Source organism: Hippopotamus amphibius, chromosome 1 (assembly GCF_030028045.1).
Source record: "Hippopotamus amphibius kiboko isolate mHipAmp2 chromosome 1, mHipAmp2.hap2, whole genome shotgun sequence".
In the NCBI taxonomy this organism is placed as follows: Eukaryota; Metazoa; Chordata; class Mammalia; order Artiodactyla; family Hippopotamidae; genus Hippopotamus; species Hippopotamus amphibius.
In genome coordinates this window covers 130,681,511-130,969,868 of record NC_080186.1, presented here as the reverse complement: position 1 = coordinate 130,969,868, position 288,358 = coordinate 130,681,511, and the positions used below count along the sequence as shown (strand labels likewise).

Here is a 288,358-nt window from a genome sequence, read left to right as displayed (position 1 = left end):
GAATTGCAGAGACAGTGGTCCTGACACCATTGAGCTGCTGAATCCTACCTCCAGGTGTAAAATGTGAGAGAAGCTCCCTCCTGGTGGAGGAGAGGGCTATGGTGGCAGCTGGGTCGACCAGATGGCTAAAGTGCTTTGGGGCAGATACCTGAAAGAGAGTGCAGTGGGGGTAGGAGAAACCCCCTAGATACTAGAACTCCCATCCACCCTGACCCTTCCAATCACACAAAGAAAAAAGTCATTGAAGTCACTTTAGTTGAATTTTCTGTTACTTGCAGCCTAAAGTATCCCTGACTGATAAGCAAGACTCCAGATAACCTTTGGAAACCCAGATAAGGAAATCTGGGAGGTAAATTTGGTGTTGGATTGTACTCTCTGGCCATGGTGTCTCCACTCTTTGTGGTTAGAGCTTGGCTGAATCCTTGTGGCCGAACCCTTGGAGAGCAGCAGGGTGTTGTCAGAAAATCTAGATCAGGAATTCTAGCTATGTCACAGACAAGGGGCAGTGTGGGTCCCTGGGTCATAAACTCATAGGTTTTCAGAGAAGAATGTTCTCTCAGAAAGCATCCTGCACCTCACCCTGCCCCTGCCTGGTTTCCCCCATGCCCACTGCTAGATTCCTATTCAGCTTTGTCAAATTACTGACTATTTCCTGAACATTCCATGCCTTGGTTGATCTATCTCCTTGGCTCTAAAGTTTCCATTATCTCCTCTTCCACTTCCCATTTTGGCTTATCTTTCAAGGTCCCACTTGGCGACCTCTTCTCTTTGGTCCTTCTGATCATCCCCATGCCTCACCACCCACACAGGATGCACTGTTCCTTCTGCTAGGTCATCCCAGGACCCCACTCTGACTTCTCTTCCAGCCTTCACTCATCTAATAAGGGCCTGTCCCTTGGCATCAGGCTAGGCACTTAGCACAAGACACTGTAATTCACTGCAATTCACTGTAGACATATTTATGTCACCCGTGAGAGTCGAATCTCTTTGAGGGCAGGATCCATTTATGCTGACCGTTTATATTTTTTTCCAGAGACTAGAATGGTACATGGAAGACAGCATCCAGTGTTTGGGTGTTCAAGTCCAGAGCTTCTTAAAGTGTGTGCTTTGGAACATCAATTTCCAGGATGATCTTAGGAATTTCACACCATGGTTAAATAGGTGTGGAGAATGCCAGACTGTATAAGGTTTCTCAAAGCCTTAACCACACGCGAATCACCCAGAGGGAGACTGAATATGCAAGGTTTTCTCCAGTGGATTTGACCATGGGATCTCTTCCTCAAGGAGAACGTTGAGGGACTAAAATGTTGAGGAATGCATTTTGGAAACCCTAAATCAGACAACTGCTTTATTTTAAAAGAGAAGCATAATCCAGTGCCTTTCTTAAGGTCTACCAGCTGGTTGGAGGCGTAGAGGAGCCCTAAGATTGAAAGCCCTTGAAGGCATACCTCAGGGGTCACCAGATAGACAGGCAGTGAACTGTGGTTGAAAAGGCGGAAGTCTGCGGGGTCAGGAAGACCTGGGCTCCGAGCTGGATTTTGCAAGCACTCCAGACTCTTTCAGTCTCAGATCTCTCATCTTTAAAATGCAGCCTGTCTCCCATGGCACTCGTGATGTCTGAAGGGTCGACCCTGTAATAAAGGCTCAATCAGTGGTTGCTATGGAAGCCAACAACATTCTCCAGACTTCTTAGGATGTGAGGAAGGAGCCTGCAGATAACTGGAGGTAAACACTGAAGAAGAGTCAACAGCACCTTGGGTACATGCGCAAATGATACACAGTGATGCAGCCAGGAAAGCCTCCCTAGGTGAGAGGCTTGAACTCAGCCCCATATTGCCAGTAGGACAAGAGTCTGGTTCATTCTGGAATCTTCCTCCCTGCACCTGTGGACTGATGTGTAAACGGCATCCTAACATCCCTCATTCCTCGAAACCAGCTTCCTTCCCCGTCCTGGTGGTCATCTTCCCGTGGTCCTCTACACTGCCCGAAGTGGGCAGCAGTGTGGCTGGACCTGCACATTTGTCCCCAGTCCACCGTGACCTGACCTCTGTGCATCTCTTTGCCTCTTTCCTCCACTCTCTCTGCCACTCTCTGCTTTAGTGACACTGACCCTCTGTCACTTCCTGGCATTCTCAGGCTCCTCCCTCTCACCCCAGGGCCTTTGCTCGTGACCTTTCCTCTGTCTGGAAGCCTTCCCTTCTCTCTGCGGGTCTAACTCTTCCTTCTGATCTCATCTCAAATGTCACTACCCTAAGAAAAGCCTTCCTCCAAACACTGCCATGACTAGTCCCTCCACTGTCACCCACTCACACCATTTGTTCTGCTTTTTCTTCATACTAAACACTATTAGCAATTATATGTTTATATGGTTAAAAAATAGTGTCTATCTCCCATTCTAGAAGGCAAGCTTCATGAGGTTTGCTTTGCTGACCACTGTGCCCCTGGGGCCTAAGCAGAGCTGGCCACAGATGCCCATCAAATATTAGGTGAAATGACTGACAGATGATACACCGTCTAGACAACATTTCTGGTTTATTTGGGGGGAGGTGTCCATGGGTCCCACACTTCTCTGAATGGCATTCTTTCTTTTATGGATCTGGGAGGGGTGGGCTGGGAGGTTTGCCAAGGCTGCTTCTTTCAGGAAAAGACTAGTGTTTGAGCTTTGGTGTGTGTATGGCCAGGCAGAGGAGCACAGTAGGAGACCCGTCACCAGTGGGAACCCAGCTCTGACACCCCACAAATGACCCATTCTGGAATCCTGGGAGAAAATTCTTCCAGCCTTCAACAGTGCATTTTCTGAAGATCTGATTGCAAATTCTGGAAGAACCCGTCTTCCATTTTGCTTCAGCCACTGGGAAGCTCAAGTTGAAATTGTGGCCACCTTTTACAATCCAATGACAGCTCAAGGCTTGCAGTTTGCATGGCAGGCACACTCAGGAGTCACTTTCCTTTCCTACCTACATTTCCTTTGGTTCCAATTTCTTTCTGTATACATTTTGTGTCTCCAAGCATGTATGCAACAGCCAGCCAAATCCTTTCTGCAGTGATTCGGGTATTTTTTTTTTAATTGAGATGAAAGTTGTTGATCCAAAAATTAACCATTTTGAAGTGTACAGTTTGGTGGCATTTTTAGTACATTCACAGTGTTGTGCAGCCACCACCTCTATCTAATTTCAAAACATTTTCATCACTCCCAAAGAAAACCCCACAGCCTTTAAGCAGCCACTCCTCCCCCCTCCCCCCGCCCCAAGCCAATCTGCTTTATGTCTTTACGGGTTTGCCTATTTTGGGTATTTCACAGAAATGGAATCATCTAATATGTGACAACTTGTGTTTGGCTTCTCCCACTTTGCATAGCTTTTCAAAGTTCACGTTGTCAAACTTGTACCTACTTTGTTCCTTTTTATGGTTTGCTTCAATAGTTTGATTAGAAATGTGAGTCAGCAGAGGCTGGGAGCATTTGCTTGCCTCTAACACGTGAGAGGAGGAAAAAATCTCTCTCGAGGTCTCTATAGAGTTCACAGTAGGGATTTCCACCCAGAGAACCAATGTACCGTGGGCAGTTCAATAGTACATTCCAGAGGTCTTGGGACCTGGGCACGAGCTGCTTCTCTCCAGAGATATTCTCCCAGAATAGACAGAGGTGTCAGTCAGCATTAAAATAACCTTGGCAGAAATCCTCGTGCCAGAAAGATAGCCACAAACCTAAGCGCCAAGGTACGTGGTGGCAGGAAAGGGGCTTCTAAATTAAGTCTTGGGCTGTGAGTTATATTGACTTGGGTCTGGTGGGACTGACCGGTCAGTTCTTCCCCTTTTGGGTGCATGTCCCTGGTTTGGCAAGTGGTGGGTGAGAAGGGCCTTGTGAAGGCCAAGGTGGAAACGCTGCCGAGAAGTGTGGTATGGTTTCCAGCACCAAGGAGCTCCAGGCCAGAAACAAGTTGAGGCGGGAGGAGTAGAGGGAGGCAAATGGATTTCAGCTTCTTGGATGGGACTTAGAAAAGCAAATTAATGGCCACATAGCTCATGGAAAGGGGCTCTGTTGTGTTGATGATTGACGTTGGAGATGATCAGAGAGGTGTCAGGGGACTTAGACAAAAATGACTGCAGAAACCACTGTGAACCCAACCTAATTTCATTCTATGGTATATTATGAGGTTCTTCCTCGTTTAGAATTTCACAGCAATATGAAATGATGGTTTGGGCATTTGGGGAAGGCTTAGGCTAAGATGAACCTCGGCACAGATTCCAGCCATGTCGTCTCTAGTCATGTCAACCTGGGTACATTTCCCCTCTGACCCTTAGTTTTTTCATCCTTAAAATAGGAGCGTTATAGCATGGTAATCTCAAAGAACTACCGTGTGGATTAAAACTGGTCATGCAGGGGAGACGTCTGGAATCGTAGGTGTTCCTTAACGGCTTGCTCTCTTCTTCTTTCTTTGTCTTCTAAATATTAAGGAAAAAGACCAGATCTTTAGGTGAGCCCAGCTGCAAGTGATGCAATGTGAGGCCCCAGGGTGGGATGCAGTGAGAAAGCAGAGGGATAAGACAGGGGAACGCCTTATAGGTGAGAAGACTTCAAGACCTCAAGTTGCAAGAGACAAAGTAAATCCACGTGAGAAGAAATTTCAGAATAACCGCAAACAGTGTCTAACAAATGTGAGGGGACCTGTGCCATCCTTGACCATCCGTTGGTGGTCTCTCCTCTGGAGACCCTCAACCGAAGCCTCAATGGGTGGATGCCATCCCCAAACACTCTCCATCCAAGCACTGACACGTCAAGTCAAAATGATCTATTTGTGGGTCTGGGCTTCCCTCCTCCAACCTACTGTGAAAACTACCTGGTACATAAACACTTTTTTAATACTGTAAGTTAGCATTTATTGGGTACTTACTATATGAGAGGGCCCGTGCTAAGCTCTTGGTACTGAACACCTCCTTTTTTCATTAGAACATCCCTAGAAAGTAGTCATTGTATTCTCCCAGACTAACAGAGGAGGGACTGAGGACTCAGAGGCAGAATATACTTGCCCAAGGTCACAAGGGTAGCAAGTGGCAGAACTGCCCTTGGACTTAGGAAGCTGGATCTCAGAGCTCCTGCCTGGCATCTCAGGCCCGCGGGCATCATTTCCGCCTACTGGGTGCAGCAGGAAGGGATGCAGGAGCAGTGTGGGCCTGACTGGCTGCGGAGGAAGGCTCCAAGGAGATGCTGTGACATTGCTGGTCATGTTTGCCCTGAAGGCCTGGGTACTCACAGGAGACAAGGAGACCAAAAGCTTCCCAGTGGCCGCAAGCTGTCATGAGCATTAGGGGTGGCCAAAGTGGACAGCAGAAGTAGGAAGACCAAGGAAGTTCCTGCGGATGGGAAACAGCAGCCCCAGAGGGTCTATTGCCCCATCACACGAGCCAGGCAGCCAGAAGCACACGGCTACGTGCAAGCTCAGAGGCTAAGCTGTGGGTGTGACGGGGGACAGGAATGTCACCATCTGTTACCTGGGAAGTTTGAGAGCAGGACGCTTGGGAGGGGAGGGCATGCCTTGGAGCCACACCTGGGTTTAAGAGCTGGCTCAGCCACTTAGGAGTTGTGTGACTGAGAAGGTCATCTTTCCTCTCTGGGCTGCAGATTTCTCACCTGTAATGTAAGGATAATAATAGTAGCTCTGTGATAGCATTATCCCCCGGGATTAGAGAGAACACACACACACACACACACAAGATAACAAGCACAATGCTTCCCCCATAGATAGAAATGTTCATTACTAGGAGGAGCAATGAGTGGTATTTTTTAAAAAATATTTTTATTTATTTATTTATTTTGGCTGTGTTGGGTCTTCGTTGCTGCACGCACGCTTTCTCTAGTTGCAGGGAGCGGGGCTACTCTTCATTGTGGTGCGTGGGCTTCTCAGTGCGGTGGCTTCTCTTGTTGCAGAGTATGGGCTCTAGGCATGTGCGCTCAATAGGTGTGGTTCGCAGGCTCTAGAGCACAGGCTCAGTAGTTGTGGCGCAAGGGCTTAGTTGCTCCGCAGCATGTGGGATCTTCCTGGACCAGGAATTGAACTCATGTTCCCTGCATTGGCTGGTGGATTCTTAACCACTGCGCCATCAGGGAAGTCCCGCAAATGAGTGGTATTAATATGCATGTCACTCTTGGCATAGTTTTAGGGTAACCCAGGTTTCCTTTGAATGGCCTTGCCAATTTTGGCAAAAATCAAAAGTGCCTGGGGACTTCCTACGTGGCACAGTGGTAAAGAATCCGCCTGCCAATGCAGGGGACACAGGTTCGAGCCCTGCCCTGGGAAGATTCCACGTGCCACGGAGCAACTAAGCCCGTGTGCCACAACTATTGACCCTGTGCTCTAGAGCCTGTGAGCCACAACTACTGAGCCCATGTGCCACAACTATTGAAGCCCACGCACCTAGGGCCCGTGCTCCACAACAAGAGAAGCCACTACAATGCGGAGCCTGCGCACCACAATGAAGAGTAGCCCCCGCTTGCAGCAACTAGAGAAAGCCCGTGTGCAGCAACGAAGACCCAGCACAGCCAATAAAAAAAAAAAAAATCAAAAGTGCCCACCTCTTTAGCTAAAACTTTGGAATCAACCTTAGAATGGAAGGTGGAGAAAGTTGGGGTGTGTGTGTGTATGTGTTTATGTGTGTGTGGAGTTGTGGGTGATTTCAAACATGGCAGAAGAATATGATAAAGCTGTAGAGAGGTCTGTACCAAGCGCAGTTCTGGCGCAAATGAGGGGTTTATTCACCCTGTTAAGGTGCGGAGAGGGTGTGGCATCTGCATGAGCTCTTGGCAGAGAGGTGCAGAGTCTTGATGGAGCTTGTTCAAGAAGCAAGGTCAGAGGGAGCAGAGGCAGGGGTTTGGGGGAGGTGGCAGGATGTGTGGCTGTGCACGTGGGCCCTTTCCCAGCTCCAGCCCAAACCAGCATCTGGCTTCCCACCCCAAGGCCCCCTGGACACTCAGCCACGGTTGGCACCATCCTCCACCCCTCCTGCCGTGCCACGTGGGCAACTCTGCGCGCAAACGTCCACGTATTCCTGGCCGTGGGTCTGCGCCAAGGCCCTGGGAAGGGAGCAGCACACAGGTGGATGAAGTGGGAAGGAGTCAGAAGCTGGGCAAGGACCCAGGGGAGGGAGCCTGGAAGACAGTGCTCTTTGAGCTCCCAGACCTTAGAGGACCCACGTAGCCTCTGCTGTGAGCCCTGCCAGGGTGACCTCTGGCCGTCTGCAATGTCTCCGTGGCAGTGGGCCACGGAAATCGAGGGTGGAGATTGTTCTTGGCGAAGCCCGCCAGGGTCTGGTACGTCTCATCATTTCCCTTGGAGGCCTCCTTGGGTGTGCTGTCCGTCACAGGCAAAGATGTCCATGGGGCCCCCGTCGCCTCTGACTTGTTTCCCCAAAAGTGCGGCTGGGTTTGCTCAGTACCATCTGCACTATCTCACCGGCCACCCCACCCACCCATCTGTTTACAGGCTGTCAGACAGCTGGCTGGGTGAGGGGGACACTGTGTGACCGCGGAATGCACAACGTCGGCAGCTTCCAACGGGAGGACCCTGGGGTCTTTACCTCGCTCGCCCCGGGATCCCAGCTGAGAGATGGGCCCCATCCACCACGAGCTTGGCCTATAGCAACAACAGCAACAGCAACTATAGTAACACCAGTGATTGAGGGTTTATTAGGTACCAGGTACTGCACAAACATCTCCTTTATCCTCGTAGCAATCCTGCAAGATGATGGGGTGGCAGGGGTAGTTATTAGTCTGTTCTTTCTGATGAGGAAGCTGAGGCTCAGAGAAGTCATGTAAGTTGCCTTCGGGTCCACAGCCAAGTGACAGAGCCAGAAGTAAGCCCCTGGAAGCCCAGGACCTTCTAAGCTGGAAAAAGCCCCCTCCTCCTGGCCTTCCGGTTCAAGGCCCTTTGGATCATGTGCTGATCTACCTGCTCTGCCCTCAGACCCACAGCCCATCCACAGTTCCCCGCTGGCCATTTCCAATGCCCCATCCACTTTCCAGCCTCCCTGCCTTTGTCCCCATGGTTTTTCCCCCCAGGGTCCGTGGGAGTATCTCAGAGGGACCAGCCTGGTCTACACAGGGAAGATTTTCTCTTCTTGGCATTTCCGGTGTCCAGCACTGCAGAGTTGATAACATTCGATTCTAAAGATACCAGCTCATTGTGAAAGATGCCAAGAATACAACAGTGCATAGAGTCACACTCTCCTTTCCTCTCACATCTGCTCCACCCCCAAACTCCCCAGAGATAGCCACTGTGTTTGCAGTGTGTCCTCAGATGTTTTTATGCATGTGAAAAGGTAGACATAATTTACACAAATGGGATCAGACCACCCTCTGTTTGCCTCCTTCTCCCCTGCCGCACAATGCTTCTGTATCTTTCTCCACCCCGTGCTGTGTCTGTGAGGACGGCAGTGTCCTGGCTCCCATGGGCTCTGGCTTCAGGGTGAGTTGGCCCCGTGGGAGGCCCCGGCAGGAGACGGAAGGGCAGGAGGAGAAGGAGGCCGAGGTATTTATTCCTTCCACCTCCCCTCCTGCTTCTGCCCTACCCCGCTGTGGTTCTCGAGGTGGCCAGACTCCCTGACTCCCTCACAGCCCAGCTCTCTCTGGACTCAGTAACCTTGGGCCTCCCCAACGCAGGGCAGTGACTTCCTGCTGTCCCTGCCCCCAGGTGCTTCACAACCCCTGCTGGTTCTCTCACCCTTGCCCAGCACCACACCTGTCCTCTCCAGGACATCATCTTCACACCTTTACACACTTAGCAGCATGCCCTCTGCTTGCTGATGGAGTCCTGTGACACACGTGCCATTGTGGAACTTCTCTGCCCCACAGTGCTATATCGTGGGCATCTTTTTCAGTGTTCAGACCTACATATCTATTCTTTTTTGGGTTTTTGGTATTTTTTGTTTTCTGTTTTTTGGCTGCACTGGGTCTTAGTTGCAGCAAGCGGGAACTTCATTGAGGCATGGATCTTTCGTTGTGGCACACGGGTTTCTCTCTAGATGTGGTGTGCGGGGTTTTCTTTTCTCTAGTTGTGGCGCACAGGCTCCAGGGCTCATGGGCTCTGTAGTGTGTGGCATGTGAGCTCTCTAGTTGAGGTGCGCGAGCTCAGTAGTTGAGGCATGTGTGGGCTTAGTTTCCCCATGGCATGTGGGATCTTAGTTTCCCAACCAGGGATCAAACCCGCCTCCTCTGCGTTGCAAGGCGGATTCTTTACCACTGGACCACCAGGGACGTCCCCTACATATCTATTCTTTTTTTTTTTTTTTTTATTATTATTTTATTTTATTTTTTTGGGGGATACACCAGGTTCAATCAACTGTTTTTATACACATATCCCCATATCATATCTATTCTTAAAGCAAGCATGCTGCTACTTCCTGGGAAGACTATAATCTAGAGTTTGAGACCAAAAATGAATAATGACCAGATAAAGAGATGCGTGTGTTGGTAAAGCAAGTGGTGGAGAGGGCTGCGGGGGCATGACAGAGACCAACGGGGTGACCTGCTGCCTGGTCTCCCGTCATCCCCAAGGACCGTAGTCAATTTCCCCCGAGTCCCACTGATGGACACTCACATCTCATCCACAACTTCACTCCTTCAAACAAGGCTGCAGCATTCTGGTACCTACATCTTTGGGTCTGTGTCCCAACATAGCTGGAAAGGAATTTCTCAGATGTGAGACTGCTGAAGAGAGGTGGGGGTGAATTTAAAATTTGCTAGGTTTAATAAATGATGATGAAGGAGCACCCCTTCCTGGGGAGGGCAATACAAGATGAAGCCACAACTTGTTTGCCCCCTAGGGAGCTGGAGCAAAACTTGTCCAGGGGACGGCTCTGTGAGAGCAGAGTCCCTCCAGCCTTTGTGGAACTGAAGCCCCATCACAGATTTTCTCCTTTTATTTAAAGTGACAATAATGTGACCTGCCCACCATCCCCTCCCTTGACTTCCATGACTGTCTCTCTTCCAAGGAACCTTGGAGTTGATAAAAGAATGTTACAACCAAATACCACAGAGATTAAAAAAAAAAATCCAAGAGAAAAGCCTGGAAGCAATTACTACTTCAACCTTTCTGGTGCCTCAGTTTGAATAGATAGTTAAAGAGCACTTAGTCTGTGCTTGCTCTAAGCCGGTGCTGGGAAAACATGAATGGATACTGGGAAAACATGAATGGATACTGGGAAAACATGAATGGATACTGGGGAAACATGAATGGATACTGGGGAAACATGAATGGATACGATGAAGCCCCTCTGCCCCCTGAGGAGCTCACAGTCTGGGGAGGGAAGGGGAGGAGGTAAGAAAGCAGTTTCCAACTTGTCAAGGAAGCTGTTACATCAGCATCATCTCAGAGCTTTTCAAAAACACAGATCCCAGAGGCCCACCCTGGGGGCTTTCTGTTCAGCACGTCTGAGGTGGGGTCTGGGACCCCTGCAATGATTCTGACATTCAGGGCAGGTTGCGAGTTGAGGCTGTGACACAGCTACATGGGTACACTATGTGGTCGCTTATGTGATGTAGAGATGGCAGAGCTGAAGGGCCCCAGGGCCAAACCTGGTATTTTGTGTGGCCTAGAGTTTGGGCTTGTGCATTTAAAAAAAAATTCATTTCCAGCCTCTAAAAATCAGGCCATCTCCTTTTAAAATCTGGACTTCACCTATTTGAAAAAGGCTATCAACTGGGCCACACCCTTGGCCTCTTAGATGAGGCAGCCATCCTCCAGTGTCTCAGTCCCCAGCCCGCCCTAGTGCCTCTCTCTTAACATCGTTGGTGGCTATGTTGTCGTTGGAGGAACACTACTCTTCTTCATACAGTAGAACTGAAGGAAAGTGAAATACTTCTGTCCTCTTAGCTAAATCAAAAGTTGGAAAATACAAGACAGACCAAGATGCCTATGTGTGCGTTTTGTTTTAATGAGCAAGAGCATGTTTCTTTATGAAACCGTTCGATACAGCGCATCAAATGTGTCAAAGGAATGTGAGCCCAGCTCCTTTCTCCCATTTTCACTCCCAGCCTGATCCCGTGCACCCGCACCAAGAACCCTGACGGGGGGATGGAGGGCAACGGCATGGATTCCTCCAGCCTCTTCAGCCGTGAACTTGCTGTGTCACCTTGGGTACAGTATGTAATTTGTCTCGGCCACCCTGCGAAACAGTGATTCTCAACTGCTGGAAACTTTGCCCTCCCTCCCAAGAGACATCTGATGTCTCGAGGCATTTTTTGTTATCACAGTTGGAGGGAGACGTTGCCCTTGACATCTAGGCAAAGCTCCAGGATGCAGCTAAACATATTACAATGTGCAGGACTGTCCCCCACAGGAGAGAATTATCTTGCCCAAACATTGACAGAGTTGAAGTTGAAAACCTCTGCTATAAATGAAGGGGTCCGTCCCTTCTAGCTCTAAAAATCTATCCTCTATGTGAACACACACACCATTATGACTTTCAGTTTGGGCATCTGACTAAGCCTCAGGAACACGTAGACTCTCGAAGGGTGAGTAGGATGGGAGGCAGGGAGAGGGTGTTCCGGTCAGTGGGAGCCTAGAGCAGAGGCAGCAGAAGGTGAGTCCAGAGCACGGTCATGGGCGTGGAATGGTGAGTGGTCTGCTTTGCCTGGTGTCATGGGCCGTGTAGAGAAAAACATGCCTGGAGAGGCTGGGGCACAACTGTTTGGGGCAGTGTTCTCAGTGCATGGGTGGGATGCAAGGCCATATGGCTGTTCACAGATATTCCAGTTCTCTCTCCTTCCGGGACATGGTAGGATTGTACGTCCTACCCAGGTGAAGTCAGGGCTGGCCGTGCGACTTGAATTAGCCATTGAAGAGTGAGCACTAGTGGTGCGTATTCACTGCTGGGTGGAAGTATTAAAAGCCAGTGCATGCTTCCTATCACTCTTTCCTTTCCCTCTGGCATAAGGACCCTCAATGGTCAAGATAGTGGCTGCTTCATCAGCTTGGAACCCTGAACAACAAGAAGGTGTGGGGACCCTGCCAACCCACAGTGAACAAAGGGCAAGAAATAACCTTTGTATTTTAAGCTGCTGAGATTTAAGCACTATTTGTTGCTGCTGCAGAATGTGCCTATCCTGACTAACTTAGATGGAAATCACTCATGGTACCTGAGATGACTGAAGATGCTACACAGAGATGGCATGAAATTGGGCTACATCCCTCAGTGAGAACACACCTCCCTTTTTAACTCTTTGGATCACACCAAGGAGTAAGTCTCAGTGTGGGGCTAGACCGTCTCTAACACCTGTCCAATACATCCTATGCTCCTTTTTAACAAACAGACAGAGGGCACAAGCTCAAGTTTCTGTATTTAGCGACAGTTTCATAGCACAGTTTTAAAAGTGAATTTAATTTGAGGGTTGCCTTCTATTTATGGTAAGGGGTTATAGTTTTCCATTTACGGTAGTGATATAAATTTTTTTTCCATGGTGAGTGAAGAAAGTGAGTCACTTAAAAGACATACAAAGCCAATAAAACACAGGGGGTACATGCTTATGGCTGAAATCACAAGGATGGCTTACAAATGACTGAAGTCGGGGGAGTAGAGCTAATAGTATATGGCAAGATATCTTGCAGAGGTGAGAGACCCCTCTCACGGCAAAAGGTGTAACCGTAACAACAGACGCAACACTAATAACATTCCCAGGCATTCTCCTAACAAGGTGAAAGCAGCTGTCACACACCATAATTCAGAGGGGCATAGAATATAGTCCCATGTCCTCTATACCAGCAGTCCCCAACCTTTTTGTCACCGGGGACTGGTTTCGTGGAAGACAGTTTTTCCACAGACGGGGGTAGGGTGGGTGATTGGGGAGCGATGGGGAGAGATGGGGAGTAGCAGATGAAGCTTCGCCCGCTTGCCTGCTGCTCTCCTCCTGCTGTGTCCCGGTTTCTAACAGGCCGCGGATGCTGCCGGTCCGCAGCCCTGGGGGTTGGGGATCCCTGCTCTATACCACCCAGGGCCTGGTGCACAGTAGCTGCCTGGCCAACATTTATTGAATGAGTGATGAGTGAGCATTACTGGGTGAGTGGGCGGCCGTCTTGGGAAGGCCTTCACTCTGCTCAGCTTGTAGAAAAGCTTCTGCGAGCACATCTGGGAACCAAGGCACAGTGCTAACTAGCTCTGCAAACAGAGGGGAGAACAGTGAGGACCCCTGGGTGTGGGGATTGGTGGGTGGGAAGAGCAACCACAGAGGCTGGGGCTACTGACCGGGAGGAAAGGCCGGGAATCTTGGGGATGTGTGTGGGTGGGGAGGGGGGAGGGGGTTGTTAGAAAGGACTGTGGAGACCAGACGTTTCTATTATGAGTTTGTAGGCTGTTTGCATGAGATATGCAGTGTAAATCCCTTCTCCCTGCTTCCCCAACACAATAGATGAGTTCTACACCTGTATGTGCACAGCCCAGCTCCCACTCAACACGGGAGAAGGGGGGACTGCAGAAATACTGGGGAAGCTTGGGCTTTCCAAAGCTGTGGAACTATTGGGTAAGAGGTAATTCCACCGTGATCTCAAGAATTGATGAGGCTGCAGGTGCATTCTGGGTTACTCATGAGCGAGTGAGTAAGTGAATGTTGATGACTCATGTACACGATGATGGGACATCTGGAGACACTCTGTATCCACCATGAACAATGAGTGGCAAATCATTTCCCAAAAGTTGCTGTAACAGAGTATTCCATCACACATGCTCTTCTAAATACGATGTGACTGGGCACCCCCTCCTGCTGGAGAGGTGGTATCTGTTGCCCCTCCCCATACATATATGTGAGTTTGTGATTGCTCTGACCAGCAGAATAGGATAAAGGATCTTATGTAACTTCCAAGGCTGCATCCCAAAGGGTCCTGTGGCTTCTTCCTTGTTGCCTGGGACACTTGTGCGTTGAGCCCTGTGCTACCATGTAAAGAGTATGACCCCTCTAAAGCTGCCATGTGTGAGAAAGCCAAGCCACATGGAATGGCTACATGCAGTTGTTCTGGTCTGTAGTCTTAGTCTTCAAGTCATCCCAGTCCAGACCTTTAGATTATTTCATTTCCCAGCTTCAAGTCACCTCTGGGCTTTGTGTTTCCCCAGCTGAGGTCCCAGACATCAAGGAGCTAATCCTAGGGCACCGCAATTGAATTCCTGACCAAAGAATACAGGAGCATAATCAAATAGCTGTCTTAATCTACTAAATTCTGGGGTAGTTTGTTACACAGCAGTTGCTGACTGAAACACAGTGATTGAGTGCTCTCCATCTCTGAATCCTCAGCCCACAGCACCAGGTCTGGACCCAAGCAGGGGTGACATAGGATTAGTTGAGTAAATAAATCAGGGAATAACTAAATAAACGAGTATGTACTTTTAGAGCTCTGCTCACGAGTAACCCCTCTTTATCATCTAACTGTGTGTTCACACTAGCAGGCAGAGTACCGAGGCTTTAGTGGGTACTGGATGCTCTGGAACCAGAAAACAGCGCCTTTTTTTCAAAGAGAATCTGGCATTATTTGCTGTCTGACAAATCAGCTTTTCTGGTTGATTGGCAACTTGGGTAGGAATGAGAAGCTCACAAGCTAGTGCAAGTGGGGAAAGGGAGGCATGTGCAGAAAGCAAATAGGCAGGAGAGGGATTTTATTATCACTTGTGTCATTTTCCACCAAAGCAAGCAAAGGCCTGCACTGCATCTTTTAGAGGCAGAGCACTGACCAAAGTGCACAAAAACAGCTATCAGCTAAACTTTCCCCTCTAACTCATTCCAGCCCCACGTCCCCACCCAGCTGTAGAGGTTAGGGAAGAAATTGCTCCTGGTAAAGTCCACCTTCATTTAAGTCCCAGTCCTGGATGGAGGCAGTATGTTGGCCTAGACTGTTTTTCAAATGCTGTCCAGTGCGGTTCCTTTGATTCGCCCCCAAGCCGCTTTGCAATTGCTGTTAGAAATTATAACTGTGAGAGGGGATTTATAAGGAGCCAGGGGTTTGCCTACCTGGACAACATTGGTGGGCAGCGTCCAGCGAGGGCCGTTGTCTCTTGGCTGAGAAGGCATCACATTGCATTCAGAGGCAGGAGGCCAGCCCCTTTCAGCAGAGGGCTATGCCTGTGTCTTAATAGCAAAATCATTGCATCCTGGGGTCTCGCTGCCCTTGAAGCTTTCCCTGACATGTGACCTAAGAGATGTTGGGAGCACTTGCTGACTACAACCTGGCAGGGATCACTGAAGGAGACAAAATTGTGCTGTGGGGAGAAGATCTCTCTGTGAGAAATCCACATGGCAAGTCAACTGAAAGAGCCCTCTGTCAACTAGAGCCTCGGAAAAAGAGTCCAGTTCAGCTACTTCCTTTTACTAAAAGGGTCGTCAGTAAGTTTTGAGTTCTCAAAGCAGAGAAGTCGGCATCTGATTCATTTCACGTAACCAGAACCCTCAATCTCAAGATGTATTTGATGCTGAAAAGTGTGTGAGCAGATGCCCCCTATAGGCAAGTTGTGATGCTGCAGCCTACCTCTACGAGATGCTGTACCAGACAAAAAGCACCATAAAGTCAGTATATAAAAAGTGCAGGGGAATTCAAAAAATATACACATGTAAATATTTTTGGCATAATTTGTTTTATAAGGAGGTAAAAGTTCTTTCAAAGTGGAGGCAGAAATCATTAAATTGTATGCAAGAAGATGGAGAAAACTGTATTAGGGGAATTCCTCTCGGAAAAAATTCTGTGTGCTAAGGAAAGGAATTCTCTGATAAGTCTCTTTGGTTGTGGAGTAAGACTCCAGAGGCCATGCTCCAGGAAGAGTAGATGATCTTAAACTGCCTAGTAAGGAGGGTGGATCCTCTTAGCTGCCCGTAGTTGATCTGGCGGGGGTAGACATGTTTGAGGGTAAAGCTGCATTGCTTGACCCAATAGAAAGGAGACAGAGCATTTGCAGAGGAGTTTAGAAGAGGAAAATTACCAGGGGCAACACAAGAGAATGGGCACTTGGGGGATGGACATGTCTGATGAGGGATGGAGGAAGCGTGTTGTGAGGGGTACAGGGTACCATCTGGCCCGCATTTCCCCCATTGGAAATCTGGTTGGAGTCTTTGTGGAAAATTAAGTGGTGAGAGCCTGGGTTTTCCTGGGTTCTAAATAGAATCTTGAGTTGAAAGGAATTTTAAGAGGTTACCAAGCCCATTCCCACCCAAAGTAGAAGCCCCTTCCCCGACTCCCATGGGAGATGCGAGCAGTCTGGTTCAAACACTTCCAGGACAGTGAGCTCACTTCTTCAGGAGGCAGACAGGGCGAAGTGAGGAGCTGCCTGTCTTTGGTTTGCTGTCTCTGTTTGATTGAAAGAAATTGCAAATAAGGAAGTGGCCAAGTTGTGGTGGGGTGGGGAGGAGATAACAGTAAAGTCCCTTAGCTCTTGGTAGAGCATTCCCACTGGTGCCAAGTACTTTACTTACATTAACTGCTTAGAGCCTTATGGAAAAGTCATTTCTTCTGCTTTGAGATAAAGAAATGAAGATTTTGCAAGCTCAGCTGATCTGCCTGAAGTCACACAGCTAGCAAAGATTTGAACTTTAGCATCTTTGAGCTTTTCACCCCATCACCATTTCTTCCCTGTTGATTTTACTGGGAAGTCACCCCCTGACAACATTTGTGAGAGAACATTTGTTCTGCAAAGTGATGGACTCCACATCAGGTCTGATTGCAGTCTCTGCACCTCAAGAGGAGCATAGAGAGCTTCCCAAGGGGTCAAGTAATTTGCGGGGGAAATTTGGAGAAAAAATAATCTCTGAGAAACGTTGAAAAGAACTGAGATTATTTCCCTTGGAGAAGGCTGGTTATATAACGGGTCTTCAGGTTTATGAAAGATTCTTAGGGACAGTGGCCACCAGCTGTTGTTCATCTCTACCCTGGACCGGAGAGGAGGAAATAGGCTTAAACAGCAGCCTGAGGGTGTCTATATGGAAGAATTTCCTGACCCTGGAATGGGTCAGTGCAGGAAAAAAAAAAAAAGAGCAGGCCCTTTTTCTGAGGACACCAAATGGAGAGCAGAGTCATCTTGGTGTGTGGGGGCTTTTTAGAAGCCAACGTCTGCTTTACTAATTGGGTTCACTGGCTGTGTATCTCAGGATTTTGTCTCTAAAAACACTCAGGGTCAGAGGGCAATATTGTGGGATCCCTTAAGTATCTTCTGTGACAGTAGCCCCAGTAGAGCTAAGCCCCCCTTATAGCCAGTACATCAATAATGACTGATCTTGCCAAGCTCCAGGGCATCATGTGTAAGTAAGTGCCAGGGCTCTGGGCCACTGGCTCTGCCCCTGGCAGTTCCTTGGTCCCTAAAACTGGGGCTCGGGGCATCTCATGGGATTCTGGGGACAGGGGAGTGAAATTATCTATGTGTAGGTATGGCAGAGAGCCTGGCATGTAGATGGTACTCAATAAATGATAGTCTCGTGTGTATATAACTGAACCACTTTGCTGTCCACCTGAAACTAACACAACATTGTAAATCAACTATACCCCAATATAAATTAAAATTAAATTAAAAAGAAAGTTAAGGGAAAAAAAAGATAGTCTTCTGCTCCCACTACCCAAGTCTTAGAACTTATGTGAACTCTATATAAACTCTGCCTTTTTAAAAACAATTTATTTTTGGCTGCGTTGGGTCTTTGTTGCTGTGCGCGGGCTTTCTCTAGTTTCAGCGAGGAGCGATGCTACTCTTCCTTGTGGTGTGTGGGCGTCTCATTGCAGTGGCTTCTCTTATTGTGGCGTGCAGGCTCAGCAGTTGTGGTGCACAGACTTTGTTGCTCCATGGCATGTGGGATCTTCCCGGCCCGGGGATCGAACCTGTGCCCCCTGCATTGGCAGGCAGATTCTTAACCACTGGGCCACCAGGGAAGTCCTAAACTCTGCTTTTTGATGGTAAAATTATTTGATTTTGAGTTGATGAGTACTACAAGATTACTCTGTTGGCCCTACTCTAAGATTCAAGGGACACAACTTAAATTTTTGGAATGGAGATTTGGTGACAGAGCTCATATTCACTCTCTCCCCACACTCATAATATTACAGACCTTGGATCTCTGCTCTTAGCCCAGATCTTTCCAGACTGAAGTGTCTAGGGTTCATTAGAGGTCAGCCTTGCCCACCTGTCCCTTCAGTCCATCTAGCCAATGTGGCCTGGTCCCATCCAGGTCTCTAGTCCTCTTTAGATACAGAATCCAGGGAGCCTTCAAATTACTTTAGATCAGGCTGGGTTCCAACCCCAGCTCTTCCACGGACTTGATCCGTGGCCTGGGACAAGTCACTTGATCTTCCCAAACCTCAGTTTCCTCATCTGTAAAGTAGGAATGAAGATCTTGCATCCTGTTGTGTGGATGGGATCAAACAGGTATGCAAAGCACCTGGCACAAGGTTTTGTATGCAATCGCCAAATGAATGTTGAGACCAGGGCTATATTTTGAGGATTGTTTCTAACTCTTGGCCATAGCTGAACCTCTCCGGAGCATTTCCTGGGTCCATCAAACTCTGGAGCTTTATTAGACAACCTGAATTGGGCTATGGAAGAACCCTCTTTTCTCCTCTCCCCAAGTCCCGTCCCTGCTCACACAGTTAGAATGTCCTCCTTTCTGGCAGAAGAGCTAGGAAGGCAGCTTCCACAGCCTCCTCTGCGGCCTTAGTTTCCCTGGAGCAGCTAATGTGGTTGGCCAGAGCCTTTGTCAGGAGGCGGGGTCACTGATGACTAATTACGCATGCGTGCAGCTCTGGCCTCTGGCTGGTGCCTTCAGACTTCCACACAGCCTTCCAAGGAGGCCAGTCTTGGAGGGCAGGGTAATGGTGGTGGTGATCAGATGCTTGCTTAGCTGTTAAGCCACGGTTTCTCAGCTTTGGCACTGCTGGCATTTTGGGTTGGATAATTCTTCCTTGCATACATTGTAGGATGGTAAGTAGCATCCTGTATACCCATTAGATGCTGGTAGCTTTCCCCACCTGCCACGAACGTCTCCAGATATTGCCAGACATCCCTGCTGGGGGGCACGCTCGCCCGAGGCTGGCCGAGAACCACTGAATGAAGGTGAGGCTTTGATCCTGATTTAGGTCATCAGCCTCTATCAGAGGTGTGGGTAGTGAGTCTGTATCAAAACTCAAAAGAGGGAGAGGGGAATTTGATTCCCACTAACCCCTAAACTCTTCAGCGGTGCTCCAGGTGGCGAAGTGAGAGGCCTTCTTTAGTCTCTTCACAGAGAGGTAGAAATAGAGCAACAAATCGAGAGAAAGGAAGAAAGGCCAAAAGGGGAAACTGAGGCAGGAGCCAGCCGCGAGTAACTTCCATGGAATTCCCAAGGGTGCTGGGTGTGCAGGAGCAGAGGAACTGGCGGGGCGGGGGTGTGGGGGCCTCCCCAAGCCTGGGTGAATAGGCTTTTTGGGGTGGAAGGGCTGGCAGGTACATATTAGTGACCATCTCCACAACAGCGACCGGAGAGACTGAAGTGCGGGGAAGGACACACAGTCCCTTGTACAGAAACCACATATTTTTCTCCCTCTGTCTCTCTATCCAGCCAGTCACCGCAAACTGCCCTGTCCCGTCCTCCCCTGCCCAGACACCCTGCCCCGGGTCATCCACCTCTGCCAGCCGACCTGGTCCGCTCCAGGTCCTCTGCGCCGGAGCTGGAACCCAGGCACATGGAGACAGGGGGCAAAGGAAACTCCCCAGCACTGAGCCATTGAAAATAATCCCTGCCTTTTCAAAGGCCGCCTTCGCCTGGTGCCAAGGCAAGAACTGTCTGTCTCGCCACCTTTCAGTTCTTGTTAAAAAGCAGAAGGCATGTCAGGGCCGGGCCGGGTCACAGGACAGAGAGGGCTTTCTTTGCAGCGCTGGATGAAACTCAGTGCTTTAATGAAAGCTCTTATTAGCCCCAGCTGGCGTCCCATTTTCTTGAGCTGGAATAAAAAATTGCCTCGGTCATCCTTTCCCGGGCTAATTTCAAAAGCATAATTACCATCATCATAATTGATTACTATTTATTTTGGTCATTAATAGTCATGCACCCCCTTGTTCCGTGTGGATTAAATGGTCCAAGGATATTTATGGCACGTGGCAGCTGTACTCTTTTTTCTTCATTCCACACGTCCCCCAGCCCCTTTTCAGGATAACCCCTTGATTTCATGACACCCAGAGAATCCTTCTCTGGCTTTCATGTTCCGACTCCTAAGCTATGGAGACTGATGAGAGTTGAGGTGAAAAGGTGGGGGTTCAAAAAAAGACACGGAGAGAGTGTTATTGGGGGTAATAATATTAAACGGCAAGAGGCAGGGTTACACCTTCCAAACTTGTGTTGGGATGTGGGAGGCTCTGGAGGGAGTGGAAGGGAGACAAATTGAACAATTAGGAGATTATTGTTTCTTCTCTCTGGTCTCTTGAAGGAGGCAGTTACCAAGCCTCCTTGGGCAGCTAGTTTGGGAAGAGAATTGGTATTTTCTGCCTTCAAGACAGAGAGCCTGAGAGCTGCCTGCGTGTGACTGCACAGGATCATGGTGTTCTCCCCAAATATTCAAACTATGAATATTGCTTCCAGGTTGCCAAACTCTTGAGACTCCATCAAATGAAATTCGCAGAGGAGGTTAGTCTAATTCACATCGACTCTTGCGAGGGAGCAGTTTTAGTTCCATATCGTCCTACCTACTGTTAGATACTCAGAGCCCCTCAAAGGCTCTGGAGATTACGGGGGGGGGGGGGGGGGGACGGACAAAAAAGCAGAGGTTTAGAGCTTTAAATTCCTCCAAAGGGAATGCTCAGATACCTTCTGCCTCCTCCTGAACAGACATGCTGGGTGCAGGTGGGAGTCTGACTCAAGCTAAGGCAAAAGTACTGCCCACCTCCAGCCATCCTGCTCCCTGATTAGTGGAAAGATGAATGCCAAGCTCAAATATATCTATCAGAGTCCTTCTGCAGAAGTTTTGAAGCTGAGATGAATAACAGCAAGAGTCAGTGTTCCCTGATGTTGGAAGTAGGGAACCATTCACTGACAATTCTTCACCCACCACGAGTATGAAATCAGTCCATGGTGGGAAGGATTTGGTCAATACTCAGAGAGAAGCCCATTTCAGAGATGCAGAGAGAGTCCTGGTGGCATTTGAGACCCTGCTTCCAGTTATTCCTAAAACCTGTACAAGGGACACTGAGAAAAGCTAGACAAGTTGTGCCAGGAAGTGCCATTCATATAGTCACCTTGTGATAGTGGCCCCTCGGGTTGTGCAGTGCGCAGCTTGTGAAACTACGTGATGACCCATCTGGCAGCATTCCTGCCCCTTCTTCGGCTTTCTTGGAGATACTCCAATACCCTGTTATTAAACTCCCCTTTTTTGCCAAATCCATTTGGAATTGGATTTATGCCATTTAAGCCAAATGAGATCTAAATAATGATAACAGTTATCTACAACCACAAACCAAAAAAAAAAAAAAAAAAAAAAAAAGATGTATTGTCTCCTGTCCACTCCCGCTTATTCTAGATAGCAGGAGGGAAGTACCTGTCTTTCTCAGCTACAAACTCTCAATTTACTCACCCTTCGGGGAGTCATAGAAGGGGAAAAGAAGAGTAGAAGCCAATCAGCACCCCACCTCAGCAGCAGTCCTGGGGTGCCATGCCTTGCAGAGCTGCCAGACGTACAGAAGGCACATGAATGCAAACAATTTCCGGAAGGCCTTAGGTCTGGCTGCCTGGCAACAGCTGCACAGCTCCATAATGGGTGTCAGTGTCAACGCAGACTCAACATTTTCCAGGGGGAATGGGGCTGAGACAATGCTGTGCTCTGGCCAGATGGAGTTCCAGTGGGGTGGGGGGATGTGGAGGGAGAAGGAAGTTTGCCAGGCAGGAGAGTTGCACGTCCCGACTCAGGGGCAAGAGAATGAGGAAGAATCTTGAGGAAGTTTTCAGTTCATAGTTCCTGCATCCCATCCCTCTCAGCTCTCTGAGTCTCTCTAATCAATAATGAAAGGATTTTTTAAGGGTTGGGGGAAAGAGGAACACTGGCAGAGTTCTAAGTAAGAAGGCCGAGAGAAGAGAATTCAAAAAATCCCAAGGAATGTAAATAAGTGTTCTACAAAGAGACACGGGCGGTGCCGTGGGATTAGTGTGGATTTTGAAATCAGCCTGATTTGGGTTCATGTCCTGGCTCTGTGGAACCATAGAGAAGCCACGTCCGTCCGGAAGCATCAGTTTCCTTGTTAAAATAGGCATAGTAATACCTAATTGCGTGTGGGTGTGTTATCAGACACCGTAAATAAGTATGCAAAAGGAGCACAGAGCTAGTGTCACACAGGAAAATAGTGCCATGCGGGAATGTGAGCTACTGGGTTTTGTTTTGTTGCTGTTATTTTTCCCCTTGCTACATTTTTGACCCTGTGCTAGGTTCGTATATGCGTCTTTTCTAATAGAATTCAGTTCTCTGCTTTCATCCTCAGGCCAAATATTTTTGGAGATATGTAACCTAGTCCTCTGGATCATAGAGGAACTCAGACTCATAGGCCTTCCAGGATCCACGCCACCACTGTTTGAATCTTTTACCTCCTCCCTGCCATACGCACCACCATCTTGCCTCCGTGTGCGTCCTTTTGGTTTTGTTAGCTATCGCTGCTCTCATCTTTTTCTCACTGCCCGTTCGTGTTGGTCGTCCATGGCTGCATAACAAATTATAGCAAAACGAAGTTGCTTAAAACAAGAAGCACACATCACCTCACAGTTTCTGCGAGTCAGAAATTCTGGAGCAGCTGAGTGGTTCTAATTCACTGTGTTGTGTCAGACTGCAGGCGGACGTCGGCCCAGGTTTCAGGCAACTGAAGGCTTGCCTAGGGCTGCAGCATCTGCTTCCAAGTGGGCTCACTCTTGCGGCTGTTGGCAGGAGGCCTCAGTTCCTCCCTCCATGGACCTCTTCACGGGCGGCTTGCGTGTCCTCACAACACGGCAGCCACCTGTCCCAAGGGGGAGTGATGGAAGGGAGACGGAGCACGCAGTGAGTCCCAGGCCCTTTTAGGACCTAATCTCCACCGTCACACGCTGTCGCCTACACTTTATTCTGTTTGTTGGAAGTGAGTTACTAAGTCCAGCGCATACTCAGCAGGAAGGAAATTAGAATACACTTTGTGAAGAGAGTATCAAAGAGTCTGTGGACATTTTAAAACCACCATAAATAACATCGAGGTTAGTCAGCCTTCCCATCATGTCTTCAGTTTCAGGATTTTTTAAAAAATAGTTATTTATTTATTTGTTTATTTATTTATCTATTTATTTGGGGGGAAGAGGGGCTGTGTTGGGTCTTAGTTGTGGCACGTGGGGTCATTGTTACATCTTGCAGGATCTTTTGTTGTGGCTCACAGGCTTCTTTCTATTTGTGCTGCACGGGCTCCAGAGCGTGCGGGCTTAGTAGTTGCAGCATGTGGGCTCTCTAGTTGTGGTGCATGGGCTCCAGAGCACATGAGCTCTCCCGTTGCAGTGGGGGGGCTTAGGTGCCCTGCAGCATGTGGGGTCTTATTTCCCCAGCGAGCGATCAAACCCTCATCCCCTGCATTGGAAGGCGATTTTTAACCACTGGACCACCAGGTGAGTCCCCAGTTTCAGGATTTTAAGATTTATTTTCCCAGCGACCTGCACCCTATTTCAGTGGTGTAGTGGGCTGAATGGTGGCCCCTAAGGATATCAGGTTATTCCAGCATATTCCTGGAACCTGTGACTGTTACCTTAAATGTAAAGTTTTTGTAGATGTGATGAGGCTACAGATTTTGAGATGAGGAGGTTTTCCTAGATTACCTGGGAAGGTCTTAAATGCCATCACAATTGTCCTTATGAGAGAGAGGCAGAAAGAGATCAGACACAGAAGAGGACAAGGTGATGTGAAAACAGAGATAAAGATGGAAGTGATGCAGCCACAAGCTAAGGAATGCCAGCAGCCACCAGAAGCTGGAAGAGACAAGAAACAATTCTCTCCTGGATTCTCTCCTGGGGAGAGTGTGGCCTTGTTGATGCCTTGATTTCAGCCCAGTGACACTGATTTCAGACTTTTGGGCTGCAGAACTGTGAGAGAGTAAATTTCTGTTGTTTTTAGCTGTCTGGTTTGTGGTCATTTGTTATGGCAGCCACAGGAAAATGGTACACATGGGTTTCCTTCATTAAGTCAATACGTCTCTAATATGCATCTTTTATTAAGTGTCAGCCACTATGCTAGGTCTTGGGTAAACACTGGCTTTAAAAAAACCCTTATGAAACCCTACTTCTAAATGTGGTGACTGCCACATATATGTCCACCACCCAGACCTCTGTCCTAAACCCCAGAACCCTATCTACTAAGTATCTTCACCTTGACCTCCCATGGCCTCTAAGGAACTCAAACGAAACTAGCCCAACTATTTTTCTTCTTGCCCTACACCCTTTTCCTTGTTTTGGTGTATGGGATCAACATCCACTCAAATGCCCAAGTAGGAAAACTCAGCCTTGATTCTACTGTCACCACCTACATCCAGTCTCAAGTCCTATGGAATCTACCTTACAACTCTCTTAATTCAGCCCTTTGTGATTTGTTACCTAGAGGATCTCAACAACTTCCTGTGATATGGTGACTTATAATAAGAAGAAGTAGACCTTTGGGCTTCATCCCAGTGCCTGGCACAGGGCTCCTAAAACCCTTGGAATTTCCTAAGTGAAAAGAGTGATAAAGATACAAAGCATGTCTTTTGTTATTCATAACAAGCTCCTTTCAACCACACCTGAGTTTATGTTAATGAGGTGACCTTTGGAAAACCCCTAAGAATGGGGGCTGGTTGATTGGGGAACTGACCTCCATTAAAAGGTTGGAAATTTTAGCCCCACCCCCTGACCTCCTGGGAGGGGAGGGATTGAGTTACTCACCAACAGTCAATAGTTTAATACATCATAATCATGCCTTTGTCATGAAACCTCCATAAAACCCTAAAAGGACAGGGTTCAGAGAGCTTCTAGGTTGGTGAACACATGGAGGTGCTGGGAGGGCGGTGCACCTGGACAGGTCATGGAAACTCCAAATGTCCCCGGCTCCCCAAAGCTGCTCTATGCCTCTCTTCTATTTGGCTGTTGTATACTGTATCATAAACTGATTAACATAAGTACGTGTCTTCCTGAGTTCTGTGAGCCCATTCTAGAAAATTACTGCGCCTGTGGAGGGGGTGATGGGAAACGCTGAGTTACAGCCGCTTCATCAGAAGTGTAGGAGGCCTGGGACTTGCAGCTGGCATTTCCAGTGAGGGCAGTCTCACAGGACTGAGCCCTTAGCCTGGGGGGTTGAAGCCAAAACCTTACTTTCTCTGCACACCAGTGCTGAATCTTGGAGACAGAGTTTTGGGTGAAGTAGAAAAGGATAGCTTTATTCCTTTGCCAGGCAAAGGGGGCCACAGTGGGCTCCTGCCTCGAAAAACTATGTGCCCCAACTTGGCGAGGATAGTGACAGGGTTTAGAATAATGGTTCAAAGAGCGCCTGATCAGCTCGAGGACATTCTTCTGATGGGCTGGGGGTGAACTAAGCAGGAGCCAGCACTATCAGCCTTCAGGTCCCAACCCGTCTGGGGTCCGCATGCTTGTGGGCAGCATAGCATCGTTAATTGTTAACTTCTCCCACCGGGAGGGGGTTTCAGATCTGCAGAACAACTCAAAGATATCATTGTGTGTATCCGTTGATGGGGAACCAAGGCTGCACTATTGTCTCTCAACGGTTTCTCCCTGGTCTTGCATCCCTTCCCTTCCCTAATTAACAACTGCTTGAATCTGCCCGTTGGAACGCAGGGAAGGTCATGGAGGCTGAATGAAGGCTATTTCCTACAATCAAAGAAATGGGGGACACAGAAAGCCTTTGTGCCCAGGAGCGCACAGGGTCTGACACTAACTCCAGGTAGTCGGAGTTGAGTTGAACTGTGGGACACCCAGTTGGGGTCCACAGAGAACTGAAGAATTGGTCAGTGTGGGAAAAAAATCACAGATCTAGTGTCAGAGTGTCGTATGATAAAGAAACTGAGTTTTCCCAGATTTCCTCACTGGGATTGCTCTTTTCAACTGACTGTGGAGCAAGAGTTTCTCAACCTTGGCACTAGTGACATTGGGTCAGGTAATTAATTTTGTTAGTTGTTGAACAAATTCTTTGTTGTTGTGTACTACACTCGGTGCGTTGCAGGATGTTTAGCAGTATTCCTGGTTTTTATCCGCTGGATGCCAGTAGCACGCTTCTCCCAGAGTTGTGAACGTCAAAAATGCCTTCAGACATTGTCAAATGTCCCCTGGGGTGGGAATGTGGGGGAATGTGGTTCCCTTAGCTGAGAAACACTATGTTAAGCTGACTTTAGGGTTTCATCACAAACTATGTTAATGAGAAAATATACATATGGTGGAGTGTGCAACGTATAATGCTGTTGATGACTGGCCCAGTTTGTGCCTTTCTCTCTCATTTTGGTTCTTCTTTTTCTATTGAGTTGAGGTTATGAGTATGCAGAGTTCAACTAGTTCTGCAAGGTTTGTTAGACAAACAACATTCCTCCGTTTTCCTCCCCTCCCATTTTCCCTTTCCTGGGGCCAATAGTTTCAACTCTCTTAATATTTACTCCATATCTCTCTACATAATTGAATTACTAACTCTGGCTTTTTCAGTTTTGGGCCTTATCCATTGCCTGTGGAAGATAAGGACTTATCACTACTTCCTTCCTCCATTTCCAACACCTCCCATCCCCCCATCCACTCCATATATTTATGTTATAATTTTGGCTTGATAAGCATTCATTGTTTCTTTTATATGTTTACATATGCCTTGCAGAACTGGGGCTATGAAGTAATCTTTTATTTTTCCTGGAATTAACAAATGCCTTTTTATTGGTGCTATTATTTACTTGTTTAATTTTCTAAGTGTTTATCATTAATTCAATCCCCAAATTTCAATTTCACCTTCCTGACAAAATCTATGAGCATCTAACCTGCTCAGTCTGGTCTGGATGACCTCTACCCTCATACACAGTTGGGCTAGTCCTTTGCCATTATCCAGAGAATTCCTCTCATCTCCTGTTTCTGTATGTTGTACTGGCTTAAATATTGTCCCTCCCCTCCCAAATTCATGTTTTCCCCAGAACCTTAGAATGTGACATTATTTACAAATAGGTTTATTGTAGATGTAGTTAGTTAAGATGAGGTCATACTGGAGTAGGGTGGGGCCCTTAACCCAATATGACTGATGTTCTTATAAGAAGAGGAGAAGAGATACAGAGATAGACATTCACAGAGGGAAGGCTATGTGATGATCAAGACAGAGACTGGAGTTCTGTTCCCACAAGGCAAAGAATGCCTGGGTCCACCAGAAGCTGGAAGAGGCGAGGAAGAATCTCCCCCTCAAGGTTTCAGTGGAAGCATGGCCCGACGGATGTCTTGATTTGGGATTTCTAGCTTCTAAGACTGTGTAAATTTCTGTTGTTTTAAACCACCCAGTTTGTGGTAAGTTGCTATGGCAGCCCCAGGGAACTATTACATATGGCATATCTTTTTCTTTTTAGCATAAGCCTTCATTTGGTAGCGTATACTGTCCAATGGCTTCCTGGGAAAAAGCATGTGGAAGTTAAATTTTTTTTTTGAGAATTTGCATGTCTGAATTATTTTTATTCTCTTCCCACATGAGTGATAATTGGGTTAGATACAGAATCCTAGGTTGGAAACAACATTTCTTTAGAATTTTGAAGTCACTGCTCCATTGTTTTTTGTTTGTTTACTTGCTCCCTGTGTGCTGTTGAGAATTCCAAATTCTTTCTAATTCCTGTTTTGTTTTTTTTTTTCCTACCCTTCAGAAGCTTGGTAAGATGTTTTCTTTATTTCCAATGTTCTTGAAATTTCATAGCAATGTACCTTGATGTGAGTATATTTTTTTCTGTTATGCTGTGAGCTTGAAGTTCCCTTTCAATCTGGAGATTCCTGTTCTTCAAGTTTAGGAATTATTCATGTATTATTTTGTTCATTGGCATCCCCTGCTCTCAGTTTTCACTGTTCTTTCTTTGTGGCACTCTTCTTGTTTGCATGTGAGACTTCTTAGATCATGTTCCCTTTTCTTCCTTGTTTTCCATCTCTTTATCTTTCTGACCTATTTTCTGAAACTTTTCCTCAGTTTCATCTTCCATTTTCTTACAATGTTTTTTATTTCCATTTTCACGTTTTCAGTTTTCAAGAAATATTTGTATTCTGTTGTGTTCTTTTTTTTCAAGCATTCTGTTCTTGTTTCATAGATGCAATGTCTTTTCTTATCTTGCAAAAGTTATCAATGATAGTTTTTGGAAGTTTTTCTCCTTGCATAATTTCTGTTTCCTCTAAGCAACTTTTCTTTTGTACTCTGACTTACCTTATGGAGGCTTTTCTTGGAAGTCTCTTCATCCGTGGTTGTCTGAATGAGTGGAGCTTCTTGACTGTGAGCTTTATTGTGGAGTGCCATGCGGTACCGGTTGGTGGGGGATTCCCTGTGTCAGTATCTTCAGGTATTTCCACCTGAGCTCGTCAGACATAGCAGAGAAATTTCTTCCAACCTTTGTCTAGAGGGCAAAGGCCTGGTTATCAGCATTCTGGAAACTCAGCAGGGGCAGAGCGATAGGAAAGGGGCACGTCCACAGTCACTGAATCCCTGTTTCTATATGATACCCTGGGTATCAGATCCCATCAACTGGGTCTGATGTCACATAGACCAGAGCCCTTATGTTTTATCCTCCCTGGAAAGCAAACGGTCGGTCTTCTGCCAGAGTGAGGGAGGGGTATGTACCCAGGAGTGTGGAGTGTGGGAGTAGGTTCCAAGCATTTAACTACTAGTAAACAGATTTCAACCAACCTCCATTATTTTATGTTCTCCCTCCCCACAACTTTGCTCTGAGTTCCAGAAGTACCTGCTGCCACTGGCTCCTGAATTTCTCAGTGAAGTCTCTTGTATCAGCCCAGTTGGTTCACGGATTTTCCTGCTGTGAGCTTGGAACTCCACTCAGTCAGGGCTATTTAGTCAGTTACTGCCTATCCATAAGCTTTGCAGCTCCCAAAGTTTTGTAATTTTCACCTCTCTCATTTTCCTTTTAGGTTTATGTCTTTAAAAACTCCCATCATGATAGGCATAGCAAAGTTTCATGAGGGATTATAATCAGATGCTTGTGTTCAATCCAATCTCTTAACTCAAAAGGGTCTAGTTTGCATTTCCAACCTCATCTTGGGTGTTATTTTGGAAGGGAGCTCAGGTATGTCTCAAGTCTGTTCTGAGATGCCTTCCTCAGCATTACTTGGTCCAAAACCTCACTTTGAACCAGTCGTGCCCTATCCAGCAAAACCCATAAAATGTATTTACTTATATCATAGTATTTTCCTTTACACCCCAAGGAATCATGGTTCCATCAGATACTTTTGGCAAGCACTTTGCCAATCCTTTCTACCTCACCCGCACCTGATCCGCATGTGATACTGGGGGGAAATAAAGAAAACAGAACTGGGGTGGGGGAGGTTGGTGATTTATGGGCTTGTGACATATGCAGTCAAAAGTCCACTTGGGGACTTGTTTATTTATGATGGTCAGGGAACCCCGCTTTGATGAGGTGGTGTATGAGCAGAGACCACAGGAAGTAAAGGAATCAGACATGTGGTTAGGGGTGGGGGTGGGGGGAGTTTTCTGGAGTGGGGAAGACAGAGCCAAAGGTTCTAGGAGGGAAAAATCAATGAGGCTGGAGAGGGAGAGGGAGAGGCAGCATTGTGGGGGACCAGGTCCCTGGACCCATGATTAGATGCTGACGTTTTCTCTGGGTTAGACGGGAGCCTTTATGGGTGAGATGGGAGCCCGTGATGCATCCTGAGTCGCTCTGGCTATGGCAGGAAGAGAGTCTGCAAGAGCAGAAGCAAAAACCCCGGCGAGAGGGCTTCCCTGGTGGCGCAGTGGTTAAGAATCCACCTGTTAACGCAGGGCACATGGGTCCGATCCACGCCGCAGAGCAACTAAGTCCATGCGCGGCAACTGCTGAAGCCTGTGTGCCTAGAGCCCATGCTCTGCAACAAGAGAAGCCACCACAATGAGAAGCCAGCGCACCATGACGAAGAGTAGCCCCCGATCTCCACAAATGCAGAAAGGCCCTGTGTGGCAACGAAGACCCAACGCAGCCGATTAAAAAATAAGTAAATAAATTTATTAAAAACAAAAAAGCCCAGCGAGGATACTGCTGGAGGCACCCTGGGGAGAGATGATGCTGACCTGGACCAGGTAGCAGTGGAGGCGGTGAGTTACAGCTAAATTCTGGGTCTGTTTTAAAGGTAAAGCTAAAAAGATTTGCAGGTGAGGTGTGCAGACAGAATGGAGTCCCATTTTTTTTTCCAGCTCCTAGAGAGACAGTTGCCGGACATTTGAGGGGGCAAGTGTGGGGGAAGGGCAGGTTTAGGGAGGAGACCAGGAGTTCAGCTTTGGCTCTGCCAATTTGAGTTGCCTGTTGGATGTTGAGGTGGAGATGGTGAGCCGGCAGTTGACTAGAGGTAGGAGAGCTGACGGAAAACACCCAGTGTTTAAGGAGCTTCTCCAATGAGCCGAACACTGTCTGTGTGCTTTACACATACCTACTCACCCCATCTCTACGGCACCGTGAAGAGGGATTATTCTTTCTCTGCATGGACAGGAAAACAAAGACACAGAAAGGTAAAATATCTTCCCCACGGCCATACTGCGAATAAGCATTGGACCTGAGTTCAAACTTGAGCCATCTGGCCCCAGAGCCTACCCTTCCACCCATTGTGCTCTCTTTGGGGTTTGCTGTGGGCTGCAGGAACCTGATGGGCCCTGCGTGGAATAGAGAAGTGTGAAGCCCTCAGGCTCGGGGCGAAGCAGGCAGCAGATTTGTGGCTGTTGTCAAAATGAGGCTTGTGGGGCCAGTCACATCTGGGTTTGAATCTCCATCACTTACTAACCTTGAGGAACTTATTTCCCCCCTCTCAGCCTCAGTCCTCTCTTCTGTAAAATGGGGATAATAGTGAGACTACTTCATAGGGTTATCGTGAGGATGAAATGAAGCAATGCATATAAGGCGCTCAATAAATATCATTAGGTATCATCACTGTTATTAAATGGCAAAGATTGCAGTGTCTCCTGATCAGACTCCTACCCCACCCTCAATCCCCCATAAGGTGTTGTGTTGGGAGGGGGGGGGATTGGTGGAAGGACGCTTGAGAATCTATTATAACATAGCAGACTTTATAGAGTCTTTGCGAACAGCCTCTGTCTCTTTTGGTAGTCAGGTGTGGTTTAGGGCATTACCCAAACCCTAGGATGTTAGTGAGATTTTGTGGTCAATAAAACCACCTACAATTCTTCTGACCCAGTGGTCTCTTTCTTTATTTCCATTACTCCAGATTGGGGTTATGGGAGGCAAGGGTCCATCTGGGTGGAAGATCAGACTCATAAGGAAGTTTTCTCCTTCCTGAGCCTACCTTGGACTCCCACTTGGAGGATGCTGGGATGTAGCTTTAATTGGACACCTCACCACACAACATGTCAACAGCCCTGGAAGGTATCCTGGGATGAGGCCGTCTCTGACTTACAGGAATGAAGAGTCACCTTTAATTCTTGGGTCCAGAAGGATCCCAAATGAATTTAGAACAACTAAATACTCTCAGTTCAGAAGGACACTTTAAAAAGCAACCAATAATTACAGTTTGGGAACCATGAAGTAGCCCGAAGAGACCAAAGAAAGAATTTTGTTTACCAACTTTTCATTTCTGCTCTACCTACTTCCAAAAAGAATCTGGGGTGGCTGACGGGAGAAAGCAAACAGGAGTCCCAGCTCTAAGGCTTTGCCCAAACTCCAGAGGTGGACTCACTAAAGTGGGTTATTTTGCCAAGAGGAAAAAGAAACAGATCATGGAACCAAATACATCACAAGGATGAACTAGCTACTTGTATGCATAATATACATTGAAAAGAGAAACTCTTCCAAATGCTTCTTTTTTTAGCGTCATTGGGGAATGGAATTTTTAAAGCAAATGTTGCCATATTTAAATTACTGATTCCTCTCTGTTCTAGGCACTGAAATTCTACCGTTAGAATTCTTTTTTTTCCTAATCCCTATTTTATTTTACTTATTTATTCTTATTTTTATTTTTTTGGCCGTGCCCTGTGGCTTGTGGGATCTTAGTTCCCTGACCAGGGATTGTTGAACCCAGGCCCTCGGCAGTGACAGCATGGAGTCCTAACCTCTGGACCACCAGGGAATTCCCCTACTGTTAGAATTCTTAATGCAAACGTGCCAGGGAATGTGTCCATTTATCAGATGGTTCCTAGCGTGACAGTTGGTCTAGGAGTGGATGCTAATTTGGGGCAGAAGATTTGAGGGTCTAGACTCTTGGTACTGCTGGGGGAAGACAGGATGGGCTGGGGTGGGGCACAGGTAGAGGTGGGCTGACCGTGTGGGGCGGGTCTGGTGCTGAATGGGGAACATGGTGAAAAGAGGTGGGCAAATGTGTGAGAGCAAGAAACTGACATTTGATGAGCATCTATTTTACGTTTAGGCCTTTTAAATGTTATCTTTACAACAAGCCTGTGAGATCAGTATTGTTACTGCTAATTTTATTAAGGAGGAAAAGGCTCAGAGAGGCTCCGTGATGGGGCCTAAGTCACACAGCTAGAAAGGAAGTGAGCCCTGGATTGTTCACAATGTGATCCAGAACCAGCCATCCAAAACCGTGGCACGTGTTGACTCCTTAGCGTCTAGAATCCCAGACCTGGGGACATTTTAGGGATTCTCTCGTTCAGCTTCTTCCTTTGATGAGGAGGGAAGCAAACGCTCAGAGACCCAAGGCCTCCTGACTGCTGGGTGATAGCAGAGACTCACCCTGCAACTCCCCTCGAAAGCCCAGAGGCCTGCTGTTTGCTAACGACCACACACTTCGGCTGCACGGACGGCTGCCAGGACACCGCCTTACACGACAGAGCTCCCGAAAATTCTCCAAGCCCGTGACCATTTTCAAAAATGGAAAATTTCAGCAGCCACACCTGCTGGGAAGTGGAGTCTATTTTGCGCTGGAAGCCGCTTTATTTACCATACCTGACCTTGGTCTGCATCAGAGAACATTCTTAAGGATCTAGAGACATGTGGGTCAAGTCCTGTTACAACCAGTACTCGGGGCAGTGGCGGGGGACGGGGGGACGGGGATGGGGGGCGGGAGGGGGAGGGAATAGCTGTGCTTCCTCGTGTCAAGTATTTCCAGGCATAAGTGGCCTGGGGCTTGGAGATATTTTTGACATAGTGTACTTTTTGTTGCTTATGGGATTCACATTTTTTTTTTTTTTAGGTAAATATCAGCATGAATTCCAGTGCAAACACAGACTTCTCTATATCATTCACAGGTCAATTAAAATTAACATCACCTTCACGAGTGTCCTATTAAACCCTGGCAAATTTAGGCAAGTGGGATATTAGATATCAAGCTGTTTACTTTTTTTTTTTTTTAATTTTTTGGCTGCACTGCCTAGCATGCAGGATCTCAGTTCCCCAACCAGGGATCCAACCCTCCCCCCGCTGCAGTGGAAGTGTGGATTCTTAACTGCTGGACTGCCAGGGAAGTCCCAGAAATCAAGTTGTTTAAAACCCACTATGACATATATGAAATGGTTGAATATATCAAACCAAAGGCATGCGCCCAGTTCTTACTGGGGGTGGAGAGGAGAAAGCAACAACACATGTAGGTGTTCAGAACTATACAGCCAGCCAGCACATCATAGTAGCCAAGAGCTGCCAGTTTTTGCGTATCTCCCCTGTGCTGGGCACTGTTTTCCCTACAACTTATTATTTAATAGGAACTAGTCGGACTGCCTGGGTTCAACTCTCAGCTTTGCCATTTCCCAACTGTGTGACCTAGGGCAATTTACTCACCCTCTCTGTGCCTCCACGTTCCTCATCTGTAAATTGGGGATAGAACTGGTCCCTATCCAAAAGGCAGGTGAAAGGGGGTTATCCTCCTGAGGCGTTTAGCACAGGAGTTGGCCCGGAGTTAGCACTCAGCACACATTTGCAGCTGGTACCTCTGGACTGTCACGGACATGCCAAGTTAGTTTTCTTTTCTTCATTTTGTGAATGCATGCTCTGGGCTCACCGAGGGCTAACACACTGCCCACAGCCATACAGAGGGTCTGGGGCAGAACTGGGGCTTGAACTCAGACCTTTCTACCTGTGAAACTAAACCCAGAGAAGAACCAGAGGGAGCCTGTACGTGACTTCAGGCAGGTAGATGCTGGAGGGAGGGGAGGTGGCTCTGAGTAGAAGGGCCAGGCACACATCGCTTCTCCTGGGGCTAGTATGGGTCCTTCTGTTTCACAGATGTAACAAGAGGAAGTACATTGTTGTTACCATAAAACCAGTTTGTTTAAGAGGAATTCCATTTTAGGAGAAAAATAAAATACACCTTACTGTTCTTATTTGATTTGAAACATGAGGTCTCCTGGGCAGAGCCCATTGCACCGGTCCTCGCCCTATCAGACCCAATGGCTCCTTCTTACAGGAAATACTTTGTAAAATCTCCTTTGCCATCCTGAAATGAAATGTATCTACACACATAATCTCCCCTCCCAAGCTAATACAATGCCCTAGTTGTAATAGAAAAGATAAATAAAAATAGTGATTTATGATAAAATCATAAGTGCACCAATACCTAGCTGCCTGGGCATGACCAGACCAGGGGATATAGTTTAAGTGATCTAATACATGCTCTGAGCTGTAATGACTACATCTGAATTGAAGAGAAGTAAGACAAAAGATTATTGAAACTGCCTTTACAGTTAATAGTTTGGAAAAGAGTCAACTAAGTATGTGTATCTATTTCAAACATAGAATCATCTAGAAATGTAGATGGAGAGGGGTGGGTTATATGGGTAACTCACGTAACTTGAGCAACTTTGCTGTCAGTGATGTATTTTTTCTGAAATGGTGATTCAAATCTTAATAAAGTTCCAAATAAAACAAAATATAATATTCTCTAAATTTACACAGGAGTTACATGCTGGGAAACTCAGTGTATATTAAACTGTACCAAAAAATACTTTGTGTTTAAGTGTAAAGCTGAGCTAGGCTCTAGGTAGATCCTTATAAACAAGTATTTCACCTTCATGGATGTCTGATGGATCATTCAAAAGTGTGTGGGAGGGCTTCCTAGGTGGCGCAGTGGTTAAGAATCCACCTGCCAATGCAGGGGACATGGGTTCGATCCCTGCTCCAGGAAGATCCCACATGCCACGGAGTAACTAAGCCTGTGCACCACAACTATTGAGCCTGCGCTTTAGAGCCCAGGAGCCACAACTATTGAGCCCATGTGCTGCAACTACTGAAGCCCACATGCCTAGAGCCTGTGATCCACAACAAGAGAAGCCACGGCAATGAGGAGCCCGCACACCACAACAAAGAGTAGCCCCCACTCACTGCAGCTAAAGAAAGCCTGCGCACAGCAAAAAAGACCCAACACAGCCAATAAAATAAATAAATAAATAAATAAATAAATAAATAAAATTTATTTTAAAAAAAGTGTGTGGGATTATAAATGAGAATGTGAAAGGTGAAACTATGAAACTTCTAGAAGGAAACAAAGAGGTAGGAAAAGATGACTTAGCACCAAAAATTATTAACCTTAAAGGGAAAGTTAATGAATTTTGCTCTCTAAAGATCCTGTTTCATCATGTGACACTGTTAGGAGAGTAAAAAGACAAGTCGCAGAATGAGAGAGGATGTCTGTAATCCACATATCCATCAAAGAAGTCATACCTGGAAGACATAAAGAGCTACATATCAATAGGAGAAAAGACAAATGCCTCAAAAGTAAACTGGGCAGAAGTCTTGTGAGCAGACAGTTCACAAAAGAGAATATCCAAATGGCCAAACAACCACAGTGCGATGCTATAGCACACCCTCCAGAATGGCTACAATGAAACAGATGAACAATACTAAGTGTTGACAAGGAAGCAGGGCAACAGGAATGCTCCTACTGTGCAGGTGGGAATGTCAACTGCTACAACTTTGGAAAACTCTTCTGCAGTAGCTACAAAAGCTGCATATATGCCTGTCCTGTGATCCACGTATTCACTCCTTGGTGTCTGCCTAGGAGACGTGTACATCTATCAATCAAGAAGTGTGTGAGCGTATGTTCGAGGCAGTACTACTCCTAATGGCTCCAAACTGAAAACAACCCACGTGCCCGTCAAGAACTACATGCAGCAACATGGAGAAATCTCACAAACATGATAGTGAGTGGAAGAAGCCAGACACAAAAGAATACACATGGCATGACATCATTTCTAGGAGGTTTAAAGGAAAAAGGAATTCCTTAGCAGTGTTAGAAGTCAAGGTGGTGGTTACCCCCGGTGGATGCTCATGGCTACAAGGGGATTCAAATGGGTTTGGGGGTGCTGATGCTTTTCTGGTTTTGGTCTGGGAGCTGGTTATGTGGATGTTCACTTAGTGAAAATTTTTTGGGTGTACACTTAAAATACGTGTACATTTCTCTATTCATGCCATAGTTCAATAAGTTTACAGTGAATATTGAAAAACAACGTCAACCCCTATCCACTGATGTCACTGTCTCCCCACCAATCACTGGGACAGCTGAAGATGACACACTCATCTCCAAAATGTCCCCAAAGTTTCCCCCCATGAGAACCACTGGCCCACACAAAAGAGGTTAAGACAAAGGAATGGGGAAACTCTCTATGCAGGAAAGTAACAGGGGTGTTTCTGAGGCCAAAGAACCAGCCTTGAGGTCACTGGTCACAGGTGGAGGCATCAGCAGGGCGCCAGCAACCAGGTGGGAAGGGCCATGGCTCGGGATGCCAGCGGGTCCCAGTGAACACCCGGGCCAGGGCCCCTCCCTTCCCACGCTGGGAGGGTGCGTGTCCCCTCCCCACCACCTGGATGTAGAGGTGTCTCGTGTACATCACCCATCAGAACACACACGAGGCAGGTGAGTTAGAGCAGAGTCTTAGCCCCTCGTCTCCCCAGGTGCTAACTTTCAAGTTGCTGGGTTATGTGAGTCTGAGGGTTACAGGGAGCAACCAGGGACAGAGTCGGGGTACACTAGTGGGGCTTGAAGCAGTAGCTGTTTACAACCTGCGGGGTAGTGTTTATAATTTATCAGCCAGTACAAGTGTGTCTTTATACACTGGCTGAAGGTCAGAGCAGCCTGAACTCTCTATCCAGATGAGAATCAGGGAGAGGTCATCCGAAAGCCATTTTTATCCAAGAGACACCCAGGCAGCATACACGTCTCTCTTATAAACACTTGTGCAAACCACCTGAGAAACAGAACATCCTGGCCCACAAAGTGGGTTGAGGCAGTTCACCGGATGTCAATTCTACATGGAGAGAAGGGGAAGACGCATCTCAGCTGGAAGTCAGCCCAGGGAGAGATGGTCTCATGGTTAAGATTAAGTTCATAGCAGCTGCTATGAAAGCACTGCGCCTAGGACAGCAGTAGTTTATACACAATAATGCTGACTTTTCTCTCATTTCAAACAGTTCTTCAAGTAGTTAGTCCACTGCTGGTGTGATGGTTCCATAGTCAAAGGGGTGCCAGGTTCCTTCACTATTTCTGCTTCCCTATTCTTAGCCTTTGCTTTCATTCTCTAGTTTGCCTCATGGCCCAAGGATGCCACTGGAGCTCTAGCTACCTCATATGCATTCCAGAAAGGAGGATGGAGGGAAGGGCAAAGGGATACTCCATCTAGCTGGCTTCCTTCTAAGGAGCGTCCTTGACCTAGCCTAGTGAAGACGTGGAGTAATTCTCACAGGGAAAGTGAGAGCAGCAAGTCCTCAAGAAAACAGAGAATCAGAGAAGCCTCCCAGGCAGTCAGATCTGGAGTAGGCATTTTGCAGAGCATATTGGGGGAAAATGCCTTTTTAGAAATCAATAGTTGAGTACTCTGTGATTTATGAGCATTGGGAGATGTGATTAGCAACAAGAGCTCTGCCCCACAAAGCAATCTGGGAGAGGGTGGAGGGCAGAGGGCAGAGGGCAGAAGATTAGGTTCAGTTGAGTCTAGATGCTGGAATAGAAAGAGGATCCAGTCAGATCAGCACAGAGAGTGGCCTCCGATGCACCCGTCCAGGGGGCTTTCTGCTCCTTGGCGATGAGGGCCTGGTGTGAATGACAGTTCACCACCATGTGACACAAACATCTGTGTCCAACCCATGCCACACAGGTAACCAGCTTCCTGGAGTCCTTCTTGAGCCCTTTCCCAAGATACCCAGGACTCTCAGACTCAGGGCAGTGGCCTTATCACCAAATTAAATCTCTAAGTTTAAGTGATGCAAAAACATGTCGGTTCAGCGGTGGGGATGTGAAGCTGAGACGCTCCGGAGCCTAGGAGAAGTCCGTCCTCTGGCTGCTTCTGATGGCTGAGCAGGAGGGCAGCCTTCCCATTCCAATGCCACAGGCACTTGAGTTGGAATCCAGCCCCACTACAGCGCAAGTACAGGACATTCTGCACTCTGTAGTGGTCAGCCTCTAACCCCTCTGTTGCCCCCACCCCAGCCCCACAAGCTCATTATTTCAAATCAGATCTCTTGAGCATCTACTGAAAATGCCAGTAGTGTTCTAGGTGCTGGTTGGTGGTCAGGTCTGTCCCTGGAAAGGCCCGGCCTGGGCAGGAGTACCGGGTGGACCCCATATCATATGCTCGGCAGTTACGAGTTTTAATCAAGCAAACGAGCCATTACGTACAGTGTGCTCTAAACGCTTCTCTTGATAAATGTGTCTTCCTAACTGTCTGCCCCGAGGTGAGGCCTAGTGGGGACTGTGGTGAGCTGGTGTGTATGCCCAGTCCCAAGAGGGCACCGCCCCATAGCTCAGAGAGGTTTCCCATTGTGAGGATATGGACCTTTCACCCCATTTTATATGCAAAGACAGAAATCTGGATTTTATGTGAAATCTCCCAGTTTTAGAATTTTAAAATAGTGACCCCACCCCCACCCCCAATTCAGTTTATCAGACACCGTGAAGCTGAAGAGAGGATACCTGGGGGCCAAATCTGGCCGACGGGCTGCTCTGTTGCCACTTCTGTGTCGCCGACCTCTGGGAAGTTCTCAAGTCCCGGAGTAGGTGGTCTGCATTGGCTGATTTCATTGCATTCCCCCATTCAGTCTCCAGAATTACTGTTTCATGCATTTTCAGTGTCACCCTTGAGCCAACAGCCAACTATGCAGGAAAAAAAAAAGAAAGAAAGAAAAAGGGATCAGGGAATTGAATTGAATTCCAGATACCCCAGACTCTCTGCCCCGGGGTTCGCAGGTTCGCTCCAAGCCCACAGCGGGCTGCGGTCCTGCGGCTCAGCGCGAGCATCTCAGGCTCCGCGGAGCCGCGGTGCCGACAAGGAGGAGTTGCGGGCGCCCTCTCGTGGACAGAGGGAGGCACTGCCGAAAGCCGGCGCGCTGGCTGGGGGATGTGGAGAGCTACCTAGGGCGGGGGTCGAGATGGGGAAGCCTGAAAATGACCTGGCCGGGGCCCCAGGGGTCGAAATGACCTGACCTGGCACCAGGGACACAAAAGGCAGGCGGCTGTCTGCAATTCAAGAACTCCTCGAAATACTAACAGTATCAATAATAACAGTAACAATAATAATAGAATAACAAATATAATAATTATTACAGTTCACAAAAGGTTTTTATTTACTGTGCCTATTTCATAGCTAAAAACACGTCACATTTTAGTAGCATAAATGTATTCTCATTGAACAAGATTCAAACAATACTGAAGAACATACTACAAACATTTTTAGGGTCTTTTACATAATTTTTATTTTGCGATCATTCCAAATTTACTGAAAAGTTGCAGGAATAGTGCAGACATTCCATATACCTTTTATTTGATTCATCATTTGTTACTATTTTGCCACATTGGCTTTATCATTCGCTCGTTCTAAATATTATTTTATAAATCTTAGCCGTTTGAGAGTGAGTTGCAGATGTGGTGCTCCTTCACCCTTAAATAGTTCGTGGGTGTTTCCTAAGAACAGGGTCCTTTTCTCCCCTGACCCAGTCCAGTTATCAGAATCAGGAGCATTAATATGGATGCAATACTGTTATGTCGTCACAGACCTTATTTAAATTTCACCAATTATTGTAATAATGCCCTTGCCAGCATTTTTGTTGTTGTTGATGACCCCAATTACAAAATAAGAAAGTACAAAGGCTTTTCCTCATCCTCTCCTCTCCCTTGCCCAGAGGTACCTCCCCCAACCGTGGGGTGTGCTCTCCTGTGAAATCTCAATACGCCTTGAGAATTCTTGTTCCATCTTTCCTCAGCCGTCCAAGGGAGGACTCTCCCATCCTATTTGACACCAAAGGAAACAGGGTCTCAGCTCAATGAGGAGAGTGCCTGTGGTGGCGAAGCTGGGACTCCAGTCCTGTCCTGTAATCTCGGTCCCCGGACTTGCTAAGAAGGCAGGTGAAGATGCTGTCCTCAAGGGTGATTACAGTGCCATCAGCAAAGGCCCTACTGTAGTCCATCCTGTGTTGGGTCCTTTACACTCAGCTCTTGCCCTTGTAATCCTTCTTGGCTCTCATCTCTGTGGACCCATCACCATCGTGGCATCTGGAACAGCCCATGGCGCCCCCTCCTTTACACCTCTTCATCTGGCTTTTCAGACACGTCTCTCTCCTTGTCTCCTCCATTGCACTGCTGTGGTTTCTCACATCCTCGCCTCTCAGTGCTGGAGCCAAGGGCTTAGTCCTGGACCCCTTCTTCTCTGTCCCTGTTCTCCCTGCACAGGTAAGCTCATAACCTCCTCACTTTAAGATGCACCTGAATGCTGGTCACTCCCAAATTTGTCCAGCCAGCCTGGAGTCTCCCGTGAACTCTGGGCTCATACATCCAACTGCTTATTTGACATCTCCCCTTAGATTTCCAATAGGCACCTCGTGCTTAATAAGCCCAAAGGCAACTTCAGTTTCCCAGTCCCAGCGTGGTCCCATTCATCCCCAGCTCAGGAGGCAGCTACTCGTTCCTTCTAGTTGCTCAGGTTAAAGCCTAGAGCTACCCGTGATGCCTCTGAGCTCTCTCACACTCCACATCTGATCCAAGAGAAAATCTGATTAGTTCTCCTTTCAAAATACGTCCCAAATCCAACCCCTTCTCACACATCCATGGCTGTCCCCCAGATCTGCCACCTGCATGATCACAGGAAATCTCACTAGTCTCTCTTCTTCTTCACTGCCTCCCTTAGAGTCTATTTTCTACACAGCAGACAGAATAATGTTTATAAAACACAACTCAGACCATGTCACATCCCTGTCCTAAAGTTCCCAGTGGTTTTCTGTCTCAGAGTAAATGCCTCCTCAACTCTCTGATCTCTCCCCACCCCTCTTCTTATCCTGGCCGTCTTCCAGCCACATTGACTTCTTTGCTGTTGCCTAAACACACTGCATGCTTCTACCTCAGGGCCTTTGCACCGGCTGTCCCCTCTGCTGGGAACGTTCTTCCCCCAGGGATTCCCAATCCTCGACCTCTTCCTACATGACTTGGTTAACTGTCACCATTCAGTGAAGCTTCCCTTCATCATTCATTCATTCATTCAATTCATTTCTGCAACTAGTATTTGTTGGGGGCCCACTATGTGACAGCACTGCTCTAGGTATGGGAGCAACATGTTTGAACAAAACAGACCAATGTTCCTGCCCACATGGAGAAAGACTATAAACAATATGATACTTAGGTCAATATTAGAGGAGAACTGCTATTTTTCAAAAGGGGGGGAAAATGAGCAGGCCAGGGAGATTGGGTGTGCTGGAGGGGGTTGCAATTTTAAATTGAATAATCAGAATAAGGCAATTCAGAAAATGCCATTTGAACATAGTTTTGGAAAGGCAAGGGCTTAAGCATGAGGGCATCTGGGGGAAAAGTGTAATAGGTAGTCGCAACAGCCCGTGCAAAGGCCCCGAGGCAGGGAGCACTCTTGCAGGTTCAAAGAACAGCAAGAAGTCCAGTGTGGCCGAAGTGGACGAGCAAGGAGAAGAAGTGGGAGATGAGAGGGCAGAGGGGTAACGAGGTCTGTGGGGTGGAGGGTGAGGGTGGCCAGGTCTATATTCTGAGAAAAGCAGTGGCCAGCAGAGGGGCCACCATAGTAAATACCCTCCTTCTCCCCAGCGCCCTCACGCCCTGCCCTGCTCTGTTTCCTCACTCAGCAAACGTATGCGTCATTTCCAGGTTCGGGGGACCCAGGAGGAAGTTGCCGATGGCTGCCCGCAGAGACTCCCCAGGCAAGTGGAAGGGACAGACAAGGGACGACAGTGCAGGGAGCTACGTGGACAGCTTTGTGGAGCGATGTGGGTGTGATGGGGTCCAGGCCACCTAGTCCCCCAGTGGCCTGTGGTTGTGGTGGCTGCACAGAGGTCCTGAGCAGGTAGCCAAGCAGGCTGCAATCCCGTGCCTGGTGGGAGTGTTGACTGGGGTCAGTGGTCCTGAGTGCAATGGCAGGAGTGGGGCTTTGTGGTCAGGAGAGTGGGGATCGGAGAGGTTCAGAGAAGGAGGATGGAGAGGACCCAAGATCTTCCCTGTGATTTTAACCCAAATCCTGGGAGTTCCCTGATGGTCCAGTGGTTAGGACTTGGCGTTTTCACTCCCAAGGGTCCGGGTTCAATCCCTCGTCGTCGGGGAACTAAGATCCCACAGACCCTGCGGCATGGCAAACAAACAAACACAAATCCCTTGCAGCAGCTGTGGCCTTTGGCCGCAGGTCCCTTGGTACCGGGGACAGAGGACAGAGCAGAGGGCTCAGAGAAGACTGCACACCCCCCATCCCAGCGCAGCTGAACTGCCCCCTCCTAGGAGTCCTCGGATCTCAGTGGGGAGCGGGGGACAGAAAGGGCAGTCGTGCCCATCACCTGGGTCCTCCGCTCCCGTCCCCTGCTTTATGGGACACTATTCCTAGATTTCACGCTCCCTGGATCCCAAGAATCTGGGCTATGAAACTCTGCCCTCTGAGGAGCTGGGTCACTGGAGGACCCGGGTCTCAGCCCTTATTTGGTCCCATTGGAGCTGTTGAAGGAAATTGACAGCCAGTGTCCTGGGGGCCAGCGTTGATGACCAAGGGGTCACAGGCAGAGTTTCTAGGATTCCTGAAGGCTCTAAGTGAGCATCCCTGCTTTGGAGCATTTCAGTCCATAAGTGACCAAGCCGGGTGCACAGTTTGTCCTTCAAGCTTTCATTCCTGCCACACCACGTGCTGGCCCCTTAGCAGGCACTGGGGACACAGGAGTGACAGGGCACAGGCTGACCATGGGATCCGCTGGAGAAGACAGACAAGTCAGCTGCAGGTCCCCTGCAGCATAAGTGCCACCGGCCAGCACTGGGTGGCAGTGGGGCTCAGATAGGACCACCAGCCCAGCCTGGGGTCGGGAAACCCTTTGATTAGTTTCCTGTAGCTCTTGTCACAAATGATCACAAACTCAAAGGCTTAAAGCAACATAAATTTCTTCCTTTTCGGTTCTAGAAGCCAGAAGTCTGAAATCAGTGTCACTGGTTAAAGCCAAGGTTCCTTCTTGAACCACTGAGGGGAAAAACTCCCCTGCCTTTTTCGGCTTCTAGAGGCTGACTGTGTTCCTCCGCTCAGAGCCTCCCCATCTTCAAAGCATACCACCCCAGTCTCTGCTTCCGTCATCAATGGCCTTGTCCCCTGTTGTCAGATGTCCCTGTGCCTCCCTATTGAAGGACACGTGATGACATTTAGGGCCTCCCTCGGGAATGCATGATCATCTCCTTGTCTCAAAATCAGTAACTTGAACTTCCTTAGTGGCCCAGTGGTTGAAAATCTGCCTGCCAATGCAGGGGACACAGGTTTGATCCCTGGTCTGGGAAGACCCCCCATGCCGCGGAGCAACTAAGCCAGAGTGCCACAACTACTGAGCCTGCATGCCACAACTACTGAAGCCCGTGCACCTACAGTCCATGCTCTGCAACAAGAGAAGCCACTGCAATGAGAAAAGCCTGTGCACTGCAACGAAGAGTAGCCCCGCTCGCCGCAACTAGAGAAAGCCTGTGTGCAGCAACAAAGACCCAACACAGCCAATAAATAAATTAATTAATTAATATAAAAAAATCAGTAACTTAATGGCATCTGCAGAGCCTTTGCCATACAAGGTGACACTCCCGGGTTCTGGAGATAAGTCCCTAGACCCCTGGGGGGCCTCCCACAGCTTCCTAGAGCAGATGACTATGGGGGGGGCCAAGAAAAATGAGGGTGCTCTGGAGTGGACAGGGCTAAGGAGCAGGGGGAGGGGCAGACCTGGGACTGCCCCTCTTCGGGAGGCTGTGACCATCCCAAGGAGGGAGGCGGGGGTGGGAAACAGAACCCAGAGAGGGCATCACGTGGAAAAGGCCACGGGAAAGGGATGCTGCCGCCCCCGGTACAGGGCAGCCTTGTGGGCAGAGCAGGGAGGAGGACTGGGTTGGGGGTGGGGGAGTGCCAGCACAGCTATCACTTGGGCAGTGGCACAGCCAGGTCATTTTCGAGAAAGTTCTCTCTGGCCACACAGGAGAGGATGGATATGAGTGGGACAGAAGGTGGAGGCAGGAAGCCAGATCCTTCTGCATGGTCCCCAGTGCACGTTTAAATCTGAACGATGCTACTTGGAGGTCTACTTACCCTATGGGGTGTCTGGGTTAGTTTTGGAATCAACTGTGTCTGATAGGGTAAAAGGCATGCCACGCAGCCGTCACACGGCACACTAAATGCCTCCCTTTCAAAGGTGCTGGGCCAACAGGGAGGTCTCGGGCAGGCTTGGTTGAAAACCGCAGAAACCACCTGCAGTGAGTTTAAGCTGAAACGGAACTTATTACAGGATGCTGGGGGCTCCCAGCGTCTCCCGAGCAGCCTGAGACCCAGGCTGGAGGCTCTGCTGCGGGAACACGGCCCAACCGCGGGGCAGCTGCAGGGAGCAACACCGTGGCCGGCGCCTAGCAGAGCCACCACACCGAAGGGCCCAGACATAACCCTGGCCCTTCTGCCCCTGGACCCTGCCGCCTCCCCACCATCCGTGGGAACCTGCTTCATCTCAGAGCCGCTGGCCCGGAATCAGAGGCCACTGCTGAGGCATCTAACCAGAGAGACGGCTCACATGCCTGCACCTTAGTTTCTGGGAAAATGGAGTTTCTGGGAAAATGGAGTTTCTGGGAAACTCTGGGGAGTCAGGGACCCAGGAGGAGGGAATTATTCAAAGCCATGAAGGGTGTTCAAAATGCCAGACACGCAGAAGGACAAATATGCATTACACGTAAATAAGGGGAAAGCATTTTCAGGTTCCATCACAAACCTCACCATTGGAGAGGAGGGACAGCACATGTGCTAGTGGCTTCTGTCATCAGGGAGAATAATACGGGAGGGGCCTCCTCTATGCGAATCCTATCCGGGGTCTCCCCTGGAGGCTCACAGGCACCCTAGAGCACAGCCAGCTCTGGGCCATGTGGCTTTGTCACTATGTGTCAAGTCCCCTGGGCAGGGTGGCTTGCTAAGTCAGTGCTTCCCTGGGGTACCCTTCTTTCCCCCCGCTTCCTCGGAAGCGTACTGAGGGCCTAACCTCTTCTAGACTTTGAGGGGTGGGACATGAACACTCTCATTTCACTCCCAAGCTCTCTGAGACCCACTCTGGGAATCAGCAAACATCATACCCCTCTCCCTTCCCAATCCATCAACTCCCTGGAGACCAGTGGGCACAGCCCGTGCTGCTGGGTGAGACCCGCCCAGAGGCCACCGGTGGGGCCACACTGCCTGTGTAACGAGTATGAGACCTTCAGTGGAGGCGCCCGATGCCTGGACTCGCCCTGAACGCCGACCACCCAATTGATTAGGTACAGTCTCTCCTCTCCGTGTTGCTGCAGTGTTGCTAAATTCCTCCCTCCCCGTGGCAGAAAGTCCCCTTTCTTCCAGTTTCCACTGTACATCCCTGCGCCTCTCCTGTTCCTGCTTCCCGGCATGTCTTTGGTGGCGGCGAAGGGGATGGGTCTGTTCCCACACAATTGCTGGGAATTGTGAGCAAAATGTGGCAGTTACCATGGAAATGTGACCCATGCAGGCTCTCCCTCCTGCATTGTTTGTAGTAGTGGAAGCCCGGACTCAGAGAAAGGTCTTTCCAAAAGGGCGTGGTCGTTTACACAATGGCCCTAGCATGTGCTGTGATGCCCTGGTTGCAATGATGCATTCCAGAAGAGTGATTAAAGCATGTGTGCTCTGAAGACAGATGCTCTAAATCCCAGCTTGGCTGCTTGCTGTGTGATTTCGGGCAAGTCGTTTAACCTCTCTGTGCTGTGATTTCTCCATCTGTAAAATGAATGATAACAATGGTCCCTGCCTCACAGGGTCATTATGAAGATACAAGGAAATTAGTACCATGTATACCATAGAATGATCCTCAAAATGTATTAAATGGAAAAAGCAACTTCCAGAAATACATATGTGTAGAGACACATACATTCTGTTACGACATTTGTGAAAGAATTTTGCCAACAAACCCAAATCATTAACATGCATACACACGTTCACATGCATAGAAAAAGTTCTGGGAAGATCCACAGCAAACATGTAACCCTTAAACAAACAAAAACAATAAACCACTGTAAGAGGAGCAGCTGCCAATTTGCGAGTTCTTCTACCCTGGGGGTAGCTTACTCTCCAATTTCATCTTGGCCCTTGGCAAGAGGATTTAGTTTAAAAGAAGAAGCCACTTCCCTCTAACCCACTGCTTGAGCATTGATGCTCCTTTGGCGGTTGCTTCCTTGCTGGGTCCTTGCGCATCCTGGAGGGGGAGGGTGGGCGGTGGGGAGGGCATCTAGTCCTTGCTGGTCTCCCAAGCCGCTTCCTCCCGCCCCCTCATACGGCGCCCTCCGGTGGTGGTCACGAGTAGCGCTGTGGGCCCGTAACACGTGGGAGAAAAGCGGAAAAGTGTTGCTGGATTCGCGGCTACTGGTCTCGCCAGATCGTGCGCTAGACGAAGTCTTTCCCTTTATTACTTTTTAAGTTGTCCCTATCTGGGGTTTTCAGATTTAGCAAGGAAAAACACTGGGTACCTGGTTAGCTTTGAATTTTGGTAAATCACGGATCATTTTTTAGTACGAGTATGTTGCATAAGTGCATGGACATACTTATGTTAAAAAATTACTCACTGTTTATCTTAAATTCAGATCCCTGTATTTTATGCATCCTGCCCCGGGAGAGGTTCCTGTTAGCATGGGGGAGGGGAGGAAAGGAGGGAGTGAGAAAGGGAGGGAGAAGGTTGGGGGGGGGGGAAGTGCCTGAGGGAAAGGAGTTGTGGGTTCAGGTGAGTCTTGCTGCAGGAGGCCATAAATGACATCGGTTTTCTTTGAGGCTAGGGTTGTCAGGGTCCCTGACTCTAGGACAGTGCTGCGAACCCTGTCTAAGCCCCGACATTACCTGGGAGCTCTGAAAGTCTGATGATTGTGATGCCATTGGTTTAGTGGAGGGTTGGCTTGACATGTTTTTAAAGCCCCCAGGCAATTCAAATTTGCAGCCAAAGTTGAGACACTGCTCAAGGAAATCTGGGTGTGTGTGGGGGGGCGTGTCTGCACACGTGTATCCCAGATGCCTTAAGTTTGCATATATCCCCAGGTTCAGCAGTCTGGGGTCCCCCTTCCTGAGAGCCCACATCTGCATATTATGGAAAAGCCTGGAGCTCTTTCCCAAATGTTCCCAGACCCCTGCCCCTGGGGGTTATACTTTACTACACTTCCTGCCTCCGATTTCCTGTTCACACTGAGCACTCCATCTCATTCCTGTCTCCCCCCGGGGACTGTCTCTTTCTTTTCTGTCCCTGTCAAGTTAATGCTGGTTTTCTATGACTGCCAGCACACAGCTGTCAAGTTTAGCAGATGTTTCCTGAAGGTCTGCAGTTCACAAAGGGTGTCATCCCCAAAATAAATTACTCTGTCCTCAAGTTCCCCGGTGACTCCTACAAACCCTGCTTCCTCCAGCAGTCAGCATGCAGCTGCGAGCCAAGTTCCAAGTTGCTGTTCCCTTTTAATCAGAACAATTAAACTCTTTTTTTCCTACACATCTCTCACATGCCCAGGCATTTCCAAAAGAAAGGCACTATCGCTGTGGAGAACTGGATGATGCTCTTCCTAGGCCAGGCGTTTCCAGCTGCAGCCAGTGGTTAACAAAATAGCATCACCCTCGTCCTTCTACATGTGCAAATCTTCAGGGATTGTAGCAAGTTATCTTAATAGCTAGAGGACCCTGCTGACTTCAGTGCAAATATTCTGGCCAGAGAACCAAGGTCCTTGGATGAAACCCAATAGTCAGAGGGATCAGGGGTTCCCTGGTCCCGAAAGCAGCTGGTGTCCCCATAGATATTCCTAAAACCTGGGTTTGGGCCACATCTGTTCTGTGGGGAGAGCAGGAAAAGAAGGAGGGCAGGAGAGCGTGAGGAAAGAAATTGAAGAGAAAGCAAATGAGGAGAAGATTAAAACAAAATGATATAGTGTTACCAAGTCCAAGCTTGTTCTGCTCGGGCAGGACAGGCCCATGAATTGGAGACAAGGTGTTGAGGCAAGGAATACAACTTTATTCAGAAAGCCAGGAACCTGAGAAGATGGCAGACTAATGTCTCCTCAAAAAACCATCTTATTGGGGTCCGGATGCTAGTTTGTTTTATAGAACCAGAGAGGGAGGGGCTGTGGGGAAGTAAAGTGAAAGGGCCATCCGTCTTACAAAAGATCTCCGGGAATAACCAGCCTCAGTGAGGGGATGTGTTAATTTCCACCATTCACACAGGTGGGCAGGGCAGATTGTCCGCTGATGGGCTGCACAGAGAGGCACTTTAGTTCAACATTCAGGCAGAGGCGCAGTGTTCCCGGAGGCAGGCCATCATGTATGATTACAATAACAAAAGCAACAAAAAGCAAAGGTTAAAGTCAAAGAAACAGATCTAAGGTGGAGTTCAATTTAGCTCCAGGAGATAACAGGAGGAATCCAATTTTTTTAAATGATACAAATGAACTTATTCACAAAACAGAAACAGATTTATAGATATCAAAAACAAACTTATGAGAGACTTTCCTGGTGCTCCAGTAGCTAAGACTGTGCTTCCAATGCAGGGGGACCAAGTTCGATCCCTGGTCAGGGAGCTAGGCCCCACATGCCGCAACTAAGAGTTCGCATGCCGCAACTAAGGATCTCGCATGCCACAACAAAGATCCTGGGTGCTGCAAATAAGACCCAGCACAGCCAAATAAAAAAAATAAATATTTAAAAACAAACAAACCAAAAAACAAATGTATGGCTACCAAAGGGGAAACATGGGGGGCGGGGGGGATAAATCAGGAACTTGAGATTAACATACACACTACTATATATAAGATTAGATAACCAACAAGGACCTGCTGTATAGCACAGGGAACTCTACTCAATATTCTGTGATAACCTATATGAGAAAAGAATCTGAAAAAGAGTGAATATATGTATGTGTATAACTGAATCAATTTGCTGTACATCTGAAATTAACACAAGAGTGTAAATCAACTATACTTTAATAAAATTTAAAAAAAACAAAACAAAATGATATAGGTCCTTCTAAGATAGAGGCTCTAATCCCCAAGAAAGAAGTGAGAGAGAAACAGAAGAAGGAAGCCTCCTGGTGAGAACAAGGCCAGATTCCAGCCTCCCTGAGTTCCCAGGATCCGCTGTGAGGCAGCCACAGCCAGCCTTGGTGGTATGGGACGGAGCCCTTCCAGCCAAGCTGCCTGGGAAACCAGCTTCCCCAAGTCCACCTGCATTTCTTCCTTCTGCCCTAGGTGGCCCGTGACCGCTCTGTCTGCCTCTAGGATGGCACAGGGGCCCAAGCAGCCCAGCAAAAAGATAACTTCCTGGTTCTGCCCACCCAGCCAGCTGTCTCCTTCTTTCCTTCTCCACCCCCCTCATATTTTCCCAAAAGGATTTTTCTCCTTTAAAAATTTGTTTCAAAAGTTTAACGTGAAACTTCACTCTGTATACCCAGGTGAGTGAAAATTAGAAATTTGGGTAACGTCAAGTGTTAGCCATAGTGTTGCAATGCAAATAGAAGCGATTGTTCTTTTTCGTCTTGAGAGCAAGGAAAACGAAGAGAACGTCCAATAGGCTAGAGGAGAAAGATAACTTGGCCTGAAAGAGTTAATCATTCCTTCTTTTACTTTAGCCTTCACTAAATCTGTTGTTACTAGATTTTCACTTCACAAAGCTAACTCCCTGATAAGACTTAACTCTGTGTAAGTGACATCCTGCCTCTCATTTGCTAACCTTATTTACAACTTGGAAGCTGCATTCCATACGACCCTTGTAACAAAATCATTCCTATAGTTTGTTTTGCATTTCAGAAAGGAGGTCCCAGGACAAACCATAGAGGAACAGACAATCAACAAACTGCCAGACCCCAGTCACCAGGTGACCTGATGCCAGCTATGACTGCTGTGAAATATCACAAAGGAGAAAAAGAATAATGCAAAGAATACAAGCCTGCTGTGTCTTCCCTTTGCCGGGCAAAGAAAAATAAAGCCATCTCTCTCTTCCTCCAAAATGTCTGTCTCTGTATCTCTATTAGGCCTCGGTGTACGGAGGAGCTGATATTACAGTAACAATAGTATGACGGGGAAGGAGAACCCTGGTTCTCTACAAGGATCGTGGACAGGTGCTGTCTGATGAAGGAGAAGATATAGTTCCTCTCGGAAGAAAACAGAAGTATAAAATTATGTGACCTTGGATTGGGCAATGGTTTATTAGATATGACACCAAAAGCGCAAGCAACAAAAGAAAAAATAAAGCGAACATCACTAAAATGAAAAACTTTGGGGCTTCAAAGGACATCAATGAACAAATGAAAAGACAACTCACGAATGGGAGGAAAATTTTATCAAATCATATATCTCATGAGGGGCTTGTATCTAGAATTTATAAACTATTACAACTCAATAACAGAGAGACAGACAATGCAATTTAAAAAATGAGCAAAGGATTTGAATAGACAGCTTTTTAAAGAAGATATACAAATGGCCAGTAAGCATATGATAAAATGCTCAACATCATTAGTCATCAGGGAAATGCAAATCAAAACCACAATGAAATATTACTTCACACCCACTAGCATGGCTATAATCAAAGATAAGTAAGAAGAATCACTGGGAAAAATACAGAAAAACAAAACTCTCATAGACTACTGGTAGGAATATAAAACAGTGCAGCACTTTGGAAAACAAAGCAGAGATGGAAACACAGCAGCAGTTTCTCAAATGGTTAAACAGAGTTACTATAAGATCCAGCAACTCCACTCCCAGGTGTGTATCCAAGAGAAATGAGAACATATGTCCACACAAAACTTTGTACACTCATGGTCATAGAAGCACTATTCATATTCGAAAAAAAAGTGGGAAAAACCCAAGAGTCCGTTGACTGTTGAATAGATAAATAAACTGTGGTGTGTCTGTGCAATGGAATGTTATTTGCCAATAAAAGAATGAAGTACTAATACATGCTACAACGTGACTGAACCTTGAAAACAGTGTGCTGGTGACAAAGAGCCACATACTGTATGATTGCATTTATATGTAATAGGCAGATCAGGCACATTTGTAAAAGGCAGAATAGGCTAATCTATAGAGACAGAAAGTGGATTAGTAGTTGCCTAATCTGGGGGCAAGGGAGGGTTGAAGGGTGATAGCTAAAGGGTATGGGATTTCTTTTAGAGTAATGAAGATGTTCTACAGTCCATTGTGGTTTTGGATGCACAACTATGTGAATATATGAAAACCTTATACTTTAATTGGGTAAATTGTATGATATATGAAGTTATTGTACTGTTTGTCATAAGATTCCAATTAGTTAATTGAGGTGGTCTCTGACTTGAACTCTGAGTTTCCTAGTAGTCAAAGCAAAGAAGGAAACAGGTGCCAAACAGTGCTATCCTCATAGTAAATAAAATTGAGGTTCTTATGACATCCTCCCATGTCATCTTTCAATGCCCAAGGCAAAATACCAAAGCATGATTAAGAAAAAGTAATTCTATCAGGGTCCAAAGATATTTTTATTATTTTTTATTATTGATATTAACATTTACAGGAGTAAATTTTCACCCAAACATTTACAGGAGTAAATTTTCACCCAAAGAGGACAAGACTGACTTGGGCAGTAAGAACTGTGGTTCCGTAATGGGTTAATTTCCCTTCAGTGTTGAGTAGAAATGTGTACATAATTCAAGACAGGGAAGTGCATTTGCCTCGCCTACAACTCTGACCGAAGGTAAGTTTATGGGTAGGAGTTTAATAAGATGATGACATGGACAAATATTTTTTACAAACCCAGCTTCAAAGATAAACATTAAAGGCTGGGGTTTATTCTTGGTTGAGAGAGGGTAGATGAATGCAGAAGGAGCAGGACCAAGGTCTAGGATGAGCTGGTAAATGATGCCAGACACGATTAGGCAAAATTTTTCTAAACTGCTGGCAGCAGGATTCCTCTTAGGAAGGGGAGTGTCTTTGGGAAAATATCTTGGCAAGCAGCCTGGGATGTAAGGTGTGACCCAGACTTCAAGCGCATGAACAAGAACCCAAGCAACAAAAATATTTTTATTCTTTTTCTTAAGAGAGGGAGATAGAGAAGAGCCCAGAGTTGGGGGTGATGCTGGGGATCTTCTGAGACAAAAGGACCAGCGGAAAGTACCTTAAGATTCCATAGCCGGTGGCCATTTATGGATATCGATACCTGGTGTCTAGCTGGAAAATGTTTGGTCGCTGAGATGTAAAGTCCTCCTTCATCTCCCTCCATGCCCTTGCATTTCAAAAACATCTCTTTATTCTAATGAATGCTTGGTGTTGGTGAGATTTTGTGGAAATCAAGGGAGGGGATGTATTTCATGAAGTCTGTGTATACAGGGGCAGGAACGCAGAGGGAGAACTGGGTTGGGGACATTGAGTGTCTTGTTTCCTTGGAGAGCTGCGTAAATCTAAGAGGTCTTTGAACCACTAGGGGCACACAATTAGGGTGCAATCCAGTTCTGTTGAGGGGCTGGGGGCTTCTGTATCTTCTGCCTTTCAAAATAGTCCACAGGATATTAGTAGTATGCAAGTTATAAATATTCTTTTTCTCCCCCTCCTCCTCCCCCCATCCACCCCTCATCCTCCTTCTCTCCTGTCCCCCTCCCCTTTCTCCTCCTCCTCCTCTTTCTTCTTCCTTCTTCCTACTCCCCCTCACCCTCCCCATTTCTCCCCCTTCCCTTCCCCCTCCTTCTCCTCCTCATCTTCCTTCTTCCTCTTCTCCTTCTTCTCCTTCTCCTTCCACTCATATCTCCCAGTAGGAACCAGTGGAGAACCTCAACTCCCTATGAAATATCTGACTTAGCCAAGCATCTATGCAATAAGCATTCAAACAGAATGTTGTCCGAGACTCTTGGGAGCTTCCTTAAAAATGCCTGAGGAGGACTGATGGACACTGGTGTGTCCATCTCTGGATGAATTACTGGCTGGATAGACTAAACTTTTATAAATATCCACAAAGTGAGAGAGCAAAGTAAGTAAATAGCTAAATAAATTTAAAAAGATGTAGGACCAGGTATGTTGCAGAACGGCCCCAACTGGAATTTGTCTGTTATTTTTCTCATGATTATACTGAGGTTATAGGCTTTGGGGAGGAAGACCACAGAGGTAAAGTTCACATCACCTCATGTCAATGGGAACATACTATCAACATGGCTGATGTTGACCTTGACACCCAGCTGAGGTGGTGTCTGTCAGACTTCTCCACTGTCAAGTTACCTTGCCCGCATTTCTGTAGGTCCTCTTTGGATGAAATTGCTGTGCGCAGCCCTCAGTTACAGAGCGGGGAGTTATACGGCCCCTCCTGGAGGGAGTAGCAGCTACATCAATTCTATAGCCCTGGGCTGTCTCAACTGTACCACTCAAGCTGGCTGACATGCCCAGAGTCTTGACATAATATACCCATGAGTTTCCCAAACAAGAGTGGAAAAGTTTTCTTTCTTCTGCTGTGAGCAGATTGTTTAAAAAAAAAAAAAAAGTCGAACAGTTACAAAACCATAGCAAGATAATGTCCCAAGAGCATCTCTTCTCCTCCATCCCCTCTTTGAGTGAGTGGCCTGTGCTGAGTTGCGTGCCCTCCCGACATAACATACTCTCCTATGAATGGCCCAGAAGCACCTGGTCAGGGGAGATGGGGCCCTTGGGACTCGTGGGCAGGTCCCAGCTCTGGGAGAATTCCACCAAGGACTTTTCCACTCTGTGATGAAAAGTAAAGCTCTTCTGGGTTGGGCTGTGTCATGACAGGCAAAAGCAATTTGGGAAAAACAAGATTTGGCTACTAAAGGCAAAGGGTATTTTTACTGCAGAGGCCTGGTCATGTATTGAAAGGCTGCCATTGCCAAAGTGGGTCCAGCCTGCAGGAAACCTTATGGGCACTTTTCATCACGGAGCTCATCTGCTGTGAGTGTCTCAAGGAGTTAAGTGAGAGCCTGGCCAAGGTCACATAGTCCCTGCCAACGGAGGTGGTGTCACCTAAGGGCCGGGGTGTGTTAGTCCCATTACGCTTCCTGGTGTGCAGCCGCCCAGGCCGTGTGCTCCACCCACGTGTCAGCACACAGGCCACAGGGGACATGAATTCTGGGTTGTTCTGTCCTTCTCCCAGACCCGAGCTGCACGTTTCTCGCAGAGGTCATGTGCCCTGTGCCCGGCTCCATTGAAGGGAGACAGAAGATATTCTCTGTCTGTGGCCGGGTACAGGGCTGAGTGTGATTTCTGCACTCCTGAATCCTGAATTGAGAAGATGTGTCTCGATAAGCCATTGTTCTCCTGGCAGCTATTTGAAGTGAACCTTGAGACGCTCCCCAATGCTTGCTGCAGGCTTCCCAGCCTCTTCCAGAGAGATGGACAGAGTGATACGCAGCGACCCAGGGCTGTGCAGGTAGACAAAGCTGGGTTGGAATCCTGGACTCACCACTCACTTGCCGTTGCTCCTTAGACAAGTCCCTGGAATCTCTCTGCCCCTCAGTTTCTCTAACTGTAGGAGGGGATGACATGAAGGCAAATTGCAAACAATAAAAACAGTGTGTGGTGAAGAATACATTTCCTCTTCTGACACAGAGCTCCAGCTCTCGATTCTTACAAAACAAAATGATTCCACATTTCCATTATTTTTTTAAGACAGATTAAAAAAAAATTATTTATTTATTTATTTTCTATTAATTTATTTTTATTGATGTGTCGGGTCTTCATTGCTGCGCACGGGCTTTCTCTAGTTGTGGCAAGGGGAGGCTGCTCTTCACTGTGGTGTGCAGGCTTCTCAGTGTGGTGGCTTCTCTTGTGCAGCATGGGCTCTAGGCACGTGGGCTTCAGTAGTTGTGGCGCACGAGCTTAGTTGCTCCACGGCATGTGGGATCTTCCCGGACCAGGGATCAAACCCGTGTCCCCTGCATTGGCAGGCAGATTCTTAACCACTGTGCCACCAGGGAAGTCCCTCCATTATTTTTTTTAAAAAAGTCTTCTTTTGGTTGGGGGGTGGGAGGTGGGGGGGAAGTTTTAGGTTCATAGCAAAGTTGAAAGGAAGGTGTAGAGTTTTTCACTATACCCCCTGTCCCCACGTTCCCAGCTGCTCCCATTATTACATCACTCACCAGAATGGTATGTTTGTTACCAAAGATGGATCTACATTGATACACATAATCGCTCTTCACGTTGTATATTCTATGGGTTTGGATGAAAGTATATTGACATGTATCTATCTTCAATTATAATGTCATACATAGTGTTTTCACAGCCTTAAAAATCTTTCGGGTCCTCTTCATCTCCCCCTGCACAACCACTGGTCACCACTGATCTTTTCACTGTCTCCATAGTTTTGCCTGTTCCAGAATGCCATCTCATTGGAATCATACAGTATGTAGCCTTTTCAGATTGGCTTCTTTCACTTAGTAATATGCATTTAAGCTCCTTCCATGTCTTCTCGTGGCTTGATAGCTTATTTCTTTTAGCACTGAATGACATTCCTTTGTCTGGATGTACCAGCTTATTTGCCCATTCACCTACTGAAGGACACCTTGATTGCTTCCAAGTTTGGGCCATTATGAATAAAGTCTCTGTAAAAACCTCGTGTGCAGGTTTTGTGTCAATATAGTTTTTAACTCTGAGTAAATACCGAGGACTGTGATTTCTGGATCATATGGTAAGAGGATCTTTAGTTTTGGAAGAAACCGCCAAACTGTCTTCCAAAGTGGCATACCATTTTTTTTTAATTGAACTATAGTTGAGTTACAATATTATATTAGTCTTAGGTGCACAACATATTTTTATAGATTATATTCAATATTTTTATAGATTATATTCCATACAAAGTTAGTGTAAAATATTCGATATGTTCCCTGTGCTGTACATTATATCCTTGTATTTAATCTATTTTATACACAGTAGTTTGTACCTATTAATTCCCTTCTCCTATCTTGCCTCCCCCGCCCCACCCCATCCCCACTGGTAACCATTAGTCTGTTGTCAATCTGTGAGTCTGTTTCTGTTTTGTTATGTTTGTCCATTGTTTTATTTTTTAGACTCCACATATAGGTGAAAACATACAGTATTCGGCCATGCCCCTCCCCACAGGACAAGGGTCATGGGATGTGCCCACCCGGATCAGACCCTACGTCCCCCCTACTTCTTCACCAGGCCCTGGGTACTCTGTACCCTGGAATTCCCTCCCCAAGTGGTTCTGTCAGGTAGGACCCAGGTGAGCCCGATCAAAGTATGTTGGAAGGAATGTAGATGAAGGGCCCCACAGACAAACTCACTGTATATGTCTGCTCAGGCTGCAATTACAACATACCACAGAGCGGGCAGCTTAAACAGCAGAAATTTTTTCTTACAATTCTGGAGGCCGGAAGTCCAAGATCAGGGTGCCAGCTTGGTCGGATTCTGGTGAGGGCTCTCTTCCTGGCTTGCGAATGGCGACCTTCTCACTGTGTCCTCACATGGCAGGGAGACAGGGCATGAAAGCTGTCTGGTTTGTTTCTCTTCTTATAAGGACACTGATTTAATCGGATCTGGCCTAACCTAAACTTCCATAAAAGCCTTGTCTCCAAATACAGTCATATTGGGGGTTAGGGCTTCAAATATGAATTTAAAGGGAGGAGAGGACAGAAACATTCAACCCATCATGGTTACCAAGAAAAATATGGAAGGCTGGGCAGTGAGTGATTCAACCTCAACACCTAAAAGCTAGGGGAGGCTGCTCAGGGTCTCACCTGGGGGAATCATGTCTGAACATGAACCAAGGGAGCCAACTCTGGAGCCCAAGTGTGGGACACCATTGCAGAAACAGCAGATACAGAAGAGCAAGGACCACTCTGCAGTGGTTTTTGTGTCCACAGGGCTACTCAGGACTGGTGTTCAGCAGTGCCCTCTTGTGGTGCAGAGAGGCAAGAGCAATAGAGGGCTATTGGCGTTCCAGTTCTCCCTGCAACTGGTATTTATTTCAGAAACAGGACTAAAGGTCCTGGGGTCTTTGGAAAATTCAAAAGCAAGATATTAAACTTTATAATAATAGAGTTTGAGGGGAAGGGAGGATTCGAGGGATGAATTAGGAAAAAAGAGATATGACCAGATTCATATTGGTGATACCAGTTCCTCAGGAAAAGAATGCATCTGCATAGCTGTTAAGCAACTTGGTAATAAAAGGTTTTCAGCTGTTCAGATTGGCTAGCTGTTAAATATATTCAGAGTACGTAAGAGCACAGGCACACCTAAATATCCACTGAACGTGGCACAAGACTTTAGTGGTTCTCTCGCTCATAAAATGCTTCAAATATTGATACTTCTTTTTTCCATTTTATTTATTTATTTTTTGAGGTACACCAAGTTCAATCATCTGTATTTATACACATATCCCCGTATTCCTTCCCTCCCTCGACTCCCCCCCACCCTCCCCATCCCAGTCCTCTAAGGCATCATCCATCCTTGAGTTGAACTCCCTTTGTTATACAACAACTTCCCACTGGCCATCTATTTTATAGTTGGTAGTATATATATGTCTATGCTACTCTCTCACTTCATCTCAGCTTCCCCTTCACCCCCCGCCCCCCCCAAACCTCAAGTTCTCCAATCCATTCTCTGCATCTGTGTCCTTGTTCTTGTCTTGTCACTGAGTTCATCAGTACCATTTTTAGATTCCGTATATATGAGTTAGCATACAATATTTGTCTTTCTCTTTCTGGCTTACTTCACTCTGTATGACAGACTCTAGATCTATCCACCTCATTACATATAGCTCCATCTCATTCCTTTTTATAGCTGAGTAATATTCCATTGTATATATATGCCACATCTTCTGTATCCATTCATTTGTTGATGGGCATTTAGGTTGATTCCATGTCCTGGCTACTGTAAATAGTGCTGCAATAAACATTATGGTACATGTTTCTTTTGGGATTATGGTTTTCTCTGGGTATATGCCCAGTAGTGGGATTACTGGATCACATGGTAGTTCTATTTGTAGTTTTTTAAGGAACCTCTGAACTGTTTTCCATAGTGGCTGTACCAACTTACATTCCCACCAACAGTGCAGGAGAGTTCCCTTTTCTCCACACCCTCTCCAACATTTGTTGTTTCCAGATTTTGTGATGATGGCCATTCTGACAGGTGTGAGGTGATACCTCATTGTGGCTTTGACTTGCATTTTGCTGATGATTAGTGATGTTGAGCATCTTTTCATGTGTTTGTTGGCCGTCTGCATGTCTTCTTTGGAGAAATGTCTATTTAGGTCATCCGCCCATTTGTGGATTGGGTTATTTGCTTTTTTGGTATTAAGCCGCATGAGCTTCTTGTATATTTTGGAGGTTAATCCTTTGTCTGTTGTTTCGTTGGCAACTATTTTTTCCCATTCTGAGGGTTGCCTTCTTGTCTTGTTTATAGTTTCTTTCGCTGTGCAAAAGCTTTTAAGTTTCATGAGGTCCCATTTGTTTATTCTTGATTTTATTTCCATGATTCTAGGAGGTGGGTCAAAAAGGATCTTGCTTTGATGTATGTCATAGAGTGTTCTGCCTATAAATATTGATACTTTTTAAAAGTGAAAATCCAAGGCAGAACCAGAGCAGGGGCCTCTAAATTGTGTGACCTGGGGCGGGGTCCTTTTTGCCCAGGTCTAGAGCCAGCCTGCCCGGGCTCAGTCGCAATTCCACCATCCACTAACTCTGAGCCTTGGGCAGGTTCTTCACTCTCTTTAAGCCTCACTTTCCTACCTGAAAAATGCAGGTAATGACCTTACAGGACTGTCATGAGGGTTAAATGATTTCATCCATGTAAAACACACAGAATAAGGCCTGACACATGGGAGCTATTATTTTTATAACTCAGCCACTCTGAGTGCTATCCAAATCAATTGCTAACACATAGCAATAGTGATCACTGTAGTCTTTTTTATTATTTATTTACTTTATTTTTGTCTGCGTTGGGTCTTCGTTGCTGTGTGCGGGCTTTCTCTAGTTGTAGCGAGCTGGGGCTACTCTTCCATGCCATGCACGGGCTTCTCATTGTAGTGGCTTCTCTTGTTGTGGAGCATGGGCTGTAGGCACACAGGCTTCAGTAGTTGCGGTGCGTGGGCTCAGCAGTTGTGTCTTGCAGGCTCTAGAGCACAGGCTCAGTAGTTTTGGCACATGGGCTTAGGGCTTAGTTGCTTCGCAGCATGTGGGATCTTCCCAGACCAGGGATTGAACCCATGTCCCCTGCTCTGGCAGGTGGATTCTTAACCTCTGCACTACCAGGGAAGTCCATCAATGTAGTCTTTTTTTATATATATAAATTTATTTATTTATTTATTTTTATTGGCTACATTGGGTCTTCATTGCTGCACACAGTCTTTCTCTAGTTGCATTGAGCGGGAGCTACTCTTCGTTGTGGTGCGCAGGCTCCTCATTGTGGTGGCTTCTCTTGTTGCGGAGCACGGGCTCTAGGCGTGTGGGCTTCAGTAGTTGTGGCACAAGGGCTCAGTAGTTGTAGCTTGTGGGCTCTAGAGCGCAGGCTCAATAGTTGTGGCACACGGGCTTAGTTGCTCCAAGGCATGTGGGATCTTCGTGGGTCAGGGATCAAACCGTGTCCCCTGCATTGGGAGGTGGATTCTTAACCACTGTGCCACCTAGGAAGTCCCCGTCAACTTAGTCTTTACTCAAGATTTAGTAAGTGGGCCAGAGGCCTGGGGTTACAATATGCTTTCCACAGTAAAAACCCTAAAGTTTTCCTCTCAGGAAGTTCTGTTCTCTGCGTTCTCATTGGTCATCCTGCCAGCAGGCTGTCTCCGGTGTCAGCCCGGTGGCCCCTCCCATTCTCATTCTTCATGCTCAGAATTTGCTCTCTTTCTCCTAGGGGAAGACTTGTTCCCTTCCTTTTCTCCTGGTCTCTGAACCATTCAGTGATATCTTTTTTATTTGTACATGTGCTCAGGGTCTCACCCTCCATCTCAATCACTCTATCAAAGTACAGGTATGGCCTTGAAAAGGAGACAATGTGTTTTCCTTCCGAGGATGCTCGCAGAGGACATTTTCTCCATCCTTCTGTGCGCAGGGCTATGGTGGGCTTGTGAGGCTCAGCTACACTATTTCATTCCTGCCTCTGCACCTGCAGTTGAAGAGGCAGGCCTGACGCCTTATGAGCGACACTAGGGCCTGGCTCCCAGAGGCACAGATGGCGGGTGTGTGTGGAACGGCTGCATGGGCGCCGCCCTGGGTCCCTGCCGGGTCCCAGGAACAGGGTGGACTCTCGGGGCTGCTCCACACCGAAACCCCTCCTGGGAACAGCCCTTTTCTAGCTCCCACTAGTCATTTCCATTTTTATCTTCACCTGAGGGCTTTTGAGAAACTCAGCTCAGTGCTTTTCCTTAGCAACACAATGTTCTCAGCTTTGGCATTTAAAACTATTCCCTTTGTGTTGTTTCACTTTAAATAGGGAGCAAAGCGACTCAAGTGCCAAGATTAATGGGGAACACCCCCCCCACACACACATGTTCCTGATCCAGGCCTGATGTCTGATGTAAAACAAAATATAAATTAAGAGTTTGTACAAAGGTATCTAAATCCGCAAGCAACCGAGAGTCATGTTTTTAATTAGATCAGATACTAGCTTAGATAACTGCATAATTTTAAATGTTCACACAATGTAACCTCTAAAAACAAACTGAGACACTTATGAAGTAGACTGCAGCCACCCCTGGACCTGAGAAACCTCAGGATGAGAAACCATAGGATACTGGCACTGGATAGCCAGCGAGCGCTGTGAAGGAATCACTTCTGTGAGCCCAGGCGATTGCATCTTCCCGTACAAAGAAGAGCGCTCAATTCCTTAGCTTGAGATATCTGCTTTTCTTTTATCAACAGTAATCTTTTGTTCCTACTCTCTGGTTTTGTTGCCAAAACTCCTCTATATCCTTCCTCTTCAGAACAATTCTCTCAGTGCTTATCTGAGATTCTGACTCCCAGGTTTGAAGTCCTAAGAATGTCTGCAGAATAAAACAACCCTCAAATTTTAGGTTGTGCATTTTTTTTTTCAGTCAACGATATATACCTATAATGTTTTGAACATAACAAACATTTCATTGGAACTTGTTTTATGACAGGAAATGTTCTAAGAATGTTACAAATGCCGACTCACTGGTTCAGCTCTCTGAGGCAGGCACTCTTATAACCCCCATTTTACAGATGGGAAAACTGAGGGACAGGAGAATGAAGGAACTCACTCAGGAGCACACAGCTGGTTGGGGGCAGCTGGGATGAGGAATCTAGGTTGTGGGGCTCCAGAGTCCATGCTTTTTCCACCTATACTACGTTTCTAGAACTTCAAGAAACCTAATAAGTAATCTGTTTACCCATGGGTCTATTCCGTGACCAGACTCATGATGATCACACATGCTGGGCCAGGTCCACTCTGGGTGGTGGCCCCACAGAGGGGAAGGCATTGGTGGTCCACATCAGTGTCCCAGCTCTGGGTCCACACTCAGAACTGCCCCTTAAGAGCAATGCCATCCTTGGGCACGTTACTTAACCTCTAGTCTCCGTTCCTTCTGTTGTAAAAGGAGAATCAGACCACCGACCCACGTGGGTGGTTTTGAGGGTGAAGTGAACGTGTGTTTGCAAAGTACTGTGTGAAGTCCTGGTGAGCACTCCATCCATGCCCTTCTCCTTCAGAGAAGCATTTCCCACTCGGATTCTTGTTTCTGTATCCATCTGTAGAGCTGTTCAGCAAACGTGCTTGTTTCACTGGGGATGTTGGAGTGCGCTTGGTTCTGGCAAAAGAAGGGTCAGCAGAGGGTTGACTCCAGGGCAGGCCGAGGTGATTTTCCAGCGTGGAGCAGGATGAAAGCTGGGGTTTGGAGCCAGACTTGGATCCCGATTCCAGGCATCCCTCCAGCTTTATGATTTGGGGCCAGTCGTCTAACTGAGTCTGTTTCTTTGTCAGCGACGGCACGCATCACCTTGGATGGTGAGGGTATTCATGAGAGGCCCTGTGTAAGGTACTTTGGTCAAAGCTGCTGTTGTGGTCACTCCTGGGGGTGAAGCCAGCCAGGGGCACTGAGAGAGAGATACTGGCTCTGGGGAGGGGCAGGTGATGCCAGGCCCAGCTGGAGTGGAGGGACAGAAGCTGGGGACTCGGCTCGGATGCCCTCTGGCTTCAGCACCCCGCTTGCTGCCTTGCCTGGCCAAGGGTCTTTCGTGGCCTTTCCTGTCCCTGGGCTCAGTCGTAATTTCCATCAAACAGGCTCCATCACACCTTCCACCATACTCTCCACCTGACCTCCTTCGAGACCGGGGGCCTCCAGGTCAGCAGGGAGTGTGTGTTTACTTACATCACCTCTGTTTATGGCAATGACGCTGATGAGATGAACACTGTGGCTGGGTCTGGGTGGCTGCCGCATAAAAACAGCCTTCAGGCTACACTCAGCTGGAAAACTGGGGGCAGGATCAGGGTGAGATTGAAGTCAAGGTCAGGCCAAGATCAGGTTCAGGCAGAGAGTGAAACAGACAGGCAGTAATAACAACTACTCTTTTTTAAAGTCCTTACTACAAACCAGATGTTACTCAGGGCTTCACATGCATTATCTCAGCAATTTATTCCACACGGATGAGGAAACAGAGAGGCTGAGAAACTTGTCCAAGGATGCTCAGCTACTTTTTAGGGGAGCTGGGATTTGAGTCTGATCTCTCTGAAGTCAGAAGCCTGTGCTATCTGCAGCTTGGTTATTTTGTCTCCACAGGTAAAATTAATACCAGTAGTTTCTTTTTTTCTTAATTAGAAAAAAAATTATTATTTATTTATTGGCTACATTGGGTCTTCGTTGCTCCGTGTGGGCTTTCTCTAGTTGCAGTGAGCAGAGGCTACTCTTCATTGTGGTGCAGGGGCTCCTCATTGTGGTAGCTTCTCTTGTCGCGGTGCATGGGCTTTAGGCACATGGGCTTCAGTAGTTGTGGCACATGAGCTCAATAGTTGTGGCTCATGGGTTCTAGAGTGCAGGCTCAATAGTTGTGGTGCACGGGCTTAGTTGCTTCACAGCATGTGGGATCTTCCTGCAACAGAGATCGAACCCATGTCCTCTGCATTGGCAGGCGGATTCTCAACCACTTTGCCATCTAGGAAGTTCCTCTTAATTTTTTTTAAATTGAAGTATAGTTGATTTACAACATTGTGTTAATTTCTGATGTAAAGCAAAGTGACTCAGTTATACACATATACACATTCTTATTTAAAAAAAAATTTTTAATACCAGTAGTTTCTGTTTAAAGTTTTTCTATAGTCCTCAAGGCAATTTTATAGATGAGGAGACTGATGTTCAGAGAGGACCAGTCATTTGCCCGTGGTCACACAGGTAGGAAGTGACAGAGCTGGGGCACAGTGCCCAGCTCCTCCAAATTGTGAGAGAAGGAGCCTGGCGGGTGGGCCAAGTAGCTCTCTTCTGGTGGAAAATTTTCCTCCAGGAAAATGCATGGCAGAGTCTTGCTGGTTCTTTATCCTGTCACGACCACGTGGAGTGGATCTGAGAAGGGCAGGTCTATGTCTCTCTTTGGCTCCATGATAATAACCACAGCTTGGTCGAATGATGATTAAGAGCTGTGTGCTGGATGTTATGTCATCAATCCCCTCAGCAGCTCTGTGAAGTAGGAACCACCAGATTCCCCCATCTTACTGATGAGGAAACAGAGGCTCAGAGAGTTAGGAGGACTTGCCCCAGGTCACCCAGCTACTGAGGGGTGCATGCAGTGCATTCACCTAGGTGGGTTTCACTCCAGAGCCCAGACCGGTCTCCATTACCTCCTGCCTCCTGCATCCGCCCCAAACCCCCCTGCTCCCCCCACAAACTGCTGGGGCCCCTCCCATCCCCCAGCTCTCCTCTCTTCCAGGCTGTGTCCATGCCCACACTTCCCATCTCTCTTCTCCCTTTCCCTCCATCTTTTGGATCTTGTTCTAGTTCCACACCTTGAGCTGGGCTCCCTGACTTCCGGCAGGAGACAAGGTCTTGCGCCAGCTCTGCTGCCCTCAGGGCAGTGGGCAACCAGGCTCCTTCACAGCTCTGAGCTTCAGTTTCTGTAAAATGGGGGCATACTGGCTGCTCTAAACGCTGGAGTGTTTTTTTTTAATTTATTTATTTATTCATTGGCTGCATTGGGTCTTTGTTGCTGTGCGCGGACTTTCTCTATTTGTGAAGAAGCCGGGCTACTCCTCGTTGCGGTGTGTGGGCTTCTCATTGCGGTGGCTTCTTTTGTTGCAGAGCACGGGCTCTAGGTGTACAGGCTTTAGTAGTTGTGGCACATGGACTCAGTAGTTGTGGTACACAGGCTTTATTGTTCTGCAATATGTGGGATCTTCCCGGACCAGCGATTGAACCCATATCCCCTGCACTGGCAGGCGGATTCTTAGCCTCTGTGCCACCAGGGAAGTCCCACTCTGGGGTGTTTTCATGGTCAAACGAGTCATCAGCAACAACGCCTACTACTCCTGTTGCCACGTGAGCAATAACAATATTAAACGAGTCTTACTGCGTGCCCTGCATGGACCAGTGCTCTGCAGGCACCATCTCACTTGATAAACGATGGGAAGGGGTGAACTAAGGGATGTGAGTGTTTCTGATGTTCCCCTTAGCTGCTGTTTCCTCCCATATTCTTATTCCTCTCCCATTTCTATCCTATCTCTTTTCTATCTCAGTGGAGCCTGGCTGTGAGCCGAGTGCCATGTGTCAGAGCCCAGGGAACAAGAAAGCTGCCGGATAACAGAGGTAGCAGTTGAGTGAGGTAGTCCTGTCTGTCGAGGATGTGGCTGTGTCACTCTTCACAAATGGACGGGCCACAAGTTCACGGTCAGTCTTACATGAGGGCACCTAAAAACCACCCCCAAGGCAACCTCTGGGAACCATGCCTCTCCTGTTTCCAGTTCTTACAATAACCCTTGACAGATTGGCGGAAGGCTGGCTCTTGCCTCCCTCGGCCCCTCCACTCCACCCCCGACTCTGCTCTCAGGTTGATTCCACCAAGGAGGACCCCCTGGCTGGGGGGACCAGCCTCTGTCAGAACAGATCAATTCCAGGGCCCCAGCAGGGCCACAGGGCTAGTGTGTAGTCACGGGTCTCCACTCACAGGTCCAGTGCCCTGGTTGTTGCCTTTCTCTGACCATCCTATGAGATTAGAGTGGGCACAGAGGTAACTCTGCCCCCTGAGGGCAGGGCTTGGCACCCTCTACCTCTTTCTCTTCTGCTCTGGAGACATGTGATGAGAACACAGCCCGGCTCTACTGGCCTTGGTAGGGCCCTCTCCATTTCTCACGCTGTCCCTCCCTCTCTCGCCCCAGGACTCAGCTCTGCTCCACTGCATGTGCCCCTCCTGCCGTGCATCTTCCCCCCTCTCTTCCTCTGCCTCAGGCGGGAGAGGCCTGTGTCCCCCTGGAGTGGTAAGTTCCAAGACTTGGCTGTAGCACAGGGAAGCAGGCAGCGCTGCCTCCTTCAAGCTGCCTTTTGTTCAAGGCTGTGCCATCTGAGAGCTGGCTGGGGCGGACACAGCCCCTGTGTGGTCCAGCTTGTCTCCCTGGAGTTCTGCGTCAGGGTCTGGGGCCAGAGGCTCTGCTGATCATAAAGGACCACTTTGCCAGCGTCAACTGTGCAAACATCTCTTCGGGGACTTGTAAGAAGGCAGGAGGCTGGGCCAAGGCAGGAGAGAAGTGGTCCTGGGTCTCCAGGTCACATGGGACTCATTTTACAACTGCAAACCACAAGATGTTCCCAGGGTGAACTTAATGAGGAAAAGTGGAATGACGTAACACAATACTCCTTTGAGGGCGATTTCAGCCAGTAATGTTCTCTGTGTTTTCGTCCATGCTTGCCAAGTGTTTATGGAGAGATTTGTGCTTGGAACGGACACCAGTAAAATCCTAGGTTACTAGTAACTTATGGAATATAAATAAGTTTCTGTTAGCTTCCACAGCTTGTGGACTTTCGCCAAATTTGGTGGGTATATTCCAGGTGGTCTAACTTGGTGATGAGGAAGAAGCAGGCATCAGAAGGCCAGACGGCCTGCCACCAGAGTGGCTGACACTGAGCCACAGCAAGAGGACCCAAAAAATGGGTGGGGGTTGGGGTGGGCTGGGGATGATGAGACAGCATGAACAAAGGAAAAAAGAAAGAGCGAGATTGACCCCAAAACCTCTCTCTGCTGGTCCACACCGCCTGGGAAGTGACCCTACTGTTTCCTCTTGTGGACAAGCCTGAAGTCAGCCGAGTCACCTGCTCCACTGGGCAGGGCCTGTCCTGTGCTGCGGACTGGATTCACCGCTCCTGCCATTTCATCTCTTCACATCACCATCCCCTGGCCCATTCATACCACAGGACCTTGAAGCAGGGATCAGGTCAAGGGTGTGCAAATACTCCCACGGAGATGGGAGAGCTGGGGCAGAAGATCAGAGTGCACTGTCAGAGCCAGAACGGGCTGAGGAGCATCTGTGAGGGCTTGAGGTGGTGACAGTGATGGGAGATGGGTTCTGAACAGTGGTACTGATCCATTGTCAATGTGTGGAGGAGAATGGGAAAGGGATAGAAAAATAATCACAGTTGAAGGAGGGAAGGAAACTAGTCAAATCCTGAGAGGATCTGGGAGCAGAGGCACATCTAGCACTCAGATTTGATTTTTAAATACCAGCCAAAGGCATCCAGACTTCTTGGAAAAATAGCAGATTCCAAGGTGGGGGTGGGGAAAGTATGAGATGAACTTGGGGCATCTTCTTTTGCCAGAAAGGAAGTGCTCAAAGAGAGATGGAGAAATGTCACACAGACAGAAACCAATGTCAAGGGCCACCCACTGGCCAAATCTGGGACAATTAGAGCATCAAAAGAAATAACTCTAACACTAAATAATAGAACACATTGATTAAATAGGAATCCATAGGTAAACACAAATAGAAATAAATAAGAAAATAAATAAACGGGGCCAAGAGAGAGTTTTCATCCTTCCCACAGTAAGACGCCAACTAATAATTGTAGAAGGAATGGTGGAATTAGAAAATTACCACTTGGCCCTTGTCATAGTGATACTTAGTTCAAGAAACATCAATAGATGTGAATGTTTGGTGAAGAGCAGAATACTTTACAAAGTCTTAAAGCACCTCCCCACAAGGTAGTAATTAATCACAAAGGGACAAAGCAGTAGTCTGGCAGACGTCTTTAATCAAGGTGACTATCACCAGCAAGGGGACAAATCTAAATCATGCACCTAGTAGGATGCTATGAAAAGAACACAGCATCACTTCAGGACATTACGTAAATGAAATAAGCCAGCCACAAAAGGACAAATACTGTATGATTCCACTTACATGAGGTTCCTGGAGTAGTCAGACTCATAGAGACAGAAAGTAGAGTGGTGGTTGCCAGGGGTGGGGGCAGGGGGGGAGGGGGAGTTATTGTTTAACGGGTACAGAGTTTCAGTTGGGTGAAGATAAAAAGTTCTCGGGATGGATGGTGCTGATGTTTGCATGACAGGATGAATGTACTTAATGTCATCGAAAAAACGGTTGAGATGATAAATTTTATGGTATGTGTATTTTCCCACAATAACGGAAATTGGAGGGGAAAAAAAAGCTAGGCTTTGGAGGTGAACAGCTTCTCAGCTCCGACAATTGCCACTGAGATCTCAGGCGAGTGCTTGTTTCTTTCTTTGTTACTGGGGACAAGGGCACTGTCTTCATAGTGCAGTCACAGACCTCGTGGGGAAGCCCTTCATGTAGTGGCTGTAGTGCACAGCACACATCAAATTCTCAAAGCAGACTACCTCCTCTTATGCTGATCATTACGCATCATCGATTCCATAACTCTGCAGCATGGCTGCTATTTTCCCCACTGCCCCTCTTTCACCTCCAAGACTTGCCGACCACTCAGCCCCCAGCCCGCTATCTTCCCCTTTCTAGGAACTTCGTCTGCAGACAGTTAGAGAGGTGGAGTGTGTCCCAGCTAAAGACAGATAGGAAAACTTACATGCTTATATAAGCACAGACCATCTCTGGAGGGCCCGTATAGACTGGGTAACAGTGGGGGTATCTGGGAGCCTGGAGGGACACGGTGGGAAACTCCTTTGAAACCCATTTGTACCCTTGGGATGTCTTCCCACATACAAGCATTATTTCTTTAAATAAATAAGATAATTAGCTGAATCAATCAATCAAGTTACCAAAGAGGGGCCCTCTATGACAAATGAGTTCCTTTTGGAGGATCTGTCTTTAGGCAGAGAAGAGGAGTTCAGAGAAAGCTTCTCCCTGCATCTGCTCTTTTTCAAAGTAATCAATGTACCAAAGCAGCTTATTTTGTGGAGGCACGTCCTCAACTCCCACAGACATATTTTGGGGCGGCATATTTTTCCCTTCACTCTCATTGACAAAATGTCAAGCTACATACACTGAGTAGCTACACAGATGAGCCTTTTGGCCTTGGCTCAGGGAGAATGCCACTTGGGGCACCTGTGAGAGGCTTCCGAGAGCACTGGGTGGTGGTTTCTGTCTGCTTCCTCCTTGTAACTTGCACCTACCTCTCCATGCTGTCTACATCCTGTCACCCGCATGCATCCTCAAGTGGATCTATGTAGATATCCAGACAGGGATGAGAGGGAACCTCAGGCTCCCTTTCCATCTTGAAGATTCTAGAACCCAACTCAGGTAGCTTAACAGCTACCTTATGGAAAATTAAGGTCTAGAAGATAACCAAAGAGATGCTTTTGAGTAATCGAAAGCAATCACAAGATAATGACCCTCTAGGGCAAGTATTTTCAACTCAGATGTCCTCAGGGGCTGCCCGGGTGATGGAAATGGGTGAAGACAGCCTGTGGCATCTGTGTGTCCCACATGTCATCTGAAATGGTGAGTTTCTTGTCATCCAGTGGGAATACAAAAGTATTTCCAAACCTTGACATTTTCCTTTAGGAGCCAGAAATACAGATCTATATGGAAAGTATCACCCCAATTAAAAATACTGGTTATTAATTGAAAACAAAACAAAATAATAAACCGTTACAACTCCTCGGCCAACAGAACATGGTGAGAGGGCACAGCAGAGCAGCCTGTCAGTTTGCAAACTCTGCCTTGTGACATACACTTGAGGGAGGGGAGCAAAGGCTGCCTAGAACCAAGGGTGTGTGTTGAGATGTAGAAGGAGGTCAAGTTGATTTGATTTGGGTCTACCTTTGGAGGACTGACAAGTTTGAATTTGTTAAGTAATAGGGAAGCAGAGTAGCAAGGGGTGAGCGGAACGGGGAAATACGGGTTCAGAGAGGCTTGGGTTCAAACCTTGCTTCCCTACTTAACAGTCATGTAGCGAGTGAGATGCTTCACGTCTCTGAGGCTTGGTTTCCTCATTCATAAGAGAGAGGATGGTTCCTACCTAAGAGGGTCATGAGAATTAAATGAAGTTGTGCCTAAGAAAACGTCTGCCACCTGGTAGGCGCCTACTTCACTTGCTTCTTTCTTTCAGAGGTTTGTGAGTGAGGACCATGCTTGATGAAAGCAGTGTTTCAGGGAGGCTGGTCGGGTGGCACCTTGCAGACTGGAGTCAGAAAGACTGGCTAGGTCTCAGGCAGTGTGATCAAACTGAGAGGATGTGTACTTATTACTGCATGGCCTTGGAGTTGAGCCCATCCCCAGAGACAAGACCGTAAAAGCTGACCTCCTGGTCCTCCATGGGTGAGGTGATGGACAGGGTGCAATGCACGGTGCCAAAGCAAGCTTGGCTGCACCAGCTTTCCTGTCTGCTTCCCACCCCATCTTCGGCGGCCTTAGGGCAGCCAAGGGAGGCAGGGCCTGGCCTCTTGCCAGTGCTGAGCCAGATGCGATTTTCAAGCCCAGACCTCGGTGCCAACCTCAGGCATCAGCCAGGCCCTGACCTTTGCTGGGTCCCTACAGACATCTCTCCTCTATCTTTAGGAGCCACTGAAGGTCTCTCTGCAGAGTTCCTGGCAAGATTCTGAGCTGCTTAGCAAACTCATCTTCAGAAGGTGGCTTATAGCTTTTGAAAGTTTAGGAGGTTTAAATTACATGCAGACATTTCTAAGCCAAAATGGCCAAATGCAGTCCTCGCAAGGGCCTAATGGAAGAATCAGCTAAAAAAATATATATATATATGATAATCTTGCCTACACTGTTTATCCACTAACAATAATTAAACCATTATTACGAGTCAGAATCACCCACTTTCCAAAAAGGTTTCCTAAAGTTAACATGACTTTTAGTGTACATCAGAATCATCTGGAAGGCTTGTTGGTCCCCCTCTCCAAGTCTCTGCATCAGTAGATCTGGGGTCAGGGCTGCATTTCGAATAATTCCAGGGTGATGCTGGCGCTGCTTGCTGGTGGTTGGGTGGTTAGGCTTTCAGAAGCTGTAATGAGCATCTATTCAATCCACAGTGCCAGTGAGTGTTACAGAACGCATGGGAACCTCTACATCCCCTGAGGAGTCAACAGATGCTAATTCAAATGACAGAAATAGGATAAAACAAGGACTGAAAATCTGATCTAAGGGCCACAAACTTCACTATAAGCCAAGAAAGAGTTAAACAGTCACGACTGGGTGGACGTGGTGGTTTGGCAATACCAGTCAAGCATTTAGGCTAGTAACTGGAAACATGCTGGGGGCGATCGTCTCCAGTAGCAATTGTAGACGCTGCCCCAGGCCAAAGAACTGCACTACGAAAATGAGCATAGGGTTCTTCCTATCACTGTGGCTCTAAGACTTTGATGGTTTCTAAAGGTTGGTAGTATCTGTTGATGTCTTACAAAGGTTACTTCTGTGCTTCAAGAGGCTTTTGCAAATGGCAGTGGTTTTTCCAACTATAGGGAGAGAAGCCTTGAGGCCCGAGACTAGTTTCTTCTTTAGGAGTGAATGCAGCAAGGGTGTTCAGGGGTGAGATATTTTTGGTGGTCTCATCTTCCTCAAGGAGGAATTCTACTCTGTCTCAGAACACACATAATTTTTTAGGTTCTGCATGCCTAATACCCAAGCATGAGGACTCTGCTGAGAATGCAAATAGGTGTAGCAGGTGACCGGTTCTTAAGGGGACAGAGGTGGCTCTGGGCTTCCCAGCCCCTCTAGTGCTTTTGTCTGGTCTCATTCTCCCGGCGTGTGGACTTAACTACTTCCATTTCAGTTTGGCTCAGCTAAGAGTCAAAGTCAGCCCTCTGCCCTGACAGTAGTGATATGTTGTTACTTCTGTACTTAGATTTCACTTGAAAAAATTATCTTGTCTACAGTGACAGTGGATATAACAGTGATTTTTAAAGAAAGAACAAAACTCCTTGGTATCTTGGTATATTTAACATTCTGTGAAAATTAGGGCGCTTCTCATCATCTGGTACACCCTTCTCTAGTAATGGAAAAAAGAGAGAGCTGAGATGGACCGAAAACTGTCTGCCAAAAAAGCATACACAACAGTCACTTGGGCGTTTGTGGGCAGGACACCTCTGGGTTGCTCTACTCTGCCCTGTGTCACTGGGTTGAGGTCAGTGTTGGATGAGCAGGATTGTGGCTGGGTCAACAGAAAGGGGCTCTGCTGAGACCTCCCTCCTGAGGCAGAGGCCCCCCAGGGAAGGAGGCTTACGGTCTGGAAGAGGGGATACAAGTCTGAGAAGCTTCCTTGCAGAGCAGAGGACTGGCGAGACTGGTCATTCCATCTTTACCTATTAGCGAAGAGGACTAGAGCTACAGGGGACCTTCTCTGGGCACTGAGGACTTGCTTGTTGAATCCCAAACTGAAAGAGACAGCAACCTGTTTCAGCTGGAAGCAGAACACACTTCAGAAGTAACTGCCACCTGCCCTAACACGTGGTCAGCTTGCTTTAAAATAAGGTCACATGCTGCCCAAACATCTTGCTAAATATGGAAGTGCAGTAACTTATGGGTATTGATGGTAAAGGTGGAATTCTAAATAGTTTAAAGTTTGAGTAATACTATCCAGGAGTAGGCTCAACTAAGAACCAAAGTCTCTGAGTTCGAAGTAATTTTTGGTATCCAAATCTTGGGATGCAAAATGCCGAGGGTGGCAGTGCCAGCACCACCAGGAATTTGTCAGCACTCTCAGGTCCTTCCAGAGCTTCTGAATCAGAATATGCATTTTTTCCTAAAATCCCCAGGTGACATTTCTGCAGACAAGTTTGGGAAACTGATAGAGCACACTGTCCTCAACTGAAGACCGGCATCAGGAAGGGTCCGGGGAAAGGGAATGTCTTGCTCACTTCCAGCTACACCCACTAGCTGCAGGGCGGTGGTAGTTCCAAGGTGCGTCTACCAGCCCTTCACGGCCATTAAGTCTTGTACTGAGCGCAGGAATGGCCCGCAGGCTGAGGAAGAAGGTTACCCCCTACACCAGGGGTCTGAGAATTAGTTGAAGCTTCAGAGTTATCAAACCATTTAATTACAAAACTTAAGCCACTTACTAGTTATTCACCTTCTAAAAAACACAAACGCGAGAATAAAATAAACACACCCAATACTCAGGAGCCCTTGCAGGCTAGGAAGCAGCCCTGGACAGAGAGCCTGCCAACGTTTTTCCTCACACCTAAGTCTACGTTTCCTCATGCATTCTAGGGGTCCCATGTTGACACCTCTTACACGGGAAAGGAAACAGGAGCTACGAGAGTCATGGACAAGAGGGCCACAGCAACCTTAAAGCTATTCGATGCTGATGGCTGGCACGCTCTAATGTGCAGCTCTGAGAAACAGCATCAAACACCTCCTCCTGGCTAACCTGTACTGTCATTCTTTGAAATGGCATCTTTGGGACAGGTTATGTTCCTTCACTGCAGCTTTCGCTTATCCCCAAGCACAAACCCTAAAATTCATACACAGCCTCTAAGTTCCAGTACAAAGGTTCGTTTCAGGACAACCCCGAGTTGATGTAGTGTTTCTTAATATCTCTGTAGTGTCTACTGGGTGTCATCCCCTTGGAGAGGCCAGCCAGATGGCAGCATGATGTGGGGGCCCACATGGTCAACTTTCCTACTGGCCCACTCGCTCCCTATTTTATCTGGACACAGTCAACGTTGAATCCTGAAGTCAGCGATGACCTTAGCCTGTCTTCATTCTGAAGTTGTCCTCTTATGTAACTGAATCCAGTTCTTCACCATTAATTCAGTGGAGCTTCCAAAACGTGTCAGGCATATTCTAAAAAGAAAAGATAATCATATCAAAATGTTAGTTTTGTGCTTTGTTTAATTTTATGTTCCCAAAGGAACTGCACTAGACAGACAGACTTGAAATGCACGTTTTACACTCCATAATGGAACTGAGGTTCTCTCCTAATATGGGCACCAAGGGACAATTTCTCTCAAGTGCCCTGCACGAGCCTTACGTTTACTTATGTCTCCCAATTCCTGCAAAAAGCATTGTTTTGTGCATCTAGAGCTGAATTTTTAAATTAAATTTCAAATGTTAAGAAAAGAAAAAGGGAATGCTCTTAACAGAAGAATCCCATGGTAACTGACAGTGCTAAACTGAAATCCTTACTAAATGCATGGAAACCCAGCAGGGCTTAAAGCAGACTCTGAGCCCCATTTAGGATGTGGCTTTAGAATACACTGCCTGATTTTATATTCAAATTGTAAACCCACGTTAACTCCTGTCCAGGGGAGAGACTGATTTAAGCAATTTCGGAAGAACAGGGCTTTCCTCTGGACTTGCCTTGTGCGCACCCACCACCCCCGCTGGTTTCTAATGAAGCATCTATTCATAGCTTAAAGGTTTAGCTCTGCTGGCACAGAAAATCACACTCGCTGACACAGGAAAATGCTACTAATTAGTTCTCAGGAAAAAATGACTCATAACAAAATGAAGTCCATGTGCAGTAAATACTTTCTGAATAGGTAAGAAACGTGATCCTCAACAACGGCTTACCCCTTTTCTATCCATTTCTATATCTATAAGGCAGAGGTGAATGCTCCTGGACAAAGGCCGGGATACTGGACCTTAGGAGGCATCCTGCGATGGAGCTGCAGGGTCCTGGCGTTCCGGCTCTGGAGGGGGCGCTGGCACAGCCTCTTTTTTCTGGGCCGCCAGGAACTCATGAATCGCTCGTTCTATCTGTGGCCTGAAGATGTGGTTCAGTTTGGGATCCACCACCTGGGAAATAATTCTGTCCACTCCAGCTTCCAACATCCCTGACCTTGAGGAGACAAACAGATCATTCCATTATTTAGCCTCCAAGTGTCATGGGAGAGCCCAAATAACGTCCACATGGTCCAAGGTACAGCCCCTTGAGGGAGGTCTTTCAAAGGGCAGTCCATGTACCACACAGAGTTCAAGCCATGTTATCTTTAGAGGGCAATTCACGACCAGCAGCTATCATTATTCCTAATTCACAATCTCATCTGCTCCCACCTCAACCTTGTGCAAAAGAACCAGACAAAACTGTCCCAAAGACAGAGAGCGGATGATAACATGGTAGGAAAGGACCTATGGCATGGGGAGAGTTGAAAACCTCAATCTGTCAAAGCCAGCGAGCCTCCCACTTGACTCCATTTCCTTCAATACCTGTCCTCTCACAAGTCAAAGCAGGAGAAGTGGCCTCCAGCAGCAACCTGGCGACTAAGCCCTAAATCTTACACAACACAAATCAGTCAGGGCTGGGAATCTTTACAGCATCACCAGCAATTCAACAAGGCCTTCAGCTGTGGCTGTTACCTATGACACATACTAGGTAACTTGGACGCAAACAAGTAAACAGATATGAAAGAGACCGGTTCTAAGCTCCTAACGGGCTAAAATACATCCGAATCCTTTTGGAAACAGAGCAAAAATTAGTCCAAATGTTTATATTCAAACACCAGGGATGGGTAGTGAGGAAGATTATGGTCATAGGAAACACATCACATTTGAAGAGTTTGGAAAACAGTCCATGCACGGTCAAACTGAATTATCCTCCTCAGGGGATCAAAATATTCAAATACCATCACAAGCATGGTGGACAGATTTTACTTACTTTCTTTAGACTTGCGTTCTTAGGCCATTCAAGCTTTTACTTGGATAAAAATAGGTCTTGCAGTAATGGGGCAAATGGTGTGTCACGGTACAGCCAAGGAGACAACTGAGTGAACACACACAGTAATAAGTGAGATGAGAAAAACGGGCCTTGAGCTGATTAGGCTGAGCCGTGAATAAAGTGCTTCCTAGATCTAGTGGTAATTGACAGCTTATCAACAGAAAGCCTAGATGTAAACAGACCACCATCAGAGTACAGGGGCACTTTTGGGCAGACAGTGTGTGCCCTTAGAGTTGAGCACTGTGAAACACAGCGAGGTCAGCAGCAGGTCGCTGGGGAAGCAAAGCCACCTCTCCTTAGGCACAAGCCAATGGCTGTCCACCTACACCACCCCACTTCCCGGGTCAGATTCACAGCGGTCTTTACTGGAGGTGAAAGCCTGACCGAGGAAAACAAAGTACCAAGAGTGTACTCCCTTTCTTGGAGATTTTAAGTGTTTGGAGGAAACAAGGAATCTTGTCAGGAGCCTAAAACAGAAGATGAAATGAATAAACGTCATGCAGTTAAAAGACTTATCGGTCATAATTAGGCTCAACAGTAGAGTCTGATTTTCTGTTGAGCCCTCCACGCTGCAGAACTGGGATACATCTTCTGGGCCTGAACAGCCAGGCCAGCTAGGCAATGCTGAGGGCTGCGATGTTTCATCTATAGGGTTAAATAGCAAAGCTTCATTTTAAAACTTCATTAAAATCTGCCTCAAATTAAAATGTTAGCAAGAATCACAGAGAAATGTCTCAGTATTACATCCCAATTCATTTTCTAGATCAAATCAAAAAGCAGGAAATATTTACATAGGTGGTAAAACTATGAAAAAAATGAAAAGAAAAAAAAAAAAAAAAAGCAAGGAAATAATGACCATCCAATTCGGAGTATGGTAAACTTCTGAGAGGAGGAAGGTATATCAGGAAAGGAGGGAAGCAGGGCCAGGGTGTTTTGGAGGGTGCTGGTAATGTTCTATTTCTCAACCTGGGTGGTGACTATAGGGATGTTCTAATCACCTGTTATACTACATTTCTGCTCTAAGCACTTTTCTGTGTTACATTTCGTGTTAAAGGTATATAAAGAGATGTGCCACCTGCATACCTCAGGAATGACATCACTGTGCATTAGAAATTAACAGTAATGTTGACAGTTTTCATACCATTAAGGGCACCTTTTCAAATATTTCAAACATTTGGTATTTTGATTTATTTTCTTAATATGCTTATCAATCTTTTAGAAGGTAGGGTTAAAAAAAAACAGTTTCATCTGATCTGTTACTTAAGCTGTCAAATATTTTTGTAAGGACTGGAATAACACACACAGGGCCAGACATGAAGCAGTTGCTCAGTTAGTGGCAGCTACTGCCCCCTTCTTTCAGACTGCGCTACAGTCTGCTCCCAAGAGAAGCAGAAAGGCAATGGGTAATGAATGCAGAATGACAAGGCACTGGGCATCCTGTGGTATCATGCTTCTTCCCCAACGCCGAGAGCTTTTATAAATTTTAGTTTCATTTAAAAAGATTTGGATTTCATCAGCCATACTGAAAGTGTCAGCTTGTTAATAAGCATCCTTTTCTATTTTAAAAAACTTTTTATTTTGAAATTATATATTCATAGAAAGTTGCAAAGAAATGCACAGGGAGGTCCATGCACTTTTTACCCAGCCACTGCTCATGCTTGTACTGTGCACAACTGCAGTTCAATATCAGAACCAGGGACACCAGAAAAAGGGAAAATTCTATAACTGTCTGTGGTGATGGATATTAACTAGACTTACTGTAGTGATCATTTCAAAATATACATAAATATGGAATCACTATATTTGAAACGGATTATACCTGAAACCAATATGCTATATGTCAATTATACCTCTGGGAAAGAAAAAAGAAGGGGGGCAAAAAGCCAGAAAACCAGCACAGGTGTATTTCTGACCTCAGTCACATCTCACTTACAGCTGCATGCATGTGCGTCTGTGTGGGTAGCTCTGTGCAATTTTATCACGAGGCGCTTCATGTAACCACCACCACAGTTAAGATACTCACCTGTACCCCACCCCCTTCACACTACCCCTCCGTAGTCACCCTGAAAGCTCCCCAACCCTAAGCCCCAGCAATCACTAATCTCTTCTCCATCTCTATAATTATGTTACAGAAATGGAATCATGCACCATGGATGTTTTTGCTATTGGCTTTTTCCCACTCAGCACAATTCCCTGATATTTCCGTTTTTTAAAGAGGAAGGCTTTACAAGCTTTTAGATATTCCCGGAGAATTAGTGGATCAAGAAAACCTGAACACAAGTTCTGGTTTTAAGAGTAAAAAAGGATTCTGAATAGATTAGAAAAGACTTATCTTCGGACACCGGATTCCATGAGTCACCTCCACTTTTGTGCCCAGTGACACTGAGCAGTCACTTGGATGAGCAATCAGTAGCACCTCATTAACTACAGTTCAGTTTGCTACTGTGAAGGACATGCTTTAGTAAGGCTCCATGCCTTCCTGAAAGCTGCCAGGACACTTTACCAGGGCCATGTGAACTCAGAGAATTTGTAGAACTCACACTGACCTGTGAGAATAAAGATCCAGCTACTCTTGCCCAAGACCAAACACTGATATACTGGTAGAAACTCCAGCGTATGTTCACATTACACTGAAACCTTCAAAGAGCATGAAATTTGGAATATCTTTCATGGTAGAGATGTGCATGGGAGGCCAACGTAGGCAGCAAGAACTTCAAATGAGCCCTTAGCCTGTTTGAACCTTGACTGTAGTAAGGCAAGGGGTCTGCTGCCCCTTGTGTGTCCTATGTGCTAGGAAGCAGTGTGCACCTGGACCAGCCAGGGACCCGCACCGGCCTTCTCATGCATCACACTCGTGATTACTGGCTTTTCGCTCTCAGTTCTGCTTACTTACTGAACCACACTCTGCCTCAGACCATTTCGCAATTGGTTTTTGTTCATCGTAGGATTCCATTCCTGCTTGTCCAGATGTGTTGACACAAAATTATCCACTTTCTGCCTCAGGTTTTGGTAAGCTGGCTAAAATATTAAAAAGAAGGGGCAAGGTCAGAAGTTACATGCACCACAGTTTTGGAAAACAGTCATTCAGAACACGGCTTTCCAAAGAAACGCAGAATTTCAAGTCCTTAAATACACTCCCATCGTGTCCATGAAGATCACCATGCAGCAAGGCAGAGCAGGGATTAATGACCAGCATGTGTGCCTACCTCATGGTAGGTAGGCAAATGCCAGATGCTTTATTACCCCACTCACTTTTCAAGTAACTCAACGAGGGAGGGCCTATCAGCTCTCTCCTGCTCTCATTAGAGATTTAGGCTTACAAAAAGTAAACAACTTGCCTATATGGCTAGAATATGGGCAAGCCAAGGATACACCCAGGCCATTTCCAAATCAAAAGAAATGGATTCTAGCCCAGCTCCACTGCTTGCTAGCTCTCTGATTTTCAACAAATCAGCCAACCTGAGTCTCAGTTATTTCCATCTGTAAAACAAATATTACTGCCCTGCTTACCTCACAGGGTGTTCTCAGCAACAAGCAAGGGCTCAGGAAGGCCCTCTGCGTAAAATGCAGGGCCACCCAACCCTCAGCGTGACGCACGAATACAGGCTGAAGTCAAAGCCTATGGAACACTGGGAAAGGCTGAAGGGAAGCACAATTTATGTCCCCAAAGGAGCCTGAGAGGGACTTATTGGTCTCAAATGTTCTAGACCCAACCAGGATCAGGAGAACAAAATGAGAAATGAACTTGATGAACACACAGATTCCATGTGAACACAAGGAATGCATGTTCTGAGCCTCCGAGACCTTCTGGCGCTTTCAGCTGTTCTTCTCCAAACCAGGTGTAACAGTGTGCACTGCCGTTTCACACTTCACTCCTCTCTCCTCCCACTGTGGGAAGAGAATAATTCCCTACCCCAGTAATGTTGCGTTTAGCAGTGACTGGCTCTGGCCAATGGCATGGTAGTGAAAAGAGGTCCTAAATGTGGTTGTGCCACCTGGTTTGGCTCTGGTACTCTGGTGACCTATGAGGATACACCCTTTGCAGCCCTGCTCCCTTTGACTTGGGACCTAGGATGAGCACATGTGCAGCAGACCTACCCCAACCCACAGCTTGGAGCCAAGCCCAGGCCGCCTACAGCTGACCACCAAGCCTATCTAGATCAGCTGCACTCTAGCTGACTTGCAGCCCCGTCAGCATGAGAACAAACGCTTGTTATAAGCCCCTGAGATCTGGTGTATTATGCAGTGTTACTGTGGCAAAAGTTTGCTAAGAGGCAGGTAAATGAAACTGACAAAGGAATCAACAGGCCTCAACTCCATGAGTGGGCTCTTCCCGAAGGCCATGGCTCACAAACATGAAGACTCTCCTCCAAACCTGGGAAGAGGAAGGCAAGGAGAAGGGTGAGGAGTAAAACTCACAGATACCCATGTACTGTCTGCCTAGGAACTCCTTTTTCCTGGTAACCACTTTCCCCTCTTCACAAGGGTAGGGCAGTGGGTGCCATGTTCTCCTAGCCACAGGGGTGGGTGACCGACCCACATTTAGACAAGGCAGACAGTTCCTGGGATTTTTTGAACTGGAGCTGTTTCTAGAGGAAGAAGCTGTAAGATGTAACCAAGAGCTACTGGTAACCAAATGGGTGACTCTGCTCTGCAGTGACAGTTAAAGTGTTATAAAGAACAGGGATGAAAGACAGCCCTAGTGGAGCATCCGTGGTTCCAGATGCATCCCTACCCTTCTGGAAGTTTGTTCATTCTAGCCTTCCTTAGATCCCAGGAGTCAACAGATTCTCCCCTTTGCTTACAGGAGTTAGAATTAGGTTTGTCATTTGTAACCATTAATCCTGATACTATACCTTCTACTATTCAAAATAATTCACCCAGTTTTAGTAGGAATGGTTCACTGAAAAGGAAAAAGGACAGCTAATGTCACCACCAAACTTTAACAGACCCTGACAACAGAGAATGATCCCTTCAGTTCATGAAGTGAAAGGACCTAACGTGCCCGCCACTAACATTTTAGTACACTTATTATCACGATCTTTCTCTCTTCTTCTCCTATCAGTTTGTTCTATTTATTCATATTTTGGATGCATCACAAAATAAATTACAAACATCATCAGTACACTTTCCCTTAAATAGGTCCACAGTCTGGGGGGAAGCCGAACAATATGCAAGTAATGCTGATGATCCAAGGACCGCACTTTGAGAACCACGGGACTAAAGCAACAAAGGCTGTGCCTGAAAACACACTATCTCAAGAATTAAAACAACCTGGTGACTACTAGAAAGACCACCTAAGGAAGTGTTAAGTGGTGAAGACTCCAACTCCCTCTCCCCCAAGAGATTCTCAATACTGATGAAAAAAATATGTACACTACACTGATCAAGCCACACAAAACCTAATAAGACATGAGAAACATGTGTGGAGAATGTGTGCTGGGAAGCTGAGAACACCCAGTACTGGAAAAGGTGAAAGCTCTATTAATATGGACCTGGGACCCCTAATTAAATGAGGAAAGCTGAATACCCCATTTTGAGGATAGCATTTCTCTTTGAGTTTTTAATCTTGGAGAATAACAGTACACACCACTTACTATACATATTATCTGGTCCTCCAGTGTTCTACCCTAGAATACAAGCTTTGAGGACTGTAGGGACTCACTCGATCCTGTATCCACAAACCCCGCCAATAAATGTTTAATGGGTACATGGACTAGGTCTTTCAATTATCTTTAAGGCCTAGTTTTAAGCTCACAATCTTGCTGTGAGGTAGGCAAAAGATTTCTATGATAGAGTCAGAGAGGAGAAGTCACTTCCCTAGAGGAGCCCATTCAGTAAGAGACCCTCCTAAGTACAACCATAGTTTTGTCACAGAAGCTTCTGAAATGGGAGTATAGGAACATTCCAGCAACTCCTGTCAGTCTGACAACACACGTGGCTTCACTGAATACAAATGAACCTTGGCAAGTAGGCAGTGAAACAGCATTTCACTAGCTGATGACTAGGTTGACCTGTGGCAATAGCATCTAAAACAGGCACCAAATCCCTTTCAATCAATGACGGAGTACAAAATAAGGGTGCTGATTCTGCAGCAAGGTACTTAATTAACTGCATACTCAAGTCTGCAGATCACTGAGAAAAAGCAGTTATCATAGGCTGATGGTTGTGTATTCAAACCATTCACGCTTACCCACCTGGTTTTCTCCACTGTTTTTAGCACACTGAGATTCGTTACTTGGGAAAGGCAGGGGCTAGGCTGTAAAACCGGTATTGGATCCCCAAGTTCAGAGGAGCGACTGGGCTAAGTCGCACAGAACAGCGATGGGGCTGGGGGCCGAACCCACGTGGTCATCCCTCAGAAAGCTTCCTCTATTGCCCCAAGCGGCCTCCTCGCTGCTGAGCTTTTTAAGATGTCTTGCTTTTGTCTCTGCTTAGGAAAGGCGAAGCTGCAACCCCGGCAGCCTCACGCCCAGCCCAGCACAGCCCGGCCCCCCCGAGCCTAGGCGGCTTCAGCTACCTTGGTGTCCACGTCGGCCAGGCAGTCCCGGCGGAAGCTGTCAAACAGGCCCCGGCTCTTGAGCTGCTCCACGATGAGCGCGATGAGCTGCGGGTCGCCGGGAGGCAGCGAGGCCGGGTTGATGGGGCCGCCGCCGCCGCCGCCGGCCCCCGTCGCGCCCGTCCCCCCGCCAGCCGAGGCCTGGCCCGCGCCGCCGCCGCCCACCGCGCCGGTGCCCCCGCCACCCCCGCCGTCCGCCATGGCGGTGCCCCGGGCCAGCGAAGGAGGCCGAACACAGCTTCCTTTCAGGGACAGAGGGCCTGGGTCGTGTAGAGGTGGCGGAGGGGCTGGAGAAGGAGGAGGAAGGGGTGGCGGCAGGGACTGCAGCGGCAGGGACTGCAGCGGCAGGTCCTGAGGCGGCAGGGATGGTGGTAGAGGCGGCAGAAACCGCTCACCCCATCCTGGGCGCTCTCCGGATGGCGTCACCGCCGACCTTTGCATTCTGGGGCGGGAGGTTTTCCCGCCGTCATCCCCAGCTTTCTTATAGGCAGAGGTCTGGCCGACGGAAACTACATCTCCCGGCAGGCTCCGGACTCTCGCCTCCAGTTTGCGGGGCAGTATGGGACTTGTAGGCTCAGGCCCTCGTGATTGCTGCAGCCTGGAGTGGCCGTCCTCGCCCCATTACTGCCCCCTCGCTCTAAATCAGCACATCTGAAAAGTTCCTGGTTTATAAGAATCGTCTGCTAGGTTGAGTGAACGTATAGATTAACAGGTTTGTCCTTTAGGGATTCTGAGTCAGTATTTCTGGGTCGGGGCCTAGGAATCTGTGCTTTTAACATGTATTCCCGTGCCTTTCTTGAACAATATGTTGCGGGAAATGTGGGAAGCAATGGACTAGTGCAATTTCTTTTATTCAAAAATTGTGTGTTTTATTTCCCCTTCTGATTTTAATAGAAATGCATATTTATTTTAGGAAACTGAAAAATAACGGAAAACTGTGCTGTAAAAATGTTTCCCTGACTATTTTATGTGTGTATGTTTGTATTTCCTTCCAGGTAGTAAATATTGTCAATAATAATAATAATAAACGAATATTGAGTAATTGGAATATTACGGCCATGATACTAACTACGTTACATACACTACTTCACAATCTAAAAAGCAGATATTATCATCGCTATTTTGCAGATGCAGAAATGGAGGCACAGAGAGTTTGTTACGCTGATAACGCAGCTAGATGTGGAAGAGGAGGGTTTGAACTCAGGTTTCCTGAATCCAAATCTTGGCGATGTTTAACCTAAGGTGTACTACATTCTGAGAGCTAGCTGGCATCAAAGGTAAGGCTTTTTTCCCGCTTTTTTTGTAGCCACAATTCGCCATTGGAACTGCCACCACTGTCCTCTCTTCCTTTCAGCCTTTTGTCCATTATTGCCTGAACTCCTGCCCACCACACTGGCAGTTGTGTCTGCTACTGTGATTTCCTCATCTTCCGTAAGCAGTGGAGGGAATGTAAATAGTAAATTCTTCAATATCCTTGCCTCCTGGAAAGAGGCATAATAGACAGAGATCTGCAGTGCTCCCCACTCCAACTTTTCCGGTTTAAGAGAGTTTAACCCTTAAAATGAATATCAGGATGTTAGTTTATACTTATCCTTCAACTCAAGCTAAATCTTCCTCAAAGGTTAAGTTAATGATCAACATCCTCTCTTAATACTTCACCATCCTGGAGATTACCTAATCACTGTTCCTCCTAATTGTTCCCACACTTATCACCCACCTTTAGCCCCAGGAGAGTCCCCGTTCAGGCCACCTGGGCCCCACGCTCGTTCTCCTGCAAGCTCCCTATCGCTTTGACCAGCCTCTTCTCCACTGTGGCACAGCATACCTTACTCTTTTTCCTCAGGGCAGACTTTTCTGACCCTCTGACCTGATCTGGTCTTGTCTCACTGGTATAGACTCTCAGAGCCTCTTTCTTGTAGCAATTATTGTAATTGAAAGTGAATAATTTATAGGCTAATTGGCCACCTGTTTCCCCTGCTACAGTGTAAGCTTTAGAGTTGAGACCACGGCTTGCTGTTTGTTCATCACTGTGTTCTCAGCCCAATACCTAGCTCAAAGTAGAAGTGTAAATTTTTATCTGTTTCCTATAGTCATGGAGTATGGTCAGATAGAGACAGTGTGTGGGGGGGGAGGGGCAGCGTGGAGGGTAGATGGAGGAGGGTGTCATTCATAGCCATTGCTTTCAGAAGAGAAAGCAGGAGATGATGTAAGTGATCCCAGAGATTGGCAGCAAATGGTTTAACCCTTTATCAGTCTCCTGGGGACCTTGTGTCCTAGTTGTTAGAACTCAACTCTGAAAAGAGGCTGCATCCTATACCTGTGACCTTGCCTCTGGAATTGATATAAATGGGGTGTGGTGAGGTTGGGGAATGAGGAGTGAAGGTAATCAAGTCTAGGGGAGGCTTATTATTCGTCCAGATTTGCAGTAGGAAGCTTCCAGTATATCCAAAATGTGCTTCACCCCCAAGTCAAGGAACATGTAATACACAACCATTGTCACCAGGGAGCGCCATTGCTGTATTAATCCAGGACCTTTAGCCATGTCTACGCAGATATTGTTTTAATTTTGGCCCAGGTAGTGATCTCATTTTCAGATATCCTTTAGGAAAAAATAATTGTTGCCTCTCATTGTTACAATTTGTCTGTAACAAGTTGCCTGAGGCCAGTGAATTGTACATATTAGGTGCTGGAATATTTTGTCAGAGACTGCAAGGCCAAACCCAGATCTCGAAGGAGGAAGGGTAGAAACTGGAAAGGAGAGCCATACTTTGCTAAGGGGGGTGAGAAAAAGCAACCAAGTGCGTGGGCTTTTTGCATCAGATGGCGCTGGATTGGAAGCCCAGCTCCATCACTTTGGGGTGGTGTGACTTTGGGAAAGCTGCATCACCTCTCTGAGCCTCAGTTCCTCAGGACTTTGAAGAGGATGAAGCTTCGTTTTGGTATTCTTTTTAGCATAATTCCTGGTCCTCAGCAAATGCTGAGAACATAGTACAGTCACAAGTTTACACTTCGGTTGGGAAGTTGTTTGATTAACCACTGTCCCCCCGCTAACTTCTAAACTGCATGAAGGAAGGGGTTGTCTGTTTCATTCATCATTGTGTCCCCAACACCTAGAACAGTGCCTCGTCCATACAGGCTCTCGGTAAATGTGTGCTAGATGGATGGATGAAAAAAGGATGAATGAGTAAATGGGAAATTTGCTCTTCTAAGTGTAGAATCAGGCCATTCAAGATTTTTGATACTGCCCTCCACCAAATGCAGGATATAGTCAACATATTGACAGTATATACAGAGGGGTCAGGTACAATTCAGTAAGCAGTCCATAATGTATGACTGGACTGGACTAGGAGCCTGGGGCTGGGAGCAGGTCCTGAGGTTAGAAGTCAGTCTGTGGGTTGCCTTGGTAACCTTCCAACCTGCTAATCCAAGATCCGGTTCCTTAAGCAAGAGCATTCCGGAGCCCAGAACTGGATTTGGACACCACACCCACTTGGGGTAGATAGGTCGTTTGTCCTTATTCACGTTCATGGTGTGGCCCTTTTTCTCCTTGCTTCCCTATTTTCATCCAAAGAGCCTTACTAATTCTTAGGCTGGACAGCTGTTCATTTCTTAATTAACAGTATCCAGCATTGCTTGAGATTACCTGTCTGTAGTGTATTGACTACATCTGCAGCAAGGGATCTCGGCTGCTTTTTGTTTATTTCTTTGTGATGTTTTCCAGCACCTCTAATGACAGATTGATTCCAAATACACACTCAGAAGACAGGGCTTCGATAAGCAGGCATCCTCGGCACCAATCAGTACTATCACCACCTCTCCCACCAAATATGCATCTTCGATAACATTTCAGGCTGCAGTGTTTTTAACATGTTGTCATTTTGAATTATTACTGAAGGATGCTTAGTGAAAGAGACAACCTGATATGATGTACAGAAAAGAAGTTTGAAGTCTGGGTTGGGTTTGGATTGAGCACCTCTGTTTATCATCTGTGTGACCTAGAACAATGCATGAACCAGTCTGAGCGTCATCTGCTAAAATGAAGATATTATCACGTACCATTTGTTGTCATGAAATGTAGAGAAAATATATATGCAGAACCTGGCACATAGGAGGCACTCAATAGCTAATAGCTGATAATATAGTCTTGATACAACATCCTAATGTATTCAGTTGTAGTCTATTATTGGGCAGAAATCTTGATTAATTACTTTGCTAGTTTTAATCTTGTGATGATGCAGACAGCCACCCACTCAGTCCCTAAATTGGTGGGCTCAGTGAAGCCAAGTTCATAGTCGAGCCCTCCATGCTGTTGCTGCTGGGATCTGGATCTATCCTCTGCCTTTGTCTTTGCACCTACAACACTGTCTCTCATTCTCAAGTGACGCAGATGTCGATCATTTACTGCTAGTTATCCAGTATCCATTCCCCTTCTTTATCAACAGAACCCAGCTTTGTCTGGGGCTTCAGTGTGCCCTGTTAAGGTGTATACTTCCCTAGATTCCTTTGTTACTAGGGGTGACCATAGGTGCCAGTTCTGGCCAAGGAGATAGAAGCTGAGGGTATCTGGGAAAGCTTTGCTTTGCTGATAGAAGCACTGGCCCTTCCTGCTATAGCATGGAGGTGCAGCAGTCCTAACCAATACCCTACAGTTTAGTTAGGAGGCATGTAACTGGTTCTGGACAGTGAGTTGTAAGCAGAAGTGACTCATGTGACTTCTGGGCTAGGACACTTAAGTACTAACATGAGATCCTTCAAGAATTCTCCTTCCATTTGCTATGACAACCAGCATGGCTTGAGATGGTGACTGATCTACTATCTTGGCCCCTAGAGTGAAGGGATATAGAGTAGGGGCCCCGACTGGTCCCGAATGGACCAGCAGGAGTGAGAAGTAAACTTTGGTTATTTTAAGCCAGTGAGGTTGTGGAGTTGTTTGTTACTGCAGCATAATCTAGCTCATCCTGACTGATATAACCTTGACCACCTTTCTCCACTAAACCCATCATTTGTGGAATGACTGAATGTAAAAACTAACAAACAAGTGATTGATTGACTAAAAGCATGAAGGAATTGGCTTTCTTCTCCTGGGCCCCATCCCTTCATATCATGTCTAAGAATGACTGTAAATCCACCTAGTTTACTGTGTGTCCCTTGGTAGACAGCTTAGGTGTCTTTCTTTAACTTTGATGTTCATCAAAATTCCCTGAGGACTCATTAAAAATATAGACGCCCAGCTGTCCCCTCAGACCTACAGAATCAATCTCTAGAGGTAGGTCATGGCCATCTGCGTTTATAATAAGTTTTCTAGGAGGTTCTGACAATGGGTCAAGGTTAGGAACAGTTGCCTCTTTGGGTAGAAAATTTAGACCCCCCATCCTTGGGCCCGAAAGGGTGATTATGTTTGGCATGTGGGTATTTCAGCTTCTTGCAGTCATCCTTGCCTCAAGTCCTACTCTCAGCCCTCACCCTTGTTCCCAGGTGACCACTTCTACCTAAGTGATAACCTTTGGTTAAGGGTTCCCTTGAAAATATCAGTGACATCTTCCTCTGGCCCTTGCATCTCTCATCTGTAAAACAAAGAGCGTTTAAACCTAGAAGGAGGTCATCAATAGTGGTGCCTGAGAGTGGAGGCAGGTACGAAGGGTACAGAGGGGTGCAGGTAACTGCTCGAGGCAGCTCTGGGGATGTCTCACAGAAGGTGGCATTCAGACAGGGTCCTGATGAGTGTGGGGGGCATGCCCTTCTTTGTAGAAGTGCCTTTAAACATGTTCCTGCATTTGGGCTGTCCCTACCTTACGCGTCTTGGCAGGATGGGGAGACCCCTTCTACCTGGGAGCCCAAAGACTTGATTTCCTGGCTTCCCAAACATGTGGCCTTGGCCCCAGCCATCAGAGGCCTCTCTGGCACTGGACGCAGCAGGTGGCATGTGAAGAAGCAAGCTGCATAATTCGGGGAGGTGGTGTCTGCCTCCAGAAGGGTCTTGGTGGGGTTCCACAGGGTGTCCAGCACCTGCACGGGCAGTGTCAGAGGCACCCAATGCTGTTCGGTCCCAGCACTGGGCAGTGGCATCTCCATGGAATGTCCAGTGGTGTGATTTTGGGGGGTGGCTCCTGTCCATTGTCATCTCCAGGCCTGGATCTCTGGTCCCCCCAGGGATTCTGGAAGCCACCCCATATTTTTTACTACATACCTTTACTGCTTAAACCAGCCAGAAGTCACTTCTGTTGATACTAAAGGACTTTTCCTGGATAAGTCCATAGAGAAGAGAGAGGTTCAGGGTCCCAGGCAGAGGGTACAGCTTGAGCAAAGGCCCAGAGTCTTGAAGAACACGGATGTATTCCATAAAGGGTTGCCAGTCCTATGGACTGCGCGGGGTTGCAGAGCGTGGGGTGGAGAGGGGACCAGCAAGAGATGAGGTTGATGAAATAAACTACGACCTCAAATGCTGCCATTTCAGAGGTTGAACTTGACCTTGGAATGGAGACAGCAGGTTTTAAATAGGGCAGGAGGAGTATCAGATGCAAAATTGACAAAGATTTCTCTGGGACAGCAGCAGGGTGTGATTGGACCCAGTGAAGCTGGGGACAGGGAGATGGATGAGGAGGCTACAAGAGGCATCTTATGCGGCAGATGTTGGCTAGTGGGTCCCTGCCCTTGAGATCTGGCTGAGACCGCTCACTCCTTCCCCATCACCCACCCCGGCCCCCACCATCACCGTCTTGGGCCCTGCAGAAGGCCAAGCCTGACTGCCTCCGCAATTTCTGCAACTTCTCCACGGTCACCTCTGCTTCAGAGCTGCCGTCTCTGCTGTATTCACTTTAGTTTATGTGTTTTCATGTGAAACTCAGCACCTCGATTCTTTGGTATGGACTGAAGTTCTGAGAGTGTCAGAGGAGAGACTGACATTTCAGCAACATTAAAAACAAACTGCAAACTGTGCTTTCAACCTTCTTGTTCTTAGAGGACTTTACATGTCCCGAGGGATTCCTGGTCAGCTATTTCTCCTCATGGGGGCACCAGCTTCGGTCCAACTCATTACCTCCTCTCTCCCCTCCCCATCTCCATCTCCCTCTTCCCTCCCACCCTCATGGTATGCCTGTGAAATGCCAGATACTCCTGATGGGCTGTACCACAAGTCAGCCCTCTCAGGCCCTCTCTTCCAGTCTCAGCTCCAGGCCCACTTTTGCACCTCCAGGCCCGTGGAAGGGGTCATCCAAACATGAGGTCATCCTTTTAAAAAGCCCCACACGCCTCTGAAGACAGGAATGGTTAGCAATTATTTTTCTGCCTCTACGATAGCTTTTCACAGTTGAATTCTGCTGCTAGTAATTGTGTGTATGTATGTATGTATGTATGTATTTTACTTTACTCTTTTGGCCGCACCATGCATCTTGTGGGATCTTAGTTCCTCAACCAGGGATTGAACCTATGCCCTCAGCAGTGAAAGCGCAGAGCCCTAACCGCTGGATCGCCAAGGAATTCCCAGCTGCTAGTAATTGTAAACCACAAAATAACAGAAGTTCGTCTATCTCGTGTAAAGGTCTGGAGGAGGTCTGACAGGGCAGCCCCGCGACCCTCAGGCTCCAGGCTCCAGGCTCCTCTGCCGTCTTGAGGGCTCCGAGGCAAGATGGCCGCCCAAGTCTCCAGGCCCGAGGGAGCTGCGGGCAGGCTGGCCAGTGCAGCTGGGCCTTTCTGGCACAGCCTCTGATGAAAATTTGGTGTTCCTATTATTAAGGAAGAAGTGGCAAATGGCAGGAAACTAGTGGTCTGTGCTGTAGCTATGAAGCCCACTTACCTCAGAAGTTATCCTGCCCTCTTCCCTGAACTGGGTGTTGAAGGAGGCTTAAATGTTTAGTCTGTTGGTCATGGGACACGGCCGTTCCAACAGTTGTTCTCGCTGCTTTAGGAGTGTCAACATGACAAGTGCAGGAAGGGCTGAGGGCCAGTCAGACGCGGGGTGTGTGAGGCCCCTCCGAGGCACAGGCAGACCCTCACGCATAGTTCCTCGCTTCCCTGTGTTTTCCTGGGACTCAGTCTGGCCGGTCACCTCTCTGCAGCTGAAACAGAGTATGGGCCCCAGAGGCCTGTGGATACACCAGCTATCTCAGCTCCTGCTGCCCGTAGAGAGTTTCTTTCCAGAGGGATCTGGGGCTACTGAGAAGTGCCTGTCTTTCTGGGGAGACAGCGCAATGGCTCAGGAGCCTGTGAGCGAGGAGGAGGCTGCCTGCCTGCCCGCCTGCCTGAGCTCCTGGAGGCTGGCTCGGCTCCTGGCTCTGGTTGCTCCTGGCCCCTCCAGTGCTTCATTAGTGCGTGTGCTCTGAGCGTTTGCTGCTGCCACGTGCAGTTTGAGTGGACTGCCTTTTGCGACCACACTCCAAAGTGGGGGTTTCCTCCATTCCTTAGGGGTGCTGGAGGAAGTACAGTGTCTCGACCTGGAATGAAACTCAGGTCTCCTGCCTCCATTTCAGTGCCTTTTTCTTCTACTTCCCTCCCTAGGAAGGCTCTGGACAGCAGGCTCCGTAGAGTAGACTGTGGGCATCCTTCATGCTGTTCACCAGATAGTCTCAGCTCTCTGCCTTCTAGGCCCAAAGCAAGATTGTACCTGCCGGCCCCAAGGGAGGGCCATGTGACTAGTTCCAGCCAAGGAGCCGTGAGTAGACGTGATGTCACTTCTGGACTAGAGCCTTTAACGGCTGCTCCAGGGCTCTTGTTCTATCTGCCGTGGTGACGGTGGACAGGGATGTAGCTGCTCCGTCAGCCTGGGCTCTGGGTGACCTGGAGCAGAGCCCCCAGCTGACCCTTGTTGGACCTGTAGAGTGAACAAGAAATAAATCTTGGTGTTTTAAAGCCACTGAGATTTAGGATTTTTTGTTATCACAGCATTAGCTGGTGTAACCTGACTGACAGTGAACACCTACCGTCTATTTGGTTGCCAGGCATCTCAATGCCCTTCCTATTTTGGGGGTAACCTCCACCCTCTGAGACTTGTTGGGAGGCAGAGCCTTCCTGTAGATGAAAATGCCAGGGACCCACTTTCCCAGCTCTCCTGGCAGCTCAGGTGCAGGCACACGGCCAAAGCCGGGGGAGATAAGCGCTACAGCGGTGGCGCCCTGGGCTCTGTGTTTGTAGCACTGCAGTGCTGATGTTGCTGGGCTAGGTCTGTCACAGAAGTTTGCGCTGTGATTCTGGCTGCGTGACCTCCCTTTTTTCCTGCCTACTCTCTTAGGCCTAGTTCTCCAGCCTTCCTGTTTCATGTGAGCGACTCAGCATCCTTTTAATAAATTCACTTTCAGTTTAAATCACCCACAGTTGTTTTATTTATTTATTTATATTTTAAACTTTTTTAAAGATCTTGCTGCGATTTATTTATTTATTTTTTATTTATTTATTTTTCTATCTATTTATTTATTTTTGACTGCATTGGGTCTTCATTGCTGCATGCGGGCTTTCTTTCTCTAGTTGTGTTGAGCAGGGGGCTACTGTTTGTTGTGGTGCACAGCCTTCTCAGTACAGTGGCTTCTCTTGTTGCAGAGCACAGGCTCTAGGGGGCACGGGCTTCAATAGTTGTGACACATGATCTCAGTAGTTGTGGTGCACGGACTTAGTTTCTCCGCAGCATGTGGGATCTTCCCAGACCAGGGATTGAACCCGTGTGCCCTGCATTGGCAGGCAGATTCTTAACCGCTGCGCCACAAGGGAGGTCCCACCCTACAGTTTATTTATGCTGCTTGCAACTGAGAGCCGTGGATGGATACAGCCAATTAAAGGACAGTGTGGGTGGCAGGGGAGCCAGGATCTGAAAGGAAGGATCTGGCAAGATGTGCCTGACTTCTCTCCCCTGCACGAGCTGCTTCTCTGGGAGCAACTTTTGTCTATCTTAGGCCAGAACAAGTCAAAGTGCTGGGCAAGGGCTCTGGTCAGACTTCATCAGCCTTTGGGCATGTGAACCTCACTTTTCTTATCTGTAAAATGGGACCAGTGATAGGACTTCACTTATAGGGTGGTTGTGAGGAATGTTATTTGGAAGAGAATGTTTTTGAGAGTGTTCTGGGAACCATAAAACAAAACCCCAGTGCCAGTTCACCACGTTATGCTTCTGTGTTAACTTGCCTGAATGTATCCAGCTGGGGAATCTTGGTTGGCGTGACAGGGTTACATGAAAACTGTTCTTCCTGATGCCACCGTTCTGTCACTTACCTCTCTGGAGGTCATAGACCAGTCCTTACAATTCAGAGCCATCTGAGGTTCCACTCGAGAGGCCAGGGACCTCAGACTGGAGGTAATGAAAAGATTCCTGATGGGCTTGGTAAAGGCAGAGAAGCACAGAGATGGGAAAGGATGTTAGGAGTTGTTTTATTCAATCCTCTCCATTTTCAGAGTTCAGAGAGGGAGGCGCCACCAACCCACAGCCACACAGCAGCTGCGTGGCTGAGCTTGGGGTTGGGCTGCAGATCTTTTCACTCTGACAGTGTGTCTTAATCTGGAGGTACGTTTGTGCTGTAATCCAGGGACGCAAAATGAATTTGGGAGTATGACAGCTCTCCCTCAAATGAATAACCCTCATTTCCTAGCAACCTGTGATCAACGGATCCTTATCCCCCTAGAGAAGGATCCCTGGAGCACCCCTTCTCTTTTTTCTCTCTCAGCCCTCTAAAACACTTTATTGAGGAAGGGTGAAAAATTGCTGAATCGATCTTTTTAAATTAGCACGGGATCTGAATCAAAGCAATTTGGAAGAAGAGAACTTTCTCATCCGAGTGGCTGCCAACACCCCCACCCCAGCTGAAGTGCTCCCTTGTTCTCTCCAGCTCTGCCCCAGATTCATGGGCCGCTCTCCGAATCGTTGGCAATTTTCTCTGCACTGTCCTGACAACCTCCGGCCAGGAAATTAAAAAGCTAGCTACCGAATCTCGAATCTCGCTCTGAACGGCTTTGTCTTTGCCAGCAGTTTGACAGAGAAATCTGGAAGAGGGAGCCTCCCTAAGCTTGCAGTGGGCTGAAATGCCACCAGAATGACAATGGGCTTCGCTGCGGGGAGGAGGGGAGAATGCGCAGTGTGCCAGGAAGGAAGGAAGGAATGAGAGGGAGTGAGAGAGAGACAGAGAGCGAGCGAACTGTGGGCTTCAAATTGAAAAATTCCAGTGGCTCAGCAGAGGTCCTGGTGCCTGCACTCCAAGACCTGCTACCAAGTGCTGAGTGGGGCACTCTCCCCGTGCTAGGGCCCTCTGGTCCTCTGCCAGGGTACAGAGCTCGGGGCTGGAGAGCAGGGAAGTCACAATTTGGGGAGGAAATGGCTCCAAACTGGGGCAAGCCCTGGGAGGCCGGCCCACCTAGCCAGTTTGCTGTCTGGCCAACCCTCCCCCCGCCCCCCCCCCCCCACACACACTGCCACCTCAAGGGTGTCCCCTGAATTCAGACATCAGTACTCACTCCACATACCATCACCACCCCCCTCACCACCCTGCTAAAGGAATTTTAAGGAATCCTCAAAAACTGGAGGAATTTTAATTACCCTTAATTAAGAAAAAACGTTCTAGAAGACCACTGTGATGGGTGACTCACTGCGACATGGATGTCCCCGAGCTGCAGGAGGGTGGGGCTCAGCCTCATGGTTCTGTGTCCCCAGCCCTCGGCCTCGGGACCCACACAGAGCAGGGACACAGGCTTGTTGGGTGAAGGAGGAGGAACGGCTTCATCCGGAGAGTTCTTGTTCCTGTCCCATCCTTGCCCCGGGGGGCAGACTTGCGGACTGACGTGGAGATGTGCAGGGGAGCAGGAGAGAGGTGTTCCAGAGCCAGGTGTCCAGGGCCAGGCCGAGCAAGGTCTGTGACTGCATAGCCCAGAGACCTTGAACAAGTTGCTCAACATCCTCAAGTGTGTTTCCTTATCCCTGACATGGGAATCACCATGTCAGCAGAGGGAGGCTGTGAATTAAACAAAGACCTAATGTCTGCTTGCTGTATAGTCAGTGCTCAATAAAAAGAAAAACTTAACTAGACCTAGACCCAGAGCCCATCCTGATACAGGGCGACTCTTCTCAAGAGCTTCTGCCGCATCATTGATGGATTTGGGGATTTAGTCTCATTACCGGACAGGCCTGACATCGAAGGGACCCCGGGGAGCTGGGCTGGTCCTCATTGTTTAACTGAGAAGGTGCGTTCACTCAGTCAGTCTCTCATTTGTTCATAGAAACATTTATCGAGTGCCTTCTGTGTGCTGCCCTGTGCTGGGGTTTGGGCTTAAAGAATAAGTAAAAGGTGGCCTGGTCTCTTGAAGCTCACAAGCCAGCAAGAAACAGACAAGCAGAGTCCAGATCAGAATCATGTGGGGTCCAGATCAGTAGGTGGTCAGGGAAGGCTTCTCTTGGGGGCAGCGTTTGAGCTGAGATCTAAATAACGAGAAGGAACGGCCACGCTCAGGCCTGAGGGAGGAGGAACCCCGGAAGGAAGCAATAGATCAAAGCCTTGGAGGTGGGGACAGGACTTGTTAGGGGGTGAGTGTGGCCGAGGTTGATGGAGCAGTGGGACGGGGACAGCAGATGGGTTCTGGGAAGCTATGCGAGAACTCGTTTCATAGGACGGCTGCCTGGAGGACTGGGACTGGGCCCAGAGTCCAGAACATGTGCTGGGGGTGGAGTGCTTTCACCAGTGTCTCCCTGGAGGCCTGCTCTGGCCCCCTCTTTGCCCTGCACCTGCTGTGACGCTGCATTAAGGGACAGGTCATTCAGAATACAGGTGTAGCTCCACCACTATTATGTGTGGCACACCTTCTCAAAGTGCACATCGCCCTGAACTTGGGGTCACATCTGGATGGAGGGGCTGGATATGCTTTCCCGCCTGCCACCAGGCTCTCCTGCCGCTCTCTGTGTGTGGAGCACACACTGGTGCTGGCTGCCAGGAATCAGAGATGCCCTTCCCCAGCTGGGTCCTGATTGGGGCAGTGGTCAGGTAAGCTCCACGGTGGGCCCATCCTCCAGGCCCCCAGCCTGAGATCACCCCTGTGACCAAGCCTTCCTTGGTCCCAGCTCTGCAAACAGAGGACCTGGATGTTGGATCTGGGGTCCCGACACCGTATCGGCGTGACCAGCCGATTCACGAAGGGTCACCTGCTTGGGGTCCGGCAGCCGAGGAGCCTCTGGTGATATGGAGCCTGTCAAAAGGTGCTAAGAGACGTTTAACCCAACCCCATTCATTCATTCATTCATTCATTCATTCAATAAATGTTTATTAAGTACCTACCACATGCCTTGCATTATATTAGTGCCATATTATATACTATACATGGGAAACAATGCAAATGATTCTGGTCCTCACAGACATCAGTATTTTTAAGAGGGTGAAGACACAAAACAAGGAAACCTACAAATACGTAATTCTGAATACAATGAGAGAAAACACAAGAGCAAGACATACAGCGTATGTTACAGACCCAGTTTGGTCAAAACTGATCTAATGATCCAAGTATGAAGGCTCAGGTAAGGTTCCAGTCCCATATGAATGCCCAGAATGCCCATATCATTGGTGAGGTTCATGACTAATAATACCGCCAAAATGAATAAATATGAAAACCATGTTGTAGAGAAAGTCTGAAATGTGGCCAGGATTGAGATTAGCTGGCGAATCCTGATGTTAATGAAAGTGGTTAAAGGTGACAGTCATTGACTGTGTTTGTAAACTCAGAGATGGGAACAGGTGACAGGCGTGTGGAACATCTCCCATGCCAGGCTCTGTGAGGGTGCACTGGGGGTCCCCAGGATGTTCAATGTTCACTAGAAGGAAGGTGCCCCCGCCTGCCCGCCCCTTGGAGCACCTCACAGGGCCTGCCCGAGCTGTGCCACGTGAGGCATGGCCGGCCTGCAAATTCCTGGTTGTCTGTTTTGTTTTGCTTCAAGATTTGACCTTGTTGCTAGATTTCTCTCGAGATTAACCTGACAGAGTTCCGAATGTAGTTCATTCTACGGCGGGTTAGGTTTCCACAGTCGATGAAGTCAATTATACCTACGTCTCAGTGAAGCAGGCACAGAAGAGGAGGTTTGCATGGCAGAAAAATCTCTTTTTAGGTTGGGCAAAATAGAATTCATGCTTGAGAAAAGAGTGCTATTTCTGTCTCTAGTCTGATTTTGTACCCATTTCAGTTTGAAGCTGTGTCCCATTCCAGAGCTAAACCCTCCTCCCCTTCCTCTTCCTCCCACTCATCTCTTCCTCCTCCTCCCACTTACTTCTTCCTCCTCCTTTTCCTCCTCCTCCCTCCTCATCTTTCCCCTCCGCCCCTTTATCTTTCTCCTCTTCCTCCCACCTCCTCTCCCCTACTCCCTTCTCCCTTTCTTCCCTCTCCTCCTTTTGAAACTAATCCACATTTGCTTGGTTTTGATTGGGGTGTAGTAGCAACCAGGAGATTTCATGTTAGAAGAAAATCAGATAACCCTGGAGCTGCTCACCTGATTTATAGGAGTTCCTCTGTTTTTCTCTGTGAAATGGGAACAGTTCAGTACCACATGTATTTGAGCATATATTTGTTTATGCCAGTCTTCTGGGTTCCATGAGGAATAAAAAAAGGAACGAATAGGACAATATCCTCCATCTTAATAACTTCCTATCTCAACGGGAACCTCCTATCTGATAGGACTTTCTATCTCATGACATTAGCAAGACAGACCACAGTATGTACATAATTGAAAGACAGACACGAGATGCTCGTAGAGATCAGGATGACTGGGGACTGGAGGAAGGCTCTGGAGACAATGTGGTGCTTAAACTGAGTCCTGAGGTTTGGAAAGATCTGGAATCGGAGGGCGAGGCCCTCCTGATTCTGATGGAAGGAACAGGTATGGTCATAGAACCAACTTGTCTGTCCCTAGATTCTCTGTTCCTACACTGCGGGGACCTGCCTTCTTGTTTTCCTGCCTGTCTCCCCTGAACTGCAGTCCCCTACTCCCAAATCATTTTGGTATCGGGCTTTTCCTCTCCCCTTTCCTCTCACTGACAGTGATTAGCCCTGTCAGCCATGCCCATTGTTGGGGAGAAGTTCCCCTCGACTCTCCCAGGAGGACCAGATGTCCTAGCACAACGGGAGCAGTGAACGTGGCAGGAAGGGCTTGGACTCGGAGCTCACACTGGCTTTAGTCTGGATCCTGCTCTGACTGCGGAGCTGGGCAAGTCAGTTGACAAGTTGAGCCCCAGATCCTCTCCTCTTAGCTGGGCGTGATCATCTCTACCTTGCAAGACTGTTTTCAGGAAGAAATAAGATAATGCGTGGGTCTGGTGCAGGTGGAGACTCCCCCAAAATACTAGTTCCAGCTTTTCCCCAGTCCCTTTCAGCTAAGTGTGATGGATGGCAAAGAGGACTGGCCAGAGGGGCGGAGTGAAAGCCCTTACACTGTGGAATCTGATGACACTGGCCTTGGTTCCTGGTTCCTGGGTCCAGGAGAGGTGTCTTTCGGATCAGTGACTTATCCACCAGGAGCTGCACTCCCCTCATCTGCCAAACAGGGATATCCAGAGTTCCCCCCACCCCAGCTGTGCTCAGCCTGAAACTAGGCAATACAGGTGAAGAGTTGCACCCAGTGGCCGGCGTGTAGAAAGTGCTAGCATCACGACTGTGGTGACCGTGGCTGAGCCAAGGCCACAGAAATGGTACCCTCCGTGGCATCGGGAGAACTTTTGTACCAGCCTTAGAAAGATGATGAAACAAGGTGGAAATGGCATCAGGTTTTTGCGTGGGGTGGCGCACCATCTCTCATAACGGCGTCTGCAGGCCGGAAGCGTGTTTGGAAACAGGACCCCGGAGCCCCAACGTGACTGATTTGCTTGCCGTTGCCCTTTGGAGCCTCACACACACACATCCCGCCCTCCTCAGAATGCACGCAATGCCAGGAGCTCATCACATCTCGAGAACAGAGTAACCAAACCCGAGGCAGCTGGCATTCTGGGGTGCTTTGTTCACTAAGCTTAAAAACAAACCCAGCACACTGACAACACCCCGCCAGCCCGCTTCAGGCAGGGCAGAGCCCAGGGACTGGAGAGCTCTCCTCGCCTGCCGATTAGAGTGACAGCAGCAGAGATCAAAGTTTAACACGCCGATTATCTTTCTGGTTTTGGGTGCCCAGCGGGACTGAAAGGGCTGCCCCATCCTCAGAGCCCAGAGAGGGTGGTTGGGTAGACCTGAGAAAGGAAGGTGGCTCAGCTGATACAAAGCCAGACCCACTGCAGTTTTAATCAGGGCTCTGAGTATCCCGGGCCTTCTCTGTGACTCGGCCGGAGGGCCTGCTTCAGTTATGTTCAGACGTCTCAGGTCCATGGAGGTTTGGCAGGCGTGAGGAACAGAACAGAGGGACCCAACTGAAATAAGCCCCCGGGAATAGAACTGCTTGCAGGAAAACCAAAGAAATATCTGGACATATTTTCATGCTTCTAGACCAGCTTAAAATGCATCGTGTTACCAGAGCCTGCCCTTCCTGTGGGAAAGTGGGCCATGAAACTGACAGGAAGAGGACGGTGCTCACGCCTTCTCCCGTGTGATATTTAACAGCACTAATCATTATTGTGATGACAACAAGGGCAGCTCACACTGGTCGAGTCCTTCCTATGTGCCGGGCAGTTTTCTAGGCACTTGACATACCTGAATGCATTTAATCCTCACCACAGCTCTATGACATAGGGTGCCAGTCTCCCCATTTTACAGAGGCGAAATGGAGGCTCAGGGAGCAAGTGCAAGCACCAAGAGATAGGGACCTCCCTGGTGATGCAGTGGTTAAGAATCTGCCTGCCAGTGCAGGGGACATGGGTTCATCCCTGGTCTGGGAAGATCCCACACGCCGTGGAGAAACTAAGCCCATGTACCACAACTACTGAGCCCATGTGCTGCAACTACTGAAGTCCGTGCGCCTAGAGCCCCTTGCTCCACCACAAGAGAAGCCACTGCAACGAGAAGCCTGCGCACCACAAGGAAGAGTAGCCCCCACTCCCCACAGCTAGAGAAAGCCCGCGCGCGGCAACGAAGACCCAACACAGCCGAAAATCAATCAAAGTGTATCCACAGGTTGGCTTTGTACATGCTGACATCTGTGGCTTTAAAAATAAATAAAATAAATAAATAAATAGAACAAAGAGATAATATTCTTAGGCCGGTGTGGTCCCAGCCATCAAAGAGCCTGCAGTCCAGGAGGAGTGGGTAAATGAATCGATCAGTAGCTGTAGGCAGACTGATGCATGACGTCAACGCAAATAAGAGATGCAGACGATTAGAAAGGAGAGGTTGTCTGAGCCTGAAAAGGTTGGTAGGTTTCCAACAGTTGATCAAGATAGAAGAGGGAAGGGACTCCTGGTGGAGGTCACTGCTCAGGAAAGGCCTGAAGCAAGTATGGATGGAAGGATCCTAGTGTGGCTGGACTGGCGTTCGTAGGAGGCGAGGCTAGGAAAGGGAGGTGGAGCTGGGTTGGGAAGCCTTGAATGCCAGGTGGGAGGGACTAGATCTTTTTTGGTCAACTGTAGGGAACAACTGAAGTTTGGAGCAGTGGAGGCCCAGTAGTTGCAGCACGCAGGCTCAGTAGTTGTGGCTCACGGGCTTAGTTGCTCCGCAGCACGTGGGATCTTCCCGGACCAGGGATAGAACCTGTGTCTCCTGCATTGGCAAGTGGATTCTTAACCACTGCACCACCAGGGATGTCCCCCATCCTATTGATATTTGGACCGGTAGTGGGAAGTGGCACCAAAGTGTACAAGGAATCATGGAGCCATTGTGTCCTTCACTGTCACACACATGCCAGCTTCACTTAAGAACGTCCTAAATGAAGCAGTAAAATGATTACCTTTAGAAATTTCTGCCCTCCAGTACCTGTCTTTTTAATGATCTGTGTTAAAAAAAAAAAAAAAAAAAAAAAAGCTACGTAGAAAGCACTTCTGCCGCATACCAAAGCACGGTGGTTGAAGGGAAGGTTGAGGAAAACATGTGTGATGGAATTGTCCTCTGGATCGGTCGCTTTTTTCATGGCACATTATTTTTACTTGAGAGGACAGCTGATGCACCACGGTTTTCAGATCTGGGTATTTGGCAGATGCTTTCTCAAAAATAAACAAGGTGAGCCTGCCACCTTAAGGAAAGCAACAGGCAGTATTTGTTACCCGTGATAAAATTCGAAGATGCTAAGTGAAAATTACACGTTTGGAGAACTTTATCTGAACTTGGCATCCTCTCACGAAAACGGTCTCTGATGAGAGCTGTGGTGATGCTAATATATTTGAATTTTTGATGCTGTGTAATGCAGTGTGTCAATATTTGGAAGATCTGCATAGTCGGTGAGGCAATCGTTTTCGAGTGAACACTGTTATAAAATGTTATGGAAAATCATGCCTGGGTAAAAGAGTCATTCAAAGTGCAAGGCAGACCAGTGGGTTTTAATGTGCCAGAGTAAAAGAGTTTGTCAGCGTGGTTTCAGATCTTACATTGCAACCACCCCTAACACTTGTCAAGTTTTGGTGTAGTACCAGGGAATATCCATCATTATCTGAGAAGATGATTTAAATACTTCTCCCTTTTCCAACTACATATCTGTGTGAGGCCGGGTTGTCTTTATACATTTAAACCCAAATAGGATACTGCAACAAACCAAGTGCAGAAGCAGATCTGAGAAGCCAGCTGTCTTCCTTTAAGCTGGACAGTGAAGAGATTTACAAATGTATAAAACAATAACATTCTTCTTAGTGAAATGTCTTCTTTTTGTAAAATGGTTTATTTTCATAAACTGTGTTACATGTGAAAATGTAATGGGTTTGTTGTTTTTAAAAATTGATCTATTTATTTTTTAAGTCTACAGCAAAGTGATTCAGTTCATATATATATTTTTCCAGATTATTTTCCACTATGAGTTCACATGAGATATTGAATTTAGTTCCCTGAGCTGTATAGTAAATCCTTGTTGCTTACCTATTTTATGTATAATGGTTTGTGTCTGTTACTCCCATACTCCTAATTTATCCCTCCTCTCTTCCTGTCCCCTTCGGTAACCGTGTTATTGTTATTTTTAAACGAATGAATGAATGAATGAATATTGGTGTAATTCTTCAATCTTAATTTCTTGGATGATAAATCGATGCAAAAGTGCTTTGGGGTTCTCAGCAGTTTTTAAGTGTGTAAGGACCAAAGATCTGTGAGAGCTGCTGCCTCACGACCTAGCACGTGGTAGGTGCTCATTAAATAGGTGTGGAGTCCAGGCCTTTGGGGGTGATGGCCGGCCAGGCCTCCTGGTCCCCATGTCATTCTGTTTCTCTGTTCTTTGAAGGACAGTGTCTGGACTGCCTGGTCCTCCCTCCTGTGACTAAGCAGGGGCTGGACGTGGTGACCTTGGAGCTCCCTCAAACCAAGTTCTGCTGCCCGGTTCATGCGAAGTAGACTTACCCATGAGCCCTCTCGTCCACATCCCAAATCTCCCCTGCGGACTGCAGGTTCGAATTCCATTTGCTTTCTGCCTTTCTCGCTGGGTATTGGCCAGATTGGGAAGCCGGCAGAATTGCTGAGACAGTAATTTGCCATTAAATGTAAGACATGTTAAGGGTCAGGCCTGAGGAGATGTAGGCTATTTTTAAAGATGGGCCACTTAAGAAGAGTAAAGGTGGACCACTTAACACTAGGCCCTTCGTCTGCCTGGCTGGGAATGCTGCCTCCTGCGGGGGGCGGGGGGGGGGGATGCTGATTCCACGCTCCTTGCTCAAAGGCAGAAAGAGGTGAGGAAGCAGTGACCCTTCCCTGATACCCCGCAATCCAATCTCCCCTCTCTTTCCTCTCTCCTTCTCTGGGCTGGTCCCCAGGGGCCTGAAAGAGTGCATGTTCCCTGGTGGCCTGAGCGGCTGCCTGTCATCAGAGTCGAGACCATGATTCACTTGAGGAGACAGTAGTGGGACCTGGGAACAAAGCTCATTAGCTAATGTGCTAAAACATGTAAAGAAAGAAATCCAAGCACCTCCAAGGCTGGCTTGTGGAGCTTGAGGTGACCCTGGGGCTTCCGTGACACCTTTGAGAAGGTCGGATGCACCCGGGCTCCGTTTGCTTGAGTTTTATTGGGGAGGGACCGCTGGGGAGACGGAGCTGGTCGCAGCGCTGGTTGGGGACAGATGCTTTTGGACAGCGTCTCAGGTGGGGTTTCTCAAGCAGCAGACTCTGAGACAGATGGTGTTGGGGGAGCGGGCTCAGGAACCACACCTGTGAGGGAGGGAGTGGAGGGGGGCTAGCTGGAGAAGGTGGTCTGAGATGCAGCTGCAACCCAGACCTCAGCCCATCCCCCGGGGAGCTTGGGTGGCCCCGCAGAGCTGTTCTGAATTGAATCAAGGGGTTTCAGTTTTGTTCCCCCACAAGGATCCGTCCCTGCTTGCACTGCCCCCAGGGGGATGGACTAGAACTAATGTCCATGCAGTTCTCTGCGGTCTGGTGCAATTCCCGGAGAAGGACTCAGTGAGGGCCACCAGAAGCCAATACCCATGGAAGCCAGAGGGACGAGAGCCTGGTACAGCCCACGGAAGCAATCAGGGGCCATTTGAGGATGCAGGGAACAGAGGGATGTGAGTCAAGCACGCGGGGAGCTAGAAACAGCAGGTTTCATTTGAAAATAAATATTGCTCCAAAGGAAACATAGAAGATACTCAGTGCATATCTGTTGAATGGCCGGATGAAACAATGAATAGATAAATGAACTTGTATATGGGAATCCAATGTGTACAAAGGATAGAATTGCTCTTGGGCAGGTATTTAACCTTTCTGTGCTTCAAATTTCTCATCCATAAAATGGAAATAGTCATGGCACCATTGTCATCAGTAGTTTTCTGAGGATGGAGTAATTTAATATGTGTAAATGCTTAGAACAGTGCCTGGTGCGTGAGAAGAACTATATAAATGTTTGCTGTGATGGTGGTTGTTGCTGCCGTTGCAGGGACTGTGGTTATTGCTGTTATGCAAACTACTCACCCACCGTGGCAGGCCCCAGGCACAGCCATGGAGTTCAAGGTCTCCAAGGAGCGTAGTTACAAACCATCAGCTGCCAGGAACGATGGAGACCCGTGTACGGTTGGGGTTTGGCTCCGATTTTGGCTCGGACAGTTTCTCCAAGTGTGGGGACACTGATCGTATCTAGGATTCCTTTAGTCGGGGACACAGATAAGCATCAGAGAGCGCATCTCTCAACCCTGATCTCATCAAGAAGCTCTCAGGCTGGTGCTGGGGCGTCCCTGACGCCTCCCTAACACTAGCTGTTCTCTCTCTTTAACGGCAGCTAGAGAGCGGGCTGCAGACCTAGCACCTCCCCGAGCTGCAGAACCTGGCTGGATTTCAGGAACGTTATCTTGCTTTCAGTGTTCTTATTTTTATGATGATCGTCTATCTATAGCAAGTGAAACCTATTTTCCAATCGCTACTATGAGAGAAAGATTCTTCTTAACATAAATTTTATGAAATAGAAACCGGTGAGTTGATTTAAGGAAAAATGTGATGTGAATAATAGCCCAGGTCCCACATGGACACGGCAGACATGCAAGCGGTTTCCATGAGTAACTGAAGTTTGGGTTTAAGGGAACAGACAGGAAGTGTGAGGGAGGCAGAACTCGGCAGGACTGGAACCTGCCTCCATCGCTTTGCACACCGTGTATGCCACAGAGAATACCCCTGCCTTCTCACCTCTGTGCGGCTTGGATCCAACACACCTTTCCCATCCTGGCTCCAAGGCCACTTCCTTCACCAGATTTCCCCTGATTCTTCCCCAGGTGACAGGTACCTCTCTCCCTGCTCTATCCCTGTAGCACGTAGGGGGCAGTGAGGCTTTTCTGTTCTGTTAGAGCACTGCACCCCCAATTCCAGTCATTTGCCCCTAGCACAGTGCAGGGCATGTAGCAGGTGCTCAGTGAACGCTCACTCTGAATCTGGACCTTACTGAACTACGGCCAGATGATAAACGCGTGCACTGCTTCAGGTAAGTGGAACCAGAGACGGAACCCGTGGCATAGTGCTGGGGGACCCCCAGCTCCCGGGGCGTCCTGTGGTTTAAGACTTTGCAGTGATCGCACGTAGCTCAAACTGAACTTGGTGGGAGGTGGGCATGAGGGCTGGGCAGTGAAGACAGAGAGGGACAGCCGCCATCCCTGTTTCTGTGAGGTGCCGTGGGCAGCTAAGGGCCGTGGGAGTTCATCAGAGCTGATGTCTGTGGCAGCTCTTGTCCTGTCCCCAGGAGCCGCCTGCTCGTATCAAAGCCACTCATCCTCCTCCTCCCTCCTCAGGACACTGCCGCATCCTCCTCCCCATCGTAGATGACTAGCGCTCTGCCCTGATAGCGTTAGCTGCTCCTCAGGAGGGGAGAGGAGCTTTCTTCTCTCAACACCGTGATTACCTTCCCTGTTTCCATTTGGGGAGAGAGTTTGGCCTGGTGGGAAGCTCCCCAGGACACCCTGATGCCATGCAGACTGGGATTTGAACCCTAGCTTCTCCGCTGATGGCCTTGTGACTTTGGCCAAGTGACTTCCCTCTTGGAGCCTCGGGTTTTCCATCCTGAAATCTGCCCTCCAGGTTGTACTGGCAGAACCGGCACAGTGATGGGCACGTGGCAGGAGCTTCCGCTCCAAAAAGCTTGGGTTCCTTCGCCTGCTGTGCTCCGAGGTTGCGGTGGGGTGGGGGTGGCATGGCTGGGGAGGAAAACGCTAAAGAGGAGGTGCCCCTGCCCCCATTGTAATGGCTGCAAATGAAGAGTTTGATTTCCTATTAAAACAGAAAATCCAGGATTTGTAGCTCTCACATTTTGGTGAGCGTAAGCACCATCTGAAGATGCTTTCTAAAATGCAGATTCCTGGGTGCTGGCTCCCGAGAGTCTGGGTGGGGCCGGAGAGGGCACTTTACATAGTCCCCTGGGGTGTCTACGGCAGGTGGTTCCCGGCAATCCCGCTGAAAGCCCTGCCCTGGATCACAGGGCTGGACCGTCTAGTCCAGAGGTCACAGGCGGGAGCCCACCCTCAAAACGGAGAGAGTGTTCCTTTCCTATTCGGATTTCTTGCTCTTTGGGAACATCTGAAGCATTGGCAGTCCTGGGCCTGCCGCCCTACCTGACAAGGGGCCAGAGCTGAGTTGCATCTGCTCCCTTCAGACGGAGCTGCCGTCGCTATTTAAAGTCCTGGCCTAAACCCTGGTGTCGTTGGCATTTGCCGGCCTCCAACTGGTCTAGTCCCCTCAACCCACAGATCAGCACATTGAAGTCCAGAGTGAAAATGGCTCAGGCGTGGTGAGCCAGCTTTGGTGAGGCTGCAGAAAGCCAGGGCCAACATGGGAACGTGAGGAGAGAGAGAGAGTCCACACGATGTTACTGGAACGTCAGGATCCAGCTTGCTTCATGAGTTAAAAGTACCCCCCCCCCCCCACCCCCCAGGTTGCCAGATAAAACACAGGTTGGCCAGTTAAATTCAAATTTCAGGTGAACAATGACTCTTTTTTCGTATAAGTATGCCCCGTGAAATATTTGAGACATATCTATACTAAAAATTATTTGTTGTTTATCTGAAATTCAGATTTCACTGGGCATCCTGTATTTTGATTTGCTCCGTCTGGAAGCCTCACCTCGCCCCTCTTTTGGGCTGAAGCCAGTCTGGTTGGGTTTCTGAGTCTTGCAGCCACAGGGATCTCAGTGGAAGCAGGCAGTTGAGAAATGACTCAACTTGCCTGGGGTCACAAGGCCAGCAAGTCACAGCGGCTGGATGAGAACTCATGTTTGTGACTCAGGAACCTGTGATTACTCCTCCCAGAGGCCGGGCTGTGGCGGAGAACAGATGATCTGACGCTCATGTGACAGAATGGGGCCTGAGCAGAGCACAGAGCGGAGAAGAGGGTGAAGAGAGAAGGAGATGGGGACTTGTAGCTTTGCTGACTGAGAGGTGACAGTACTTTTTATTATCATTTGCTAATATGCTTACTAAATACGTATCAAGTACCTATCGGGGACAAGGCACTGTGCTCGTTTCTCCGATATCTGAAATGGGCTGCTACTATCATTGTTTATCTTTCCCATTGTACGGAATGGGAGCGCAAGGCTCCGTGAGGCCACAGGTGTGGGAGCTGAGGGAGCTGGGGTTTTTCCAGGCCTCCTGAGCTCCACGCCCCACCCTGCCAGCCCACAGGGTGGGGCGTGGAGCTGGTCTGCTCTGCCACTTGCTGCATGTTCAAACCCGACTCCCCATCCCCTGCCTGGGCAAAGCGATGCAAATTGAAATTGCCAGTGAAGGCTCAGGCTGCATCCACCCTTGGCAGGTGCGTCTGTTGTAACATATCTGATGTTTAATCCCGACAGCCTGTGTCCCACACCTGGCCACAGCCCTCCTTGCACACCCCCAGTGTGGGTGCCCAGCTGTGTCTCCTTTCTGTGTTGTGGGATGGAGAATGCTGGGGGAGGGGGACAGGAGCTCTGAGTGTCAGCAATGCCGGAAGTTGGATCCAGACCTCTGGTGCCATGGTGACGGTTACTATAGAAACACAAGGGCTGCACTCAGCACTCCTGCCGGGATCTGTGGGGGTTTTCATGGACTGGAGTTGATAGAGAGGGGGGACTCGGTAGTGGTTAGAGTCCCCATTCCAGAGTGAGGGCCAGGCCTTGTCTTGGGGCTGCCCCACCTGTGTCTCCATCTTCCTCTCCTGCCACTTCCCCTCCCATCCCCTACCCTTAAGCCATACAGTCTCCAGTCTCGGGGGACCCAGGCTTCTTCCCTTGGCGAATTCCTTCTCATCCTCCAAGCCTCATTCTGATGCTCTCTTTCCTTCAGCAAATATTTAATGAGTGGCTACTAAGTATAGGACACTGTTCTGGCCACTGGGGACCAAGACAGATAAGGGCCCTGCTCGCATGGAGCTGCCAGTCTCAGTGAAGAGACAGGCATGAAGAAAACACCCAAATTAAAGCATAAGACTGCATTCTAACGAAGCCATGGACAGAGAGAGGAGGGTGATGAGGCAGACAGTACTGGACTGCAGGGATCGGGGATCAGGCAAGGTGTGTATAAGGAGTGACGTCTGTCCTCTCTGCGCCCTCCAGCCATCTCACCTGCATAGTCTGGTCTCTGAATCACAGTATTGATGACACTATAATGTCACTGCCTGTCTCCCACCCTAAACTGCTTCCTCCTTGAAGGCAGGAGCGAAGTCTCATGTGTCTCTGTGTCCCCAAGGTCTAGTACATAACAGAGACTTGATAGGGCACCCACACGTACCGGGTGTGACCCAGATGGCCTCTCATTTCCTCTTCATATTGAGTCCAGGAAGTAAGTATAATTTGATCATTTCATATCACTTTAGAAATTGGGGAACCAAGCTCAGCCAGGTTAGGAAACTGGCTTCATGCCCATCCCCCACCCCCACCCCAGAGCATAGAAGGGCTGAGAGTCAAACCCAGTCCACCCTCTTCATGCTCCTTTTGTGTGATGTGGTAACAGCTTTATTGAGATATAATTCGCATACCGTACAGTCCACTCTTTTAAAGTATACAAGCTATAGTTTATTCACAGTTGTGAAAGCATCGGAACAATGCATTTTAGAACATTTTAATCACAGCCCCCCAAACGACCACATTCCTCCAGCCAGGGCCCCCAACCTCAGCCTCGTAGGAGGACTTGAAGTTCAGAAGTTAGCTGCAGTTGTAAATTTAGAGCTGAGGAGTTCTGTGTGGGTTGGCTGCCTCTCTCTTGGCAGAGCAATAATGAGCTTTTGCTTATTGGCATTTTAAACATATATGCTTGGCTTCTCTGAATTAAGTCCCTGATTCTTCACTGAAAATCCCAAAACAACCTCCGGACAAATAAGCTGAATTCCAGGAGAGCCTTCAGAAGGCTTTCCTAGCTGGGACATGGGGGGTGCTGTCTGCAGTGGCTCAGAATGTCTGGAATTCACCAGACTCTGCATTTTTAAAGCCCCAGGCTTTCTGGAAGCCTGACTTTGTGGCATGTGCTGGGGCACAGGAGGGGCTGCAGCCAGGGGGAACCGGGTACTCTTTGAACCCCAGGACCCCTCTGCCCTCCTCTTCAGGAAGGACCTGGGGTGACCATTTTAACCCACATGTCCAGTTCAGTTAGCCCCAGAACCAGTGAGTGGAGTAGGTGATGGATTTATCTTTTCCTCAGTGTCAGGGGAGGTTCCATTGCCCCAAATTTTCACATCCTTCCCCCCTCCCTCCTTCAACTAGCCACAAGTGCCTGAAATTGACCTCTGAAGATGTGTTTATTAAACTGTTGAATGGGAGTGGTTTAACTTTTCCCCCAGCTTGGGGCACAAAAGAGGGCACATGTCATTTTGCCATGCACACCATAGCCCCCAGTTGCCCAGTTTAGCAGAAGGTTTAGAATCCCTCTCCTGGCTCCATCTCTCCCTCCCTTGGAACCGTGCGAGAAATTCAGGTTCTTCATTGGTCTCCAGGGGTCAGGCTGCCGTCAAAGATGGGTGAGGCAAGCTCTGGAGAACCTTCCCAGTTCTTGCATCCTTTTGCTCACGGCCAGCTCTACATTCTCTGTCCCTGCTCAGAAACAGGAACCAAACCTGGCCAGTTGAAGCAGGAAAGAATTTCTTAAAGGTTGCTTGTTGGCTAGTCTTTCGGAGGGCCAGAGACCCAGGCTTGGAGGTTGCTGAGCTAGGAACAACTTCCAAAACCACACGGCTGTTTTCCGCGGGGCACAGACACTGCCACCGGCCCCACCAACACTAGTAGGGCTGGATCCTGCATCCAGGGGCTGATGTTGCTATTGGAAACCGGATTTGGCTCACGGCCGCCATCCTTGCCATGCAGTCCCTGCGTCCCTGCGTCCCTGTGTCATTAGCGCCCATGCTGTCCTGACAGGACGTGTTTGTTAGGAGAAGACTAGCGCACATGCCATGTCCCTAGCTACACAGAAGGCTGCGAAGTGAATCTCAGCTTTTGTAGTGGGAGGTGGTCTCTCTGCCCACCAGGTAGACTCATGGGGTGGCGAATTCTCCCTAAAATGAGGCACCCAAATGAATACTCAGTTACCAATGGCTTCTATGCAGATTTGCCTGTCTCCACCCTGTACCTCTGTACCATGGGATTTGAAGAGGGACAGCCATTGGCCCCTCTCTCCCCCTTCCCCCAGGACCGTGAGTGTCTGCCTAGCGTTTCTATAACTAAAATGAACCACGTGTGACTGCATGGAATAAAGAAGCCTACCTCAGGATGACCGTATGACCCGCACGGACCCAAGTGGGAGGAGCTGTTTCCCAAAGGAAATCAGGGTACCGTGTCCAAAAGAAGGGATTTTTAAGAAGGAGACTGGTGCTCGTAGCTGTTCAGGCAGGGTGAGGTGGAAGGGATGCGAGATTACAGACTCTGTGGGCAAAGCATCTAGGGCCGGAGGGACCCCTGGGGGCACTGTGTAGGCCTTGATCAGTTTAGCAGTTCCTAGGATTCTGACATCCTTTCTCTGTTCTTTCATGACTCAGGCATCCAAGGTCACCTCATTATGGTTCTGTGTGAAGACAGTACCCCAAAGGGGCCATCGATTTGAAACATCTGATCGGCTTTCTGAGTTGGATCCACTAGCTCGTAAAATCCAATAAATGTCAAAGGTCTGTCAGGCCCATTAACCTCTGGAGGTCTATTAAAAGACTCTGCTTTTGCTAAGGAGATTCTGTTTCTGTCACACAGACGTCAGGGCGGCCAATTCTAAAAACCCCGGAATTTAGGACGTTAGGAAGGGGGCATATTTAAAACAGGATCACCTGGTCTCTCCCGGTTTTGTCTTAAGACTCCGCCACCTCTTCCACTGGTACATACAGAGCCCCTGTCAGTATGACCAGCCCTATGGTAGGTATGTGGGTGGGGGTCTCCTCCAGGAAATGGTCCAGGACTTCTTTACCTGCTGCCTCCAAGAAGATGAACCCAATCCCTCCCTTCGAAATACCACCCCTCCCCCCACATCTCTGTTTCATGCCTTTCAACGCGGAAGCATAATTATTTGGTACATGTGGGTCCCTTCCATTAGACTGTGAGGGCTGCAAGAATGCAGTGGGTGTAGGGATCTCTTTGACAAGAAGTGAGGGAAACCCGAACCCAACTGACTTTGGCAAAAAAAGAAATTTGGTTGGTGCACCTGTCACAGGTCCTCCCTGTGCATGTGGCAAGGTGGGCACTGGCAGGTGCTCTGTGATGGCAGGGCTGCCTCCAGCAGCTCCAGGCATCCCTCACCCAGCCTCACAGTCCTGTGAAAAGGAACGTTCTTTCCCAATAGAGCCGGCCAGTCTGCCAGGCTGATTCCCATGGGCCCAGCGTGAGTCTACCTTCAATCCCCATGAGTTCCTACTTGCCCGTTTCCTACCTGGAACTGTGAGTTCCCTGATGGTTGGAACCAATTCCATCTTCCCAGTGCCCAGGGTAAGGCCTGGCACCCAGTGAGCAGGTACTCAATGTATGGAATGAATGAATGAATGAATGAAATTAACATAGTCGACAGGCTTCTGTGTATTAGGTACTGGGAAAGTCTTTTTGTAGGACATTGTGTTTCCAAAGTGGCTGCAGAGATATCCCCTGCCTCCCATGCCTTTTTGAGAGGGGCACGTCTACATCCACACCAGTGGCGGAGTCCATTTGCCCTTGCCTTGAATCTGTGGGGCTGGCCCCACACCTGTTATGATCAACAGAATGTGATGAGGGTGACATTGGGTCACTTCTGGGCCTTAAGAGAGCTGTGGCTGCTGTCTTGGCCTCTTGGAATACCCCTCGCGGCCATGCTATGAGGAAGCACAAGCAGCTGTGTGGAGAGGGGCAGGGAGGAGAACTCAGATTCCTGGCCAACAGCTCCTGCTGAGATCCCAGACGGTGGTCAGAGCCAACGACCAGTCACGTGGGCGAGGCCATTTTGGACTTTCCAGCCATCTCTGGGCCTCACCTGCACCATGTGAAGCAAAAGAACCGCCCCATTGACCTACAAAATCATGAAACATCATCATACAGTTTCATCCTCACATCAGTCCTATGGAAACAGGCTCAGAGACATTATGTAGCTTCCCTTTAATCACACAGTCCTTAAACAGTAGAGCACCGACTTAGAGCCAGGATGTGCTCATGGAAACTAATTTTGCCAACAGTTAATAATGGAAATCCGTCATTGGAAAGCAAATCATTTGACGACATCACAGAAATGTGTTTCAGAGCCAGGCACTGGATTTGGTTTGACTCTTCTGGGGGGCTTTGGCATGGTCACTAGATTTAGCGTAGTAGGACATAGGGTAGGAGCTACGACAGTCACACAGTGGGAGAGATGTGGGCTGCTGTGCTGTGATAGCGGATGGTGGGGACTGCGGCAAACAGGAGAGGGCGTGCCTCGTCTAAAAGAGATAGCCATCATGAAGGCCGTGCCTTTGCTGCAGGGTGCGTAGGTTGCCTCAAGAACACCAGCTCCTTCAGTACCCAGAAAGCACTAAGTATTCAAATCCCTCAATTTTGTCTGAGTCCGGGGGAAGGAGGTTGGAGAAGACATTCGCGTGCCAGATCTGACCCCCAGGAGCCCAACTGCTGACTGTCTTTCCAAAGAGCCACCCCAGTTTAGGCTCTAGAGAGGGAGACGTTCCCACTGGCTTTGTTCCAACAGGAGAAAAGCAAAAGTTTTTCACTATAAGCTCTGGAAAGGGTTCCCAAATATTCCAATTTTTTTTTTTCCCCATAGTTAAGAGAATTTGCAGGGGATTCCTGGCCCATCTTCTACCTCCCAACTGGCTTTTGCTTTGCTGAGCTCTTATCATCTTGTGAAATGCTGCTGCTTCCCAGGGAGAGCCAGCCAAGGAAACTCCTTGTTGGGAGGGAGCTCCTGTTTCCCAGGCCGGGCCGGCCGTGGGGCCCCATCCCAGTCACGGGGTCCCTGGCAGTCTGGAGGGATGTCGTACTCCATCCTGGGCAGAAAACACCCCCTTAAATGACCTCACTTACTGGGTCCAGGACCTGAAGGTAGAGGCTAGCACAGGGAGCATGGGCCAGGCCTGCGATGGGCACAGAAGCCCTCAGGGAGGCTGGCAGCCACGCTGCCCTCATCCTTGAACTTGCCTCGTGGCCAGGCTCAAGCTCACGGCCTTTGTTTCTCTGTGTTCTTCCTGTGTGTTCTACCTTTTACAGAATGGTGAAAAACCTCCCCTGCTTCTCTCTGCCTCATGATGCTTCCTGCTGCTGCTTGGGTAGCTGTTTACAGCTACATCAAGTGTTTCACATCCATCAACTGGTTTAGCATTTACTGCCGCCCACCAGTGTCGTAGTGGTGGCTGACCAGGGCTCAGAGGAGGTAGGCAGCTTGTTCAGGATCACATGGTTAGTGAACGTAGTAGACCCAGATAGTCTCTGGTTATTTCTGTTTTTCACTTAGCAGGTTTTAAAAAATGATAAGGATAATTCCTGTGTTAATCATTGAAAAATTCCCTTCCTTGCCGTGATTCCCATATGCGCAGTCTTCTCCCAGAGGCAGCCACTGTTACCGGCTTCTTGTGTGTCCATCCAGATAGCAGATATACTAAAATTACATGAAGTTTGACTGGTTGGGATTAGCCAGGCTCCACGGTCACTTGACTAGTGATCACTGCTTCTTGGGGAGAGCCTGGCTTGCGCTCAGGGACACCTGTGCTTGATCACTGGTAGTGGTGACGATGCACGGCCTTTCACCAGGGTACTGCAGTAGACCCAGCACTTGGCCTGGGCATCAGGGGCCTGACACAGGGCAGCGCATTCCACTTTTACGCGATGAACCGGGAAACTCCCAACATGGATGTCCATCCGAATTACGGGAGTGCTTTCCAAAATTCAGATTCCTGGGTGTCACCCCAGGCCAGTGGAATCAAAATATCTTTGAGAGGGCCCAAGAATCTGTCATTTTAAACCTCCCTAATGTCCTTTAGTGAAGTCACAAAAGTACACAGAATTTATGTATAAGGGAATGGAAGCGCTAGGAAGCTTACTGCTGCCTTGTTTGACCAAGCATGTGGTTAGAACGTCCATAAATGTCCATCAATAGGGGCCAATTCCCTACAATGGAATACTATGCAGCCATAAAAAACTAGTTATATCTTCTGTCCTGTGTTGATATACACATACAGAGTACAGTGGTAACAAGAAGAACAGGAGGCAACATGGTGTGTGGACTGGGCGTCCAAGAGTGTAGAGACTAGTTTTGCGGGCACATACATGGATACATACCTTATGGAAGGTATGTAAGAAAGAGTGGTTGCAGGACTTCCTAGGTGGCGCAGTGGTAAAGAATCCGCCTGCCAATGCAGGGGACATGGGTTCGAGCCCTGCCCTGTGAATATTCCACATGCCACAGAGCGACGAAGCCCGTGCGCTGCAACTATTGAGCCTGTGCTCTAGAGCCCGTGAGCCACAACTACTGAGCCCATGTGCCGCAACTATTGAAGTCCGTGCGCCTAAAGCCCGTGCTCCACAACAAGAGAAGCCACTACAATGCAGAGCCTGCGCACCACGATGAAGAGTAGCCCCCGCTCTCAGCAACTAGAGAAAGCCCTTGTGCAGTAACGAAGACCCAATGCAGCCAATAAATAAATAAAATAAATAAGTAAATAAATTTAAAACAAACAAAGAAAAAGAGAGTGGTTGTTTCTGGGGAGGAGACACTGGGGGACTCTTTACTGAATACCTTTGTGTACAGCTGGCGAGTTCCACAGTGTGCATGCAGAGGGAAACCATTCCCATGCTAGCATGTGAAAAGCTCCCAGGTAAATCTGATGAGCCGCCAGGCTTGGTAACCGCTGGATCTGATGATTCTTTCCCCTCCTGGCGATGTTTCAGCTCTCAAACTCAGGCCCTGGGACTAATGACTAATACATGTGACAGAGACGTGTGAACTGTAAGGTGGCACCAGAAGCGCGGCGTCACCATCACTACCCCCCATGAATCAGTCTGGAAAGGCCACAGTGATGACACCTTCTCTAGATGGGGCTGAGTGCTGCTGTCAGTGCACGCAGTTCATAAACCCAGCCCCCTGCTGCTGGACACCAGGCACGGGCTGTGTTGGACCCTGAACAGTGATTGGCCTCCCCAGCTTTTCAGGGAGAAGGACAGTGATGGGACACACCGGTGGGCCAGAGCCGGAAGGGCCTGTGAAAGAGGCACTGCCCTAGGACTCCCTGCCCATTCCCAGGTGATTGCATCACAGCTGCTGTTTAGAGAGCGCTTACTCTGAGTCAGGCACTGGACCAGGCTCCTCCATGTGCATGTCCCCTTTACTTCACTTTGTGTAGATGAGGAAACCGGGGCTCAGGTCAAGTGATTTGCCTTTCAACTTAGGTCTTTCCGACTAGAGCAAGTCCTGTTTCCCAGTCTTCATGACCGAAGTGACCTCCTACTGCAGTGGGACCTGCTACCATGGAGTCCTATGTTCCCAGCACTCTTTCCTACGTGCCTCTCTTAGAGACCCCAGGGACCCAGCTCTCAGGGGTTTAGGTGACTGGGCTCTCTTGGCTCTGAGCTCAGAGTCACTCCCGTCAAGTGTGTGGGTGGTGATGTGGGAGAGAGGTGAAGGCACCTTGTGGTCCCTGAGTTCAGGCAGACCAGGCGGGTGACCTTGGCAAGTGACCGAGCCCCGGCTGTACTGCGGGATCGTATCTGCCCGGGTTTCATCTGTAAGGGCCAGGCAGCGCATGGCACGCATTTGCACCAAGCTCGGCCCCGGGTAATTTTGCACATTTACTGTACCACAAATGGACCTCCATGTATCCACGCTACACCGCCAGCACCTAGAATAGTGCTGCATACATAGTAGGCACTCAGTGAATGCATTGCCTAAATGAACAAATGAGCCATTGACGGTTTGCCGGAGCCGCTGCTGACAAACTAGGTGACTGTGGACCACTCCCTTCCCCTCTCCTAGCCTCCGTTTCCCCAGCTCCTAGGAAGTGGGTCCCTTCTACCCAGCCCAGGTCTCATCTGAACCAGCCTTCAGGGACCTGTGAGCAGCCCAGGTCTATTTCCCTTATATTCCAAGTTGAATATTAGTCTTCAAATTAAACGGACCTATTTGGAGTATTCAGCATTGCCATGGTATTACAACCACTCTTGTTCCTTGTTCTCCCTCTCTCTCTCTCTCTCTCTCCCCCCCGCTCCCCTCTCTCCCTCTCTCAGCCTCCCCCAAGCAGCCGAGAAGTCCCTTCCTCTTCCCAGCCCTGCTCCAGCCCTACCCCAGGAGATGGCCCGTGCACCTTAAAGGCCAGCTCTGCGGTTCCCAGAGAAGGATGCCTTCTGAAGTCACAGGATGACTGTTGCTTCCTGGCAAGGTGGTCATTAGGTTTTATCCTTTGGGGAGGCAAATTGTAGCTAGGAGCTGTGGAGTCAGGACTCCCCAGGGAAGTGGGGGCCGTCCCCAGGCTACAAGTGGTGACTAGCCTATACCTGAAAGGTTAGAACCTCATGCCACCTGATTCTCATACCCATATGACCCCAGACACAAGCGGGGTGGGAAATGGGAATGACCTCTACCTGGGCCCTTGGGCCAGGGGACCCTGGTTCTGTGAAAGTCCAGAGCTCTGCAGACACAGGCCATTCCTTTGGGCCAATAATTAATGCTTAAAATGCAAGACTTAAATTTAGTTGTGGTTGCCCTCTGAGGCTACTGACGTGGGCTTTGGGAGTGGGGAATTTTCTTTTCCAGATTTATTGAGATGAAATTGACACGTAACGTGTAAGTTTAAGGTGTACAATGTGATGGTTTGATACGTGGATACATTACAAAGTGTTGGTCCTAATAAGGTTTATTATCACATCTTTCACCTCACATAATTACCGTGTTGTTGTTGTTGTTATGGTGAGAACATGTAAGATTTGCTCTCATATCAAGTTTCAAGTGTACAGTGCAGAATTGTCAACTGTAGTCACCTTGCTGGACATTAGATCCTTGGAACTTATTCATCTCGTAACTGAAAGTGTTTGCCCTTTGACCAGCACCTCCCCACTTCCCCACCCCTGCCAGCCTCTGGTAGCCATCTGTCTACTCTGTTTCTGTGAGTGCGACATTTTCAGATTCCATGTCTAAGTGAGAGCATACAGTATTTGTCTTTCTCTCTCTGAATGATTTCTGGTGGAAATTCTTTTTATTTTAATTTTATTTATTTATTATTTTTTGGGGGGTACACCAAGTTCAATCATCTGTTTTTATACACATATCCCCATATTCCCTCCCTCCCTTGACTCCCCCCCCACCCTCCCTCGAGTCCCCCCCACCCTCCCTGCCCCAGTCCTCTAAGGCATCTTCCATCCTCGAGTTGGACTCCCTTTGTTATACAACAACTTCCCACTGGCTATCTATTTTACAGTTGGTAGTATATATATGTCTGTGCTACTCTCTCGCTTCGTCTCAGCTTCCCCTTCAACCCCCGCCCCCTCCCAAACCTCGAGTTCTCCAGTCCATTCTCTGCACCTGCGTCCTTGTTCTTGTCACTGAGTTCATCAGTACCATTTTTAGATTCCGTATATGTGAGTCAGCATACAATATTTGTCTTTCTCTTTCTGACTTACTTCACTCTGTATGACAGACTGTAGGTCTATTGGGGTGGAAATTCTTAAAGGCACTGCCATGGTAGGAGGGAAGGGCCGGAAGTTTCTGACAGTAACCAGATTCTGTCGAAGGTTAATAAATAATAACACCTTATTTTACTAGATAAATAAGTATTATAATAAATGAAATTTGTGTGCCTGTTGTGTCCTGAGCTAAGGAGTAGCACCTGCATTTCACTGATGGGGAAACAGAGGCTCAGAAGGGTCCCATATTTGACCGTGGTGGTTTGGACTGTGTTGTCCGGGATCCCCTTCCCTGCCCGGCTCTGGGTGTGAGCTGATGGAAGGAGCCACATGTGTGAGAATCCGGAAGTGGAGGTGAGCGGTGGCCGTACTCACCGTCGACCTCATTGGATGTGGTGGCAGCAAGATGTAGAGGGGCCAGTGGTGCCTGGGGGCCTTCGCTCTCTTTGGCTCTGTGTCCAGGTATCCTCCCCCAGACACCGTGGCAGACGCACACAGGCAGCGGCTCCCTGGTTTATCCCCCTCCAGCTCCCCTTTGGCTTCCCAGATCCACCAGCTGGTCAGCCATCTGACCCTCCACTCCTTGTCCCCACCTTCCTTCTCCCACATGGTGTAAGGTCAAACTCCAGTAATAAAGCCCTTATGCCATGACCCTAGTGGCCTCTTCCCCACTTGAATCCTGACTGATCCCTGGACAAAGGCACCGGCTGCTAAGAGATGGAAGAAACCTCAGTTTAAACCCAGTTCTGTCCAACTGGAAAGTCTCTATTCTCTCGATGACGTGCTCTAGGATTCTCATCAGTAGAGACTTATTGGTCACCCAGGTGCCCAGCGCTACAGTAGACCACGATGACACCAAAGAAAAAGAAGCCAGGCCTGCTCTCAGGGAGCTGTTGTCTGTTTAGAGAGAGAAAATGAACAGACACGACGCTTTGAGGAGATACATGTGTCAGGGTCTTTTCTAGCAGAGATCATGTCAGTTCCTAGAGTTTAATTCCATCAGCTTTATGTGTAGGGCATAAAGCCACACCCTAGAGGGGCTGCAAAGGTGAGCCAGCCATGGCCCCTGATGGCGTAAGGTGTGTGATTATAGAGATGTACAGCCAAAGAGCCGATGACACCTGCTGTGTGCTTGGCCAGCATCCAAGCCCTCTTCTTCCAGAAATTTGTTCCTTAGGGAAATGATGCTGCCTCTAGTCTCACGCCATGTGATCTGGGCAGGGCTGACCCTTCTCTTCTGCCACAGTGAGTGGTCCAGGCCGCTGAGGATCAGTTGAAGGGCTTTTGCCAGAGCTCTGGGAAAGAGGGCTATTTCCATGGGCTTGTCACGCTGGCAAGAAGTAAGCCTGGGTCCTCCAGGGGTTGCCACCTGGAGAGAGACTGCCCAAAGGTTGGCAGGGAGGCAGGGTGAGAGATGGAGAGAGGCAGCTTCCTGCCGTCCTTACACCAGCCCGGGGTCTGCTCTGGCCCTGGCAGATTTGTGAGTCTCTTCTCCCAGTTGGGTTTTGTCATAGGAAACCACCTGACTTCAACACAGGGACTCAGGAGGGAGGGGTCACACTTGGTTGGGACCCCAGAAAGGCCTCCTGGAGGGGTTGGCTTGGGTTCTTGGGAAGGAGGTCAGGAAGGGACAGATGAAGGCAGGGAGAAGGGAAGGTGTTGGGGGGAGCAATGAACTAGGGCAGGGAAGGGGGCGCTTGTTTCCTGGAAGATGTGTGCTGGGGCAGTTTGGCTGGGACCGGGCTCTGTAGGACAGAAGAGTAGGGTGAGGTAAGGAGGGCACAGAGCCAAGCTGGAGTGGGCCTTGAGTATCAAGCCAAGGCCGTGGAGAGTCATGGAGGGTTTATTTTATTTTATTTTATTATTTTTCTTTATTTTTTTAACACTTTATTATTTTTTCCTTGACCTATATCCATATTCTTACTCCAATTTGATCCTTTTCCTCTCTTGTCCTGGTACACAGTCTCAGTTGTAGGATTTTACCTCATTGTTTTGTGCTTTGGATTTTACTTCATTGTTTTTAAATTATTTATTTATTTATTGGCTGCATTGGGTCTTTGCCACTGAGCACGGGCTTTCTCTAGTTGTGGCGAGCGGGGGCTACTCTTTGTGGCAGTGCTCAGGCTTCTCTTTGCAGTGGCTTGTCTTGCTGTGGGCTCTAGGCGTGCGGGCTTCAGTAGTTGTGGCACTTGGGCTCAGTAGTTGTGGCTCACGGGCTTAGTTGCTCTGCGGTGTGTGGGATCTTCCCAGACCAGGGATGGCACCTGTGTCCGCTGCATTGGCAGGTGGACTCCCAACCACTGCGCCACCAGGGAAGTCCCTCACGGAGGGATTTAGATCGGGGTGCCGTGGGTGTCGTGCCCCGTGTTGCTGAAGATGCTACCTGTTCAGGGGGATGGGTTTAATCACCATTGAATGAGCTGGGATGTCTGTCAGAATTTGAAATGTGCTCCACGGCATCTGAACTGAATGGGAGACTCTCTCCACACCTGGCTGCCTTGGTCTCCAGAACATCTCTGGGTCTGAAGCTCCTCCACCTCGGAGGACAGGATTGAGTGACCCAGATGAACGGGGGCCAATAGGAGGCTTCCCGCATTCTGCAGTGGGAGGGGCCTCAACCCCGTCAGGCCAAGGGGTTGGGAACCCTCCTGTTTTTCCTCTGTGTCCTCCATCGCACACGTGATCACCTAGTAGGAGGATTATCTGATGACCGACGGTCCGTCTCAGGTGCTGACAAGGGCCAGAGAGCTGATAGGACTGGGTGTAAGTCCATAGAGAGTGGGGACGCTGATGGGGTGCAGAGCTCATGATCTTCAGGGCAGGGGGGAGTGGCAGAAATTAACGCCAAGAGGGAGTGGAATCCTCCAGTTCTTGGGTTTTTTTAAGAGAAGCCAGAAATCTAGACTTTGATGTGAAATTGCCTATTTTAAATGTTGGAAGCTATTTTCTTTTATTTATTTATTTATTTATTTATTTATTTATTTTATTGGCTGTGCTGGGTCTTTTTTGCTGTGTGCGGGCTTTCATTTTGGTTGTGGTGAGTGGGGGCTACCTTCGTTGTGGTGCGCAGGCTTCTCATTGCCATGTCTTCTCTTGTCGCGGAGCACAGGCTCTAGGTGTGTGGGCTTCAGTAGTTGCAGCACGTGGGCTCAATAGTTGTGGCTCACAGGCTCTAAAGCACAGGCTCAATAGTTGTGGCGCATGGGCTTAGTTGCTCCGTGGCATGTGGGATATTCCTGGAGCAGGAATTGAACCCGTGTCCCCTGCGTTGGCAGGTGGATTCTCAACCACTGCGCCACCTAGGATGCCCTTATTCTTTTAAGAATAAACCAAACATGCCCAGGGCTCAGGTTCTGTTAGCACCCTGCCTGTTCACCCTGCACCACGCTAAGTGCCCTGAGCACAGGACCGGCTCTGTTGTGGCTCCGGGGCCCAGATCGTGGAAGGAAGGCTGTCAGTGTCTGCCGTGTGAATGGAGGAGGGGACAGATGTTTTCTGTGGTATGTTTCTGGCTGGGCCGTGATGTAAGGATCCAAAGGATCCTCCTTTCTTGGATGCATTGATGCAACTGCCCAGACTCTTGGCTGGCCTGGTAGCCTGGAGTCACCACGAGTAAGAGCATCTTCCTCTTTGCTTCGCGAGCAGCTGCAGAAATATTATTAGCATTGTACAGCCCATCAAGAAGGTGTTGCCCCCAACTTCCCCAGCTGCCTGGCTGGAATTTCTGGAGCCCGAGGAAGATGCTGGCCACCTTGCCAGCTTCCAGGGCCCTCCTGAACCTTGGGCATCCTTGGGCAGCAAAGCGTGTGGGAGGGACTGAGGTGCTTCCTGGCTGTGGGTGGCAGGTGTCAGCACCTCGCCTTCCAGATACCTTCCCCAGGTTTGTTTCCTCAGCAGTCCATATTTGCTGGTGGAGAGAGGGGCCCTGCAGTGAGCCCAAAGCCATTTTCCAAATTCTGCCTGCACCAGGGAAGGAGGAGGTCACTGCAGCCCTGCCGTCCCAGAGAGACGGCTAAGGCCATCCTTGCATCATCCTGTGTGGTGAATGAGACCTTCCAGGAATGCATCCCTTCTCCCCTACTCCTCTGCAGGTCCCATCTCTGCCACACATCCAGGCTTTAGCATCTGCCCATCCAGTCAAACAAAATTTACAGCAGGCTTGCTGGATGCAGGACCGGGGATGGGTGCGGGCAGTACCTACCCTCCTGTAGCTCCAAGCATCAGACCGAGTAATCACAGGGAAGGAAAGAACAGCAAGTCGTGAGGCACAAAACAGGGGATCTGAGCTAGTCTGGGGGCAGGAGTCTTCATCGGGGAGGAGTGTTTGAGCTGCGCCCTGGGGAGCGGTTTTCAGCAGGGATCCTGATGTGCAGAGATGAAGGCCACCACGGCTGCTCGAGGAGCTCAGGGTGGTGGGTGCGGGGGCACCGTCAGGAGGCTGTGACAGCAGTCCAGGAGGAGCTGGGGGTGCTGGAAGGAGGGCGGCGGCAGCAAAGATGCGGCAGAGCCGTGGGCAGACGCGGGTTCTATTTAGGAGGCTTTGGTGACAGCTTGGACGAGTGAGGGGGCAGGTGCCAGGGTGCCGCCTGTATTTGCGGCTCGTGTCCCTGGGAGGCTGGTGGTACCTCTGCTGAGATGCGGGCTCCTGGGGAGAAGCAGGCTGTGGGGCGGCGCTGAGGGGAGTGGGGGTGGGGGGTGTCTGAGCCAGCCACCTGACATTTCCTCTTTCTCCATATGTGCTCTGCTTCTCACACCCCCACACTTTTCCATGTGTAGCTGCCCAGAAAGCTCTTCTTTCTGTTTTCTGGGCCAGATGCTTGTTCAGGCTCAAAGGTTCAGGTCAGATGCCCCTTGCTCCGGGCCGCTCAGCTGCACCCCTGGTGGGAGCTCAGCATCTCCCTTTGCTCATCGCCTGAGTCACACTGGACCCGAAGGAACATTTCAACTGGGGAGGAAGGAAGTGGGGAAGCTGGCAGCAGGCTGAGGTTCCCCTTGGCTTCTGGGGGCAGGAGGGTAGGGGGTGTGTGTGTGTGTGCGCACATGCATGCGTGCATGCGCTTACCTGAGAGAGGAGGGGGAGGCAAGTGCAGGGAGGTGAGGCCAAGGAGGCTGGCCTTACCCGTCTCCGCCACTCCTGGGAGGGCTGCATGTGCTGTGTGCTCAGGGTCATGGGCGATGGAGACAGGTCCGCCTGGCTTTGAGTCTGAGTTCTTCCACATCATAAGCCCCGTGACCTTGGGCGAACAATATTACCTCTCTGAGCCTAAGGGGACTTGCCTGTAATGGGATTATAATGGCATCTGCCCCACTGGGCTGGTGTGAGAAGTGAATGAGATGAGGCTTGTAAGAATACTTAGGGAGGACGTGGCATATGAAAGCACTCAAACCTAGTGGCCGTTCACCCCGCCCTTCCCCACACTCCGGGGCACGCTGCCCCATCACACAGGTCTTGTCTCCTGGTTATTCCTGCACCCGCGTGCTCCTGGTGGCACACAGCCAAGTGACAGTCTTGGGTTTATTTATTGATGTATTGATGCAGTTGAAGTTACCTTCTCCATAAGCTCCAAGACGGCTGCAGTGGGGTCTCGCATTGCCGACCATTGTCTCCAGGCCCCTAGTGTGCGTGGCACGTGATGGGTAGGTAACAAGCTTTTATTCAATCCGTTGATGAATGTAGAATGGTCGTCTCTTCCCTCCTTTTCTCTTTCCTTCCCTCTTTCCTGTTTCTTTGGCACTGCACTCCCACTAGCAGAGGGGACCCTCACACTCAACCTGGGACCGGACTCACTGCCCTCTCTGGGTGGGATAAAGCTGGTAGCCAGAACCTAGAAGGAGCGTGAAACGGCCAAGACAGTTCTGGGGCTCCCCTGAGACTTGGTGGTATGGCCAACGTCTGTCAAAGAGCTGGTGCTTCATTATTTAACTGATGGCTGCTGTCACCTTTCACACCTCAGAGCACACTTGAGAAATTACATTATTATTTTTATTACTTTTAAGGTCTCACTCCTTGTTTTAAGCATCCTAAATTAAGGCCTCTAATTTATATTCAGCCATAATGGCAGAGTTTTCTAATTTGTTAATTATTGTTGAACTTTAACCTGCTGGGAGATCTTACCAGTAGGTATCTTTTGCCCTGGAGAACCCTTAAAATTGTTAACGGATTTGTTATGAGTCCCGCCAAATAAAACAAATGCAAGAAAGCATTTCACTGCCGTCTGAAAGACTGATATTCATCCTCCCGAAATAAAGCCGCTGCTTCTTTCCCATTATCTTTGCGAGCTGAGGCTCAAGATATTTACATGGAAAACGAGGAGCAGCCAGCAGTTGGATTTTTCCCCCTTTCTTTTTTACCTTCAGGAAATTGCTCTCTTATGCAAGAGAAATGCAAGTTCACCCACAGCAGAGGAATCATATGATAAGAAATCTGTCTGCTGGAGAGGGAGGCTCATATCCCCTTTGAGAAGCTGCGTGTGTTTGAGGGAAACACAGAGAGAGAAAGCATTTTTCAGGGGGACAGCGAAGGGATTAGGGCATCATGACAAGCACATGGGTTAGAAATGCGCCCAATTAAAAAAACATGAACCCATCTGACCCTCACAGGAAAGTCTGGAGCTGTCACCGTTCACTCCTGGATTTGAGAAACCAGCACAATTATTCTGGAGATCATTAAGATTCTGGGGGAATGAGTTTTCTGGTTCCGCCTGTGATTTCCATTTTCTCATTACTGACAGAAGCTGCACTTAGGGATGTTTCTGTTTTAAATAGGACCTTCTTAGACGTGAGTATTAAAAATTGACCTCCCCTGAAGGTATCATGCCAAAGTTTAAATGGGTTCATCTCGGCTGGTTCCGTGAGAACTGTCCCCATCTCCTTCATCCCCACCGTAAAACAATTTTTTTTTTTTTTGCCTTTGGAGATGGATTCACAGCCATGGGCAGGCAATTAGATTTCAAAGCCAGAGAACTCCGTTGCACTTTGCCAGGAACTGCTGAAGCAAGCAAGACAGCCCATGGGCTTTGAATGCCTGGCCCGGAAGCAGGCCCTCCCAATGCAGCTCTCCCAGGATGGGCTCTCCCAGGATGGGCTAGAGGAGTGTGTGTTTGTCTTTGTTCTGCAAAGGGAAATCTGATTTCATCCCCGGAGCCCTATCTGCATGGTGATTCCACAGCTAGGCGATATCGCTGCGTTCAAAAGGCTGGGAGATGGCCGAGTTTGTGAGATGCTGAGAGCTGGCAGGGTCCGGGAGAGGGTTGGTTTGCAGTGAGCAGGGCAGCCCTCGGGACTGATTCTCAGCCTTTATCTGTGGCTCCGTTCCTTGGAGGGCTGCTGTCTCTCTGAAGACTGAAGACACCCTTGTATCCCCAGCCCAGCCCTCTCTCTTGCTGCCAACTGAGTCACAAGGTTCGGGAATGAGATCTGATTTCCAAAGCTGCTGAGAACAAAATGCCAGCACTTGTTCTGGAAGCAGGCCGGTGCTGTGGCTAGAATTCTTTTTTTTTTTAATTTACAAATTGAGAACTTTAATAAACAATATTTGAAATTAAATGGTTCAATGGGATTTAACTTAGGTGCATATTTTGTACTTTTTTTTTAACTTTTTATTTTTTATTTTTTTTTTCATTTTTTTACAGTAAACTGCATGTATTTAGAGCATACAATTTGGTATCCCAGTCTCCCAATTCGTTCCCCCCCAACCCTCCCTGCTTTCCCCACTTGGTGTCCATATGTTTGTTCTCTACATCTGTGTCCCTATTTCTGCCTTGCAAACCGTTTGATTTGTACCATTTTTCTATAGTCCACATATTTGTGTTAATATACAATATTTGTTTTTCTCTTTCTGACTCACTTCACTCTGTATGACAGTCTCTGGGTCCATCCATGTCTCTAAAAATGTCCCAGTTTCATTGCTTTTTACAGCTGAGTATTATTCCATTGTATGTATGTACCACATCTTCTTTATCCATTCATCTGTTGATGGACATTTAGGTTGCTTCCATGTCCTGGCTATTGTAAATAGTGCTGCAATGAACATGGGAGTGCATGTGTCTTTTTGAATGATGGTGTTCTCTGGGTATATGCCCAGTAGTGGGATTGCTGGGTCATATGGTAGTTCTATTTTTAGTTTGGCAAGGAACCTCCATACTGTTCTCCATAGTGGCTGTATCAATGTACATTCCCACCAGCAATGCAAGAGCGTTCCTTTTTCTCCACACCCTCTCCAGCATTTACTGTTTGTAGATTTTCTGATGATGCCCATTCTAACCAGTGTGAGGTGATACCTCATTGTTGTGGCTAGAATTCTGAGCTGGGAGCCACCTGGCAAGGGACCCAGAATTGCTGGGTTGTGTCTGTGACCCCAGACCATGCTGCTCCTCTCATTGAGCGCATCTGCTCATGGGGAAAAGAAAGGACACAGCTAAGCAACTAGAAAGATATTGCTAGTGATGAGCGCTGTGATTACTGAGTGATGTGAAAGAGCAAGATGGGAGGGCTTCTCGGTGGAGGTGACATTCGAGGGGAGACTTGATGAGAAGGAGCCAGCCACACAGAGATCTGAGGGAAGAGCATCCTAGGTAGAAGGAACAGCAGGTGCAGAGCCTCTGAGCAGGGAATGATCTTGGCGTGTCTGTGAAGCAGCAAGGTAGCAGGTGTGGCCGGAGCCTTGGTGATCAAGGGGGAAGGGGCATGAGATAAAGTCAGAGAAGTAGGCACCATCAAAGGAAGGAGTTTGAGGGAGATGCTGAATGTGTTGTGGTGATTTGGAGGCAGGGGAGAGACAGATGACCTGACTTGTATTTTAGGAGTATCACTCCGCTTTCTGGATGGAGAATGGATTGGAAGGACACAAGGCGGGAAGCAGGGCTGACAATCGGAAAGCTTTTCCAGCGCTCCAGGTGGGAGAATGAAGTCATTTTATCTTCCAGTGACAGAGGCACCTCCCACAAAACAAATGGGGTGCCCTTCTTCAAGAAAATATTTTTAGGGTTTAGCTTATTCTGGACGTGGAGAGCCTCATTGCAGTGGACAGCTGGATGGAGGTTATGAGTGCTCTCTGACATAGGTTTCACTAACCAGGCCCCAGAAACTCACCCGTGGGCAAGGGTCTGATTTTTTTGAGCACGAGCAGCCCTGCAATAACAAGCCAGTGAGAATAGACTTGAATACAGTGGATACTCAGAGCAAACCCCCAGTGGAATATAGAAAAGGCCGTGGTCTGTGTTGTGTAACTGTGAGGCAAGGCAAAACAATAGAAGTCATGTCTGATTTTCAGGGATGCATTCCAGACCACAGGTCTGATGTCTAGCTGCCTGTAGAAATCAACACAAACAGGGATAATTTAACACATGCTATATACCTAAGCCCTACATATCTCTCCATAGCATTCCGACATGGTTATCAATTATACTGTACAAAGGAGAGCAAATCATGCCCATTTTATTGCATGCGACGCTGGACACCATTCAGATTTCTTCAGTTCTTTGTACTTTCTGACTCTTCACAAGCTGAAAAAAAATCTCATCAGTGTCAAAAAATTGGAAAAATTTCTTTGGGAAGATTGCTGTGTGACTGTGAGCAAATTAGCCTCCCAGTGCCTTAGTTTGTTCTTCTGTAAGGCGGTGTCTCCTTAGGTGTGCTGTGCACATCGAGTCAGATCTTGATCACACAGAATTCTTGGACAGTGTTTAGGCCATGGTATGTGCTGGAAAAGTGTTAGTGGCTCCTGATGAGACAGCTTTTCTTCATACGAGTAGGGCCGCATTGGACCTGAAATACCACAGTTGTAAATGCACAAAGGATGTAAGTGTGACTCTACAGGTCAAACTGCTAGCAAGTCAAGGGCTACATGTCAACAACAGTGACAATAATAACTGTATAGTGAATGGAGATAGTGCTAATATATAGTGAATAATAACTGAACAGTGGATGGAGATAGTGCTGCTGTTGTAAGGTGCATTTATCAGGGTTCTGGCAGGAAATAGAACTTCGTTCAGATGATTCCATTGAGGAGACATTAGTGAAGGCACCACTCACATAGGAATGGAAAATTAAGGGAACCAAAGAATTTGAGGTACCCGAAAACTGCGGTGCTAGGTTGCAAGTTATGGTCACAGATTCCTCCCACTCCAATATCCAGGCCCCTTTGCAAAAAGACTTTGCAGTTGCTCCTATTAAAAGACGAAGTCCATTTTTCCCACTCCTTGAATCTGGCCTAGACTTGCGACTTGCTTTGGTTAATGGGATGTGCGAGAAGTAGTGTTGTGAGAGGTCCAAAGCAAGGCTTCTGGAAGCCTTGCAACTTCTGCTTTCACCTTCTTGGAAGATGACCTGAGACTTCTAGGTACGGAAGCCTGGTCTAGCCTACTGGATGATGAGAGGCTGCGTAGAGGAGAACCAAGGCACACAGCCAGCAGACAGCACCAACCCCCAATCAGGTCATCCACCTGGTCAAGCTGTCAGATGGTGGTAGCTACATAGGTGATTCCCTGGCCAGCAGAAGAACTGCCCAGATGAGCCCAGCCTGGACTGCAGCATCATTTGCATATAAATGACGAGTGTCATGAATCCCTACGTTTGGGGTGATTTGTTATGCAGCAATAGATAACTGATACAACTAATAATAGCAGAAGCCATTATCATCCCCAGGTCTGAAGGGTCACACAACTGCTAGAGACCTGTGCCTTTGGAAGATGGGAACGGGGAAGAAATGCCTCAACTTCTCTCCTTTCCTCACTTCCCTTTTCTTTTTAGTGCCTCCTATTGGGCAAACAACCAGAAACCAGAGGCTGAGAGAGACTGGGTGACACAGTCTAGAGGGGGGGAGAGCACAAAGGGAAAATAGCCAGCAGATAGGGATGAATGTGAGGCCTGACACTTATTCCACATGAGTCCCGGGTCCCTGTGGTCCTGTGGAGCCCTCCATCCTCCGTAACACCCAGCACACCCAGAGCCAGGCCTTCTTGACATCACTTGATTTCCTGAAGAAGAGAAAACAATTTGAGACTGCTCTGTTTTTCCTGAGCTTTAAGTGGGTGGGTTGTTTTTTATTTAATTTTTTAAAAATTTAATAATTAAATTATTATTTATTTATTTTATTTGTTTCGTCGGGTCTTAATTGTGGTGCACGGGATCTTTCACTGTAGCACACGGGCTTCTCTCTAGTTGTGGTGTGCGAGTTTTCTCTTCTCTAGTTGTGGCTCGTGCGGGTTCCAGAGCACGTGGGCTCTGTAGTTTGCAGCATGCAGGCTCTCTAGTTGAGGTGCGTGAGCTCAGTAGTTGCAGTGCATGGGCTTAGTTGCCCTGCAACATGTGGGATCTTAGTTCCCCAACCAGTGATCGAACCCAAGTCACTTGCATTGGAAGGTGGATTCTTTAGCACTGGACCACAAGGGAAGTCCCTAAGTGGGTGGTTTTCTCTGTGGTCCGTGCCATGCTCACCACCACCCAGATGCTCCCCATTCCCCGTGAAATATGAAAAGGGAGAATGCGTGTAATCGACCCAGGGACTTCATCTCCTGCCGTCCTTGCCTCCCAGCCCATGTTTCCCACAGTGGGGCTCTTCAGTCATCCTCCAAGCTTTAAAAGAACTCCCAAGTCCCCACTGGCTGGGTTGCTGGTGAGCACTGCACTGTGGGTTCTACCTTCTCTGCAGGACTGTGCATTCCTGCTGCAAACCCCCACTGGCAGCGCTCACCAAATGATCACAAAGTCGGTGACCTGCGGGAACAAAAGGAACTTGGCATGGCCAATGGGTCCCAAAGTTCTGCTCTCAGGCTTGGAAGGAAACGGGGGCTTTCTTTTTTCAATCCCCACCCTTGTGGCAGGAAAAGTGAAACCACATTTTCAACACTGCCCTTTCATAGGCGGCAAGGAGAGCCTTTGCGAGCTGGTGATAATTTAAACTTGATTCTAGAAATGTGAAAGAGATCCTCATTTTCCTGCTGTTTTACCCTGAAAGGCCATCAACAGACTAGAGAGTGGTCTAGCTTTAGAGAGTAGCAGGGCAGGGCTCCCAGGAGGGATGGATTTATCCTGACAAAAGCAGGGCTGGAGAAAAAAGCCCAGAGAAGAATCGAAGCAGGTTGACTGACTGGGGAGCGGGGAGAGCTTGCAGAATAGCCTGGATGATTAATACGGACAAAGGAACTCTTTAGCGTCTCACAAAACAGCCCAGAGGAGGAGCCAGCTGAAGTTGGGAGGGCAGAAAGTTAGCTGCGTGAAGATGATGGGGTACTTGAAGGTGATGGAGTGCTAGCCAGCTCCAGCAGAGGTGGAGCCTGACTCCCCAGAGCAGAGCAGGGGAAGCTCATCTCAGATGTTAACCCCTAGGGTGGAAAAGCAATAGAAGGAATGTGAAAAGGAGCTGCTCCCCTGGGTTACAGACCTAATAGGCCTGTTTCATCTCGGGCCTCGTGACGCTGGGGTCCTGTTTCAGGTAGTGACTTCTTAATGAGGCCCAGCGTGGGGAGGCTGCATGGCTGTGCTTATCTATCACACAGCCGTACACAGGGCTCCACTGTTTCCTGTCCTTTTCTGCTGCAGAATCTAGTCCCATCCATCCTCCTAAGTGATGAGCCATGGTCAACACCCCGCTTTTCCCACCTATGGCCGGAGGATAATGATGCCGGTTCTCATTGTGCTTCCAGCCCTTGGGACCCGAGGGACGAGGCTTTCTTTCCTGCTAGAGATAGGGAAAGGGTGGGCCAGGGTTTCAAACAAACACTTACCCTTCCTCCAGTTGAATAGACATGGGGAGGGATGTGGAAAAGGGAGAGAGGCAGCCGGAAGGCTCTGCAACCAGGCCAAGAAGAGCATTCAGTCAGGGACCTGACATTTGCCTTTGACCTCTTATCAGAGTTGCTAAGTCATGGAGGCTTTTGTGCTGCAGAATTGGGAAGGAAGGGATAGCCCGGCCCAGCCAATCGCACACCCGGCTCCCTGCCTGGCGCCGCCATTAGCATTTCCCTGACATCTGACTGATATCTTCATTTCACTTTGGTAAACAGGCCACCTCAAGGCCAAGGTGATGGTGACCTCTGGCGCTACAGGCAGCACAGGATTCTCCCTGGAGACTCCCTGGGAGTAAAGCACTTTCACGTGGGCCAGGGCTCTTATTTCCCATCCCCACCACACTGATGAGTGCTGACAAAATAAATGAATAACCATCCTGCAGAAGAGACAGCGGGGTGTGCTGTACAGAGAAAGAGACGCGAGGAGGGGCGCCAGGGAGGGTTAGGCGAGGCAGGAGGGAGGTCGGACTTAGAAGGTCGCCTTTGCTCTTTTGCCACTAAGAACAATGTGGCTGCCCAGGAAACGCAACCAGAGGCAGCCTGGCTATTAATAGGCTGGAGCACGAGGCTGGCTGAGCTGCTGCATGTCTGACGTTTGGTAAGGATCTCCAGTGTGAAGTTGCTTGCAGGCTCCAGTTTTGCAAAGACAATTAAATATAGATCCTTTGGGATGAGGGGTGGGTGGATTGTAAGCCGGTGCTGCCGTGCAATTTCATTCTGAAGGTTTCCGGGGATCTGGTCACAGCCTCAACAAGCACATTTGAGCACATATCGTGTGTCAAGTGCAGGGCACACCCAGAAGAAATGCACCTTGCCCCCAAAGAAACCCGTGGTCCAGGGGGTTGCAACCTCTCCTTCCTACAGGGGCCAGGCAGGCAACATAAATGAAGCAAACAGGTCATGAGACAGTAGGGAGTAGTGGGGTCTGCGTGAAAAGTCCTGTGTCCTCTGCATAGGGCTTAGGGAGCTACTCAGCCCCAGTTGACTGTTCCCCAGTTGACAAGAATAACTGCCCAGTATGGCTGTGCTTTATGATTTTTAAGGAGAAAACAAATATTTGGAATTTGCTATGAAATTTTTTTTTTTTCTGTTTTCTTTAAAACACTATGCGGGCCAGACAATGTCTTTTGGTCTGTTGGGCCCAGGGAGGCTCTTAAAATGACAGATGATAAGAGCTGAAATAGAAGGAATCCCAGAAGCTTACGGGAGCCTGGTGCGGGGGCAGGCATTAACCCAACCAGGGTGGGGATGGGAGTGTCTTTCCAGTGAAGATGAACTGAGTCTTAAATGATGGCAAAGGGAGCCCAAATCTTGACAAAAAGATTGGGAGAGCCATTCCAGGCAGAGGAGTAGAAATTTCGCTGGATACATTGCCCATGCCTCCCCAGCCGAAGACTCCATTTCTCAGCCTTCCTTGCAGCCATGCAGCCAAGGGTGGCCATCTAACTAATGGTGTCTGTCTTGTGTCTTTAAAGGGAGGAGGGCATGCACTGCTCCTGCCTCACCCCATGCATCTTACTGGGTATGGTCACCAAGAGCACAGATGGTGGAGCTGGTGATTCAACCTCTTTGTTTTCTGTAAAACTGAGATACTACTGTCTAAAAGATTCATGGCTATAAAGTGTTTAGAATGCGGCCTGGCAGGTACATGTGCTGTCAAAGCATTATTCCATCAGTGTGATTCTACTGACAGTATGATTCTGCAGTGCGCCAGGGAGGGCAGAGCAACAAGAGTATGGGAGCCTGGGCCCCAGTTCCCACATTGCATTTGCACTGATATGTGGGGACATGTTGACTGCTCTCTCCTTTAAGCTGCTGTGTTTTTGCATCTCTGAGACAGCACCCGAGCTTATATCCTTCCAGTACAATGAATACGTCAGAGGTCAGCTGGGTTCACCAGGTGAATTGCCCCAAAGCACATGGCCCTTGAGAGTCCAGACTGACACCAATACCTTGGTGCTTGTGGCTTCTGGACCTTGTGAGCCCAGCTTCCTCTCGTGCGACCCTGGTCCACAACACACCATGCCCTCAAGTTCCCATAACAGTGACAACCACCAGATACCCAGGTGACACATAAGTGCACTGAGCTGACTTCACTGAAAGAGATTGATTTAGTCCCTGGGTGGCAGGACACGTGACCATCACACAGACTTTGATATCCAGCTGGACTCCTGTAGCCCCTCCCTCACCCTAAGAGCCCATTTTTATCTCCAGCTGCCTGTGCCAGCCAGGGAATGCCCCTTGCAGCCCTCTGCTTACAGGATGTGGAAGTGACTGAGGACCCCTGCTACATCTGTGTGGCAGAGAAACAAAAGTGGGCCATCTCTGGCAGACATAGGACTCCTCTGACAGTAGACTTTGATTTAAGCATAGCCCTGCCAAACCATTGCTAGAGCACGACAGCCTAGGACATCTCCACCCAATCTTCATTCCCTCTCTCACTCTCTCAGGGTCAGAGTGCATCATGGTCTGAATGCTCTCTGAGCCCTCTCTTTCTCCCCCATTTAATCCCATGGGCCTTTCCTTTAATAAAACCCCTCTACATTTGTTCCTGTCTTGGCATCTGCTTCTCCGGTAATAACACGTTGCCCACACTTTTTAGAAGAAGAAAGAGATATGATTAATTTCTTCACAATTAGGGGACTTATTCCATCCTAGGGCCTTTTGCCTGTCTAAAAAGAACCATGCCTCACTCAGAGAGGTATTCAGACACCAGGAATACATTTTGGTAATGGTAGAGCTTTCCCAGTTGCCTTCAGATAAAAGGGTCTGTTCTGTCTTTACACAATTAGGAGAGTGGGAGTACAATGCCTGGGAGTTGGGAAAGGTCTGGAGCTTTGACTAGGCCTGTTTGAATCTCTAGAAGGAAATGGGAGGTGATTTCATGTCCCAGTTAGGATGCTTTGGAGAGCAGGTATCAGAAACCCCAACTCAAAATAGTTTAAACAAAGGAAGATCTGTGATTCCGTGTAGACTGTCTTCAGGGCCTGTCGACTCCCTAGTTCTTTATGCTACCAAGCATCTGGTTTCCTTCCATGCCGCTGTTCTGGCATCCTAGGCCTGACCGTCCTGCCTTAGGTTGTTTCCCTCATGGTGCCAAGGTGGCTGCCACAGCCAAGTCATCACACTCAATTGCAACAACTTTTTGCTGTAAACAAAAGAGAATGAATTTCTCTGTGTTTCTCATTTTAAGAGTATGCAAACTTTCCCCAGAGTCCTGCAGCAGGACTATGGTCAGAATTTTGTCACATGTAGTTTTGTACTTATTTTTGTCAGAGGAATGGGACTGCATGTTTGGCTTGGACAATTGGGATTTAGTCTTGAGCTGAGGATAGGGTTACCTTGCCTGAAGGGTGGAATCTGAACACAATTGTGATTCCATTTTTAGTTGGAAAATGTGTTGCTCTTCCTTCACTTTCCACCATTCAAGCTGTTCAGCCCCTTTCTATTTTTGCTGAACTGTCTCTTGGTCTCCCAAAAGGCAGGAATTTCTTCTTAGTCTCTTGACTGCTAAATTGATTCTATTTAGCATCTTCCTGGCAGCCAGGAGTGGTCTGATTCCTGAGCTCATTTTGCTAGTGAGTTGCCTTTGGCTGCAAATGATTAAAATCTTTTGAAGTAATCAGAAGTAATGAAAGATTTGTTTAACAACTTTCTGACTATGTGATTTCATATTAAAGATAAAATCTAAGTTCCAGGGGTCTTTTAGAAACTGAAATGTATTGTTGTGAATAAATATTTATGTAAAATTCATCTATTCCTTCCATTTTATCTATTTCTTTTTTCTGTTAGAATATAAAATAAATTTATATACCAAAAAAAAAAAAAAAAAGATAAACTCTAAGTTTGCTTTCAGCTTAATGTCTGACCTTGGGAGCACAGAATAGGTGTCTGACCATGGTGACCTGGGCTTTGCCTCTGGCATGCTGTGAAATTTGGAATAAATAGGGCTCCTCTATGGGCCTCAGAATCTCAATCTAAAAATTGATTGGGGTGGGCCAGATCTGGGATAGCAAATCATTTCAGCTAAGTGACTGAGGCTGCCTGGAGCAATATGTCAAGAAGGACTCATAAGTTCAGTGGGGGAAAGTACTGTGATCTATTGGTGATGTCTGCCAAGGGCACCAGAGGGGAAGGTGGTAGGACACATTTTGTTGACTCTGGGCTAGAAGATCTTGAAGAGCCTTCTAGCTCTAACATTCTTTGGCTCTTATTTTCTCCTTCCCCATAGTTTATGCTGAGGTTTTTAAGAGGCAGTCTAGTGCAGTTAGGAAAGTGGCCTCTGATGCACCTGGTAGCTGTATGACCTTGGGCTTATGTTTCTTCAAATACAACCTTGTTTTGCCTCTAGATATTCCCCCGTGAATACAGAGCCAGAAATAAAATCTTGTATCCCTTTATGAATATGTTCTGCTTTGTGTTTTACATATAAATATAGATACAGATATGGATATGAATAGAGACATGTAGATATGAATAGTGTGTGTATGTAAATATATGTACATATAATAACATATACACATACGTATCCTCATATGTCTAGAAAGCACATCTAATGCATAGTAATTCATTCACTCCATCACAAGAAAAAGATATTGTTAAGAATGAACAGCCACCACCCTGCCCCAGTTCAGTCTCTCTTGCTTGGAGCAGTCGATTTCTCTCAAGACTCATCCCACAAGCTCCCTTGATTTCCAAGGAAAACCAGCTTCTCAGAAGTGGAGAGACTCAAGTCAAAGAGCGGCTGCTCGTGGGGCATGTGCCTGTGACTCTGGGGTTTTTCAGGCCTTAGCAGCTGCAGTTTTGGAACTGGGTGAAGGTTATTTCCACCCCCTGCAAATTGAAGGCTTCCCAGATGAGAACTGCAAGATGTGAGGAACATAAGCCTGCATTTGGGTCTTTGATGGTCCCAGCTTCCTCTCAGAAGCTCAAGGTTGCCCTGAGCAGGATCTAAGCAGAGTAAGGTTGGAAGATGTAGAAATAGTGCTTGCATTTTGACATGTGGCGGTTTCTCTGCTTTCATCGCCATGTGATGAGATTGGACCCACCTGGATAATCCAGGTTCCTCTCCCCACCTCAGTCTCCTTAACCTTAATCACACCTACAAGATCTCTCTGCCACATAAGATAATACATTCACAAGTTCCAAGGATTAGGATGTGGACATTTTGGGGGGTCATTAGGTCATATGGCGACCGCATCAGTCTATTCCCTTTCTTTAGTGTGTAGAACAGACCTGAAAATTAGTAGGTGTTCATTGTTTGTTGAATGAGTGAATAGCTACCATGTATGGGACAGGGACCAGGTGATGGGCAGATGTGAAGTGCTGGAAGTATGTTTCCTCACTTGCTTTTTACAATCACCCTGGGTGGTAGGTTTTACCCCTATTTTACAGATGGGAAAACTAAGGCTCAGCGAAGTGACATTACTTGCCCAGGACCATCCAGCTAGGAAGTGGCAGAGCTGGAACTTGAATCTGTGTTTTTCTGTCTCCAAAGCCCAAGGTCTTCTGTAGCTAAGGAGGATATCTCAAGCCTGGGCCTGCCCCAGCCCACGGGTATCTTATTTATATCTGCTCACCTTTCCACGTCGGCATTGCCTGTTCCCAAACTGAAGATTGTTTCAGGCCTGTCTTTTGCCCTTTTGTAGGGAAAACCCCTGAACTTCTTTTGATAACATCAGTTCCACCAGCCCAACGGGAGGATTAGATGAGATTGGGGTTTAAGTTTTGCTACTCCATGTGTGGTCCAGAGGCCAGCAGCATTGGCATCACCTGGAAGCTGTAGGAATGTAGACTCCCAGGGCCCCACAGCTACTGACTCAGGCTCTGTGTTTTGATACACTCTCTAGGTGGTTTGTTCACACATCAGTCTTTTTCATTTATTTTTGTTGCCATATAATTGACATATTACATTGTATAAATGTAAGGTGTACATTGTATAAATTGACTTTGATACATTTACTGTATCTATTGCAATATGATTACCACCATAGCCTGTTAGCTAACACCTCTATCATGTCAAATAATACTAATTTCTTTTTTGTGGTGAGAACACTTAAGATCTAGTCTCTTAGCAACTTTAAACTATAGAATATAGTATTGTTGACTCTAATTACAATGGTGTGCATTAGATCTCCAGAACTTATTCACCTTCTAACTGCAAATTTGCACCCTTTAACCAACATCTCCCCAATTCTCCTATCTCCCAGCCCCCCAGTAATGACCATTCTGCTCCCTGTTTCTAATGAGTTCAATTTTTCTAGATTCCACATAGAAGGAATCTCATACAGTACTTGTCTTTCTCTATCTGACTTATCTCACTTAGCACAATGCCCTTCAGTTTCATCCACGTTGTCACAAACAGCAGGATTTCCTCCTTTCTCATGGCTGAATACTATTCCATCATATATAAATGCACCACATCTTCTTTATCCATTCATCGTTGATGGACACTTAGGTTCTTTCCGTACCTTGGCTCTTGTGAATAATGCTTCAATAAACATGGGAGTGTAGATATATTTTCAGTATCCTGTTTTCATTTCCTTTGGATCAGTACTCAGGAACTGGATTGCTGGACAAGCAAAAATCAGCAAGTGGGACCGCATCAAACTAAAACAATTCAGCATGGCAAAAGAAACAAGCAACAGAATGAAAAGGCAACCTACAAGATGGAAGAGAATACCTGCAAATCATATATCTGATAAAGGGTTAATAACCAAAACATGTAAAGAATTCATACAACTCAATAACGACAACAACAAAAATCCAATTAAAAGTAGAACTACCACACATCAGGCTTTGAAAAGCACTGACACACATCCAGATGCACTGTAAATGCTCAATAAAATGTTAGTTGATGATTGCAGGAAGTCAGACCTATTATTTTTATGATAAAAAAGCATCTCAAATTCTCCTGTGATGTAAATAGTCTCGTAGGCCCTTTAAAGTCAGTGTTTTATCTAAATCAGAAATAGAAAGAAAATAAGAAATGGGCAGATTAGAAGGACCCAGATTCTTTGGGTGAAAAAAAAAAAAGAGGGAGAAAGAAAAGAAAAATATATTGAGTGTGTTGAGTGTTTCCTAGGCCATCTGTGTGAAGAAATAACAAAACCAGCCTTGAAATACCAGCAGGAGAGAACACTGGAGAGCTTTACTTGACAGAATTATTCGAAATGGTTCCTGGTTCAGGAAAAAAGAAAAACAAACTCGAATATATTTGTCCTTTTTTTGCCAGCTTGCTTACAACTCCTGGTAAAGCCAACAATCAGTTTTCAGCTCTTTTTGATTCTACTCATCCTGTGGTTAATAATTTCCAGTTTACCCAGCAGGCTACGTCACCTCCCCTTTCCTGGGAAAGAATTTCTGTGCTCAGGCTGGCAGCGAACCTGTCTTCTTAGCAGCTGCCCAAGTCATCCAGCCCACCCCTGCCTTCTCTCCAACAGGGACCCTCCCGGTGGGTGTCAGAACAGTGACTTAGTGTTCTGCACGGGGGAGAGGGAAGAAGAGAGGGCTGTCTCCCTCTCCTTTTCTAATCTGGCTATGAGAAGAATTTTCTCCCTGTTTCCTGGGAAATAGCTGATAAAGGACATTTTGTCCGCTGCTATTTATGTATACCTAGGCTGAACAAATCCCCAAACTCTGCTCTCCCCAGCCCCCTCCGGAGCTGGAGCTTTGAAAACGGGACAATAATGAAAGCCTAGAGCCAGCAGCCTGGTATGAGCCTGGGCACCCCATCTCCTCTCGCCTGCTGTTGAAAGCTACGCCAGCTGCAGCCACCATCCAGGAGCTGGCTTCTGAAAGCTCCATGGCCCTGAGAAATGTTTCTTGGGGCGGGGGGCGGGGGGGATGGGTATGAGGGGATTTGGGGGAAAGTGGGGTAGAATAATCAGAGGGCACGGCTCTGCAGCCTGTAGCCCCGCCCACCACCTGCCCCCTCCCTGGGTGCAAATCTTCGCCCAGCAGCCCTTGCTGTCACCAAAGCTGTCCAGCGTGGGGGGTGGGGGGCAGGCTGCCAACAGGCTCAGTGAGTTTCTATCATCCTCTCCCCAGTTTATCCGAATGGGCAGAAAGGCTGCACAATAAACCGGAAGAAAACCCCAGGGTTTTCCTGGAGGGTGTACCTGCACCTTCCTGTTTACAGCTCCGCGAGAGAAGCCCTGGGGACCCGTTCTGCACACGTCAGTTTTCTTTCTGCTTCCTCTGAGATCCCTGACGTTGTGAGGGCAGGGGCCTTCCCTTCTGCCACCTGGAAAAATAATACGCTGGGAACATAAGCTTGACTGTGAAGGCTGCTCAAAAAAAACACCAAGTTGGCAAGCTGGGGTTTGTGACTGAGGTTGGCTTGAGCCTGAATCTTCAGGTCCTTCCGGGAGCATCTCCCTTCCCATTGTGGGGTCACAATCTGACACCCTGTGAGAAGCCCACTCGGGGGCTTAAGGGGGTCAGGCGAAGGCAGCTGCAAAGGCAAAGGCATCTAAGCCCCCCCTACCCCCGCCCCGCCTCACCCTACCTGCTGTGTGTCCCTCGCTTCGAACAGTCCCCTTTCCTGGTCTCCAATGAAGTAGTTAGGCATTCTCGATAGGGCTTTGTCATGGTGACACCAGGCAAGTGGTTGTCCCAGGAACCACCTAAATGGCCTGGAAGCTGTTCCTTTCATGCAGCCAGGCAGCGGGGATGGTGACACCATAGGGCCTGCCACTGAAAGATTGTGCAGGCACCAGCAACATTATCTTCCCTGGGAGCTTGTTAGAATGCGGAGTCTCAGGCCACGCTTGGCCCCACTGATCTGAATGAGCCTTTTAACAGACACCCCCCCATTTGCCGCCAGGCGATGCCTGCACACACTGAAACTGGAGAAGCACTGCCCTAGGGAGCCCAGCCCTCTGTCCTCCTTAGGTGGATGCCTGTGCTGACTTCGGACAACGTATGCTTTAAAAAAAATCTCATGGGCACTTTGACTTTTGTAATTGATCTTTTTTTCCCTCTTGGCTAAGCAAAGCAGGTTTAACTGAAATGTTGGCTTCTTTGGCCTCATGTGTAAGACATGCCACATAGCAGAGACCTAATAAGGACACTGCTCGGTCCTCATAAGAAGACTTTCTCAGATGAATATGGTGTGTCCTGAGACCTGAAAACTCAAATACCAGAGGGGCCAGGCAGGTGACAAAGATACAGAAAGTGGGCTGGGTGGACCTGTAAGGACTGGACAGCAGATATCCTGGCTGAAGGGGCGGCTGTTAGCTCAGCCCCAGCCTGTTCTTGTCATGCAGGGACCCAGCCCAGGTCCCTGGCCAGATCATGATAGTTTTCAAGAGAAGCCTGAATTTGGATTTTTTTGAAATCACCCACTATTAAAAGATTGGCAATTAATTAAAACTTTTTTTTGAAAGAAAGAAAACCTGGGGGTAAACCTAACCAAGCATGTCAGGGAACATCTTGGGGCCATGAGTCTGTAACCCCAGATTGAGTCCCTCCACCCTGGAAGAGCTCTCAGACTGGTGGGGGAGATGGAGAGTTTTGACATAATATCGCAAGGAAACATGTGCTACCAGAGGTCTGAAAAGAGGTACTTAGTGCACCCTAAGGGCATCTTTCTTCCGATTGTCCATTCATTTTTTGGAAGTGTTTACTGATCCTCTACTATGAGCTGGACTTGAAGCTGAAGCTAGGGATAAAACAGTGAACAAGACAGAGTCCCTACCCTCAAAGAGTATGCAGACTGGGAGCTGGGACAGAGAGACTACACATGGGAATGGTGTTCCAGGCAGGATACTTGCATGTGCAAAGGCCCTGAGGTGCAAACAACATGTTGCAGGTGGGGAGCTACAGGCACATCAGTGCTAGGGGAGTTTGCTATGTGATTGAGGAAGGGGTGTGAGGTGAGGCTGGAAAGGGAGGCAGGGGCCAGAAGACAGTGGTCCGTACCGTACATACAATTAAGGAGCTTGAATTTGGACCCGCATGGCTGGAATTCAGTTTCCCGAAATTCATGCTAGCTGCTGAGAGGAGGATGCATCTAGTGAGCAGGAGTTGGGAAATTCCAGTGAGCAGCCAGGGGAGACCTGGGCAGTGGTCCAGGAGTGAGGTGAGGAAGGACTGAACCAGGGCATCATGCAGGGATGGAGAGGTGGCCGTGGATATGAGAACCCTGGAGAGTTAAACTCAGCAGGGTGATGTTAGCTTGATGGTGACCGTGGGGAAGAAGGAGGAGCCGGGGTCTCTGGCTCTGTGCTGGGTGGACATGGATTGCCGTGGTGGGTGATAACAGTGGTTACTTGCATGGCCAGTGCAGTCAGAGCCTGCCTGGGCTCAAATGCCAGCTCCCCGCCTTATTCTGTGAGTGACCCTGGCCAAGTTCTTTCAACCCTCTGATCCTGGCATGCCCCGTCTGAGGAAGGCGGCAGGAATACTGGCTTAGTTGATGTGAGGGTAAGATGAGATAAAGGGTGAAAAGCACTCACTGTCTGACACATAGTAGGTGCTTAGTGATCATGGGTCTTACTCTCCAGGCTTCCACCGCCAACCCATCATGTCGGCTTGCACGGTGAAACCTACTGGCCGCCTAGCAATAGAACGTAGGTCAGAAAACACTAAAATGGCTTACAAGGTACCTGTTGTGGCCTGAATGGTGGCCCCCAAAAGATATGCCCACCTCCTAATCCCTGGAACCTGTGAATGTGACCTTATTTAGAAAAAAAGGTCTTTGCAGATGCAATTAAATGAAGGATCTAAGATGAGATCTTACTGGATTATTTGTGTGGACCCTAAATTCAGTGGCGGGTGAAGAGACACGCAGAGAGGAAGACAGGCAGGTAGAGATTAGAGTGATGGAGACAAGAGCCAGCGAATGCCTATGGCCACTGGAAGCTGGAAGACGGAGGAAGATTCTTTCCTAGAGCCTTGAGCCCTGCCGACACCTTGATTTCTAACCTCTGGCCTCCAGAACTGTGAGAGAATAAGTCGTTGTTGTTTTAAGCCACCCAGTTTGTGGTGATCTGTTACGGCTGCCCCAGGAAATTCACCCAGTGCCCTTCCACAGCATCTCATCTCGAAACCACATGAGAAGTAAGGGGTGTCGGTAGGCAGCCCCAGCTACGCCCATTTTACAGAGGGGGACACTGAGGCTCAGAGGGGTGGAAGCAGCGGCTTGAAGCCACACAGCCAGTGAGCTTTATGACTGGCGAGCCTGGAACCCAGCTCTCCTGAGTCCTCCTCCACCCACTGGCCTTTCTGGAACATTCCACCCTCCTCCCTGCACCGGGCACCAGTCTGTAGTCAGGGCACGTTTGCAGGGTCCCAAAGCAGCTTCTTCCAAGACCAGGCAAACAGCCGGTGGGGGTGAGGGCCCTTCTGAGAATGGAGAAGGGGGGCCAGCTGTTAAAGGCATCCGCCACGCCCAACTTCCTTAGGTCGCAGCTCCCCTGAGCGGCTCCCACGTTCCCTCCTAGAAACAAAGCCATGAAGAACCAAGCAGGGAAAGCATTCATGTTTGCTGGCGAAAGGCGGAACTTTGAATAACTGAGTAACTTTACAATACTTGTACTGTAGATATACCTGGTAGTCTTACATGTTTTCTAAGACAAGGTAGGGTTGAACAAACACCAACGAACAAATCAAAAGCAATAAATACATAAGTGTTATGGTCTTGAATATTTGTGGCTAAGTTTGCCTTTACATGAAGTAGATTGTGAATTTAAATTTATTGGAAGGACTCACAGGGTAACCAGCTCTTATTGGACTGAGTATGTAATGAGTGCTACAGTCTCAGTGAATCTCCATACCATTCTTGCGAGGCTATATTATTATTACTGATTTTTAACAAATGAACAAATCAGGACTGCAGTGAGTTGAGGGCCTCTCGTAAGGCTGCTCTTAGAAGTACCAGAACCAGGATTTCAACGCAGGCCGGTCTCACCCCTAAGCTTGTGCTTTTGATTTAAGCCCCTGGGTCGCAACCCTGCTCCCCCCTGAGCACTTGGGGAGCTTTAAATCATCCTGCACCAGGTGCTGCCCCTGTGAGTCTGAGCCAGTTGGCCTGGGGTGTGGCCCCCGCATAGAATTCCTCAAAGCTCCCTAGGAGATTTGAATGTGCAGCCAGGATAGAGAACCCCTGCTTGAAGTCCATCTCACATGTTGTAGTTTAGAGAGCCAAGGGGCTGGTTTCAAGGCCGGCTTCCTGATTTCGCCTTTCGTAATCCCAGGTCGGCTTAAAGGGGGAGGTACTGCCATCATTTAAAGCAAAACAAAACAATTGGGGTGATGACTCAGAACTGTGCTAATCGGGTTCCCTGCGTGCTGTCATGTCATCCTCACCGCGCTGTCTTCAATGTTCAGAGGAGGAAACTGAGGCCCAGAGGGTGGAGGTGTTTGCACAGGTCGCGGAGCTGTGGGTGGTGGCACCAGGATTTAAACTCGGAGCCCTGTTTCCTGGTAACCGCTCTGCTGTGTGCTCACACACACGCACCCGGTATTCTTTATTTCTGTTTGTTAAGGTTGTGACATGGGCTTCGGAGGAGTTAGGGATGTGTGTGGGATGGGGGGCAGGGGTCTGTTCTCCACACCAGCTTTCAGGGGCCCAGGGCCGCGTGTGCTTGGCTGGGCTGGGAAGGGGCAGGAGGCAAATGGGACCACCATCCATCCCTGAGGCCTGGCCTTCTCTCAGCAGAGGCCTCTCCCCCCCCTGCCTTGCTGCCCTTCTGGGCCCCTGCAGGTTTGGCTGCCGTAGGTGTGTTGGCAAGGGGGACTGAAGAACCGAGCACCCCCAAACTCCTGTGACTTCACTTCCTGCCTTTACTTTTAGACCCTTGTATTCAATGTGAAGGCTGTTTGTACCAGGACAACAATAATTTAAAATGTAAGAAATAAGAATTCTACCATTTCTTGAGAGATTGTTACATGTAGGTAGCAAGAACCAGCAAGTAGTAAGAATCAGCATTCTCATTTGAGTCTCATAACATGCTACAGAGAGTGGGAAAATTGTTCCCATTTTACTGATGAGGAACGCTGAGGCTTACAGCTCACGTGACTTCTTAAGATCATCCCACAGCTAGGAAATGGCAGGGTTGTTATTTGCACCTGCGTTGTTTAACTCTATGCTGACTCTGCTGCAAAAGAGGGTTTTTTCCTGCCCACTAGGCTAACCACCTTCCTGTACACTGCCCAGTGCTGGAGAAATTACAGATGTAGACTGTGCTTCAGGTAAACCAAGGGCTTGCAGATGCGTGCTTCCTGGTCTCATACCCTGAATCATAGCTTACCAGTCAAAGTTGGAAACAACCTCTGCAGAAATCCAAGTCCAATCTCTTTGCTTGACAGATGGGGAAACTGAGGCCCAGTGAGGCAAAGTGACTTGCCCAAGGTTATGCAGTCCGCTAGCTCTGGACTGGGACTAGAACCCAGGTCTCTAGACTTGGCATCTGGTTCTCTTATCAACCACAGGCTGACTGGTTTCATTCATTCATTCATTTATCTGTTCAGTCTGTTGAACAGTATTTTGGTGTGTTTGTCAACATTATTTCATTTGACTCTTGACACAACCCTACGCGGTCAGTTCTATGACTCCATATGAGGGAGGTGAGGTTCAGAGGGGTGAAGTACGCTGTCCAAGACCCCAGAGGGCAAGTGGCGGAGCTGGAATTGGAAGCCAGGTCTCCTGAGAGAGGGGAGGAGCTGGGGAGTCAGGAGGGAGGCTGCACAGGGCTGCTGCACGGGGAGATCAGGGCTGCCTTGGCCGCGTGGGCTTAGCCTCCGTTCTGGGTGTGGGGGTCAAGTCCCCGTGCTGGTGTTGAGGGTGGGGGTGGGGCGGGGCCTCTGGGCGAAGGGGAGCCGTGGAGACAGGTGTCTCTGAGGTGGGCCCATGGGAGGGATCACAGAGGCTCCTCCCTGAAAGGTTTCTGAAAAAAAGTCTGAGCAGCGCACACTGGGCGCGCCCATCTTCCGTGGGCGGGGTGGTTCCTGCCTGCTGAACCACAGTAGGGCCACCGGCTGGGCATAGCCCCTCTCGGCTGTCGTCTAGGTCTGCATCACTAGGGTGGGAGCAGAGAGGACAGGAGGCGTGGCCCGGAGTCTCACGCCTGGTCACGTCTGTCTGTCCTGTAGGGTTGATGCATTCACTGCACCGAAGCGTTTCCTAGCTGGAAACGGCTTTCGAGATGATCAGGGCCAGGCATTTCCCAGCGAGCAGGTCAAGTAGGTGGGATGTTGCCTGTGGTCCACATACCTGGTGCTAAATGACGTTGCATGAATCAGCAAGGCTTGTAATCCCCCTTCAAGTCTCCTTCAACCCTTGTGATTCTGCAGGGAGAGAATCTCACCTGGATGTTGGGGTGTCTTAAACACCTCCCAGAACACCTGCTCATCTCCTCCCACCCCCTCACCCTGGACCTGAGGCCCAGAGTCTTCAGGAAGTGACAGCATCTAACTAGCGATGTATCACCTTGTTTTGTTTATAGCTCTTTTCTATCGATGGCAAATGATCCTGGTTCTTCAGTTCGGGTAGTGTTATAAAGTTTTCGTTTAAATGAGTGATTTTCGTTTTTAAAAGGGGGTGCCTCTGTTTTGAAATAAATATCAAGTCAGTCATCATGCAGGCTTCTGCGGCTGTGACAACTTGTGAAGTGGAAAGGAGGTGGCTGAAGGTGGGAGGCACCTCTGGAGTTGGAACTGTCGCCTGGAAAGAGTCTTTCCCAGAGTCTCGCAGCGAGGCCGGGAGAGGAGCCACCTTCTAACCACTTTTCTGTACTGCTGCCCTAGAAAGCCTTCTGCAGCTTTTTGTGTTGTTTATATGTCTGGCAGCCAAAGATTTGGTGGATGAAGTTCTCCGGTAGTATGTGTGCCTTTATCCCAGTCTCCTCGGACATGGCTGTACCTTCTGATTTTATCCCAGACTTGAGAAGCCCCTGCCCCCAGGCAGATCGCCCTCTGGTCTTGGCAGCAGGTGTCTGTCTGCCCCTCCGGGGACTCCCACTCTCCGGTCAGGCGCCTGTGTTCCTGACTTCTGGGCTCTGCGTCTGCTGTCGCTCTCCTACATCACCCCAACCCACCCTCCCCAACTCCTCTCAGATGATTTCCCAGGTCCCCGAGGCTGGGGTGTCCCTGCTCTGTGCTCTCAGCCCCCTGCTCTCTCCTCTGTCACAGCACTCACCATGGGATATTGTCATTCTCTAGTTACTCATCCGGCGCCCCTATCACATAATGCACTCCCTAAAGGAAGGAGAGTGTCATTCTTTTTTTTTTTCTTATTTAATTTTTTTTATTTTTGGCTGCATTGGGTCTTCGTTGCTGTGCATGGGCTTTCTCTAGTTGTGGCGAGCAGGGCCTACTCTTTGTTGTGGTGTGCGGGCTTCTCATTGCTGTGGCTTCTCTAGTTGTGGAGCATGGGCTCTAGGTGCACGGGCTTCAGTAGCTGTGGCGCACGGGCTTCGCTGCTCCATGGCATGTAGGATCTTCCCGGCCCAGGGATCGAACGCGTGTCCCCTGCATTGGCAGACAGATTCTTAACCACTGTGCCAGCAGGGAAGTCCCTAGAGTGTCATTCTTAACTTGGCACTCCCAGAGCCTGGGGCCTGGCGCATAGAATAGAAGGCCCATGTGAAGGTTATTGAGTAATGTAATAGCAACGATCACTGTCTACTGAACACGCACAGGGTATCCCCATTTCATGAAAGAGGACACTGAGCTCAGAGATGTAAAGCATCTTGCCCAGGGACACACAGCAAATGACAGAACTGACACTTGAACCAAGGGCAGCCTCTGGAGCCCACATTCTTGTTGCATGTGGCAGCCAGTCTCTCCGTCCCTCTCTCCACACACACACACATAGACACACCCACACCCACACACACAAACATGGTGAGGCTGGAAAGGCTGGTGCGAGGTTCCCGCCCTTCCTGCTCCTTCCCGTCTGTTTGCTGTTTGCTAACCCGGCCTCTGTCCCTTCCGGGACCCTGACTCCGGCTGCCTGTGGGTGCAGCCGCCCTCACCATGCAGACTTGCCAGGCAGCCCACCAGGGCCTGGCTGCCCACCGGGAGCCCATTAGTCAAGTCATCCTACGGCAGGATTATGCCTTCGCCACGGCGATTTCAGGCCCAGCTGCCAGGCCCATGTGCAAATTTGTGCTGATTTGATTAGCTTGTTTAGTCATCGCTGCTGATGAGAGCAGGCTGCGGCCACCAAATGACATTCTGCTGCCTGCAACTCTGTAATCGCTTTTGGAAGGGATGTTATGTTAATATCTCACACAAGAGCCTCCGATCACGCAGAACGTCAGGGCGGCCAGGCCCAGGCCATATGGTGCGTCCAAGGTCCTCCTTTGTAATCCTGGGTAATTGAAATCCTCTGCCTCATTCAAATGTGGAAAGCCTACCTCCTGATGGGTACCAGAGGGCCCTATGGCAATATACTCACCACTCCTTATGGGAACATTATTTGGGGGATGATGGCAGGGTGGCCGGGGATTCATGCCAGAGAAACTAGACCCTTTTTAAGAACAAAAATCCCTGATACCTGATTATTGCAAAGGAAAACCAACAACAATAATAGTAACTACCAGTTACTGAGCTCTTCCAGTGTTCCAGGCACTGAGATAATCACAGCCAGTGCCTTCTGGCAAAGTGCCAGACAAGTGATACTCCCATTTCAAAGATGAGGAAACTGAGGCTCAGAGAGAGCAACCAGCTTGTCCAAGGCCACTGGCTAGACATGCAGGACTTCTCCCAGGCCTGTCTGACCCCACGCCCTGGCCTTCGCCAGCCACAATCAGACTGGGAGCTGGAAGGGCTTTTGAGACTCTCAATAAATCCCAGACAACTACCATTTAATGCGGTGCCTTGAAATTGTGTCTCGTTAAAATTCGTCATTTACTCGACCCCATTCCCAGAATTATGATTCAGTAGGTCTGGGGTGGAACCTGAGAATTTGCATTTCTAGCAAATTCCCAGTTGCTGCTGGTCCAAGGAGCCCACTTTGAGAACCACTGGTCTAGGGAGTACCTGCTGGAAGCTTGGTACTGCCCAAGTATAAGAGGCTGTTCACCCCCATTTTTCTGAGGAGGAAACTGAGGCTTGGACAGCTGAATGCGCTTTCCTAAAGGCTCGGAGCTAATACATGCGATTTGGAAGGGGGTGACTTGTCCATGGCAGGAAGGTCACAGAACCAGGCTTCAGCCCGGCTCTTTGATTTGCCATCCAAAGATGTGGCCTCGGGGAGGTAGATGTTACGTTTTGATTTTGCCTCCACCAGAAAGAACACAGGAAAACTGGATCAATGATTGCTGTTAACAGGCTGTCTCTGTTGTGGCCCCAGGAGGTCGCTCACATTCTCCTGCAGGCCTTGGCTTGGGCTGCAGTGGGCTCTTGGTGAGTGGATGTGTGCACAAGCCAGCCTGTCCTTTCTAAGGGCTGGCTCGGGTCTCCCCTTGAAGCTGACTTGTGCCTGCATGGAGGGACCCCAAAGTGGGATAGGCAGCCTGAGGGGCCAGAACCTGGGGCCAGTGAGGAGCTGGGAGTCTCGGGAAAGAGTGCGTGTCCTGCCTTCTGTTCCACCATCCGGGGTGTTGCATGCGCCACAGGGAAACTGGTGACAGTTAATTGTAGGCTCCTCCTTCTTAGTGATCAAGGTCTGCCCAGGCTGGCTAGCCAGATAATCCCTGGTCAGCCTCCCCTCCCTGCCCTCCATATTCCTGCCAGGTGAAGGAAAAGGAAACCCTCAATCACAGAGCATCACCCCAGGCTGGGCGCAGACCACACCCTGTCCTATATAACATGCAGTTTCCCCATCATTCCCATTTTACAGATGCACAGACTGAGGCACGGAACGATTCCTGCCAAGTCACCTAGCTGGTAAGTGGGACAGAGCAAGGATTTACAAGTGAGGCAGTCTGGTCCTCCTGCCTGACCCCTTCCTTAAAATGCTGATGAATGCTTGTCAGTCTCCTGGAGGAGAAATATTGTTTTCAGTGATTCCCAAGCATGTTCGTCAGTGGAAACTTTTTTTTCTCTTTTTGCCCCTAGTGCAGGGTGCCTTATGAGGATCAGATACAGGGGAATGAGGGTCTTTTGACTTGTGCCCTTGACTCCAGGGCACCAGCCTTTCCAGCTCAGGCAGCTGGATGCCTGTGACATATTTGCTGGGCTGAAACATGCAGAGGAAGCAAGGAAGGGGTCCCGTCTGCTGTCTCCAATGCTGTGTCCCCAAGGCTAGCACAGGGTCTTGCACGTGGCAGGTGCTTGATATATCTGTTTGTTTTCTGGTGGCAAACGTTTGTATCTTACAGCTCAGAGTACCTGGCAGGGCCACCCTCTGAGAGCAGAGCCCTCAGATCCCATCCTGTTTGGCCCCTCAGAGGCTGGGAGACCTTGGAAAAGTCACCTTTCCTCTCTGGGCCACAGGGTTTCTCCTCCCAGGCCTCTCTCCTCCATCTCTCCCAGGGTTTGTGCCAGTCCTGTGACAGGGGACCGTGCTGGGGAGGTGAGTTGCTGTCATCGCTGCTTTGGTGAGAGTAAGAATTTAGACCAAAAGGGAGAGAAGTCACAGCACTTGGAAGGGAACCATCTAAGTCTGCCCTGTCCAAAGCGGGAGCCACTCAGCACATGTGGCTGCTTAATTAAACTGATTGATTTACATTAAGTTAAATTAAATGAGATATGCAGTTTCTCTGGTGTGACAGCCACATTTCAAGTGCTTGATAGCCACATGTGGCCAGTGGTTACTGTATTGGACAGGGCAGGTAGGGGACACATCCACCACAGCAGAGTCCAGATGGACAGTGCTGAGGAGGTCGTGCTGGGTCATGATGTTCCCAGACGTTTATTATTTTCATGTCCTCATATGACACGTAGCCCCTTGGAAGTCCTCTTGCACCTGCTTTTAGGAGGAAGAGGAAAACATGCATTTGGAATCACCTACTGCATGATTTAATTAGCTCCTTAAGAAAAACAGAAAACAAAAAACAAAACCAAAAAAACAGATACCCTCAAATTCCTGAAGCATTAGCTGAGATTGGTTAAGCATCCTCCCTCCCATCTTAGCTCTATGAAACACCTAGGACAGCCTGGACCTCAGCTCAGCCCAGGCTGAATTGGCAGTGTCCCGTATGAGTGACATCCAGAGAAATAAGGCTTTTACCCTATTTCCTGGGCTGATGCCTCTGGCTTCTGGACGGTATCAAGATCCCAGGTCCCCGTCTCCCCTGGAGCACAGCCCCATGGGGGCACCTCCACTACTGTCCCTCCCAGGCCATGCAAGCAGAGGGTGACTTGCTGACCTGCTGACTGGGCCATGACTTCTGGTCTCCCCAGGAATGCCACTGGTGTCCCCTGGAGCCCCCCGCACCACCCTGTTTGCAGTGATAGCTACTGCATGGGCAGGTCTCATTGGGGTTCAAATTCTGCCGCTGCAGCTTCTGAGCTCTGTGACAGGGGCATTAAATTTTCTGAGCCTCAGTTGTCTCTTCTGGAAAGTGGGAGTCATGCCATCTTTCTCGCAGTGTGGTGGTGGGTTCACATGCAATAGTACAGTGTTTCTCAACTTATTCTATATTCTAGTCTGTGTCCTCTTTTGTTGTATACAAAAATCTCTGCCTTCTTCCTCAAAGACTCCACCTCTCCTTGGCCCGATGACAAATATTTCATGCACATCTGCCAACCAGGAACACTTTGTTCAGCAGCTTTCCCACAATTTGTATCATGAAATAAAAGATTTTTTCCCCAAAATGTAAAATCATATTATTATGCTGGCTCTGATGTTTGGAGCTATACACATTCTCCTCTCCTTGCCTCTCCCCATCTTGGTTCTGGTACATCTCCTAGAAGAATGAACCCCTTTTCCCCACTCCCACAGCACATGTGACAGATGGGCAGTACCTGGCGATGAGCTGCACAGAACAGGCACTCACGAAACAGGGGTTCCCTCCCATCCCTGCAGGCAGGTATGTGACCGTGGCCAAATGACCGTGAACTGGATTACGGTTCCAAGCAGTGTCTCTGCAGATGCTCAAGTGTACATAAAGCCCTCTGTTATAGTCTTTTATCATCATCTTCACTTTTTTATTTTTCAGAGCAGTTTCAGGTTTACAGAACAGTTGCACAGAAAGTGCACAGAGTTCCCATACACCCTCCTGTCCCCCAGGTTTCCCTATTTCTAACATCCTACATTAGGGCGGTGCCCTTGTTAAAACTGCTGAACCAATACTGGGACATCATTATTAACTAAAGTACATAGATTCCATTAGGGTTCACTCTGGGTTAAACAATTCTATGGGTTTTGACAAACGCGTCGTGCCTGTATCCACCAATTCTGTATCAGACAGAATAGCTTCCCTGCCCTAAAAACGCCCGAGCTCTACCCATTCGTCCCTCCTCCTTCCCTCTGAACCCAGCTTTCTTCACTTTTTCTTCAGGGCTGTTATTGCAGTGTGCAATGATATAATCGTGGGCTTACTTGATTGAAGTCTGCCTCCCCCACTGGGCTTTAAGAAGCTTCAGGGAAGCAACCGTGGCTCTGACTTTTTCAGCACCATGCTTTAGCCCCAGGCAGGGCATGTAGTGGTTGCTTGAAACCACTTTGTCGAGTGAATGAATGGGTGGGTAGATGGATGAGACGCAAAGTGGAGGGAACACAGGAGGCTGGAGGGAGGTGCTGTCAGGGCGGGAGGAGGAAGTACCACTCAAATCGACCTGGCCTATCCCAGTCACCTCCCTGTTAGGAAAATGACGCGGCAAGACAATTGTTCCTGAGCAAAGCAGCTGTGTCACACAGGGTCATCCCGGCAGTCGGTGCAGCCCATCCTTGCCCCATCGGCACAGCAAGGCGATGCCACAGGAGCCCAGCCCTGGAACCCATCAACAGGGCACAAGCCATCACAGTCTTCATCATCATGACTTTTGGAGTCACCTCCTGATTTTTTGGTCCAGTAAATGATTAAGCAGTTAAATAAAGACGGGCTCATTAAGGAAACATGCTTCCCTGTGTATCTGCCCCAGTTACTCCTAAATTTAATCTGTCCAGGAGCCAATTTCCAGGACAAACACACACTATCTTTTTTTATCTCCAGAGTCTTAACCTTGAAGTCATTCATTTCTCGGGGCTTTTCCTGATTCCTCTCTCCCACTTCCCTTCTCCTTGGTGGCCCAAGGATGGGGTCCCTTCCCCGAGCCCACCCCCAGGCTGTGAGGGGCCAGCGGGTCTCACGGGGCAGATGCTTGGAGAGAGGACAGGGCACCTGTGGGACCCATTTTGCAGGCAGTGGGGGCTGGGCCCATGAAAGCACCCTTTCTTCTGTGTTACAAGGGAGCTCCGGGGCGTAAGCGGATTGAGTTTCCTTGGTGGACAGGTCGGCTTTGTTCTACTGTCCAGATTTGCATCTGCTGGACTCCCCGAATCACTTCTCGAATGTTCTCTGACCTGGTTTCACTGAGGACACAGCAGACCTTTGTGGGGGTCCACAGGGGTGGCCAGAGCATAGGGCTGGGCGAGGGTTGGGTGGACCTCAGAGGCAAGATGGGCAGTGAGGAGCCAGGCCGACCCACACAGGATTTTCTCATGTCAACTCGTGTGTCCCCTGCCCGGCTTTCTGCTTCCTTTCCCTGTGCCCCAAGGGTGAGGACACGAGCCCCTCTGGGCTTCCTCGGTGTGGCCAGGGTGAATGGTACCCTGGGCTGCAGGGCTTGTAGTCAACAGACCCCGCCCCCTCCCAAGGCTCTGCAGCTCCCCTGAGCCCTGGATGTCCACATTCCTGCTGGTCCCAGGGCCCTCCCTGGGTGAGGTATGTGGAAGGAGGTGCTTGTTAGTTAAAAATACCGGGAGGAAACCTCTTTTCCCTGAATGCCAAATAGAAAGCTGTTAAAAGGGGACTTCTTTTGCAGTCTAGTTGAAGCCTGGGTAAAGATGAACGTCCAGAGAGAAGGCAGGACCCCCCCTCTCCCCGTCCCGGCCACCACCAGGCTTCCTCCATTCCTTGGCACCATCAGAGCCCTGGCGGTCCGTGAAACGACCACTCTGGGCCGCTGCCCTGCTCACAATCACTCACCCCTCACCCGGGCCCCGGGGGTTGTGTTCCGCGCTGTCCCCCTCCTGGGAACAGGCGCAGCCTCTGTGGCTGTGGGCTGGGGCCCCTCAGCCTGCCCGCACCAGTGCCAGCACCCAACCTCTGCCAGCCGCTAGCAATGCTCCAGCCGGGGACGGGGGCCTAGGCGGAGCTCCTCGGGATCCTTCCTTGATGTTTGGCTTATTTGGTTGTTTTTTTGTTTGTTTGTTTGTTTTACGTTTTGGTTGCACTGGGTCTTCGTTGCTGTGTGCGGACTTTCTCTCGTTGTGGTGAGCTGGGGCTACTCTTTGATGCGGTGCACGGGCTTCTCAGTGCGATGGCTTCTTTTGTTGTGGAGCATGGGCTCTAGGTACGTGGGCTTCAATAGCTGTGGCATGTGGGCTCAGTAGCTGTGGAGCGCAGGCTCAGGAGTTGTGGCGCACAGGTTTAGTTGCTCTGCAGCATGTGGGATCCTCCCGGGCCAGGGAGCAAACTCGCGTCCCCTGCATTGGCAGGCAAATTCTTAACCGCTGTTCTGGAAGGAAGGAAGTCCCTGGGTTTTGTTTTTTAACAGGAATTGATGGATGTGTTCGCAGGTGAGGTGAAGGCTGTAGGCAGCCACATTCCTGTCCCTCTGGTCGTGGTAAAGAGAACAAAGGCAGCACATTCAGAAATGTCAAGGTGGGGATGGAGAGGTGTCTGAGAGTGTGTGCCTCCCTGGACCTGGTGGGCCCCAACATCTGCTTCCTACCTGTCTTTTCTGGATTTATTTTTGTCATCCACTAAGTCCTCCTATTTGCTTATGTTCATTCATTCGAATTCTGTTTCTTGCTTTTCCTTTTTTAATAAGTAAAAGGATGCTGGTGGATTCAGGAGTGGGCAAGGAGTTGGCTCCCTCCATCTTGCGGGAGATGGGCCAGCAGAGTGGCAGGGAGTGCGGGGGCCAGGCTGCCTGGCTTTGAAGCTTGATCTCACTGCTTATTAGCACATGTTACTCTGGGCCAGAGCCTCGACTTTCTGTGCTTTGGTTGCTGATCTGTAAAATGGGAATAACATAGTACTTACCTCGTGCCGTTGGTTATGAAGATTCAGTTAATATGCATGGAAGGTGATTTGAACGGTGCCTGGTGTGCAGTCAGCTCAAGAGCTGCTGTTATTATCACCTCCCTGGGGCCCAGTGGCTTGTGAGCAGAGCCTCACTAGGCCCAAGTGTTGAAGGAAATGGAACAAACAGAGAGTGATGCTCTCTCGTGACCTAACTGGTAGCCAGCTGGAGGGGTGCTGGTCTTGCTGGGGGACGAAGGGCATGGAGGGGGCGCCTGCTGAGTCCTGGGAGATAACGGGGGCTGGCCTGGGTCTGCCTGCACAGGGCTGCTCTCCCCAGGCTCCCCGTGTGCTGGCACCGAGGCCCATGTTGGGGGCTGCTGGGCCCTGCTCAGGACAGAGGCCTGGAGAGGGCACTGGGCCCCACAAACCAGCAGTTCCACCCTCAAGGTTGCCTAGAGAAACGCGTGCACAGGTGTCACGAGCTATGCTCACAAGTGCCTATAACAGCACTCTTTGAGATGGCAGAGAGCTGGATGCTATCCAAAGGCCCACCGACAGGAGAATGGGTATGTAAGTGGGGTTACATATACACATATGCACAATGGAATACACCATATACTTGTGAGAGCCAATAAACTATTGCCACGTACTGGGAGAGAATATTTGCAAATGATAGGACTGATAAGGGGTTAATATCCAAATTATATAAACAGCTCATATGTCAAATAAACAAACACCCCGATTGAAAAATGGGCAGAAGAACTGAATAGATATTTTTTTCCAAAGAGGAAATGCAGATGGGCAACAGGCACATGAAAACATGTTCAACATCTCTAATCATCGGGGAAATGCAAACCTAAACCCCAATGAGATACCACCTCACACCTATCAGAGTGGCTGTCTTCAAAAAGGACACAATTAACAAATGGCGAGGATGTGAAGAAAAAGGAACCCTCGTACACTGTTGGTGGGATGTTAATTGGTGCAGCCACTGTAGAAAACAGTGTGGAGGTGGTCTCAAGAAACTAAAAATAGAACTACTGTATGACCCAGCAATTCCACTCCTGGGTATACGCTGAAACAAACAAGCAAACACAAAAGCACTAATTCAAAAAGATACATGCTCATAGCAGTGCTATTTATAATTGCCAAGACATGGAAGCAACCTATGTGCCCATCGGCAGATGAATGGATAAAGAAGATATGGCGCGCACACACACACACACACACACACACACACACACACACACGGTGGAATATTACTGAGCCATAAAAAAGGATAAAATTTTGCCATTTGCAGCAACATGAATGGACTCAGAGGGTATTATGTGTAGTGAAATAAGTCAAAAACAAATACTGTATGATATCGCTTATATGCGGAATCTAAAACATACAACACACTAATGAATAAAACCAAAAAGAAGCAGACTCACACGTATAGAGAACAAGCTAGTGGTTGCTGGTGGGGAGAGGGAGGCGGGAGGGACAATATAGCAGTGGAAGAGTAAGAGGTACAAACTGTTATGTATAAAATAAGCTACAAGGATATATTGTATAACATGGGGAATAGAGCCAGTATTTTATAATAACTATAAATGGGGTATAACCTGTAAAATTTGTGAATCACTATATTGTACACTTACATAGCATTACTGTATGTCAACTATACTTCAGTTTAAAAAAAACTACAGCCATGTGCACCAACATGGATAAATCGGAGACACAAGAAACTGAATTTCAAATGCAGGTGTCAGAGGATCTAAGATGCATTTTTGATAAAGCTTGAAAACAAGAAAATAAGCACGGTGTTGTTTGGAGACACATTCGTATTTGGTAAACACATGAGGCAAAACGAGGGGAAGAGACCAAAATGAAATGCAGAGCGTGGTCATCTCATGGTGGGTTTGGATGCGGGGGGGATGGGGAGGACATCAAGGTGGATTCGCCTCAGCTAGGATGGCCTCGGCGGGTTCTGATGCTTACATTGAATGGCACGGTCATGAGTGTTTATTAACATGCTTTATAATTTAGCATAAACTGCATGTACTCGTTGGTGTGAAATATTTCATAATAAAATGTTTCAAAAGAGAACATTGGCTGGACTTTGCTGTTAGATGTTTCTCCCCTCCTATTTTCTTTCCTTCCTTTTTCCCTCCTTCCCTCCCCACCCCCACCCCTCTCTCTCCTTTCTTTCTTGTATTTTAATGAGCAAGGATAATTTTGCCTCTGAAAAGATAAATTACAGAACAATTTTCAGTCCTCTGTCGTTGCCCTGATGCCCCCAAAGCTCCTTCCCAGCCTCCACCCTCAACCCCTCCACTTCAACCTCTACCCAGCCTCAGAGGGATCTTTGAAACCACCAGTGGCATTGGCCTGCTTTCCTATTTAAAACTCATCGGTGCTTCCTGAAAGCCCAAGGCTATCCGACTCCATTGTCCTCTTTAGCTGGGTTGATCCCTGACCTTTGTAACCAGAAGTAGAGTCCCCTGAACCACAGACCTGCCTCCTGCCTCTGGGCCTTTGCTCCAGCTGTACTTGAGAGAAGAAGTCAGGTGGGGGCAGCTTGGTCGGGGTCTCAGGGTGCAGCAGCCAAAAGAGACTAGGTTTGGGCTCCATTCACCACAGGGCTCATGTTAGGTAACACTTCCTCCAGGAAGCCTTCCCTGATGCCCACCCTTTGTTCTCACAGCCCCTCTGCTAATTCCATCAAAGCACCCTGAACTTTTCACAGTGCTTTTAAAGTTTCCATCTATGTGTCTGCTCCACTAACCTACAGCACCCTGAAAGCAAGAACTGGGTCTTAGTTTTCTTTGTCTCAGTAGTGACTGCACAGACTCTGGCACTGTGGCACTCGAATGTCAACTCCATGAGGATGGGGATTTGTCAGTTTTGTTTATCTGCGAATTCTAAGTGCGTAGAACAGTGCCTGGTACATGTAGACATATCATGAACATTTATTGAATGGATGGCTGAATGGATGCTACACTGTACTGAGTAGAATTCTACTACTTAGTCGCTGTGTGAGCTTGGGTCAGACACTTAACCTCTCTGCACCTCCCTTTCTTCCTCTCTAAATGAGGATATTAATAGTACTATTCTTTGAAGGGTCACTTTGAGGATTGGTGAAAAGACGCATGTGAAAGTACCTAACAGATGTCAGACACATAACCCAAGATTCATAACCTTGCATGTGAATCTAAGTCTGACCCCAAAGGCCTGAGACAAATTCTCAGTGGGCCTTAAGGTTGTCCATCTGAGTCAGAGCCCCTCTCCCCTCCCTGTGTGGTCCATGGGAAAAGCTATCACAGGTCTGTGCTCCTTCTCCTCGGCCAGGGGCCAGCGACCAGCGACCCCTGCGGGTCCCCTCTGACTGCCGGGTCAGTGAGTCTATTGTGTAGGGGCTGTTGATGGCTGGGCAGCTCCACTGAGTCCCCAGAGCCCAGCTGGTCTGTGCAGCCACGGTCATGGTCCCCATTTCCCGAATGGCTCTTTCTTTAAATAGAGGCTAATTCTTTGGCAGCCGCAGGCAGCTCCTAACTCAACCAGCTCTCTGACCACTCTCTCAGGTCACTTTGGGTCTGGAAATTCTAGAAAGGAGGCAGCAGGGAGGTGGAATCACGCAGACCTGGACTTCAGGGCTGCCTCCCCCCACTTCTGTCTGTGTGATACTGAGCAAGTAACTTCATATCTCTGAGCCTCAGTCTCCACATCTGTGAAATGGGGAAACCAAACCTATCCTGTGACGCTGTTGTGAGGAATAGAGACAATGCATGTGATTTTCCTGGTAAAGTGGTACTCACTAAAGAGTTACATAAATATCAAATATATATATATATAAAATATTATATAGAAGTATAAGATGCGATAGTTATGTAATTATGAAGTTGAGGATGACAGTGTCTGCATTTCAATGAACTACTTTATGTAGACTGAGCATCAGGGAGAAGAAAGAAGCAATGTGCACGTGTGCTTGTGCATGTGTGCGTGTGTCTGTATATTTATATATAGACATATCTGGTTTATAAATATACACTTTGCATTATGTAAGAGAAAGTGACATCACAGGAAAAATGCATCTGTATTATTGGACATGTTTGTGTAAATGAATGAACAACGAATCGCTTGGAGTGCCAGCTCGATGGTATAATGCTGCCTACACAGGCCAATGTCTTACTGTTGCAAATGCACAAAAAGAGGGCTCCTGGGTGTGGCCTCCCAGTTCTGCAGCACCTGTTCCTCTGTACCACACTCACCCATGTTCTTGCTGCTGCCACCACACTGGGCTTTTCCTGTCCCCCACACCAGGTCCAATTACCCTGTAACAGAACTTTATAGCGCTGTAGATTTTACCTTCAAAAGTACTTGTCACAGTTGATATTTTACACTTATTTGTAATTTTCTGTTTACGTGTGTTCTCCCAAACTGCACCGTTAGCTGCAGTGAGGGCAGAGGTCCCATCTGATCTTGCTTTTCATTTTATCCTCAGTACACATTGGAGTCTATTGTACAGTGTAGTTGCTTGATTGGAGGATGGATGGGTGGATGGATGGATGGATGGATGGATGGATGGATGGATGGATGGATGGATGGATGGATGGTCGATCAGATAGATAGTTGGATGGATGGATAGATGGATGGATGGATAGATGGACAGCCAGACGAATGGATGGATGGATGGATGAATGGATGGATGGATAGATGGATAGATGAGCTGTCAGATGGATGGATGGATGGAAGGATTGATGGGTAGCTGGATGGATGGGTGGATGGATGGATGGATGGATGGATGAATATCACAGACCTACCCTTAAGGAAATTACTGTCCATTTGGATTAACAAGATTTAGACCCATAAAATGGTCAGTAGTAACTCAAGGCACTTTGTGGTTTAGTGTCTTTGATGGAAGCACTTATTACTGTGAGAGGAATGAAGAAGAGGAAGGGCCTTGTGTCTGGCGAGTGAGGAGGAATCCCACGATCATCTCGTTGAAGGACAGAGATTTTGTTTGTATGAAACAGGAGACACATTCGCAAAAGACCCAAGGACAACCTCTTCCAGTCTTGAACACTCTTTCTCTGTCTTGGCTGCAATTCCGTACTGCATTGTTTCAGTTCCTCAAGTCTTTATTAGCCATTCCTTCTTCCAGGCCCTGTGCCAGGTTCTGTGAACACAGACAAACCAGAAGGTCCTTGTCAGAGCCTCAGAGTCTGGGAGACAGATCTATAAACACAGTACCACCTGCAGGCCACAGCAGAGGGATGGCAGCACAGAGGAGGGGCAACACAGTCTAACCACTTCGGTGAGACAGAGTCCGGGAGGAGGTGGTGCTTAAGTTGATTCCTAAAGGATGAATAGGAGATTGTCCCGGTAGAGGGAGAAGCACAGGCAAAGCAGACCAGATGAGAACTTGTGGCTTCCTGGCCTGAGTGCCCACTGCTCACGGGGAAAGTAAGGGGTGAGGCTGGGAAGTGTGGTGGCCCCACCGGTTGGCTAAGGCCTTAGACTTTATTCAAGAGGTGATGGGGAGCTCTTGGTGGCATTTAAGCATGAAGGAGACCTGGTCATGCTTGAGGCAGAGTAAAAAAGGGGCAGGAGGGGAAGAGGTGGAGGCAGGGAGGCTGGTTGGGAGGCCACAGCAAATCTGAAAGCGGTGTAGGTCTAAATAGAGGCTCCAAATAGATTGGATATCTCCTTTATTCATCTCTAAAAGTGGAGGGGAGAGCAAGCCATGGGGGTGGGGAGTTGATTGTTTTTCCTGCTCTAAGAAATTCAAGACATCTGCCCCCACCCCTGGCCCATCTCCCAGGTAAAGAGTGCACTTCGCAGTGCTGTCTGTCCTTGGGTCCTCTTGCCCCCCAGATGCAGAAAGGAAGGGCAAGCCCCTCAGAGCTTCAGGGGGCAGAGCACAGGGCTGGGCTTCTGTAGGGAGTGGGGGAAGAGAGGACTTAATGGGCAGGCAGAGGGGTGGGGGGTGGGAGAAAGAATGTAGAAAAGTGAGGACTGTAACCCTTGGTAAGATCCAAACTAAAAGGAAAAGTGGGGAATCTAGAGAAAGGGCCCAACTGTGACCACAGGCAGGGTTTTCTATTTCCAGATGGCTGTGAGAAGGAATATTTCATTTGCCATGAGTTTAGGAGAAATGACTCAGGATTACACAACAGAAGGTAATATGGTACAGCTGGGTTAGAACATGTATATAGCTCTGTCTCCTAAAACATTTTTCTTAAAAGGTGACACTCTAGGGCCAGAATCGTCAATGCATGACTACAGGACAGGGCAAGTCACATAAATGAGGGAAGTGGACCATGTGTTCACATCACAGTAGGTCAAGCGTAATGGTACGCTGCAGGCCAACACCAGGCTGTAGTAACCGGGAGACAACAGAGAGGGGTAGAGACTGCGGCAAACAGCACACAGAGCCAGCCCAAGGAAGCAGCACCAGGTCACCTCCAGCCGCTTGTTGTCATAATGAATACAGGTTCAGGGTGGCCATGTCTTCTGATTTTTTTCAAAAAATTCAGAAATTTGGATTTTTATATGAAACTTCCTGATTTGTACATTGTAGCAACTAGTTCAGATAATTCTCTAATCATTGAGCTGCCTATCCTGTACAGACAGGCAGACCTACCCAGCCCGTGGGACACCTGTGTGCCCCTCTGCTCTAGCCCAACCTTGCAGTTGACTGAAAACACACGTTGTGTAGGTTCTTCTGCCTCCACTAGTGTCCCCAGCTCTCCCAGAGGAGGTCTGGGGAGAGGACTGGCCTGGGGGTGGCATTTACTCTGCAGTCCTATGTCTAATGGGGTTTCTAGAGCAGGCCCTTCAACCTCTCCAGGCCTCAGTGTACCCCACCTGTATAATGGCAGGAAAATCTCTAAGGGCTCTGCCAGCCAAAATTCTCCTCTCGGTTCTCACCTTCCTTAAATCACTACAGCTTTCCATTATGAAGGCCCTACTGTGTGCCAGGCCCGCCCTGTGCTGCCCAACCCAGGATCACACAGCTATTAATGTAGCAAGAGCTGGTTTCCAGCCCAGAACTGTGTGACTCCACATGCCATTGGCCGAAACACTCTATTCTACCATCTCCAGGAAAAGCAAATTACTAAATAATTCAGGTGAAAAGGAAAGATGTTCAGTTGCTTTTCATGCTGCTACCCAACTTCTAGGAGACCTCAGAAGTGATTTTTGTTAGCTCATGGGCCAGTACAGATTTTTGAGCATTCTCTCTGATCTTGCAAAAGGCAGGAGACTAGAGAATGTCACCAAAGGCCAGAGGAACGACCAACACCAAATGCACCGGGGGTCTCAGCTTGGCAGCCAAACCTAGGCTTCCCCAAGGCTTCAGAGAGCCCTGGGCCCATGGCGGTGGGGGGCGGGGGGGTGTCAGTTTGCACGAAGGGCAGAGGGAGCCCCTGGGAAAGAACTGACCTGCAGAGAAAGAGTTGGGGTGTATGAGAAGACCAAGAGCACGGCCTCTGCTCGGGGTTGGGGTGCCTCTTCAGGCAGCTTATGACTGTCCCTTTACTCCAGCGTGGGGACCAGGACAGAAACCGGAAGTCCTATTTAATTAAAGGGTTCCCCCTCCCCGCCCCCCGCAAATTCCTTTTTCTGCAGTTATTTCAAATGTCACCACTTTCCACTCAGTTGTTGAAATCAAAACCTGGATGATCCTTGACCTTTTCTTTCCCCTCAAGCCCCACATTCAGTCCATTGCCAGATTCTATGACCCTTCTTTCCTTTCAAGCCCCACATCCAGTCTATTCCCAGATTCTGTGACCCTCCCTGAAATGTCTCAAGAATCGGTTAGCTCCTCGACTCCCTGTTGGTCTCCATAGTCACTCTTACTCCTTCCCAATCTACTCTTGACCCAGCAGCTGGAGAAGTTTTTAAAAATGTAGATCTGGCTTTGTCCCTCTTCTGCCCTAAAACCCGTTGGTGGCTCCCCAGAGCATCATTAATAAAATGCAGGCTTTTCTCCGTGACCTACAAATCCCTCCATCCTCCAGCCCTGACACACCACACTCCAGCCACCCTGGCCTATTTTCAGTTCTTCCAGTGCTTTGAGTTCTCTTTCTGGCTTTGGAGCCACACTGACCTGGATTTGAATCCCAGGTAACCTCGGGTAAGTAACTATACCTCTTTGAGCCCCACTCTGCTTACCTCTGAAATGGGTGTAATTGTGTAGCGTATTTCAAGGCTTAAACAATACAACCAACCTATGTGAGTGGTCTTTTGCTGGAAACCTACAATCCCACGGAAAAGGGCAGAGAGAGGGATTAATTTAATTTAGTGACAATTCTACCTGCCTTCTCTAACACAAAATTAGTCGAGACATTCCTAAGTTTTCTTCTTTTTAAGTGAGCTATACAATGAAGTATCAATTATTTTCAGTTTTTAAAGAAAATTACAAAGTCTATGCCACCTTCTTTTGAATGTTGTATTAATCCCTCCCTTGCTCTGCTTTCCTTCCTTCCTTCCTTGGCTGCATTGGGTCTTCGTTGCTGTGCGGGCTTTCTCTAGTTGTGGTGAGAGGGGGCTACTCTTCACTGTGCTGGGTGCGCTTCTCATTGCAGTGACTTCTCTTGTTGCGGAGCACGGGCTCTAGGCACGTGGGCTTCAATAGGTGTGGCTCGTGGGCTCTAGAGCACAGGCTCAGTAGTTGTGGCACACAGGCTTAATTGCTCCGCGGCATGTGGGATCTTCCCGGACCAGGGCTCGAACCCATGTTCCCTGCATTGGCAGGCAGATTCTTAACCACTGCACCACCAGGGAAGCTGCCTCGCTTGCTTTTCTTTATATTTTTATGGATTCATAAACAATGGATAGCTAGTTTTGGCTGTGTGGGGACTTTGTATAAGTGGAATCGTACTGTGTGTGTTCTGTGACTTGCTTCTTTCACTCACATTAGGGTTTGGGAGCCCCCAGGCCTATGCACGCAGTGGTTGATTCCTCTTCACTGCTGTGTTCTGTTTTGTTGGAAGAATACGGCCTAGTTTCCTCACACGTCCTATTCTCTGTGGACAGTTGGGCTGTTCCCATCTTTGTGATCGTGGACAGCACTGCTGAGCACAGGAGTGTGCGTGTTTCCCTGCTCACACGTGCAAGAGTTCCTGGGGCCTCCATAGCCAGGAGCATGACTGTGGATCCCTGGGTGTGTGTGTGCTCAGCTGAACTGGCGAATGCCAAACTGCTTCCAGAAGGATCGTTCTGCGTGGATTCTCCCACCGGCGATGGGTGGGAGTGCCCATCGCTTCCTACCCAGCAGCATCTCCTGGCGGCTTAGTCTGTAAGAATGATCGGGGCATCATACAGCACCTACAGTTTCTGCCTGAGCCCGCCAGGACCTGGGCTGGACCTCTTCTCGGACCCTCCAGTGTAGGGCCTGGGCTGATGGCAGTCTTGAAGAAGTCCAGAAACAATGGAGCCTGCTTTTCTAGAGCAAATTTGAGACTCCTCAGCTCATCTGGCCAGGGGGAAATAAGACTGTTGTGTTCCTTTGCCCAAAACCTTCCAAAGGCGCCCGGCTCATCTGCGTTAAAGTTCAGTCCTTCTTGTGTCCACGTAGTGCCATCTCCTGCACTGACCTTCTGTGTTTGAACTCACCAAGCGTGTCACTCGGGGATTTGCCCTCGTGGGTCCTCTGCAGGGACACTCTTGCCTGGGTTCCCCCCAGGCTCCTTGCTCACTCAGTCCCTTCAGCTCTGTGCCCAGGGACCTTTTCTGGCCACCTCGTCTAGAAGACAGGCCACCGCCCATCACTCTCTGTTCCCTGCCCTGCTCTATTTTTCATGCAAACATGACGGCACAATGCTTTATACACCGGTGTTCATGTGTTTGCTGGCTGCTTCTCCCCCAGGATGTGCGCTCCAAGAGATAAGGCTGCATCTCATTTCCTGTTGTATCAACCATGCCTAGAGCAGTGCCCGCTTAGGAAATATTTGTTGAATGAATCAAAGAATGAATGAGTCGTTCACCGTACTTTAAAACCTCAGCTTTGGAGACTGGTTCAGTACTGCATTCTTTTCGTTTAACAGCATTCCTTGCTAAATTCTTCCACAGGAATGAACAAAGTAGGGTTCTCTCATTACTGTGAGTGAAAACACTTGGTGGTCACATGGTCTGAACATACACATGTATACAAAGAGTAATCTCTCCATATTCATTTTATCCCACCTTTCTTGCCCAGCAGCTAATGCTAGCAGTCTTCACGCTCAAACACATACAAAAATAAGGCTTTTAGTTGCTTTTTTACCAAAAAGTGGTATCCTATTATTGACATTATTCTGTATCTTGTTTTTCTTATTTAACTATGTCCTAGACATCAATCCAGATTGTTGGCTAAATAGCTAATTTCTTTTTAAAATTGCATTAATATTCCACTGTGTGGGCGACCCCTAATTTACTCAACTGGTCCCCAGTTGATGGACATGCAAGGATTGTTTCCAGATCTTTGCCACTACAAACACTGCTGTGATAAACATGTGATACTTATGAGTCTTGTAAACTGGTGTTTGTTATGTTGGATAGATTCCCATGTAAAGGATCACTTGGCCAAAAGATATGCATATTTTGTGTTTTAATAGATATGGCAAGGTTACTTTCCAATAAGCCATTTGTCCTGCCCCTTTGCTTTCCCTGGTGACTTTCTTCACTTCTGGCTTCCCCAGTCCTGGCTCCCTACTCCCACCCCACCTGAGGTCACCCCAAAGTTGGAAACATCCCAAGCTTCTTCCCTGGAAGCCCGGTTTCCAGGCACATAGCTGCTCCTGGCCAGTATGCTTATTTAGGGAAAGAGATTCCAACCCCACTCTCCCGCAGGGGCCTCGACCATGTTCCCTTCAGCTGCTCAGCGAAGCCAGGTCTGGTCAGGCGAGGCGGCTTCAGGAGCAAAGCCAGAGACAGGGCAAGGGGAAGAGGAGAGAGAGGCGGGAAGTGGCTACTGGAACAAGGGCATGTTCTCATTCTGGTCTGGGTCCCCTTCCTGTTCTGACTGTTCTGTCTCATAGCTAATGTCATCCTAATGATGAGGATGTCAGTCGTAGCAACAAAAATAATAATAGCAATCAACATATATAGCAGTGACTCTCAACAGGGCGAGCTTTTGCCACCCAGGGGACATCTGGCATTGTCTGGAGACATTTTTTTGTTGTCACAGCTTGGAAGGGGGCTGCTATTGGCATCTAGTGGGTCAAGGCCAGGAATGCTGCTGCACATCCTACACTGCGCTGGACAGCCCCCAACCACACATACACAACGAAGAATTATCTGGCCCCAAATGTCAGTAGCACCAAGGCTGAACTCCTGGTTTACAGTGTGCTTACTGTATGATGAGAGCTGTGCTAGGTGCTCTATACGCACCATCTTATTTAGTTCTCACACTATTCTTTGAGCTAGGATTATCATCACACCCATTTTACAGATGAGGAAACTGAGGCTCAGAAAGGTGAAGTGACGTGCTCAAGGTCCACTGCTTTGGGGTGGCAGCGGAAGCATTTGAACTCTGGTCTGCTTGACTCCACTATTCCAAATGGTCTCTGGTTCCCCATTTTATCCCCCTGTCCTTGTGACTGAATGCCAGGGTCAGGTGGCTTCATGCTGTAGCAGCAGATGGAGTGTCTAATACAAACTATGTGCCAAAGACTTGTGTGGGGTGAGGGCCTAGTGTGATCTCGGTCCCTCCCATGTACCTCTGGGGCAGTGGAAAGGTCTCCCTCTGATTCCCTCAGCCCCTGAGCTCCCTCTGGGGAAAGAGGGGGGACTTTCCTCTCTGCACCCAGACACCTGGCCCAGGCCCAGCTCCAGGGCATCATCTGTGAACTGAGAAGCTGGCAGCCAAGGGGACATGTGGGCAGCAGATCCTGTTATGTCTGATGTGACACGCTCATGCCAAAGGTGGGCTGTTCTGTACTATACCTGGGAGTATATATTCGCATCCCCTGCCTGTGTGCATGTGTGTGCGCCTGTGTGTGAGTTTACCTATATGTGTCCTGATTTGTACGTCATGGTAGATCTGTGGATGTGAGTATAAGTGTGAGATTGCACTGTGTGTCTCTGTGTATCAGTGTTGTTCTTTGTGTACGAGGTGCCTTTCTTCCTCTATTTGCCTGTGTTTGAATATCCAGGCGGACATGTCTGCGGGCTTGCTTACCTCTGACTGTGCTAGAGCTGTGTCCACATGGACGTGAGTGTGTAGGAGACTGTGGGCATCGTGTGTCTATGTGTGTGTGAAATGAATCTGTGTACATGCATGTGCACACATGAAGGTGTGTTGATGTGTTTTTATGTACAGAGATGTCTGTGTGTGTGGAGTGTCTATAGCTACATCTCTGTATACAGTGTCTGCCTGTAAATGTGTACCAGTGACTTGGTAGGCTGTGTGTTTGTGTGTGCATGTAGATGGTGGTGACTGTGCACAGTGTGTGTGTGTGTGTGTGTGTGTGTGTGTGTGTGTGAGAGAGAGAGAGAGAGAGGGAAAGAGAGAGAGAGAGACTCCAGGATATTACCAACACAGATGAAGCTGCAGACACTGATCTTCATTTGCTCCTTGCAGTCTCCGAGGGTCTCTGCATCTTACCTCTCCTTAGGTCAGAAGAGGTAACTACGGGGAAGAGCATCATGGGACCCAGGCTGTCCCTCCCTGCCCTCTGCTTCCCCCCTGCAGCCAGATGTCAGGGACAGAGGTCCTCTGGCCTTGCGCCACCAGCCAGTCGCTGAGGTTGAACATTTCCCGAGACCTGAGGCTGTGTTTGCTTAAAACTCCGGGGTCACTGCACACAGGCCAACTCTGGTTTGAGTGCTTTCCCTTTTGTGAGCTGGGGAGAGTGGGTGCTGGGGCAGCAGGTAAACTAGGGTTGCAGTTTCCCTCCATGGACTGGGCTGGCTTAATCAAGGTTTGCTTCACCTCAAGAAGTTTAACCTTGGCATTGCATTCACTGCCTCGTTCATTTAAAGCAGTGTGTGCTAAACTCTAACTTTTTTGCCAAATCTGTATACCTCCTATAACTGTTATTTACTTAGCATTTTAAAAAACTGATCTGCTTTTAAAAATGTAAATACCTATTTAAGTTTTGTTTTATTTATTCAAAGCAATTATGTCGTATGTAATCGAAGATTAGATGTGCTACTTATACATCTATATATTTTTAAGATTTATTTCATACATATTAAAATAAAAGGCACGAATCCCTATACTCCGTCAATCATCTTGCTTGCCCCATGTTGGGATGAGAATGCTCTGGAAGTCCCCTCTTGCCTTCAGCTTTAAAAGGGACAGTCTGTGTCAGAAGATCTGATTTCCTTACAACTTGCTCAGAAAGACACCTTTTGCATAAAAACAGGCAGGTCTGGTGTACCTGCCTTCAGTTACTTGGAGAGAGGTTTCCGCACCCCCAGATGGAAAATGCTTAGTCGCCTGGGTCAGGGCAGGGCACCCCGGGAGCCTAGGAAGGCAGTGCTGGGGGGCGACTGTGAGGAGCATCTGATGAGCTCCCTGCTGTCTTTCTTTGCTCAGGATCCTCCCCTGGGGAACCAACGGCTCAGTGGTGTCACTGCCTCGGTGATCCTGGGCAAAGTGGCAGGCACAGAACTCCTCCCTTTGCAGGTGGAGAGGATAGAAGGGGAGGGTGGGGGTGGAGGGAGATGAGGGGGAGGGAAGGGGGGACAGATGCCCAGACAGATGGGCCTGGCCGCCCGCTCTCCTGGCCTAATGAATTTCCTTCCCTGGCCCTCAGGCAGGTCAGAAAATGAGACCAGTGACAGCATCTGGGATGATTCCAGGATGAGGCTAATAAATCAGGCCTAGGATGAATCCTGCTTCCTTGGAGATGGAGGGCCAGGCACAGGGAAGGCTGGGGGTTCCCGAGGCCCTGCAGCAGCCAATCTTTGGGTGATGCCAGAAGGAGCACCCTTCTGACAGGGTTGTGTCCCCAGAGCTGACTGGTGGTTGGTTGGGGGTGAGTTCTCCCAGTGGCCTGGCTTCCTGACCTCCGGGCCTCAGAACAGGACCCCCTCCTCCACTGTCACTTCATTCATTCCTTCAAATCCACTGTTCTCCAGGAAGGCATCATTCCTCTTCAGGGACGCCTTCTTGGACCCTGAGGGGCTCTGTCCACGTGTCTCTAAGGGCCCCTGAACTTTCACCTTCAGCCCCCTCACCACACACAGGCAGGCTTCATCTGCTCCTATTGTGGAATGCAAGCTCGTGGGGACAGGGATGGCCTCCAGGCCTTGTAGCTGGTGCAGTACCTGGCGTGTAGTAGGTATTGAATATTCATTCAGTGTTAGTTGAGTGAAAGAAAAAGGAAGGAGAAGCTAGAGGTAGCAGGGGTTGTTACTTCCCTGGGGGAGCAAACCCCACCCATCCGTGGATGGAGGAGGCGGGAAGAAGTCTGGGCCACTCTGGCAACCCAAAACCCTGCGGACACCTGGATGCTCCCGGCTGGCCCCACCACTGGCCGGGACAGGACTTAGCCTCCTATTCACCTTCCTGAGCCTCCAGATTCCCGTCTAGGTTGTGCGAATCCAATCAGGTAGGCTATTTGGAAATGCTGTGACCAGTGTGAAGTTTCTCACACCTGCCAAGTGTGAGCTATGAAATCACATACTCTCCATCCAATGGGGGGGTGGGTGTAGGGGATAAGAGAATACCTCCTTTTACTGCGTTTTGCAGAAGGGCAACCTCAGTCCCAGTTAGGGCAGTGAACTTGTCCTCACCGATACACAGGTTAAGTGAGCACAGCACTGGCGCTGATAGTCCAATTCTAGAACCAAACTGTCTGGACCAGAACCCAGCTTGTGAGTTGGCGGCTATGTGCCTACAGACGAATCGCTGACTCGTGTGTGAGGCAAGGGCCCGTCCAAACGGTGCTTTCCTCATGGTGTTAGTCGGGGATGGAAGAAGATAGTAGTAAAACTACCTTTTTATGGACTGCTGATATTAAAGCCCAATTCCGTTCCTACCATGTGTTCCTCCCCTGTCCCAGCCCACCATCCATTTGCTAATTTCCTCTTGCCCTCTTTGCACACGCTGGGATACAGGGCCTTCCCAGGGAAAGTCTGCATTGTCCCAAAGAAGAGGATTGAGGGGGTGTGGTGTGAATGTGCGTGTGTGCGCGTGTTAGACGTCATCAGCATTGGCGGATGGTCCTGTGCCCGTGTGCGCATGCGGGAGGCTATTGCGTGTGCGCATGTGTGGAATAGAGAGGGCGGGACTCAAGGGCACGAAGCAGTCTGTGAAGTGCGAATTTGTGTCTATAAATAGGAGCGCGCTGTGAGAGGGTGAGTGGGTGTGCGTCTGTGTGTGTGCATGTGCACGTGTGCGTAGTGCGGCTGTGCAGCCCGTGCATGTGCACACCCGGCCTCCTGGAGGAAAGGGAACAGAAGTGGGTGGGAGAGCTCTGTGGGTGAATTTCAGAGGACGACAGAAGGGCTCCGGGCTCAGCCGGGAGTTCTGGGGTTTGGCGTTCCAGGCCCAGCTGGGCGAGGCTCAGGTCAGAGAAGGGGATAGGAGTAGAACCTCTGGAAGGGATAGTGGGGACGAAATGAGGCTGGCCCCTGTGTGGGCAGTGTTTCCATGGAGAAATCCCCAGGGAAAGCAGGCTGTGGCACTGAACAGTGCATGTGCGGGAGACCTCCCCTCCCCTCCCCCCCACACACACCAGCCTCACGTGTCCTCAGGGACACAAAGCAGGCTGTCACAGCCCTCCACTGTCTCTTTGAGGATTTGGTACCTCTTGATTCTTGAGTTGAACATTTTGCACATCCTGTCACCTGGAGAAGGACTCACCTCTTCCCTCAGTTCCCATTCAGAAAGTCCCAGGGAAGGTCTCCGATTGGTCTGGGTTGGGCCACTGCAAACGGCTTGAGGTAGGAGGGTACCATGATTGGCTCAGTTTGGACCAATCAACAAAAGTTGGAGAGCAGGGTCCTATAACACATGGCCTCTCCAGAGAGAGGTTCAGTGGTTGGAGTGGGGACAGTTATTCCCGGGAAAGGGCTGCGGCAGCCGGGCAGGTAGGGTCATGGGTATTGATTCCACCCGATCCTCTGCCCAAATGTTTGAATTTTCTTCAGAGGTTTATTTGATTGGCCCCCAAAGGTGTTTCAGTCTCCAGAGGCTCCTATTGAAACCCCTGTTAAACTCACACTGAAGCTGAAATGAGCTGCCAAGGATTTGAAATCCTACGGGAATAGGGTAAGAACAGATGCCTATGGGATGGCTTTGCAATTTGGCTCCAGGACCTTCCAATGCATGCATAAAACATAAAGAGAAACAGCTTGGGAAAAACACAGGCTTTGGAATCAAACGAGGCTGGGATCAAATCTCCCCTCAGCTTTCCTAGGAGCTGGCTGTGTGGCTTTGGGCGAGTTACTTCACCTCTCTGAACCCCTGTAAAACCAGGAAACAAAAGCAGTGGGGTTGTCATGAGGCCATCTGGATGAGTTCAGTTACATCACTCACAGCTTATCAATGTTCACTCAACAGATGCAGCTGGAGGCTTTCTTTAGTTCAGCCTGGTTGGTCCTTATCCTCTGGTGACCAGATCACACATCTTATGAGCTGTGTATCCTTAACCAGAAAATGAGGCCACACATTCTCCTGGCAAAGCAAGCACTATGCTTTCCTGATTTCCCCATTAGGTGAGAGGCAGCAGGGAAACATGGCACAGGCGTAGCTTTGAAGTCCGGCAGCACCAGGCTTGAATCCCACCAGTGCCACCACCAGCTAGATGTATGCTCCAGGGCAAGTCACTTGTCCTCTCTCATCTGATCTTTAAAAGATAGTTAATTCTTTCTCAAAAGCTGCATGTGAGGATTGGATGCAGTAACACACATAACTGCCCAGCATATGAAGCCACTGCCCAGTCACTGATTTTAAAAGTTCGTAATGAGTACTTACTATTCATTCAATTATCTGACAGTATTTATGGAGTGCCTCCCACGTGCCAGAAATTCTTCTAGGTGCTCACAACCGTGTACAGAACAGACTGTCTCTCATCATCATCGCCTAGCGTATGCGGTGGAGGTAGACAACACACCAGGAGGTGGGTAAATACCTGGTGTTGAGTAGGGATACATTCTTTGAGGAGAAACAAAGGGAATTGGGATGGTGAGTGATGGGTGGGGCGTGCGGAACAGAGGATGCAAAGTGAGTTCAAATACTGCAAACCAGTTGTGTGATTTGCCAGGGGCAGAGAGATGGAAAGACCCAGTTCCTCCCTTCTAGAAGCTGGCATGCCAGTGGGGAGACAGAGAGAAAGCAGACAGTGTGATTGGAATTGGAATGGAAGCATGCAGAGGGAGATGGGGGCTCAGAGGCGTTCACTACAGAACCGTGTGCTTAGTGAATCCTGGCTCTGTCCCCTGTATCCCTTCCCTCCTGGGCGGGAACTAACCCTTCTCATAATCCACGTGGGATTCAGAAATCCACTTAGCAGCATCCTGGTCCCCTGAATGCTCCAGGCCCCAAGCATTTCTTTGGACACCTGTGGAACTAAGATCGTAACCTCCCTGACCACTTCCTGTCCACCTCCCACTCCTCCTCCTCCAGGGTGCCCTGAGCAGAAGCAGGAGGGATTGCTGTTCAGTGAGTTTAGAGTCAGATCTGGTTCTAATCCTGGCTCAGCGCCTACTGGCTGTGTGACCTTGGATGGGCCCTTCCCTGGACTGAGCCTCACCTTCCTTATCTGGGAAATGGGGATAATAATGGCGCAGAGTGATAAGGCATTTCGAAAGCTCCTCTCCGAGGGTCCAACCAACGAGATGCCACTGCCCTGCCCCCCTCCTCCATCCCCTCTCCTCCTCCGCTTCCTCTGCTCTTGTTTGAGTTCTCTTCCATCTGGAGAACAGGTCTGTGCTCCCCTTCAACATTCCATGATGCACCAAGGGCAGGAAAGGGCATGGCTTTTCGAATCAGGAACTGTGAAGTCCCGCCTTGGCATTCAGCTGTGTGACCTGGGGCAAGCCTTGGCCATTCAGCTGTGTGACCTGGGGCACTTCCTTGGCTCTCTGTCCCTTATCTTCCTCATCTGTCAGTCATGAGGAATAATGACTCCCATCTCCCAGGCAGGTGGTGAGGGTCCGTGAATATAATGCAGAGAAAGGACCTGGAGCATCTCAGATGCCCAATAAGTGGCAGCTGTTGTCTTTCATGTCTAGGCCTCAGCACTTCATCTGAAAATGAGTGACATTTACTGAGCACTCACTATGTGCCAGGCTTTACCTATATTAGCCAACACTGTGCGGTTGGCATTTTCACTATCTGCCTTTCTTTTGAGGTTACTGAGCCAAGAGAGGCCAAGTAACTTGCCCAGAGCCCCTGAAGTTAGTAAGTGTTGGGCTCAGCATTCACAGCCCAACCTCTGCCTTTCGGTAGATCTGGCGATATAGCCACCGTGGTACTCTCTGCTCTCAGCTGTCAGATCACTCTGATTATTTTTCCAGACATAGACTGCTCAGACTCGGAGCCTTGGCGCTATAAGAAGATGCACTGAGGGCCCAGAGGAGGGGCCGGGTCCTGCTGTCTCCTGGGGCACTATTTGAATTCTCTGCAGAACCTCTGTCACTCCCACGGGGGTAGATTGTCAGCAAGGGCCCCTTCTGCTCTCAAGGAGCCCAGTCTGGTGGTAGAACATCACAGGATGTTGAGCAGAGCTCTGAGTCCAGCAGCCTGGATCTGAAACTTAGCTCCAGCACTTAAGAGCTGTGTGCCTTTGGGTAGGTCTCTGAGCCTCAGTTTCCTCATCTGCAAAATAGGGTTAATAATCTTCGTGCCACCCCCGAGGGTTGTTTGAGGAGTAACTATGCGCAAAGCACGTAGAAAAGCGCTTGGCTCACAGGGAGTGCCCAACAGTGGCCGCTGTTAGGGGAGGGAAAGGCCAGCGTGGTCCTCCCATATGCAGGGCTGACTGGGGCATGTGCTCTAGGACCAGGCAGCTGCCCACAGGCAGGCCAGGAAGTTTATTAAGCACCTATTATGTGCTTCCTGCTTAGCAACTATAATCTCACCTGATCTTCACAGTAACTCTGTGCAGCGGCAGTTATTACCCATCATTTATAGATAAGGAAGCTTGGCTTAGAGGGGGCATGGCCAAGGTCAGGTAAGAGTGTGAGGGAGCTGCCCCCGTGTGCCCTGAGCAGGGGTGGGGGTTTCTCAGGAGTGAGCCTGTGCTCCTGGCAGGGCTGGCGTGGCATTGCCGGCCAAGCCTCTTCCTCCCTCTGACTGGCTGCTTGCCGATGCTCCCCAGGGCTGGTGCCCCCAGGGACCCATTGCAGGCCTCTGTCTTCTCCTTAGGAAGCTCATCTCTCTGAGCTTCCTAAAGGACGCCTTCATTTCAGGTTGCTATTCCTCAGGTGTCTAGCCTGTTTGCCTACGGGTGCCCCACTACCAAGTACAATCAAGCAGTGTCCCAGTAAGGATTCATCGTTGTGCACCGGGACCGTCACCAACCCTGGGGGCTCCCGTTCGTATTACCCAGGGCCCCCCAACTCCACTTCCATCTCCCGCCCTCCCCGCCATCCACGGCCAGTTCCAACTGGTCCCATCCAGCATTGCTCTGAGGGTCAGCCCTACTTCCCCCTCCACCCCCACCACCCCAGCCTGGCCCGCCCCAGCCTGGCCCATCCCATACTCAACTTGGGTCTTATTTAAAGCCATCTCCCCCTCTCAAAATTCCAGGGTCTCCAAAATCTAAGAAGAAAGAGCCTCATCAAATGCCATTTTGAATTTTCCACATTCCTTCTTTAAACACTGTATTTCTTCCTGACTTTTACAGAAAACATAAAGTCATTTTCTTCCAGTTTATTCAAGAAGTGGCTAATGAAAAGCTACTGTGTTAGGGTTCTCCAGAGAAACAGAATAGATAGATAGATGATGAATAAGATAGATAGATAGGTAGATAGATGATAGATAGATAGATAGATAGATAGATAGATAGATAGATAGATAGATAATTAAAAGGAATTGGCTTATGCAGTTATGGAGGCTGACAAGTCCAAAGTCTGCAGTGTGGGCTGACAGGCTGGAGACCCAGGAGAGCCAGTGGTGCAGATGAGGTCTGAGAGCAGTTTTCTGGAGAATTCCCTCTTTCTTGGAGGGCTGTCTTCTTGTTCTATTCAGGCCTTCAACTGATTGGATGAGGCCCACCCACAATATGGAGGGCAATCTGTTTTGCCCAGAGTTTGCTGATTTGAATGTTAATTTCATTAAAAAATTAACATGCTCACCAAGTTGACACATAAAATTAATCATCATAGGTCCTATCTGCCCAGTGCTCTGCTCCATGCTAAGGAGAATACCAAAGGGGAAAATGAGATTCCTGACATTCTAAAGCCCAACGTTTAGTGAAGAGATCACCCCAATTCTGTTATCAATCTCAGCCTGGGCTTCCAGCTCTTTGCCTGCTCCATCCCACCTACTATGCTTGTGTTTTCTGAGGAGAAAAGTGAGCCTTCATGCTGGTCCCCACATAATCGTCTGTCTCACTCCTGGCTCCTGGGAATCCTGCTGCCCTGAAGGGACACCATTTTTTTATCTTCCTGGCACTTCACCCACTTCTTTGGGTGAGCTACTCCCCCTGCTCCTACCTCATGACCTGGGGGTCCTGCCTCCCCCCTGCCCAAGAGTGACCATATGACCCAGGCTGGACCAATCTGCAACCTGCCCTGGGAGTTTGGGGATGAATATTAATGGTAAGGGCCAGAGAGTCCTTCTCTGAGGTCAAGCTGAGACATGAGAGTTTGGGGCCTGTTAGCAGCCCTGGTTCCAGCCTCATAGAGTAGAGCAAGATTGAGGGGCTAGAGAAGCAATGATGAAAGATGAAGAGAGGATATTCTGGTGATTTAGTAGCTGATTCTGTGTCTCTGAGACCCAGCCTCACCACTGCTTTTCCCACCTTTTGGTCATATAAGCCAATACCACACCTCCCTGTTCCCCCATTTCTGTCTTATTCTTGCATAGTGGCTCTCAAATGGGGATGAGTTTGGCCCCCCAGAGAATATCCTGCAATATCTAGAGATATTTTTGGTTGTTATGATTCAAGGGATGCTAATGGCATCTAGTGGGTAGAGACTGAGGATGTTGTAAGCATCTTACAATGCACGGGATAGTTTCCCACAACAAAGAACAATCCTGGCCAGAATGTCAAGAGACATTGAGGAACCCTGCTGTAGCAGACCTCCTTACCAAGACCATCCCTGCTACTCAAAGTGCTTCTCATGGTCACATTCCCGAATTGGATTCCCAGCTCTGAAGTGTATGAGCTGCGCGACCTGAGACAAAGCATCTCACACTGCCAAGCCTACACTTTTTAAAAAAATTTTTTAAATTTTTTGGCTGTGTTGGCTCTTTGTTGCTGCATGTGGGCTTTCTCTAGTTGTAGCACGCGGGGGCTACTCTTTGTTGCGATGCACAGGCTTCTCATTGTGGTGGCTTCTCTTGTTGTAGAACAAGGGCTCTAGGCATACGGGCTTCAGTAGTTGTGGCATGTTGGCTCTAGAGCGCAGGCTCAGTAGTTGTGGCACATGAACTTAGTTGCTCCGAGGCATGTGGGATCTTCCTGGCCCGGGGATCGAACCCGTGTCCCCTTCATTGGCAGGTGCATTCTTAACCACTGCGCTGTCAAGGAAGTCCCCAAGCCTCCACTTTCAATATCAGAGCTGCAACGTCCAGTATGGGAGCCACATGTGCCTACTGTAGGCTTGAAATGTGCTAGTCCAAACAGAGATGCACCATAAGGATAGAAGACACACTGGATTTCTAAGACCTGGTACATCTCATTAACAATTTGTCTATTGACTACATATTGAAGTGGTAATATTTTACATGTATTTATTGGATTCAGTGGAATATGTGATTAAAATGAATTTCACCTGTTTCTTCTTACTTTGATTAATGTGGCTCCTAGAAACAGTATTAATGCGGCGAATGTAAAATGGTAGTAGAGATCAGGAGCTTCATGAGGTGGATGGGATGGAGTCATCTTTCTGATGTCAGATACCTAGTGCTGGCAAAATTTCTGGAAATCTGAATCTCAAAAATTGCCTTAGCTTCTCACTCCAGCATCTAAGCCAGAGCTTGGCAGACAACAGTGCCTGTGGTCTCAATGCAAAGAGCAATCCCTGTTCTTGGGCTCTCAGCACAGGTAAGTCTTAGGAACGTTTCTTTCTCTCGGCCTGAATTTGGGTTGATCCTGTGTCTTTTCACTGCATTCTTGGTTAACTGAAAAGGTAGGAAACATGACTGCCCCTCCTTGCCAGCTCCCCGAAGTTCCCTGGTGTGATTTTCTGTTTGTGGCTTTCACTTCCCAAACATGTTTTCAGTGATTCTGCCATTGTTATAGAAAATTCAGGGGTGAATTGGAAGTTGATGCTGCCTGGTTGCCATGGCAATGCCAGCTGCTTCTGCCTTCGCACAGGAGAAAGTGGTCATGGGGCTGACAAGATGCTCTTTGAGTCTCTGAGAACAAAACCCTCGAGGCCCTTCCAGTCTCTTTTAACACCAGCCTTCTTCCAGACCCTCAACACCACCACCTGTCTTCCCGGGGTGGAGGAGGGCCAGCCTGCAGCTGATCTGCTGGTACAGTGAATGAAACACACCCCTCTGGGTGGTAGTGGAGGCCTGCATTGCCCTTGCCAGACACCCCAAGGTGTGAAGACCTACTGTGTGACATCTCTACATATGGACATTAGTGACTTCAGCTCTTATACCAGCCTGCATGGTGCTTACAGAGAGCCCTTCCCTGTTGGCCTGTTTTCTTAGCTACTGTCACTGCAAATTTCCCTTTTTGAAAAAAGAGCTGTCTTGCAGCGAATGTGGCAGCATCTTTGCTGATTCCTGGGAATGAAAGAAAATTAGTTGCATCTGAATGGATGGTGTTCCTGAAAAAGAGATGAAGACAAGTACCTCGGGTATCTTTAGGGCTTTTGCATCCCCAGGCGAGCCCTGAGTAAGGGCTCAGCAGAGAGATGTTAAGTGGCTAATGGTTAGATGGTGTTTAATCTTTACCACAACCATGTGGATTAGGGAGTCTCATTATGCCCATTTTATAGATGAGGTAACTGAGGCTTAGCAAGGCCAAACAAGGCGCCCAAGATGACCCTGCTGGCAGGCAGCTTAGCCAGGATTTGAATCGAGACCTCTTTTCCCAGATCCCGAGGTCTCACACAACTTTGCAGCACTATTATGAACAAAAGTGAGGATTAACAATTACCACCCCCAGTTTATATCTGAGGACACTGAGGCTCCCGGAGGTGACATTAAATGCCCGAGATCATTCAGCTAAGAAGTTGCAAAGCCAGGATTTGAAACTCAGTGTATAGTGTTCCAACCTTTGCTCGCTCTGGTGGGTCACTAGAATAGGCAAGAAAGCATCTTGGGACTTCCCTGGTGGCGCAGGGGTTAAGAATCCACGTGCCAATGCAGGGGACATGGGTTTGATCCCTGGTCCAGGAAGATCCCACATACCGTGGAGCAACTAAGCGCGTGCACCACAACTACTGAGCCTGAGCTCTAGAGCCCACGAGCCGCAACTACTGAGTCCAGGTGCTGCAACTACTGAAGCCCACATGCCCGTGCTTTGCAACAAGAGAACCCACTGCAATCAGAAGCCCATGCACCACAACGAAGAGTAGCCCTCACCCCCCACAACTAGAGAAAGCCTGCGTGCAGCAACAAAGACCCAAAGCAGCCAAAAAATAAAAAATAAAATAAAAAGCATCTTGGACACAGGAAGGTGCTTTCTGGCTGTGAGTGGGCATTTTACAAACGGAAATCTGTCCCATGAGCCCCCAAACATGCCCAGAATGTATGAGTCCGGCCAGGCTGGGAGAGCCAGACTCCAGCTAGAGCTTGGGGCTCATGCAGTGATCTGAGCCCAGGAAGCAGCTGCACCCACAGCCCCCTCAGCAGGCCCCATGGTGAATCAGGAGCAGGTGATGCTGCTGAGAGGGGCTGAGAATGCTTAGCTTGCCGTGGGGACGCTTTTGTGCCACGAGGCCCCAGCATTTGCTCGGGGAGGTTAGTCATAGCTGCCTGGCCCACGCAGATGTAGCCAAGCCACTGACGACTGAAATCTCTTCTAAACACGCCCCAAGGCCCCAGGGAAAAGCATGGCTGTCTTCCTAAAGAACCACCTGGACCTTCCAAGGAGGAAGACACATGCAGGAGGAGTTTTCTGAGGACTGTCAGTGGGGAGGTGATCTCAGGTGCAGCCTTGTTCAGGGATTGAGGAGAGATTTGCTTTCCTAGGGATTTATACCCCAAAGAAAAGCAAGGGAAGACATCAAGGAAAGAAAAGCAAAATACAAGAGCCCCCAGTTTGTAACCGAACAGCCTTGTGATGTCACCCTGTGCTTCTGCATCCAAAGACTGCCCTGGGCTCCTGTCCCACATGCACCTGGGGGCTCCCCAGCTGGCCCACAGCCAACCTTGTCTCCACATTTTGTTTTTCCACTGTGCCCCCCTGTTCCTCGCAGTTTCTCAGCTCCCGGATGGACCTGCCTCTTCCTTCATTTCCTCCTTAGAAGAAACCAGGCTTTCGGTTCACCCAGACCTAATTCTGAATCCTCGTTCTACCATTCTTCAGTGTCTGAGCAATTTGCTTCACTTCTGGAAGGCTTCATCTTCTCCCCTGTAAAACTAAGTAAATTTCACCTGTTTCTCTAGGCAGTTGGGGGATTCCGTGAGAAAGTGGAGGTAAAAGTCGCAGCTTAGTATGTGGCCCATGGCCAGTATTCATCACAGTTCTCTTCCCCACCTTTCCTCCATCCTCAGCAGGACCAGCACACGTATGGTCTGGAGCCAGCTAGACGCTGAGCTGGTGGCCCACTGGAGCGCTCCTGCAGGCCCGGACACTGCCCCCCACCACCACCCTAGGCCACTCCTTGCCGTCCAGCCTGCACTCCTCTCATCACAGAGCCGGCCCGTAATTAGTCTGCTGCCAGGCTTTGGAGAATGTGCCCCCAGCTCCCCGGCTCCGCAGGAGCCCCTTGCTTGTTGATAAGACTTCAGCCCTGGGCACAGGGACTGCATTGGAGATGAAGCCATGTCACTTCTCCCCATGGCCCTCCTTACCTCGGGGTTGCTGAGACAACGCCTGCATGGCATGGATGGATGGAGAGAGAGATTCCTGAGGAAGCTCCTGCCTGCCAGGGCCCAAGACTTCAGTCCTAACAGGGAGAATGAGGAAAAGTGTCCTAGGAGGTAACTCTGAAATGTCCTTTACCAAGCTGCAGACTACCTCACTGCAGATTCTGGAACAAGTTAAGGTTCCGTGATGTCCTTATCCTGACATCTCAGCCTGAGACAGAGGAGTAGAGGGTACCAGAGTCAGGCAGACCTGATCTGAATCCTGGCTCTACCTCTTATCAGCTGTGTGATCTTTGGCAAGTGACTTCACTGTCCTGAGTCTCAAATTCCTCATCCATAAGATGAGACTTCTGCAGCTTGTTGTGAAAATTAAATGGATGCAAACACATGGACATACATCACTCCAAACAATGAGTGATAGCTATTGTTGTTTTCTTTAGCCTGGCCCCATCCTGTTTCTGCCTTAAATAGGCCTTCCATGTTGCTATGTTTTGCACATGCGGGCCTCTCTGCCTAGTTCAACAATCTCCTATGTGACTTGCTTAGCAAACTTCTATTGATCCTCCAAGGCCCAGCTCAAATGTCACCTCCTCTGTGAAGCCTTCCCTGACTCCCCAAGCAGTTAGTTACTTTTTCCTCAGTACTCCAACAGTAATTTGCTTATGCATTTTATATGATCCTGTCACGTTATATGTTGACTATCTGTAATCGTCTCTCTCATCTTTTCTGCCTTCTGCCTTGCCCTGATCGCTTGACTCGGCTGTGAGCTCTTGGAAGACAGAGTCTCTACTTGTCCCGGTAATTCACAGAGTGGGTGCTTTGTAATTCTTTAATCAGTTGAATAAATGAGTGCATGGGACAAATAAATGAATGGGTCGGTGATTACAGAAAAGGGAACATTAGACATTAATAAAAGAAAACACAGAGACAACCTTCCCCTTCCACCACATTTCGCTCAAGCCCAGGCTGGGCTAACTGTTCAGGAACAGAAGAATGCACATACTCTGCTCAGAGGCCACCAAGGATGGAGGATCATGGCCAGAAACTGGAGAAGAGGCTGAATTCTAGACTCACCTGCCCCAAGGACCCGCTGGATGACCTCAGACCAGCCTCTTAGCCTTTCTTTGCTATAGCACAGATGGCTTCATCAGGCCCCCAGCCCCGGAGCCGGGAGAAGAGATACATGATCTGAGGAACGTGGAGACCCAGCTGAGGATGCATTCCCCACGGCCCTATCCTCTGAGGAAGGCCACGCTCCTCGACCCGTGATAGCAGGGATTGGTGACATAGGCCTGGCCCCACCTGGGGAAGAAGGACCTTGACTATAGCCACAGCTGTCTGTGAGCTGGAATGTTTCCAAGAGAGGCTCCTGGGTAGGGAGATGCCACTGGCTCCTGGAGAAAACTTCAAACCCCTCATTGTAGATATGGGCCATGTAGGTCTGGGCCTGACCATGCCCCAGGGCCTCATGGGAGATACTTGCCTCCCAGTCCAAACAGGCTCTCAGACACCCCTTACACCACTCTTCTCCCCAGGTCTGAAGGCTTTGCATTTGCTACTCCCTGGCTGGCCCTTTCTCAGTTTTCTGACTACCTTGTAAAAGTCATCTCCCTAGGAGCCTTCCCTGGTCACCCTCACCAGCCCTTCAGCCACTTTAATTCCTCATCCAGTTTTATTGTCTTCACAGCACTCATCCCCACCAGAACCATTTCATCTGCTCCTGTGTTGTTGTCTGCCTCTCTTCTTTTAGACCCTCTCATCTGTGAGGTCATGATTGGATTTCTCCTGTACAAGATGATATGCGGTCTTAGCACAGGCTCTGGTGCAGCATGGGGCATAGGAGTTGGGTGAATGAATGAATGAGGTGATGGATGAGTGAGTGAGTGAATGAATGAGTGGGCCAGATTCTGTGGGCTTGAGGAGGAACAGGCCTCCATGCTTGGTACCAGGCCAACAGACTGTGGGTTTCCTCAGATCCATCTCACTAACTAGACTGTTTTGAGACCTCCGTGGGCTCTAGAGGGTCTGATCCTAGGCTGAACCCCAGCTTCCAGGACAGGACTAGGCACAGAGTAGATAACCCAGAAGTATGCACGCCCATGTCCAGTGAATGGACAGATGGGATCTGATCCCCATGCCAAGTGTGGTTGTGAAGAACTTAAAAGCGCAGCTCAGGAGTCAGGAACCGACAACCTGGGAGCAAATCTTGGCTGTGGCGCTTTCTTGCTCTTTGAGACTCAGAGCATGTTTCTTACCCTCTCTGAGCCCCTGTTTTCTTCAGTCCAAAACAGACCAAAATGGTAGTGGCCCTGGGGGGATAACGCTTGTATAAGTGCTGACACAGGGTAGGTGCTAAGGACACTCACATCAGCAGCCTGTAGCTCTAGCACCTGCTGAGGGCCTGACCCACCCACAGGGCACTCTGAAGGTGCTCGTTAAATGAGGGAGTGAATTTATGTGAAATCTCACTCCCAGGCCCTTCAGTTGAGACTTTGGAGGGAGTTGAGACCCCCTCTGACATCCCGCCTTCTCTGTTCCTGCACCACCACTACAACTGGGCTACAGTTATGTCATGGATGAAATTAGCAGGGTAACGTGTCACAGAGAAGAGCAAGGAATGCCTTCATTGGTTTCCCTTGGTCCAGGGGCCAAATTGGTGATCATGGGCTAGTTGCTTACCATGTGAGGCTAAGGAACAAAACCCCAGTCATCCCAGAGAAGTGTGGACTCTGCCAGCTGAGAAGGGTCTATAAGGATCACTCAGACTTCTTGCCTTAGAAAATGGGGAAACTGAGCCCCGGAATGGGAAGCAGACTGGCTAACTCATGGCACGGCCGAGACTCACTCCTGGGCCTCTTAGCTTCCAGCCCTGCTGTTCTAAAGTGAGTCTTGGGCCCAGCAATGAAGCCTTTAAATGTCTTGAGAAAAATTTCGGTTGTGCTTGGAAACTAATTTGTTTTTAAAATTTTTTTAAATTTATTTTTAATTTCTGTTTTGTTTTTTTAGCTTGTATCTGTTAATCCCATAGTCCAAATTTGTCCCTCCCCCCTTCTTCTCCCCTTTGGTGACCACAAGCTTGTTTTCTTTGTCTGTGAGTTTATTTCTGTCTTATATATACATTCACTTGTATTATTTTTTAGATTCCACATATAAGTGATATCATATAATATTTGTCTTTCTCTGAATTATATCAGTAAGCTTAATGTTCTCTAGGTCCATCCATGTTGCTGCGAATGGAATTATTTTATTCTTTTTTATGGCTGAGTAATATTCCATTGTGTGTGTGTGTGTGTGTGTGTGTGTGTATATATATATATATATATATATATATACACACACACCCCACATCTTCTTTATCCATTCATCTGTCTATAGACATTTAGATTGCTTCCATGTCTTGGCTATTGTGAGTAGTGCTGCTGTAAACATTTGGGTGCATGAATCTTTCTGAATTAGTGTTTTCATTTTTTTTTTCTGATATGTACCCAGGAGTGGAATTGCTGGATCATAAGGTAGTTCTATTTTTAATTTTTTGAGGAACCTCCATACTGTTTTCCATCATGTCTGCACCATTTTACATTCCCACCAACAGTGTTCGAGGTTTCCCTTTTCTCCACATCCTTCCAGTATTTGTCATTTGTAGACCTTTTGATGATAGCCATTCTGACAGGTGTGAGGTGATAGTGCATTCTGGTTTTGATTTGCCTTTCTCTAATAATCAGTTTTAATTTGTTTTAAAAACACCACAACTACCTCTCTTACAGTTAGGAATCTTAAAAATAAAAGCGAACAAAAACAAAACAAAACAAAAAGACAAAATAAACTTAGACTGGCTTAAACAAGGAAACGGCAGGTTTGCAGATTGTCCAAACCTAGAACCTACCCTTCCTTCAACTCCACCCTACTGGTGCAGTAACCCTGGCCTCCACCTGCATCCCCTCACCACACATGGGGACAATGGCAAGACACTTGCAGCCTTCACATCCACACACCATCTCTTCCTGTGGCTATCCTGGAAGACCCCAGTCTACCTCCCCCACGTTTCATTGGTCCAAATTGGGTCATATGCCCATTTCTTTTTTAAAAAATTTTATTGAGGTACAGTTGATTTACAGTGTTGTGTTAATTTCTGCTGTACAGCAAAGTGACTCATATACGTATATGTATCCTTTTTCATATTCTTTTCCATTATGGTTTATCACAGGATATTGAATATAGTTCCCTGTGCTCTACAGTAGGACCTTGTTGTTTATCCATTCTCTTTGTAATAGTTTGCATCTGCTAATCCCAAACTCCCAATTCTTCCCTCCCCTACCCCTACCTCTTGGCAACCACAAATCTGTTCTCTATATCTGTGAGTCTGTTTTTGTTTTGTAGGTATGTTAACTTATGTCATATTTTAGATTCCACGTGTAAGTGATATCATATGGTATTTGTCTTTCTCTTTCTGACTTACTTTGCTTAGTATGATAACCTCTAGGTCCATCCATGTTGCTGCAAATGGCATTATTTCATTCTTGTTAATACATGCCCATTTCCAAATCAGTTCCTATAGCTCTTACTGGCTGAAGACTGGATTAACCTATTCCTCCTTTCAACAAATGTTTAAGAGCCTACTACATGCAACATAGCAATGAACAAAACAAAGTTCCAAAAATGGACTTATATTCTAGCAGGATAGAGACAGAAACAAGGAAACAAGTAAAACGTGGTATTTTGAGATGTGATAAGTAGAGAAAAATACGGAGAAAAATAAAGCAGAGCAGGGAGATAGAGCACACAAGTGGAAGACATTGCAATATTAATTTGGGGAGGGGGGCAGTCTATGCAGAGACCAAAGAAGGTGAAGGAGTGACCCATGAGGGCATCTGGGGGAAGAGTATTCCAGGCAGTGCAAACAGCCTGTGCAAAGGCCCTGAGGTAGGAATGTGCTTGATATTTTTGAGGAACAAGGGAGTCAAGTGACTAAAGCGAGGAGGAGGGCATAGGAGTGAGGTCAGGGAGGTAAGGGGAACAGCAGGCGTATAGCCCTTGAGGCCTGTGGTGAGAGCTTTGGCTTCTACTTTAAGTAAAATAGGAAGTCCATAGAGGATTTGAGCAGAGAAATGACATGATCTAAGTTTAAAACAGAAGTTTTCAAATCTCTGCACATTGGAATCCCCTGGAGAGCTTTAAAAAGTACAGATGCCTAGGTCCCTCCCCCAGAGGTTCTGACGTAATTGAGTGGAGATGGGGCCTGGGAATCACGATCTTTAAAAGCTCCCCTAGAATCCACATGATTCCCGTGTACATCTGGGATTGAGAGCCATGGGTCTATCTGCTGAGGACTCCCAAATTCTTATCTCTGACTTAAAACTCTCCCTGGATGTCCATATTTGAGTCAACTTCTAACTCCGGGTCTCCATTTGGATGCTAATAATCATAATAATCATCTCCTAACTTAACCTGACCTCAGTAGAATTCCTGACCCCTCCCCAAACTCACTGTGCCTGTAGTGTCCTCTGTCTTAGTCAGTGGATTTTCCCTCCTTCCAGTCCTCACATCAAAACCTTGGCATTGTCCTTGACTTGTCTTTTGGCTGCATATCACACCGCCAGTTCTTTAAAAGATCCTGTTCATTCTGCCTTCAAAATATATCCAGAATCCACCAACCACTTCTTATCACATCCAGTGCCTCCCTCATCAAACTCCCCATAATCTCCAGGTCTTGCAGGGCCTTCTAACTGGTTCCCCTCCTCCATCTCCTGCCTTTAGCATTGATTTCCAACCCAACTTCGATGGATTCATGTAGGGAGCTTTAAAAACTATAACACTGAGTCCTCAGAGTCTGCTGTAACTGGTGGGGCATAGCCAGACACTGAGAATTTTAAAGGCTCCCTAGTAATTCCATTGTGAAGCCAGGGTTAAGAACCACTGAAATGGAACTTAAACCCATGAATTTGGCTGTGGTCACCTGGGTAGGAAGTGTAGCTAGAGAATGAAAGAGAGGCAAAGACTGAGTCCTGAGTTCTCCAATGTGCAGAGATTGGGAAATGAGGAGGAACCAAGAAAAGACCAAAAAAGAGGCTGATCAAATCACTGTGGCAGGGGTTAGAAGGACATTGACCAAATCAGATACATCTTGAGTTGCAGGTGGGAGGTCAGAGTCAGACAAACAATTGAATGGATACCTGAATCAGCTACTCCTGGAGCAGGGCAGGAGCAAGATGAATGTTGGGTGGTCAAGAAAGTCTACTAGTCCAGTTTGTTTCTTTTGCCTGTAGCTGCCCAGTTTTCCAAACATCCTTTATTAACGAAGCTGTCTTTACTCCACTGTGTATTTTTGCCTCCTTTGTTGTAGATTAATTGCCCATATAAGTGTGGGTTTGTTTCTGCGCTCTCTATTCTGTTTCACTGCTCTATTTGTCTTTTTTTGTGCCAGTACCATACTATTTTGATTTCTGTGGCTTTGGAATATAGTTTGAAATTAGGGAGTGTAACACCTCCAGCTTTGTTCTTCTTTCTCAAGATTGTTTTGGCTATTTGGGGTCTTTTGTGTTTCCATACAAATTACTTGTCCTAGTTCTGTGAAAAATGTTTTGGTATTTTGACAGGAATTGTATCAAATCTGTAGATTGTCTTGGGACCTATGGTCAGTTTAACAATATTAATTCTTCCAATCTATGAACCTAATATATCTTCCCACCTGTTTGTGTTTTCTTCAGTTTCCTTCATCAGTGTTACACAGTTTTCCAAACACAGGTCTTTTACCTCCTTAGTTAGATTTATGCCTGAATATTTTATTCTTTTTGATGTGATTGTAAATGGGATTGTTTTCTTAATTTCTCTTTCTGATAGCTCATTGTTAGTGTATAGAAATGCAAAAGCTTTCTATACATTAATTGTGAATCCTGTGACTTTACCAAATTCATTGATGAGTTCTAATAATTTGGGGGTGATGTCTTTAGGACTTTCTATGTATAAGTGTCATGTCATCTGCTTTCTCACACCATATACAAAAATAAATTCAAAATGGATTAAAGACTTAAATGTAAGACCTGAAATCGTAAAACTTCTAAAAGAAAACGTAGGCAGTACCTAAGCTCTTTGACATCGATCTTAGCAATATTTTTTTGGATATGTCTCCTCAGGCAAGGGAAACAAAAGCAAAAATAAACAGAAAAGACTACAACAAACTAAAAAATTTTTGCGCAGTGGAGGAAACTGTCAATAAAGTGAAAAGGCTGCTTACTGAAAGGGAGAAGATATTTGCAAACAATATGTCTGATAAGGCATTAATATCTAAAATATACAAAGAACTCATAGAACTTGATATCAAAAAAATGAAGAAGCCCATTAAAAAATGGGCAGAGCATCTGAATAGACATTGTCCCAAGGAAGACATACAGTTAGCCAGTGGGCATAGGAAAAGGTGCTCAACATCACTAATCATCAGGGAAACGCAAATCAAAACCACAGTGAGCTATCACCTCACACCTGTCAGAATGACTATTATCAAGAAGACAACAAATAACAAGTGTTGGAGAGGACATGGAGAAAAGGGAACCCTTGTGCACTGTTGGTGGGAATGTAAATTGGTGCAGCCACTATGGAATACAGTGTGGAGTTTCCTCAAAAAATTAAAAATAGAACTACCATATGATCCAGCAATTCCATTCTGCATAGTTATTTGAAGAAAGTGAAAACATTACTTAGAAAACATATATGCACTCCTATGTTTACTGCAGCACTATTTTCAATAGCCAAGATATAGAAGCAACCTAACTGTCCATCAGCAGATGAATGGATAAAGTGTGTGTGTGTGTCCATATATCCAATAGAATATTACTCAGTCATAAAAAAGAATGAAATCTTGCCATTTGAGACAACATGGATAGACCTAGAGAGTATTATGCTAAGTGAAATGTCAGACAGAGAAAGACAAATGTGGTATGATTTTCACTTACATATGAAATCTAACAAAACAGTGAACAAACATAAGAAAACAGAAAAAGAGTCACAGATACAGGAAAAACCAGGTTGTCAGAAGGGAGGGGTGGGGGAAAGAGAAATGTAGCTGAGGGAGACTAAGAGGTAGAAATTTCCAGTTGCAAAATAAATGAGTCACGGATATAAAATGTACAGTATGGAGAATAGAGCCAATAATTATATAATATCTTTCTATCGTGACAGACGGTAACTAGACTTATGGTGATCATTTTGAAATGTATAGAAAGATCGAATTGCTATAAGAGAAACTAACAGGAACGAACATAGTGTGGTATGTCAATTATACTTCAAAACAAACAAACAAACTCATAGAAAAAGAGATCAGATTTGTGGTTACCAGAAGTGGGGAGTGAGGGGAGGGGGAATGGATGAAAGCAGTCAGAAGGTACCAACGTCCAGTGATAAGATTAATAAGTACTGGGGATGTAATATACAAATGATAAATAGAATTAACACTGCTGGATGTTATACACGAAAGTTGTAAATCCTAAGGGTTCTCATCACAAGGAAAAATATTTTTTTTCTACTTGTTAAATTTTGTATCTATATGAGTTGATGGATGTCCACTAAACTTATTGCGGTAATCACTTCATGACATATGTAAGTCAAATCATTGTGCTGTGCACCTTTATCTTATTTAGTGCTATATGTCGATTATATCCCAATAAAAGTGGAAGGAAAAGAAAGTCTATTAAACCAAGAATTTTGATGATGGTCATGAAAAAAAAATAATGCTAATTGAATTAGCTCAGGCTGCCATAACAGATACCACAGACTGGGTGGTACACACAATACAAATATATTTTCTCGCAGCTCTGGAGGCTGGAAATTTCAAGATCAAGGTGCAGCAGGGTTCAGCTTCTGCTAGAGCTCTCTTCCTGGCTTGCAGATGGCTGCTTTCTCATTGTGTCCTCACATAACCTCTTCTTGGTGGCTGCACATGGAAAGCTGGAGAGAGCTTTCTCTTCTTCTTCTTATAAGGCTACTAGTCCCATTGGATTAAAATCCCACCTTTTGAGCTCGTTTACGCTTAATTACCTCCCAAAAGCCCTGTCTCCCAATACAGTCAAGTGGAGGTTTAGGTCTTGAACATATGAATTTAGAGGGGACACGATTCAGTCCATAGCATTCACGCACATATAAAGTAGAGAGACCTTTAGCGCTTGCTTCTTAGAGTTCTTTGGAAGATTAACCAATGGCTGGCTCAATGCCTGGCACACAGCAGGAGGTCAGGGAATGTGCGATATTCTTAGGTTGGGTTAGGGTTTGCAGGCTTTGTTGTTAGTATTTGCAGGCTTAACCTTAGGTAAAGTTAGTCCACCAAACATTCTACCTTCCTTCACTTTTCCATCTTTCCAAATGCTGTTCCCTCCTCCCTCCTCCTCTCCAGGCTAACTCCTACTCTTCCTGAAGGTTGTGGATCAGGTCCCTCAGCTAAATTTTAGGGCCCCTCTTACAGGCTCCACAGCCCCATGTAGAAAGATCCCCATCCCATCTTAGCCCTGAGCCCACAGCATTATAATTGGGCCTGGTCCCCCATTTAGACTATTAGCCCCATGAGCGCAGCAGGTGGGTGTTATTCTCTGTAACCTCAGTGCCCAGCCCAGGGTCTGTCGCAGAAAAAGAGCTCAAAAAAAGTTAGGTGAACAAATAAGTCAAGTAATGATTGATGAATTATAGCCATCAACATAAAACAGGCCTCAAGAAAAGCCCATTCTTGCGGAATCGAGGTGGCCTTCATAACCATACCAGAAAGGATGTTGCTGATCTCTTGGGAAAGGAAACTGGTAGACTGGTTCAGCCACAGTCACCGGACTCATGGTCTTTTTTGGGGGGAACCCTAAATCCCTCTTGCTGCAAATACCAGTTAAACTTGCTTGGCCATAGGCCCCAAGATATTACAGCCAAGTGTGATACTCAGTGTGAATGCTTCTCTGCTGTCCTCTGGCTTTTATCCAGACCAAGCCCCACACACAGCCCAGCGTTGTGTGTGGCCTTTCTGTCCCATCTCCAGGCACACAGGGCAAACAGGAGGTCAGCCCAAAAGACAAAGTAACATTTAAGCCAACACCTGAAGAATGAATCAGAGTTATTTCGAATATTAGTCAAGGTAGACCGATTACTGTAACAACCCCAAATCTCAGTGGTTTAAGCTAAGACACGTCTGTTTCCTGCTCCTCTCACCATCTAAAAGCTTGGTAGGACTCTGCTCCGCAGTCATTCAGGGTCTCAGTTTCCTTATGGACTCTCCTCTAGGTCTTCGGAGTCTCCAAAGATTAAGTGCGGAAGTGAGGGGAGGTTTTAATAGGCTGAGCCTGAACATAGCAACATACTTCAGTCATATTCCGTTGGTCTGAACTCAGCCAGCTGCACTGGCTGCTGGGAAATGTCCAGCTGTGTGCTCCGGAAGAGGAGGAACACAGATGTTGTTGCTGGAAGGGGTGCAAGAAGGGGGAGGAAGGGTACTCTAGATAGGGGAACCGTTGTGTGCAGAGGTCTGGAGGAAAGCTCGCAAAGCATACTGGGAAACCAGCACACGCTCACCCTGGCTGTTGCTGGATGCAGGAGGAAGGGATGGTGACAGGAGGTGGCTTGGGTATTGTGCTCATCCTGGCCCTTAAAGGAGGGCCCAGGAACATCAGCTTGGGTCAAATAGCTGAAGTTTTTTCCAACTCAGACTATCAAGTAATTCTGTGAGCAAGTGATTGCATAGGATTTTTTAAATAATGTCTTAATTTTTTGTTTATCGATGGGTAACACACTCATATGGTTTAAAATTTTTAAAGGGCAAATGAGTAAATCATAAAATTTCCCTTCCGCCTTATCTCTTAGGCACCCACTTTTCCTCCCTGGAGGCAGCCAATGCTACCAGTTCCCTGTATCACCTCCCCATCTCAAGATCCTTAACTTCATCGTATCTTTGAAGTCCCTCTCGCCATGTAAGATGTTTTGTGACATGTAAGTACCATGTGTATTTATGTTTTCCCCTTGCCTATTTTTGCACTAATTGTAGCATGCACTATCAAGTACCTTACTTTCGTCTGAGAGATTTTTTTCTTGACGGCGGGTAAAGAGCATCTTCACCTTTTTTATGCCGTTGTATGGAATCTTAAACCACCAAAATAGTCCCTCATTGATGGACATTTAGGTTGTTCCCAGTTTACAAATAATCTTGCAGTAATTAAGTTTGTACATGTCATTTCACACATGGGTGAGTCTATTTGTAGGAAAAACTCAGCTGAATGAAACTTCTAGGTCAAAAGTTCACACTAGTCAAATATGACTGGACATGAACCACCAGGCCACTCCACCTGCCCTGTCTGAGCTCTTCTCTGTTCCTCCCCAGTGACACAGACCTGGATGACACCCCTGAGAGGAACTGTGCCCTGCCGTGTGGCCCCTGGTGTGGTTCAGTGGGCAGGAATCACCCCTCCCTTGGAAGATGACATGTACTGTCCTCGGAGTTTTGATCAGAGGCCCCTCAGGGAGGAACATCCCTTGATCCCGTGGCACAACCTCAGGGACATCTGTTTCCATGGCTTCCCTTCGCTCACCAGCCCAGCTGCACCCCCACCCCCAACTCCAACCAAGGAAGTTTTGGTAGCAGAACAATGCCCCCTCTAAAGATGTCCATGTCCGAATCCCCAAAACTTGTGAATATGTTGCCTTACATGGCAAGAGGGACTTCATAGATATGATGAAGTTAAAGATCTTGAGACGGGCAGGTGATCTTCCATTATCAGGGGTGGATGCAATTAATTACAAGGGTCCTTACAATATGGAAGAAGGAGGCAGAAAATGAGAGCCAGAGAGAGAATGGAAGCTATATGCTGCTGGCTTTGGCAATGGAGGAGGAGGCCATAAGCCAAGAGATGTAGGTGACCTTTATAAACTAGAAAAGACAAGGGAATGTAAACTCCCCTAAAGCTTCCAGAAGGAACACAACCCAGCCACCACCTTGATTTTAGCCCAGTGAGACCCATTTGGACTTCTGACCTCCAGAACTGTAAGATAATACATTTGCATTGTTTTAGCCACTATGTTTGTGGCAATTTGTTACAGCAGCCATCAGAAACCAACACAGCAGTCCCTGACCTACCCACGTAGCAGCCCACTACTTTTTCTCTCCTCACTCTCCAGCCTCCTCCCTTCTCTAAGAAGCCCTGACCTCAAACCCCAGTTCCAATTACCCATGGGCTGCTCTTGGGCACCCTCCGCATCTCTTTGGGCCTCAGTTCTCTCGTGATCAAACTGGCCCCACAGGCCTGCTGTGAGAGTTAAATGAAATCGTGCTTGTGAGGTCTCTTAGCAACGGTGCCTGGCACAGAACTGGTGCTTGATGATATTTTTAGTTGTTGAGCATAATTCTGTAACTTTCATTTCTGCTTCTAGAACCACCTCCTGCTCTGGCCTTGACTAGGGCCCTAGCCCTCCCTGAAGGGTCAGCCCCTAACTGCAGTGCTTGGACCAGCAGGGACCCTCAGGGAATAAACTCTCTCTTTTCCACAAGTCCTGGGGGCAACACGACCCTGAGCACTGCCCTCACAGCAAGGAGGAAACTCAGCCTCGGTTCAAATCTTTTCTCTGCCAACTTCAAGCCTTACTAGAAAGCTACCAAGTAATCAAGACAGTGTGGTAATGGCAAAATAATAGACAGGTAGGTCGTGGAACAGAGTAGAGAGCCCAGAAAGAGACCCACGTAAATAGAGTCAACTGATCTTAGAAAAAGGGGAAAGGCAAACAATAGAGCAAAGAGTCTTCTCAACAAATGGTGCTGGAAATTGGACATCCACGTACCAAAAAAATGAATCTAGACATAAAACTTACACCCTTTACAAAAATTAACTCAGAATGGGTCCTAGACCTAAATGTAAAACACAAAGCTATAAGACTCCTAGAAGATAATAGAGGAGAAAACCTCAATGAACTTGGGTATGGTGATGCCACTTTAGATACTACACCAAAGACATGACAATCAAAGACGTAATTGATAACCTGGACTTCACTAAAATGAAAAACTCTGCTCTGCAAAGACAGTATCAAGAGAGTTGGAGGACAAGCCACAGACTGGGAGAAAATATTTGCAAAACACACATCTGATAAAGGACTGCTATCCCAAATATACAAAGAACTCTTAAAATTCAACAGTAAGAAAACATGCAACCTCATTAAAAAATGGGCCAAACGGACACCTCAGCAAAGAAGATATTCCGATGACAAATAAGCATATGAAAAGATGCTCTACATCCTAAGTCACCAGGAAAATGCAAATTAAAACAACGGTGAGATACTACTACACACCAATTAGAATGGCCAAAATTCAAATACAGACAACAGCAAACCCTGGAGAGGATAAGAGGCAATGGGAAATCTCACATGTTGCTGGTGGGAATGCAAAATGGTCCAGCCACTCTGGAGTCAGTTCGGCAATTTCCTACAAAACTAAACCTACTCTTACCATACAATCCAGCGGTATTTACCCAAAGGAGTTGAAAACTTATGTCCACACAAAATCTGCATGCAGTTGTTTATAGCAACTTCATTTATAAGCAACAAACCTTGGGAGCAACCAACATGTCCTCCAGTAGGTGAATGGATAAATAAACTGTGTTACATCCAGACCATGGAATATTGTTCATCCCTAAAAAGAAAGGAGCTATCAAGCCATGAAAAGACATAGAGGAACCTTAGATGCATATTACTGAGTGAAAGAAGCCAGTCTGAAAAAGCTACGTGCTGTATGATTCCCAGTGTAGGACATTCTGGAAAAGGCAAAACTATGGAGACAATAAAAAGTGGTTGCCAGGGGTTGGGGGAAGGGAGTGATGAGTAAGTGCAGCACGGAGAATTTTTAGGGCAGTAAAAATACTGGGTAGGATGTTATAATGACAGATGTATGTCATTATGCATCCATCCAGACCCGTACAATGTACAACACCAAGAGTGAACCGTAATGTAAACTGTGGACTTTGGGGGGTTATGATGGGTCAATGTAGGTTCATCCCTGATTACAAATGTACCACTCTGGTGAGTGATGCTAGTGATGTGGGAGGCTGCCTGTGTGTGGAGGCGGGGGGTATGTGGGAAATCTCTACACCTCCTTCTCAGTGTCGTTGTAAACCTAAACTGCTCTAGAAAAATAGATTATTTTGAAAAGAAAGAAAGAGCAAACTTTTACTAATATCCAGTAGGGTCTTAGAAGGGGCTTGTGCCAGAGACGGGTCTCCATTAGCTTTTGCCTTCTGCTCTCAATCCTTTTTCCTCCGTGGTACCTGTGCTCAACAGCTCCCAGAAAAATCCCTCCAAACAGGCTAACTGTCGGGGGCAGTGACCACCTCAGCCTCCATGTAGTCTCCAAGTTCCCTTGGTAAGTGAGCAAGACCTCCGATGAAACAGATGCAAACTCTCTCCCAGATGAGACCTGCTCCTTGGGACAGAGGGAAGAGCTAATCTCCTTGCTCTGACAGTACGGTTGTCAAATTTGGCAAATCAAAATATTGGACACCCACTTCCATTTGAATTTTCAGATAATCAACAAATAATTTTTTGGTATAAGTATGGGACAGTTTTCAGGGGACATTTAGTGGGGTGTCCTGCACATTACCTGGCAGCCCTGTCTCATAGGGACCCAGCAGAGTCAGGTTCAGTGCTGCGGGAAATGAAATTGATTTTAGCAGTGGGGCTCCTGACTCTTTCCCCCAGACAGGGGTGTGGCTATTCAAACTCAGGGTGTGTCTTGCAGAAGCATCCCTGGTCTGGAAAGTGAATGGAGATACTTGATCTTCAGCACAAGAGTAACCAGTAGCAGAAAGGATTTGGGACAGCTGCCCCCTCCAGGCAGGTCAGTAACTGAATGACTGACCTGGAATTGTGAAGATCTCATTTCTCTCTGAATCTGTTTCTCCACCTGTAAAATGCTGGTTCCTCTGTTCTCGGGTGGTGTGAACATGAAATAAGAAAACATACATGTAAAATGTATGTATAGGAGTCAGTGACAAGTATCCCTATGTTAGGTTTTTATTCTCAGATATTTAGGAAAAAAACATTTTCCCAAACTGCTGGACCTGCTTTGCTGAAGCCGGCAAGTGGGGGCTCTCAGGCTCACGTGGTCCCTACCCGGGCCCCACTTCGCGTGGAACCCTCTGTTCTCTGTTGAGTGAGCCTGTCCTCTGTTCCTGCAGTGGGTTCTGGCAGGCTGCCCACTGGACTGTTTTGCCAGGGATCCAGTCTGGAGCCCCTCGCCCCCCCCAACTTTGCCTCTGAGTGCTGCAAGCTCTGTGGTCCCCAAGCACAAGCGGCTGACGCCCATCTCCTGTTGCTGCTGGCCCTCTGCTCAGGCCTAGGCCACCAGCCCTGCCTCAGACACACCAGGAGCATCTCTGGGGCTGCCTCCGCCTATCCCTGAAGAGTGACCGCGGTGCACTGAGATGTGGGTTGCACGCAACCTGGTACATTTTGTCTTACGTGAGCCTTGCAGCCGCCCCTGAAAGCAAGCATCAGCACACCCACTTCTGCAGATGCAGAAACCGAAACTTGTGGAAAGAACACCAAGTGAGCAAACACCTGTGCTGGCGTTTTACATGCCTGATCTCATAGTTTAGGGCGGGCAGACTTTGTTGCTTTTGTTCCTGTGAATGGAATACATTCAAACGTTAGAAAAGCACGATATTAAAAATAAGTCTTCATCCCCAAGTTCAAGAGCCCTCATCTCTCTCTCAACAGGGTTTCTCATTTGGGGCCAGAGAATTCATTGTGGGGGGCTGTTCTGTGCATTGCAGCATGGTGAGCAGCATCCTTGGCCTCTATCCACTAGGTACCAGTGGCACATCCCCCCTCCTCCCCCGCCCAGTGTGACAACCAAAAATGTCTCCAGACTTTGTCAGATGTTCCTGGGGCAAAATCATCCCTGCGGAGAACAGCCACTCTAGAAGAATAATTGTTAATAGCTTCCTGAAAATCTTTTTAGAATATTTCTAAGCATATGTGTGTGCCTTTATTTATTTATTTATTTTTAAGAACTTTTATTGAGATACAGTTAATAGACAGTAAACAGCATATATTGAGAGTGTACAATTTGGTATCCCAATCTCCCAGTTTATTCTCCCCCAACCTTCCCTGCTTTCCCCGCTTGGTGTCCATGTGTTTGTTCTCTACATCTGTGTCTCTATTTCTGCCTTGCATTTCCGCTTTCATAGTTGTTAGCATTTGCCTTATGTATTGAGGTGCTCCTGTATTGGGTGCATATATATTTATAATTGTTATCTCCTCTTCTTGGATGGATCCCTCGATCTTTATGTAATGTCCCTTCTTGTCTCTTGTAACATTTTTTATTTTAAAGTCTATTTTCTCTGATATGAGTATTGCTACTCCAGCTTTTTTTTGATTTTCATCTGCATGGAATATCTTTTTCCATCCCCTCACTTTCAGTCTGTATGTGTGCCTAGGTCTGAAGTGGGTCTCTTGTAGACAGCATATATGTGGGTCTTGTTTTTGTATCCATTCAGCTAGACTGTGTCTTCTGGTTGGTGCATTTAGTCCATTTACATTCAAGGTAATTACCGATATGTATGTTCCTATGACCATTTTCTTAATTGTTTTGTTTTTGTTTCTGTAGGTCCTTTTCTTCTCTTGTGTTTCCCGCTTAGAGAAGTTCCTTTAGCATTTGTTGTAGGGCTGGTTTGGTGGTGCTGAATTATTTTAGCTGTTGCTTGTCTGTAAAGCTTTTGATTTCTCCTTCGACTCTGAATGAGATCCTTGCTGGGTAGAGTATTCTTGGTCAGGTTCTTCCCTTTCATCACTTTAAATATATCATGCCACTCCCTTCTGGCTTGCAGAGTTTCTGCTGAGAAATCAGCTGTTAACCTTATGGGAGTTCCCTTGTATGTTATTTGTCGTGTTTCCCTTGTTGCTTTTAATGACTTTTCTCTGTCTTTAATTTTTGTCAATTTGACTACTGTATGTCTTGGCATGTTTCTCCTTGGGTTTATCCTGCCTGGGACTCTCTGCGCTTCCTGGACTTGGGTAGCCATTTCCTTTCCCATGTTAGGGAAGTTTTCAACTATAATCTCTTCCAATATGTTCTCAGGTCCTTTCTCTCTCTTGTCTCCTTCTGGGACCCCTATAATGCGAATGTTAGTGCATTTAACATTGTCCCAGAGGTATCGTAAGCTGTCTTCAGTTCTTTTCATTCTTTTTTCCTTATTCTTTTCCACATCAGTGATTTTCACCGTTTTGTCTTCCAGGTCCCTTATTCGCCCTTCTGCCTCAGTTAATCTGCTATTGGTTCCTTCTAGTGTATTTTTCATTTCAGTTATTGTGTTGCATATCTCTGTTTGTTTGCTCTTTAATTCTTCTAGGTCTTTGGTAAACTTTTCAATCTTTTCATCCAGTCTTTTTTCAAAGTCCTGGATCATCTTCACCATCATTATTCTGAATTCTTTTTCTGTAAGGGTGCCTATCTCTGCTTCATTTAGTTGTTTTTCTGGGGTTTTATCCTGTCCCTTCATCTGCCACAAAGTCCTCAGCTTTTTCATTTTCTCTATCTTTCTGTGGCTGTTGTTTTCAGTTCCACAAGACAAAATACTGCTGATACTGCTTGATTCTGCTGTCTGTCCTCTTGTGGAGGAAGCTATCTAGGAGGCTCGTGCATGGTTACTGATGGGAGGTACTGTGCCTTTATTTTTTAAACAAAGATGGATTAGTATATGCAACTCTCACACCACTTGCTTTTTTACCTAACAATGTATTATAGATGTCTTTCTGTATACGCGCACACAAATCTGCATTTCGCCTTTGAACAAACAACTGCCTGTCAGTTCTTTGTGGGTCTAGCAGCAACGGGCATTTGAGTTGCTTCCAGTGTTTCGCTGCTACAAACACTGCTGTTATCAGCATCCTCACACATATATGTTGATACATCCGGGGAGTAAACACCTAAAAGTAGAATTGCCCTCAGAGGTGTGGGCATTTTACATTTGACCTGCTACATTGTTATCCAAAATTGTCTGTATCAACTTACTCCCCTGCCACTAAGGTCTTGATTAAAAGTATCAAAATATTTAGTGATCATTCATTGTATTTCATGAGTGGTGCAAAGCAATTCGTGTGCTATCATTTAATTCTCGCAGCAATTCTATTTGGTAGGTATTGTTATTATTTCCATTTTACAGATGAAAGAGCTGTGGCTTAGAGAGATAAAAAATCTTCTCTATGCTTGAACTTGACAGTACTGGGACCCCAACCCAAAGCTGTCTCAGACTAAAGCCTGTCCTCTTAAATTTCATAACCATCTTATGAGGTGGGCCCCATGTTCCCATTTTCTAATGAGACTACTGAGACCCAGACTAAAATGACTTCTTTAGGGCCATATAATCCAACCACCGATTTGAGCTTGACTCCAGAATCTCTGCTTTTCCATGGGGGCGCCAGTGGCACCTCCTCCAGGAAGCCCTCTGGGATTACTCCAGTGTCCTTCTCATCTGACCTCCAAGAGCAACTCCCTGGGAGCCCTGGAATCTGCAGCAGAGTGCAGATTCTGCACTCACTGGCCAGAGTGCGTGGGTATGTGGGAGCAAGGGACCTCACGGGTATTGGTATCATCCAGACCTAGGTCAGGATCCCCCTCTGCCCTCTACCCCACTGCAAGCGAACTTGGACAGGAGACCTCCCCTTTTGGGCCTTAGTTATCCATCATCATGATTCTTGTTTGTATTGTTGTTAATTGTACTCGTGATAAGTGCAGTCACCACTTACGGAATGCCTTCTCTGTACCGTGTTTTGCAGTGGACAGTGTCTTAGTTTTGGTCCCCAGAATCAGACACTGAGACCAGGATTTCGAGTAAGTAGTTTAGGTAGGAGGCGACCCTAGGAAGCTTGGTGAGGGAGTGGGACATGACACAGGGAAGGGAGGAAAACCATTGAGTGTGTATAACGAACAGCTTCCCGACCTGGGCAACTGGGCTCCATCCTGCTGGAGACCTCTGAGAAATCACATGCCTCACCCCCTCAGATGTCATCCTGAGGGGACCCGCCACTTCGCCCCTCTGTGGCTGGGAGTCAGTTTATTGAGGGCAAGGCATTCCCACAGCCTCAGGGGGCAGGACTGTCTGCAGGTGCGCAGCCCAGCCTCTCCACAGGAGTTTACAGGAGCTTTAGAATTAACATTTAATCACCGTTAACTTTGTGTTTTCCCACTAGCTGTGTATCCCTTTTGGGGACTCTGTGCCTTTTACCTTGTCTAGGTGGCTCACATCACCATGTCAGGTGTGGCGTAAACCTCCGTAAATTCAGGCTGACCACATGCTTCTTTCAGTCATCAGCGTAGATTTATTGGATACCTACTGTGCGCCAGGTATGTTGGTTTTTTTGGTTCTTGTTTTGATAGTAGACTTTATTTCTTGAGCAGTTTTAGGTTTACAGAAAAATGAATGGAAAATACAGAGTACTCTACACCCTCTAACCCAGGGGTCCCCAACCCGGGGCTGTTAGGAACCGGGCCGCACAGCAGGAGGTAAGCGGTGGGCGAGTGAGTGAAGCTTTATCAGCTGCTCCCCATCACTTGCATTACCGCCTGAGCTCTGCCTCCTGTCAGAGCAGTGGCAGCTTAGATTCTCATAGGAGTAGACTGACTGGACATAAGCAATGCACTTCGGGTACCACTGTCTCCTATCACCCCCAGATGGGACCATCTAGTGGCAGGAAAACAAGCTCAGGGTTCCCACTGATTCTGCATTATGGTGAGTTGTATAATTCTTTCCTTATATATTACAATATAACAATAATAGAAATAAAATGCACCATAAATAATGCACTTGAATCATCTGAAACCATTCCCCCACCTCCGGTCCGTGGAATAGTCGTCTTCCACGAAACCGCTCCCCGGTGCCAAAAAGGTTGGGACCACTGCTGTAACCCCATTTCTCCTGTTATTAACGTCTCGAATCAGTGAGGTACATTTGTTCCAATTGATGAGCAAGTATTGATACATTTATTAACTAAAGTCGTAGTTTATGCTAGGATTCCCTTTTTGTGTTGTGCATTCTCTGGGTCTGAACAAATGCAAAATGATGTGTAGCCACCAGCAGGGTATCACACAGAATAGTTTCAGTGCCCTCAAAATCCCCTGCGTTCCCCCGTTCATCCCTCCCTCCACTGCCCCATCCCCCGACCCAGGTGCCATTTTTAGTGCTGGAGAGACTGTTGGGACCAACTGAAATTTCTGTCTTCATGAATCTGACATTTTAGTGGGGGAGATGGACAAACCAGCAAGCAAATAACGCATAGCAATTTCCAGTGATGAAAATCTCTGTGCAGAGAGTGCGTGGGGGTGGGGAAGAGGCTTCCTTTTTAGACAGGATGGTCAGAAAAGGCCTCTGAGGAGAGGGCCCTGCCCAGGGTGATAGCCACAGAACCTACTGGAAGCCCTGGGCTCAGAGGCCCCTGCCACTGGGAGGCCGGCCAGAGCGCGAAGCCCTGAGCTCTCGCAGTCAGGGGAAGGTTATAGGCTGAGTCCTGTCTCTTCAGATTCATATGCTGAGGTCATAACCCCTGGTACCACACTGTGACTATTTGGAGAGAGGGTCTTTACAGAGGTCACTAAGGAAAAATGAGGTTCATCGTGACCGATGTCCTTATAAAGAGAGGAAATAAAGACAGAAGACACAGAGGGAAGACCATTCAAAGGCACAGGGAGAAGGCGGCCATCTATAGGAAGAAACCAACCCTGCTGATACCTTGATCTTGAACATCTATCCTCTAGAATTGCAAGGACATAAATTTCTGTTGCTTGAGCTCCCCAGTCTGTGGTGCTTTATGTGGCAGCCCTAGCTGACTAAGATGGAAGGCAAGAAGCCTGCCCATGTCCCACGCTTCTCATCCACTCAGAGGTCTTAGGGAGGATGGTCTGTACTAAGGAAGAACAAATCTGACTCCATGTTGGATCTGTTTCTTTTACTTTAACTTTTGTATTCTGTTGCTTTTGCTGCAAGTTAAGAATGTAGCCAATAGCCTGAAAAATACAGGATAGCTCATTCTGGAGGCTCTGACCTTTCAAGGTATAACACTTTTCCCTTCATGTAGAGATAAAAAGTGGCAGAACAGAGAATAACCTTTGCCTTGTTGGACCTCGGTGGACAGCTGTAAAATCACATGATTCCAGCACCCAGAAGTGCCCAACATCCAACCACACCCCTCCCCTTTTAGCATCAAAGAAGCCTGAATTCTAACTTAGGAAAGATGGTTCTTTGGGTCACTAGTCCACCATGTTCTCAGTCTGCTGGCTTTCTGGATAAAGTCCGGAATATTCCTGCCCCAACAACTCGTCTCTCGATTTATTGGCCTGTTGTGAGGCAAGTAGTACGAGCTTGGACTCAGTAACAGTCTGCTAGACCCAAGCAGTGTGGGTGCAAGGATCTGCGTGCCAGTGGCCTTCCTCTCCTGCTGGGGTAGCAGAGCTTTCCTCTGTCGCTGCTAGTGGTGGCGGCCACTTACTGCGGGCCCACCAGGCATGCCCAGAACAGTGCCATGAGCAAGAGCACAGAAACTGGGGGTCTGGCAGACAGACCGGGGTCAAGGCCCCACTCTTCCTTCCGCTTAGCAGCCATGGGACCTTGAGTCGGTTATTTCATCTCCACAAGCCTCAGTTTCCCTGTCTGTCAAATAAGAGGAAACGATGGCTCCTGCCTCCTGTGACTGTTGTGGACCCATGAGCAAATGTCTAGGGCGCAGTCGGCACAGCGCCTGCCACTCGGATGAGCTGGCAGCTCTTTCATTCCATATAGTATTTGTCTTCACAATGACCCTGAGATGGAGGTATTAGTCTCACTTCACGGCAAGGACACTGACCAAGGGACCCCTTGTGCTGACCAGTCAGTCGGCCCACAGCCTTGAAACCCGCTGCAAATCCTCCAGTGGGGTCACTGGGGCGCTTGGCTGCGGCACTGATGTCATCGGGGTTGAGGTTGTGGGCGTGGCTTTGTAAATAAGTCTCAGAAATCCTGATCATCTTGTCTGTCCCTCTCCAGCCCCTTGAGTCAGCAGTACAGCCCTGGAACAGACTTTCTGTGACATTTCCAGCTTTTCTTCCCCCCCTACTTCCATTCTAATTTACCTCTCTGGGTCTCAGTCCCCTCATCTGGAAAATGAGGTTTAGAGGTCCATTGATTTTCCAAGGCTCCTGCTAGCAGCAGGACCATCCTGGAACTCTGCTTTAAATGCTGCTGGGGCATTGATGACCCCATGGTGACGGTTATGTTTAATGAAAGCTCATTGATTGTGTATCTCCTGTGTCCAGGACTTTTCACATATCACCTCATTTTGGTCAAAGGCTCTGACAGCCATTGAGGTGGACAGTGTTGTCCCTATTTTTCAGATGAGAAGACACAGGTCCAGAGATGTGCACTGATGTGGTCAAGGTGTCGGAGCCAGTGCCTGGCAGAGCTGGGAATCAAACTCAGGTCTGTCTGGGTTAAAAGCCTGTGCCTCCTGCACCCCTCCTCCTGCACCCATCCTGTGTCTCGTGGCTTACAAGTTTAGGTTTGTTTTGTTTTGAGGCAAACATTGTTTTGTCTGGACTACAATTCAGTTCAGGTTTATGGAAAAAATAACATTCATAACAACACAGGTGACCTTCATGTTTTAGCAGCAAGCTCGGTGCCTAGGGCATGATTTTTACAAAACTTGCTTTTCTGTTCCTTTTCCTTGTGAGGAGAAAAGCCTCTGTGCCTTGAGTATTTGCTTTAACCTTCACAAAAAGAAGCCAGAGGCAGGTGTGTTTCTCCAGCCCTCCTTTGAAATGGAGGGAGTGAGGAACAAAGATGTTATTGAGGCTTGGGGCTGAAATGTGAGGGCAAATTGAAATCTTTGAGAAGTTGCCTGTGCTGATTTCCTTTGGACATTAAGAAATCTGTCAGAAGGATGCTAATTGTCAAGGCTTCCCAGAGCTCAGAGGAGCTTCCCAGAATGCACTGCAAGAGAGAAGGACAAAGGCAAATGAGAGGAGGCTGCATGGCCCAAATTCCCTTTATTCTGCACGTGGCTTCAAATCTGGGCTTGCAGCAGCCTGGCATGATGGGGACAGCTACATGTGCAAACACTTTGTATGCTGGAGAGTGATTGGAGAGGGGGATGAGGAGAGGAAGAGGGGGAGGAGGAAAAGGAGGCAGAGCCTCAGAAGGCCTGGATTCAGGCTCAGCCTACCACCAGCTACCTGTGACCTGGAGGAAATTGCCCATCTGGTGGGCCTCAAAGTCTCAGTCTCTAAGAAATGGTTGAACACTAGACTATCTCATTGTCCCATTCGGGGCTAACAGAGATGACCTTGGCCAATACAGTGTGGAACACTGTTTCCTAGAAACATACCCTGGACAGCAGCAATGGGAAGAAACGACAAAAGTAGCTCGGATTTATTAAGCACTAAGTGTGGGCTGTGCACTATGGAAAACATTTGGCATGGCTTATATTACCTGTGTCTCCTGATAAATGCAAGAGCGGGATTCTTTTATATCCTCACACTTAAAGATGAGAAAGCTGAGGCTCAGAGAGGCTGAGTGATTTGCTCAAGAGCTAGAGAGTGGCAAACCTAGGATTTGAACCAGGCATTCCCTCTTAAGGGCAGTTTTAAGTAGCAGCCCTAGGCTGAATGCAGGGGTGGACACTGCCGGGCCCATCAGTAGGCCCTCACCCTGGGGTCCAGAAAGCCAAAGGCTGACCTCTGCCAACTGAGTGTCCCTGGCTTAGGCAGGCATCACCGGAGTGTGATGGGATCTGCAAAAGCTGGAAACCTGAGCTGCTTGCAGACCTGTCCCCGTGTGGGGCTGGAGGACAGCTTGGGGCTTGAAGATTGGTTCACACTAGCCCAGCTCTTCCCTAGCACCATAAGTGACTTTTGGCCCTTGTTAGTGGCATCATCTCAGATCAGTGCCCAGGGAACTGCTGGCCATGTGGGGCACTCTGGGATGTGGGGGGGCGGGGGGGTGAAGGGAGGTGGCCCTTGGTCCCTTTGGTGGACACGCCACCTGCTTCAAGTTGGCAAGGCAGAAATTGCAGGTGGGAGGGCTTCCCAGGTGCAGAAGTCAGTTTCATTCTTGCATGTACATTACTTGCAAGCCTGAACCACAGAGCCTGCCTGCAAATTCCAGACCACGCTCCTGGAAGCCGACCTGATCAAACATTCACGCGCACTGATGAGTTGTCATCCTCGTAGATCCCGTGATCTGCATTCGTTGCTTTGGTGCTATTTTATGAGAGTGATTTTTTTCCTCCTCTGCCGTGTGCTGCGTTTTCACCACCCTCCAAAAAAATCCGCCTTGGAGCCACGTGGACAGCTGTGGCTTGTCAAAATTGTGCTCAGACCTCAACCGGGGAAAGAAAATTAATTTCATCCATCACTGATGACAGTGATGGAACCACTCAAATATTTGTCTGTAGAGGTGCATGGTATGGAAGGGAAAAAAAATCTTCCAGTCAGACACTGGGTTTAGTCAAGATTTATCACGTGCTAATAGAGTACTCATAACAAATCTATGAGCTAGGTGACATCATTATTACCTCCATTTTTCAGATGAGGAAACTGAGGCACAGAGAAGTTAAGTAACTTGCCCAAGGTCTCATAAATTGCAAAAGGCAATTTGCTAAGCCCAGTTTGTACTTATTCGGAAAATGAGGGATGATAATTCCTAGTTTCTCAGGTACTTGGGAAGATAAGATTCTGCAAGGGAGGAGTGCTGAGCATATGGAATGTTCTGCATCCCTTCTTCCCTACTTCCCTCCCTCAGTCTTTCTTTCCAATGCTGATCAAAGTCGCCATTATGTCAGGTCTAGTGCTAGCTCCTGGAGGGATAGCCCAAAAAGTCAAACAACGCCCTCATCCTTCCTCTCTCCTGAGAGACTGACACTTTGCTGAGGCGAGGGAGGGGCAATAAACAATGACCCTTGCATTGTCTCACTCTCCCCCAGTGCCAAGGGGGGTCGATATTTCCCCTCATGGCTTCTGCGCCCCCCACCCCGGTTCTGGAAGGAGAGATGATTCTTACCGGCAGGCAGAATCAGAGAATCTTTGCCATCTGTTACCCCTTCCTTAGCATTTTATGTGAGCAAAACTCTGACCCCAGGCAGAGAAATGGAAGTGTTTGCCCAAGGTCACAGAGGGAGTAAGCAGCTCAGCCAGGATTTGGACAAGCCCCGTGCTAAGCAGTGCATTCCAAACTCTGGCCACTCTGATGGGTTCAAAGTCCCTCCCTACTTTAAACCCAAATCCAAAGCCTGCCATTTGCACCCAACAGCCTCTAACCCTTGGATTCAGACTTGCATGCACCATTCCCCAAATAGAAGTCACTCCTTTCAACATCCCTCTGGCAAATGTTTGACAGCGTGACTCTCCTCACTCAAGATCCCTGATTCCTTCCATCTTCTTGTTAGAAAGGATGCTGAGTTCCCTTCCCTTTCCTGGGACTCTTCCTGGACCTGCTACCTTTCATCCAAGTCCCCTTCTAAGCAAGATACCTGACATAGAATGGGCCACTGCAGATGAGGGCTCAAGTGCAGTGTGACTGGCTTCTCACCTGCCACAGTAAGAACTTGCTCTCAGCTTCCCTGCTAGGCACACTCACACAGCATCATCTTTGAGTCAACTGGAACCCCTAGGTGACAGGCACACCTGCTGCTACTCAGGCAAAGGTGTGCAGGCACCCACATGCTTGGAGCACCTTCTGGATCCTCCCTCTATCTCTCCAAGGCAGGTCTTATCAGCTCCATTTTGCACATGAGACAGCTGAGGCTCAGAGAGGGGCTGTACTTAGAAGCACAGAATTAGGTGAAAGCCCCCAATGTGGTGTCCCTGTGGTCAACTTTTGAGTCCCAATGGGCAGGACCTACAACTACCCTGTGAACATCATGTGATTGGATTCAGTCTCTCATACATGCCATTCACAATATTTTAGGGTTCTGAGCATTTCAGGACCCTAGGTTGGGCTGTGACCCCTAACTTTGTAGCTTCCAGAATTTAATCTTCATGACATTCATAAATTTCATAAATAGGACGCTGTTGCGTTCAGAGCCCTGAAGTCTCCGCTACAGACCTACCCCCTCCAGCCTCTACCAACTCCCTGACTGTCGAACTTTGACCCAAGGAATCCAGCAAACATACGCTTATCCTCCCCAAACTTCCCCAGCTCATCCGCACTGCATGAGACCACTGTGGTGGACATGCGTAGTTTTGAATCTACCTCTATTCCTCTTTTGGTATTAACATTTTTATTTTCCTTTGGGGAAGATGGTAGATTAAAATATTGTTTCTAATTCTGCATTCCCATAGAACAGGATTATACACTGTACCCTTCACCTCATGGGTTTTCAGTGCTTCTCAGTCAAGTAGCTGGAGTTTATCTCCCCAGAGCACGGTTGCTGAGCTTGGTCAAGAGCCTTGCACTGACCTATGGGATGGAGGTAGACACCGAGTTGGGCAGTGGGTCTCGATGTGTTTGTGCGGTTTGGTCTTCTGTGCATCTGTCATCTGAGATGAGAAAATCACGTCTCCTGGTCCGCATGGGATGACGAGCAAGTGGCACAGACCCAACTCAACCTGGAGCCTGGAACCAAGCCCAGGCGACCCCAGCAGGGGCACGACTTGTCCCCAGATGCATGAGCAAGAAAAAAATGCTTGTTCATGTAAGCCACTGGGTTTGGTGGTTGTTAACCAGAATTGGCACAGTAAATCAGCAGTTCCTACAGGGAAGCATTCCCCTTCCATCCTCAGTTGCTTGGATGGGGGTGGGGGGAGAGCATGGCCTGGGTGTGATTAGCAGACGTGCCTGTGCTGGTGACTCTCCATTTACCACCGCCCTCCCATCCGCTCTCTGCCCAGCTGCAAGCCCAGGGTCCCTTTCTCCCCTGCAGTCCCCACTGGGCTGATAACACTGTTTTCTTTTCTTGCCCCTCAGGCCCACGGAAGGTACAAGATTCTGTGCTCCTCCCAGCTGCCTCAACGCCCCGTTGGCCCCCATCTCTCTCTTTTTCCTTCTTTTTTCTTTTGTCCTACCCAGTTACACGGAGGTCTTCTGCCAGGGTTCGGTAGATGTTCTGTGTGAATCGTTCCCCCTGTAGATGTATTTTTTGATGGATTTGTGGGAGGGGGTGAGCTCCATGTCCTACTCGTACGCCATCTTGGTTCCTCCCCTGTCAGCTCCCCTAATTCACCCCATGTCTCCGTAAACAGATCAAGCAGGACTTTATATTCAGAATCCTGCCCCCCCCCCCCCCCCCCCCCCGCGTGGACCCTCTGTTGGGATTCAGTCTGGTCCAGTATCACAGTCCTGACGGCAACTCCCAGATGCCGTTGTGCAAGTTACTTAACTACATTTTTTCCCCAGTTGACAAAATAAGGATTATACTGTTGCCCTTTCGAGATGGTTGTGAGAAAGAAATCAGATCACGGATGAGCAGTGCCCAGCCTTGTGCTTGATGCCTGGGGCTGCAAGACAGGTCATCTCTGCCAGCCCATCTCGCTATGGCCGGCATCGAACGTAGTGCCAGGCGCAGACTAAAGCATTTATAAATATTTGTAGTTTGAAAAACTCTATGGTAGATTTTCTCCCTTTGACCTTTTGATTATTTTCTCTCTCGAAATAGCAGAATAAGGCCCCTAGTGCCATGGTGACAGTCTCTATAGAAATCCATAGCTTGTTCTCAGCACACCCACGGATGCCAGTGGGAGGCTGGCATAGATTTGGACCAATGGAGAGAAGGCATGTTTAGCCTTGTCCTGGTTACAAAGAACATTTTTTTTTTTCTCTCAAATGGACCTTCCTGTCCCCAATTCAGCATCACCTAGGTCTCTCCTAATGTGGGTTAATTTTCCAACGGCTCCTAGAAAGAGTGTATTTCCAGTCTCTCCCGGGACAGACAGAGGAGTTTCGAACAGGATAAAGCAAGTTTTGGTAGAGAATATTCGGAGTTTGCCAAGGAGTCAGGCGGCTCTGATGGCATTCCTGCCAAGGAGTGGGAGTGTGTTTGCTTAGAACAGGTAATCCTTTTGGATGCTGTAATCTGAGGTTAGAAATAGACTTGTGTTGCTACCAGAAATCCCTGCTGTTTTTGGCCTTTTCTTTGTCCGGCTTGCCCTGGTCAAGGTTGGAAATCTATTTGCTTAGGAATGGTGGTCCTTTTTGAAACCAAGAAGGGCCTCTGTCCCTTTAAGAGGGTCCTTGAGGAGGGACAGTCAGAGAATCACAGAGATGAGGGCCAGATGGCCAGTAAACAGGATGGCAGTGAGTTAGGGAGAGGACCAGCTGGGCCGTCAGCTCTAGTCACCTTGCAGGGGAGGAGCCTTTGTTGGTGGCTGCAGTTGGAAGATTTGGGTGAGGGCTGAGCAGCCTGACCCAGGGCCCATGGCATGGTCTGATGGCCCCACCTTCTGCTTGGACTGGGACTCAGAGTTCTAGACCTGGGAGACAGTGGCAAAGCCACAGAAAAAGTGTGGGCAGTGGGGTCTGGCAGGTCCAGGTTCACGTCCTAACTGTGTTCCCTGGACGGTGATATCGTCTGTCTGAGCCGCCATTTCCTCATCTGTGAAATGGGATCATAATCCCATCTCACAAATACACTGTGAGGTAAGTACAAATAATGGGTAGAGTACGCTGCATGGGGTAAAGCTCAGGAAATTTTAGTCCCCCTCTCCTCTGGAGAGCATACTAATAACATTTTAACAAAGAGGAGCATAAGGGAAAATCTTTCTCAGAGAGTCTGGAATCTTGGTAATTTAAAAGTGAAATCCTCAAATCCTGCTTAAATACCTTACTTAGAATGCAAGTATATCACTTAGGACTGACTGGTTTATCAGCTACCTGTAACAGAAAGCCTAGATAATAATGGCTTAAACAGGATAAAGATTCATTTTTCTCTCATAGGAAACGAAACAGTTAAGGACTGGAATGGCAGCTCCCTAGCAATTCCCTCCAAGGAGCCAAGGCTCCTTCCATCTTTTTGTTCTGCTATCCTTACAGTGTGGCTTCCACTGTGAAGGTCATTGCATGGTCATAAATGCTGCCACAGCTCCAGCCATCATGCTCACATTCCAGGCACCAGCAAGGAGAAAGAGAAGTATAAGAGGGTGCACCTCTCAGATGAGTCAACATTCAAAAAACAAGCAAACAAACAAAAAACCTACCCAGAAATTCCATCCAATGATTTCTGCTTATAGCTTATTGGCTCCCCCTACAGCAAGAAAGGCTGGGAAAAGTACTGGGTGAGTGGATCCCCCAATAATATAGGGGTTTATTAGTAAGGAGAATGCTGTCCTTGCCATAGCCAATGCAAAGCTTCTTCAATTTCAATGGAAAGGGCTGCCTAGGTCAACATTGGGACTATTTCCCCAGAAACCAAAAGCATCTTGAGAACCTGGTCGTCAGCAAAGGTTAGTTCCTGTCCCTTCCAACCTCCCGTTGCCCCCTACCACTTCCATGTTAGAGAATCTAACATCAGCTTACATCCAACTTCAAATGCTACATAGATTTTATGAATCAGAAAGGTTCAGAGTCAGAAGCTCAGGTGAATTACACACAGGTTCCACGTGCAGAATTTACTAAAACCTTAAGACAAACCACTGAAATCAAAAATATTTTGCATTATCTCACACCTGCCTACCTTATCAGCTGCATTAGTTATCTATCACTGTGTAACAAATGACCCCCAAACTTTGCGACTTGGAAAACAACATGGATTTATTTTGTCAGAGTTTCTGTGGGTCACGAATCTAGGTGTGACTAAGCTGGGTGCTCTGGCTCAGGGCTTCTCACAAGGCTGCAACCAAGTTATCCACTGAGGCTGCGGTCATCTCAAGGCTCAACTCAGGGTCGATCTGCTTCCGAGCTCACTCATGTGGCTGTTGGCAGGATTTAGCTCCTTGCTGGCTGTTGGCCAGAGGCTTCCTCAGTTTCTTGCCACAAGGACCTCTCCATAGGGTAGCTTACAATATGGCAGCTTGCTTCATCAGAACAAGCAAGTGAGAAAGCCAGAGATGGAGTGGAGCAAGAGGTCTTTTATAACCTAATCTCGGAGGTGGCATCCCATTGCTATTATTCTGTTTGTTAGAAATAAAGCACTAGGTCCAGCCCAAAGTAAAGGGGAGCAGAGGGGGGAACATTTCAGAAGCACCAGTCAATGTCCTGCTTCATCACTCACCTGCACTCTCAGGGTTCCTGACATAGAGTCTATTTCCTTCCATAAACAAGCCCAGCTCCTTTCTACCACAGGGCCTTTGCATGTACAGTTCTGTCTGCTTGGTAGCTCTTCCCTTCCTCATTGCCTCAATTTCAGATTTCTTCTCCAGCCTTATTTATGCAGAGAGGCCTCTCCTGACCAGACTTCTCCTGAGACACAGGAAGAAGGGGTGCCTGAAACATCACTCAGCCCTGGGTAGCCCCGGGAGGTTTCCTGCAAGCAGAAGCCTGGACCCTGACCATTCAGTTCTCTCCCTTGTATGGTTTGCTGCATTGGGACCCTTTAGCAGTAGCTATAATTGTCAAACAGACAGACTTTGGATCTAGCTCATAGATTCTTGACATCTGATATTGGGCTGCCCCAGAAGTCAAAATAAGGGAAAGAGACGGACCTCTGTTTCAGGTCAGGACCCAGCTTTGACCTGAGTTTTTCTGGCCAAGCTTCTTTTATCATCTGTGTTCATTCCTTCATTCACTTGTAATGGGTATGATTTTCCGTCTACAAACTCAGGTGTGGGGTAAATAGAAACTATGTATTTCTTTATTTACTGAACTAAGTTCAGTTTCTATTTTGAGCCTCCATTTGGCCAGATGGATCACAGATGAATCACAGTCAATCCATCCCCTCCATTCCCCAGCAATCGCATCTACACTTGGTCTGCAAAGATGATGGGAGGAAGGCCACCGGACATTGATGTCAGCTTCAGTGGCATTTGCCATTCAGTCATTGGTCAATGCCGGTCACCATAGTGCTGTCCTTTGTTCTTCTTTGGGACCTGTCTTAGATCAGGTGACTCTGTTACCTCTGTGACATTCTGGGGCTCACAGGAGTCATTGTATTACTTCTTATGCCTCGCAGGATTGTGGGAAACCCTGAGATGTCTAAGTTCCCAATTGCCTACATGCCATGTGGACGCTTCTGCTCTTTGGGGCTTTCCTTTTTCCCTGGGGTCCTCCCCTTCTGCTCGGAGATCCCCCAGGTTGTCCCTCTGGGGACTTTGTCTTTGTCCCCACACCTGGCTCTGGGAGTAGAGCACACAGGCCTCTTTAGCCGGGACAGTGACTTTCTCATTCCTCCCCCTCCCAGTCCTTTCCGTACAGCCCAGGGGACGTTTTTCTGGCCAGCAGGGGAGTGGGGAGCACCTTGCTCTACTCATCTCTTCCTCCAAATGTTTTTAACTAAGCCACGAGTTCTTTCCAATCTCCTGAGAATCTCATCTTAAGAACCCAAAAGCCAAGAAAGACTCCTGACACCAGGTGATAAGTGACGCTGGAGGGTGTGGAGGCCCAGAGGAGGCGCCGCATCTGGGCTGACCAGACAGGAGGGGGTGGGTCTGGGAGGCCAGAGCTAAGCCGAAGAACGAGAGGAGTTAGATAAACAAGGAAGGGACCGTTCAGTCGAGGGAAGAGCCCAGTTAAAGGTGGGGAGGAAGACAGGCCTCTGGGTGGCGGCCGCCTGTTTGAGTGGAACGCGGGTTGTGCCTTGGGGAGTAGCTGTAGATGAGGCTGCAGGAGGGAGCAGGGATCTGGTACCAAGGGGACCTGGATGTCAGGTCTCGACATTAGGATTACGTCTGCAGGAAATGTACATCCACGGGAGGATTTTTAAGCATGCGGTGAGCTGGCCGGCTTTGGGCTTTAGAATGTTGTCTCTGATCCCGGGTGGAGGATGGGCTGGAATCAGGGTACCTGAGGAGCCCGGCGCAGCCACCGGGACCAGGAAAGGCAGGGCTGCAGTGGGCGGACAGACATGGCGAGCGGGAGACCAGTTCCCTGGGGACTTGAGGGCGGGGCCACCCAGGCTTGTAACTGAGGGCAGGTGGGGGCACGGAGCGCGGAGCGTTCAGGACGACTCCACCACCTCTGATGGCGCCCCTTCCCGCGTCCGCAGGATGGCAACCCCCAGCTTGGTGAGGAGGCGACAGTTAGCTTAGTCTGAAGTCCGGTTTGGAATTAGGATTCTGTGGATAAGGAAACGTCTCGGCAGAAGGCTGTGGAGCAGAATAGTTCACGTCAGAAGTACGTCAGAGAGGCAGCCTCAGAACGCCAGGACTTCCTCGTAGTTTCTACGGACCGTGGGCAGCTAGGACGTTTCAACAGTAGGTGACCATCAAATGCCCCCGTGGCCCAAATAAATACGGACGTCAGGATTCACTGAAGAAGAGAGTCCAGGGCTGCTTTCAGGGGCTCAGCCATCCCAGCCGGGACCCAGGTGCGTGCCTGCTTTCCGCTCCACCATCCGCGGGGCCTCTGGCCTTTGTACTGATCCCTCCCGCTCGCAGATGTGTGCTGCATCCCCAGCTTCCGTGTTTCAGGGAAATAGACCAATTTTCCAGGAAACGTTGCGTTTTCCTGGTCCCACCAGCGTATCAGAATTGGCACGTGCGCTGACATTTCTCATCCCAAGGTAGACAAAGTGCGGTGTGTCAGGCAGCGTTTTAGTAAGACTGTAAAACATGTGGGAGGTGATAGGGATACAAGGGGAGAGTGTCGCCTGTGGAGCCAAACAAACCTGCCTCCCGGTCTTTCTGCGAGTGCTGAGTAGCTCACTTCCCCTCTCTGAATATCCCTTTCAGCGTCTCTAAAATGGAGACAGTCGGGGACTGTGCGTGTCTGAGGGGATGACTTTTGTAAAGTGCCTGGCGCTGTTCCTGGCCTGCAGTGGCTCTCTCCTCTGCTGTGTTAGCACCCTTCCTTCCCACCCATCTGCGCTGCACGAGGAGAAGTTGCTTTTTTAGCGAATAACCGCTCCCTGCCAAAGGAGCAAATTCAGTCCCATGAAATGAACTGACCATGGTAGAATTTCATGCAGATGCGGAGGGAGAGGGGGGAGAAGGATTTGAGGTGCCAAGGGTAGGGAAAATATAGGTTGCTTAGCTAATATGTATACTATATATATATATATATTTAAATCTATTCTGTTCACATCGGCTATCCTGATGAATAAGGCCACAGTTGGAAGGCAAGAGAGTGACTTCCCTCAAAATGGAAGAAAATATTTGCAAACGAATCAATGAACAAAGGATTAATCTCCAAAATATATAAACAGCTCATGCAGCTCAATATCAAAAGAGAAACAAACAACCCAATCAAAAAGTGGGCGGAAGACCTAAATAGGCATTTCTCGCAAGAAGACATACAGATGGCCAAGAGGCATATGAAAAGATGCTCAACATCACTAAATGTTAGAGAAATGCAAATCAAAACTACAGTGAGGTATCACCTCACATCAGTCAGAATGGGTATCATCAGAAAATCTACAAACAGTAAATGCTGGAGAGGGTGTGGAGAAAAGGGAACCCTCTTGCACTGTTGGTGGGAATGTAAATTGTTACAGCCACTATGGAGAACAGTACGGAGGTTCCTCAAAAAACTAAAAATAGAGCTACCACATGACCCAGCAATCCCACTACTGGGCATATATACCCAGAGAAAACCACAGTACAGAAAGACACACGCACCCCAATGTTCATTGCAGCACTGTGTACAATAGCCAGGTCATGGAAGCAACCTAAATGTCCATCGACAGAGGAATGGATAAAGAAGATGTGGCACATATATGCAATGGAATATTACTTGGCCATAAAAAGGAACGAAACTGGGTCATTTGTAGAGATGTGGATGGACCTAGAGACTGTCCTACAGAGTGAAGTGAGTCAGAAAGAAAAAAACAAATATCGTATATTAACGCATATATGCAGAATCTAGAAAAATGGTACAGATCAACCAGTGTGCAAGGCAGAAATAGAGACACAGATGTAGAGAACAAATGTATGGACACCAAGGCGGGGAAGGTGGGGGGTGGGGTGAATTGGGAGATTGGGATTGACGTATATACACTAATATGTATAAAATAGATAACTAATGAGAACCTGCTGTACAGCGCAGGGAACTCTACTTTGCTGCACAGTAGAAACTAACACAACATTGTAAAGCAACTATACCCCAATTGAAAAAAAACCCACCTGTGTCATGTTAGGGTTCAAGCTGTCAGAAATAGAACCGCCCTCACCCTCAGATGCCTCTGTTCTGCTCCTTCATCTGGCAAAGCCGTGAGTAACCATGGAACCTGCTTGCCGGGGACTAGTCGAGTCGCTGCCTGGCGTAGCTGATGAGTCACTGCCGCCTGCCCTGGCCCCCTGCCTGTGAGGTGGCCACTATCTTTAGACATTTTAATTTTCCTTTGTGGGGAAGGGTAATTATGGCCTCTGTGCCCTGTGGCTGTTTCCATTTTGCATGGCCCTGGACAGAGGCAGAGAGCCTTCAAGAAATCCTCTTTTTTTTTTTTTTTTCTCTTCAGGGAAATTGGTGGGGGCTGGTTGTGGGGATTTGAGCCTGTCTGAGGTGTGCAGAAGCAAGGCTGATGCAAGTGTAGCAGCCTTTCAGGATTTGCAAAATGCTTCACTATGCGCCATCAATTACTGCCAAATGCGGTTGTTATGCAAAGCAGCTAAATTGGCCTACAGGTTGGTTGAGTTTTAAGCCCACAGATTGTACCAGTGCAAGAGAGAGGAAAACAGATTTGACGGATTCAGGATGGGGCTGTGTGCTTTATACGAACACAGAAGCAAAACATCTGGGGACAGAATGGGCCTTAAATAGAAAATGGTCAGGTGATGATGGATAGATAGATGGATGATAGATAGATAGATAGATAGATAGATAGATAGATAGATAGATAGATAGATGTTAGCTGACAGGGACCAAGGGGAAATGCAGACCTCAGGAGTTTGGGATTGTGATATTTTTAAAATGCAACCATGGCCATATGGAAGATGTGCTGGACAGATGCTGGATACTGAGAAGTCAACCCGGGATTGAAGATAACAGTTCACTCTGAAGAGTTACTCCACATTGGCTGCAGACATCATCAGTTGAGTTGTGTCACCAGGGGAAAGTATTTATTCATGGAGACTAGAGTTAGGTTTTAAGCGTGTGTTCAACCATCAGATTCCTCGTTTTGAACTGCCACCCCCAGGAAGCTGGGTAACCTTGGGTGAATTATTTAACATCTCTGGATCTCGGTTTCCTCATCCACAAGTGAATGCCTGTTACATGGCGAGTGTGGAATGCAGTGAAGGACATGCCTGGCATGTGGTTAGAACTTGGTCCATGGTTGCAATTATACTTGCATGTATTACTTTTTTCAACACACTTTAACTATACTTGAGCACGTACTTAGTGCCCAGCCCTTGCTAGAAACTAAGGATGCAGACTTGTTTGATTCATTTCACAAATATTTGCTGAGCACCTACTATGTGCCTGGCAGACACTGCTAAGCCCTGGAAACCGACTTGGGTGGAAACAGACAAGATCCTTGCCCACAAGCTGCCTCCCGCCTGGGGAGGGAGACAGACATTCAAATAATGAAAATACTTGGCACAGACAGGTCCTGGCTGAATGCCAGAACTTCAAGGGGCTCCAGTCCAATAGACTCATCGCAGGGATTATCAGCCCCTTCTGCAGATGAGAAAACTGAAGCTCAGAAAGGTGAACAGACTTGCCCAGGTCCCCACACCTAGTGACTGGCAGAGCCTCAACTGGAACCCAGACCAGCCTGACTCCAAAGTCCGCGGTCTTTCTCAATAGCACACAGCTGCCAGGGTGTGTTTCAGGTTTCTGGATGAAGACATCAGACGAGGCAGGGTCGAGAATACACACAGACTCCAGCCGTATTCAGTTTTCAGAGGCTCTAATTTGGGGAGGATGTAATTTGAGGGCTACAGGGGAGGGCTTTGAGAAGAGTCAGCTCCTGCTGGCAGCGAGGGGTGCTGGGTGTGCCTTGGTGTGTCCGTGACTGTAGTGTGTGCCTCTATTTCTGTGCATGTGTGAACGTGTACATCTACCTCTGTGTCTGTGTGTTTGCATGAGGAGGGGAGGCAGGCATGTGTGTGTGTCAGTGTATTTGTGTAAATCTGTCTTTGTGTGACTGTATATCTCTGCATGTCTGTATTTATATGTATGTCTCCATGTGTGTGTGTATATGTGTTCACGTCACTGTGTGTGTCTGAGTCGGAGATGTGTGGATAGATGTGTGTCTGTGTTTAGGCATCTGTGTGCATCTCTCCATCTGCATGTGTGTCTTTGGAGATGTGTGTGTTGGAGGGTGTCTGTGAGTGACCGTGTGTGTGTGCCTCTGTGGGTGTGTGTGGGGTGACCTGGCCCCCTCCCACCCCCCCGAGTGTTCCTGTGGAACTAATCTAACTTGTCCTTCAGAACCAGGGAAACGACCGCGTCACTGCCTTTAGCCTTATCTCCCAGCCTGCCACTCTGTCAGAGGAAATTAGATTTGCTTGGCACAACCTACTCCTTATGAGGTCATTTTGGCTGCGATCTGCACGTTCTGCTCTCCTAGGTATTTGTCTTTTGATTGCTTGATGAATACCTGCCAATGTAGAGATTAAGAGAACATGAGTTTGGGGTTTTTTTTTTAAAATAGGAAGCATCCAGGGGTGGCACGGTAGCTGTCCATCTTCTCTGCTGTGGACTTGACAGCCATGATAAAGGAGATAGAGCTTTGGCCTTGGAATGGTAAGAGCTCTGTTCAAGTCTCCAGTTGGCCCCTTCAAAAGCTGTGTGACCTTGGGTAGGACACTTGACCTCTCTGAGCCAAGGTTCTTTACCTGATAAATTCAGAAGGTTCTTTGGAGGAGCAAGTACAATAATAGACGGAAATGTTCTCAGAAATCCACAAACTCCTTAAATCCTATGATTTAAGCTCTCGAAGCCGAGAGTCCAAGCGGGAAGACTCAGGCTCAGATGTGTGTTTGGATCCTGGCTGTGTTCTTCTCCTGACACATGACCTTCAGCAAGTTATGATGCCTCTCTGAGCCTCAAATGGTGTCTCCGTTAGATAGGATATTATTTATAAAGCACTTAGCTCACTGCTAGCCACTGTGAGAGCGCCCCAGAGGAGAGCTGTTAATGTTTTGGCTAATACAGCAGGGGTGATGGAAATATGAATACCTGCCCACTTTCAAACTGTCCGTGAGTGTAAGCAAGACGTAGCCTCTGGAAGTGAGGGTGAAATGGACGACGTGATAGAAATGATTTACTATTATTTGTTTTTACGTCTTCAAGATGCAGCGTCAGCAGAGTACTCTTGGCATCACTATATCCCTGGCAAGCAATTTGCGTTTCATCTAGAACTCAGAGGCTGTTCTAGTTGCAGAAAGGAGCTGAGAATGAGGTGGCCTTCAGCCCAGAGCAGTCCAGGCCAACTGCGAGGGGCCAAATTCCCCATATCTCCAGTTGCATCCCTTCTGCACGATACTCTCATTCCAGGAGGACCTCACACCCCCTTGCCTTGGAACATGCCGTTCCTGCCCCTGGAATACCCTTCACCACCACCCTACCCCCAGATTATCTGGGCTGGGCTCCAGGTGCCCCTGCTCAGGTTAAGGCAGATGCCCGTGCTCTGTGTCCCTAGCCTACCCTGGCTTTACCCCACTGTGCGTGACATCCAGGGCATTTGAATGGTCTGCTCTGTGTCTGGCTCCCTCCCAGCCAGTGCCCTCCAGGAGGGCAGGGACGGGGGACCACAGAGCCCTCGGTGGCTTTCTGCAGAGTGAACACGTGGAGATTGGCTGTCTTCTCTCATTTTCTGTCCCCACCCCCTTAGATGCAATGCCTTCAGATATCGATCTAGGCATCTGGACCCGCTTCTGACAACCATTTTGCTCAATAACAGAGATCCTGGAGAGACTTGCCTTGTTGATTCGGTTTGGCTTGGAAGCAGATGGGTTTATGTCTGCTGGACTGCTTGTCTTTAATAAGAGTGCCACGCAGGCCAGAGGACAGAAGATTCCCAAGTGTTTGGCCAGCTTTATCCTGTGTTTTAGGGATAGCGTGTGGGTTTGCCATAAGGACCGTGGTTGTCCACGTGGTCCTGTGACATCAGCTTTGAAGAGTGGTTGGGGACCTAGGTTCTGGGATTGGACTGCCTGGTTCCAAGCCTCAGAGTATTGAACCTCTTTGTACCTCAGTCTCCTTATCTGTAGAAAGGGGATCCATCATAGTACACACCCGTCTCACTGAGGTTTTGTCAGCAATGAGGGCGATCATTCAGGTAAAGCCCAGTGTCTGGTGTAGGGTGAGTATTCAATGAAGGTGAGCTAGTATTTCTGTTGCATTGCATTTGTAACCAACGGAGTTATCCGCTCAGGACCTCCACTGTGACTGTAGCAGAGACTGAGCATTTGCAGTGAGATATCAGCCTCCATCCTGCCATAGCTGGGCCCCAGGGACTAGACGATGGAATTACTCTTCAGTTTCAGATGAGCTTTTGTGATCAGGCAGGCATCATGCAAGGAGAGATAAAGGTCTGTCTGTACCTGATGAGGTACGAGCCTTTCTCTCCCTCAGCAGCCACCTGGCACACCTAGTTGGTCACCTTACTTGGCGCTGGGGCCACCTGATGGCACAGAGCAGGGGTCAGCAAATGACAGCTCTCGGGCCAAGTCCCGCCAACAGCCTGTTTTTGTAAGTAAAGTTTTGTTGGAACATAGCCACACCCGTTCACTTCCATATTGTCTATAGCTGTTTTCGCATTATACTGGCAGAGTTCAGTAGTTGCAACAGAGACCACAGGGCTTGCAAAGTCCAAAATATACTCTGTCTTGTCCTTTACAGAAAAGTTTGCCGACCCCTGGTGTTAGATTGAAGCAGGGTTAAAGCTGTTTGGGTTCAACCAGTACGTCCGGCACAGTCCCATCGCTAGCTCTCCCTCAGCCCTGATGTCAGGCTGGTCACCGAGACCAGATTACTTTGCCCCACTCTGTTTCATACATTCGGGCCCCCATCTCTTCCTCAGATGCCACGGCCTTAGCTCAGCCCCGTGCCCGTCCCTCTTGACTGTCACACACAAGAGCCCCCGTCAGCCCGTGTGGTGTCTGGGTGAATTAGATAACGATATCTTCCCTGGGTAGATGCAGCTCCGAGACGTGTCACTGGGCAGCAGGAGTGCCTCTGTGCAGAAAGAAACCTCACCTAACCCTGCTGATTACACCCAGTCAATTATAGCTCTTATACCTCTTGGTTCTGTCTATTGATTATACTATCTCTCGGCCTCCCTGTCCTGCAGCCCTCCACACCAGAGCTAGAGTGAGCTTTCTAACCAGCTATGTCCCTCTCCTGCTTGACCACGCCATGGCTCCCCTCCCCCGCCCTCAGAACAGAGCCCATGAACATGACATTCGAGGCCTGTCATGGTCCGGGCTTGGCCAGTCCCCCAGGCCCATGGCTCACCACCTGCTCAGCCCACATGAAACCTGAGCGCCGTCCTACAACGTGAGGCCCCCCAGACCTGGACCTCCACACTTGCTCATACTTTTGAGATTGGCACAGTCTTGTCCTTTGGGAAGTACTCCGCTCTTCCTCTTACCTATCTGGAAAATTCTCAGTCATCCCTCAGATCTGCTGCAAGCATCTCCCTGTTTCGTCCACTGTGATTCGCAGGCAGACTTGGGCACTCCGTCTATGGTTCAATTCAGTCTTTACAAACTGTGGTCCACAGTCCACAGACGGGTCAGGATAGCAGTGTAGTGGATCTTGACGAGCACTTCTTGAAAGATGAACTAGACTAGAAAACACAAAAGTGCATCACTCTTTGTCAGGCGTGGTTATAACATAGGTAAATAGCACAGGCTCTGGAGCTGGACTGCCTGGGTTCAAATCCAGCTCTACGATTGATTAGCAATGGCCTTGGGCAAGTGATTTCCTCTTTCTGTACTTCAGTTCCCTCATCTGGAAAACAGTGATAATGTTAGTGCTTCCTTTATGGCCTGCCATGAAGATTAAATTAATATACTACCAAATATATATTTATATATTATGTATGACTATATGTATATATATGTATGTACAGGTGTACCTTGGAGATATTGTAGGATCAGTACCAGATCAACACAATAAAGCAAATATTGCCATAAAGTGAGTCACACAAAGTGCGTGTAAGTTGTGTCTGTAAGATGCTGTAGTCTATTAAGTGTGCAGTAGCGTTATGTCTAAGAAAACAATGTACATACCTTAATTTAAAAATGACGTTAGGGACTTCCCTGGTAGTCCAGTGGGTAAGACTCCGTGCTCCCAGTGCAGGGGGCCTGGGTTTGATCCCTGATCGGGGAACTAGATCCCACATGCACGCCGCAACTAAGAAGTCCTCATGCTGCAACTAAAAAAAAAAAGTGGTCTGCCTGCCACAGCTAAGACCCGACACAGCCAAAATAAATAAATAAATAAACAAACAAATAAATAAATATTTTTAAAAAAATGATGCTGTTGGAACCCTTGCTCGACGCAGGGTTGCCAGAAACCTTCAATCTGTAAAAAAACACAGTATCTGCGAAGCACAATAAAGCAAAGCAAAGTAAAAGGCCTTACATATATATATGCAATATATTGTCTGCTTAGAAAGAACCTAGGCCACATGCCGAGTGCTATAAACCTGTTAGCCAGCGTGCACGTGCGCGTGACCGAGGTTTATGATGAGGGTTATCTGAAAGCCTGTGCTCTGGCTGGATTCTATTCTGATCCTTCTTAAAGCAATTATTTGACTACCTTATGATGTTTTTGGTGTTATTTTGCTTTTCTCTCTCCTTTGCTAGACAGGAAGCTCCTGGGGAGGCAGTAAGTGCGTCTTATTTATCTCTGCATTCCAAGCACCTAGCATCGTGCTTAGTCGATCGATGTTTTTTGAATAAATGAGAAAATGAGGCCTAGATGCTGAAGCTGAACCACCCCAGGGTCTCCTTCCTGCAATCACAGGGGCCAGAATCCTCCAACCCCTCCCCCCCGGCCGGCCCCCACCTTCTCCTGGGAGAAACACACCAAGCCTGCCTGGGATTTGGGTGACTTTCTCAGGCTATCTGGTCCCCACGATGAGAATACGTGAACACATCTCGCTGTCAGCGTGAGGGAGGAAGGCATGAGGGACCCTCGAGCAAGAAACTGAGCTTTTAAACTGCTGCTGAGGAAAATGGAAACTCCAGCTGACCTAAGAGATTTCTATAATGAGAGAAAACCAATTTAAATGCAAATAGCCCACAGCTAGTTGGGGAAAGATTCTGTGCTGCCAGAAAGGCTGGGAAAACAAACACAGCCCTTGTCACGAGGCCGGTCCACCATTGGATAGGAGGGTTGCTTTATCCGTTTAGGATTAAAGTCTAAACTAGTGACCAAAGTCACATGCACTGCTGGCAGCATTTCCTAGTGCTTCGTGGTGCCCGCTGAGAAATGTGTGTCCCTAAGGGGGGCAGTCGTCAGCCACTACCGTTTATGGGGCAGGCGTCGATTGCCTGGCGAGGCATGGAGGACAAAAGATGTCCCATAGGTGGGCACTGCCTCTGAGGGGCTCACAGCCTAAGGACCTTCAGACCCTAAAGTCAATTCTGGGGCCATAATAAGAACTAACATTTTATGCAGCCTTTACTACGTGCGAAGCCCAGGGCTAAATACTTTATATGAGAGTAACTCATCAAATTCTCACAGTGACGTGAGGCAAGGCCTAGTATGATTCCCATTTTACAGATAAGCAAACTGAGGTTCTAGGACCCAGACAGGGTTCCAGGGCTCTGGCTCACACTCCTCCTGATGTGCTGGGAAGAGACACAGGGTGCCTGTGCCCCATTCTCTCCAGAGCAGAGGTGCCCAAAGTCAGGAGGCCCCTGGGCAGAGGCTGCCCCAGGCCTTGGCCTGAGGAGGCAAAAATAACCCTGTTCAATAAAACATGAGTTGTGGGTTGCTCTGCCACTCACTAACTGGCTGTGTGACCTTGGGGGTCACTTTCCCTCTCTGGACCTCATTTGCCTATATAAAATGAAGGGGGTAACCTCAAATTATTTTAGGCTCTAAAATTATATTATTCTGGGACTCCAGCTACCCTCAAGAATAGCCATTGTCCAGCTGATAAAACACCTCCTCCATCCTCCTTTGTGCCCCAGCCCCTGCCCTGTACCCCTGCTGGCCCCTGTCTGTTGCAATGGAGCACTTTAATTTCCTCCTTTGGTTTCATAATTCAAGGACAGCACCATCTGCCACATTAAATCCACAGTCTCTGATAGCCTCCTTCTCAAAACAAGAGATGGATAAAGGCTTCATCCGGTTTATTTCATGGATGAAGCAGGAGCTGGCAAAACCAAGTGGGCACAGCTTTGGCCTGGCAAGCTGCATTAATCCCCTAATCTTCTGGGAGGACCCCAGAGCCCATTCTGTCATGTTCATCGCCTACTCTGGCCAAGTCATCACAATGATGATGGTGAGAGGTGACATTTACTGAGGTGCTTCTGAGTCAGGCATTTTCTTAAGTGTTTTGTGGGTTAATTTATTTCATCACCACATCTCTGCAAGGAAGCGGCTAATAATCACAGCCCCACTTAACACATGCAAAAACTGAGGCCCAGGAGCCTTCAGAAACTTGCCAAAGACTGAATTTGAACGGGCTGGGGCAATAAACAAATGCACTCAAAGACGGCCAACCCTGGAGGAGCTGGGCTTCCCAGCTGAGCGTTCTGACCTCTGCTTTTGGAGGAGTTGAGGCCACTCTCTTTTATTAAACAGTCATTTGACACATTTGTATTGAGCTGCCCACAGGGTGCCAGGTACTGCTCTCCAGGCTTGGCTGCCAGCTGGGAACAAGGCCCACAGGAGCCCACCCTCCTAGGGCTGACTTTCTCCTACAGGAGATGGGCCCCAAACAAGCAACTGAATATACAGACACAATCATTTTAGGAAAATACAATAGGAGGTGAGAGAGAAAGAAATGGGTGGATGGTCAGAGAAGGCCTCTTGGCGCGGAGAACTTTTGAGCAGAGACGTGGGCATTCCGTCCTGCCACCGGACTCCTCCACCTCGGCACCAGGGACATTTGGGGCCTGATAGTTCTTTGTTGTGGGGTCTGTCCTGTGCATTTCAGGATGTTTAGTAGCATCTCTGGCCTCTAGCCACAAGATGCTGGTGGCAGCCTGCTCTCCGATGTGACAACCAAAATTGTCTCCAGATGTCACCAGATGTCCCTGGAGGACAAAATCACCCCTGATTGAGAACCACCGCGCCATGAGGTCAGCAAAGCAGGCAAATGTGTGGAAGGAGTAGCAAAGCAGACTGAGTATATGAGAAGCAGAAAGTTGACTGGTTTGGCTGGAGGGCAGTGGGCCAGGGGAAGACAGGCAGAGTTACCAGAACTCTCCAGAAAGTCCTCAGCAACACTTACAGAGTTTCTTCTCTGTGCCAGGAATTGCAGCAGCTGTGCCCAAGGACATAGCACATGCTGCAAGGTGGTCACGGTCGAGGTGCCTGGGGAAGGAAGCTGTCGGCATGGGGCTGTCCATGGTAATAGAATATTCTGGACAGAAGGCCAGCAGGGAGCTCCTTGGAAGGCAGTGACCACAGTGCAGGAAGCCCTAGGGAAGGCAGTATCTAGACCACCTCGTGAAGAGATAGCAGGTGACTGAGGCCCTCACCGTCCCAGCATCCTCGCCCTTCTGTTTCCATTAGCAAATGCCCGGCCCCCTGGGCCCCATCGCCAACTATTTTGGTGGATTTCTAATCACGGTGCCCCCCAGCCTAGCCAAAGGGCTGGCATGAGACCCAGGCTTGGCTATTGAATTCTTTCTTCCTGGAATTAGAATATTGGGCAGAGAAACCCAAGGGCAGAGAATGGGTTGAGTCCATTTTTCTAATGGAAGTGGAACAAGGCATGCTCTTTTGCTCTGGCATATTTTTTACTCTCTCAACTCCCTAATCGTTTCTCTCTCTTCCAAGGCCTAGTTTTTCACCTTTTCCTTGTAATGCCCTTTTGATAGATGTATATCTATTTAATTTACCAGAGTGGGATTCCGATGCTTGAAACCACAATTAAAATAGAAATGGTGCATTGTGAACAGGAGAAGAGAGTGTAGATTTCTGATCTATTGCACTCGTTACTTGATATTAAATAAGCCGTGTGTCCCTCTCTCTCCTAGCTGCAACCAGAGCTTCTTCGGGGCCGGAACCGTGCCTTTTCCCCTTTGTACCCACAGTGCTAGGCTCAGGGATGGTTTCTTTTTTGCACTCACCATGGCTTGTAATTATTTCTTTGCAGGATAATTTAATGTCATCCTCTGCCGCTCTGCTGGAAGTCCCACGGAGATAGAGCATGTGTAGCCTAACCCAGCAGGATGACCAACCATCTTGGTTTGCCTTCGTCCCAGGGGTTTCCTGGTTCTGGGTCTTCCAGTGCCAGAACCAGGAAAATCCTCAGCAAATCAAGACAGTGGTCACCCTACCAGGCCCAGGCATATAGGAAGCCTTTGAGCACCATTTATCCTTGACACTGAAGAACTACATGTTGAAATGGACAGTGGAGGCAGCCCAGCATAAGACATACTCTTTTTTTTGTTTTGCTTTTTGTTTCAGCACTTTATTCTTTTTTTTTTATTATTTATTTATTTATTGGCTGTGTTGGGTCTTAGTTGCAGCACGCGGGCTCTTCATTGCAGTGCACGGGCTTCTCTCTAGTTGTGGCGTGTGGGCTCCGGAGAGCACAGGCTCATTAGTTGCGACATGTGGCTCTCTAGTTGTGGCACGCCAGCTCCAGAGTATGTGGGCTCAGTAGTTGCGGCATGTGGGCTCTCTAGTTGTGGTGCACAGGCTCCATAGTTACAGCACGAGAGCTCTCTAGTTGTGGCGTGCAGGCTTAGTTGCCCCAGGGCATCTGGGATCTTAGTTCCCCGACCAGGTATCGAACTGGCGTCCCCTGCATTGCAAGACCAATTTTTAACCACTGGACCACCAGGGAAGTCCCAAGACATACTTTTTTATTCAATTACATTTCCACACCTACTGTGCGCCAGGGAACAAGCTTGTCAGAAGCAGGGAATTCAAGGAAGGACATCCCAGCATCCAGGGCTGCAAATGCAGATTGGAACCAGACTGGGGAGGGGCTTGCCTATCAGGCTAAAGAATCTGGATGCGGCTCGGGTATGGCAGATCCCAGCCGATTTAGAAGCAGGGAGAAGGGACTTCCCTGGTGGCACAGTGGTTGAGGATCTGCCTGCCAATGCAGGGGACATGGGTTCGAGCCCTGGTCCAGGACGATCCCACATTCCCCAGAGAAACTAAGCCCTCGAGCCATGACTACTGAGCCCATGTGCCACAACTACTAAAGCCTGTGTGCCTAGAGCCCGTGCTCTGCAACAAGAGAAGCCACCACACTGAGAAGCCTGTGCACCGCAACAAAGAGCAGCCCCCACTCACCGCAACTAGAGAAAGCCCATGCACAGCACCAACGAAGACCTAATGCAGCCAATAAATAAAGAAATAAATAAATTTGGGGAAAAAAAAGCAGGGAGAAGACCTGAAAAGAGGAATAGTCTAGGAGCGATGCCTCAGCAGCTCCTCCTGGGCTCTCTGAAGAAGGAGACATTTGCAGGGACTGCTGAACGAGGGAACGAAACCGGAGGTCATTTTGTCATTTCTTCCGAGCGTCTAGGCTGGGCAGAGAGGGGTCTTGGCTACTTCTTTTTCAATTCAAACACAGCCATCTGCTCAGTTTAACGTGCAGAAAATCCACCCCCAGAAAACGTGAGCTCATTTGTGGCTATGTGGTGAATCCCACATCTTTGCTTCTCATGGAGACCCAGAGATCTCTGAACTATTCCACGAGGCCATCCTCTGGATGCATTTCACTCCTGCTCCATCAGCAGGTAGAAAACATGAATGGGCAGCCGACACACTTTGGGGGCCTGGAAATTGTTAGAGAAGAACATTTTTCTAATTCAGCCCCCTCAGTTCAGAGAGGGCTAAGTATCTTCCTAAAATGACCTTACAAGTGAGAAGCAGAGGATGGGCTGTTCTCTCCTTAGCTTTTCTCAGTAAATAATTGAATCTCATAGAAGGCAGCCCCTGGCAGATGGGAGAAAATTCTAGAAGGTGAACGGACACAGAAATAAGAACATTGAATCATGTGGTTTCCTCTTTAAATTCTTTTTCAATCCTTCTTATTACACCAAGAAGACAATCTCACTGTGATACTAATAGGTCTGTCACACCTCTCCAAATCTCCCTTTTAAATGGAAATCAAACAGGCTTCAAGAGCCCAGTCTTCAATGGGCAACCCTCTTTCTCTAGAATTCAACAATACTGCTTTATTTTCGTGATATTTCTTTTTATGAGTAGCTTCTGTTTGTGGCTTTCCGTTTATGCTAATGCGTACGTTCTCCTTTTGAATAAATGTATTTTGAGTTTTAAATGTGAGACAAGTTCGAGAAAAATAATGAGGGAAAGACTAGACCCAGTGGTATACAGCTGTTGCACAATTATTGGTGGTCCTCAGACAATTGAAGCTTGAAAACAGGGGTGGAGGTCAGAGGTCCTGTGACCCCAAGGCTGCTCACCCAAGCAGGCTCCATTCATGTCATTAAGCAAATGTCAAGCCTGAAATGTAAAAAGTGGCTCTAAGTGAATTAGAGACAGAGACACTGGAAAATGCCAGGGAATCCTTCCCGTGACCTTGAACAGACAGAAACCTCCTGAGATGAGCAAGAGTAGATCTATTGTTTAACTTGGCAAAGGACCCTCCTGGTGGGTAAAGGGTCTCCTTTCTAAACAAAGAAAGGGACAGTGAATTTATATGTTTCTTATGAAAAACCACTGAAGCAGTACTAATGACAGGCATGGCAGTAGAAAGGCAGTAGCAGCAGCTTCTACTGATTGGCACCCTGTGCTAAGTTCTTCTGTGCTTCTGAAAGCAATGCAAGCTCTCTAAAATGCTAATGGTATTATTATCGGATATTTAAGGAGCAAATACTATGTGCTGAGACCTCTTCAAAGTTCTCTATCCATTCATTTATTCCTAACACCTAACATGAGACAAGTATTATCACTCCCAATTTACAGATGAGAAAACTGAGGTGTTAAGAGGCTAAACAGCTCCACACGGGCCTAGCTAGGAAAGGGAGAAGCATATTCAAGCCCCGGCAGCTGGGCCCCAAAGCCTGCCCCCAACTATCACACTTCACAGAGGTGAAGGAGTACAGACCTTATCTCCATTTGAGAGAGGAGGACACAGGGCTTGGACGGTAGAATAATTAACCTAAGATCACGCAGCTACTGAATTGTGAAGTCACCTAAACCACCTCCCGCGGGTTAGCAGCATTTTCCTGAAAGCAATGTATTTCATAAATTAACAAATGTTTATTTAGCATCTACCATGTGAGCAAGACCCCTCTTCTTGCACACACGTGCTCTTGCACTAGCCATTTGCAGCTGGGGGCAGTAGGTCCCTCCCTGCCCTCCCCCAGGCAGGTAGGAGTAATCCCATGACTCCTTCCTGGGGCCTCTGGGTATCTGGGTGCATCTAAGGCAGGCCCGCCCAGGGGCTCGGCTACGTGGTAAAATCAGCCAACCTGGGCAAAGGCTATAGAAACTTGATTCTGGTCCCAGTTCTGACAGTTTCTGCCAGAGTCTTTGCATCTTCCAACCTCAATTTCCTCACCTGCAAAATGGAGTTCATTAAAATGGTCTGACTTAACTCACAGGGTTATTGCAAAAATTCAATGAGATGGCGTGGGCAAAAGTCTTTTCTTACTGCACCTCCACATAATTGGCAGCCAGTAGCTCACGCTGCTCTCTGGTGAGTTGTTTTTTTTGTTTTTTTTTTAAGAGAAATTGTTGTTTGTTTCTAATTTCCAAAGTTTGGGATTTACGGAAAAACACACAGAAACAAATAAATTTTTATTACCCCACTACCCCTTGATGATCTCTATTAACCTGTTGAGATTAGCAGGTGCAAACGATTCTATAGAGAGTATACAGTTACATAAATATAAAACTATATGGCCACATAACTATAAAAGTGTAATATAATCATTGCCTGACTTAAAATCCAGCAGCGTCCCACTGCACTTCAAATAAAATGCAAACTCCTTGTAAACACCTGACCTTGGCTTTCAGACTCTATGTTCTCCTGCCTGTGCCTGCCTCTCCCCTACCTCTTCTGTCCCTACTCACACACTACTTCTCTTGCTTTATTATTTTTCCTACTGCTCCACTTGCCTTGTCCCTAAGGCCTTTGTGGCTCTGCCTGAAATGCTCTTCCCCACGTCCCCACGACTAGATGTTTTTTTCAGTAAGCAGGTGGCAGTCGGAACGTCAGCTCCCCAGGCCATCCCTCCCTTGTTACTCACTCGAAACTAGTCCATCCCGTACCTTCTTCATGGCATTGTACTACTCTCAGGAATTACCTTGTTTATTCCTGAATATTCCTGACAGTTCTTTGTCTGACTTCCCTCAAACAATATACTAATCTTGTTCCCCTCCATACTCACAGTGCCCAGAATGTTGCCCAAGACACAGCACATTACTTAATAAGTGAATGAATTAGATTAATGTACTTTCAAGCTAGGGTAATACTATATTAATGTTTTGCAACTTGATGGTTTCACTTAATATGGTGGGACCGCAGTGACTTTTAATGGCAGTGTAGTATTCCACTGAATGGATATATCATCATTTTTAACCAAGTCCCTGTTATTGACTAGTAGTTGGGACATTTTTTTAAAATTTATTTTATTGAAGTATAGTTGATTTACAAGGTTGTGTTAATTTCTGCTGTGCAGCAAAGTGATTCAGTTATACATACATATACATTCTTTTTCATATTCTTTTCCATTATGATTTATCACAGGACACTGAATTTAGTTCCCTGTGCTCTACAGTAGGACCTTGCTGTTTATCCATCCTATATATAATAGTTTGCATCCACTGATCTCAAACTCCCAGTTCATCCCTCCTCCACACCCCCTCCCCCTCAGCAACCACAAATCTGTTCTTAATTTTTTTCAGGGGCAGGGAGGATGTTTCTGATTCTTGTGTTTGCAAGTGATACTATTGCAACCATCCTTGTGGACACATGGTTTTGCATACCTCTATGACCATTTCCCTAGGATTAATTCCTAGCAGTAAAATCATGGGATCAAAGGGGACATTGTGTTCATCCTCTTGATACATATTGCCAGACTGGCTTGAAGAAAAGTTGTACCATCTCTGAGTTTGCTTTGGTGACCTTTAGTGTTTCTTCTTCTAATAGAATCCTCTGAAGGCAAAGGGAATGTCATTGTCTCCTTACCTAAGGTTGAGGCCACTGGACAAGACAGGTGATGTCTACTGACTCTGCAGAAACCTCCTTCCTTTCCAACAACAGGTACATCTACGAGCACTGCTGACCAGGCCCAGCATGTGATTTGTAGGAATCCTCTAAGTGGTGATACTCTAAGGCTAGAGATCCCTTCAGCTGGGCTTGAGGAGTTTATCATTCTGGAAACTGATGACAGCCTGCCCCAGCCAGATTCTGTCCCGACTGGATATTCCTCCTTTTGCTTCCAGAACACATCTTGGGCACAGCCAGCTGGTCTGTGGCTGAACCCTGCCCATACCTGGCCAAGTCCTGTGTGCCTTTGCTCACCTGCCTTCTCCATACCCTCCTCCATCTCCTTCCCCAAGGTCTAGTGCTACTGCCCACCCCCACCTTCTAGGAAGCCCCTCAGGGAGCCCCTCCCAGCCTAGAACCGCAGTTACTCTGATGACCGACCTCTTCTCTGGCATTGCATCACCTCACTGCCTTGTGCTGTCTAGATACCTTTGTGCATGAATAAGTTGAAATCTCCAACTGAGAGTTTTTCTCCCTCTGGGTGCTGTTCCACTGTAGATTAGTCAGGACCTTTGCAAGAGTCAGAGCTGGAACTGAGCCTCAGCTCTGCTACCTACTAGCTCTGTGCCTTTGGATGACATATTGAATCCTTCTGAGCCTCAGTTTTCCCATCTGTAAAATTATAGCATTATAGTAGAACTGACCTGAAAGAGTTACTCTGAGAATCCGATATGCATAAGTGCTTCATGGAGTGCCTGACACGGAACAATTGCTAAAAACAACAATGGAAAAACAGCAGTGTTTATCTTCATGTTGTTTGTCTCTACCTCCACAGAGGCTGAACCAGTGGCACGCACAATGTTAAAGGAAACATTTATGGATGGAATGAACACATATCATATAAGTATTCACTGTGTGTGTATTTACCCTTACTAAACAGCACCCGGGGGACTGGGACCAGCCATCTCGGGATCTAGGGGCAAAACCAGGAGAAAGGAATCTCTGTCATTAGCTGACTTCTCACTAAGACCTGGGTCCAGTGCTTTCTTGAGAGTGAAGATGCGTTATCTGACTTCATCCCCACACCAACCCGACAGGAAGATATTTTCACGTCTCTCTGATAACAAAACCTGCCCTTTGGGGACCATCTACTGTGTGTTAGACCTAGGCAAGACACGTTTTCAAAACATGATTTCATTGAAATCCTCACACTGTCTTAATTATTATTATTCCTGAAGATGAAACAGGGTCAGAAAGTTTAAGTAAACTGCCCAAGGGCTGACAGGTAGTAATGGAAGAGAGTGAGCCAGGATCTGAAAAACAGAAAACAAAACAAAACTATTACCACCACCCTCTCCCGCCCCCCCCCCCAAAAAAAAAACCCCTGAAACTTCTGGTACACCACCTGACTTACTGACATCCTCACAGAGCAGAGCTCTGCATTCAGTCGGCACTTAACAGGAATGGGGTTGCAGTCGAGTGGTGATAGTGGACCTTCTAACAGATGCTTCCAAGGGAGCGGTTTCTGTTTCGGGTACCCACTACGATCTCCAGGGAGGTTGCTCCCCACCCCCTCCTCCGCCGGCACGATGTTCTTGTTTTCCTCTGGGCCCTATGACTCAGCACGCAGCTCCAGATGGCTTCCTGCATTTCCAGCCTTGCTGGCTGGGGTGCCGAGGCCCTGGTACAATAAACTAAAACCGAAAATACATTACAACTAAGAATGGAAGCCTCTCTTCTCTGCCCTCTAATATGAAGACTGTGGGGATCACGAGTTATGGTGATTGGTCCCTCTAAGGCCCTCCCTTACACCATTCATCCCTTCTAGCTCCGAGACCCCCACACTTCACCCCAGTGCATGCCTGATGCCTTGAAGATGACACCCAAGGGCCAACCTGGGGGCCAGGTTCTGCCACCGCCTTGGTCGATTGACCTTAGGCAATTTTCTTTCTGAGCCTCAGTGATCAGATGGGGACACTAATATTGCCTGTGTCTGAGGAGTGTAGGGTTAGGGTTGCCAGATAAAATACAGAAGGTCCAGTGCTATAGACTGATTCCTTGCGTCTCACCAAAATTCATGCGCTAAATCCTAATGCCCAATGTGATGGTATTAGGAGGGAAGTGCATAGGTCATGAGGTCAGGGGCTTCGTGAATGCGATGAGTGCTGATAACAGTGACCCCAGGGAGCTCCCTTTCTACGACATCCTTTCTACTACGTTCTCCTGTGTCCTTTCTACTACGTGAGGACACAGGAGAAGACAGCCATCTGTAAACCAGGGAAAGGGTTCTCACCATACACCACATCTGCCAGGGCCTTGATGTTGGACTTCTCAGCCTCCAGAACTCTGAGAAATAAATGTTTGTTTTTAAGCCACCCAGTGTATGGTATTTTGTTATAGCAGCTCTAATGCACTGAGACACCCAGTTAAAGCTGAATTTCGAATAGGCAAAGATTTTATTTTTTAGTATAAGTATGTTCCAAATATTGCATTCAAATTTAACTAGGTATCCTGTAACTTTATTTGCTAAATGTAGCAAGTCTGTGTGGAGTGAGGTGACAAATGTGAAAGTGCTTTTTCACCTATCAAGAGCTGCACGCTTAATAATGTCTTTACTATGAGACGTGTGCGTATCGACCCCTGGGCCACCATCGTGGTCTGGAGCATAGAACAGGTAGTCTTACCATCAGGTAATGGAGAATTTGTACCACCTCGGCCTGTGAATTGGGAAACCTGGGTCTTGTTTGTCAATGGACTGATCTTTGGACAGTTCATCGGTGGGGCTTCAACATTTCCATCTTTAATTCTCCCAGATACTGGAATGAGAAACATCAGGACAATAGGTACCCAGACTTTTGCCTATAGCACATGTCTGGGCCAAATCTCCTTTTGATTATATGGTTGAAGATGAAAAAAAAGCCAGCATGACTTAGAAGTGAATTATGCAATGAAGGATGGATTTAGCTCCAAGAGCAGTGCTTAATATAGAGAAACAAAAGGAAACAACTAGCATACCATATAGAGACTACTTGTTTATTTAGGGCTTTGGGTGTCTCCTCCTACCAGAATTCTGAAGGGAGGGATTTTTGTCTGATTTGTTTCCCAGTACTTATACCAAACAGTGCCTAGTGGGCAGAGTGGACTATTTGATTACCTAGAACCAGTTGAGCTAGCTACATTAAAGACAAATGAGGGTCATAATCTATGGAGAAGGAACTCTTCTGAGACGAATCCTCCTCCCTCCCTTGCTTAGGAGATGATATTCATGGCCCCAAGGTTTTGTTGGTTTTGTTTTGTTTTGTTTTTTGGCTGCACCCCGTGCCTTGTGGTATCTCAGTTTCCCGACCAGGGCTCGAACGCTGGGCCCTCGGCAGTGAAAACACAGAGGCCTGCCAAGGAATTTCTGGCCCCAAGTTTTTTAGAGCAGTTTTTACCACCTGTCAACAAAATCTCCCCTAATCAGTAACCAACTCAAGTGTCCAATGACTAGGGCCCAAGGGCTGGATTGCCTGGCCTGCATTCCCCCAAACTCCTCATCTGCTGTCATGTTTGGTTTAGGGTTTTTTTGTTTGTTTGTTTTTTGTTTTTGTTTTATTCATCTTTATTGGAGTGTAATTGCTTTACAATGTTGTATTAGTTTCTGTTGTACAACAAACTGAATCAGCTATATTTATACATATATCCCCATATCCCTTTGTGTTTTTTTCTTGTTTGGTTGGTTGGTTTTTTGTTTGTTTGTTTGTTTGTTTTTAAATAGATTTGTCATTGGCTACCAAGACACTAATGAATGCCCAGTACCCAGTGAATATTTGGATTCCATGACTGGCTGGCTCCACCAATATAGGAAAGGCAGGCTGACCTCTGGAACTTTTTAGCATTCAGAAAGCCATCTTGGGATTTGCCTCTTACAAGCAACTCTCCAAAGTGGGGCCTGATATTTTGGGGGACTTGGGCAGTAGCTCACTGATTCTTGCAGCTGCATTTGGGTCCCCTCACCTCGGCGTGGTCCTTCATTCAGCTCTACTTGAACTGTCACTATGCCAGCATTCTCCCCCTTAGTTTTCAAAGCTGCTCCCCCATCTGCATTCCTGTTACCTGCCCTAATCCAGGCATCCCCCTCTGTCACAGGACTTCCACACTTTCCTCCTCAAATCCATTTTCCCCACCACTCCAGAATGCTCCTTTTGTAAGCCAAGTGTCAGCTGCGGTCAGCCTGTTCCTTATCTCCCATTATATAAAATTTAGGAAGCCTGATGCGCTCCCTAAAGTGTTTCTTTGTGGGAGGTGGGGGGATACAGGGGTTACACTCTCATGGCCATTTCTGGCTTTGAATACCTGCTTCCACTGAAGTCGCCCAGGATAGGAATCGAATGCCTTGCACACACATGGGTGTCATCCAGTCATGTATCCCATCAACCCAGATATGGCTTTGGCCCTTTTCCCGTATTTCCCACCGCCCCAAACCCATACTGGTCATTTTTGTGAGCATCAGACTTTTCCAAATTTTTCTGGATGGAGAAATTTATATGTCAGCAAAGCATCAGCTTCAGTGTTTTTAATTATGTACTTTGAAATAAATATGGAATGCATGAATTCATTCTCTTCATTAAAAAAAAAATGTGAAAGCATCAGAGATAAAGCTAATGAGACAGAATGGGAAGATGGAGGAACATGGTTTCTCGACATTACCACTGAGTCCCCATCCAGCCCTGGACTGCTTACCTCTTGGACTTCCAGTTGTGACATACAAACTCCTACACACTAGGCTACTGCAAGCCACGTCTTTCGCCCTTGCAGTGAGCACACTCGTATCTGACGCATTCCTCATCTGGCACTGAGCCTGCCCCTTCTCATCAATTTCTAGCCTCTTACCCACATTTATTTTTCTACCTAGCATTTCATCACCAGCTGGAGATACACTATTTCTTAATGGTTTACAAGTTTGCTGTTTTCCCATGAGAATGTTGGCTCCCATGAGGAAGGAGTTGGTCTTGTTGCCGTGATATCCCTAGGGTCTATCCCAATACTTGGCATGTACTTAAGACTTGCTCCATATGTCTTTGTCAGATAAATGGGTGAATACACATTTGATCATGTTCCCATTTAGAGCATAAAATCCAAGCAGCTCAGATGGGCAATCAAGGCCAGTTCTGTCCTGGACTCTGCCTGCCCTGCCTACATGGTCCCAAACCACGCTTTTTGCTGCTGCCTCTGTCTTCACCCTCCACTGAGCTTTTGCACAGGTTTCTCACTCCTGTGCACACACACATTATTGAGCACCTACTCTATGCCAGGCACTCTTTTAGGTCTAGGAGAGAACTCAGTGAACCAGACCAATAGTCTCTGCCCCTGTGGAGTCCAGCAGAAAGGACAGACATTGGCCTAGTAGCTGCAGTGTGGTCAGTCTTTTTTTTTTTAAATTATTTATTTATTTTATTTATTTATTGGCTGCGTTGGGTCCTCGTTGCTGCACACGGGCTTTCTCTAGTTGCTGTGAGCGGGGGCTACTCTTCATTGTGGTGCGCAGGCTCCTCCTTGTAGTGGCTTCTCTTGTTGTGGAGCACGGGCCCTAGGCATGTGGGCTTCAATATTTGTGGCACATGGGCTCAATAGTTGTGGTTCACGGGCTCTGGAGCACAGGCTCAATAGTTGTGGCGCACAGGCTTAGTTGCTTCGTGGCATGCAGAATCTTCTCAGAGCAGGGCTCGAACCCATGTCTCCTGCATTGGCAGGCAGATTCTTTACCACTGCACCACCTAGGAAGTCCTGGTCAGCCTTAATAAGAGGGGGGATAAGGGAATTATGAGAGCTCCTCAGTCTCTAGGCAGCAAACTCCTATTCGTCCTTTAAAGCCCAGTTCCAATGTCACCTCCTCTAGGAGGCCTTTTCCACACCTCTGGCCTGGGGTGGGTGTTTTGGGTACCCCCATAGACCTTTGCTAGACAGCCCAAGCCACAGAACTCAGCCCACTCTGTTGTCTTTGCTGCCTCCTTGTGTGTCTCTCCAGCCAGCCTATGAGCCCAGTCTTACTGATCTCCGTATTCCCAAGGTCCAGTGCAGGGCTCGGCATGGATGTTTTTATTGAGTTCAGTGACTGACCTGTCCTTTCCTTGGCCTGACCCCTCCTCCCCAGCCCCTTTCCCTTGCTCAAATTTCATGCTGCCTTGGTCTCTCCCTTCCACACTCAGCTCCTCAGGCATTTCTTCATCTTGTTCTGAATTAACCCTTCCTCTCCCAAGGGAAGCTGTGGATTGGGGAAGTACCAACTTCCTCAAAGCTTAGGTAAAAGTCTAAGAAAGGTCACCCTAACTAATAGTGATTAATTGTATGCTTTTGTTAAGCCCCTCTCCCCCAACTCCCCCTCCTTGTCCTGCATTGTCACCCAACTATATTGGGTGACAATGCAAGACATTGTCAGAAAACACCAGATTTCTCATGCCTCTGTACCTCTGCACATGCTGTTCCCCTCTGCCAGAAATGCTGTTCCCCTACCACTCCTTCTTGATGAAAGCGACCACAGCCTTTGAAGCCCAGCTCACATGTTACCTCCTCCATATGGCTTCTCCGATGCCCCCTCTCCCATCGCCAAGCAAAATGAATTGTTCCCATGGTGCTCTGTGCTTCCTTGGCTGTGACCTTATCCCAGAACATTTTGGTGGTTCGTCCACAGTACACTTACTCTCAGACAGAGAACTTCTCACCGTCTGGATCAGTGACAAGTCTGTGCCCAACCCCTCTTTGTCCTTCCAGTGCTCAGCCTAGGGCTGGGCACCCTGCAAAAGCAAGTAAGTGTTTATTGCTTTGGGTGGCTGAGGTCTTGGGCAGGGGATGAGAAGGAGCGGCTGCCCCTTCTGTTAAGAGCACCTTGATTGGTCCCTGGGGAGTTATCTCCCCTCTCTCTCCACCCGTCTGGTATGGGTGGAACTGATCAAGTCTCAGGGCAGAGCATATGCTCCAAGGCAACCCAGTCCGACAGCTCAGCTGAGCTCAGTGATTGCCCGGCGCCGGTTAGGCCACCTGAGCCTGGCCAATCAGAGCAGGGCAGCAAAATTAAAGATAAGTATGGAAACTGGGGGAAAGGGAAATGAGGGCAGCAGAAAAATGATACACCGAAAGCAGAGTCAGTGCCCCTAGAAAGTGTCCATGAGGTCCAGGATATTTGACAGTCTGGCTACCCATGGCTCTGTGCTTCCAAAGGACCAGAGTGTTCCTACCCGAAAAATCTGCTGTCGTTGTGGGAGAAGCAAGGTCCATCCAGAGTTGAATGAAGCAGGATGAGGCTGTGGTCAAAGAGCATGCCCTTTGGAGTCAGACCATCTGAGTCTGAATCTTAGCGCTGCTGCTTGCTGACTGTCCTTTACCTCTCTGACCCTCTGTCTCTTCATCAGGAAGAGGAGAATATCAATTTGCAGGGTCACTGGAATAAATAGGAAGTGCATGTAGTAGCAGTTATTCAACTACTACTGTTATTCTGTTGTAATTATTAACTGGTGGTCTGGTACAATAATCCAGGGTGGGGATGTCAAAGCCAACCCAGACGCAGGGAGTGAAAACAGAGAGGAGATAGAATAAATACTATCCAGGTGGTGTTAGAAACCTTTTGTTTGCAAATGACAAAAACCCAACTTTAAAACATGCATAAGCAAAGAGGAAAGTATTAGCTCCCGTAGCTGAAAAGGGAAAGGCACATTTTGAGTTTCACAGATGGCTGTAAGGCTGGTGTCCTGCTTGCACCCTCTCTTGGTCCCGCTTGTCTCTGGGGTGACCTCATTGTCAGGCAACCACCAGGCACATGGAGGCCCTAGTTGCTCCAGGCAGCTAGCAATCCCTGTAGAAAAAAAGAATGTCTCTTTCCCAACATTTCTGATGGATATCTTGGAACTGAGTCTCATTGGTTATGCGTCCGCCATGTTCCCATCTTGGAGCCAATCAAGGACGAAAGAGAATGTTCTGATTGGCTACGCCTGGGCCTTGTGACCAGACAGTGTCTGGGGGAAGGAAAGAATCCAAGTTCATCCAGGCTGAGAGTGGGGAAGAGGGTCTCCACAGAACCCTGGAGTGCTGTCACCCAAAGAAAGGGAGAAGTGCTGTGGAAAAACCCCCAAAACAACAGCTGTTCCCTACAGAAGGGGATTAGTAGGGCCCAAGGAAGGATTAGGCATGGAAGGCCAGGGAATCAACAGGCTCAGTGCTAACCAGGCAGTTTTGAGCCTGCGGCCCCCGACTTTGGTCCCCCACTGGCCTTGGGAACATGACTCAGCAGCGAGGCTGCCACACAAGGGGTTTTGCAACCGACCTTTCCCCTCCTCCCCAGCACTGCGTTGGTGTGTCCCTGGGGCTGCAGCCAGCTCCCGCCTAGAAATGCCCCCTGCCTGGGCTTCTGCCAGTCCCTGGGAGAGGCAGGGTCTCTGGCCTCCTCACCCCAGCTCTCCCGTGTCACTCTTCCTCCTCGCCCTGGGGCAAAGTCTGGAGATGGTTGAGAAAACGGTCAATGGCCACCTTGCACTTTGGTTGGGCAGCACGTGGCCAGTGCTGTGTGGCTCCCCTGCCCCCAGCCAAGCAGGGGAGAGACCAGGACTGCTTTGCAGATGCCCCAGTCCCCAGAGACCAGCATGATCAAGCACTTCTCAGCCTCTAGAGTGATAAAATGGGGATAATAATAGCTGTTCCGATCAGTCCTCTGTCAGTAAATAGCAGATAAGGTCACGCTCAGAGCACGCCCTTTGGGGGAGGCGAGGGCACTCCTGCCTCAGCTGACCTTTCCGGAGCACCTATTACATTCCAGACCCAAGTTGCACAGTGGGACAGAAAAAAAGAGTAAAATCCAGTCCCTGCCCGCAAGTTGCTCGTGAGTTACTCTAGGAGACAGACAGGTAGCAGTCAGCCCACAGTGTACAGAGATAGAAGGAAGCACTGGGGCTTGGAGAATACAGAGGAGGCATAGAGGAGACAGCCCGGGGGGCAACTGGGAGGGGGTGGCCAGCGGGACGGGGATGGAGCTGGCTCCCAAAGGAGAGAATGCTGACCTGTTGGAGAAAGGAGGGAAAGGGCATCCTGGGGCAAGCAGCATGTGCAAAAGCAAAAGTTGCTTAGGAAGCTGTTAGTGGAGCCCAGGGCACAGGGAGAGGAGATGGGAAGAGAGGAAATTGGAGCAACAGATGGGACCAGTGTTTAGAGGTTCTGAATGGGGGAAGGGTCATGTCTGATAGAGACCTCTGGTTCAGGTCATTTCATCAGAAACAATTAAACAGAAGCTCTGGCAGAATAAAGGTCTCCCTTCCAAAGGAAATTGACTTAGTGAAGATTTGGGACTCCTGGGGAAAGATACAGGGAAGCCCGTCTTCCCAGGAAACCCCAGCCTCTCATAGTCATTGGCACATCCAGTGCCAGTTTTTATTTCCTACATTGTCACCCCCTTAAATCAAGCTCCTTCCTGAGAAGTCACAGCGCGGTGGATGATTGGACTGTAGCAGTAGTCAGGAGGAAAGGCATGTGGTCCCTGCCCACCCCAGCTGGCAGGCAGACGCCCACCCAGCAAAGCCTGCACATGCTGAGTGGGGCCTTCCAAGAGAGCCAAACACATCTCCTTCTGTCCCCTCCTTTTACCATTTCAAAATTAACTTGCTGTTTGTTTGGGCAAGGCGAAAGACCCTTGGCTATCTGTTCCTGGCTGTGTGACCTTGACCAAAGCTTTGTGAGCCTGAGCTTCCTCAGCTAAAAAGGTGATGTGAAGGGGCCCTAGATGCAAAGCGCTTGTGTGAGGGGGAAGGGTACCATGCTCATCCCTTCTCCCAACTCCCTTCTGCCAACTCCCTCCTCTGAGAAGCCCGGGGGGTCTCCTCTCCCCCACCAGACCATTGACTCTGTCATTGTGCAGCTGGGGAGACTGTGGTCCAGAAAGATCTGGGACTGACTCAAGATCTCACTTGGAAATGAGAAAACCAAGAACCTGATTTTTTTCCTCTCCTCTCCTCCACCAGACCGTGCTGGAGGCACTGGGTAGCAGCGTGCACTCCAGACAGCGGATTCACCCCAGATCAGGTCATAAACCAGAGTCTGCATATTTCAAAAGTCATAAATCAGGTGAATAAACTGTTAACTAAAATATGCTTTATCGCCTAATGTACCGGGTCTCCCTAACAACCTGGAATTAGGCCTAACGCCGAGGTTTACACCAGCACGTGGCAGCTGCCTTCCCGTCCTCTGTGTTTTCTTGCACTGTAAGGGGGCACGGAGCCCACACTTTGCCCCCCTACCCCCATCCAGTAAGCAGCACCCACTGGCACACTAGAGAGAACACAGAACGGGGAAGAGGCCTGCGGAGGCCTGGGAAGTGGGCCGGGACATTTAGCCAGGAATCCCAGAGTCCTGGGAACCCAGAGTCCCACGAACCCAGAGTCCCACCTGTAGGGGAGGTGCATGGGCTCCAACTGGGCACATCCCCTTGCTCCCCAAGACTCCTCACTCGTGGGGAAGGAAGAGGGCCTGAGTGGGATCCTCTGAACTGCAGGGCCCAAGGCTGGAATCCCTCTTGTCCTGGACAGGGAGTAGGGAACAAAACATTAGGTCCTTGGTTTTCTTATTTCCAAGTGAGATCTTGAGTCAGTCCCAGAACTTTCTGGACTGCAGTCTCCCCAGCTGCACAATGACAGAGTCAATCTATTTAGTCTCTGGGCTTCCTTCTGGCTCTGACCCAGGGGCCTCATGCTGACCCTGCCCTTCCTTGGGCCAACGGGTGTCATTGAGCAGCTTCCCTAGACCTTCCTGCCTGGTGCCAGCACCTCTGAGGGCACAGTTATCCTCAGAAATGAGCACCTGGACTCCCTAAACAGCAGGCCCAGCACTGAGACACAAACAAACTAAAACACCCGTTCATTTATTTCATCTGTGACCTCGGAACATAAACGCAGGCTTGCCAATAAAGGTGTCCAGGTCTGCCAGCCGGGCCAGCCTGGTTGCTTCTCCCAAGCCAGGCCTGTAATCAGGATTTTTAAATAAAAGAAGTGAATTAGGCAAATTGAGAGGCCAGAGGGTTCCTCTGAGTTCTGTAGGGCTGGGGACGGTCCTGGTGAGGACAGATAAGGATGGAGGAGGAAGGGAGGGGAGGGGGTGGGGGAGGGGCACAGGAGGAAGAGTGGAATCATTTTTACCATTTAGTGAGTTTCACCAAAACTTGTATATACGTTTGCTCAGTGATTTAAGGATTTCACAGACCAGTAAAATTCTCTCCTTTCCAATGACTGACTTTGGGAGCTGAAAAAGGAGTGAGTTGTTTGTTTTTAATTCTGCCAAGGAAACACATTAAAAAAACAAATACCCATCCAATTGTTTACTCATCTGACAGATACTTACTGGGGGCTGACTACGTGTCAGGCACTATTTCAGGTCCAGGGATATAGCGGGAAGTGAAACAGACAAAAATCTCTGTCCTCGTGGGGAAAGTCAGGCAGTGGACCAAAACAGGAAATAAATGAACAGGCCCAATGGTGCTAAGTACCATGGAGGTAAAATAAGGCAGGGACGTGGACAGGGTGCCCCATGATGGGCTGTAGTTTTACATAGGGGTCAGGGAAGGTGTCCTTGAGGAGGAGACTTTTGAGTAAAGTTCTGAAGCTGGTGAAGGAGTGAGTCTTGTGGGTGGACAGGTGGGTGGGTGAAGGATTCCAGGCAGAGGGAATGAGGAACAAAGGCCCTTAGCCCTTTCTACCAAAAAGTAATAAAAGTAGAGGAAAGATATCATCTCAGAATAAACACCAATCCTTCTCAAGGGAGGGCAATTGGAACCTCTTATGGCGATGACTATTACGTCACTATCTGTTTCTATGTATCTATTTACATAATATAGATCTATAGATATGGACACATAGTTATATTCATGATAGAGAGAGATCTGTAGATATAGAGATATACATATATATATGTATCTATATCCATTGTCATTGTTTTTCTCGTTATGTTGTACAAGGGTAAAAAGTTGTCCCAAGTCAGTATTTCTCTGCAGGTTAACATTTGGCAGTTGTATTGTTTGCATTTTTTAAGTGAGGAATCTGAGCCTCGGAGAGGGAGGTGGCCTTGCCCAGGGTCACAGCAGCTGGTACCCACAAGGCCAGTATTTTACCTAGACCCAGGGCCACGAGCTTTGTAGCCACACCTCCTGACCCCGGCCTGAGGGCTCCACAAGTGCTGATTAAAAGAACAGCTTGGCCATCTGGTTGAACCTGATTTTTGTTCCTTTTTCTTGCCCAAACTGTGGGCCCAGGAAGCCGGGAAGATATGGACAGCCGCTGAGCCGGCGGGACAGAGGGTGGGCGGGCAGGGTCGCAAACGTTGCTCCTTTCTGGAGATCAGTGGGCAGCTCCCTGGCACCGGGCTTGCAGGGGCCTTTGTGCTGGCATTTGCCCCTATCAGGAAGTCCAGCTGTGCTGGCCGGGTGTGGCCTAGGAGGCAGCGTTGCTTCAAACCAGTTCAGGCCAGTGGGCATGTTACAGGCACCTGCTCAGGGCCGCGCTCCATGCTGGGAACTTTGTAGGCCATCTCACTGAAAGGAATCCTCTCTACAGCAGGGAAAGCTGGGTCACGTGTTATTCATTCACTCACGCCTTCATTCCACCAAAATTTGTGGAAGGCTGTTTCAGTCCAGAGAGCATGGTCTGAGCCTGAAAGATGTGTCAGATATTGTATCCTGCACTCGTATTCTTATTCAAAGAAGTATTCATTAACCTATGTATGAAACCAGAGACAGAATCATGGACATAGAGAACAGACTGGTGGTTGCTGAGGGGGAGGGGGCTGGGGGAGGGATGGAGTGGGAGGTTGGGGTTAGCAGATGTTAAGCTTTTACATATAGAATGGATAAACAACAAGGTCCTATTGTAGAGCACAGAGAACTATGTTCAGTATCCTATGATAAACCATAATGGAAAAGAATATTTAACAAAAAGAATATATATATATATAAATAACTGAATCACTTTGCTGTACAGCAGTGATGAACACATTGGAAATCAACTGTACTTCAATTAAAAAATAATTTAGGACTTCCTTGGTGGTGCAGTGGTTGGGAATCTGCCTGCCAAGGCAGGGGACACAGGTTCAATCCCTGGTCTGGGAGGATCCCACGTGGCTCGGAGCAACTAAGCCTGTGTGCCACAACTACTGAGCCTACACTCTAGAGCCTGTGAGCCGCAACTACTGAGCCCGCATGCTGCAACTACTGAAGCCCACGCACCTAGAACCTGCTCACCGCAACTAGAGAAAGGCTGCATGTAGCAACAAAGACTCAACGCAGCCAAAAATAAATAAATAAATAAACAAATTTTTTTTAAATAATAAAAAAAAAATTATGAAGTATTAAATCAGAGCATGATATATGGAGAGATTCTTTGGGGTGGATGGAGGGGTTTATTCAGATTGGAGGAGACCTGGAGAGGTTTTGAGAGGAAGTGAGATCTGGGCTGGGTCCTGCAAAGCTGGGGCCTTGGACAGTTTAAGTGGGGAAGGGCATTCAGGCAGGGGGAACAGCCTGAGCAAAAGATGGGCAGGCAGATAAAGAAGGGTGTGTTTGAAAACCAAGAGCTGACCCTCTGGAATGGGATTTCCCTTCAGGTCAGCGGAAAGAGAAGTGGTTAGTCGGAGAGGAGGCTGGGAAAGAGTGGTCTCTGTGTGCCCTCTGGCTAGTCACGTACCTCTTTGACTCTGTTCGCTGTCCTGTAAATCAGGCTTCGTTACCCTCATCCCACCTGTCTTACAGGGAAGGTTTGAAGGTCTAGGGGACCGTAAGATTTTGCTATGCAGAGAAGGGGGTCACTTGCTTTCTCTGGCTTTCTTTTGCCTTTCATGTTCCCACAACCCCCTATTTAGCCTCTGTCCTGTTGGGCACATGGAACCCCAGTTTCAATGGTGTCCTCAGGGCTGGTCTCCAGCCACAGCTCACCAGGCCCCTAAGGAGCTCGTGGAGGTAAGGGGTGTATCCTGCCCATTTGCATCCCTGGGGCCCAAATATGGCCTGTGCATGAGGTAGGTGGTCAGAGCCGTGGGGTCAACTTCCCCCCAGTCTGAGTCCCCAGTCAGGTATAGGTTGCCCGTGTGACTCCCGGGAAGTCCCTTCCATCTCTGAACCTCAGTTTCCTCGTTGGTGAAATGGGAGTGATAACAGGGTGAGACCTAATGGGCCGTGGTTGCTGAGGTTTCCAGGCTGACCCACCCCAATGAGTCCTCCACGATGGGCTGCGGTCACTGGGGTACACCAGGGCCCTCCCCACCTTGCCCAGGAGACCCGGGGGCCAAGAAGGCTATTGCTGGTCCAGCTCACACGATTGTGAGGGCGAGAGGGGGTGCCACCTGACAGTCACTCGAAGCATTCTCTTGTTTGTTTACCCAATCACTCACTCTCTTACTCTCTCACTCATTCCTCAAACAGGTGTTTACTGAGTACCTTCAAAACACCCAGCACAGCACTGGGTGCTCTGCTGATGCAAAATGTGTAAGACAAGGTTTCTAATCTCAAGGGAGAACATATAAGAGAATTAAAACTAGCCAGTAATATATAATTAGGTGCCCCTGGTTGGAGCAGGCAGTGGTCTTTTGAGTTGAGAGAGAGGAAAAGACACCGAAACTGGGAGGTGAGGGCGTGACCGGGGCACACCTTAGGGAAGACCTCCCAGAGGCGGTGGCCTGGGTCTGGGTCTGTGGAACTCCCATGGGTGAGGGGGCATTCCGGATAAAGGGAACTGCTCACTGAGCCGAGGAGCAGAGGAAGGAGCGCCCGTGGCAATCTGACCTGCTCGGCTGGATGGAACGGGTAGAATCTGGTTTGACAGGTGGCCAGGGCTGGGCAGCCAAGGGCCAGGAGGCTGCATACTTCCTGCTGCCTGGGAGTCCAGGCTGCTGACGGGACGGGGCTGTGACCCCACCAAACTCACAGGCTCCTGGAAGGGGGTTTGGTGGGAGGGTCAGCGGTGGCTCCCCTCCATGCCCTTTAGGGCTCCTGCCCCATCACATAGGGATCGGTAGGAAGAAAACTGTATTTTTGGAGGAGCCTCTGCCTCCAGTTCACTGAGTGACCTCAAGTAGGTCACTGTGTTTCTTAGGGCCTCGGTTTCTAAACGTATAAAATTGGAATGACTGGGCTAGATGATCTCAGTTGCCTTTCCAGCTCTGGGACTCTAAATCCTCTGATTGTTGATTCCAGACACACGTGTCACTGCAAAGCTACCATCCAGGTTCTTGGCAATCACTCACCCCACCAGCCAGCCATGTGGTTGGCATGGTCAGTCCTGTTTGTGCCACGTGACCCCTCCCCCCAGCCAAGCTAATTGGAGCAGATTCCAAAAGATTCCCGACCCTAAAGAGACATACTCCATAGCAATCAGATTGATCCTTTGAAGAATTTATTATTTTTTTTATTTTTAAAATATTTATTTGGCTGTGTCAGGTCTTAGTTGTGATGTACAGGCTTAGTTGCCCTGAGGCATGGGAGATCTTTTTTTTTTTTATAAATTTATTTATTTATTTATTTAATTTATTGGCTGCGTTGGGTCTTCGTTGCTGCACATGGGCTTTCTCTAGTTGATGTGAGTGGGGGCTACTCTTCATTGTGGTGTATGGGCTCCTCATTGTAGTGGCTTCTCTTGTTGTGGAGCATGGGCTCTAGGCGCGTGGGCTTCAATAGTTGCGGCACATGGGCTCAATAGTTGTGGCTCATGGGCTCTAGAGCACAGGCTCAATAGTTGTGGCGCACGGGCTTAGTTGCTCCACAGCATGTGGAATCTTCCCAGAGCAGGGCTCGAACCCATGTCCCCTGCATCAGCAGGCAGATTCTTAACCACTGCACCGCCTAGGAAGTCCGGCATGGGGGATCTTAGTTCACCAACCAGGGATCAAACCCACATCCCCTACATTGGAAGGCAGATTCTTAACCCCTGAACCACCAGGGAAGTCCCTCCTTTGGTGAATTTAAACCAAGATATCCAGGTCCTGGATCTATTAGATAGGGTTTGTCTACACTTGCAATATTCTAGGAAGAAGACTAACTAATACTTATTGCACACTTGTTCCCCTGTGCACTTTATTTCATTCTCACATCACCCTGCAAAGTAGGCTCTGTTAGCATCCCCATTTTACGGATGGAGAAGCTGAGTTCCAGTGCGGTATCATACTTGTCATGTTATGGCATGCAGCTGGTTAGATGCATTCTAATTTTCCAGGAAAAAGAATTAATGTATTTCTCATCATACATATATTGAAAATAATCGTAAGGTATTTGTAGAAAAAACCATTTCATTTTGTTCCTGTAAATACAATATATTGTATACTGAAATTCCAGTAAAAGAATTCCAAATAAGTTATATTTATTCTGAAATAAAGCCTTTCTTGGAACTGGCACAAAAGATAAAGTGTATAAGAACTGAATGTAACATGGCTTTTGTATACAGCGGAGGACCTCTGCTGAGCTCATATGATCATATATCATCAGGTCTATCTGTTATTTTATGTCTTCGTTATGGGCCTCTTATCAATAATATAGACACACTGGCTACATTTAGTGGGGAGGGGAGATGGAGGGTTGTGGATGTAGAATTTGTCTATGTTGCTATTTGTGTGTAATGTTATCCCATTGGCAGAGGCAGTAACAAAGGTCCACAGATAGCCTGTGACCTGGATCTTTATCATTTCAGGCTCCTGTCTCCCCAGGGCATGATGGAGAGCTGGACCAGAGCTTGAAGCAGGAAGAGAAGACCTGTAGACAATATGGGTCTGCCGGGGGAGTGGAGCACGTGGTCAGAGAAGCTGCCCCAAGCGTGGAGCCACAGAAACATGTGGAAAGAAGGCTTTGGCTCCCCTGAAGCCCAGCGCATTTCCTACAGCCCAGGTCTGTCAGGCTGCTCTACATCTTTATGATCGGCTCCCTTTGATGTGAACTTTTCCAAGTTAAAGTCTGTTGCCAGCAACCAGACAATTCCTGATGAAACCCTCAGGGTTATGATTATGTCCTGTTAATAAATGTTGTAGGCTATGAATCCATAAACTTGACTGAGCAGGAAACGTTGCATTTATTTTCTTTCCTTAAAATCCAATGAAATCTGACCCCGAGTCCACATTCTTGCCGAGGTGACTGGAAATTTAGTCCCTGTTGTTATTGAGGTGAGGGGACCCCTCTTCATTAGGGCAGCCCTCAGTATGGGAGAGTCCTGTCTGAAATGGGTCTTCAGGGCATCCTTCCAGCCGTAGCTACTGTTGATCTGCTCCTGGTCTCTCCTGTGTGGTCCCCTGAAGGAAGGCGTCCCTGTTACTGCTATGCCAGGGTCCAGCCTCCCTAAGTTTCATGTCCCCCCCTTCCCAGCCACCTCCCCTGACACTGCCGATCTCCACTCCCTTCCCCATCTTGGGGAATCTCCCCTCTGTCTCATTGTACTCAAAGACCCTTGGGTCTCTCTCTTCCCTGCAGGAGAATAACTTAAGCTCAGGCTTTTGAAATACAGGAGCCAAGGAGGCAGACTGTCATTGAGCATCTTCTATTTATCGCACGTGGCTACCTGTTGGCACTGGGGAAAGGAAGAGTGAATATAGGAGCACAAAACACAACGTAAGGCCCCAGCGGGTCATCCTGACACTCTGCTGGTGCGTGTTCCTGATGGCTGTGGAGCTCTCTACTTCTGCCGACCTCCCTTTCCCAGGAGTGGCCCTGTGGCCACAGAACCCAGTTCCTCCACTGACATCTGTGTCGGTCACCGGAACTCCTGCCTGGAGCACAGGCCTACTGGCTCCGAGCGGTGAGGGAGAGAGAGGCAGCAGCTGGATCCCCGGCTCGGGACCACCTCCTAGACACGGGGGTGCCGTGGCAGGTATGGTCAGCGTGAGGACCCGGCAGCCCCCAGCAGGTTGCTGTCTCCTCAGACACACTTCCCAGAAACATCCGTCCAGGCCCCTGCCATTTCTCCTGGATTCTTCCTTGGAGTAACTCTAGGTTTATTTTTATTGGATGTGCAAAAGTCACTTTCCTTAAGCTCACATCTGACCTCATTTCCTTGTTTAAAACCCTTGGCCTTGGGATAAACCCTAAACTCCTCGACGTGGCTTTCAAACCCTCGTGTCATCAAACCTTCGCTCGCCTTTCCAGTGTCAGTCCTCACCTTTGCCCACTTGACATTTGCTCTACGCTCCAGAATTACATGCAATTTTTTCCTCTCTTCCCCGGGTCCCCTGCCTGGAACAGTCTCCACAGCGGCCTCATCGGCTGGCCCTTGAGCCATCCTTTAGTGTCAGGGAGCACGGGGGACTCTGGTCCTAAAGACCATGGACCTGGGTTCAAATGCCAGCTCCATGCTGGGTGGATGTGTGACCTTTTATTCCTTGAGCCTCAAGCATCTCGTCTGTAAACTGGGCATCATTAAGCCAGTTTCATGGGGCCGAGGTGAGGATTCAGTGAGGAAATGGGTATAAAATACAGAGGATGGCTAGAAAACGTGCCCCTCTGCCATGTGCTCGGTGAATCCAACCATCTCTCATTTCTTCGACTGATGTGTCCTCTTTGTGCTCTACCCCCAGCTGACTAGAAGCTGAATATAGTTTATTGAGCGTAACTGGTGACTGACAGCAAGGTTCTTGGCCAGGAGTTTGAGTAATAAAGTGAAAAGAAGGAAAGAAACAACCATCATTTATTGGCATTGACTGTAATCCAGACCCCGGCCCCATGGGCAGTGCTTGAAGACATCACCTCATTTCATTCATGATTCCCCCAGTGGGAGAGTTTCTATTTATCTGTTTTTATGGACAACAAAACAGAGGCTCAGAGACTTTAAGTGATTTATCCAATGTCCCAAGCTTATAAAGTGGCACAGTCCAATTGGAGCGGAATCTGAGTCCAAAGATCATGCAGTTAAACACACCCACACACACATACACACGTATGCACGCTTTGCACTCACGTCTACAGATATACACACCCGTATTCATACACACACGTTCCATAGTGCGTTTTCCAACACCACCAGGCGATTAACTCAAAGCTCAGTGGACACCGACTGCGAGTCCTACAGTTTAACTCAATTCAGACACTATCCACCCAGTAAGAGCATCAGATCCCACAGGTTAAGCGCCCAGTCCTACAAGGCTGTCCAGTTTTCCTTTTAGACGCCAATCACAAGCGCACGTTGTCACCGGTGCTCCTGATCTGTTGGGTATGAATCAGAACCCATGACCCCCTCCTTGGGGTTTGATGACTTTGCTAGAGCAGCCCTCAGAAGTTAGGAAAACATTGTGCTGACTAGATCACCGGTTTATTAGAAAAGGATATAACTCAGGAACAGCCAGACGGGAGAGATGCCTTGGGCAAGGCCCAGGGAAAGGAGCTTCCTCGCCCTCCAGGACTGCCCCACTCTCCCTGCACCTCTGCATATTCACCAACCGGAAGTTCTCCAAGCCTCATCCTTTTGAGGTTTTATGGAGGCCTGGGGGGGTTGGGTGAGACTGAAAATTCCAACCCTCTATATCACATGGGAGCCTGTTAGAAAGTAAAATCCAAGTCCCCCCCTCCCCAGATTAAAATCTACATTTTAGCAAGATCTGCAGGTGATTCATACATGTTAAAGTTTGAAGATAACTGTTCTAGAATCCTTGGTAAATACTAGATGCTCAATGACTGTCTACTGAATAAAATAATAAAGTAAAAAAAAAAAACCGACAAAATTCCAGCTCTCTAATCTTGGTTGGTTCCCTGGTAACCAGCCCCCATCGTTGGGGGCTTTCCAAAAGCTACCTCATTAACAAACTCAAGTGTGGTTGAAAGCACCTTGTTATGGATATCCAAAGACACTTTTATTGTTCTTATCACTTAGGAAATTCTAAGGGTTTTAGGAGCTCTGTGCCGGAAACTGGGATGAAAACCTAATATGTATTTATTATAAAGCACAATATTGCACACATACACACACTTGTACATGCACACCCACACACACCTATGTACACACATACACACCTCTGTACACACACGTAAGGAAGGGTACAGGGGATACATTATGGGGGATCGGACCTAACTTGGAAGGGGCAGATGGCATGAACAGTGAAGGGGACAAATGACACTGCTCCAGTCCCAAACAGGGAGGGGACAGCAGGCTGAATTTAGGGTCCTGGCCTCTCCCCTGACTTTGTTTCACTGACACTGTGGTTTCACTGGGGTTTAAGGGGCTGCTGTCTTTCCTGAAACACTCTTGCTCCTCACAGCAGTCCAGATGATCAGGGCCTGCAAAGGGATGTGCTCACTTGGAGGAGAGGGTGAGGGGGGATACTGGGCCCTTGTCCCAGAGCCCCCCAACCCTCCACCTTACCTGACTCCAGCAACACAGACACACTGACAGAGCGGCAGAATACTTCTCTGATTTCTCCAGCTTCCCGATGCGTTGTTGTTGGTGCAGGCACTTTTCATTTCTATGGACTGTGAGGCACACATCATTTTTGTAACTTTGGACTTAAATTTGCTTTTTTAAAAGAGAAGATTTTTAAAATAATGGCTGTGAACGCCTGTCCACATTTTAGTGTTTCAGACATGTCCTCATTTTATTTTATTTTTTATTTTATTTTATTTTTTTTTTTTGGGGGGGTACATCAGGTTCAATCATCTGCTTTTATACACATATCCCCGTATTCCCTCCCTTCCTTGACTCCCACCCCTCAAGTCCCCCCCACCCTCCCTGCCCCAGTCCTCTAAGGCATCTTCCATCCTCGAGTCATGTCCTCATTTTAGAAGTGACTAGTCTTGTGCCCAACAGGCTGGCCCATCTGCAGTGTTACTCATCCATTCATTTTTTCATTTAAAAATGTTTATAGAGCACATACCATCAGCTGGTCCCTGTGGTAACAACCACGGACCAACCAGACAAGGTTCCTGAATCCAAGGAGACATGGGGGGGACATGGAAATCAGGTTATCAAACAAAAGAATAAGCAAAATAATTTCAGGTAGTGGTGTGGTACAGAGATGATTCAAAAGGGTCTGTGAAACCCAGAATAATTGAAAGCAGGGACTCAGACAGATGCTTGTGTGCCAGTGTTTCTGGCAGCATTGTTCACAGTGGCCAAAAGGTGGAAATAACCCAAGTGTCCATCAACAGACAAATGAATAAACAAAATGTGGAAGATGCATACAATGGAATATTACTCAACCTTTAAAACGAAGGAAATTCTGACTCATGCTACCACATGCATGAACCTTGAAGACTTGATGCTAAATGAAACAAGCCAGACACAAAAGGACAAATATCATACGATCCCACGTATATGAGTTACTCAGAATAGGCAAATTTATAGGAAGAGAAATTAGAACAGAGGTTCCCAGGGCCTGGGAGAGGAAAGGGGATGAGGAATTATTGTCTGATGGGTACAGAGTTCCTTTTGGAGGTGATGAAGGCTCTGGAGGTGGATGGTGGTGATGCTCTCACAACACTGGGAATGTACTTGATGCTACCGAAGCATACACTTAAAAATACTTAAAATGGTAAATTTTATGTTATGTGCATTGTACCATAGTAAAAAATATTGATTTTTTTTTAAAAAGTTATACGATAGAAAGGGAGGTCTAATTTACGTAAGCGGGTTGAGGAAGGCCTTTCTGGAGAAGGAACATTTGGTCAGAGTGGAAGAGGGAACAGGCTCCGGCCGGCTTGGCCAAACCATGGTAGGTGAGTGGGCTGAGATGACATGGGAGAGGGGTAGGGGCAGTGCCACGTGGGACCTCGTAGGCTGGGGTAGGGAGTGCAACTGTTATTCCAAGAGCGGTGGGAAACTAAAAAGATTGTAGCCGTTGGCATGACAATCAATTTGACACTTTAAAAAGACCACTCAGGTTTCCGTGTGGCACAGACACTGCCAGAGGATGCCGAGGGCACAGTGGGGAGGCGACAGGGTAGTACAGGCACCAGGTGACGTCCACCTCCTCTCCCGTCTCATCCCCTGACCTTATCTCCCTGACTGTTGCCTCGTCATCGGGCCAGTGGACCACATGTTGGGAAAGGTACATGAAGAAATTGGAGTGTTGAAATCTGCTAGTGCCTCTGTCAGTGGCAGAGGCTCCCTTACTGCTCTATAAGCCTGATTCACCCAGCTTGCCAGAGGTGGGAAAGGCATAGGGATCTGATGGCAGGGCCAAGCGCAGGCAGGCAGTGGCATAGAAGAGTAAGGGCCTGACAGTTCGGCAGAGCTGGCTTGACCCCAGCTCTGACACCAGCTGCAAGGCTTGGGCAAATGAGTTCACCTCCCTTGGCCTCAGTTTCCTCATCTGTAAAAGCATGATAATAACCGTACTTATGTTGCAAGGTTAATGCAAGGATTCAATAAGTTACTGTGTGTTAAGCTCTTCATACGGCGTCTAGCACAGGGTAAACACTCAGTAAAGATTATCAGCCTCCTTGTCATTATTTTGCTACCGCAGATCTAAAACATTTATTCAGTCTGCTCTGGGTACATTAGGACCATGAGACATCCTCATCGGAAGATTATAAATTAAGTCCCTTTGATTAATAGCGTTGGCTACTTCTTTATACTCTGTGAGCATCTCAAGGGCAGAGTCTGGATCTTCTTCATTATTTTGCCCCCTTTGGGTCACACGGTTGGCTTGGCCATCTATGTCCCTTAACACCTGGAGCTATGTGTCCAGTGCCTGTTAGACATGCTTCATCAAGGCAAGACTGCCCCTCCCCCAGGCATCACCGTGTTGATAGGGCACTGGTTACGAATCTGGACTTCATGTACATATCCTAAATAATCGAAAGCAGTATCTTGAAGAGATACACGCATATCATTCAGATTCATAGCAGCATTATTGACAATAGGCAAAAGGTGGAAATAACCTGTGTCCACTGATGGATGAATGGATAAACAAAATGTGGTGTACACACGCAATAGAATGTTACGCAGTTGTGAAAAAGAAATTCTGATCCATGTAATATCATGTGTTTTCTGTGATCAAAACCCCCAATGACCTCTCTTTTTACTCAGGGCAAAATCACAGTCCTTACAGAGGACTTCAAGGCCCACGTAATTGGCCCTGTTACCCCTGTGACCTTGACTCGGACTACCCTACTACTGGCCCTCTGCTGCAGCCTCCCTGCACTTCCTGCAGTTCTTTGAACATGCTTAGCAGATTCCTGCCCCAGGGCCTTTGCACTTGCACTCTCAGAACCCAGAAGCCTCTTCCTGCTGATATCTCTGTGATGTCCTCCCTCTACTTTTTCAGATCTCTACTCACAGGTCACCTTATCAGCAAGGTCTTTCTGCCTCCCTTATGAAGAGTGATGTCCCTCCAGCAACTGCCTCTCCCCCTCTATGCCCTTCACCTTGCTGTATTATTCTCCACAGCGTCTGTCACCATCTGACGTGCTATATAACTCACTTATTAATCTTGATCATCACCCATACCCTCCTCCCAACAAAATGTCAGCTCTGTGAGGGCTGGGACCTTGCCTGCTTCGTGACCGACTGTCTTCCCAGAGACCATCTCAAGCACATGGTGGGGCCCTGGTACACATGTTCCCAATGAATGAACGAATGAACTCAGTGTGCACACCTGCAAAGAGGCAGTGACCTACAGGGATGCTCAAGCTGTCAGAGTCTATGGATGGTTGAGATTCACCGTGTTGTGTCTTTCCTAGAAGAAAGAGCGTCTCTGTCCTAATCACCTCAAATCTCACCACTCTGGGTGAGTTTACTGGGTAAATCCCATGGCCCAGCCCAACCTGGAGAATGAGACTGGCTGTGTCTTTTTCCCATTTCTGCAGTGACCTCCTCAAGTCCCTGTCTAAAGCCAGCCCCTCTAGCTGGCACCTTTACTAAAAGGGATACTGTGTGCCCAGGGTACCAGGATGGACTCTTGGCTCCTCTAGGGAAAGGTTAGGAGAAATGCAAACACTCCTCCCTGGGATGCTGAGTTTGCTGGTGACATACAGCAGAACACACAGCAAATTCTTTACAAGCAGAGCACGAACCTCCCTCCCAACCCTCTCCACTCAAGCTGGGAATTTTCCTTCCTGTGCACTGTGGCAAGCCTGCCCTAGTCATGGCATCAGGCAACTTTTTTCTGAGTCCCCGGCTTTCTCTTCGCGTTGCCATGGAAATGGGTCCCTGGCGCACTTCCGAGGGCCTGAAAATGCAGACGGACGCACACACGCACGCACACACAGTGACCTTGGTGCGATGGCTCTAGCTGCCCCGTGACACCACCAACATGAGAATGAGAGTCACATGGCAGGGACTTAAGACTCACATGGGCTGCTCATGTGCCAAGAGGAAGGGAAATAAGCTCGATTCACAAATGCGATAATCTTTGCAGGAATCTCGTTCTCTCCCCCTTGCATTCAGCTAAGAGGCAAATCCAAAAGAGGAGCTTTTTGCTCTAAGGCAAATCAAATCATTGTTCTAGATCTCCTTAGTGGGGTGGGGTGGGGGCGGGGGTGGGGGCTGCTGGGAGACCCGACGCCTCTACTTAACGGCGGCTGTGACCGCCAGTCCCCATGTCTGCCACCGCGTCACGCACTGTAAGAAGGGTATGTCTGCTTCCCAGGCTGGTGAGGACCCACGCTCTGGTCTCAGGCACCTTTGGCTTCCCACAACCTACCAGAGAGGTCGTGGAGGGAGCCTCGTGTGCTGGCACCCGTGGAGCCATGGGGAAATCCCACGGTTTGCTGTTTACAGATGAGCTCTGGATGTGCACATACAGCTCCAGTACACGCTTCACACACACACACGTGTGCATGCACACTCCATGAGTACACCTACTGAGATCATTTCCACGCACCTCACACATAGTGTGTATCTATGCACAGACATCTAGCCCTGCATACTCTCCACAGGCACAAATAGACTCATATATAAGCATCTTCTACTCCCATGCCCGCCAAACACATGTTTCCTTATGGAACACATTGATGGAACATCAATTTACCAAAATGGGACCCTTTCTACCGCAAAATGATGAACACCTTCCCCTAAGCAGGACCTATGGCAGTGGGGGTCAAAATCTAGCCTTGTAACCCTGAGCCCAGCACCCGCTTGAGGGTATAAATGTGTTGAGACTGAGAAGGTTGAGAGGGAAGACCCTCTTGGGAAAGGTTGGAATACTCTTAGCCCCGCCTCAAGGCAAGAGATGGGAGGGAGTACTTCCTTCTCATCTGAGACCTTCAGAGGACCACTTGGAGAGCTTGGCCTTTGCCCTTAGAGTTTGGGGAAACACATAGGGCTGATGTTTGCTCCCCATCCAAGAGGTGAGTCGAGAGGTCAAGATGAGGCTGGGCTGGGGAAAGAAGAGCAGAGGAGCGCTGAGCTAGGAACGGCCATCACTCCAGCCATCTGGTGGGGCAGAGAGTGCAAGAGCATTTCCCATGGATGTGTGGATCGTGCAGGAGAGCTGGCTGGAGGCTTTATCCAAAAAAGTCCACCCAGGTGCAATGACCCCAATGATGAGTCTACAAGGTGAAGCAGGTACACAGCCAACCAACAGAGATGATCTGTGCCTGGCAGTAATTGCTGTTGGGAGACCCCCAATGATAAGGGTTTCCAAAGACTCACAAGATGCCCAGAAGAGAAAGAGTTAGGCTTAACCCTCTGCCGAAGCCAGGGGAAACCAAAACCAGAGACCATGGGTACCAGGAACCATGGAAACATGAGCTCTCCCCAGCCCCACCCTCCATTTTACCTGAAGGAATGAAAGGAGATCTGGGCGAGGGCCTTAAGCAGGTCCCAACTTGGGGGAAGAGACACACCTTCACTTTAAAGTTTGGAGTTCCTTCAATTACCCAGACTGGAAATTTTAATTATGGAAATGATACCATTCTTGGGAATATAAGTGTCTGGGGAAGATTTGTTCTTATGTAAGATGAGTGACCAAAGAAATGATGGCTGAATTTTCAGCTCTCAAAGGTTATATCCAAGGAGGCAGGGAGAAAGGAGTCAAGCTAATGGTTTACAAGGGCAGTCATAAGAAAAAATGAAGTTCTTTGGTTGGTGCTTGGCATCAAAAGGGCTGTGCTTTTCGACCAAGGACTGCACCTCGGTACAGAGTCAGCTTGAAGAAAAGATTCAGCAATGAGCTTTCTGTATCCAACCCACACTTCCACCAACACACATATGCTGTTTCTTTGTGATTTGATCTCTTCACCTAGTCCCTGCTGCTCCCCACCCCCAGATTCACTCACCATTAATGCTATGGTTTTGCTGCAAACCAGCCACAACCAACCTAGGAAAGAGGGTTTCGGCAACCTCGACCAAAATATACATTCTTTTCCTTTTTAGATTCAAGGATAACAAGTGAAAAGAACAGCAATTTAAGACCTTGGGTGATGTCTTATCTTTTTAACATTTTTCTTTTTGGCCAAAAATGTCATCGTGACCTTACACCAAATATTAAGTTGAACCGTAGAAATTGCCATGACCTGCAAAACTATTTCCTGTTTTGACCTAATACTGTATCTTTTTGAGAATCTATGCATCAAATGAGGGTAATAATTCATACCTAAAGGATTGTTGTGCAATAAATACTGGAACATAACTTGGTAGCCAAATCCACCAGTTTTCAAATGCATCTTTACCACAGATTGATGGGAACAGGTACCCTGCTGCCCAAAGCTGTAGCTTAATCTTCTGATGTGTTACCCTCCCTAACGTCTGGGAGGGCAAAGGCCTTCAGAGTCCCTCTATTTTGTTCTCCTTTTTCAAAAGGGCTCTTTCTTATCCTCTGACCTTTCATTTTTATAGCCTTATTCTTGTCTTAGGGCTGGAGTCACCACCCCTCCCTTTCTGAGGATATTCTTGCTATTGTTCTTCTTCTCATTCCTTGGCAGTTTTCGTCTGCCCTCAGCATCATCTCTGTCACCTTTGGGTTCTCCTCTTTTCTGTTTGTTTTGCTCCAGAGGCTTCGTTTGGTTGTCCAATGGCTTTGGCTGCTGTTCATCGTTAAGAGCTGAAAAGCTGTCTGAAAGCTCATCAGTGGGGCTTGTTGACAGGTGAGCGTCACTATTGTGCAGAAACGTGGTGAATTGGTTTTGCTCTTAGGCTAGTTAGCTTCCCTAGAAAGGACCCCTTCAACCTCCTGCCTGGGGACTATTACCCTGGTACCCAGGACGGATCTCTGTATTCAATATGGAGACTTTCATTTGATACCTCTGTAAAATAGTCTTTGGCACCTGCCCTGAGCAATAGGAGGGTCTCTCCAATTCATCTTCCCACAAAGAAAAGCATCCAGGCTTTTGTTGTCTGCATTTACCAGCTGAGGGAGGGGATGGTGGTGGTGCTAGTGTTGATGCTAGTGGGTGATGGTGGTGCTGATGGTGCTGGTGGTGCTGGTGGTGATGGTGTTGTTTGGTGCCTCCTACTTCTTCAACCATTCTTATTATTTTTAGCTCTACTCCTCACCCCATCTCCAAGCTACCTGCTATCCAATTGGGGTCCTCTGGCTTCTCTCTTCTTGGCTTAGGTTAAAACTTCCCCTGGTTGGCAAAACTGATTACTCTTCACCCGTGTGTTTTCGCTTTTCATTAAATTAATTGCTATATCAGAGTTCCTATTTTTTGGTAAACATATCTTCTATATTCCTTTGTCATTTTAGTGGTGTTTGAGAGAGGAACCAGATACAAAAGAATGAATTTGATCTCCATTTTAAAATAAAATTCCCCACTGCTCTTTTATAAACCTAAACTTTGCTTCTTTTCATCTTCTTTTCTGCTTTTTCCCTGTTTATCTTATTTTATTTATTTTCAATATGGAGCATAGGGTCCATTTATAAGCATGTTTGAATGGTCCAAAATGCTCTAAGAGCTATGAACTTGTCTCTATACCATATGAACTCATCTCTATAGCATACGAACTTAGATACCAGGGGCCTGGATTTCTCAGGGAATAAAATGGCCCTGGGCCACTTCAATTTTTTTCAGTGTTTTTGAGTAAATTTTTAAAAAGCGAAGATATGCTGAAACAAAATTTAGGAAAATTGAGATATATTTTAAACACTTGCATTTGCCAAATTCATGCTTTCAACACTGAAAAAAATTACAAAGCAATGTAATTATGCTACTCACAAGATAATTACAGGATTTATTAAATATATTAACTCATGACACACAGGCAGAGTGGTACAGTAATGAGATGCAAGCTTAAAGCACCGTGATGAATACCTTAGTTGAATTCTGTCTCAGTTCAGTTAGAGGTAACATCAGGCTTGTAACCCTTAGGACTTCCATGAATCGGGTGGCCATAGCGTATGCTTCCGTCCTCCACGCCTCCCTGTCTCCACCCAGCACTCACCCCCCGGTGGTAAGATGCACCCCAGAACATCAGCCAGGCAGTTCCCACCAAAGGCAGTGGGAGCAGAGTGGCGGGAGTGGTGAGCAACCAGTTGCCCCTGTGTAGTGGGCAGGCGGGCCAGGCTTGCTCAGCAACACGCCGCAAGACAGCTGATGCTTTCTGCTCCTGGCTCTCATCACAGGCCTGAGCCTTACACATGACCAGCTCTTTGGAGCTGAATGTCTCCTGGGCCCTGACAGTGGAAAAGGAGTTAACGGACCAACATGGTATCTCCCTTTAAGATATTCAGGTTACCCAGACTCAACCTTACAAGGGCTTGGAAACTTCAGTGGATGCCTCTCTTTTCAGCTCACCCTAACATTTAAAGAAATGATATGCAAAGCAAAAAAGAAAAATTACTCCCACCCGTCACCAGCCAAGTAAATCATCCAGATTTTTTTCCATGTTGTCTCTGGATAATTGATGATATAGACACACACACACACACACACACACACCACACACACACACACATCTTGAAGTAAACAGAACACTGGCTCAGAAGCCAGACAGAGCTGGACTCAAATTCTGTCTCCTTTTCTTATCAAATGCATGGCCTTGAACATGTGACAACTTCTCTGAGCTCCACTTTCTCATCTGTACGAAGGGGATAATAATAATACCAACTTCAAAAGATAACCTCAGAATAAAATAACATGATATAATACATGGGAAATGCTGATCACAATGCCTGCCACATAGTAAGTGCTCAATAAACAGCAGTCAGTTATTGTCATTGATTCTTTAATTCAATAAACATTTATTAAGCATTTTTTAAGGCCAGGCAACAGGAGAGAAAAAACAGAGTGCCTTTCCTCCAAAAATGCATCATCTAGGGCCAGAGGTGGACATGTAGGCAGATAATGAGAATTCCCATGACACGTCTGCTAGCAGCAATGAGGCCTGAACTGGGCTAGACAGGAAGGTGGGGAGTAAAGACCAGGCTGGTCAGGATCTGGTTAACACGGGCTGTGGGGGGTCTGGGAGAACTTCTAGAGAGACAATTTGGTATTCTGCCTTTTTACACTGAACATTAAATTACAAGCACTTTTGATGTTGCTACCTAATCTTCCCGTCACTTTTAATGACTGCATAATATTACACTGCCTCTAAGGACTGTATTTTCCCTCACCTTTTTCCCTGTCATTTGATTTTGAGGTTACCAATTTGGAGCTATTAGAGATATCACCACAACGAACACGCGTGTGACAGTTTTTCCTTTCAGGAATTATGTCTGTAGGATAAATTCTAGGTCAAAGGGGATGAACACTGTTTAATAGCTCCGGCAACTCACTGCCAAGTTGTTGTCAAAGGATTCACGTGCTTAATACGATCATCATTTTGTGTGTTTTGTCAGAATAGGTAAAGCTGGTACTTCAGTGTTGTTTTCGTTTCCATCTCTTTGATGAGTTCTTTGGCGGAGGAGACTGAATGAGAACGAGTATCCTGGGTAGACCTAAGGGGAGGAGAGTGCAGGAAATTGTGACTGCGGGGACCAGGCTTGGGCGGCGGGTTTCTGCCGTGCCTCGGTGAGGAGGAGGAGAAGGAGGAGGCTCGTGAGCCGACACCAAGTGCGTTTCTTAATTGCATTGTTTGTATTTCCCCTCTCTTCCGTGGTGGACTACAGGAATCATTAACGTGGTAATCATCACTCCTGTATGTAATCACCAGTGTGTACAAAAAAAATTGTCATTTCTAACCCCGACTGCCTTCTCAGGAAGATGGTGACTGTTGACTAGCAACCCTTTGTTGTGCTGAGCACTGGGAAAGGTTTGGAAAAGCAATTGAAGCCAGGATAATATTTGCGCATCTTCCATTATTGATTGGCCCGTTGCTGGAAGTGTTGTTGTTGTCTGCCTGCTCCCTGTCTATCATGGCCTCAGGGAAGGAGCAGGATGAAGGCCATCCCAGGAAAGAGGAGAAGATTAGATTGCCGTGAAGTCCTGAGCTGAAGGAGAGGAGGAAGGGGAGGCCTGTTCCTTCCGCTCCCTTGTAATTGTTCCACGAAGAGGAAGATGCTGAGATGAAGAGGCCAGACGGATGTGTGTCTGGATTTCCCAGGTCAGAGAGGACCCCCAAACGAGGGCATGGTGGACGCATCCAGGTGGGAGGGAGAATGCTGAGAACAGAGGATGGGGAGGGGGAGGAGGGGTGCTTGTGGCTTCCTTTCCTGGGTGTGGTGAGCAGGCTGTGCAGCTGAAGGGGGGCACTGCACAAGTCCATGTCCAGCTGTGCAGGGACGACAGTGCCTGTCCCAGCAGTGCAGGGACAGAAGCGGGCAGCTGGATAAATGAACCTGAGGCAACATGAGGTATGCAAGGTTTTGGCAAACTCCTAGGGGCCCCAGCAAGGGACGATGAGATACTGAGAAGGGCTAGTGTGAATGGGCTTTAAAACTAGAGGCAAACAGCTGGACCACGGACTTCAGTGATCATGGCCACCCAATGCCCCAAAGGCCAGTTGAGATCAGGCACCAATCCAGGGACCAGACTAAAGCAGGCAGTCCACAGCATAATGGACACCAAGAAGAACACAGAAGAGGGATTAACATATACACACTACTACGTATAAAATAGATAACCAACAAGGACCTACTGTATCGCACAAGGAACTCTACTCAATATTCTGTGATAACCTATATGGGGAAAATCTGAATAAGAATGAATATATATATATATATATATATATATTTAGTTTTGCATAGATATACACACACATATATATAACTGAATCACTTTGCTATACACCTGAAACTAACACAACATTGTAAATCAACTATACGCCAATAAAAACTAAAAAAAAAAACAAACACAGAAGATACATGTCTTACAAGGTCCCATCAACCCTGACACTAACTGCTATTTCATGCTACCCATATTTGGGAGAAGATGCTGAACTACTTTGGATAATAAAGGGAAAAGACTTTAGAATTCTGAATTTCAGAAATTCTAGAAAGGAGGGAGAAAGGAACAGAGATAGATGGAAGATGTCTCAGACAGCTTGGCTGCTACAATGCAATACAACTGACTAGGCGGCTTAAACAGCAAACATTTATTTCTCACAGTTCTGGAGGCTAGGAAGCCCAGGTTGGGGTTTGGTTTCTGATGTAGATTCTCTTCCTGGTTTGCCATCTTCCTGCTGTGTCCTCCTATGGCAGTGAGCAGACAGAAAGGACTAGCTCTCTTCCTCTTCCTATAAAGGCACTAATCCCATCATGGGGCTCCACCCTTGTGACCTAATCACCTCCCAACCCCACCTCCTTATACTATCCCATTGTGAGTTAGGGTTTCAACACATGGACCTGGGGGGAGGGGTAAAATATGCAGACCGTAAGAGACGGGAAGAGATGACTTAAGAGCCAGCAAGATGGTGGGAGGCCGTGTGCTTTGAGGTACTCTTCCTTCCTTTGACCCCTAAATTTCCACTAAAATCTACTCAGCTAACTTAGCTGCTTGTTGTCATTTGATGTTTTGTAAAAACCAAGAAAAAAGGTCATTTTCCAGTCCAGATGGATGTGGACTAGCTGTGTGGCCTGGCCAATCCCCTCATCTCTGTGCCTCACTTTCCTCTTCTGTAACACGGGGCTGGTCACGGCACCATAGGATTGGTTATAAGTCATTTAGTACGTGAACAGCCACAGAAAGCACTCAGTGAATGGAAAGCATTGTTGTTGATCTTATTATTATTATTCCTTTTGTGCCTAGTAGGGTCCAAGAATTTGAATCTCTGACAAGATGCAGGTGATGCGGGTGCTGGCAGTCCGAGAACTGCACTTTGAGAACCACTGGCCTAACTTGCTGCTTCTGAGACAACAGAGCAGCCTGTGTTAGCAGAAGGCAGTGAAGTGGAGCAAAGAAGTGAAGGAAGAAAGGCAACAAAAGCTTGGAAGTTCCAGCACAGAACTGCCCAGCCCGTATATCACAGCGGGAGACGTTTGTGCCCAGAAATTGATCTCTTATCCTCCGCAGCATCCTGAAGACCACTGTACAGGTCGTGCACAGAACAAGGGCATCCAGCTTCAGCTTCCAGGGAAAATGGGGCTGACACCCCCAGACAACATGCCTTTCCCTAAGAGGCATGTGGTCCAGTCCTTAAGGGGGATTGGCAGGGTGGGGGAAAACTGGGCTATCTGGCCTATTGCCTCTGGCCTTGATCATGGTCAGCTATTCACCCCAAGCAATCATACAGGCTGATCATTTCCGACATGTGCTGTAACTTGAAAACATTTGGGAAGCCTTACTGTACAGCTGCATTCTCCAATTCGGTAGCCACTAGAAACATGTGTCTAGTGCAAATTGAGATGTGCCGAAAGTATAAAATACATACCAGATTGTGAACATTTAGAACAAAAATAAGAACCTCATTAATAATTTGTTTTATATTGATCGCATGCTGAAATGTTAATATTTTGAATATATTAAATATGCTGCTAACATTATTTTCACTGCTTTCTTTTTACTTTTCTTAATGTGGCTGTTAGAAAATTTTAAAAGGGCATGTGTGGCTCCCATTATATGTATGGAAAATGCCGCCCTAGAAGAAAAAATTAACATTTTGCAGAAACTGTAGGTGGTTTGGTCTATCTGCAAGGGTGGGGTGCATGTGTGTGTGTGTGTGTGTTGTGTCAAGCCATTGAGGGAAGGCGGAGCAGACCCAGTGGCAGGCTAAGTACTTGGACTTGAGTCTGTAGGAGACAGAGAATGATTCAGAAGCTATGAAAAGCAGAATGACCTGATTAGATTGTTTAGAATGACACCTAGAAGCAGAGTGGGGGAGGGATTGGGAGGTCTCACAAAAAACAAAAGCCCTGAGAAGCAGCGCAGTGGAACTGAAAGAGGAGCGAGCTGATGGTTGGTCACACAGTCCAAGTTCACACCAGATGTATTCAGCCTCAGGACAGCCTAGTGGTTAAGAATATGGGCTTTGGCACCAGACAGTTCTGTTTGATTCCTAGCGCTTCCACTTAAGGTCACCTGTTTTACTTACCTTTGCCGGGTCTCAGTTTATTCATCTGCAAAATGGGAATCTGTATCATCATGTTGTTACGAGGTATAAAGGTGTTCAGAGATGTAAAGTGCTTAAGACAGTGTCTGTTTGATCCTGCTGGGTCACATGCTCCTCTCTCATTTTGCCAGGAGGATGTGGTCTTATGACTGGATGAGCCTGGCTCTTGTGCCCAGCCCAGGTGGACAGGCAGCTGGGTCTGTTACCCCGAAACAGGAGAGGCAGGGAAGCGTGCCAGCACATACAAACAGCAGCTGCTCTGTCTGCACCGCCCTCCTGGCTCAGGGACCTTGGGCAAGTGGATCAGAAGCCCAGCTTTCACTTCTGTAAAACCTTCCTAAAGAAATTGTAAGGGTTACACAATCCCTGCCCCACGGAAGCATGACCAGCAAATAATTTCAGGTGGTGCTGCCATCGTCATAGGCAGAAAAGACCTGGGGCTAGACGATTACCTGAACTGGGGAGCTGTCCTTTCTGTAGGTCAGGTCACACCTCAAACTCTCAAATCAGTGCCAATAGAAAGGTCAGCCGGGCCTATAGGGCTGAGACCTGGTGGGTGGGCCCTGGCCCCATGTCTGTTTAGTAAACACCCCCGAGTCTTCTGGAAGCCTTCCTTCCCTGGCTATGCAGTTTTGGTCCAACCAGTTCTCCTTTTGTGAGCTGGGGTTTTGTAAGAGGCCAAATTCCAGGCTGGGGCAGGATAAACAGGATCTCATGGCTAGTGATCTGTGAGCTGGCCTGGAATGCAATTTACTGCAGATTTCCGTGGAGGAGAGTCGCTCACCCCCTGGACAGTTTACAGGGAGGCTGTTAAAACAGGAAGGAGCTTCCAGGCTCTGCAGGATGGCTGCTTGGCATTTTTCTCTACCCTTTTTAAAGGAACGGAGACACCTGCTACCAGCTGGGAATTCTCTGCGTCAGTCTGTTTTACAAAGAAATAAAAGCTTCTTGGTCAAAGCTTTATGTTTGTCCAATGCTTTGCAGCTTACAAAAGGTTCTCAATTCTACCACCACTCCAGTTTTGCAGGTGGGGAAATTGGAACTCAGAGAGGGGAAGTGACTTGCCCAAGCACACACAGCCAGGAAACAGCAGGGACCAGGATGAGAAAATTTTCCACAAAGCAAATCAGGGGAAAATAGTGTCTGTGATTAATCTTCTGGTTCATCAGCTAACCCTTCTCGTTGGGGGTTATCTTGACTTGAGGGGGGTGATGGGATTGAGAGGGTCCCTTATTCCAATGTGGGTATCATCATGGTTGGGAAATATTCTTCCTTTTACCTAGCTCAGAATTTTGGAAATCTGTTTTTTTTTTTAACCTTGTCGTTTAATTCATTATTTATTCATTTACTATGCAATCTTTTTTTTAAAATTGAAGTGTAGTTAATTTATAATGCTGTGTTAGTTTCAAGTGTACAGCAAAGTGATTCAGTTATACATACATATATATAATATAGTCTTTCTCAGATTCTTTCCCAGTATAGGTTAATACAAGATATTGAGAAATCTGTTTTCTTGACCTCACACTGTCCCCTTCTCTTCAAACACAGCCCCAGCCTCTTCAACCTAATTCTGGTGCCTGCCCCATCTTTAAAGGGATTTCAAGGCAGATAGGTCAGTATCAAGCTACTGGCGTTCAGTTCCCAGCATGGCTACATGCCTGACCTTAGGCAAATCGCTAACTCTCTCCGGACCTCAGTTTTCTTATCTGAAAAAGGGGTATATAAAGTTTAGATGAGCTCCAAGAGCCTACCCATGCTTCTAAATCTTCTAGTCTGGGCCCCTGCCTGCATCTCGGCCACAGGAGGGCTGGGGCCCAGGGCAACGTCTGGCCCTTCCCTGCACCTTGGTGACCTGCCCTGCTGGGGACATCCACAGGCCTCCTCAGGCCTTTGAGGGATCCCCCTGGCTGCCCTGTCTGGTGAGCTAAGCTCAGCATTCATGAGAGCTGATGGTGGAGATAAAGACAGCCCCGCTGAAATAAGGTATGCTCACTCTCTGCCCCCACGCAGCCGGCCTCCCTCAAGGATGCTGACAGGCCTGGGGGAGGACGGGTTGCCATCCCAGAATGGGCAGGGCTGGGGTGGGCAGGTCCCATTAGCTCATTCTCCTAATTGTTCTGGCTGGTGATTATTCCTCCTGATTAATTTCCAGTTAGCACCAGGGAGCCCAGCTTGGGTTGGATTCTGCCAGTTTTCCAGAGCCAGGTCTCAGCTATTTCTGGCTTGGCCAGACCCAGGACCTTCCTGCTTCCATGGGAGTTGCCATTCTGGGCGGGCCTCTTAGGCATTGACACAGGTTGCCACCCTCAGGACAACACTGAGAAAGTGGTCTCATTGTTGCCATTTTAGGAAGGTGGAAACTGAGGCTCAGTGAGGTGAGATGACTTGCCCAGTTTCCCACAGGCAGTAAGTGAGCGGTGAAGTTGAATCCGGCCTTCTGGTTTTTCAGACACACGTGCATTTTTGTAAAACTGCCGCCTCCATGTTCTTCTTTTCCCATCGCAGTGCTTGAATCATTTAGAAACAATTAATCCACAAATAAAACTCGGGCTTGGTCTTTCCAATTGGAAACCCAGATTCTGGGACAATCGGGCCATTTTTCTTAGCTGGCCAGGAAATCTGGTCATATTAGGAAGAAGCAAAGCCATTTGGGTTTTAATAACATGGTGAGAAAATAGTGTGACTTTAAAGTCTTTATGAGCCCTGGAATGCATTTTCCAAAGCAGGAATTAGCTGACACAGGCAGAGTGTCAGCTGGAAAAACAAGGTCTGGGTTAGGTGGCTCAGAAAAAAGCCTGCTTTGGTGCCCAGAGCCTCCCATTGATTTCAATTGCTGGTTAGCACAGGCCAGCAGAACAATTGTCCCACTGGCGAACGTGCCATTAGAAATGACCCCATGCAGCTAATGCGGGTTTAATACTGGCTTGCTTGGTCCTTGGTATGGTTCCTGTTCTCATTTTCAGCTAGAAAATTACCTGCCTGTCGTTCCCTTTAAACTTGTACAGTAATAATTAGCCAGGCCCCACAGAGAAGCTAGTTACCTTTAACCTTGGCTGGATGAAAGCTCAGTGACCCATTAAAGCGTGTGAAGTCATTTGACTCTGGCTGGCTAGGGAGGAATGCAGCAGATATTTGGTAGCAAATGGTTATAATAACTCACGTTTGTTCATCATTTCACAATCGTCAGAGCTCAGGGTAACCTTGAGGTCATGAGCAAGAATTCTCACTTATGGGTCAGCAAACCACGGCCTGCTGCTAGTGGGAAAAAAAAAAAAAACAATTTTTGCAAATGAAGTTTCAGTGGAGTACCTCTGTGCCCGTTCATTTACATATTGTTTGTTTGTGGTTGCTTTTGCACCACAACCACTGAGATGAGTCCTCGTAACAGAGACCGTGTGGCCTGGAAAGCCTAACATATTCACTGTCTGACCCTTGATAGAAATTTGCCAACCTCTGCTCTAATTCACAAAAGCCAAGTTTGAACCAGCTGTGTGATCTTAGACAAATCATCTCCTTTCTCTGCTTCTGTTTCTCCATCTGTTGATTAAAGGTAGTATCTATGTGGTAGATGCTACCAGCCCTCACCAACTCCTTCAGTTACACAAGCTGTCTTGCACTTAGATGTGACCAGTGGACTTGCCCCGAGCAAAGAAATGTAGGTAGAAGTGATGTGCATCACTTCTAGACAGAAGCATTTAGAGCTGGGGTGGGTTTTCCATGCTCTCTTTCTCTGCCACTTAGACCCAGGAGGTCATGTGCCCGGGATGTTCTAATTACACGATGGTCGGTTGGGTTCCCAAATGCTTAAAATAAATAGAGATCCCTTCAACTTACAAAGGGCACTTAGCATGAGTGAGAAATAAATTTTTGGTGTTGAAAACCACTGAGATGTAAGTATTATTTGTTACTTCAGCAAAGCCTTGCTTGTGCTAACTAATCAACCTACTTCATAGGGTTTTTGTTAGGATTAGATGAGTTAGGTGTGTAAGATCTTTAGAATAGTGCCAGGCATATAATAAGTACTCAATGAACGCTAGCTGACATTACTTACTTCATTACATCAATTATTATGAGTGAAAGTGTATACTATTTTTCATAAATAATCTCATTTTTAACTTCATAATGACTATGAGGTAGTAATTATTATCCTCATTTATTTAGTCAATAAACATTTAATTGGCGCCTGTTTTCTGTTAGGTAATAAGCTAGAGTAGAATGTAGAAATAAATCAGAAAAGCTTTATGTTCACAGAGGGGAGGTCTGTTGCACCCAGATTTTAGAGTGGAAGTGATGTTAAGGGAAGTTGTCACACAACTGAATCTTGGAAGGTAAGTAGGGGTTTACCAGATGAAGAAGGTAAGGAAAGGCATTGCAGGCAGAGGGAAGCAGCGTACGCAATGACATAGAAGCTGCAATTATATGCTCTTCTGGGGGAACACAGTGAACTGGTACAGTAGAGGGACGAGTTTTTGGTTAGGGATGTAGCAGGTAATATATTGCTTGGCCACTCAACAAACATTTGCAATCCACTTCTCTCTCACCAGCTTTACACTACAGAGAGAAGCAAGATATATGATGTACCAGCCTCCCTTGCAGTTAAGAGAAGGCCATGTGTCACAGTCTCTTCCAAAAAGATGCCAGGAGACATTTCCTGGGAAAGTTCAGATTAAAGCAAAGCCAATGAAGAGAGCGTCTCACTGTTGTTTGTGAGTGTGATGCCTGGAGCTGTGGCAGCCGTCTTGTGATAATAAGGGGAAGGCCAGAAGAAGTGGGGAGATGTGGAACCATGAGCTGCTGGACCTTGAGCTGCTGCTGAAGGGAAGCATGTCCCCCTAGACTTCTTGCCAAGTAAACAATATACATGCTTGTGATTTAAGCGACTGCTCATATGTTATTTGCAGCCAAAAGCATCCTAATGGGGAGTTGTGACAACTGAGACTGAACAGGTTAGCAGGGCCTAGATCATGCAGGGCAATAGGGGAAAACCAAAGATTTTGCATAGGAAAGGGAAACGCAAGTTTAAAGAGGGCAAGTCACTACCTAGGAATTCCACGGCTAATAGGTGTCAGAGCTGGGATTTGCACAGAGATCTACCAAGCCAAGACCAAGTCTCTTTCCACTGATGTGTAGGGCATGTTGCCTCTTCAGCTGAATGGTCCTAGCCTGTCTCTACAGGAGAGCCTTGCTCATGCTTGTTTTGGCCATTTCTAACCACATGCTGTATAATTTGGGATTTTGCCAAAGCATCCTCCTATTTGGGGACTTCATCTGTGACTTTCATGAATAAGGAGACTTGAGGAGGTGTGTGGAGAAATCAGAGAAGGTGAGAAGGTAAAGCAACTTAAAACTGAACTGGGCTTTGGGGGAAAGACTCACAAAGCCCCAGGACATGGAGGAAATTAGAAACAGGAAGAGTAGTGCCAACACTTCCATCATCTTGGTTTCACTGGCTGAGAAGAAAGCTTACAGCCACAGCATCCTCCCCTGCTTCTCTGTAGTTTGCACCTCTCTGACATATGTTACTGCAACAGGCAGCTAGGAGACCCTGAGCTCCTCAGGGCCAGAACAATGCCGGACCCAGCTGTGTCTCCCAGAGCCTGGCTCTGTGTGTCACCCAGATGGGCACTTATCATATCTCCCCTATGTGGACTTTGAAACTTAGGACAAAGTAAAATTAGGAGTGACCTCATCTGTAGGGTGGCCACCCCCTCAAAAGACAGTGTCATAGGTTATCCTAATTTTTCCCCCCAGGCACCTTAAGCCAGGTAGACCCAACTCACACATCGGCCCTGCCCCCAACCCCCCCCAAATAGCATCAAAGACCAGCGGATATTCAGTTAAGTTTAACAGTTAAGAGAGCCAGTTCTGACAGCTCACTGGCTTGGCTCTACCACTTCTTAGCTGTGTGACTATGGGCAAATAGTTGACCATCTCTTCTTCTCGTTTCTCTCATTTGTTTAAGAAAGTATTGATTTCATATACTTGTGAGGATAAAGTAACACATAGAAAACGCTGACATGCACCAAGCACTGATACATGTTATTATTATGTTATTATGATGATGTCAGTTGTTACTATTATGATGGTCATGATTCAAGGCAGCCCTCAGGACCCTGACCCTCACTTTCCCCCTCTCCAGCTCCTAGTGCTTTATAGAACACACATCCGGAGTGTTCGCCTGTGTACTCCTGACTGCCAGCATCTATCCTACCGTTACACCCTCTGGATTTGGAACCAATGTATTTGCCTCCAGGACTTGGAGCCCAGCATTTCCCTATAGGTCCTGGCTGAGTCAGCCCATCAGGCCCCAGTGTCCCCTGTTGCCCCAGGTAGGACCAGCCCTGACCCCACACTACCCCCACACTATCCTGTCCCCTCCAGCCTCGCCCCCAGCCTGCCACCCTTCTCCACTCTCATCAGTAGGGGAACGAGGGAGGGGACGTGTGCCCAGGCAGCCCAGCCGTGCTGAGCCTTGTTTGTGTATTTCCACCTTCACGCTTCAGTGGCCGTCGCCCCTGACTCATCAGTTAGTTAACAAGCTCCAGCACCATGCTTCTTCCCCGTGGCACTTCATCAAACAGCCCATCTAGGCTGTGAGAGCGCGGGCTCCATGGGGATGTTTCCGTGGGAGAAGGTTGCCTGTCTGTTTTTCAGTACAGCTGCCCTCCCTTTCGCATTGCACCGAGAGCATCTCAAGGGCAAAGTCTCTGTCTCTTCTTTCTTTTGCAGTTTCCGAATAGGGGTGGAGAGGTTTGCTTTTCACAGCGAGGAGTCGTGAGCCATCTGGCTGGCTGATGGGGAAGGTGATTATTTTTAACAGTAATAATAGTAGCTCACACTTACTGAGCACTTACTAGGAGCCAGGCAGTCTGCAAAGCGCTTGCCGTTCATTAACTTGTAGAGTGTTCACAATGACGTTGGGAGGGAAGATGCTTTTTTTTTTTTTAATTACTATTTAACAGATAAAGAGACTGTGGCTTAGAGAATTACTTGCCCAAGTCATGCAACTAGTAGGTAACCAAGGCAGGATTTGACCCCAGCCTTTCTGACTCCAAACCCCTGCCAAATCTGTGTTTCTCAAACTTTGGGGGACACTCAGATCACTTAAAGACCTTGTTAAAGTGTAGCTTCTGGGCTAAGACCTAAGACTTAGCATTTCTAAGAATCCCTCAAAGGATGGGGACGCTGCCAGTTCAAGTACACGCTTTAACGGAGGTCGAAATTGTATTATATGTCCTCCTGGTATGTTAGGTTGACCACAGGATGTTCAATTAAGTTCTTTCCTGGAAGGAATTTCCTTAAATAGAGTCGTGGAGAGGGTTCATGGCTAGGAGTCCTGGGTTTGAACTCCAGCACCTACTTAGTTATCATGATCTTGGGCAACTTCCATTCTTAGAAATGCAGCTTCCTCCTGGGCATCGTGAGGCTAATTGTACCACCTGATGGATGATGATATAATAATGCCCCTGGGACAGGGCTCTGTAGACTGTCCAGAAAGGATGGTTATTCAAGGAAGAAAAGCCAAAATGGTATTATTGCTAATAACAACTCCCACTCGAATGGACTGTGGGCAGAGTCATTCAAGTTTTCATCCATTTCCCAAACTTTTTTATTTTTTTTGGCCATCTGATGACCAAAGGTTAAGAGATTCAACAGTGTTTCATTGCGCTAATCGGGAGCTTTCACTACGTCAGCATCTGAGTCCTAAAGAACCATCTGTGGAGTGTGGTTTTATACCCATGGACTGATTCTCCCAAGCCCCTTCCATCTTTGGCATAATAGATGAAACAGGAAAATAGACTGGGCCCAAAAAAGATTACATCACAAGGACAGCTTGATGGAACAGGGATGCTGAGCACAGTCAACGCCCACCACTGCGTTCCCAGCCATGGAGACCCAGCGTGGAGAGCAAGAGATGCCTGGAATAGACACTGCTGGTCTGACCAACTGACAGATCAATGGGATTTAGGTATTTCTCTTTCAGTCTCTTAATTTGTCCTCTGTAAAAAACTAGATATGGGGGTGGGGGGGTCGTGATGGCTACAACTTCTTTGCTGCTCCTCCCATTAAAAGATGGAAGCCTAGTTTTCCTCCCCTTGAATATAAGCTGGCCTTGAGGCTTGGTTTATAATAACCAAGAGAATATGGCAAAAATGATGTTCTGGGGCTGCCAAGCTCAGACCTTAAAAATAAGACGGACAGCTTCTGCATTCTCCCTCTTGGAAGCTAGCTGCCTGCTCTAAAGAAGCTTGGGCCAGACTCCTGAGGGGGTGAGAAGCCAAGGCATGGAAAGAGGCCTTGAGGGTGAGAAGCTGCCTTGGGGAGTGTAGCTCAGCCAAGCTTCCAGTGGAAGGCAGGTCACGAGTGCCCTCAGCTACACCATGTGGAGAAGAAGAACCACCCTGCTGAGACCAGTCAATCCAGAGGATTTTGAAAAATAGTACATTGTTGTAGTTTTAAGCCCCTATGTTTGGGGATGGCTAGTTATACACCGACTGATTATTAAAACACCTGACATTTCAAATAAAAACAAAAAATAAAAAAGTAAAACATCTGACATCTCTTGAATCTACATTTTTTTTCCTAATCTTCCCTTCTATTTATACATCTAACAAATATTTCCTACACGTTAAGTCTATGGCTCTTAGTGTGCTCCCTATAGCAGCAGTAAGAGCATCACTGTGAAACTCGTTAGAAATGCAAATTATCAGCTCCACCCCAGATCTACTGCATCTGAAATTCTGGGGTGGGACCCAGCAACCTGTATTAATAAGCCTTTCAGGTAATTGTGATACAACACTCAAGTTTAAGCACCAGTGGGCTAAGCTGATGGTTCTCTATCCTACCTGTGCATGTTATTCACCCTTGAACTTTAAAAATCTATACTCTCTCAGGGCTTACTCGCCCCCAGACCTACAGAATCAGGGGAGGCCTAGGTGTATGTGATGTTTAAATAGTTCCTTACTGATTCTGCTGTGTAACCACGGAGAAATGAAAGATGACCTTCGTGAAGCTGGGCCCTGGAGACCAAGGCTTCTCAAATTTTAATGCATACATGACTTACCTGAAGCTTTGGTAAAAGTGCAGACTCTGATTCAGTAGATCTGGGGTGGGGCCCAAGGTTATGAGTTTCTAATCAACTCCCACCTAAGGCTGATGCTACAAACTTCACTTGGAATAGCAAAGCTCTAGGGAGTCACCATCTTCTCCAAAGCGTAAACAGCTTAAAAGGCAGTTTTATATTACACACACACACACACACACACACACACACACCCTTCTATAAATGCTTCAGTCTGAGGTAGGTCTACAAAATGCTGTGAGGCAGCCTCCTCTCTGCACTGCATAGTCTTTAAGGCCCTGCAAGCGATGCTATTTGAGTTTGCCTCGAAAGATGAAAGATGAAAAGGACTTTGTCCAGAAGACACGAAGACCATTTGTTCTTTTTTCTGTTCTTTTTTAAATTGTGGTAAAATAAACATAACATAAAAGGTACCATCTTAACCATTTTTGAGCGTACAATTCAGTGGTCTTAAGTATATTCATAATGTTGTGTGACTATGACCACCATTCGTCCCCCATAATTCTTTTCATTTTTTAAAGCTGAAATTCTATAACCATTAAACAGCAACAGCATTTCTCTCTCTCCCCAGCCTTTGGCAACCACCATTCTACTTTCTGTCTCTAGGCTTTTGACGTCTTCAAGTACCTCATAGAATTACGGTATTTGTTTTGGGGATTTTTGTTGTGGTTGGTTGGTTGGATTTTGTGTTTTCGTTTTGTTTTGTTTTTGGTGCCTGGCTTATTTTACTTAGCATGATGTTTCCAAGGTTCATCCAGGTTGTGGCATATTATGGAATCTCCTTCCTTTTTAAAGCTAAATAATATTCCATTACATGTATATACCACAATTTGCTTATCTCTTCATCCGTTGATGGACACTTGGGTTGCTTCCCTGTTTCAGTTATTGTGAATAATTCTGTTATGAACGTGGATGTATAAATATCTCTTTGAAATCTTGGTTGCAATTCTTTTGGGTAGATAACCAGAAATGGAATTGCTGCATCAGATGATAATTCTATTTTTAATTTTTGGATGAACTGTCATACTGTTTTCCACAGCAGCTGCACTATTTTACATTTTCTCCGACAGTGAGCAAGGGTTCCAATATCTCCACATCCTAGCCAACACTTGTTATTTTCTGTTTTTATTTATTCTATTTTTTTAATAGTAGCTACCCTAATGGATGTGAGGTTGGGAAGAGCCTTTCTTAAGGGAGCCTAAAAGAGCCACTCACAGTGGCTGGGGTCTAGCTGGGGCAGCATGGGGCAAGGGGAAAGAAGCCAGCAATAATTTGTGGCTAGATTATGAATGACCTTGAACATCAGGCTTTAGAAGTCCGAATTTTATCTCACGGACCCTGTAGAGTCATGGAAGTTTCTTTAGCAGAGGAGCGATATTTCTGTGCCACCAGAGCCTGGTTCCCACATAGGTGAAAAGCTGCCCTGATTGCCCTCATGACCGCAAGATGTATATGATGAGGGGCTTCCCTGGTGGCGCAGTGGCTGAGAATCCGCCTGCCAACGCAGGGGACACGGGTTCGAGCCCTGGTCCAGGAAGATCCCTCATGCCGCAGAGCAACTTAAGTCCATGAGCCACAACTACTGAGCCTGCGCTCTAGAGCCCACAAGCCACAACTACTGAGACTGTGTGCTGCAACTACTGAAGCCCGTGCACCTGATAGCCTGTGCTCCACAACAAGAGAAGCCACTGCAATGAGAAGTCTGCGTACCACAAGGAAGAGTAGCCCCTGCTCCACAACTAAAGAAAGCCCGTGCGCAGCAATGAAGACCCAACACAGCCAATAAATAAATAAATAAATAAATAAAATTTATCTAAAAAAAAGCTGTATATGATGAGAAGGAGTGACACGGAGTGACTTGGGGGCTTGAAATGAATGCAATAGACCAATATTTTGAAACCAGTGTGGCTTGTCTTCCTTTAAAGAGAAGAGTTCTCCAATCTCTTTGAGGGTTTGTCCCGAGGAGGAGAAACAGCAAGGGTTTCCACTCCCAGAGAGCATAACTCTGGTCACATGTTCCAGTAAGTAATGTTCTCCTTACCACGATGAACAGAAAAATGTGTGTGATGGAATGAAAATCCCACTGACCGGCTCGCCGTGGGCAGCCTTGGTTACTATGGAAAATTCCTGATAAAAGTCAGCAGAAGAATTTCCTAGCTAGCGACTATTATTAACAGGCGCTTCAGCCTTGCGCTGACATTCAAGATTGGGTTCTTTCATATGCCATTGCACAAGCCAGGTGATTAAACCCCTCTGTTTCTTAAAAGCAAAGGGAACGCACCCACCTTCGCCAGGCTGACTACCCTTTTTAATAACCCACGCAGTCCTGCTCAGTTAGCATGAGAACAGAACTGCAACCGTGAAATTATGTTAACAAGACCATAAAAAAAACAATTTGCTTGAGTGATGTTTAGGGAGAAGGGGTGGGGGGGGGGGACCCGCTCTCTCTCTCTAAACTAATTAAACTGTACTATATGTCCTTGTGTCGTTCCTGACATTTTTCTGGTTCACTCAGTTTGAATAGTTGCACAAGGATCGGCGCCAGGCTCCCAAATGGCTAACTCAAAACAAAAGCGAGGTCTCCAGAGTATTCTTGAGCATCCAGCCAATTGAGGGAAAGTTATTTTGGGTTAATCAATGTACTTCAGCTGCAGTCACATCTTGCCTCATAGAAGAGACCGAACACAAAGAATCACTGTTTGAAGTCCAGTCCAGGAGGAACTAGGAAGTGACATTGACATGACTTTATTCCTATTTGATTTTCATTTTTCTTAAAATCATACCCTGCTTTGGATAAAACCATCGCCAGTTGTCCCTCATCGTCTATCCCCTCAGCCCCACCCCCCCACCCCCCGATAATGTATGTCTTTCCCACTCACACCACCTATTCCTGGAAGCCACTGGCAGTTTCCTTGAACATCTTTACAGGCAAGTGGTCTATTCTGAGCCTGGTAGGGACCAGACATTGATTAATGGCTGGGAACTTTGGTTTCTGGCAAGACAAGCCTTAGTTTAAGCTGGAGAGGGCTTTGGGTGTTGGTCAGGCCCTCATCAAAGCCAAACTGAAAAGCATGACAAGAGTCTTGGACACAGCACAAGTGTGTATGTGTGAGACATGAGACCCCTTCTGAGAAATGAGCCCGAATAGCACATCCTTATCCTCCTTCAAACTCAAGTGTACCAACCCCTTTGGAGTTTAAAGAAAATGTTCCTCTCAAAAAGCTCCTTACCACTGACAAGGCAATAAAATTTGTAGACTACCAGCTCCCTTTAAACTCCTAAGAACTGTGAGACACAGATAAAACATAATAATTCAATTCATTTCCATTTAAGCAAAATACAGCCAGCACCTGCCATGTGTGAGATACTGATGGGGTACCATCCTTTGGGTGAACAAGATGAAACTGATAGAGGTGCTTCTTGACTTCAAGGAAATTAGACTGTTCTAATTTAAGACGGGAATCAGTATGATAAATAGTAGAACTGCTCATAGGGATAAGCGCTAATGTTTTCATTACCTTCTACAATATGCAAAGTGCGTGCATGCGTGTGTATGTGTACACACAGCTACGAGGCTGTTCTTATCTCCCGGCAGTAGATGCTAGCAGTCTCTGATGGCTCCGAACACTTCTCCAACTCAGTGGAGTCATGGGCTCACTTGCGGAGGTGAAGACGACCAGCTGATTGACTGAGAAAGTACAGACTTTTGGCGTCCGACAGAGATGTGAGTCCTGGCTGCGCCACTTGCTAACTCTGAGCTTAGATACAACGTCCACCTTTCAGGGTCACTGAAAGCCATCTCCAAGATGAAGTATCCTAACCCAACACCTGGCACATGGCCAGCTCTCAATGACTATCGCATCCCTTTGCCTCTCGTGTGATTATTGCCTGATCAATCCCAAGCATGCCTTGTGTAGAGGCAGTGGGCCATGGCAAAGCTCTGCCATGCTTGCCAGGGTCCCCCGTCCAGGGCCACCGCCTGCCCTGTCTCCAGGCCCAGAGCTCCACAAAGGGTGCGGCCTCAGTCTTTGCGGAACAGCCGCCTCCCCTCTTTGTCTGAAGGAGGGGGCTGCCGAGAAGGGAAGCTGCCAGAAAGAACAGCAACCCAAGTTGGGCTACTTCCTGTTTTGAAACCCAGGCACTCGCTTGCAATCAAGGATGAGCAGTAGAGGCGTGGGGAAGGCAGTTCCCAATGCCCCACACATAAGGGCTGCCTGTTACCCGCGGTTAGCATGACTAGCCGAGGGCTCTTGAGCTCGTTTCTGGCTTTGCAGTAAGCCCTTCCTCCACGGGGTTCCTTTTTACAGAAATCCAAGATCAAAGAAGGGCATATGTGGTGGCCTGACCTGATGTAGGAAGGGTAGCCTGTTATTCAGCCTCGCAGATGTGTTGCCTCCCCTTGGTTGCTCTGGCATTCTCGGTCCCTATGCACATGGATAAGAAGCAGAGCTACTAGTACAGCTGGGAGAATGCATTACTCACTACCCACAGCTGGCCAGGAACACAATGCCTGGACCTCCACTCTGGTACCACAGTTTCCACCCTCTTTCAAACCACCACCGTCTCTTGCCTTGATCCCTGCAATAGTCTCCTAATTACTGCTTCCCATGTGTCCTTCCTGCAACCCCTAGTCCATGGCCATGCCGCAATCGATATCATCTCTCAGAGTGTAACTCTGTGACCCAGGCCAGGCCAACGAGAATACAACACCCCTGACGGGTCCAGGGATGGGCTGTAATCCAAGTTACTGAATAATTATGACTCCCATCTATTAGGCACTTGCTGTGTGCCAGACATGGACAAAACACCTAACTGCCAGCATCTCACCCCTTCACCTGAGCAATAATCCTATGGGGTCAGCACTATTATTATTAGAGGAAGTAGATAACTGGCGAAAAGAACCTAGTGAGGGCACAGCCAGAATTTGAACTTGATTCTTTCAGACTCCAAAACCCAGGCTTACACTTAAGTGAGAGGGTGGACACAGAGAGCTCTGGGGATGTTTTCTCCAAACGACAGGATTTGTCCTTTTTAGTATTTGTCGTCTTGTAAGGACGGCATTCTGTGGCAATAAGGACAAAATCAAGGAAAATTGAACAGCTGGGCTGCCCGGGGCTTGTCCCCCTCTCCTATCAGCGATTGGGAGGGTGACATATTTGCCACCTTACAATAATGAACATTTAATTTTTTGTACGTAAAACATCACCATGTTTTCGCAATCTGGTGGATCTTAGTGTATCTCGGTGGATTGATCAGTTTCTCCCTCTGAAACTGATAGTGGACATTGCTGTGCGTTCACCTTGGAATGAAATCTTCTGCAAGAGTCTTCCTTTTGGGTTTGATATGAAATGAAATTGGCTTTGTGGCCAATACCCACACCCTCAGCACACGTCACAGACTGCCCAGAGAGGAAGAGTCTCATGCTCTAGGGCAGAAATCTAGAGTCGAAAAGACCAGTGTTAAGAGCGGTCTGATCTCTGGCAAGGTATGAGAACCTGCTAAACCCCTCAGTTGGTGGGAAGGTAATCCTTCCTCTCTGGTCTAGGTCTGGGCTCATTTATGTCATCTACTTAGCATAGTGCTGGGCACCTAAAAAAGACTCTTGTATACATTGTAGCTCTTTTTATTCATTTTTCTGCCAAGAGGAAGAATTGATTTCAAAACTCAAGACTAGAATCCTCTGTTTGTTCGTTTAAGTTCTAACTTCCTTCCTGGTCTGAATCTATTCAAATCTGTCTTTCGCTAATCTTGATTTGGTCTCTACTTATAAATTTCTGGTTTATGGTATTATTGTACTGTACTGTATTATTGTACATATATACTATTGTATGTGGTATTGGAAGATGCACATAGAAAGGGGTCAATTAACAGAGACATATAAATTGTCATTGGGCAGATAATGTATTAAAATATTAAAATTAAAAAAATTATCACATAAGCTTGTAAACCCAGAAGGTAATGAAGCAGATTGGTGGGGGAAGGGGTGTGTGTGTCAGAGAGAGGCAGAAAGAAGCTTCAACCACAGCATATATAACTCTATGATCTATAGTCGGCTTGGGTCCCTGGTGACAGTTTGTCACCTGAGAGAGTTTGTGATTTCTATCTGCTGTCTTCTGGTAAGCCTGGGTGACTCACGTCCCTCTGGCCTGCACATCTGTCACACCTCCTGGCCACTCCCTGGGCTCCAGAATGGGCACCTTTGATTCACTTCCTATTGGCTCCCAGTGTTACCCACAAAGTAACTTTTGAACTTCCTAAGCTAGTCCAACTCTCTCATTTTATAATTGAGACTCAGAGAGGTCATGGGGCTTTCCTGAGATCACACAGCAAGTGAGTGCCACAATCAGGACCAGAATCGAAGTTTCATTCCTTTGTTCATTCATTCCTATGGGCGCATATTTATTTATTCAAAAAATATTTTCAAGGATGAATAGGCATCAGGCATATCGCAGGCTCCAGAGATGCAGCGAGATGAACACAGTGCCTGCCGCCTTTGGGCTTCCATTCTAGAGGGGCACATGGACACAGGTGGACAGGAGCACTTCAGGTTGCAAGAAGCGCTACACAGCCTACAAAGGGGCACTGGGCTAGAGTGAGGGGTCAGTGTGGGGAGGTGGCAGAGGCCACTTTAGGGAAGGTGGTTGGCAAGGGCCACTTTGATTATGACAGCAGCCAGCCCTGGGAAGATCTGGGTCTGGGTATGTGTATGAGGTCCCAGAGAGGACACTAGCTTGGCTTGTTCTAGGATCAGGGACGTGCTCCATGGGCTGGTGTCCACGGAGCGAGCCGGAAGGATGCCGCAGGAGAGGAGGATGAAGGGACCGGTAGAGCCTCGGCAAGATCTCCTGCTCTGTCTGCGGGCCATTCCCTCCACACACTACTCGACCAAATCTCACCCCTTCTCGCTGGATCAGATTTACAGCCGGCGGTATTTTTAGCCTTCTCTCTCCACTCGGCAAATGCACCCCACATGAAAGAGGAGACGCATTTATCTTTGTGGCTGAGAAATGCTCACATGGGAGAGGCAACGTGACAGCAGGAAAGAGCATGGGCTTTGGAGGGCAGGAAAGCTGGGTCTGAACCTTAGCTCTGCCACTGAACTAGGTGTGGTCCTTAAGCAAGATTTCCTCACTGCTCTACACCTTGGTGTCCCGCCTATAAGATGGAGTTAGTAACAACCAGTGTTTGTATAGTGCTTAGGCAGAGTCAGGCACTGGTTTAGGTCCTTTATAAACAGTATCTCAATTCATCTTCTCAAGAACTCTCTTATACCTTGCTATTGCACTTTGCAGATACTGTGTCTTTGTACAAATTGAAGGTTTGTGGCAACCCTGCGTTGAGCAAGTCTATTGGCGCCATTTTCCCAACAGCATCTACTTTGTGTCACATTTTGGTAAATCTCACAATATTTTGAAATTTTTCATTATTATTGTATTTGTTAGGGTGATCTGTGATCAGTGAGGTTACTACTGTAACTGGCTGAAAGTTCAGATGATGGTGAGCATTTTTTAGCAATCAATTCTTTTCTTTGGGGCAGGGGCTGCATTGGGTCTTCGTTGCTGTGCGCAGGGCTTTCTCTAGTTGTGGAGAGAGAGGACTACTCTCCGTTGTGGTGTGTGGGCTTCTCATTGCGGTGGCTTCTCTTGTTGTGGAGCATGGGCTTTAGGTGCACAGGCTTCAGTAGTTGTGGCACATGGACTCAGCAGTTGTGGGTCTCAGGCTCTAGAGTGCAGGCTCAGTAGTTGTGGCTCACGGGCTTTGTTGCTCCACGGCACGTGGGATCTTCCTGGATCAGGGATCGAACCCGTTTCCCCTGCATTGGCAGGCAGATTCTTAACTACTGTGCCAGCAGGGAAGTCCCAAGTACTTTTTAATTAATGTATGTACATTGTTATTTTAGGCATAATGCTATTTCAAACTCAATAGAGTACAGTCTAGTGTAAACATAACTTGCTCTGGGAAACAAAAAAATTCAGGTGATTTTATTGCAATATTCGCTATACTGAGGTGGTCTGGGAACAGACCCACAATATCTCTGAGGTCTGCCTGTATGATCAAGCCCCTTTTACACTGATGAGGAAACTGAGACTCAGAGGGGGGGACCCGGAAATCAAATCCCAGCAGTCTTGCATCTTGCATGTCATGCTGCTGTCAGGAGGCTTCAAAGAACTAAGTTCCCAGCCTGGGCTCTCACAGCACTTAATCAATCTTCTGTTTCCCCTAAGGAAGCAGATGGATGGTGTTGCAATCAGATGCTCCGTGGTTGCAAATGTGGAGACAAGCAAAGCTGGTTGGCTGGGTGGCCCACCGGGGTCCCCTGCTCAGCAGCTAGATGCCCAGGACATTCCTCCTGCCTTTCTGCTACGGAAAAATAAGTGGGTTTAAGTTTTTCCCAGTGTACTTACTAGTGGTCCTTCAGCTGTGATTTTTGTCTCTGACGTTCAATGCTCTTCAAGGTCCCTGTGAAGTAGGCAGAGCATGGCCATCCTCCGGGCTCCCACTACACCGTAGACATCCTGCCTCAGCCCTTAGGAAGCTCTATGGTAACTAGCTTACTTGCCCAGGGCAAGAACACAAATAGAGGCCCACATATCATAGGCCTAAATATTGAAAGTGATAATTCAAGCTAACAAACTGTTAAACAAAATTTGTCCTATCCACATACCTTGACACATATATCTGCCTCACAATCTGGAAGGCTAAGATGGAATTGAGAAATCTTAAATGTCTCAGAATTCTGTGCCTCAGTCTGATGACATTAGGAGAGCTGGTCCCCAACCCCAGGCCTGGCCCCTGCCCCCACTCTGGTCTCTGTCCTGTTCTGAGATGGGTCTCCTGCAGGCATACACCTGGCAGTACCCCAGCCTCATGTCCAAGCCCCATCACCTACTTCCTCTCCCCTTCTACAGCTGCCCTTTGGCCTCCACTGGGTTTTCAGGTTTGCACAAGGGCAGCTTGCTCAGCCTTCGGGAGGACAGGCGGGGGAAGAAGTCTATGCAGCTCCCAGAACTGGGCTTTTAGCCATTGGGCAAGGCTTCCGTGGTCCCCAGTGTGTGCCGTGGAGCGTGATCTAGAAAAGTGCTATCTGATAGAAATATAACGTGAGCTACAAGTGCCAGCCACATGTGGAATTTAAAATTTTCTGTTAGCTCACATTAGGAAAAAAAGAAAGTAAAAAGTAATAGGTCAGCTTATGTAATTTTAGTAATCCATTTTATTTAACCCAATATATCCAAGATACTATCATTTTAACATGTAAGTAATGTAGAAAAAATATGCATGAGAAATTGTACATCCTTTTTTTGTGCTAGGTCCTTGAATTCCAGACCATCTCAGTTAAGTCCAGCCACATTTCAGATACTCAACAGCCACTCAACAGCTAGCGGCTGCCTTGTTTGGCAGTGCAGGTCTAGAACTCTGCTGCACCAAGTGTGGTCTGGGGACAAGCAGAATTTACAGCTCCTGCAGAATTTCAGGCCCCACTCTAGACAGAATCAGCCTTTAGCCAGATCACTAGGTGATGGATATGTACGTTAAAGTTTGAGAAGCTGGCTCCTAGCAAATGCTCCTGGACCCACTGACTCCACTGAGAGAGGGCCAGAGCTGGACTGGGAGCCAGGCAGGGGTGCCTTTTGAGGGAGGTTTTCCCAGACTGTTTCTACTGATCCACACTGTCTCCCCTTGAGCCCTTTCAGCTGGGCAAGAAAGACCAGCACAGACATCTATGAAAAGGAAGAAAGACAAAAAAGCCTGGTCATCGGGGACAGCAAGCCAAGAGTCCCTGAGGCAGATCTGGGGAGGGAAGTTTTGAAGAGACTCCACTATGATGAGAGATGATAGATAGATACACTGGTTTCTGGGCGTAATTAGGTGGGCATCCAGTAAATGAGAGAAGTCCAAAGTCACCAATTGAGAGGCTTCTGAAAAGAACTGTACAGGGAAATTCTTGATCACAAGTCCTTCCACTGCAAAATCAGAGCTGTGTTTCAATCAATGACATTTGCCAAAGGTTTGAACTGGCATTTTGTACTGAAGGTAGAAGCCAGTCCCATACTGCACACTTCATGGAGGTGTCTCAGAAATGCTGGAGGTGAGAGGATCTATGGGAAAGTTACACAGCAGGAACTTCACTGTCCTTTCCATCTGCATAATGAAGATTTTTTGAGACCAGCACTCCAGGTATATTTCAGACTGTTAGTTCAAGCAGGACCTGTCTCAGCTTTGCTTGGATGGATAATAGCACCTTTTTAGATGTCTTCAGATGAAAATAAAGACAGAATGAGAGAAACTAAGGTCCACCTGAGCACTGTGGCTTTGCTTGATACATAAGCTATCTCCGTGAATGGGCATAATCCTTTCAAATAAGTGCAGTAAGCTCACTGCTGCCCCTCCAATGCTTGAATAAATCATTTCCTTTTAGGAAGAAGCAAAATCATTTCCTATCAGGGAGTGGGGATAGGCGATGACGACTTGCAGGCACCAACAGCCTGCAACGGGGACAATTATTGCACCCATTTTACAGATTGAAAGTAAAGTTCAGTGAAGACCACACACCTAGAACATTGTAAAACTGAGATTCAAACCCACTTATTTTCTGACACCCCACATCTTCCCACTGCCTTATTCCACCTGTGGATTTATCAGTAACCCAGACCTGCAAGGTTCCTCAGGAGCAAATATGCAGGTATGGATTATAACTTGGACACATGCTGTTGATAGAAAAGAGGTCACCAGCTGGACACCTCGCCTGTGCTTTGGTTGGCAAGAGATTTTTAAAATTTTTACATTCATGCCTGATGTTTAATATTGGGAGAATTCACATTAAAATTCCAGTTTCTGGGTACAGTGGAAGAAACATGAGAAGATCTGGCATCCCTGGCCTGACTATCCCTCGTGGCAAAAATCAGTGGGAGTTGGGTAGCAGCAGCTGCATTTAGATGGAACAGGGCACCCTAATTTCCCTCATTCCCCTCTTTTCTCGACCACCTGCCCCTTGGCCAGTTCACCTATTTGTGTCATTGGCCTTGTCCCAGTTGGCATTTTGCAGCCTCCCCAACAGATCTGATGCCTGCAATGGCTGATGGTGGGATCCAAAGGCATCCGTTCCCCACTCCAGTCACCCAAATCTGCAGCCAAGAGTCCTCAACGAAGGGCAGGGGTGGGGAAGTGGGAACACTTGGAGAGAATTTGAGGTTTCCTGTGGGACCAACAGCACTGGGACTCTAGCATTTCTCTGCAGGCACCACTTTGCAGAGACACAGCCCTAGGAGGGAGGTGTGGGGCATCACCCCCGGGGTGTATGGTGTGGGTGTGAAGCCTCAGCCTGTGAGCAGTTTGGACAAGGGGTCTGGGATCAAAGAAGTAGGGACAAGCCAGGCTGCTTTAGCTCCCAGAAGCTGGTTTCTGCTGAAGCTCTCCAATTTTCCTGTGCAATTTCACACTCCTTAGACTCTCCATCTGTCCCCTGGGACTTGTTTGAGTTGTAAAACACTACCTTGGGACTCATTGTCCTCTCGCTTCAACCACTACCACAGGAAGTTGTGTATAAACTTTGGGCCTCTTTCTTTAGTTTCGCAGTTCTGAAATGCTGTTTGTTTGTTTTTTGTTTTTTCTTAAGTACATTTATGAATTCCTTTGGACAGTGTGGCCCCAAGAGCACTCATTTACAAAAGGAAAAGCAAAAACGACGATAAAAATGCTGAGGATAATTGTATAGCTAAGAAAAGAGGTAATGCAGGGGAAAAGTCCTAGCCCAGCTCTGAGCCAGCTCTGAAGACACGAATCCTCAGGGAATTCTCAGTCCAGTGGGAGAGCCAGACACATAAACAGGCCATTACAATGGAATCTGAGCAGGGCGGCTCCAGCAGTAAACAGAGGGTATTCTCGGATCTTGGAGGATTGACGCCTACCCTGAGATGGGAAAGCTGCTGGAGGAGGTGATGACTGAATCCTGACAAAAGATTCAGCAGAGCAAGGGAAAGGAGAAGGATGATCCAGGCAAAAGGAATCGTAGGAGCAAAGGTCTGGAAATAGACAAGAGGGTGGTGCACAGTGGGACCTACGTGCCCCTGAAACTTGCCGAGAAAGGTTTTGGAAGAGGCTGGAGGAGTAAGGAGCAAGTCACTGAGGACTGTGGATTCATCTTAAAAGAAGGGAGATGCTATGAAGGGTCTTAAGTATCAATGTGTCATGATCGGATGTGCTTATTGGAATGATCACCCAGGCTTCAGATCTCCTAAGGCTGGAGGACAAATGGGAGGGTGCATCTGAAGCCAACAACTGCTCGGTACCTTTGCCCACTAAGGAAAGAAGAAAGCTGATATTCGCCCTTCTGTCTCCAGGGTTCTTGATCTCTGAGACTGGAACTTGCTTCCATCCAGTTGATCAAGTCAGAGACTTGCACGTCTTCCTCACCTCCTACCTTTCTCTTACTCCCTTTACCACCAAGACATAGAAAGACTACATCTTCAGTATCCTCCCAAAGTGCTTATTTCCTCCCTGCCACTGCCAAGTTGACATCATCAGCATTGTCCTCAGTGGCCTCCTAACTGGTCTCCCTGCCTCCTGGTGTTCTCCCTCTCCCAGGTGTTCTCCAAGTCACAGCCAAAGTGGTCTTTGTAGAATGCAGACTTATCCTGACAGTGCTTAGCAAAAATGCCTTCAGTGGCTCCCATCAGTCAGAGTTCCCACTGCAATCAGAAATTTATAAAAAGGGTATAGAGCAGCACATGAAATCACCAGAAGGTTGTTTGTAAGCTATTGCATGGCAAAGGACATGACTTACCTCTCAGTCACGCGATGCTGTGTAACAAATCATTCCAAAACTTAGTAGATGATCTCTCATGACTCCGTGGGTTGACCAGGCTCTGCTGAGCAGCTCTGCTCCACACGGTGTTGGCAGAGGCTACTTTCATCTAGAGGCTCAGCTTGGCTGCGATGGCTCTCTCTCGTGGGTGGTCATTGGCCTTGGCTGACCAGCTGGGAGCTCAGCTGCGACTGTCAACCAGACTGCTCTGTTCTCCATGTGGTCTCTCCATGTGGCATGGGCAGCTGGATTCCAAAAGGAAATATTTCAAAGGTGTGAAAGTGGAAGCTGCAGATCTCCTAGAGCCCAGCTTCATGAGTTTCACGGCATCACCTCTGCTGAATTCTGTTAGTCAAAGCAAGTCACAGGTCAATCCAGATTCAAAATAGACCCTTCATGGGAGAAGAGGCAAAAAATGCACCACCCCTTACCTGCATAACCTCCTGAATCATCCATATGGAGTAGGACTTAAATGATCAAGTGATTCCATCATTTACCTCTTTACTTATTTGGGAATCACTGACCTTGAAATAGGTTGTCTTGTTGGAATAAGTGAGACGGCAGCTCCATGTACTGAAGAGAGCCCATCAGACCTGTGGTCAGACCTTTTTTCTCCTATGGCCTTAGGTAAGTCACTTAGTCTTTTTGGGTCTCAGTCTGCTCATCAGTAAAATGGGGACAACTATGCCTACAGATGAGAGTAACAGCATCCACCTCCCGAGGTATTTCCCCAGGTTTCATTGGTCACGTCCTAGCCTTGCTGGTTAACCTTGAGGATGTATGACTAGTGGAAGAAAAGCTTAGTCTCCAGAGAAACAAGTTTATTTGGGGGAAAAAAGAAAACAAAACCAAAAAAAACAGCAACAAAAAACACCTCTTGTGTTACTTTAAAGCAATCTATTTGGAACAGTTAGAACACTATCAGCAAAGAAGACATTGACTTTTTACTTTATAAAGATTGTTCATTGAAGAAAACCCATAGTAGAGGTTGCCTCTGGGGAATCAGGAGTTAGAGACGGAAGGAAAATCTATGCTTTCCTCTTTACTCTTTGGCACTGTCTAAATATTTTTTCTCATGTACATGTAGTCTTTATCATTAAAAAAATTAAGAATTTAAGTATGGGAAATTCAAATGTTGAAACAATTTCTTCTTGGTCACAATTATTTTGCCGAGCACATAGTTGGTCATTAATACAATTTACAGCTAAACACAAAGAGGGTCAATCCTAGTTTTCCTATAACAAGAAGTCTTGAAAAGTGCACAGAGAGTGGGACTCCACCCAACTCAGTTTCCTCCTGGATCCTCTATTTCTGCAGGGCAGTGGCTCCCATTTGCGAGGGTTCCTGCTGCAATCAGAACTCCAGCCTTTTTAAACAGAAAATTAAGTTATAAAAAGGGAATCGTTGTTTTATAACACCCCTGGAATGCTTCTTTATTTGTTCATTAAATGCCTGTTCAGACTGCAGACAGCTTGGGCGTATCCCGTCATTACTGGACATGATGCATCTACACACCTACAGCCTCCTACCCACCCGCCTCCGTGGCCCCTGCTTCTGCTTGGCTGGATCCTTTAATCCATGACTTTCAGTCAGTTTAATGCCTAATCTTTTTTTAGCAAGATCATGGTGTGACATATACTGGGAGCCAACTGAGGAGGGGAGAGGAAGCCGGGATGAAACGTGGATGGAAGAGAAGAAGGGGTGGGGCGGGGAGGTGCTGAATCTTGCATTTTTGTAGACTGCCTCTCCAAAGCCTCTCTTCCTCTAGACCCTTGCCCCTCGCCCCTTGCCTCCCTTGTCCCCTCTCCCCTTGCAGTCCTCTGCTCTTGTATGTTACACAGACTGGTGCAGATCAATACATGTTACTCTGAAACACAAGAAAAGGGGCTTAAAAAAAAAAAAACCTATCATTGGGCTTCCCTGGTGGCTCAGTGGTTTAAAATCTGCCTGTCAATGCAGGTCCCATGGGTTTGAGCCCTAGTCCGGGAAGATTCCACATGCCATGGAGCAACTAAGCCCGTGTGCCACAACTACTGAGCCCATGCACTGCAACTACTGAAGCCCAAGCACCTAGAGCCTGTGCTCCCCAACAAGCAAAGCCACTGCAATGAGAAACCTGCACACCACAACAAAGAGCAGCCCTCGCTCGCCACAACTAGAGAAAGCCCGTGCACAGCAACAAAGACCCAATGCAGTCAAAAATAAAATAAATAAATAACAAAACAAAGCTTTAAAAAAAAAAAAAAGTCTACCATCATCCCCTAGTCACCCTCCCCTACCCACCCTCTCCCAGCTGCATGCATCTACAGGTCCTGTTAGTTCTATGAAAATGATTTGTCTAATCACCCACCTCTTAGATTCTCCACCACCACCATCCTCAACCCTCCAATGGAAATAGGAACAGATATGAGCCAATGTGTGTAAACACTGCTTAAGGTCATTAAAAAACAGGTTGCCCTTAAATTTTATTGTGGCTTCTAATCTTTTTCTTTTCTTAAATCTTTTTAGCTAAACCCATCTCCAAGTGGCAGGCAGACCCCCACCAAGTTGACCCCCAGTCTTCCGTGATAGCTCTGTTATCAGTTAAATTGTGTTACTCAGAAAGATATTTTGAAATCCAGACCTCCGCACCCCCTCAAAACAGGACCTTAGAAAGTGACCATATTTGGAAATAGGGCTTTTGAAGATGTAATTAGTTAAGATGAGGTCAATCTGGAGTAGGTGGGCCCCTAAGCCAATAAGACTGGTGCCTTAGAAGAAGAGGAGACACACAGACACACGGGAGAAGGCAGAGACTGGAGTGTTGCAGCTAAGCCAAGGGACACCAAAGATTGCCGGCCACCACCAGAAGCTGGGAAGAGGTGAGGAAGGATTCCCGGCTGAGTCTCAGAGGGAGCACAGCCCTGCTGATACTGATAGGTTCTCAGGACTTCTGGCCTCTGGACCTGAGAAAGAACAAATTTCTGTTGTTCTAAGGAAGCAGTGTGTGTATTTTGTCACGGCAGCCCTGGGAAACTCAACACAGCTTCCCATAGTCATCTTCGAATCTACCGCTGAACAAGAGTCTTTCAAAAGGAACCAGGTGATAGATGTCAATTGGCTCAATTTGAATAGAACTTTGGAAGCGAAACATGTGCACTTTCACCGGATTCTAAAAAGGCCCGTCTTCTAAATGTCTGATCAAAAATACAGAGATATTTGAAGATGCAACACGGCCCTCTTTTTCTTATCCTCAAAAATTAAGTTCTCAGGATAACAGGGGGCAAGAAGGCAGAATAACACAGAGGGTGGACAGAGGGAGAACGTGGGATCTAAAGTCACCCCTTCCTTATCAGCTGCTTGCTCTTGGACAAGTGGACCAGCCAAACCCCTGGAGGAAAGGCCATTCACAGCACATGGCTAGGGGACAACCGGGGATGCTAAGACAACAGAGGGAAGCTGGGAGCAGCCCTTGGGCTGGGGGACAAAGGGAGGTCATGAAAAATTTAGTTGTGGAGGAACACAGCTCCTTGCAGACCTCCTTCTCCATTCTGAACTTAGTTCTTTCCTTGGTAAAGTGGGGATAAGACTACTGACCTGATAGGCTTGTGAGTAGTTAACCTGGTAACGAATTAAAAGGGACACAGCGCAATGCTTGGCACAGAGGTGTGTCCTCCCTCCATAAACATCTCATAAATACACAATGATGGCAGAATGAATATTTTTATAAGGCACACACATAATAATTTTCTTTTTGTGGAAAAAAAAGTCTTAAATGATAGACTTGGATAAATTATGCCTCCACTCCGTGTCATAAAAAGTACAGAGGGAATTGTACAGCATATTAGAGATAATTAACTCCAAGTTGAATCAGGGCTGCCAGAATTCAGGAAGGATTCCTCTAGTCAATCTTGCCCTAAAAAAGGCACTGAGGTACATGTACGGGAAGGAAAATAGAAGCCAATTAATTCAAAACATTTGGTACCTTGTAGCCTCAAGAGGTTTAGATGGAAGCATTTAGTAACTATGACTGAAATAGCTAGTGCGTTTGTGGCACGTGGTAGGTTGAACAGAGCTGATTCGGCCGCTGTCCAGAGGAGTCCACGGTGATGTCCATTTCCAGGCAAAAGGCAACATTAGGGCCAGTGGGTTTGGAAGGGGAGTTGAGAGCAAAGGCTCTATCTCTGGGGAATTACATTCGGATATTTACTCAATTGCAGGAGAGAAAGGAAGGGACTGACCGGCTAACTGGTCTCCCACAGACACGTTCAGGGATGGGCTAGAAGGCTCCTGTGTGCTGCTTCTGCAAATCCTCCCAGCACGAGGAGAGACAGAGAGGAAACACACCCAGGGAAGACAAAGGTCTCGTCCAAGGTCCCGTCACAACCAAGCGGCCCAAGAGGAATTCAAACTTAGGTTGTTTTCACTCTTTGCCATGCATCGATATGTTTTCCACTGCGTCGTGAGTCGAACACGTTGGTCCTGCTTTTAGAGTCTGGCCATAACAACCCCCACAGGAGCTCTATCACCTTCCTGGAGGAAAAGCAGAAATCAATCCATCACATAGGAAGAGAGACAGGGTACCTGGATTTAAATTCCAATTCTGCCTCTGCCCCGGAGGTTGCCACCACCATATGTCAATGATTTGAACTCACATATATTTTTTTTTTCACCTTTTCACATCTGAGAAATCAGAGCAGAATTTGCAATTAATAGCACGTCATAGTTTGACAGTGGCGATGCTTCCTTAATGGTTCATGAAATAATGGTGTGCTTTAAAATTGCTGGTGCCTTTATTTATGAAATATATGATTATGACCTTCATTTCTCATGGGTGAGTGATATAGCCTGTTCACAAGCGAGTCAGGGGTCTCTTGCCCATCTCCCTGACCTCCCCTCCTCCTAGGACACCTCCCTCTTGCTACATTTGCCTTCTCTTCCCACCTCTCACCACCAGCTAGTGCCCATTTATACTGTGTACTGTCGGTTGTCTGGTTAACACACTCTCCCGCCGCCCCCCTACCAATAACAGGATCCTGATTTGAATAGACGTGTCCACTCCCAGAGGGTGGAGGGGTTATCCTACCCCACCGCAATTAGATGCCCAATCTAATCATGGATAAATGCCATTTCTCTCACTTGTGATCGGTTTGGGGCTGGGTTTGTGAGCCAGTTCTGCCTTAAGAGAAAGTGTCCTCCATGGTGAGGGGTGGGGGGGGGGGGTGGGGGGCAGTGGTCCTGGGGAAATCGTCCTCTCTTTTCAAAATGACACATGAGAAGTTTCCTTCCTTCTCTTAGACACAGGTCTGAATACGCCTGGAACTACAGGCAGCCATCCTAGGACCCTAACGGGGACCCAGCCTTGGGATGCTGGGACTGGCAGAGCAGTGACACGCGAAGACTCCACATTCTAATAACGTGATCGAGCACTGCCGTGTCTCCCACTTTTCACCCCTTGGACTTGAGACCTCCCAGTCAGGGAAGCCAGAAACTTCCTTATCATTTAAGCCACCTTGAGTTGGTTGAGTTCTGTTACTTTCAGCTGGAAATGTGTGCAGAGCCTCAAGGCTTTTCCTCCTGCCTGAGCCTCTCCCCCTGGCTGGCTCCACCCCATCTTTCAGGTCCACCTCTGAGGTCACTCCCCATCGCTTCCCTGTTGGATGTGCCTCCTGCCACTCACTCCATCCCACCCTGTTCCGTTTCCTGCAGAACCCTTGGGATTGATGAAACCTCCCCCTGTGCTGAAACGTAGGCCCGCATGAGGGCTGTTCATCTCACTTCCCAGGACCTAGCCCAGTGCCTGGCATGTAGTAGGCACTCCAGAAATCATTTCTGGGTGAGTGAGAAGTGGAGAGCTGGCATTCTAAACGGAGGTACCTCCCACCTTGCTAGACACCACCTTTCAGAACCCTTCCCCTCCCCCTTTTCGGATTCGGGTTCCTTGTTTCCCTAGCATTGCGGGCTCCCTAGCTCGTGGAGACAAGTTCCAGTTGATTAACCTCCCTGGCATCTGGCATTTCCCCCCAATCCTCAGCATTCTCCCTTTGCACTTAAATGCTTAAAAAGCAGACAACCAACACATAAGTAGCTTCCTGGTCTGCAGTTGCGTTTCTCTGCCCAGGATTAATGCCTGCGGTCCCTAGGCTGAGATCCCGGGTCCGGGATTGGAATGGCTTTATCATCCCTCTGGTCCATCTCCCTGCCTTCCCTGCCTGTAGTCCCCACCTGATCTGCTGCTGAGTGAAAAAGGTCACGTTGGCCATGGATCCTAAGAATTCCTCA

At 47.9% G+C, this 288,358-nt stretch overlaps 1 protein-coding gene and 1 long non-coding RNA gene across 3 annotated transcripts; one reads left to right on the top strand and one right to left on the bottom strand.

Moving 5' to 3' along the window:
- Nucleotides 1-71,525: 71,525 nt before the first annotated feature.
- On the bottom strand, nucleotides 71,526-82,515 carry BOD1 (biorientation of chromosomes in cell division 1). 2 transcript variants are annotated; one of them, XM_057728874.1, is made up of 4 exons: nucleotides 82,069-82,515; nucleotides 78,442-78,566; nucleotides 74,405-74,672; nucleotides 71,526-73,675 (listed from the first exon to the last, which is right to left on the bottom strand). In XM_057728874.1, the coding sequence occupies exons 1-3, from the start codon at nucleotides 82,306-82,308 to the stop codon at nucleotides 74,477-74,479; spliced, it is 561 nt and encodes a 186-aa protein (XP_057584857.1). In that variant the 5' UTR covers nucleotides 82,309-82,515; the 3' UTR covers nucleotides 71,526-73,675; nucleotides 74,405-74,476. The 2 variants fall into 2 exon arrangements, with proteins under 2 accessions (XP_057584857.1, XP_057584865.1); XM_057728882.1 differs by having other exon boundaries at nucleotides 74,476-74,672.
- A 175-nt stretch (nucleotides 82,516-82,690) lies between these two features.
- Nucleotides 82,691-243,892, top strand: LOC130849731 (uncharacterized). The gene is made up of 4 exons (XR_009052789.1): nucleotides 82,691-82,819; nucleotides 83,236-83,384; nucleotides 188,383-188,508; nucleotides 243,561-243,892. It is a non-coding gene; the product is annotated as an uncharacterized LOC130849731 (long non-coding RNA).
- The last annotated feature ends 44,466 nt before the right edge of the window (nucleotides 243,893-288,358 follow it).

What these genes read in the sequence shown, in the direction of transcription:
- BOD1 (XM_057728874.1), bottom strand. Translation starts at nt 82,308, where the DNA reads ATGGCGGACGGCGGGGGTGGCGGGGGCACCGGCGCGGTGGGCGGCGGC. An exon ending in TGGCCGACGTGGACACCAAG is followed by an intron (nt 78,567 to 82,068) that starts GTAGCTGAAGCC and finishes TTAATATTTTAG; the next exon opens with CCAGCTTACCAAAACCTGAG. An exon ending in CTGAGGCAGAGTGTGGTTCA is followed by an intron (nt 74,673 to 78,441) that starts GTAAGTAAGCAG and finishes TGTCTCCTCAAG; the next exon opens with GTCAGGGATGTTGGAAGCTG.